The sequence below is a fragment of the Panthera pardus genome, unplaced genomic scaffold (genome assembly GCF_024362965.1).
Source record: "Panthera pardus isolate Hobbes unplaced genomic scaffold, ASM2436296v1 HiC_scaffold_24, whole genome shotgun sequence".
Taxonomy (NCBI): Eukaryota; Metazoa; Chordata; class Mammalia; order Carnivora; family Felidae; genus Panthera; species Panthera pardus.
The window spans coordinates 54,695,168-54,974,107 of record NW_026526810.1 but is presented as its reverse complement, the minus strand read 5'-3'; the positions used below and the strand labels follow the sequence as shown (position 1 = coordinate 54,974,107).

At 42.8% G+C, this 278,940-nt stretch overlaps 11 protein-coding genes, 2 non-coding genes and 1 pseudogene across 22 annotated transcripts; 8 read left to right on the top strand and 6 right to left on the bottom strand.

Annotated features, from left to right (window-relative positions):
- Positions 1-5,005: 5,005 nt before the first annotated feature.
- Positions 5,006-9,885, top strand: RPUSD2 (RNA pseudouridine synthase domain containing 2). The gene is made up of 3 exons (XM_019442549.2): positions 5,006-5,698; positions 7,698-7,994; positions 8,946-9,885. Exons 1-3 carry the CDS (start codon positions 5,021-5,023, stop codon positions 9,678-9,680), a joined length of 1,710 nt encoding a protein of 569 aa, XP_019298094.2. The 5' UTR covers positions 5,006-5,020; the 3' UTR covers positions 9,681-9,885.
- Positions 9,886-24,229: 14,344 nt separating this feature from the next.
- Positions 24,230-24,311, bottom strand: TRNAS-GCU (transfer RNA serine (anticodon GCU)). Its single transcript has one exon. It is a non-coding gene; the product is annotated as a tRNA-Ser (tRNA).
- A 119-nt stretch (positions 24,312-24,430) lies between these two features.
- KNL1 (kinetochore scaffold 1) lies at positions 24,431-91,502 on the top strand. 4 transcript variants are annotated; one of them, XM_019442547.2, is made up of 27 exons: positions 24,431-24,778; positions 24,996-25,117; positions 30,930-30,984; positions 32,082-32,121; positions 33,019-33,078; positions 37,824-37,885; positions 48,907-48,956; positions 49,663-49,696; positions 51,024-51,061; positions 55,127-55,179; positions 55,937-61,009; positions 62,879-63,017; positions 63,400-63,467; positions 64,011-64,109; positions 72,092-72,207; positions 74,279-74,369; positions 75,358-75,474; positions 76,975-77,062; positions 80,474-80,551; positions 80,712-80,751; positions 81,522-81,623; positions 82,355-82,455; positions 86,137-86,205; positions 86,860-86,969; positions 88,095-88,213; positions 88,900-89,022; positions 89,795-91,502. In XM_019442547.2, the coding sequence occupies exons 3-27, from the start codon at positions 30,950-30,952 to the stop codon at positions 89,907-89,909; spliced, it is 7,020 nt and encodes a 2,339-aa protein (XP_019298092.2). In that variant the 5' UTR covers positions 24,431-24,778; positions 24,996-25,117; positions 30,930-30,949; the 3' UTR covers positions 89,910-91,502. The 4 variants fall into 4 exon arrangements, with proteins under 4 accessions (XP_019298092.2, XP_019298090.2, XP_019298093.2 ...); XM_019442545.2 differs by lacking the exon at positions 24,996-25,117; XM_019442548.2 differs by lacking the exon at positions 24,996-25,117 and having other exon boundaries at positions 24,431-24,782.
- Positions 91,503-105,774: 14,272 nt separating this feature from the next.
- On the top strand, positions 105,775-139,670 carry RAD51 (RAD51 recombinase). Of its 3 annotated transcripts, none has more exons than XM_019442544.2 (10): positions 105,775-105,825; positions 111,761-111,863; positions 113,586-113,723; positions 121,004-121,121; positions 122,516-122,607; positions 130,027-130,121; positions 137,857-137,970; positions 138,447-138,576; positions 138,784-138,905; positions 139,351-139,670. In XM_019442544.2, exons 2-10 carry the CDS (start codon positions 111,777-111,779, stop codon positions 139,472-139,474), a joined length of 1,020 nt encoding a protein of 339 aa, XP_019298089.1. In that variant the 5' UTR covers positions 105,775-105,825; positions 111,761-111,776; the 3' UTR covers positions 139,475-139,670. The 3 variants fall into 3 exon arrangements, with proteins under 3 accessions (XP_019298089.1, XP_019298088.1, XP_019298087.1); XM_019442543.2 differs by lacking the exon at positions 105,775-105,825 and adding an exon at positions 105,870-106,240; XM_019442542.2 differs by lacking the exon at positions 105,775-105,825 and adding an exon at positions 105,872-106,282.
- Positions 138,260-157,400, bottom strand: RMDN3 (regulator of microtubule dynamics 3). 3 transcript variants are annotated; one of them, XM_019442539.2, is made up of 13 exons: positions 157,270-157,400; positions 156,699-156,911; positions 154,245-154,437; positions 153,669-153,812; positions 148,108-148,399; positions 147,217-147,319; positions 144,381-144,441; positions 142,887-142,962; positions 142,655-142,732; positions 142,314-142,412; positions 142,057-142,110; positions 141,864-141,944; positions 138,260-138,647 (listed from the first exon to the last, which is right to left on the bottom strand). In XM_019442539.2, the coding sequence occupies exons 2-13, from the start codon at positions 156,883-156,885 to the stop codon at positions 138,633-138,635; spliced, it is 1,383 nt and encodes a 460-aa protein (XP_019298084.2). In that variant the 5' UTR covers positions 156,886-156,911; positions 157,270-157,400; the 3' UTR covers positions 138,260-138,632. The 3 variants fall into 3 exon arrangements, with proteins under 3 accessions (XP_019298084.2, XP_019298083.2, XP_019298086.1); XM_019442538.2 differs by lacking the exon at positions 138,260-138,647 and adding an exon at positions 140,930-141,604; XM_019442541.2 differs by lacking the exon at positions 138,260-138,647 and adding an exon at positions 140,930-141,604 and having other exon boundaries at positions 156,699-156,790; positions 157,270-157,361.
- A 6,174-nt stretch (positions 157,401-163,574) lies between these two features.
- Positions 163,575-167,468, top strand: GCHFR (GTP cyclohydrolase I feedback regulator). Its single transcript, XM_019442536.2, has 3 exons — positions 163,575-164,036; positions 165,743-165,837; positions 166,962-167,468. Exons 1-3 carry the CDS (start codon positions 164,001-164,003, stop codon positions 167,083-167,085), a joined length of 255 nt encoding a protein of 84 aa, XP_019298081.1. The 5' UTR covers positions 163,575-164,000; the 3' UTR covers positions 167,086-167,468.
- A 189-nt stretch (positions 167,469-167,657) lies between these two features.
- DNAJC17 (DnaJ heat shock protein family (Hsp40) member C17) lies at positions 167,658-210,066 on the bottom strand. 2 transcript variants are annotated; one of them, XM_019442534.2, is made up of 11 exons: positions 209,899-210,064; positions 178,773-178,842; positions 178,415-178,473; positions 178,091-178,178; positions 176,124-176,209; positions 175,801-175,897; positions 175,165-175,208; positions 174,632-174,709; positions 174,032-174,112; positions 173,409-173,519; positions 167,658-167,855 (listed from the first exon to the last, which is right to left on the bottom strand). In XM_019442534.2, the coding sequence occupies exons 1-11, from the start codon at positions 209,974-209,976 to the stop codon at positions 167,733-167,735; spliced, it is 915 nt and encodes a 304-aa protein (XP_019298079.1). In that variant the 5' UTR covers positions 209,977-210,064; the 3' UTR covers positions 167,658-167,732. The 2 variants fall into 2 exon arrangements, with proteins under 2 accessions (XP_019298079.1, XP_053745165.1); XM_053889190.1 differs by lacking the exon at positions 173,409-173,519 and having other exon boundaries at positions 209,899-210,066.
- CUNH15orf62 (chromosome unknown C15orf62 homolog) lies at positions 169,430-172,458 on the top strand. Its single transcript, XM_019442535.2, has one exon. It carries the CDS (start codon positions 170,282-170,284, stop codon positions 170,807-170,809), a length of 528 nt encoding a protein of 175 aa, XP_019298080.1. The 5' UTR covers positions 169,430-170,281; the 3' UTR covers positions 170,810-172,458.
- On the top strand, positions 180,870-181,013 carry LOC128773106 (U4 spliceosomal RNA). The gene has a single exon (XR_008417394.1). It is a non-coding gene; the product is annotated as a U4 spliceosomal RNA (small nuclear RNA).
- A 184-nt stretch (positions 210,067-210,250) lies between the features above and the next one.
- Positions 210,251-216,799, top strand: ZFYVE19 (zinc finger FYVE-type containing 19). The gene is made up of 11 exons (XM_019442527.2): positions 210,251-210,411; positions 211,668-211,789; positions 211,956-212,009; positions 212,395-212,513; positions 212,613-212,758; positions 213,088-213,196; positions 214,929-215,138; positions 215,581-215,660; positions 215,982-216,080; positions 216,189-216,319; positions 216,404-216,799. Exons 1-11 carry the CDS (start codon positions 210,358-210,360, stop codon positions 216,471-216,473), a joined length of 1,194 nt encoding a protein of 397 aa, XP_019298072.1. The 5' UTR covers positions 210,251-210,357; the 3' UTR covers positions 216,474-216,799.
- A 909-nt stretch (positions 216,800-217,708) lies between these two features.
- PPP1R14D (protein phosphatase 1 regulatory inhibitor subunit 14D) lies at positions 217,709-245,213 on the bottom strand. Of its 2 annotated transcripts, XM_053889192.1 has the most exons (6): positions 244,700-245,213; positions 241,700-241,831; positions 229,881-230,159; positions 218,458-218,541; positions 218,235-218,267; positions 217,709-218,032 (listed from the first exon to the last, which is right to left on the bottom strand). In XM_053889192.1, exons 3-6 carry the CDS (start codon positions 230,133-230,135, stop codon positions 217,967-217,969), a joined length of 438 nt encoding a protein of 145 aa, XP_053745167.1. In that variant the 5' UTR covers positions 230,136-230,159; positions 241,700-241,831; positions 244,700-245,213; the 3' UTR covers positions 217,709-217,966. The 2 variants fall into 2 exon arrangements, with proteins under 2 accessions (XP_053745167.1, XP_053745166.1); XM_053889191.1 differs by lacking the exons at positions 241,700-241,831; positions 244,700-245,213 and having other exon boundaries at positions 229,881-230,276.
- On the bottom strand, positions 232,048-233,333 carry LOC109263143 (heterogeneous nuclear ribonucleoprotein A3-like; annotated as a pseudogene).
- On the top strand, positions 244,984-257,909 carry SPINT1 (serine peptidase inhibitor, Kunitz type 1). Its single transcript, XM_019442526.2, has 12 exons — positions 244,984-245,035; positions 245,119-245,502; positions 245,716-246,255; positions 253,996-254,123; positions 254,353-254,491; positions 254,588-254,758; positions 254,942-254,968; positions 255,290-255,415; positions 255,531-255,581; positions 256,266-256,436; positions 256,625-256,672; positions 257,035-257,909. The coding sequence occupies exons 1-12, from the start codon at positions 244,984-244,986 to the stop codon at positions 257,256-257,258; spliced, it is 2,061 nt and encodes a 686-aa protein (XP_019298071.2). The 3' UTR covers positions 257,259-257,909.
- A 12,321-nt stretch (positions 257,910-270,230) lies between these two features.
- Positions 270,231-272,309, bottom strand: RHOV (ras homolog family member V). Its single transcript, XM_019442523.2, has 3 exons — positions 271,994-272,309; positions 271,739-271,797; positions 270,231-271,561 (listed from the first exon to the last, which is right to left on the bottom strand). The coding sequence occupies exons 1-3, from the start codon at positions 272,199-272,201 to the stop codon at positions 271,118-271,120; spliced, it is 711 nt and encodes a 236-aa protein (XP_019298068.1). The 5' UTR covers positions 272,202-272,309; the 3' UTR covers positions 270,231-271,117.
- Between the last annotated feature and the right edge of the window lie 6,631 nt (positions 272,310-278,940).

Below are 278,940 nucleotides of genomic sequence, written 5' to 3'. Positions count from 1 at the left end.
CAACTGTAAATGGGATCGATTCCTTGATTTCTCTTTCTGTCACTTCATTGTTGGTGTATAGGAATGCAACCAATTTCTGTGCATTAATTTTATATCCTGCAACTTTGCTGAATTCATGAATCAGTTCTAGCAGTTTTTTGGTGGAATCTTTTGGGTTTTCCATATAGAGTATCGTGTCATCTGCAAAGAGTGAAAGTTTGACCTCCTCCTGGCCGATTTGGATGTCTTTTATTTCTTTGTGTTATCTGATTGCAGAGGCTAAGGATGAAGCTTTTTCTTATTCAATTTGTCAATAGACATCAAGCCCCTGTTGTGTTCCAGGCATTGTGTTAAGCGGGAATTCAAAATAAGTAAGAGTTGGTAGGGGTCCAACAGGTCTTTATAGCTAAGTATAGGAGGGTGTGCCATGGGGGCAGACAATTTTACAAATAACAGCAAAGAGTTACAGAAGATATGACAGAAGTGTGGCCGGTGTACATAAAGGAGAGAGTGCCATGGGAGTGTGTAAGGAAGGCTTTTTAAAAGAAGATGACTTTCGATATCTTTCAGGGATTATCAATTTGCTGAGATGCAACCCTTCCTCCCCCCACCTATCCACCCCCAATTCCCAGGGCCCGTTACTCTCTCTCAAAGAATCAAGTGAGAAAAGACATCAGCCAACCATCGGTAGACATAACTTGGCTGAGGATAAAGTCTCTAGATGTGTCCAAAGCCAAAGTGGCTATGGTGGTAATAACTACCATCATGTAAAAGGGAACTATGAGGAACTCCATTGCTCATATTTATAACCATCCTTAGAGAGCATATGCAAACAGAGGGAAGTGGAAAGCAAGAAGATTAGGAAGCAAAGGAGCAAATAATAGGCAAGATTTTTTTCAGTGTTTATTTATAAGGAATAAGTAGGGGGCCCAGAGCCAAGTCTACCAGTGAGGGATCCCCAGAGTCCTTCAACTGCCACCAGAATTGAAGACCTAATCTGGAAGCATCTGATTCATAGAAAAGTTCACTGTCCTAGGTTTACGGGTACTTCATCAAGCTACTCCATGACCTTTCGACTCATTTATGCCCTTTTCTCTGGTTTTCTGCTCACAAACAAATTTTTTTATTTCAAATGTGGCCTCTCAGATATCTTGAACAAGCATAAGAGTGCCTTTAACAGTAGGCATAAATAGTCACCGGTATGAAATAGAATACATTTTCTAAGTTAAGGTTACAGTTGTAAATTAACATATTGGTACCCTTACAGATTCACTGATGTCCCCTGAGTTTAATTAGTGTGTGTGATGAATAAATCAAAACCAGATCCTGGACTTGCAAAAGCCATGGTGATCTGCCACTTCCCAAGGACTCTTCATACTGGGAAGCCACATGAGGGCAGTCGCATCCCTCTATCTCAGACCCTGCATTAACTGCAGCATAACCTAGCACAAATATGTTTTTTATTTGTATGATGCTTGACCAGCATAGGCCTTCATTAAGATCAGGAACCATGTCTTTTTTACCTCTGTATCTCCAGAACCAAATGATGCCTAGGAAATGTTCAAAATTTATTTGGTATGGGAGTGTTTGAATTAGAACTCTCATAGTCCAAGACCACACAGAACTGCAGCTAGAGCTGTGATTCCCTCTTGAGTTCCTTCTTCCCAGTGCTACCAAGGTGATCTGAAAATGGAGATCAGATCATGTTACACACACGCGCACGCGCGCGTGCACACGACAGACTCTTTGATGATTTCCCATTGCTCATAAAGACTTAAATCCTTATCATGGCAAGTTAGTTGGAGTTCTTAGTTCAAACAATAGAATTCATTCAACCAGTATAAGCAGTAAAAAAAAAAAAAAAAAAAAATTAAAGCTGCTCTGTCCAATAGAACTCTCTGTGGTGATACAAATTTTCTGTATCTGAGTTGTCCAATAAGGTAGCCACTAGTTTGGGGCACCTGGATGGCTCAGGTGGTGAAGCATCCAACTCTTGATTTCGGCTCAGGTCCTGATCTCATACTTCGTGAGATTGAGCCCTGCGCTGGGCTCTGTGCTCACAGTATGGAGCCTGCTTGTGATTCTCTCTCTCTCTCTCTCTCTCTCTCTCTCTCTCTGTGTGTGTGTGTCTATGCCCCTTTCCCACTTGCATGCATTATGTGCTCTCTTGCTCTCTCTCTCAAAATAAATAAATAAAAATTTTTTTAAAGGTAGCCAGTAGTTTCATGTGGCTCTTGAGCACTTGAAATGCAGTTTGTGCAACTGAAGAACTGAATTTTAGATTTTCTTTCTTTTTATTTAATGTAAATTTAAATAGCCACATGTGGCTAATTTTTACTCTATTGTAGAGTACAGAATTAAAGGATATTAAGTAGTGCACAGAAAATCAAGATGGACAACAGTGTGAGGCGTGGGGTCTATACAGCAAGGAACAGTGTCTAAACTTCACTGAAGGACTGCTCACGGAATACCCCAATGCCTTTGAACATAGACACTGCAGCTGTCATTGCTGACGAGCACTGGACACAATAATCCCCTGCTGTTAGCCCTCCAAAGCAGATGTTTCCAGGGGCGCCTGGGTGGCTCAGTCAGTTAAGTGTCTCACTTCAGCTCAGGTCATGACCTTGCGGTTCACGGGTTCAAGCCCCATGTCAGGCTCTGTGCTGATAGCTCAGAACCTGGAACCTGCTTCGGATTCTGTGTCCACCTCTCTCCCTGCTCCTTCCCTATTCTCTCTCTCTCTCAGAAATAAACATGGAAAAAAATTTTTTAAAAAGAAACAAATCAGATGTTCCCAATGCTATCTTGTCACACATGGGTTCTACACTGTGCCTGCTTCCTTTGCTGTGTGCCTCTGAACCAAAGGCTCCGCCTGATCAGTGGAGCCCAGGTGATGAATGCCCAAGCTGCAAGGGAATTGGGAAGGCCAGTTTCTGGCTTCCACCTCTTGGAGGCTGTACTTTTTTTTTTATTTTATTTAAATCTTAAACATACCATGCAATATTGGTTTCAGGAGTAGAGTTCAGTGATTCATCATTTACATACCATACCCTGTGCTCATCACAAGTGCCCTCCTTAGTACCCATCCTCCATCTAGCCCATCTCCCACCTCCCTCCCTCCATCGACCCATAGTTTATTCTCTATCATTAAGAGTCTGTTGTGGTTTGTTTCCCTCTCATCTCTCCCCCCACCCCTTCCCATATGTTCTTCTGTTTCTTAAATTCTACATGTAAGTGAAATCATATGGTATTTGTCTTTCTCTGATTGACTTATTTAGCTTAGTATTATACATTCTAGCTCCAGCCACATCATTGGAGATAGTACTTATGATGTGGGAAATTCCTCACATAAAAGAAGAGTGTTAAGAAGATGCTGGATATCTAAAGAATATGACAAATGTCTACTCTTCATGGTCTATACCAGTGCTTCTCAAACGTTAATATGCAGAAAAATCATCTGAGAGTCTTGTTAAAATACAGATTTTTGGGGTGCCTGGGTGGCTCAGTCAGTGGTTAAGCATCCAACTCTTCATTTTGGCTCAGGTCATGATCTCACAGTTCGTGAATTTAAGCCCCACATCAGGCTTTGCGCTGACAATGTGGAGCCTGCTTGGGATTCTCTCTGTATCTCTGCCCCTCCTCTGCTTGCACTCTCTTTCTTTCTCTCTCTCTAAAAATAAAAAATAATAATTTAAAAAATTTTAGGGGCATCTGGGTGGCTCAGTCAGTTAAGCGTCCAACTCTTGATTTCAGCTCACGTCATGATCTCATAGTAATGGGATCAAGTCCCACGTCAGGCTCTGTGCTGGGTAAGGAACCTGCTTAGGATTCTCTTTCTCGCTCTCCCTCTGCCCCCCTCCTTAAAAAAAAATACAGGTTCTCAGGGCCCCTGGGTGGCTCAGTTGGTTAAGCGACCCACTTCGGCTCAGGTCATGATCTTGCAGTCTGTGACTTCAAGCCCTGCATCAGATTCTGTGCTGACAGCTCAGAGCCTGGAGCCTGGTTCCAATTCTGTGTCTCCCACTCTCTCTCTGCCCCTCCCGCTACCCCCCACTCTCAAAAATAAATAAACATTAAAAATATACAGATTCTCATTCAGTAGGCCAGGGTGGTGGGGGGGGGGGGGGGGGGAGAAGGAACAAGATTCTGCAGTTCCAACAAGTTGCCAGGTGTTTCCCATGTTGCTCATCCAAACACCACATTTTGAGAAGCAAGGCTTTATACAATCCCACGAGGACTTCCTCTCTATAACATTCTAGTATCTCATTCCTTTTCTGTGCTTCAGACACATTCTGAAAAGCTCTTTAAGAAAAAAAAAAAAAAACTACTTTATTGAAATATAGTTCACATTCTATACTATTCACCCTTATGTCGTGTGGCTGGTTTTCAGAGGCCTTGTGTTCTCTTGATTTGGCTCTGTTTCTGAGCCTGTTCTCCAGCTCTCTTATGTACTCTATGAAGTACTAATATCCTTTCACTAATTCCCTCTCTGATGAAGTTAACCAGAGTTGGTTTCATATCTGGCATTTAAGAACTCTGACAAAGGCGTCTACTGATCCACTTGCCGTTTCAATATCAGGACAGGAGCATATGGAAGGCAAATGGGAGCTCTTTAATTCTACTGTTGGGGGAAGGATAGATGTGAAGACGTTGCTTCTGGAGTGTGTGTGTGTGCGAGTGTGTGTGTGTGTACGCCCATGTGCGTTTAAATACCTACATAACAGCTTTATTGAGTAATAAGTCACATACTATAACACGCTTTGAAGTATACAGCACGGCGCTTCTTTGAGTAAGAGTTTAGCAATCCTCATTCTCATTTGAGTAAAGCTCCTTTCGTTTTTCCAGATCCAAGGGACTTTGAGCATATCTACGTGAATCTACGCTTTGGGTGAGTCATTCTCACTGCCTCTCAATTCAATTCACTCCCTTAGTCTCACCCACTGACTCTCAAACTCACATTTTCACTCCTTCAACTCTCTCCCTCTCTCACGCCTTCTCTTCTCAGTCCCCGCCTCGGCACTTGGGCCTCGCTGATTGGCTGATGCCCGGTGACGTCCTCAGACCGCGACGCAGAACGTGGAGGCCGCGGGTCATGTGGCTGAGCAGCCGGCCGTGGCTGCCAGTTCTCGTACAAGGGTGCTTCAACCTCCGGCGTCTCCTTGCTGCCAGTACTTGGGGTGGTTGTAGGGGTCCGATGGCGGAAACATCATCAACTGGGGCCGAGGCAGCGGCCGGGCTGAAGACTCCGGCTCAACAAAACGGAGACGTTAGTGGCGACGCGAGTGGTGAGCTGCTCTCCGGGAGCCCGGAGCCGGTGGGCCCGGGAGTGGAGCCGGCCCGGGAGGACGGGAAGCCGACCCAAGCGAGCGAGGAGCAGGCCCCAGTTGCAGCTTCAGGCTCAGGCAAGCGTAAGAAGCGACGGGACGCCACCAGAGAGCGCGTCGTGCCACCCCCGAAGAAGCGGCGGGCAGGGGTGAGCTTCGGCGATGAGCACTTTGCAGAGACCAGCTACTACTTCGAGGGCGGCCTGCGCAAAGTGCGGCCCTATTACTTTGACTTCCGGACCTACTGTAAAGGCCGTTGGGTGGGCCACAGCTTGTTGCACGTCTTCAGCACCGAATTCCGAGCTCAGCCCTTGGCCTACTACGAGGCCGCAGTCCGGGCGGGGCGCCTGCACCTCAATGAGGAGCCGGTACAGGACCTCAACATCGTGCTCAAGGTGGAGTCCTGATGGGGCCGGCTGGAAGCGGGCGAGGAAAGGGGGCAGGGGTCTTTTCAGAGTATTTACTTAGGGCTTAGTTACTCAGGGCTTAGTTACTGGAGTAAAATCGAGGTAATTCTGAAGCATCTTCACTTTCACCTGGAACACTCTTTTAAGAGGCCCCTCCTCTCATCCCATCTCCGCAGAAGTAGCCTCTGTGCTTCAAAACTCAGCCCATTTATCCTTTCCATCCAGGCGGCTACCTTGTTTCCAAGGGACAGAAGTTGGAATTTTCAAAGCTCCCTTTGTGCACTGCCTTGTGGCACTGGCACTGATCTCTATCTTGCATTATAGATCTCTGTACAAATAGTAATAACAGAGCCTCTCTTTTATGTGTTCTTACTGTGTGCTGGCACAGAGGTAAGCATTTTATGTACTTAACATTAAATTCTAATGACAGCCTTGTGGGATAGGTATTGCCACCTCATTTTACCTGTGAGGAAACAGAACTAAAGTGAACTTCAAAGAGGTAAGACAACAGTGTCACCTCCAAACCCTGTGTTCTTATAACTACTACTTAAATTATTTATCGTAGAAGGGCGCCTGGCTGGCTCAGTGTTTAAGGCTCTGACTCTTTTTTTTTTTTTTTTTTTTTTTTTTAACATTTATTTATTGTTGAGAGATGGTGTGATCAGAGGAGATGGAGACAGAGAGGGAGACCCAGAATCTGAAGCAGGCTCCAGGCTCTGAGCTGTCAGCACAGAGCCTGATGCTTGGGCTTGAACCCATGAACTGCAATATCGTGACCTGAGCCGAAGTCAGATGCTTAACCAACTGAGCCACCCAGGCATCCCAAGCCTCTGGCTATTGATTTTGGCTCAGGTCATGATCTCACAGTTCCTGAGTTGGAGCCCCAGTCAGGCTTTGCGCGACAGCGTGGAGCCTGTCTGGGATTCTCTCTCTTTCACTCTTCCTCTACCTCTCCCCGCACTTCAAAATAAATAAACTTAAAAAAAATTTTTTTTAATACTTATCATAGAGCCTGATACGGTACAGTTTTGAAATGTCAGGGATAGAGTCTAGAATTGTCTAGCCCAGTGCTTTGACCATTTAAAAGTCCATCACAGCTAGGAGCTACCAGACACCCCTGTCAGTAACACTGACTCACCAGGTTGTAAGGGGAGACAAGACAATGTAAGCATTTGGAGATCGAGTGGTTTGAATCCCCTCTCCTATTCCTATTTGGAGAAGTACAGGTCTGGCCTAACCCTCACATTTTACAGATCACGAAACTGAGGCCCAGAGAAGTTAAATGACATGCAGTGGGCCTGTGGCAGTTCAAGTCTAAAGGCCAGATGTCTGGACTTAGATCTTGGTGTTGTTTGTTCACGGTCACAGTAAGTGATGATTTTATGGAGGTTTTTCCCCTCCATTTTAGAAAACTTTATCTTTTTTTAAAACTTTATTTTTTAAATACAACTTTAATGGGGTGCCTGGGTGGCTCAGTCGGCTAAGCGTCTGACTTCAGCTCAGGTCATGATCTCGCGGTCCGTGAGTTCTGTGCGTCGGGCTCTGTGCTGACAGCTCAGAGCCTGGAGCCTGTTTCGGATTCTGTGTTTCCCTCTCTCTCTGACCCTCCCCTGTTCATGCTCTGTCTCTGTCTCAAAAATAAATAAACGCTAAAAAAAAAAAAAATTAAAATAAATAAATAAATAAATACAACTTTATTGTAGAGAAAATACAAATGTGCAAAACCAAAAAAAAAAAATCCATAATACCACCACCCAGAAATACCAAAACATTTTTGTGTATATCTTTCTAGTACTTCTTCAGTGCCTACTATCTGCCTGTGTGTCTATCTGTACTTTTGCAAAATAAGAATACACCATGCACACTGCATTTTCTGGTTAAGGATGTGCTGTGTCCATTGTGTGTCAGTAAGGAACAGGAAGCGGTGTGTGAAGTTGATTACAGGTTGCTGGCCTCTGGGCTGATGAGTTGCCTTTGTCATTGGCAGGACAATGACTTCTTGCGGAACAGAGTGCACAGGCATGAGCCACCGGTCACAGCAGAACCTGTCCGCCTGCTGGCTGAGAATGAGGATGTGGTGGTTGTAGACAAGCCTTCTTCCATTCCTGTCCACCCTTGTGGCCGCTTCCGACACAACACTGTCATCTTCATCCTGGGCAAGGAGCACCAACTCAAGGAGCTACATCCACTGCATCGGCTGGACCGCCTTACCTCAGGTGTCCTCATGTTTGCCAAGACGGCGGCTGTCTCAGAGAGAATTCATGAGCAGGTTCGGGATCGGCAGGTGAGCTGGGCTTCTGTCTCCTGCATGCCACTTCCTGGGCTCATGAATGCTTTGTATCAGAATTGTGTCACTGAGTTCTGTTGAAGTGGCCCTTCATGTTATCTGGCCAATCTTCCTGTCTGCAGGAAGGTCAACACTGAAAATGTCAAAGACAGGTTATTTTCTCTTATGTTTCAAAAGATCTTTTGAGATGGCGTATATACTGCCTTTCTTGGTAGCTTGCCATTTTGAAGTTTTAAAGTGCTGACAGGCTGACCAAGGTGTTTTCCGGTTTTGTTTGTTTTTTGATGATTAAGATTTTTAAGGTTGTGGGGAGAGTCTACTTGGTAGAAAAATTCTGGATGAAGTTGGAAGAAACTTGAGAAGAGTTCAATGGTAGTGACTATAGTCTTGAGGCTTGTACTTTTGGATCTGATTGCAATACATTTATTGAGTGTTTACTGTGTACCAGGCTCAGTACCAAGTACATTAGAGTCTAACTCACTGAATCCTTGTTAACAGTCCTGTGAGATAAATGCTTTTTTTTTAAAATAACTTATTTTAAGTATATTTATTTATTTTGAGAGAGAGAAAGAGAGGAGGGAGAAGGGGCAGAGAGAGAGGGAGAAAGAGAGAGAATGAGAATCCCAAGCAGGCCCCCTGTCATCATCACGGAGCCTGACACAAGGTTCAAACTCATACCTTGAAATCATGACCTGAGACAATACCAAGAGGCAGACACTTAATTGACTGAGCCACCTACGCACCCCAATAATCATAGGTTTTCTAGACAAGTTAATTGGATTTAAAGAGGTTAAGTAATGTGCCTAGAATCCTGCAACTGGCAAATGGTGGAGCTGGGGTTTGAATCCTCTTCTGTCTGACACTGATGCATTTCTTGTCACTGTATTGGGTCTGAACTTCATGAATTTGGGTTTTGTGCTGAGTTTCTTCTTCTTCCTTCCTATGTAGCTGGAGAAAGAGTACGTGTGCCGGGTGGAGGGGGAGTTCCCCACTGAGGAAGTGACCTGCAAGGAACCCATCTTGGTGGTATCTTACAAGGTAGGGGTGTGCCGTGTAGATACTCGGGGCAAGCCCTGTGAGACAGTATTCCAGAGACTGAGCTACAATGGTCACTCCAGTGTGGTGCGGTGCCGGCCACTCACAGGCCGCACTCACCAGATCCGAGTCCACCTCCAGTTCCTGGGACACCCCATTCTCAATGACCCCATTTACAACTCAGTTGCCTGGGGTCCATCCCGCGGCCGGGGCGGCCACATTCCCAAAACAGATGAGGAACTGCTTCGGGATCTTGTGGCAGAGCACCAGGCCAAACAGAGCCTGGATGTGCTAGATCTCTGTGAGGGCGACCTGTCCCCAGGACCAATAGACTCTACAGCTCCCTCCTCAGAGTTGGGTAAGGACCACCTAGAAGAGTTGGCTGCATCTGCCCAGAAGATGGATGGAGCGGTTGATGCAGCCCCTCAGGATCTGGACACAATGGCCTTGGCACCGGGGAAGGCAGCCGAAACTGATTTTGTGAATCAAGAGATAGACCCTCTGTGTGCAGAGTGCCGGCTGGTGCGACAGGACCCCTTGCCCCAGGACCTTGTGATGTTCCTGCATGCTCTCCGATATAAAGGGCCTGGGTTTGAGTACTTTTCACCCATGCCTGCCTGGGCACAGGATGACTGGCAAGAAGACTGAAGGCTGTGGTCGAGGGACTGCTTCTTGAACTAGAAGACAAATGGGCCATTGAGTAGGAGCTGATCTCATGGGCTGGTACTCAGGGTTTCTACAGGAGTGAGGTTGGGTTCATAAAGGATCTGCTTATACTTGCTACCTCCTTTCCTCTCCCTCTAGCTGGAGTTTGGGAGCTTGTTGGTTTGTAAATATATCCCTTTTTCTAAAACCTTGTGTGTCTTGGTTTTCTTACCTTTTTTTTATGTAAAAATAACACATTATACAATTAACTATCTTAAGATAGGCAGTTCAGTGACATTTGGTACATTCACAAGGTTGTGCAACCATCACCTCTCACTTAGTTTCCAAACATTTCCCCTACCCAAAAGGAAACCCATGACTATTAAATAGTCACTCCCCATTTCCCATTCCTCCCACAGCTCTGGTAACCATTAATCTCCTTTCTGTCTGTCTGGATTCGCCAATTCTGGACTTTTCATAGAAATTGAATCATACGATATGTGACCTTTTAGGTCTGTGTTCTTTTGCTTAGCATAATGTTTTTAAGATTTGTCCAATTTATAGCATGTATCAGTACATCATTCCTTTTTTATGACCGAATAATATTTTTCTCTTATATGGTTATACCACACTTGTGTATCCATTCATCAGTTGATGGACATTTGGGTTGTGTCCACCTTTTGGCTATTGTGAATAGTGCTGTTATGAACGTTCATATTTATTTAAGTAATCACTACACCCAACGTGGGGCTTGAACTCAGAGCCCTGAGATCCAGCCAGGCGCCCTTCTATGTTTAACTTTTTGAGGAATCACCAACTTTTTACCCCAACAGCTGAGCCATTTTACATTCCCACTGGCAGTGCACAAGGGTTTCAGGTTCTCCCCATCTTCACCAATATTTGTTGCTTTCTGTTGTTCTGATTATGGTCTGTTAGTGGGAGTGAAGTGTTCATGCATTGTGGTTTTGATTTTCATTTCCCTATTGAGCATCTCCAAGCATCTTTCCGTGTGCTTCCTGGCCATTTATGTATCTTTGGAGAAATGTCTGTTCAAGTATTCTGCCATTTTTGAATTGGGTTGTTTGTCTTTTGTTGTTGAGTTATAAGAGTTATTCATATATTCTGGATACAAGACCCTTATCAGATAAATGATTTGCAAATATTTTCTCCCATTCTGTAGGTTGTCTATACTTAGGCACAATTTATTAAGTCATTGGCCATTGGGTTTGATTTTTTTAATGTTTATTTATTTAGAGAGGGAGTGCATGCACATGAACAAGGGAGGGGCAGAGGGAGGGGGAGAGACAATCCCAAGCAGGCTCTGTGTTGCCAGTGCAGAGCCCAACTCGGGGCTCAATCTCACGAACTGCGAGATCAGGACCTGAGTCGAAGTCAGTCTCTCAGATGATTGAGCCACCCAGATGCCCTTTGTAATAAGTTTTGAAATCAGGAACAGTGAGTCTTCCAACTTTTTCAAGACTGTTTTGGCTCTTCAAGTCTCTTGATTTCTTACGAATTTTAAGATAAACTTTTCCATTCCTGCAAAAAGGCTAGTGGGATTTTAAAAATCAAATTTTGGGGGGCACCTGGGTGGCTCAGTCTGTTAAGTGTCCAATTTTGGCTCAGGTCATGATCTCATGGTTCATGAGTTCGAGCCCATCATCCAGCTCTGTGCTGTCAGCACGGAGCCTGATTAGGATCCTCTGTCTTCCTTCACTCTCTGCCTCTCCCACACTGATGTCTCTGTCTTTCTCTCTCTCTCAAAAATAAATATTTGAAAAAATTAAATCTTTATTTTGGTAAAAATTACATGACATAAAATTTACCATCCTAGCTATTTTTTAAGTGTACAGTTCAATAATGTTAATTATATTTACATTGTTGTGAAACAGATCTCCAGGACTTTTTCATCTTGCATGACTAAAACTCTATACCCTTTAAACTACAACTCCCCTCTCTTCCCTTCCTTCCAGGCTCTGGCAACCACCATTCTACTTTCTGTTTCTATGAACTTGACTATTTTAGATACCTCATATAAGTGGAATCATGCGGTATTTGTCTTTTTGTGATTGGCTCATTTCATTAGCTTAATGTCCTCAAGGTTCATCCATGTCGTAGCTTGTGACGGGATCTCTTCCTTTTTAAGACTGTACGTATGTACCACATTTTGTTTATCCATTCATCTGCTGATGGACACTTGGGCTGCTTCCACCTGTTAGCCTTCATAAATAATGCTGCTGTGAACAAATATCTCTTTAAGACTCTGCTTCTGGGCACCTGAGTGTCTCAGTTAAATGTCCGACATTTGATTTCAGCTCAGGTCATGATTTCATGGGTTTTGGGGATCAAGCCCTGCATCAGGTTCTGGGCTGATAGTACAGAGGCTTCTTGGGATTCTCTTTCTCCCTCTCTCTGCCCCTCTCCCCCAAAATAAATAAATAAGCTTTTAAAAAAGAAGACCCTGCATTCAATTCTTCTGAGTATATATCAAGAAATAGGATTGTTAGATTGTATGGTATTTCTATTTTTAATTTTTTGAGGAGCCACCATACTGTTTTCCATACCAGTTTCATCTTTTTTACAATGCTGTTAACAATGTACAAGTGTTCTAATTTCTCCACATCCTTGTCAACCCTTGTTATTTTTTGTTGTTTGGGTTTTCTTTTTATGTGGGTGTGAGGTGTCATTTAATTGTAGTTTTGGTTTGCATTTCCCTGATGATTAGTGACATTGAACATCTTTTCATTTTCTTGTTGGCCTTTTGTACCTCATTTAGAAAAATGTCTGTTCAAATACTTTGTGCATTTTTCAATCAGGTTGTTTGATTTTTTTTTTTTTTTTTGTCCCTAAATTGTAGGAGTTTTACGTATTCTGGATATTAACCCCTTATCAGATACATGGCTTATGAATATTTTCTCCCATTCCATAGGCTGCCTTTTATTTTATTGATTATGTCCTTTGATCCACAAAAGTTTCTTAAGTTTGATGTAGTCCCTTTTGTCTGTTTTTCCTTTTGTTGACTGTGAGGCTGATAGGAATTTGATAGGGATTGAATTGAATCTACAAATTATTTTTAATATTTTTATTTGTTTTTGAGAGAGACAGAGCACGAGCAGGGGAGGGACAGAGAGAGACACACAGAATCTGAAGCAGGCTCCAGGCTCCAAGCTGTCAGCACGGTGCCTGACATGGGGCTTGGACTCCTGAACTGCGAGATCATGACCTGAGCCAAAGTCAGATGCTTAACTGACTGAGCCACCCAGGTAATATTTTAGGTAATATTACCATCTTAACATTATTAAGTCTTCCAATCCATGAAAATGGAATGGAATATCTTTCCAATTTTTTAGATCTTTAATTTCTTCTGGCAACGTTTTGTCATTTCTAGTATACAAGTCTTATACCTCCTTGGTTAAATTTACTCTCAAGCATCTTATTCTTTTTTTTAAGTTTTATTTATTTAAGTAATCTCTACACTCCATGTGGGACTCGAACTCATGACCCCAAGGTCAAGAGTCACATGCTCCTCTGACTGAACCAGCCAGGCACCTGCACTCTTTTTGATACTATTTAAAATGAACTAAAAATAGGGGCGCCTGGGTGGCGCAGTCGGTTAGGCGTCCGACTTCAGCCAGGTCATGATCTCGCAGTTTGTGAGTTCGAGCCCCGCGTCGGGCTCTGTGCTGACAGCTCGGAGCCTGGAGCCTGTTTCAGATTCCGTGTCTCCCTCTCTCTGACCCTCCCCCGCTCATGCTCTGTCTCTCTCTGTCTCAAAAATAAATAAATGTTAAAAAAAAAAAATTAACAAACAAACAAACAGGTTATGTGTGTGTGTCCATGCACATGCATGTGTTCTGCCATCTTGCACATAGTAGTAATTGGTCTCTTTGTCAAGTCAAATGCTGGGCTAAGTGCTAGAATTGCCTTAAGGAAGCTCAGGTTGAATCCAGTTGATCTTTCCTATAGTTTTTCCCCCTTGTAAAACGATATCCTTTTAGGTGCAGCTCTTCCTGACCATGGCTCCTGTCCCCGTGCTTTAATAAAATCACCTTTTTGCATCAAAAAATATATATCCTTTTAATTTTTTTTAACATTTTTTAAAGTTTATTTATTTTTGAGAGAGAGAGAAAAAGAGCTGCGGAGGGGCAGAGACACTGGAAGATAGAAGATCCAAAGCGGGCTCTGCCCTGACAGCAGAGAGCCCCATGCAGGGCTCAAACTCATGAACCGTGAGATCATGACATAAGCCAACATCGGATGCTTAACTGACTGAGCTACCCAGGTGCCTCCTTTTAATTTTTTAAATTTTTTCATTTATGTTTTTTACTTTAGAGAGAGAGTGTGTGAACTGGGGAGAGGGGCAGAGGGAGAGAGAGGGAATCTGAAGCAGGCTCCATGTTCAGTGCAGAGCCCAATGCAGGGTTCCATCCCACGACCCTGGGATCATGACCTGAACTGAAATCAGGAGTCCGAAGTTCAACTGAATAAGCCACGCAGGCGCCCCATAATACCCTTTTTAGAAATTTAATTCTTAGTATAGCCCCCCTCTCTTCACCCCTACTCTCGAGGTTACCACTCTTAATAATTAAGTGGTCTCTTCCTGACTGTTTTCTATTTATAGATGCATAAATGTTTATGTATTTTTTTAATAAAAATAGGATCATGCCATACAAATTGTTCTGCAACATGCTTTTCTGGAACGTCTTTTTTAATAGCTTCATTGCATCACATTGTGTGACTACACTATAATTTCAACCATCCCCTATTGGTGGAATTTTAGGTGTTTGCAATTTTTCATTATTATAAACTGTAGTGAACATCCTTACATCTGTTTGTAGTTGTACCAGTGTTTCTGTAGAATACATTTTTAGTGTAATATGAGGTTGATAGCTTTAAATATTCATTGATAGGTAATATCAAACTGCCTCCAAAAAAGATTATACCAGTTTACATTCCTTCCAGTAAGCAGTGTGAGAGGCAGAAGCAGGTGAATGCAGTGACTAAAACAGCTGGTCTGGCAGCTGCATTTTCAAGGTTGGCTTTAGTTCCAACTGTGGATTGGAACCATGGGTTTCCTGGAATGTCTGAATCTCTCAATGAATGACCTAGATTTGCTTGGGTCAGCCTATTCTCCCAAAGAGAAAATGGGCTCATTTTATAGCCTCTTTGGCCTTTGGGTCACTGGTACCCAAGACTGAGGATTTTGTAGAACATAGAATTATTGAAAACCAAAAGCAGAGCAGCCTAAGGAATATGACCAGGTTTTAAATGGATAAGTTTACAGTCAGAGATATCATCACCAAAGCACTCATTCTGCTTAAAACACTTGCTTTGTGGGACACCTGGGTGGCTCAGTTTGTTGAGGGTCTGACTTTGGCTCAGGTCATGATCTCCCAGTTTGTGAATTTGAGCCCCACATTGGGTTCATTGCTGTCAGTGCAGAGCCCGCTTCAGAGCCTCTTCTGCCCCTCCCCCACTTGTGCATGTTCTCTCACTCTCTCTCCCAAAAATAAACATTAAAAAAAGAACACTTACACTGAAAAATATAGAAAGCTTATGAAAGAAATTGAAGAAGATACAAAAAAATAGAAAAATATTCCATGTTCATGGATTGAAAGAATAAATATTGTTAAAATATTGATACTACCCAAAGCAATCTACGTATTCAATGCAATCCCTATCAAAATAACACCAGCATTCTTCACAGAGCTAGAACAAACTATCCTAAAATTTGTATGGAACCAGAAAAGACCCTGAATAGCCAAAGCAATCCTGAAAAAGAAAATCAAAGCTGGAGGCATCACAATTCCATACTGCAAGATGTATTGCAAAGCTGTAATCATCAAGACACAAAAACAGTGGCACAAAAACAGACTAGTTTTTTGGAACAATGGAACAGAATAGAGAACCCAGAAATGGACCCACAAACATATGGCCAACTAATCTTTGACAGAGCAGGAAAGAATATCCAATGGAATACAGACAGTCTCTTCAGGAAATGGTGTTGGGAAAACTGGATGGCAACATATGGAAGATTGAACCTGGACCACTTTTTTACACCATACACAAAAATAAACTCAAAATGGATGAAAGACCTAAATGTAAGACAGGAAGGCCTCAAAATCCTAGAGGAGAAAGCAGGCAAAAACCTCTTTGACCTTGCCCGCAGTAACTTCTTACTCAACATGTCTCCAGAGGCAAAGGAAACAAAACAAAAATGAACGCATCAAGAGAAAAAGCTTCTGCATGGCTAAGGAAACAATCAGCAAAACTAAAAGGCAACCAACAGAATGGGAGACAATATTTGCAAATGACATTATCAGATAAAGGGTTAGTATCCAAAAACTATAAAGAACTTATCAAACTCAACACCCAAGAAAACAAATAATCCAGTGAAGAAATGGGCAAAACACAAATAGACACTTTTCCAAAGAAGACATCCAGACGGCTAACAGACACATGAAAAATTCTCAACATCACTCATCATCAAGGAAATACAAATGATACCACAATGATACCACCTCACACCAGTCAGAATGGCTAAAATTAACAACTCAGGTGAGAATGTGAAGAAAGAGGAACGCTTTTGCACTTCTGGTGGGAATGCAAACTGGTGCAGCCAATCTGGAAAACAGTATGGAGGTTCCTCAAAATATTAAAAATAGAACTACCCTACAACCCAGCAACTGCACTACTAGGTATTTATCCAAGGGATACAGGTGTGCTGTTTCAAAGGAGCACATGCACTATTGACAATAGTTTATAGTAGCACTATCGACAATAGCCCAAGTATGGAAAGAGCCCAAATACCCATTGACAGATGAATGGGTAAAGAAGATGTGGTATAAATATTCAATGGAGTGTTATTCAGCAATCAAAAAGAGTGAAATCTTGCCATTTGCAACTGTGTGGATGGAACTAGAGGGTATTACATTAAGTGAAATTAGAGAAAGACAAATATCGTTATGACTTCACTCGTGGAATTTAAGATACAAAACAGATGAACATAAGGAAAGGGAAGCAAAAATAAGATAAAAACAAGGAGGAGAACAAAACATAAGAGACTCTTAAATACAGAGAACAAACTGAGGGTTGCTGGAGGGATTGTGGGAGGGGGGATGGGCTAAATGGGTTAGTGGCATTAAGGAAGACCCTTGTTGGGATGAGCCCTCGGTGTTACATGTAGGGGATGAATCACTGGATTCTATTCCTGAAATCATTATTGCACTGTATGCTAACTAACTTGGATGTAAATTTTTAAAAATTAAAAATTAAAAAGAACACTTGCTTTGTACATAGTAAACAATATTCTCTATGCTTATGATTATTGTTTTCTTCCCCTCCCAATCCTCTGGGTACTCTCTTCCTTTCATTTGAAGCTTGTCCAAATTTACAAAACTGCAACATTTTTATCAGCTGTTAACCACACCAAACTGTTAAGAATTGCCTAGTAAAGTTGAACATGCACATAATTAATGATTCCACTTCTAGTTATGTAACCAGAGAAACATTTGCACACGTACCCCAGGAGACATGTGTGGGAATATTCACAGCAGCATTCTTGTAATAGCAAAAAACTGGAGACAACCAAAATGCCTATCCATAAGAGAATGGATATCTAATTGTATATTCAGACAATTGTATATTTAGGAACAGTGAAAGTGAATGAACTATATGGATAAAATAATGTTGAATGGAAGAAGTCACAGATAAATGAATATAATATGATTCCATTTATATAAAATTCAAAAACAAGTAAGACAAATTTTTAGGGATATATACATGTATATTTGCTTAAGAAAAGCAAGAGCATGATTAACACCAAATTTAGTAGTTATCTCTGGTGGGAGGATTCCAGCAGGGAGGGGCACACAGGAAGCTTCAAAGGCGCTGTTAATGTTCTGTTTCTTAAGCTGGGTCATGTTAACATGGCATTGGTTTTATTATTGTTCCTTTAAATTGAATACACAGTATATTACGTATATATGTATTGTTACATATATATGTAACATATATATATATAAATATACATATATATATTACGTATATATGTATAATATCTTTCAAAATAAAAAATATAAAAAATGTTAGTAAAATACTTCTTTTTGTCTCTTTGTTTAACCTTTGGTTATCTCTGAAATAGTGACCCTCCTCTTTTAGTCCCCCACCACTTAACTCCTAAGGTCTATTGACCTCTTTGTAGCTGGTGGTACCACTCCCACATGCCTAGGCCATCGGGCACTTTCACCAGGGGTAGAAAGCGAACTCTATATGTCTGGTATTTGAGAGAATATGAGAAGGAATATATAATAATTTGTGAAAGTGACCACTTTAATATGCCTTAGCAGATTCAAACGCTGCTCTTTATCATAAAAGAACAGGGATCTAAAAGCAGTTTATGGCTTTTGTGTTCTAGATCTGGCATACTTTCAGACATAAAGAGAGCTCTGTGCCTTGTATTTCCTAACACTTCATATCATGGCATCTAGACACAGATTCTTGAAAATACTTCACTAATTCAAGAAAATAATAAATGATACAATTTTTCTGGTTCTTTTTTCCTATAAACTTTCTAACATTCTAAATGTTGAAGTTAAGGTAGGTTGAGAATTTAAAGAGAATAGCTTTGTATCTGATCCTAAGTGCTAAGTTTTCCAGAATCAAAATCAAGGCAAAATTGTAAGGATTAAGAATTTTACAAGCCAAGGAATGCCAAGAATTGCCAGCAAACCACCAGAAGCTAGGAAAATATTGTGGAACAGATTCACCCTCACAGCCCTGTTGGCACCTTAATTTCAGACTTCTAGTCTCCAGAACTACAAGACAATTCTGTTTAGCCCATGATGCTGAAATAACGGCTGCCTCTGTTACTTGTTAGGTTACACGAAAAATGACTGCTGACAGTCATTGAAGGGAGACTTTATTGGCAATGATCCTTTCAGTAAGTACACAGAAACCATTGTCAAGGATCCATTTCAACTTTTTAAAAAAGATTTTCTTATTCATTCATTCATATTGAGAGAGACAGAGAGGGCACAAGTGTGTGAAGGGCAGAGAGAGAGAGAGAGAGAGAGAGAGAGAGAGAGAGAGAGAAGCAGGGCTCACCTGAAGCAGGGCTCATGCTCACCCAATGCAGGGTTCAAACTCACCAACAGTGAGATCATAACCTGAGCCGAAGTCAGATGCTTAACCAACTGAGCCACCCAGGTGCCAAGATTTTATTTTTAGTCTCTACATACATTGTGGGGCTCAAAAACTCACAGCCCTGAGATCAAGAGTCTCATGCTCCACCAACTGAGCCAGCCAGGCACCCCTCAACTTTTTAAAAGTTAGAAAAAAAGTTTTTTCTTTTTTAAACTTTATTTATTTTTGAGACAAAGAGAGACAGAGCATGAACGGGGGAGGGTCAGAGAGAGGGAAACACAGAATCTGAAACAGGCTCCAGGCTCTGAGCTGTCAGCACAGAGCCCAATGCAGGGCTTGAACTCATGGACCGGGAGATCATGACCTGAGCCAAAGTCGGTTGCTTAACTGACTGACCCAGGTGCCCCAAAAAACTTCTTTTTTCACATTCATATGTAGTTTCTCTGCCATTCAAGAATTAAAAAATCAGAATTCTAAATCCATAGCTATATTAGTTATCAACAGAAAGTTGATAATTGAGATGACTTTGTCTCCTTAATAGTCCATTTTAATCACTCAGTATGCTGTCATAATTCAGAACAAGTGCAGCCTTCATTTGTCCATCAGTAACACTTCTAAATATTTACTAAAGGAACTGATAAAGGTAAATCAAAACATTTAGATAAGAATTTCAAGAAAATCAGGGCACCTGGGTGTCTTAGTTGGTTGATAGTCTGACTGTTGGTTTCAGCTCAGGTCTTAATCTCAGAGTCGTGAGTTCAAGCCCCACATCAGGCTCTGCGCTGGGCCTGAAGCCTACTGAAAAAAAAACAAAAAAAAGAATTTCAAGAAAATCAGAATCTTTGGGGCGCCTGGGTGGCTCAGTCAGTTAAGCGTCCAACTTTGGCTCAGGTCCGATCTCACTGTTTGTGAGTTTGAGCCCCGCATCCGGCTCTGTGCTGATAGCTCAGAGCCTGGAGCCTGCTTCATTCAGATTCTGTGTGTCCCTCTCTCTCTCTGTGACCCTCTCTTGCTCACACTCTGTCTGTTTCTCTCTCTGTCTCTCAATAAATAAATAAATTAATTAATTAAAAAATGAAAATAAAAAAAAGAAAATCAGAATCTTTGAAAAAGCCAAAGGGAAAAAAATGCTCAAAATCAATGACCCAAAGAGAAACAAAAAACTTAATGCCCCAGGGGCATGTGCCTGGGTGATTAAGTTGGTTAAGCATCTGACTCTTGATTTTGGCTCAGATCATGATCTCTGCACTGACAGTGTGGAGCCTGCTTGGGATTCTCTCTCTTTCTTTTTCTCTCTCTCTCAAAATAAATAAATAAACTTTTAAAAATCTTAACAAAAAAACAAAAAGTAACTTACTGCCCTATAGTATCACAATTAAAAAAAAAATGATTGCTCCTGTTGCTAACTCCTTGGACTCATTGGTCACATTCCCAGGTCTTGCTTTCATCCATTAACTTGCACTTTTAGAGTTGGATTTGATCCAGTTTTACTACTTTCTGGAAGATTTCATATGGAAATTTAGAAATTTAGAAATCTGGAGGTGCCTGGGTAGGCCAGTCAATTAGGCTTCCAACTTTGGCTCAGGTCATGATCTCATGGTTCCTGAGTTTGAGATCTCATGGTTCCTGAGGTTGAGCCCCAGGTTGGGCTCTCTGTTGTCAGCACAGAACCCACTTTGGATCCTCTGTCCTCCCTCTGCATCCCCCTCCCCATCCCTCCCCGGCTCACACATGCACACTCTCCCTCTCTCCCTTTCTCTCTCAAAAATAAATAAACATTAAGAAATTTTTTAGAAATCTGGGGCATTGTTCCTCCTCAATGTGATGGGAAGGAAAGGTGTAACTGGTTGTTGTTTGCTAATTATCCATAGCTACCTCAGCAGAAGACACAAAGCAAAGGGATTTAGCAAGTGTTGTTCCCCAGTCTATTGGCATTTATTCATGTTGTCCTTCCTAAGCAAGGTTACTATAAACTGAGTTTTATCATAAGGTTACTAAAAACTTTCAGTTTTTGCTCTATTAATCTTCAATATGAAAATATTATTTAGTTTTCAACTCAGGAGGCATTCCCAGAAGCTGTTATAGCAAGAGGGATGCTTTCACATAATAGCATGCAGCTCAGGGAATTATTTGAGCAAAGAAAAATGTTTCTGGTTGGTGTTGCAGCACAGAGAATACCTAGATTCACTCTCGAACTTCTTCAGGCCTTGTCATGACTGTTTTCCTATAACTGGTTCTCCAGTGAGACCATACTTCCTAATGGTGAGGAACAGACTAAACTCACTTCTGTCATTGCCTGGCTCTCCAAACCAATCTTTGTGAGCCCTGCAGCTCAAGGTCTGGGTTTTCCTTGCAAGAGTTAATAAAGTGGAGGCACACCAAAAAAAATTTGTTTTTCATTTGGTTTCAGTTCTTCCTTCAAAGCTCTGTCCTGTCACCAACTAAACACCGGACAGTTCTTCCCAGAGCACCTCATTCTTGAAGAGAGTGGGTTTTCCTGAAACTGGATTTGGAGAATGAAGACCCACTCCCTGGCACTGAAAAGTAAAAGAGCTGAAATATCTTGGTAGTGCTTTTGACTGTGCAATGATTTTTTCTCTTGTGTTCTTCCAGCGGTTGAGGAGTCCTGCAATAGTTCAGGATAGGCCTTGTGAAGAAGAACCCCGGTGTTGATAGAGAATGGTCTCCCTGACCTGTGGTGTATTGACAAATTTCTGGGAGTGATGGGGGGATCTTTCCAAAGGTAGGAGGCATTCCTGTAGAAGTCCCTTGTTCAAGTCTTGCAGTTGCAGTTGCGCCAGTAGATGGCGCCTCTAACTTTTTTACTGATGTACTACAAATTTATTTTTCCGTTGCTAACCCAAGATCCACCCGCCCCCCTCCCCGCCCTTCTCAGCGCCCATCGTGGCCCTTTAAATAATCTGGGACGTTTTTGATTCTTTTGATTCTCTTAGAAAAAGTTAAAATAGGCACAGTTCTTACAGGTCAAGAGATTATAGAAAATGCAAAAACTGGGATTGTCATGGCGAGTATCACTGCAATTTCATATGAAAGAAACCACAATGAACTAAGCATGAAAACAGGTAAAGAACTGAAGACTGGAAAAGTGAGCCTCCACTCACATTTTTTTTTTTTTTCTCCAGACACTTTCAGTGCCTTGTATTATCAGGATTTCTACAGCTGAAGATTTTCCTTTGGGAAAGCAATCCACTTGCTTTTTATTTGTACAGACTGGACTCATGAATAGACTATAAGTTTTCCATAGGCACTGGTCACTGCCAGAAGCAGGCAAAACTCAGAGAAATGATGCAGGCTTGCCAATCTTTAGAGAGGTTGCAGTCCTAATGGGCAATTGAAAAACTGTCTGGCAAGTCCTGGGGGAAACCCAGGGAGTTACAGTAGCAACTAGAAGGAGTGTAAAGGCCCCACAGCAACAGAGAGAGCACAGGGTCCAGTTGCAGGGAATCCAAGAAGGAGCTGCAGGTTGCAGGGCAAGGGGGAGGCTGGTTGATGTGGATGATGTCTAAGCTGAGATCTGAAGGAGGAGCAGGAGCCAGCCAGGCAGGGGTGAATTGGAAGGAGGTACAGGGGAGTAGGAACATGTTCCAGGGAGAGGAGTGGGAACAGCATCTGTGTAGAGAGAGAAAGGCCTAGTTCAGGTTAAGGTCAGTATCTTCACGGTGCTTTAGAAAAGTCTCCTCAGAGATTCTTACCCGTTTTTGTGACATAAACCCCTTTGGCAGTCTGCTGAAGTCGTTGGGTCCCTTCTCAGAATATTGTTTTTAAATGCATAAAATTAAGTTTGTTGGAATTCAAAGGCAACACTTCTGTTGGAATACAATTATCAAAATATTTTTAAAATCTGTGTTACAATAATATAATAATGTATGTATCTTCAGGAATGTGTAACATTACAAGATGTATTGGCAAGTGTAATAACTATTATTTTGAAATAGTTATGAGCATGTAAGGGGATATAAAAATTTATTAAAATATCTGTGATTTCTCTCGGTAACAAAATCACAGGCAACGTTAATATTACTGTAGTTTGTTGCTTACCTTTACTGAAGGCAGTGCTTTCAATGATAGATTAGTGAAAATAAAGATGCATTTTTTCCTCCAACCAAATAACCAATTGAATTCTATCCATAGACACTTTATGAGTGTGTGGAAATCAGACCGAAAACCTTTCTTAACAGCAGGGTGGTGAATGGATTGAAAGAGCAAGACTGAAGACAGTTGCTGGGGTGAGCCAAAGCCCTCAACTCAGGGAGGCATCAATATTCCCAAGGGATTTGGATTTAAGGAGGGCGGAACCAGTGGTGCCAGCAGAGCAGGGGCTTCTGCCTTCCACTCTCAGTGCTGCAAACCTTGCGGAAGCACCAGCCAGGTGCCAGGTTCTGTGGCACTATGCAGCGTGCTCAGCCTTGTGAGAGAGAGAACATGTAAATCATTTCTGCAAGGGATTAATGAGCACTAAATACTAATCTCTGTCATGGTATTGGATGCTGATTAAGACCCACTGGAGTTGGACAGACTTGAGTTACACTGCCCTTTCTTACACAGTTACAGAAGCTGTATAGCCTCCGACAAACTTATCTTTCAGTGTACTCATCTGTAAAAAGGAGTAATAAAAATGTCTATCATGATCATAGGGTTATGATGAGTTAAAGTGATGTAATTCATTGTGGCGCCTGTAGATAATAAATAGAGGATAAACAAAGGCTAAATATGAGTTGAATAAATCTGCCTGATGACCTTTGAAGAGGAGAACCCCTCTCTATTCTTTTTCTCTCCCCTGTGCCTCCCTCTCAGCTTAAATCTGAGAGAGAGTTTAACACTTTCTTTTCTGGGAAGGTAGCCGTGTTTCAGGTCTTCGCTCTCTGGCTTCTAGATACTGCCAAGGTTCCATATGTTGTCAACATCTTTTTAATGTTTCCCAGTGTATACTTTTCTTGAGCACATGCAGCCTGCTGGGAGCTGGAAGAGAATCTTCAACACTGTGCCTCCAAGTGGCTTTTGCAGTGAAACCTGGTATTTCATAGCAAGGACAGGTATTAAAAACCTTGGGGTCAGAGTTTATAGCAATTAAACTCCCTCACTCAGAAGCTAGGTTAATTAAGACGGAGCAGACCAGCATTGGAATATGTAGGGATGGCAATAACGGTAGAATTCTATGCACTGTTGCTTGTTTCATATAAAAAGAAACTAAATCAAGCACACATGTGTTCTGGAATGTTTCTTTCCCTGTCTTCTTTATCTGTGAGGTGAGAGTGCTCCAAAAGACAGCTTTTGGCCAAACCTGACATTGGTGACGCCAGAATAAATTGACTAGTAAATCCGTAACTGGAATTGCCAACTATTTTCACTCGCATAATTTACGTCAGTCCGAGGCAAAAAGCTGCGTTCGACGAGGATGGGATTCGAACCCACGCGTGCAGAGCACAATGGATTAGCAGTCCATCGCCTTAACCACTCGGCCACCTCGTCCCAGAAGCCTAGTGCTTCCTGGTAGCTATAGGGAGTAATACTAGGGGGATATGACGCAATGTTATGGAAGTCGCCATTTTGTACGGAAACAAAGATCCGATATTGTTATAGCAAGTAATCAAAAGAAGATGGCTGCTCCCGCAATGTGAGGGATCTATAATGGGGAGGGACCAAGGAAAATTCGGTTGAAAACGAGATAACCTTGAAAGAAGTAAAACTGATACACAGACTGGGAAAGAAGTTTGCTTAAAGGAGTCGGGTACTGGGTTGTTCCGGAGCCTAAGGGGCGGAGCCGACGCGTAGAGCAGCTTTGCGCATGTGCAATAACTAGGCGGTTAGATTTGAATACCTCACTGAGGCAGTCTGGGCGTTGTGAGGTGAAGTTGGTGGGTGGCTGCGGGCTCTTTCTGAGGAGCGCGCGGACCCCAAAAAAGTCTGAGGAGCATTTGTCAAGCATTTGGACTGCGGTGGGTAAAGAGAATGATTCTTTCGTTCCAGGGTTCCGTGGCGGAGGCTTTAGGTTTTTTCTGGGCGCTCTGAAGGCCCGGCGGTCGGAGGTGGGGACGCTCCCTCCCTCTTCCTTGGCGGCCTCCGAAAGCGCTGGGCCGGGAGTAGAAGTTTCTGCCTGCTTGGGGGACCTTTGCTCACCCGGGCTTGCACTTTGTGCGCCTTTCTCCTCCCTAGCACTTCTCCCTCCACACCTGGGCCCGTCGGGCCTGCTTGGATTGCGGGTCCGCGGCGCCCCGCCTTGCCATCTCTTCTGTCAGCGCTCCCGGACTCTTCCTCGCTCCCTGCGACTCCCGGCGGTTTGTATTTCCCACTCTGTCTTTTCGTAGCTATAAATGAAGTGACAGCGATGAGCGGTTTTAAGTGCTCTACTGGTCGTAGTTTATTTGCAGTGTCTGATCCGTGTGCTTAGCAGCACTGAGCAGACATTCGGTTTCATGCAGTAACAAGAACATTAACAAATAAAGCCAGTATCAGTACGCCGCAGGCGAGTTTTGGCAAATCTCCCTGTGTCATTTGTAGCTCGGAGTTAAACCCCCTTTTTCTTGCTGCTTATCTCAGTAATAGAGTTTAAGAAAAAATTTTCTCAAAACAGTATTGCCAATTGGATTTTTAGAGATAAAGTTGTAGAGATACGACAGAGAAAACCAGAGCAGAGCTTTTCACTTCAGTTGAATTGGATCACTCGAATTCCTCAGATATTTATTGGGTTCCTTGTCTTGTGCTAGGGCCGGGAGCAATGATGCAGAGTCCCTAATCTGGAGGAGTTTACACACAGTCCAGAAAGGGAAATGATTAATATACACAAATATTTAGAATACAAGATAATGTAAAGGATGATAGGAAATTGTAAGGTGGTAAGGGAGCACGGGAAGGGGAAAGCTTATTGGATGCTTTAGGCACTGGAGACTAAAAGGGGCTTTGTGGAGAAAGGGGCATATGAGGTGGCACTTGTAGAGAAGGATGCTTTGCAGAGTCGAGTCAGCCTAAAATTTTGCTAATTAAAGGGTGGGTTCAAAGCAGTATAATTCTTTTTAACTGCGTGAATGAATGGCTGGAAATGTATAGAAGATGACAGATACAATGTTTGGAATGGTAGTATCAATGACGTGTTTGATGCTAAATAAGAGCATAGAAGATGCTCTAGATATTGATAATGCTGTCCAATAAAGATTTCAGTGATAATGGTAAGGTTTTAGATTTGTGCTGCCCAATATGGTTACCATTAGTCACAAATGACAACTGAATGCCTGAAATGTGGCCATTGTGAGTGAAGAACCGAATTTTCAATTTTATTTCTTTTAAATTAAATTTAAATAGCTATTGTATTGGACAGCACAAGTCTAGAGCCTATATTAGTGGACACCATGGAATACCTTAACTCTAGGTATTGGTAGTGTAAATGTAGGAGTAGGCAAAGAGCCAGGTAGAAAATATTTCACGTTTTGCAGTCTACGTGGTCACCTGGTCACCAGCATGGTCTCTGTTGCATATTCTTTGTTTTTTGTTTTGTGTTCTTTTTCTTTTGTCTTCTACAACCCATTGAAAATGTAAGAAAAAACACTCATATAAGGGCTCCTTTGGCCCAGTAGCTGTAGTTTGCACACCTCTGGATTATTTAGACTAGTAATTACCAAACTTTTTTGGCTCAAGGTGCCCGAAGGTCAAACAACAACAACAACAACAACAACAAACACACACAAAAAACAAAAAACACATAATAGTTCCATTTATTAAGTCATTAGGTCCGAACAACTTAAAAAATTAAGTTGTAATAAATTTGTGTCCTAACTGCTTAGTAGCCATTTGAAAAAAAAATAATATGCATAAATTGAAGGAAAAGATAATATATTTTCTTCTTAAGTAATCTCAATTATTTACTAATTGGATATGTTTGCCTGTTGAACACTACACAACTTCTCAAATCTTGGAATCATACTGGACACTGCCACCCTCGTCTCCTGTACCATGTTGATAAAAAATATGTGCTTCATATCATAGTGACTGCCAAAAATCCAACTTGGCAATAATATGTTATCAAAACTAATGTAATACAAATGGGTACTGTTTTGAACAAATAGTATTCATGGTGCCTGACAGATGTCAAGAATTGCTGTTTCTCTCAAAAATTTAAAATCCTAGGACGCTTCTGTGAGTATGCTGTAGCACCCTTGGGTGCCAGGTGCACACTTTTACAACCAATCAATAATTAGTTAATGTGAGAGCAATAAAGAGTTCAACCATAACAGCATTTTATAAATGAAGCTTAACATGATCTGGGGTACCTATTTCTGTTGAAAGTGGAACTTACAGTTATATAACAATTTTTTTTTAAAGGAGGACCTAAATAAGCTTTGAATCTCATTTAATTAAGTGCTGCAGACCAGTAGGTCTGCAGGTTAGATAGGACTATTTCAAACAGTGAAGATGTTTAGGTGATCTTGATTTTATAGTATTTAATATTTTTATCTGTGAATTTTGTTTTTTTTATTTAAACATTTTAAAAAATGTTTATATTTATTCTTGATAGAGTGTGAGTTGGGGAGGGGTAGAGAGAGAGGGAGACACAGAATCTGAAGCAGGCTCCAGGCTCTGAGCTGTCAGCACAGAGCCCCATGTGGGACTTGAATTCATGAACCCATAAGATGATGACCAGAGCCAAAGGCCAACACTTAACCGACTGAGTCACCCAGGCGCCCCTCTGTGAATTTTGAATGTGTCACTGAATTTAAAAATATTCTCGAAAGGAGAAAAACTATGGAAGTCAGTGATGGTAGAGGTAACTTAAAAGAATTGTTTCTTAATTACTCATTCAAATATTTATTGAGCTCCTATTATGTACAAAGCATGTGCTAGTTTCTCAGAATATAATAGTGAGGGTAAGAGACACCAGCCTTATTCTCATAGGGTTTATTAATGGGTCATAGGTAGTTTGGGGAAGTAACAGGAATAATTACTTTACGTAACAGACTTTTAAATTGTAGTTGTGGTAATGCTACAAAAGAGACATACACAATGCTACAAAGGGTGCTTTTCGTGGCTTTTTTTTGCCAAAAGAGAATAACAAATATAAATTCAGTGGCTCGGGAAAGAGCTTTGTGTGTGCAGGAATGGAAATGCCAATGTGGCTAGCATAGTGAGGAAGACAGTAGCATCAGGTGAAGTGTGAAGTCTGAGAGGCAGGTGGAGACCAGATCTTGTAGAGCTTTGTAAATCCTGGTGAAGAGTTTATTCTCAGTACTATGGGAAGCCATTGAAGGGTTTTAAGTAGGTGAGTCTCTTAGATGTAACTTATGTTTAAGAAGATAACTGTCAGGGTACTTGGGTGGCTCAGTTGGTTAAGCCACTATCTCTTGGTTTCGGCTCAGGTCATGATCTCACGGTTCATGGGAACAAGCCCTGGGTTGGGCTGCGCACTGCTGCACTGACAGCATGGAGCCTGCTTGGGATATTCTCTCTCTCTCTCTCTCTCTCTCTCTCCACCCCCCCCCCTCACCTCCTCTCCCCTCCCCCCTTCACACAGTCTCTATCTCTCTCAAGATAAATAAAGCTTAAAAAAAAAAGATAACTGTCTATGTAAATAAGGGACTATGGGGGATTGGAATGAAAGTAGGGAGACCATTAGGTGCATTTTGCAATAGTTTACATGAGAGGTAATTGTAGCTTGAACTATGTTGGGGGCACCGAAGATAGAAGTGAATGCATTTGGATATATATAATGCATGTGGGATATATATTGGAAAAAGAACTACTAAGATTTTGTGAATAACAGAATTGGAAATAGGTGTGCTACTTGTTTAATCCCAGAGGGAGATGTTCAGTTTCACCATTAAGTTGATGTATGCTGTTGGTTTTTTAAATAGATATGGCTTGTTAGATTAAGGAATTTATCCTCTCTTCCTAGTTTGTTAGGCTCTTCTTTTTTTAAACATGAAAGGATGTTAAAGTCAAACTTTTTTCATCTGAGATGATCTTATGATTTTTCCATTTGATCTGTTGGTATGGCAAATTGTAAAGTTGATTTTCTAATGTTGAGCAAGTTTTGCATTACTGGAATAAAACCAATATGACTAAGATGTATTATTCTCTTTACAAATTGTTGGCTTCTTTGTGCTATCTATTTAGGATTTTTATATTTATGGTGCTGAAATTAGCATGTGATATTTCCTTTCTGGTACTGTACTTATTTGGTGTGGGGGTGGGTGTGTATGTGAGGTGGAGATGGTTGCAAGTAAGAGCTTTCATTAAATACAAAATAATTACCCTAAAATGGTAAAAGTGGTTGCTTTTAAGGAGAATAGTGAAGTGCAGGGGGCTGCTATTTTTAAAAAATTATCTTGAAAAATCAACTTCTAGAAATATTGTAAGTAGGTATGGGTATTATATGTGAGCAGGAGTAAGTGAAACCAGAAGAATGGATAAACAAATTGAGAAAGTTATGGAGGATGAAAGGAGAGGGTCTGAAATCAAATTCTAATAGATGCCCATCATCTTGCTATATTGACAGCTAATTGAATAAATTGATATTAAAAAAGCAGATTTTTGTTTCAGTTTGAAGTTCAGATTCATTATGAACTATTGCCCCTTGGCTTTTGTTATATATGATGAAAGCATGTAAAATATCTTTTAAGTATCTGGGTTTTTTTGGCATTTTCTTTTGTTTTACTTCTAAAATAAGAACTTTGATGGAATAGTTTATGTATATGGAATTAATGATGTGGTAGAAATGCTAATACTGTTGGATAAAATATGTAGCTATTCTGTTCTCTGAAGTCTGCAGTAGAATTTTTTCTTAACACAGAGGTGAGGTTCTAAAGTTAATGCATAGGGTGCCTGACTGGCTCTGTTGGTTGAGCGTCCTACTCATTATTTCGGCTCAGGTCATGATGCTGGCTCAGGTCATGATCCTGGGGTCATGGGATACAGCCCCTTGTTGGTCTCCGTGCTGGGTGTGGAGCGTGGTTAGGATTCTCTCTCTCTCTCTCTCTCTCTCTCTCTCTCTCTCTCTCTCTCTCCCCCTCTCCCCCTCTCTCCCTCTCTCCCTCTCTCCCTCTCCCTCTCTCCCTCTCTCCCTCTCTCCCTCTCTCCCTCTCTCCCTCTCCCTCTCCCTCTCTCCCTCTCTCCCTCTCTCCCTCTCTCCCTCTCTCCCTCTCTCCCTCTCTCCCTCTCTCCCTCTCCCTCTCCCTCTCCCTCTCCCTCTCCCTCTCCCTCTCCCTCTCCCTCTCCCTCTCCCTCTCCCTCCCTCCCTCTGCCCCTCTCCTGGGCATACACACACACTCTCTCTAAATAATAATAATAATAATAATAATAATAATAATAAAGTTAATGCATTTAGTATAGTTATGTGTAGATAGGAACTAAGACCAGTTGAGGAAACTTCAGCTTATGTCTCTTATTTCACATTTGGAAAGAGAAATATTCATTGAGTGGAATTATAAGCATAATCAGCTACACTTTTTATTTTATTTTATTTTTTGCTATTTATATTTTAGAGAGAGAATGTGCAAATGGGGGAGGGGCAGAGAGAGAAGGGGACAGAGGATCTGAAGCGAGCTCTGCACTGACAGCAGTGGCCCCCGTGCAGGGCTCAAACTCATGAACCATTAGATCATGGCCTTAGCCGAAGTCAGTGCACAACCGACTGAGCCACCCAGGCTCCCCTCAGCTACACTTTTTAAATGTTATTTTCATGTCTTAAAGATTTTTTGCTAAGTACTCACAGGTTGAATTTTCATAACATAAATACGTATATTATGTATTTTGATACCTAATTGATTTCATTTGGGGATTGAATTATTATATAATCCACAAATTCTTATAACTAAGGTGAATTTTTATTTGAAATATTAATACCCATCTCATCCCAATCAAAGTTAGTCACTGATTTTATCTTGAATATGAGAATTATCCAGGAGTATTAATTATAAAGGGGTAGTTTAAACTCAAAATTTCTCTTGTTTTATAGCCTCATTGTATAGCTTTTGCTTCCCTTTTTTTTGGTCTTCCCCCAGAAAGTAATTCTGAAGTCACAACTTTGCTATTAATCTCTTCATAGTTTTTAATTTCTTTTCTTTCTTTCTCACCTTTTCTAATGTTGTATATTTGTTTCAGAAAAAGATTTTCTTCAAAAAATGGATGGGATGTCTTCAGAAGCTAATGAAGAAAAGTAAGTTCATGCAGTGTAACTAAAAATGTTAAATTCTGTCAGAGAAAGATACTTTTCCTATTAGTAAGAACAACTGATAACTTCTGAAATCTTTTTCCATTTTGCTCCAAGGAAAAGAAGTAAATGTTACAAAGTCATAGCTCTCTTTGCCTTATCTTTGTGTTTATATATCTAGCGTCAAAATTAAGAGGGACTTTAGAGACCACCTCCCATCCCTTCAATTTAAGGATGGGAAAATTAAGGCCCAAGGAAATGAAGTGATTGGTCTAAAATTGGCATCACAAATTGGTGGCGTGTTTATAGCCTACACACTTCTTTTTTTTTTCCCCCTTAAACAATGTTTTTACATTCTTGGATTAGTTGCTAAAATTTTCTCTTGAAAAATTGAGTGTAGCAACACTGGGCTTATATTCTTGTGGCAACCACTAACCTGATCAGAGTCATGACTGTGACCATTAGACTAAGCAGGAGCTCTCCTTTATCATCTCAACACTGCCTGTTTTTCTTGCATTTACTAAATTATCTGTTTGACCTCCATAGGCATTTTAATTTTCAAAACCGCTCTAAAAATCACACAGTAGTAAAACCAGAGCTAGAGTCTCTTGGTTTATGACCCATTTATCTTATAATTGTACCTCTGGGGGGCACCTGGGTGGCTCAGTCGGTTAAGCGTCTGAATTCAGCTCAGGTCATGATCTCACGGTTCGTGGGTTTGAGCCCCACATTGGGCTCTATGCTAACAACTCAGAGCTTCGAGCCTGCTTCGGATTGTGTCTTCCCTCACTGCCCCTCCCCTGTCCGTGCTCTCTCTGTCTCTCAAAAATAAACATTAAAAAAATTTTTAATTGTACCTCTGTATATATGGTACATTATGTTGTACTCATGGTTATTTCAAAAGATATTCTTGTAGTACACGTAAGTATTTTTAAAACACTGACTTTCTAAATACTGAATTTAACGTCATATAAATTTTGCTAAGTGAAAGTGATGCCATGTGTTAATTGAAAGTGATGGCCGATTTAAGGATGCTGTGATGATGGCTTTTGAAAATTCAGTCTTTCATCAACATGTCTGTAAATTTTTTTTTCCTTTTTCAGTGACAATATGGAGAGACCTCTTAGAAGAAGACATTCCTCAGTAAGAAATATTTAATAATTGTTACCTTTTTTTTGAATGATGACTATATGCCACAGTAATTTTGACTATAGCATCACCATCTGGCTCCACTTTGCTCTCTGGATAAAAGACTGAAATATTTAATTGGTTACACAATTCTGTAAATATACTAAAGTTTGTATTTTATTAATTTCTTAGTAATTTTATCAATTGTATGCTATGTAAATTATACTGCGCTAAAGTTAAAAAATGTATTTAAACAGTGTAGTAAGACACAAAAAATCCAACTCAAACTGATTTTAGCACAAAATTTATCCAAACAGAACGATGACTTTTAGCACAACTTAACAGGGGTTCCAATAATATCACCAATACTAGGATTTTTTTCTCACTTTTCTACTGATTGCTTCCTCTGTATAATCTCCAATGTCAGACAGGCTCTCTCCCAATGATTACTACATATAGCTCTCCCAACTTCCAGTTTCAGGTCCTAAATGAAAAAGTGTCTGTTTCCTCAAGATAAAACAAAAACAAGACTCAGGATCGAATCATATTGGCTCAATTATCTTGTTATAGGTCAAGTCCTCATTCCTGAACCGCTCACTAATGATGAGAGAATATCATGTGCACATTGTTATAGACCAGGGCTACATGTTGTACCCTAGGGTTGGGGTGGGGCTTACCCAGAGCACATGAGATGAAGGTAGGCAAAATAATTGAGGTGGGTGGGCAGGGAGAAGGGAGTAGATACCGAGTATTTAAACCAGCCACAGAGTATAGCACTGCACAGTATGAATTTGAGGAGTTTTAGAGGCTTTCACAGAAATTTTAACATCTCTACCTTTCTCCTTATGATATAACTTGAACTGATTATTAATGGATATGCCAGATTTTATTGAATAATTCTAATTCTTCTAGATTTTGAAACCCCCAAGGAGTCCTCTTCAGGATCTCAGAGGTGGGAATGAAACAGTTCCGGTAAGTCTCTAGTGCAAATGCTTTATATAGATGACTATTTTCAGTGATAATTTTAACAGTCAGGAATTTATTAGCTATACGAAGACAGACATCACAAATGATTTTTAGTTGAATGTGTACAAATAAGCATTCCATGACCCTCAGGTTAAAATCCAAACTCTTGAGTAAGCTGGCACTCTTGATTTTTAACCCCCATTTACTTTTCCAACCTTCTTACTTCCCACTCTCACACATGTATCTCACCATTCAGGATTGCTTACTATTCTGCAAACATGACACAGACTGTCAAGCCTGTAAGAATTTACATATGATATTTCCTTCGTTTAGGTGGTTAGTCCTTCATTCTTCTTTGTCTTCCCAACATTCTATTAAAAACTTTTTTCAAACATTTTGAGAAGTAGCAGGAATTTTAGAGTGAATGCTCATATAGTCATCCCTTAGATTCTACAATTAATATTTTATCAAACTTTATCGTAAATCTGTAGCCCTCTTTATTTGGTAATTCCTGTTTACCCTTTAAGACTCAATTTTGGTATCACTTCTCTCAAAAAATCATCCCTCAATATCTTCTAATTGTCTGCTGATGTCTATTCTAAATGGAGAACTCTTTAAGGGTGGGTACTTTATCATGTGTTTTTTCAATTTATTTTTCCTGGTATAGTTGACTTTCAGTACATTTTGTTGACTGATGAAATGCATATAGTTTTGGAGACCATATAATTTTGAATGTTCACTCTACTTCGGCCTCTCTAATCTTTCTCAAATACATAAAGCTTTTTCCTGCCTCAGGGCCTCTGCATACATTCTACCTACAAGGCTTTCTCTCTACCCAGTGCTTTATCTGACTAATTTTAACTGATCCTTCAGGTTTCAAATATACTTCCTCAAAGTAATCTTTCCCGATTCTTAGGCTAGATTAGTTTTTTTTTTTAATACAATTTTCCTTCATAACACTCATCACACTTTGAATTTTATATTTGTATAGATTTTTTGTTTCAGTATCTTTGTCACCATAATTCCCAGTATAGAGTAGGGGCTATATTTGTTTCCTTTACCATTATTTTTTCATCACTCAGGACAGGAGCTGTGTGTGTGTGTGTGTGTGTGTGTGTGTGTGTGTGTGTGTGTGTGTGTTAAAAACTTAGTGAACATTGAATAAGTAAATAACAGATTCATAGACTCCTAAAGCTTTAAAACCAATAGGACCTCAACAGTAATCTTAAATCCAATTGCTTATTTTTTTAAAAATGTTTATTTTTTATAGATGAGAAATATAAGGTCCAAAGAGGTTAAATTTTTGTCCAAGTACACGTAGTTAGTGGCAGACTTCAAATTTGAGCTCTAATCTACTAATTTCTAGCTCAGTGCTCTTTCCAGTATACCACACAAATTTCAGTTTTTCTTTTTCCTTTTTTTATTTTTTATTATTTTTTTAAAGCTTATTTATTTTGAGAGAGAAAGAGTGAGAGAGCATGGGCTGGGGAGGGGCAGAGAGAGGGGCAGAGAAAGAGAATCCCAAGTAGGCTCCATGCTGCCAGCGCAGAGCCTGACACAGGTTTTGATCTCATGAACTGTGAGATCATGACCTGAGCCGAAATCAAGAGTTGGAGGTTTAATGGACTGAGCCACTCAGGTACCCCTTCTTTTTTTTTTTTTTTTTTTTAAAGTAAGAAGTATACTAGTATCTGTTAGTTTCAGTATTTACTATGTCATTATTATTGTCCTAGTAAGCTCAAGGCCAGTTGTAATGTTTGCTAGGCTATTAACAGAGAGGATGAACATTCCTGATTCTTTGTTATAATAAGACACACTCAAATATTAAGAATTAACATAATAAAAGTCTCTGTGGATTTTGTTTGTTTCTGTCTTTTGCTTTTTGTGTTTGGTATCTATGTGAGTAAAAATGTTTGCTCTTGTTAAGGAAAATGAGAGAAAAAAATAGTGTTTTATAATGAAAAAATGCTCAGCATCACTAATAGAGAAGTGCAAATCAAAACCACAGTGAGATATCAGCTCATATCCATTACTATGGCTACTGTAAAAAACAACAGAAGGGGTACCTGGCTGGCTCAGTTGGTAGAGCTTGTGACTTGATCTTGGAGTTGTGAGTTCAACTCCTATGTTGGGTGTAGAGATTACTTAAAATAAAATCTTTGGGATGCCTGCATGGCTAAGTCCGTTCAACTCTTGATTTGATTTGATTTGATTTCGCATGATCTCATGATCATGAGACTGAGCCTCACATCGGACTCCATGATGGATGTGGAGCCTGCTTAAGATTAACTTTGCCTGGGGTGCCTGGGTGGCTCAGTTGGTTAAGCGTCCGACTTTGGCTCAAGTCATGATCTTGCGGTCTGTTAATTTGAGCCCTGCTTCTGGCTCTGTGCTGAGCCTGGAGCCTCCTTCAGATTCTGTGTCCCCCTCTTTCTCTGACCTTCCCCCACTCATACTCTGTCTCAAAAATAAATAAACATTAAAAAAATTTTCAAAAATTTAAAAAGATTAACTTTGCCTGTCTCCCCTAATTGCTCTCGCAATCTCTTTCTCAAAAAAAAAAAAAAAAAGAAAGAAAGAAAGAAAAAAAAGATGGAGTGCCTGAGTAGGGTAATTGGTTAAGCGTGGAACTCTTGATCTCGGCTCAGGTCATGATCTGACAGTTAGTGAGTTCAAGCCCCTGCACTGTACGTGCAGAGCCTGCTTGGGATTCTCTCTCTCTGCCCCTCCCCCACTTGTGCTCTCTCTGTCTCAAAATAAATAAATAAACTTTAAAAAAATTTAAAAAATAAAACAACAGGTGCTGGCTAGGATGTGGAATAATTGGAAACCTTGTATATTGTTGGTGGAAATGTAAAATGTTGTAGCCACTATGGAAAACAGTATGGTGGTTCCTCAAAAAATCAAAATAGAATTACCATATGATAGTAATTCCACTTCTGGGCATATACCCAAAAGAAATGAAAGCAGGGTCTTGAAGTGAGATATACCTCTGTCATAGCAGCATTATTCACAGTAGCCAAAAGTTAGAAGCAACTGACACTGTCCACTGACAGATGAATGGATAAACAAATGTGGTATCAGTGGAATATTAGCCTTTAAAAAGAAGGAAGTTCTGATACGCATTGCAATAAAGAGGACATTATGCTAGGTGAAATAAATCAATCACAAAAAGACAAATGCTTTATGATTCTACTTAGGAATTACCTACAGTAATCAAATTCATAGAGACAGTAAGTGAAATGATGTTTTCTAGGAGACTGAGCAAGAGAAAAGGGAGTTGTTTAATGGATATGGAGTTGCAGTTTTGCAGGATGAAAAGCATTCTGGAGATTGGTTTCACAAAGTGTATACATAACATTACTGAACTGTACACTTAAAAATGGTTAAGATGTAGTTCACAGGTTCGAGCCCTGCATCAGGCTCTGTGCTGACAGCTCAGAGCCTGGAGCCTGCTTTAGATTCTGTGTCTCCCTCTCCCTCTCTCTGCCTCTCCTCTGCTCATTCTCTCTCTCTCTCTCTCCCCCTCTCAAAAACAAATAAAAACATTTTTAAAAAATTGGTTAAGATGTATTATGCTAAGTGAAATTAACTAGTCCCTTGACAAATACTGTGTGATTCCACTTATATAAGGTATCTAAAATAGTCAAACTCATAGCAGCAGAAAGCAGTGGTTGTCAAGACCACAGAGGAGGGTAAAATGGAGAGTTGCTGACTACAGGTATGAAGTTCCAGTAAAACAAGGTAAGTTCTAGAAATCTGCTGTACAATGTTGTGCCTATAGTTAACAATATTGTATTATACACTTAAAAATTTATTGAGGGGCGCCTGGGTGGCTCAGTCGGTTGAGCGGCCGACTTCGGCTCAGGTCATGATCTCGCGGTCCGTGAGTTCGAGCCCCGCGTCGGGCTCTGTGCTGACAGCTCAGAGCCTGGAGCCTGTTTCAGATTCTGTGTCTCCCTCTCTCTGCCCCTCCCCCGTTCATGCTTTGTCTCTCTCTGTCTCAAAAATAAATAAAAACGTTAAAAAAAAATTTGAGAGGGTAGATCTAAAGCTAAGGGTTCTTACCACTTTTAAAATTAAAAAATTTTTTTAATTAAAAAAAAAGTTTTTTAATGTTTATTTATTTCTGAGACAGAGACGGAGCATGAGTAGGGGAGGGACAGAGAGAGAGGGAGACACAGAATCAGAAACAGGCTCCAGGTTCTGAGCTGTCAGCACAGAGCCCGATGTGGGGCTTGAACTCACAAACCACGAGATCATGACCCGAGCTGAAGTTGGTCACTCAACCAAATGAGCCACCCAGGCGCCCCTAAATTAAATTTTTAAATGAAGTTAAGATGGTAAATTTTATTATGTGTATTTTACCACAGTTAAAATTTTTTCTTAAATCCTGAAAATAGGATAGTAAGCTTACTATAACAGACCACATATCACTTGCTTTGTCCCCAAGTCTGTCTTCTTCTAAGTGGCAAAATAATCATTCATTTAAAAGGAGAGAGAAAAAGGAAAGAGAGCATAATCACCTTCCTTAAATATGTTGTTTGTGTCGGTATGCTTATTACCACTCACATGGAAAATCATACTCCTGTTTGTTAAGTGCATTAAGATATTTCAGAGAAGTAAATAATTACCACAATTGATAATATCACATTAACTCAGAATAAGACTTAGTCTCTGTCTATAGTACTGTGGAGACCTAATTCACAGTAGTTTCATTATGAATTATACCATATATTCTCTGCCCTTAGGACTCTAATGCTTTGAGAAATAAGAAAAGCTCCCGTCGAGTCAGCTTTGCAGATACTATAAAGTAAGTTGGAAAGAGAAATAATTAAAATGTTACAGGTAATAATTTTTTGTCATCAAATCAAATATGTTGGTACTAAATGACTTGATAGTCTGGGTTTTAATTACATAAGCATGTTTTTGTTATTGTTGTTATTCAGCATTATGCTTGAGAAACATTGAAAGGATCACCTCTAGAGTCGGAAACAAAACAACTATTTCTTACCACTGTTAATTTAACATTGTATTGAAGGTGCTAACCAAATATACAGAAAGTGCAGTTATAAAAATTGGAAAGATGCGGGTAAATCTATTACCTTTTGCAGATTAAATGCTTGTATATTAGGAAAATCTAAGAATATCAATTGAAATACCTCTACAAACAATAAGCAGGATACAAAATTAATATATGAAAATTAATATATTTCTTATATATAAAAGATAACTAGATAGAAGATAAATGTCTTTTTTCCCATTGTATTATATTTTGTGGCTATGTGTTTAATAATAAAAGCATATAAAGGATAAACCATTATTGAAGGATACTAAAGAATTGTGCAAATGAAAATATAACAAGTTCCTGAATAAAAAGATTCAACATCATAAAGATGTTACTTCTCCCCAAAATAATTTATTAATTTAATGTAATGCTTAGATGTAATGTTTTCATGATTATTTTCGTGATGTTCAGTAGTATATTTGTATTTCTTCATTGATTCAAAAGTTAATAGAGAATTTAAAAATAGCCAGGTGGTAAGAGCATTTTGTCTTTACTTTTTAGTTATATTGCAAAAATGTTGATCTGTATTATTTTGATTTTTACTGAAAAATTTCTGTGACTTTATATATGATTAATTTTTATAGATGAACCATAAGTACTTAAAAAGAAGATAGATGTATTTTGTACTTTAGAGTGTAGAGTTTAATATATATCAACCATATCCACCTTCTACCTTATGTTATTTGGAACTTGTATAATCCTGTTTTAATCACTTTAATCTGTCATCAATTATAAGAGAGAGGTAAATTAGTCTCTTGTTGATAGTGTGTCTTACTCTAGCTCTCTTTATATTTCTAATAGTTTTCCATTATGAATGTTGATTCTATATGTTCTTTGATACATAGTCATCATTGTTATATCTTCATTCAGAATTGTACTTTCCAGCATTAATGAAATCATCTTTGCTTCGTTTATTTTTTTTTTTTTTTAATTTTTTTTTTTTCAACGTTTTTTATTTATTTTTGGGACAGAGAGAGACAGAGCATGAACGGGGTAGGGGCAGAGAGAGAGGGAGACACAGAATCGGAAACAGGCTCCAGGCTCTGAGCCATCAGCCCAGAGCCTGATGCGGGGCTCGAACTCACAGACCGCGAGATCGTGACCTGGCTGAAGTCGGACGCTTAACCGACTGCGCCACCCAGGCGCCCCATCGTTTATTATTTTTTGACCCAAGTTCTACCTGGACTGATTAATAAGATTTTTGACTCTGCTATATTTTATTTTCATTTACCTGGTTTACTTTTGTGTATAGTTTCATCATGTATGAGCAATGAATGGTATTCTGTATGTGACATCTTTTGGTTGCTGGGTAGTTCCAAATAGATACTGTCTTTTTTGTTGTTGATTGATAGTAATTTTAATTGTTTCATAACTTTTTTCTACTACTCTATTATCCATTTATCAGTTAACATCTTCTTGGATATACATGAGTTGTCAGTATTTCATATGTGTTGACTTTTGCAAAAAAGAAAAAATATAGTAAGATTTGGTATAATCAGAGAAGACTAACTGTTGGCTGGCAGTAGACTTTCCTGAGAAGTATATTCCTTGGTGAAGTTGCCACTGTCTTCCTGGATCTTGCCCATGGCTTTGCAGATTCCATGTTGTTTTTGTCTCTACCAAAAAATAGGTTGATCTTTTAGAGTTGGGCTTACTAAACAGATTCACTAGAAATTTGTGTTTAAATAGAATGCTGCTACTAAAAATAATCATGAGAAACAGATGAATCAGAACAATCCTTGAGTAGTAAGTACTTTCCTTATAGGCATTCTACCTAAAAAAATAAATTATAATGTAAATATGGCTTGCTGATTATGGAATTTGAGGTATTAGTTATTTAAATGATTCTGAATGTTTAATGGCTCCAGGCTCTGAAATGTAAATAATCCATCTCCACAGTAGACACATACACATCCATTGCAAAGTGTTGGAGGCTTCTGTCTGTATACTCCTTGAATAGATATGGCCAAGGTTTTCTCCCATTTATTTCACACTGACTTTGCTTTTACATGTTTTCTTTAGGTGTTTTCTTATTAATGTCAAAATAAACAGGTTCAACTTTCTGCTGGACATTTGATTGTTCCTTGTGCTTGTTAAATTATTTCGTGTAAATTACCATTTTGCTTTCGAATTTCTTCCCTGGGATTATATTTCCCGCAGTAGAATTGCTGGCCTTAAAGTAAGAAGCAGTTGTGTACCCTTTGTTACATTTTTGTTATTGGTTTTAATACTGCCAGGAAGTACATTTTTTTCATAATACATTGTAAACATTAGATTTTAGCACTTATTTCCAGCTGACTTGATTGGTTATAATGTTATCTCCTAGTTATTTTAATTTGTAGTTTGTTTGCTATTATTTTTTCTATATTGTCTTCATTTTTTTCTCATTTTGAAATGTTTCTTTTTTTTCCCTTGTCTACTTAGGCAATATTGAAGAAAATATTTTCTTTTTAAGAAAATATTTTAAAGTTTTTGTGTGATTGAACACTTTAAATTTTGTGTTTACTGAAGTATGTGTCTTTCCTACTTCATAAGTAATTTTTTCAACCTATCTTCAGAAGCTTTCCTTATAGATATTACATAGGTTAAAAAGAGAAAGATCAAGGAACAACCATAATTAAGAAAAATTTACAGAAAAATAGAAGAAGAAAGAATTATTTTGCTATTTCATATCACATTTTGCCATTATGCCACTTGCATATCTCCATATGTTTACTAAATATGCTTTATTAAGTATATTTCGTTGGTTTACAACTTACACTTTGTCTACCTAATATGTGACAGTCTAACATTTGGATTTCAAGATGTCTAAATATATTTTTGCATTTTCTTCTTTGTATTTCTTTGATTTTTTGCTTCTGGTATTTTTTTTCCTTTACGTATAATTTGGATTATTCGTTGTTAGTTTTTATTATTAATTTTCCTTTTATTATGTGATAGTAACCTTATTTAGTACTAATACTTTTTTGCTGTGAAACAATGTAATGGATAACTTCAAAATTTTCTTCTTTTCCTTTTATTTGTCCATAGATAATTTCCTAAATTGGATATTTTTCAATTTATATCTTCAGGTTGTAGATAGAATTAAAGAAAAAAAACTTTTTTTAAGTAGGCTCCATGCCCAGCGTGGAGCCCATTGTGGTACTTGAACTCATGATTCTGAGATGAAGATGCTGAGATCAAGGGTGTCTGGGTGGCTTAGTCGGTTAAGCGTCCAACTCTTGATTTTGGCTCATATCAAGAGTTGGACACTTAACCACCTGAGCCACCCAGAACCCCCAAAATCATTGATTTTTTAAAAATATATAGATTTAAAGTTATACATGATATTTGCATAATTGTTTAAAAATAGTCTCTGTATCTATAAGCTACTTTCTTATTCCAAATGTTTTTCATCATTTGCTATCTATTTTAGTTTTCTAAACTAAAATAGGTTCTTCAGCTAATTTTGTTCATTTTTTTTTAATCAAAAAAATTTTTTAATTTAATTTTTTTTTCAAAGTTTATTTGTGAGGGGGAGAGAGGCAGGGAGAGAGGAAGACAGAGGATCTGAAGCAGGCTTTGCACTGACAGAGAGCTTGATGCGGGGCTCAAACTCACCAACCATGAGATCCTGACCTGAGCCATAGTCAGACACTTAACTGACTGAGTCACTCAGGAGTGCCAATTTTGTTCATTTTTATTTTCCTAGACAATCACTGAGTTTTTTTCAAATGTGTAGGTTTAAAGTTATACATGGTATTCTCATAATTTTTAAAATAGTCTCTGCATATACTACTTTCTTATTCCTAATGTTTATTTCCATCCTCATCTCTAAAGCATTGAATAAAGCCTTTTATTCCATAATTAGAAACAATAATTAAAATATGCAGAGACCTTTGAGAGATAGTACAAATGTCTGGGTTACATAGACATGTATAAAGTAAGTGGAGGTATAAAAAATAAGTCATTGGGAAGTTTAAAAAAAAAAAAGCTTCCAAGTTTTTTCCTTTTTTTCCTCCATTTTAATGATTGAAAATTTATAGCATACACAAAAGTAGAAAAAAATGGTATGAAAGCATAGATGTCCATTTAGCAGTTACAACAGTTGTCAACTATGGCCACTTTTCTTTTACTATACCCATACTTTCCCTTTCCCCTCCCACTGAATTATTCTCATGTGAATCCTAGATATTTCATTAGTTATATAACTTTAAAAGGTACAGAATATTTTAAAAATATATTTGTAATACTATTATGAATAGTTCATAATACTATTATCACATCTTTTATTTTCATTTATTTATAATTTTTTAAAAATGTTTATTTTTGAGAGAGAAACAGAGTGCAAGCAGGGAAGGGTCAGAGAGAGACAGAGACACAGAATCCGAAGCAGGCTCCAGACTCTGAGCTGTCAGCACAGAGCCCTATGCGGGGCTCAAACTCATAAACCATGAGATCATGACCTGAGCTGAAGTCAGATGCTTATCCAATGGAGCCACCCAGGCACCCAAACATCTTTTTTTTTTTTTTTTTTCCTGATGCTTATTTATTTACTTTTGAGAGTGTGAGCAAGCAGGAAAGGGGCAGAGAGAGAATCCCAAGCAGGCTCCATGCTTTCAGTGGTGGAGTCCAATGAGGGGCTCGGTCTCACAACTGAGAGCATGACCTGAGCCAGTATCAAGAGTCAGATGCTTAACTGACTGAGCCACCCAGGCACCCCTATTATCACATCTTTTAAAAGCTGTGATATCACAGCTATGATATCAGCAAACATCTGGCCAGTGTTCACACTTCTTTGTCTCAGTTTTCTTCTCCTTAGATAATGGGCATGATTCATTATCCATACACACTTAACATATTTCATTTGGTTGATATCTGTCTTAAATCTTGTCATCTGTAGGTTCCCTCTTCCTTTTTTTCCTTATAATTTATTTAAAACATTTTTTTAATGTTTATTTTTGAGAGAGAGAGAGACAGAGTGCGAGTGGGGGAGGGACAGAGAGAGAGAGAGAGAGTTAGAGAATCCAAGGCAGGCTCCAGAATCTGAGCTGTCAGCACAGAGCCCGATGGGCGGCGGGGGAGGGGGGGCCTCGAACCCATGAACTGTGAGATCATGACCTAAGCCCAAGTCGGATGCTTAACTGACTGAGCCACCCAGGCACCTCTCTTATAATTTATTTTTTAAATAGTGTGTCCCATTTGGGGCGCCTGGGTGGCCCAGTCTGACTCTTGATTTTGGCTCAGATTGTAATGTCACTGTTGGTGAGTTCGAGCCTCATGTAAAGCTCCATGCTGGAGCCAGCTTGGGATTCTCTTTCCCTCTGTCCCTCTGCTCTACTCTCTCTCTCTCTCAAAAATGAAGGAGGGAACAAACGAACAAAGTATCCTACATTCTGGATTTTGCTGATTATATCTACATGGGATAATATTGTATAATACATTTCTCCAGAATTCTTACCAATTGGTTACTCTATCTAGAAAGTTTTAACTTAAATTTGATGTTTTGGACAAGAATTCTTGTGCTTTCATCAGACAGCACTTAATATTCAGTTATCTCTCTTTTTTATGATGTTAACAGCTGTTGATGATCATTACCTAGATCCATTATTTCCTTAAAGTTTAACCGATAATCTCATTCTGTCTCTGAGTTATGGTTCATATAGGAAAGGCAGATTAAATTCTTGGAGCAGTGGTCTGTTTACTACTTTCAGTATAATGAGTTGGTTTCCTAGTATCCTTCAAAGTTTATAATAAGAATTTTTTCCCTGATATCTTTACTTAAATAAGTTATCTAAATCATGAACTTAAAAGCATATTTAATGTGTTTTATTAATACGACAATTGGGGCGCCTGGGTGGCTCAGTCGGTTAAGCGTCCGACTTCAGCTCAGGTCACGATCTCACGGTCCGTGAGTTCGAGCCCCGCGTCGGGCACTGGGCTGATGGCCCAGAGCCTGGAGCCTGCTTCCGATTCTGTGTCTCCCTCTCTCTCTGCTCCTCCCCCGTTCATGCTCTGTCTCTTTCTGTCTCAAAAATAAATAAACATTAAAAAAAAAAAAATTTTTTTTTTTAAAAATACTCCAATTATTCTGCCTTTGACAAGTGGAAATCTCTTCAGATTGGTTTCTGACCTTTTGACATAACCCCAATAATCTTTGATAGCTTCTTTGCTTTATAATATACCAAGCTGTTGATGTTCATTTCATGTATTACCTGACTTAGACCTGGAATCAGCCATTTCTTCAAGGAGTGAGCCCAACTGCTTTTGGTAGGAATAGCATTTGAAGAACACAATCTGGATGCTATAAGTTCTCCTCACTATTGAATTGGTCATTGTTTCTAGGCCATTCTATTACCAAACAATCTATCACAGTTGCTAACTGAGGAAACAAATGAATGAGCCCTGGTGCACTGGTCTCCATCCCAGGTGATCCCAAGGGGACTAGACAGGTTGAAAGCATAGCTCCTGGCTAAGTTTGCCAATGGTGTTGCCCAACAAACTTGGATAAACTCATCACAAGAGAAGCCAGTAACTCAAGAGACAAGGGTTTGGAAAAGAGAAAGAGAGAAATTTATTTCAAGTGCTGGCAGTCAGGGAAAGTGGCAAGCTCAAGCCTTAACAACTGACCTCTCCACCCACAGGATACACACCTAGAGTTTTATAGGGAGGGATTCAGGGGTACATGAAAGAAGGCAAACAGCACGTGATCATGGGTGGGGATTGGTGTGTGTTCAGCCTATGATCATGGGCAGAAAAGGGGACACTGGGGTGTCGTCTTCTAGGCATTCCCTTGCTATCAGGGCTTTTTTCGTTTGGTATCTTGGAAAGTTCCAGATCATTGCAAAGCACCTTCGTCAGTGTCTTAAAAAAGTGCAATAATAAATAAGCACAATGGGTTTTAGTTAGAGCCTGAGTTAAGCAGTCTTGTCTATTTCTGTTGTTTTTTTTTCAAGTTTATTTATTTTGAGGGAGAGAGAGTGCATGCGCGCATGAGCAGAGGAGGGGCAGAAAGAGGGAGAGAGAGAATCCTAAGCAGGCTGCACACTCAGACGCAGGACTCAGTCCCATGAACCATGAGGTCATGATCTGAGCCGAAATCAAGAGTTTGTCACCCATCCAACTGAGCCTCAGTATTACTCATTGAATCCTAACAATTATCTCATTTTATGAATAAGGAAACTGAGGCTTAGCTTGAGTAACTTGCTCAAGTTTCCATACCTATTATGAGGTAGGGCTCATACTCTGGAACATACTGTGGAGGTTTCTCAAAAAGTTAAAAATAGAACTACCCTATGATCCAGCAGTTGCAGGTTATTTACCCAAGGATACAAAAATACAGATTCGAAGGGCTACATGCACCTTGATGTTTATAGCAGCTTTATCAACAATAGCCAAACTATGGAAAGAGCCCAAGTGTCCTTTGACTGATGAATGGATAAAGAAGATGTGGCACATATGTACAATGGAATATTAATTAGCCATCAAAAAGAATGAAATCTTGCCATTTGCAATGATCTGGGTGGAGCTAGAGTGTATTATGCTAAGTAAAATAAGTCCGTGAAAGACAAATACCATATATGTGGAATTTAGGAAACAAAACATGAACATATGGGAAGGGAAAAACTGGGGCGGGGAGCAGACCTTAACTGACTCTTAACAGTAGAGAAAAAACTAAGGGTTGATGGAGGGAGTTGGGTTGAGGATGGACTAAACAGGTAGTGGGTATTAAGGAGGGTACTTGTTACAATGAGTACTGGGTGTTAATATGTAAGTGATGAATCACTAAATTCTACTGAAACCAATAGTACACTATAGGTTAACGAATTCAAGTCAAAATTTGAAAAAAAAAATGTGTATATATAATAGAAAAGATATATGGAAGCATCCCAAGTGTATATCAATAGATGAATGGATAAAGAAAGTACACACATACATACACACACATACAAAGAGGTAGGGCTCAGACTCTTGACTATTTTTCATCAGACCGTTCTTAATCATATTATTATGTCTTCTTACATTTTTCACATTGCTGGTATTTTCTTTTTCCTCTAGTTACCCTTATTATTTGTGGGATTAGACTATATTTTTTAGGTCTATCTGATTGTTATAATGGTTCTCTTCCTGTTTTCCTTGTTTTTTAGATTTGCTGCTTATTCTGTTTATTTGTTTTATAGTGAGTTTGGCTAATAAAAAACATGTTCCTAGAATTAACAGGGAACTTTGGAAACAGGGGTAACTGAGATAGGATTCTTTTACTATCTGTCCAGGAGAAAATAACAGCATTTTTTACTTAAATATGTGTTAAGGATGATAGAATGTTAAAGTTAGAAGTAATCTGGGGCTCTTGACTGGCTTAGTTGGTAGGGTATGCGACTCTTAATCTTGAGGTTGTGAATTCAAACCCCACACTGGGGGGAAAGTTTACTTTAAAAAAAAAAAAAGTGAAATTAGAAGTAATTTTAGAGAGACAGTAATAGTCCAAACTCTACACATTTTAGTGAGAAGATTAAAGCCAGAGAAGTGATATAACTTTCCTAAGGTAACATAGGTAGTGACAGAGCCAACAGCTATAATATAGGTCTCCTGATTCCTAGTCTCCTGCTTTTTCCACTGCTTCTGATTACCTTTCCCTGTTACTGTTAAACCTAGCCCACCCTTTCCTTTCCTTGGTTATAATCTACTCATTATACATACTTTCCTGCAATGGCTCTGGGATGTTAAAAGGAATTTGAGGTTCTAAACCAAAAAACCTGGAACAAGTTCTTGCTTATTACTACATAGTCCCTAGCAAGTCTCTTAAAGAACATCAGTTTCCTACTTTTTTAGGATGGAAATAATAGTCCTCACATATCTGTTAGTGTTATTGCATGGCCAAAATAAGGTAATGTATGTTAGCACAGTGTCAATTTAAATACTATTAAACAATGTATAAATAGTGTTTCAAGAAAGTATTCTTTGTTAAAAGATTAATTGAAAAAGAATTACAAGATTTTAGATGTAGAAACAAGCATAGTAAAAACTCTCTTAATAACTCCCACCTCACTAAATTATTAGAATAACCTATATTCTCCATCCCCCTTGTAAAATATACTGATACCTACAGTATAGATATCACTGACCTTTCCTGTCCATAAACTTCAGTTCCTGAGAGTTGATTGGTAGGCTTTCCAAGAAGTATTTGTCTTGTTCATCTGCTTGAAGTTGTTGTAATTGCATAACTTAATTTAATATTAGATAAACTGATGAAAATGAATTCAAAGACAAAGATCGTTATTTCTGTGAAAGTTGTAATGAACAGCTAGGGAAAACTTTGATAAAGGTGAATTTATTTTTAAAAGTACTTTCAAATTTGGTATGGCTGAGACAACCATAGGGAAATCTTTCATGAAAATTTAGAAGGATTCTGTGTTCATATTACTTGAAAGTTTCTTTGTTTATTCCTCTTGATAAAAACACTAAAATTGAACCTATAGATCCACTCAAAGTAAAGTCCTCAGATTGACATTCAGAGATTTGCAAATTAAAATCCACTTATGTTTAAAATTTTTTAATGTGTAAGGTGTGTATGGATCAGTTATGATTCCTTATTTTAAAAGGCTTTTTTTTTTTTTTTAATTAATTGGTCAACTACTGATCCTGGTCATATTGAATAAAAAGGCTTCTATTCTATTGTAAATCATTTGAAGAAAAATTGTTTCTAGGATAGCTTGGTAATTATAAGCTCAGGTTTTGAAGTCAGATTTGGGTTTGCATTTTGGCTCTGCCACTTATTAGTTCTATGACTTTGGGGGTTACTTAACTTTTATGACCTTTAGTATCTACATCTATAAAACAACATGGTAATTGTTATAATCATTAAAATGCATATAAACAACATAGCAGAGGGCTTGTCACACTGTATGCATGCAGATGTTCACTGCTTTTTGTAATTTAAACTTTTGAAATTTTAAAGAAGAGGTTCTTGGGGTACACACGCTCTCTGTCTCTCCAACAACAACAAAAAGAGCTTATCAGTAATGAATGATACCTCATATTAAAATAAAAATGAACTAGCCAGATTATTCAAGGCAGATATCAATGCTGCTTCTTCAGAAGCTTAATCCTCCCAATGAAAAGAGGTCCCTTCCTCTGGAGTCCATGCTATCTTATCGGAACTGTTAATAAAAAAAGTTTAGTAGGGGCACCTGGGTGACTCAGTCGGTTAAGCGTCTGACTTCAGCTCAGGTCATGATCTCGCAGTTTGTGAGTTCGAGCCACGCGTCGGGCTTTGTGCTGACAGCTCGGAGCCTGGAGCCTGCTTCGGATTCTGTCTCCTTCTCTCTCTGCCCCTCCCCCACTTGTGCTCTGTCTCTCTCTGTCTATCAAAAATAAATAAATGTAAAAAGTATAAAATAAAATTAAAAGTTCAGTAAAGTAATGCTGATAATCACTGTTCCAGCTCTCTACTTACAGTGAAAACTCCTTGAGGTCAAGGATCATCTATCAGACTCTAGTATATAGCATCAAGTATATAGTGAGTGCTTAATAAATGCTCTGTTGAATAAAATGAATATTTTAGGTTATTAAAAGGGATAAAATAATGATTTTTGTCAGAGTTCATTAAAAAACCATAACAGATTTTAATGTAAGTGAATTTTGACATTTGAAAAATTAATAGTATATAATATAGTAAAGAGGAAGCTGAAATCAGTTATCTTTACCTATGTCAAGACTATAAGTTAGCACCATAGGGTTCTAATTAAAAATTACAGATTTTCACTAATCTTTATTTTCTTTTCTAGAGTATTCCAGACAGAGTCTCATATGAAAATAGTAAAGTCAGAAATTGCAGGTAAATATGTTATTGCAATCTCTGCTAAATCTGTTTTCTATAAAATTTTCCTGTGGCTGGGGCACGTGGGTGGCTCAGTTTTTTGAGTGTCCAACTCTTGGTTTCAGTTCAGGTTATGATCTCACAGTCATGGTATCGAGCCCCAAGTTGGGCTCTGTGCTGAACATGGAGCCTGCTTAGGATTCTCTCTCTCCCTCTCTCTGCCTCTCTCCTGCTTGTTTGCACCTGTGCCTGTACATGCTCTCTCTCAAAATAAATGAACTTTAAAATTTCACTGTTGCCATTTAACCAGGCAATTGATAAAACTTAATAAGCTTACTGTCTATCTCACTGTTTAAAAGGTATAACTTGCGGGGCACCTGGGTGGCTCAGTCGGTTAAGCATCCGACTTCAGCTCAGGTCATGAACTCACAGTGAGTTTGAGCCCCGCATCGGGCTCTGTGCTGACAGCTCAGAGCCTGGAACTTGCTTTGGATTCTGTGTCTCCCTCTCTCACTGCTCCTCCCCTGCTCGTGTTCTGTCTCTCTCTCAAAAATAAATAAAAATATATATTTTTTAAATTTATTTTAAAATAAGTGTAACTTGAGCCATGAGAGGCAGAAAGTAAGGTGGGTATTTAGTAATTTCTTTCTTTTAATTGCTATTAATTTTTCTAATGTTTTATCAGTGTATCCTTGAACAACTTTAATTTTTATTTTATTTTTAGAAACAGATGCAGGAGAAAATGTTCTATTTATACAGTAAGTAAAGAAAATGTGATTCACATTATATTTTAAAAGCTCTTTATCCCTGTTAAATGCAGTGTTTGTTAAATTAAATTTTTTTTGTTTTTATTTTTGTATCCCTTTTGTGGAATACTTAGGGTTAATTCAGAAAACAGATTCTTTGCAGAATTTAATATACTGCTTTCTCTCATAAGTGTGTGCATTGTCCAGCTTATCTTTTTAACAGAGTGATGAAACACTCTGCTTTCACATATAAATTCTTAAATACAACAGCTAATACAAGACAATACCAAGTTTTCAGATTTTTTCATTAAATTAGTCTTTCTTATAATATAGAGAAAAATAAATACCAATAGCTCTTGCACAAATGAAAAAATGTTTATTTTCATTCATCATAAGAGAAATACAAAGACTTAATGAGATATAATTTTTCATCTGATCATCTGAGAATATAGGTAAAAAGTCACTCACTGTTAGTGGATGTAAATTGAAGAAGGCAGCTGGCAGTATCATTCAAAATTTTAAATATACATGTCCTTTGACTCAGTAATTTCATGCCTGGGAATTTATTTCATCAAGATACTTGTAAATGTTTGAAATGATAAACATGTAAGATTATTCACTGCAGCATTTATGTAATAGCAAAAGACGTGAAAGATCCTCAAGATCCATCAGTAAGGGACTGGTTAAATAAATCACAAATTTTCCGTGTAATTGACTACTGTTGAGCTGGAAAAAAAGATTCTTTTTATATACTGATGCAGAAAATACTCTAAGCTTGGGCTTTTCACAGTTAACCACTGTTGATAATTTTGGATGTCCTTGCAGAAATTTAAATGTATTTCCAAGTGATGTTTATCTTTAGTTTTTTTTTTTTAAGACAAAAATGAGAACATTTAATAGTATGTCTTGTAACACTTTCCATGTTGTTATATATAGATATACCTCAATCTTTTATAATTTGTTGTATGTCTGCATCAGCATTTATTTAGCTGCCTATTGATGGACATTTGGGTTGTTTTACCTTTTTTTTGTTTGTTTTTCAGGATGAATTTCTAGAAAATGAGTCGCTTTATAGGTTGTTTTTAAAAAAAAACAGTGGCATATATTAAGCATATTTTTATAGTATCCTTGAAATTAACAAGGCCTTAAGACCAATCTGAAAAGGGTCCTTTAATTGCCTTGTAATTTTTTCCGTCAGAGGAGTCTTTTTAAATGCTGTCTTTGTATTTTTCTGCCAGTCACCCTATGAAATCCTTAGACCTTCCCTACCCTTTCTAACTGTTGTGATACTTGGTAATTGTTTGGGGTATAGATTTTGAAAATACTTTTTAATTTTTAGGAACAAGAATCCAGAAGATAACTACTGTGAAATTACTGGTGAGTATGACCACAATACTTTTCTTACCACATACCTTTCTCTTTATCCAAATTTCTTACAAAATAATGTGTAAAAGAACTGTGGGAAAAAATGTAAAGAGAACTCTGTTCTTTACACAAAATCTTCTCTTTGATATTTTGCAAACTTGCTGTTATTTCTGCCAGACTTGCTGTTCCTCTTGTTTTCTCTATTTTTGGATTCACACTCAGTCATTCACTCCAGTCAGGAGTTGAGTCATTTTTGAACTTTTCCTCATTCCTCATATCCACTTGGTTTCACTCTATTCTTTATCCTAAATGTCCTGCAAATCTGTTACCTGCAAATCATTATTCTTTTGTGGGGTACTATTGTACTTAGTTTCTTATCCTTATGAACCATTTTATATATTTCTAAATCTGATATTACCCACTGACTTAAAATTGTTCAATGACACTTTTTTTGCTTATAGGATAAAACCCACCTCTTTCACATAGGCTTAGCCCTTTGTAATTTGGCTGGTCTTCTCCAATCTTTTTTTTTTTTTTTTTTTTTTTTAAGTTTTTTTTTGTTTGTTTGTTTTTAATTCTTGAGAGAGAGAGAGAGAAAGTGTGAGTTGGGAGGGGCAGAGAGAGAGAAGGAGAGAGAATTCCAAGCAGGTTCCACACTGTCAGCGTGGAGCCTGACATGGGGCTCGACATGAGGCTCAAACTCATAAACCATGAGATTATGGCATGAGCTGAAGTCAAGACACTTAACCAACTGAGCCACCCAGGTGCCCCAACTTCTCCAATCTTATCTCCTGCCCTTTATAGACATACTTTGCTCTAGCCCATGAAAAAGTATTTATAGTTCTCCATGTTGACTTTTTTTTCTGCCTGTATCCATTTATAAATGCTGTTTCTTTTATCTGAAGTGACCTTCCTATTCCAAATTGCCTATTGGTCTTCTCATTTTTCACTTAACTTAGTTTTTCACTTAGCTTAATTTCAGTCCTATTCAAAATAGCCAGTCCAGTGTGCCTGGCTGGGTCAGTCAGTGGAGTATGCAACTCTTGATCTCAGGATTGTGAGTTTGATCCCCACAGTGGGTTTAGGGATTACTTAAAAATAAAATCTTAAAAAAAAAAAATAGCCAGTCCACAAAGTGTTATAGTCCATGACAGAAAAGGAACTTGCACTATAATGTAAATCAACTCTGGCAGTAAGCTACTGTTGAGTTAGGTGACATTTTTTTTTCTTAGTAAAACTTTCTTGATGAAGGAAATATCACATGATTTACATTGGTTGCAAGCTCCTTATTTCATCATGAATTGGTAACAGGCAGTTCACAGATTGGCACCACACACTAAGTAGTACTGGGTTAAATGGAGCCTTCTCTGACAAAACCAAGGAATCACTCTGTCTTGTACTATCATACCATACCTTTTATGGCTCAGTCTTTTGTAGAATTTACACATTGTATTTCAGGTATTTACTTCTGGCTGTCTTATTAAACTAGGAACTCTGAGTCCAGAAATTTTGTTTATTCTTTGTGCCTTGGTAGGTAGTTGAGTTTTGAGGCATATAATGGGTTCTGAGTAAATATTTGTTTGATAAATGAATGAAAGCTTGATATGTAAGTAAGACTTTGAACAAAAAACCTATAATGGGGCACCTGGGTGGCTCAGTCAGTTGAGCATTCAACTTCACCTCAGGTCATGAACTCGCAGTCTGTGAGTTTGAGCCCCACATCGGGCTCTGTGTGATAGCTCAGAGTCTGGAGCCTGCTTCAGATTCTGTGTCTGTCTCTCTCTGTGCCCCGACCCCAATCACACTCTTTCAAAAATGAATAAAATGTTAAAAAAAATTTTTTTAAATAAAAAAGCCTATAATTACTTCATCATATTCAATCAGGGTTGCCATAAACACTTTAAAACTTTTTTTAATGTTTATTTATTTTTGAGAGACAGAGAATGAACAGGGGAAGGGCAGAGAGAGAGGGAGACAAAGAATCTGAAGCAGGCTCCAGGCTCTGAGGTGTTATGTTATTACAGAGCCCGATGTGGGACTTGAACTCACAAACTGTGAAATCATGACCTGAGTTGAAGTTGGATGCTTAATGTCTGATAGAACCATCCAGGTGCCCTGCTATAAACACTTTAAAATGTTCTAGAGATTTTTGTGATGTGTACCAGTGTTGTATGGAAGTGTTGAATCACTATATTGTACACCCGAAACTAATATTACACTGTATGTTAACCACCTAACTGGAATTTAAATAAAGACTTTAAAAAATGGTCTAAAGATTTGCCTTTAAATTTAAGTATTATAAAATGTATTTCCTGTTTTACATAGCGTCTTCAATCCCTTCCTATTTCGAAAGTCCATTTGTGACCTAAATCTTTATATTTCAATTCAAAAAGTCTTGAGTCTAATCTCTTATTTTCATTCTCATTTTCTCTTACCCAAACATAACTTTTCATCCTCTTTATATCTGCAATATTGTAGCAGCTCCTCATGGTTCATCTTCTCTTAAATCTACTTTCTTCTCCTTCTCTGGAGTTATTTTTTATAAAACGCACATCTCATCACGGAAGCATCTAGATCCTTTAACATAGAGGCACCTGGGTGGCTCAGTCGGTTAAGTGTCCGACTTCAGCTCAGGTCATGATCTCGGGGTTTGTGAGTTCGAGCCCTGCGTTGGGCTGTGCTGACAGCTCAGAGCCTGGAGCCTGCTTTGGATTCTGTGTCTCTCTCTGTGCCTCTCCCCTGATCATGTTCTGTCTCTCAAAAATAAATAAACATTAAAAAAAATTTTTTAGATTCTTTAACATAAAATAAAAGATGCTTCAAAATCTTTATCTAACATTTCATTTATTTTATTTTATTTTTTTATGAGAGAGAATGCGCGTGAGTCAGGGAGAGGGACAGAGAGAAAGAGAGAATCTCAAGCAGGCTCCCTGCAGAGCTTGATATGGGGCTGAATCCCATGACCCTGGGACCGTGACCTGAGCTGAAACCAAGAGTCTGACATTCAACCAACTGAGCCACCCAGTTACTCCTTACTCTAACATATCTATCTCATCAGTTGGGTATTCTTTCCCATGTAACCTCTACTATCCAGAGAATAAAAATAAAATGGAGGGAAAAGAAAAGTACTCCAAACTTTCCAACTTTACAGTTCCCCCTTTAAAATCACTACATCCGCGGGGCGCTTGGGTGGCTTAGTCAGTTGGGTGTCTGACTTCAGCTCAGGTCATGATCTCCTGGTTTGTGGGTTCAAGCCCTGCGTCTGGCTCTGTGCTGACAGCTCAGAGCCTGCAGCCTGCTTCAGATTCTGTCTCTGGCCCTCTCTGCCCCTCCCTTGCTTGTGCTCTGTCTCTCTCTAAAATAAATAAACATTAAAAAAATTTTTTTTTTTTAAATCACTACATCCTAGGAATGCCTGAGTGGCTCAGTTGGTTAAGTGTCTAACTCTTTTTTTTTTTTTAATGTTTATTTATTTCTGAGACAGAGACCGAGCATGAGTGGGGGAGGGGCAGAGAGAGAGGGAGACACAGAATCAAGCAGGCTCCAGGCTCTGAGCTGTCAGCACAGAGCCCAACACGGGGCTCGAACTCACAAACCATGAGATCATGACCTGAGCTGAAGTCGGTCACTCAACCGACTGAGCCACCCAGGCACCCCAAAGTGTCTAACTCTTGATATTGGCTCAGGTCATAATCTCACAGCTGTGAGATTGGGCCCCGCATTGGGCTCCATGCTGGGCGTGGAGCCTGCTTGGGATTCTCTCCCTCTCTCTGCCTCTCCTTCACTTGCTCTCTTTCTCTCAAAATAAATAAATAAACTTTGATAAAACAAATTTACCACATTCTAAAAATATTTCAGTCACATAGAGAATATAATAATTGCTGATCTCTCTGTCCCTAAAATGGGACAGTTGGAAGTCTTAATGAAATTTAATACCTAAGTTCTTATGAAGGGCTTAGTAACTGATAATACTAAGTAAATACTCATAAATGATAAAGAACCTAAGGAAAGAAAAATCAGGCTCTTGATAATATATTTTTTTCTTATTGACTATAGTTTTTTCTTCTTTTTCAATAGGAATGAACACATTGCTTTGTGCTCCCATTCAGTCTCAGATGCAACAGAGAGAGGTATGAGTTCATGCATGTGCCTTTATATTTTAGTCTCCCTTTATAGTTAACACACAAAAACATTAATGGTAATGGCATGATTTAGGGGTTAATTACCAAAGTGGACCAGCATAGACTGGAAAACTTCTTACCTTTTCAGTTAACTAAGGACAGTTCAGTCACAACCAGTATAAATAACAGGGAAATATATTAATTATATCAGGACTTCTCAAACTGTAATGAGCATATGAACTCAGGATTTTGTTGAAATATAGATACTTTTCCAGTACATCTGGCGCAGGCCCTGTGATTCTTTACTTCTAATCTCCTGATGATACTAGTGCACGGACCATACTTTGAGTAGCAAGAAGTTAGGCTGTATCCTTACAAATAAAACTGCTGCTTTAAGATTCAAAAAGAACCCAACTTCTAAGAGTAGAGCATACTATAAATTAGCTGTCATGCACTTATCCCTTTCTCAGTCTTTTTTATTTAGCATGAGAATGACCTATCTAATTAGTAATTAGAGTTTTTATTATAATTGACATTGTCAGTCTTTTTCATATTTTAGTCGTTCTAGTAGGTGTATAATTAACCTTGAACTTTCAGTTTGTGCAAAAATATGCTACATACCATGTCACTGATTCAGACAAACAGTATATCATGAAACCATCGTTGAGGATTGTTTATATAGTACTCTGTATATAGTACATGTTATAAAATACCTTTCTAAAAGTTTGCATTTGATCTAATCTCCTACATTTTGCTTTCATTATAGATTTCAGTTGCAGAACACAGCCATGAAAAGAAACATGCACATGACCAGACAGTCGTCTTTTCAGATGAAAACCAGATGGATCTAACAACAAGTCACACTGTGATGATTACCAAAGGCCTTTTAGATTGTACCAAAAGTGAAAAATCCACTAAGATAGATACCTCATCATTTCTGGCTAACTTAAAGCTCCATACTAAGGATTTAGGAATGAAAAAGGAATTAAATTTTTCCATGGATCAAAGCACTTCTTCAGAAAAGAAAATAAATTTTAATGACTTCATAAAAAGATTGAAAACAGGAAAATCTAATGCTTTAACAGGACCGGATAAAGAAAATTTTGAGATATCTGTTCATCCCAAAGAATCAAATAGGGCCTCTTCTGTACATCAAATGCATGTATCTCTTAGGGTAGATGAAAATAGCAATAATATGACTAGAATCTTTAGAGAACAAGATGATGAGATGAATTTCACCCAGTGTCATACAGCCAATATTCAGACTTTGGTTCCCACATCCAGTGAGACCAGCTTAAGGGAATTTAAAGGTGATGATATTACAATTTATGGCAATGACTTTATGGACTTGACAGTTAATCACACTATCCAGAATTTGCCCTCAGCAGATAATTTATCTAATACAGAAAATCAAACTCATAATGTCATGATGGATATTCCAACAGCTTATGGAACTAAAGCTCCAGGAAAGAAGACATTCTTAAAGAATAAACTGAATGCTGCTTTTCAAGACCCTTCTTTCAACCCTAAGGGTGAAATACATACTATCAGAAGTCCTATTACAGAGACAGAAACTCACATAGTCACACAGACTTCTAACCAAGATGCCAGAACATTGGCCATGATCCCAGAATCTATATGTGTGAGCCCAGCTACTCAAGATCATAAAACATTTTTCTATTCTAGCAGTAATGATGCTATGGAACTAACCAAGTGTCTCTCAGGTATGAGAGAAGAGAAAAATTTACTGAAGAATGAGAGTAATTATTCTAAAATATATCCCAATCCAGATACCATGTCTATTGTCACAGAGAAAACTGTTTATTTAGGAGAGGATAGCATGGACATTACCAGGAGTCATACAGTTGCAATAGATAATCAGATTTTTAAACAAGATCAGACAAACATACAGAGAGCAGACACACCAGTATCTGAAAAAGAAATGATGCTCCAAAATCTCAAAACCATGTCAGAGGATGAGGAAATAAATATAAATTGTAGCTCAGTTCCTCATGAATTTAAGGGAAGATTACAGCAGAGCCTGGCAAATTCTTCATCCTTTTCATTGACTGACAAAAAGACTGAAATATTCACAGATGAAGATATGGATTTGACTAGAAGCCACACAACTAACCTAGGAAGTCAAGTTCCTCTTGCATCTTACACTCTAACATCTGAGAATACCAGTAAATTTCACTCTCAAAGCAAAAGCTCTTCAAATGAATGGGAAGAAATGACCAAAAGTCCTATGGAACCATCCCAACAGCCAGACAAAATATCTAAAAACATCCCAGCTGACACCTGGGGCAAAGACAAAGATCAAGTTTTCAAGATTGAACCCTATCTTGACAAAGATTCTCCTCACTCAGCTAATGCTAATCAAGACATAGCAACAAGCCATAATATGGTATACTCTGGTGGAAATCTTGAGAAACAAGTAACACTGGGAAATAATGGAAATACAGTTTTATGTCAGCAACCTTTATTTCCTACCACAGAGTCATTTTCTGTATTAGAAGGACAGTCTACCATGAAAAATAATATTGCTGTTAACAGTTACACAGTGAAATCTGCACCAGGCCAGAATTCTAAACTGCCTGAGCCACTAAGGAAAAGTTTAGGCAATCCCACACTTGACTGTTCTCATGACAAGATAATTATTTGTTCAGAGGAAGAACAAAATATGGATCTAACCAAGAGTCATACTGTTGTCATTGGATTTGGTCCTTCTGAGGTACAAGAATTGGGTAAGACTGATTTAGAAAATACTAACAGCCAGCTGACAACAGTAAACAAACAGATAGCTGTAAAAGTCGAAAAATGTAGTAAAACTGCAGAGAAAATTGGAGTATTTGTTTCTAATGATAACATAGATGTGTTGGAGGACAAAAGTATACAGAAACTTGGATTTCTGAATGAAAAGCAAGATGTCAAAATTTGTGGAAGGAAAAGTGTTGGCAGACTAAAAGTTGATAAGACTATTGTATTTTCTGAGGGTGATGAGAATGATATGGATATCACCAAGAGTTTTACAGTGGAAATAAATCATAAACCTTTATTAAATGAACAAGATTTTCATTTGGTGCCTTTGGCAGGAACTTCTAAAACTGTTTTGTATACGTGTGGGCAAGATGACATGGAGGTCACTAGAAGTCACACAACTGCTATAGAATGTAAAACTGCCTCACTGGATGAAATCACTAGGCCTGTTGACAAAACCGTAATGTTTGTAGATAATTACAATGAACTGGAAATGACAAAGTCCCACACTGTTTTCATTGACTACCAAGCAAAGGATAGGACTGTGCTTACAGACAGACCTGGCTTTGAACTATGCAAAAGAAAAAGCCCAGAAAAGCCAAGAGTGACATTTCCTTCTGCAGAGGACAGTGTTTTCTTTCCAGAGAATGGTGAAAGTGACCATTCAGCAGCAAAAGTCAACAAGCTAACACCACTGACAGAATGGCCTAACATTGGTCCTATAGAGAAAGCTGTAGGATTTATAGCTGGTGATAACATGGAAGTGCCTAAATCAACCATTTGGAAAAATGACAAAGATGTACCAAAGCCTGAACTTCTGAATGATACTATATCATGCAAAAGTCAGAGAAGGAAAAGCCTTAGTCTCAAAAATGACAAAACTGCATTTTTCAAAAATGATAAAAATGGTATGGATATCACCCAGAGTTGTACAGTGAAAATAAGTAACAAAAGTGTTCTGGAAGATAGAGAGGATTCCCGCTTGGTGCCTTTGGCAGGAACTTCTAAAACTGTTTTGTATACATGTGGGCAGGATGACATGGAGATGACTAGAAGTCACACAACTGCCTTAGAATGTGAAACTGTCTCACCAGATAAAATAACTACTAGGCCTATGGACAAAACTGTAATGTTTGTGGATAATCACTGTGATCTGGAAGTTACCAAATCCCATACTGTTTTCATTGATTGTCAAGCTACAGAGGAAATTCTTCAAGAGTGCCCTAAATTTGGAATAGCTAAAGGAAAAACCTTGGGTATTTCTTTTCATAATGATGGTCACTCTATTCAAGAACTCACTAAAAAACAAGCACTGGCTGTAGAAAACAAAATTGTTTACTCTGAGCAAAAGCATCATGTGATACCCTCTGTTCCTATTAATACATTGTCTGGGGGTCAAAGTCAGTTAGAAATGATCAAATTCAATAGCACTGTGGATGAACAGGTCATGGGGAAAGTTGTAGACCAGGCCTATACATTGGAAAAAGCCAAAACTGAAAGCTGTCAGTTAAATAGTACAGATAGAAGAAACACAGATTTTACAAACAGTCATGCAACTGCTATGTGTGGATCCAGTGATAATTATTCCTGTTTACCAAATGCTATTTCCTATTTTGACAATTTGGAGGGGAATGTCATGTCCTCAGATGATAAAGATGAGAAAGCCAGTAATTGCCCAATGCAAAACGATCTTGTTTATGCAAACAATTTAGCCAATGAATATTACCTGAAATCTGAGGGACTGCCTCTCTCTGCTTCTTGTTCTTTGTTAGAGGAAGAAGTTACTCAAACTATTACCAAAGGACACTTAGACTGTGCTATAACAGTGCTCAAAGATCAAGATCTGATTAAGGAGCCCCAAAATGTGATAGCTAATCAAACTTTAATATATAGTCAAGATCTGGGGGAGGTAACTAAACCTAATTCAAAGCGAGTATCTTTTAAGCTCCCAAAGGATCAAATGGAGGGCTTTGTTGATAAGGCAGAACATAATTTAAAGATGACCTTTGTTGATGATGTCTGTGTGACTTCTAAGCCTCATCTCTCAACCCAGCTACCTCCATTATCTCAACAAGGACAAATAATTGTGAATAAAGATGAAACAGTATTGTCTAACACTGGAAATAAGGATTTAAATATTGTTATGGGAAATTCTTCTGTACCCACATGTGCAAATGAGTCCAAAATGCTCAATAATGCCCAACAGTATACTATAGCCTGTAAAAAAGAGCTGAGGAAAAATATTCAGGCAACTAAATACAATACAGATTTCCACAGTAACTCTGACTTGACTAAGCAAGTTATTCACACTCATGCTAATTCTAGAGAAGCATCATCTCCTGAAATTGCATCTAATACTGCAAGTTTTAGTAGTGTCAAATCAGATCTGAATAATTTGAATGGAAAAACTGAAGAATTTTTAGATTTCCAAACTGCTCATATACCACCTTCTCCAGAACAATTACTTGCATTGGTAAATAAGGCACACAATCATATGAGTATAGAGCAAGCTACAGAAATACATAATATTAACACAGTTTCCAGCAATGTTGAAGATGATAGAGATAAAGAAAATAAAATTTCTCATAATGGAACTGAAACTGTCTCTGTACCACTCACAGTTGTAAAAGATAAAGTAAGGAGACGTTCTTTGGGAATATTTTTGCCCAGATTGCCAAATAAGAAAAATTGTAGTGTCACTGGTATTGATGACCTGAAGCAGATTCAAGGAGATACAGCTGATTTAAGTCACTTAGAAACTCAACCAGTCTTCAGTAAGGAATCAAGCATTGAGTTTGTTGCAACTAAGCTGAACTTAAGTCCATCTCAATATATAAATGAGGAAAACCTTCCTATATACCCTGGTGAGATTAATTCCTCAGACTCTATTATCGTAGAAACTGAGGAAAAGGCTTTGATTGAGACATATCAAAGAGAGATTTCACCATCTGAAAATAAAATAAGAGAAACTAGTAATAGCCAAAAAAGAACCTGGACACAAGAAGAAGATGATATTCAGAATGAGACAAAAATCAGAAAAAGTGAGATTAGGTTTAGTGATACTCCACAAGATCAGGAGGTAAGCTCTGTCTTGAACTAAGGAATGTTATTTATTTTTTTAAATATGTGTTCATTTATTTTGAGAGAGAGAACATGTGCACGAGCAGGGGAGGGGCAAAGAGAGAATCCCAAGCAGCCTCCACACCAATTCAGGGCTCTAACTCATGACCCTGAGATCATGACCCAAGCAGAAATCATTAGTCAGTAACTGACTGAGCCACACAGGCGGCCCTTGAATTTTAATTTTAAGGCAGAAGTTGATGAGCAGGAATTGATTATTTCCAACTATAGGGCTGGGGAAATAATCGTGTGTGGCATGTTAAGAAATTATTTGACTAACAATTTGAAGTGACAAATCACAAAAAAATGAAATGGGAAGTAGTATAAAAATTAATGCTGAAATTGTGCAATTTGTTATTGTGTGTTTGCATATGAGAATCTCCAGGCAGGGTGTATGTAGTTTGAAAAGTTATCTTTAGTGTTCTAAATATCTAGAGGGTAAAAAACAAAACAACTTTTTGTTATGCAAACTGCATAAAGAAAAGCCTGCTTGAATTTTCTTGGCTAATGAAGATATGTGAAAGCTGAGAGTCCATTTCTTTAGTGAATGAGAGAATGCCTAAGTCAAGCCCAGTATCTCAAGGTGAAGTAAGTGAGATTCTGAATTTATGAAAGAGGTCATAGATTTTTTTTTTTTTTTTTAAGTTGAAGGAATACTCATTTAGATAACTTGGAGAGAATGAAACCTATCACTCAAATTGAGTTGTATAGGTGGAGAAATAAAGATTAGAAAGTATCAGAGATTGATAGAAAACAGAGTTTAAATACTATTAAGAAATATATGCGTGAGCTTAGAAAATTATTTTAGTACTTCTATAATATGAGGTCCTGAGGAAATGAAGCTTTGAAGTAGTATCAGTGATAGAAAATTTAAAACTAAAAAGATTCCATAAAAATTATTAATATTTTTTTACTGTTTATTTATTTTTGAAAGAGATAGAGACAGAATGCAATTGGGTTAGGGGCAGAGAGAGAGGGAGACACAGAGTCCAAAGCAGGCTCCAGGCTCCGAGCTGTCAGCACAGAGCCTGATATGGGGCTCGAACCCACGAGCTGTGAGATCATGACCTGAGCTGAAGTCGGACTCTCAACCAACTGAGCCACCCAGGCGCCCCAAAAATTAGTGTTATTTTGTTCAGTAGATAGTGAATATCTGCTGTGTCCTGGGTATTGTTTAGGAGCTGGGAATGAATCAATGAGAATTTACAGAAAAAAAAAAATCAGTTCTCATGGAGATTACATTCTAACATTTAGACCAAGAACATGTTGTCTTCAAAACTTATGTAAGTAGTAGGTGAAAATGGCGTTTAAGGCTGTAAAGTCAAATGGCTAAAATGGTAAAAGCAAGACCACATCCCTTATTTGACATCAGCCAAAGGAATGTTGGTCACCTGGGGAAAGAAGTACTAAAGCCTGGAAGTAAGTTTCTTTGTGCTCTAGCCAGAGCCACTATGTATAGCCAATTTTCTATGCTGGTTTATTTCAGCATGGTAGCCCTGACCCTGGTGGCTAGTAGTTAAATAATTGGATAGGTCAACATTTGTCAGCTCATTGGATCTGTCTTTAACTTAGACACATCTGAGAAACCATTTGCTTATGCGATATAATGTACAAGGTGATTTCTATATATTCTTAAATAAATTACTATAAAGGTTTAATAAGTTGCTTATTACTTATTCTAATTTGTTACTGAGGTATTTCATATAAATTATAGATAAGTTTTATGTTAAGAAGTAGTATTTGTTAGCATTTAACAAACATTTAGTTATTTATAAGTATGCAAAGTCCTAACTTCATGCTGATGATGTTCCTTACTTGATAATTTCAGATTTTTGATCACCATGCTGAAGGGGATATAGATAAAAATGCTAACAGTGTATTAATAAAGAGCCTAAGCAGGACACCATGTAGTTGCAGCAGTTCTCTGGATTCGATCAAGGCCGATGGGACTTCTCTGGACTTCAGCAGTAAGATCTTCATGAAGGCTAAATAATAGAAGTCATCTGCTTACTTGACTAATAATAAATGTATTTCAGTTTAGGAGATATTTAAAATTTATTTAAGCTTTTTGGGAGTTATAGCTAATTGATAACTAAAATATTTAGTCTCTTTTTAATTCTTAATAATTTTAATAAATTGAGAAGTGATAGACTATAAACTGTAAGAGAAACATCGAATGGGGCCTTAAAATTGTGATATACTTTGCACTATAAATGACTCTCTTCCCCAAAAGATCCTAGTGGATATCTTCAATAGAATGAACCACACATATAAACCTGAATGATGGTTAAAATTAAGTTTACAATTCAGTTTTGACATGTTCATCTCCTGAATTTGCTTTACCTCTAGCACACCACAATAGTCAAATGGAATCACAGTTCCTCAGAGACACTATTTGTGAAGAGAGCTTGAAGGAGGTATGTTAAAATACTTATGTTTCTGTTGCAACTGTTTTCCTCTTTTTGTTTTTAAATTTTTTCAGGGGAGCTTGGGTGGCTCAATCGGTTAAGTGTCCAAGTCTTTGATTTCGGCTCAGGTCATGATCTCACAGTTCAAAAGATCAAGCCCCAGGCTGATCAGCTCTCTCCCTCTCTCTCTCTGCCCCTCCCCTGCTCACTCTTTCTCTCTCAAAAAAAAGAAACTTAAAAAAATGTTTTTTTAATTATGAAATATTTCAACTATACAGAAAACAGGTGTTTTTTATTAAGGACCCAGCATGTTCATTAGTCATATGAAGTAGAAATCACAATTAGAAGACCTATGTTTTATAATTTGTTCTTAATTCTATTGTTACTGAATAACATTAAGAAATACTATTAGATAAAATCTTTTCATGTATAGCTTTACAGATATTTAGATATTTCCACAATATACTGTAAGCTATTTAGAAACAAAGTAGGGTGTTATAGTCAAAAAGAACTCACTTTGAATAGTTGTGCAAACTTTTTTTCTTTCCTCAGAAACTCAAAGATGGGAAAATTACAATAAAGGAGTTCTTTATACTTCTTCAGGTCCACATTTTGATACAGAAACCCCGACAGAGCAATCTCCCAACCAGAGTAAGTGCAATTTCTTGACAAAATAGTTATCTCAGTCAAAATGTATTGTACTTGTTTATTAGACTGCATCAAAACGTGTGTTTATACAAAAACAGAAAAAGAATCTAAGGAAGCATATTTTCCTGCAGAAAGTTTTTCTATAGTAGGTATATTGTGCTTAGCATAAAAATTGATTTTTTGTAGTGTCATAGATTTTGATAAGGCGAAATTTTATTTTTTCTCATTCCTTGCTATGTATTTTGTCTTTGATCCTTTTTCTTGAACATATACTTTTTCACACTATTATAAAAATCCAAGTATAAAAAATTTTTAATAAACATTTTTCAAAATCAAAATTATGTAAGATTATACAATGTTTGAATTATGTAATCAACAAACTCAATTTAAAAGATTAATAGAAAAATTTAAGGGGCGCCTGGGTGGCTCAGTCGGTTAAGCCTCCGACTTCAGCTCAGGTCACGATCTCACGGTCCGTGAGGTCGAGCCCCGCGTCGGGCTCTGGGCTGATGGCTCAGAGCCTGGAGCCTGCTTCCGATTCTGTGTCTCCCTCTCTCTCTGCCCCTCCCCCGTTCATGCTCTGTCTCTCTCTGTCTCAAAAATAAATAAACGTTAAAAAAAAAAAAAAAGAAAAAAATTTAATAGGAATATTTTTTTCTCTTAAGTCTGCCGAACATTTATAAAAATTAGTTATGCCCTTGACCACAAAGAAAGTATTAACAGACTGAAAAAAAAATGTAGATTTTACGGACAATATCACCTGATCTTAATCCAATAAAATTAGAACTAATAAAAGGACTAAAACATTCTTAACCTTCTTGGAAATTGAGAAATACACTTGTAGATAACTGTGAGATCAGAGAGGGAATCAAGACCATTAAGAAAGCACAGTAAAGGAGAATATTTAATACAAATCTATGTGAAATACAGCAAAAATTATACTTAACAGAAAATTAAAAGTATTAGATATCATTGTTATTATAGAAGAGAACCTAAAAATAAAGGAATTTTTAATGCTCACTTTAAGAAATTGGAAAATGAGGGGCGTCTGGGTGGCCCATTTGGTTAAGCATCTGACTCTTGATTTCAGCTCAGGTCATGATCTCATGGTTCATGAGTTCAAGCCCCGCATCGGGATCTGTGCTGTCAGCATGGAGCCTGCTTTGGATCCTCTGTCCTCCTCTCTGCCTCTGCCCTACTCATGCATGCGTATACACCATGCACTCACAAACTCTCTCAAAAATAAATATTGAAAAAAAAAAAAGAGGGGCGCCTGGGTGGCTCAGTCGGTTAAGCGTCCAACTTCAGCTCAGGTCGTGATCTCGCGGTCTGTGAGTTCGAGCCCCGTGTCGGGCTCTGTGCTGACAGCTCAGAGCCTGGAGCCTGCTTCAGATTCTGTGTGTCTCTTTCTCTCTCTCTCTCTCTCTCTGACCCTCCCCTGTTCATACTCTGTATCTCTCTGTCTCAAAAATAAATAAAAATTAAAAAAGAAAAAGAAAAAAAAATCGGAAAATGAACCATAAAATAATATCCATAAAAAAGACATGAAGACAGAATTAATGCAGATAAATCGTAAAGCTAATGAGACAGGAAACAAAAATTAGTAGAAAGAATAGCAAATCCAAAAACTGGTACTTTGAAAAAACAATAAAATAAGAAAACCCTTGAAGAGCCTAATTAAGAAAAAAAGACAGGGGCGCCTGGGTGGCTCAGTCGGTTAAGCGGCCGACTTCAGCTCAGGTCATGATCTCGCGGTCCGTGAGGGCTGTGAGTTCGAGCCCCGCGTCGGGCTCTGTGCTGACAGCTCAGAGCCTGGAGCCTGTTTTAGATTCTGTGTCTCCCTCTCTCTGACCCTCCCCTGTTCATGCTCTGTCTCTCTCTGTCTCAAAAATAAATAAATGTTAAAAAAAAAATTTTTTTTTTTTAAAAAAAGAAAAAAAGACATGAGCACCTGGGTGGCTTGGTCAGTTAAGCATCCAACTCTTGATTTCAGCTCAGGTCATCAGGTCATGATCTCACAGTTCATGCAATAGAGTCCCACAATTGGGCTCTGTGCTGACAGCCAAAGTCCGCTTGGGATTCTCTCTCTCTCTCTCTCTCTCTCTCTCTCTCTCTCTCTCTCTCTCTCTCTGACCCTCCCCTGCTTGTGCGTGCATGAGAGCATGCACTCTCTCAAAATAAGTAAATAAACATTTAAAAAAAAGAAAGAAAGAAAAAGAGAAAACTAAAATATAGCTAGTTGAGAAAGAAGACCTGTCCAGAGATTAAAATAATTTTTTTAAATCCATCAACTCTGACAACAAATTTTAAGACCCAGATGATTTTTTTTGATGTTTATTTATTTTTGAGAGACAGAGATAGACAGAGCGTGAGTTGGGGAGGGGCAGAGAGAGAGGGAGACACAGAATCCAAAGCAGGCTCCAGGCCCTGAGCTGTCAGCACAGAGCCTGATGCAGGGCTCAAACTCACAAGTGGTGACATCATGACCTGAGCTGAAGTTGGACGCTCAACCGACTGAGCCACCCAGGTGCCCCCAGATGATTTTTTAGCAAGATATAAATTACCGAAATTAACCTAAGACATGGAAAACTTTTATTCTCATCGAAAATTTTATTTTATAACTTACCACTAAAATTGTCACTAGAACCAGATGAGTTCTATCTAGCTTTTAAAGAATGAACCTACACAGGGGCACCTGGCTGATTTAGTCAGTAGAGGATATGACTCTTGAAGCCCCACACTGGGCATAGAGCTTTTAAAAAAGTTTTTTTTGGGGCACCTAGGTGGCTCAGTCGGTTGAACATCTGACTTGATTTCAGCTAAAGTCATGATCTCATGGTTCGTGAGTTTGAGCCCCTCATCGGGCTGTATGCTGACAGCATGGAGCCTGCTTGGGATTCCCTCTCTCTGCCCCTCCCCTGCTCATGCTCTGTCTCTCTCTCAAAATAAATAAACTTTTAAATAAATAAAAATAAATAAAGTTTTTGTTTTAAATAATGAAGGGAGAGAGGGAAGGAAGAAGAAAGGAGGGACGGAAGGATGAATGAACCTACACATCTATGGACATTTGGTTTATGAGAAAGATGCCAAAATCAAGTCTAAAAGGTGCCTGGGTGGCTCAGTCGGGTAAGAGACTGACTCTTGGTTTTGGCTTGTGTCATGATCTTGCGGCTTTGTGAGTTCCAGCCACATATCAGGCTCTGCGCTGGCAGCACAAAGCCTGCTTGGGATTCTCTCTCCCTCTCTGCCCCTCCCCCACTTGCACTATCTCTGTCTCTCTCAAAATAAGTAAACTTAAAAAAAAAAAGAACGTTTGTGCCACAAGTGATACCATCAAGAAAGTGAAAAGACAACCCACAGAATGGGAGAAAACATTGGCAAATCCTACATTTATAAAGGACTTGTATCTAGAATATATAAAGAACTTTTTCAACTCAATAATAAAAAGACAACCTAATTAAAAAACAGTCAAGAGAATCTAGGGGTGCCTGGGTGGCTCAGTCGGTTGAGCGTCTGACTCTTGATGCTGGCTCAGGTCATGACTTCATGGTTCCTGAGTTCAAGCCCTGTGTTGGGTTCTGTGCTGACAGCACAGAGCCTGCTTGGGATTTTGTCTCTTCTTCTCTCCGCCCCTTTCCTGCTTGCACTTTCACTGTCTCAAAAATAAACAAATAAGTAAAAACTTAAAAAAAAGAAAGTAGTCAAAGGGATCTGAATAAACATTTGTCTGAAGAACATATACAAAAGGCCTACGAGTAGAAGAAAACATGTTCAGCATCATTAGTCATTAAGGAAATACAAGTTAAAACAAAAATGAGTTACCACTTCACAACTACTATGATGGCTGTAATCAAAAAGGTAGAAAATAAAGTATTGGCAAGGATGTAGAGAAATTAGAATTTTCTTTCATACATTGCTGGTGGGAATGTAAAATGGTACAGCCACTTTGGAAAACAGTTTGGCATTTTCTCAAAAAGTTAAACATAGAACTATTATAAGATTCAGGAATTCCACTTCTAAGTATATTCCCAAGAGAACTGGATATATACATCCACACAAAACTTGTACATGAGCACTATTCATAATAGCCAAAATGTGAACTTAGTGGTTTTTTGGGGCTGGAATGGGGGTGGAAGAGAATGCAGAGTGACACCTAATGGGTACAGGGTTTCTTACAGGGGGATGAAAATGCTCTAAATTAGATTGTGGTTGATGATTGCACAACCCTGTGAATATACATTAAAAAATTATTTAATTGTATACTTAAATGTATGAATTATATGGTATGTGAATTAAACTTCAATAAAGCTGTTTAGAAAGAAATCAATTCCAGGAGAATTGTATATCTAAATGTGAAGTGTGAATCAAAGATGGAAAGTGAGAAAATGGGCACACATCTTTTGTGTCCCCAACCTCATTATTCTTATCACTATAGCTATGCACTAGATTCCCACTAGAATCCTCTTGTTTCACCTGTAGATGTGGAGTAGAAAGCTGCCTAGATGTGGATCCAGAGTCTACAACTTCTTAGGAAAAGCAGAAAGAGTACCAGGGGACTAGGAGAAAGCAGAGGGGAACTATACGAGCAGAGACACTACTGGCAGAAGAGGTGAAGAAGAGGACACTTAAGGAGCTAACCCTTAGGTTAGCTACCCTTAGGGTCTGAATCTTCCCCTTTCCTCTCAGGCCTTGCAGAGGTCAGGAGGATCAGTGTTAGGGAAATAGATCTGGTAACAAACCCATAGAGATGGAAAGAGAGTTTATGCTATCCAGGAAAGAAATTTAAAATTCCAAAGTAGGGACAAGCTAAAGAGGTACATATGGACCATTGAAAATGAAGTTCACAGCTATGGGCGTCTGATCCAGGACTTGGATAACTATGAGTCTATTTTAGGGTGGAACTGGGGAAAGTGGTTTTTTTTTTCCTTCCTTTTTCTTTTCTTTCTCTTTTTTTGTTTTTTAAAGTAAGCTCTACACCCAACATGGGGCTTGAACTCACAGTCCCAAGATCAAGAGTCACATGCTCAGGATGCCTGGCTGGCTCAGAGCATCCAACTCTTGATCTTGGGGCCATGAGTTCAAGCCTAACGTTGGGTGTAGAGATTACATTTTAAAAAGTCACATGATCTACCAACTGAGCCAGCCAGGCACCCCTGAGGAGAATGTTCTTGAGGCAAGTGAGGAAGTGTGTGCTACCCCTTATAGACACATATACAGCTCCCATATGTGTTTGCAGTTACAGGAGCTCAGAAGGCATCACCAGCAAATGGTGCTTTTGTAGTGTCCCATGATGCTCATTATGTGCAGGGAGTGCCTCCGGCAGAAGTACTATAATTTACACCCTCCTCAGGGATATCAAGGAACTATTGCAGGTACCCCTGCCAGGCCTGAAATAGCCAAGAGCTGATTGTGCATAAATTGGGTACTTAATCAAAATAGATAAGTCAGGGGAGGAGGGTCACTGGTGTACATAGTTCTGGGTTCATGGTGCAGCAAATTAACCCAACTGTGCATATGGCATGGACAGTTGCAGCCCATATGTACCCACAGTGCATGAGCCTGGTACCCACTGACACTTGTACTCCTGATGAATCTCTAGGAACATGGCCCTGTGTTTCACTGGTGGTTATGAAGGTTCAGGAGGAACCCTACCCTTTGTAAAGAGACTTTTATTATTATAGGAAATGTCAAACATAGACAAAAATAGAGAATTGTTCAATGACCTCCCCATGTATACATCACCAAACTTCAAAATTTATCAACTCTTGTTTTGTCTCTGCATTTCCCTCCCTCCTCTCTGTTATTTTGAAGCAAATCCCAGGCATCATCAATTTATCTGGTTTTCAATACGTATCCCTAAAAAGATGAAGACTCATATTTTAAAAACATATCCAAATATAATAATCATACCTTAAAATGATTATTCAATCAGTATTTTTCTTTTCCTCATTGTCTTCAGTATTATCTTCCTTCCAGTTTACTAAATTGAGACCCAAATGAGGTCAAAATATTGTAATTGGTTGATTACAATCAATTTAGTCATCTCCTAAACTGTAAGGTCCCTTTCCATCTCTGTCTCCTTTTTTTTTTTCTTTTTAGTGAAGAAACCAGGTTTGTTTGTTTGGTTTTTTTTTTTTTTTTGTAGAGTTTACCACTAAATGGATTTTGCCAGTTGTGCACACCCAACTTTTATCTATCCTTTGTATTTTTTGTAAAGCGGCAGAAGCTTTATCAGATTCCGAGTTTTTTTCAAGTTCACTTTATAGTCCTACTTCCATCAGGAAATAATGTGTGATGGTGATGAATAGGCATCCAATAATGATCATTATCTAGATCTAGTAATTAGGAGTTGTAAAGTAGTAGTTGTAAACTAATTCTATCATTTATTTTTCATTTATTGTCCAAATACTTCTATAAAAAGAAATATTCCTTTACCCAAGCATTTGACTCCTATATGAAGGCATTTAGCCATTTTCCCAAGGAGGCCTGATTTCTTTGAGTGAAAAATCCTTGCTTTAAAACCACAGTCTGGGTGTGCCTCAGTTGCTTAAGCATCTGACTCTTGATTTCAGCTCAGGTCATGATCTCACAGTTTTGTGAGGTGGAGCCCCTCATTGGGCTCTGCACTTGCAGCTCAGAACCTGCTTGGGATTCTTTCTGTCTCCTCTCATTCTTCCCCTCCCCTACTCATGCTCTCTCTGTCACTCTCAAAACAAAAATGTAAATTAAAAAAAGCACAATCTGGGGGGCACCTGGGTGGTTCAGTCAATTGAGCATATGACTCTTAATTTCAGTTCAGGTCAAGATCCTGGGGCTGTGGGGTGAAGCTCCGTGTCCATCAAGCTCTGTGCTGAGCATGGAGCCTGCTTGGGATTCTCTTTCTCTCCCTCTGCCCCCTCCCCCTACCTCTCTCTCTCTCTTCCAAATTATAAAAAAAGACAAAAAAAAAAAAAACCCATAATCTGTGTTCTAGTGTTGCCATTTCTTTTTGAGCCAGTGCATGGAGCTTTGATTTTTATTTATAAATCTAGCCTTAAATATACCTTTAAGAAAGAGAATCAACTTCAGTTATAATTGATCTTAGCATTTTTATACTTTATAAGTACTTTACTTAGTACTTTTATATTTTATTTTATACTTTCTAGTAGATACTTCTAGTATCTGCTAGAAGATGTGTTAGAGACAGAGAAGGGAGATTAAAACCTCATTCAGTTCTTTTTAATTTATCAAATAAAAGTAGAAAGTGAGAAGAAGCTAACATTTTGTTAGATCACTTTATCAGGCTCTGGACTTGAGTAACCTTTAAAAAAAAACCTTTTACCATAATCTTGAGAGGCTGGTCAATATTGTGCCCATTTTATAGATGAGGAGACCAACTCTTAGAGTGGTAAAATGACTTATTCTGTGCCATACTGCCTATGAATAATGGGCAGTTGTGGGATTTTGTTTGGTTTGGTTTTTATATGTAATGTGATGTAAGGAGCTGACTTGGTTTTTCCATTACTGCATCAAGGACATCAAAAAGTCATTGGATTTGGGATGCCTGGCTGGCTCTGTTGGAAGGTCAAATGACTCTTGATATCAGGGTTCTGAGACACAAGTATGGATTAGAGCTAGAAAATGGGAGTTGAAAAGAAAAATCTGGGAAACTGGCATCTTTTTTCTTTCTTTTAATGAAAGAGTTCCTGATAAGTTTGAACTTTTAGGTATTGATTTTCTTAAAACAACACATAACCATTTTCAAACCACTTTGACTCGCATGTGAATGGAACATCCACTAAACAAATGTAGGAAATGGACTTTGACATCAGAGACTTGAATTCAAATTCCAACTACTAGATTATTGGGTATATCAATTTCATAGGGTAATCAAATTTTTCTTTTATGACTTTTTAAAATAAGCACTCTGAAATGTGAAACAGTTTTTAACATGGTTTTGTCTTCAAACTACCAGTTTTGAGGGACTGATTTTCTTTTTTTTCCAGTTTACTGTAAACACACCACCTACTCCAGAAGACGTGATGTTAAGTCAATATGTTTACCGACCCAAGATACAGATTTATAGAGAAGATTGTGAGGCTCTTCGCCAAAAGATTGAAGAGTATGAAAGTTTGCGTTTTTGTGTGTGTTTCATTGGATGGGTGAATAATCTGCGTGATAGGTTTTGATTAGAATAACACTGGGCACAGGAAAAGGTTCATGGCATTAACTGGCAGTGTGATGTGGTATATAGGAAAGAGTCAGCTTTGTAGTCAGACAGATTAAAGCTCAATCCTGGCTACAGCACTAGCTGTGTAACTTTATGTGTCATTTAACCATCATTTCCACATCCATAAATTAGGGATAACGATACATACGCAGCAGGCAGAAATGAGCAGAGGAAATAATGTATATAAAATGTCTTGATGCCATTCTTAGCAAAAAGTACATCCTCAATAAACATTGATTATTAGATTATGATATCATAAATTGGTTGCAAAAGAACATCTTCAAAAAAGAAGATAGATAATACCCTTTAGAGATTTATATATAGTGCCTGAAATCAAGATTGACTTTGGGTTTATAATTTTATCTCATTTGCCCTTGATTTGCATTATGAAAGAACATGGTATTAGACTGTAGCTCAATGCTTTGGTGTATGTAGATGCAGCACAATAATTTATAAATTAGGTATATCTAGATTCCCTCAGGTAAATTAGGACTTACAATCCAAAATATATTTATATCCTAGTTATCTAGAACTATCCAATTAAATTTGAACCAATCTGGGGTGCCTGGGTGGCTCAGTCAGTTGGGCAACCGACTTCGGCTCAGGTCATGATCTCATGGTTCGTGGGTTCAAGCCCTGCGTCGGGCTCTGTGCTGACAGCTCAGAGTCTGGAGCCTGCTTCAGATTCTATGTCTCCCCTCTCTCTCCCCCTCCCCTGCTCATGCTCTGTGTCTGTCTCTCAACAATGAATAAACGTTTAAAAAAAATTTTTTTTTTTAATTTTTGAACCAATTTAACAAGCAGAAAAGAAAATAATTTTTAGGGGCACCTGGGTGGCTCAGTCGGTTAAGCGTCCAACTTGTCCAGCTTCAGCTCAGATGATGATCTTGCAGTTCGTGAGTTCAAGCCCCACATTGGGCCATCCGGCTCTGCTGACAGCTTGGAGCCCGGAGCCTGCTTCAGATTCTGTGTCTCCCTCTCTCTCTGCCCCTCCCCCATTCGTGCTCTGTCTCTCTCAAAAATAAATATTTATTTAAAAAAATTTTTTAATCATTTAAAAAAAATTATGTAGTTTTAAAACTAGAAACTTAAGATGCTATTAAATTATAACATCACAGATTTGCCTGATCCTGTTTTTTCATTCAACTATATATTGAACACCTACTATCTGCCAGGCACTATACTAAGTACTAAGGTTTGGGGCACTTGTGTAGCTCAGTCAGGTAGTATCCGATCAACTCTTGGTCTCAGCTCAGGTCTTGATCTCAGGGTGATGAGTTCAAGCCCCACATTGGGCTCCACACTAGGTGTGAAACCTCCTTAAAATTTAAAAAAAGAAAAAGTATTGGTGTTCATCACTGAACAAGACAGAAAAGTTTCTTATCTTCATGTTTTTTAAAAGAGTTGAGTGCCTCAGATTTGTCTGAGAATGTTTTATTTTGAATAAAATAAGATCTTGTACACAATGTGCAGTAGATGTGCTCTACTGTCTGATTTTACACCTATACTCCTGTATATAATATCTTCTAACTCTGATAGAAATGTATTCTACTTACTAACAAGAGACTAATATGTAACTTTGCTACTTTTACAAATGCTGTACTATAAAGGTGGATAAGACTGAGCTGAATGGGAACTTTTACTTAAAATAATAGCTACAACTTGACAATAATTACGCATTGATAGGCCTTAAAGATTCTTTAAAAGCAACATGTTTTCATGTTAGACCAAGTTGCTTGAGAATAATGTTTGTGAGAAGTTTTTATGATTCATAGCATTCTTGAACTGTTCTACAAGTGTTGAAATAATGAAGCTGACCACTGTTCTTGAGTAAATGCCCCCTTTTTTTTAAGGTAGAAAAGAATTAGGAAGAGTCAAATTAATTATGCCTGTAAATCTGTGTTGATTCATTCTAGCTGACTTCTGAACCCTGAGCTAATTAATTAACTTTTCTGTATTTTAGATTAAAGCTATCTGCACTGAACCAGGATAAACTGTTGACTGATATAAATAGGAACCTGTGGGAAAAAATGAGACACTGCTCTGATGAGGAGGTATTTTTATTTTTGTCTCATTTTCTGAATGGGAATCAGTATACACATTTTGAACACAGTTTATTGTGAAATAAGTAACTGTTACATGGTAATTAGTGATGAGTTCTTTAACTTCTCAGGTATAATATGTTATCAAGGTTTTAATTTAATTATGTATGAGTAATTGTTAATATATAATTTTTCAAACCTGAAATAACTAATTTAAAATAGGAAATATATTTGAAGTTTATTTAGAATTTCCTCCTACTTGTTTTCCTTTCACTTAGATTTAGATGAGGAAAAGATTTACTTTAATTGGTTAAATAATAAGCAACACATTTTATATGTGCTCTAATATATTAAAAGAGTTTTTTAAATTAACTAAGAACCTGTTATTTTCTAACTTGTAATATGAATAAATGAATGAAAAACAGGAATTAGGGGTGCCTGGGTGGCTCAGTCGGTTGAGCATCCGACTCCGGCTCAGGTCATGATCTCACTGCTTGTGAGTTCAAGACCCGTGTCAGCCTCTGTGCTGACTGCTCGCATCTCAGAGCCTGGAGCCTGTTTCAGATTCTGTCTTTGTCTCCCTGCCCCTCCCCTACTTGTGCTCTGTCTCTCTCTCTCTCTCTCTCAAATATAAATAAACATAAAAAAAATTTTTTTTAAGCAGGAATTAAAACTGAAATTCTTAAACTATTAAATATGATTAAATTTGCAAATGAGGGGACATCTGGCTGGCTCTCAACTCTTGGAGCATATGACTCTTGATCTTGGGGTCAGGAGTTTGAGTCCCACATTAGGCACAGAGATTACTTAATTTAAATGAATGAATGAGTTTTTGTTTTTTGTTTTTTTTAAGATTTGCAAATGAGAAATGCCCTGCCTTAGGAATCAGTGTAGGATGGGCAAAGCTTAGCACATAGCAGCTGATCCAGCCTTTCCAGACCATTTGCCTTTTCTAACTCACTTGTTTTAGGGCATTATAACCTTTGACTTTCTCTTGCAGCTGAAGGCCTTTGGAATTTACCTGAACAAAATAAAGTCACGTTTTACCAAGATGACTAAAGTCTTCACTCACCAAGGAAAAGTGGCTCTCTACAGCAAGCTGGTACAGTCAGCTCAGGTAATTTGACACAGCTAACAGCATAGAAAGAAAGGTCTATTAAAGTTACTTTAAAGTGGTTGTAGGATATGAAGAATGTTTCTTCGGAGAAACATGTGAATGAGACTTGGGCATAAATTTACAATGGTTCATAAGAGGTGGAGTTCAATTTATCAAAAGTGGGAAATCCAGAGGCACCTGGTTGGCTCAGTCAGTGGAACATGCAACTCTCAATCTCAGAGTCATGAGTTCAAGCCCCACGTTAGGCATGGAGCCTACTTAAAAAAAAAAAAAAAAAAAAGGGAAATCTGAGTAATTCTAGAATATATTTACTAATATGGGCCTATGTCTCATCTCAAATGTTGAGGTAAAACAATGTAGGATTCTGATCTTCTATTGCTAAGGACTGTACTGTAGTATTATCTTCCTCATAGTCCATACCCATCTATGAATGTATGTGCATGTTTATTTTTAGGTATGTATGTATGTAAGTAAGCAAGCAAGCTCTATGACCAATGTGGGGCTTGAACTCACGACCCCTAGATCAAGAGTTGCATACTCTACTGACTTAGCAAACCAGTGCTCCTGTGTGTGCATGTTTAAAGTAGCATTTCCCAAAATGATGGGAATTTCATCATAAAAAATTTTCATTTGGCAAATAACTCTGAGAAATGTCACATGCCATATCCTTCCTTTGGAGAAAAAATAGCATATTAAAGTCTAAACTCAGAATTTTTTTTTTAAGTCTAAAAAGAACAAAAAATGCTTTAATTCTATTCAATGTTTTCCATATTTATTTGACCATAGAACATTTTTTTAAGAATTCTTTTTTTGGGGGGGCGCCTGGGTGGCTCAGTCAGTTGAGCTTCCGACTTCGGCTCAGGTCATGATCTCACGGTCTGTGAGTTCGAGCCCCGTGTCAGGCTCTGTGCTGACAGCTCAGAGCCTGGAGCCTGCCTGGGATTCTGTGTCTCCCTCTCTCTCTGACCCTCCCCCATTCATGCTCTGTCTCTCTCTGTCTCAAATAAACATTAAAAAAAAATTTTTTTTAATTTCAAAAAGAATTCTTTTTTTTTTTTTAAGTAATATATATTAACATGGAAATGCTGGGATAAAGGAAAGTACAAAAAATGGGTTTATATGAATCTGTTATGTATGTCTTTTTTTTTTAATGTTTATTATTTTTGAGAGAGTGCATGTGAGAGCAGGGGAGGGGCCGAGAGAGAGGGTGACAGAAGATCTAAAGCGGGCTCTGTGCTGACAGCAGAGAGCCCGATGTGGGGCTCAGACTCATGAACCATGAGATCATTGAGCCAAAGTTGAATGCTTAACCGACCAAGTCACCTTGTTATGTATGCTTTTTAAAAACATCTTAAGTCCAGACTTGAAGCTTTGACCTTCGTTTCAAGATTTGCCTGTTCATGGTATAGACAAAGCAGTAGGTCAGTAAGTTTAACCATTTATAATGTTAAAGTGTTTTGTTTAGAGGTTTAACTTAACAGTGTAATATTGTATTTTTAGAATGAGAGGGAGAAACTTCAGACAAGGATAGATGAAATGAACAACATACTTAAGAAGATTGAGAACTGTCTCACTGAGGTGGAAATAGGTAAAGTATTTTGAACACTTTCCCAAAGGTAGTTTAATTTTACCTAACAGCTTCCCTATGGTACAGATTGCTGGTATCACTATGCTGAAGCCTTGTATTAGCAATTTGAGACATTAGAGCAAAATAAAGCTCTTTACCTGTGGTCATCCATAACACAATCAACAAGAGATGCCCAAGATAATAAACCTCTTTAGAAAGTTCTTCATAACCTAGACTGTAATCTTATTTTTTTAATAGATGAACTTATTATCTCCATTTGGAAAATAGCTGTCCTTTTAGTTTGACCTCTCATATTCCCGATTTGTTAGTATTGTTGTCCTGCAGTGCTTTCTCATAAATCACAAAATTCCACATAATCATCAAATTTAGAAGCTCTTAGTCCTTAGCTATCTCGACCTCCTTCAGCATTTGACACTGATGATTATTCTCTTCCTTCTGAATCTTTCATCTCCCTAAACCTCTATGATATTGTACTACCCTCTTTTTTTTTCTGCCTATTCCTTTTAGCTTCTCTGTTGCTGTCTCTCTAACTTCTTTTGTAGGCCTTTAGATTTTATCATCTACTCATTTCTATATTCTCTCCTTCATGCTTTCATCTGCCTTAACATTTGTGTTTATATGATTTCCAAATTCAGTTAAATTCATCATTTGTTGAACACCTGCTACATGCCCAATACTATGCTTAGCCTCAGAAAAAAAGATATTATAAACATAGATTTTTGCCCTTAAATAGCTTATAATTATTCTGAGTGAGGTCATCTTTAGCCTCTCTCTTGAGTTCCAAACTTAACATTTCTAGTTTCTTGCTGAACCTTTATGCAAGTATGTCTTTAAGCACCTTAAGGACATTGTTATTTCCAAAATAAAATCTGAAAATCTGCTCTCCCTATGATGTTTCTCATCTCTGTTAATGGCATCACTATTGTTACATACTGTAAACAGCTAAAAACTTTCATTGTCTTTGAGTCTCTCTAATCAGGTCCTGTCATATCTGCTTCTTCAGCATCTCGTATTCTTTCCCATTCCCATTAAGGCTATCATCAATTCTGACACGCTATTCCAAGTCTTCTAACTAATCTTTCTATACTCTTTTTTTTAAGTTTATTTACTTATTTTTTTGAGAGAGATGGTGAGCAGGGGAAGGGCAGAGAGAGAGAGAGGGAGATAGAGAATCCCAAGCAGGCTCCACACTGTTAGCACAGAGCCCCTCACGGGACTCGAACTCACAAACCATGAGATCATGACCCAAGATGAAACCAAGAGTCAGACACTTAACCAACCAAGCCACCTAGGCACCCTGCAATTTTTCTACACTCTTAATTTCATCCTACCTCCTTCTAGTCCAACCTGCGCATTGCTGCCAGATTAAATAATTATGAAGAACAGTTTTCATTATGTTACTCCCTTCACAAACTTCTTTCCATTTATAACAATAAAGTCCAAACACCTAAGCTTGACATTTACATTCTCCACAATAATTTTTAGGTCTTCCTTTCTTACATGATTTACTATTATTCTTCTATTATGCATCCCAGATTCCAACCAAATCTTGTCATCTCTATGCAGTCCTGCTATTTTGTCTTAGCTAATGCATTTTCCTTCTGTTTTCTACCAAAGGAAGCAGTCCTTATCTCCCTTGAGCTCCTGTAGCTGTTTTATTAGTCCTTCTTGTAGTATACATCTACTTGTAATTATAGTTATTTTTATATAGCTATCTCCCTAATGTGTAAGCTCCATGGAAGCAAAGATCAGCTTTTATTTTTCTCCATATCCTTCAGAGTTCTTAGTACTATGCTTTGCATTGAGCAAGTGCCTAGTACATGTTTTCTACATTGCATTGATAGTGAGTGTATGAATTCCATAATCTTAGACTCCTACTACTCATGCCCTACTCCTTTGTTCATTACCTTTCTTTCTACTTCACATATGAAAAACAAGCTATTAGGCCAGAACTTTTGAACTTCCTACTTCCAAACAAATCAAACTTTTATATATCTATATCCATTCTTTCATCATTCCTTTCTTTTCCCTAAGACCAATCTTTCCACCTAAACTTCAGTTCCATCCCCTCTTCTCAGGAATTTCATATCACTGATTTTCCCTTATCTCTTACATATTCAACCTTTCTGCCTCCTCTCTGAAGGATATATTCACCTCTCTCTTATCTTTAAAATACCAAAAACCACACTTCTTTCTCTAGATACCACTGACAAATAGCTATTTCTTTCTCATTCCTTAATTATGCCTTGAGCAAATATACTGAGTACCTATGTTGTGCCATGTACAGTGCTCAATGCTTAGAATACTATGGTGATTAAACACAAAAACTTTATGGCCCTGTGGAGCTTCTCATCTAGAAAAGAATATAAGAATTAAATAATTTAGGGCACCTGGATGGCTCAGTCAGTTAAGCATCTGACTCTTGGTTTCAGCTCAGCTCTTGATCTCACGGCTTTGAACCTTGTGGTTTCAAACCCCCTGCTGGGCTCTGAGCTGCCTGTGTGGAGCCTGCTTAGGATTCTCTCTCTCTCCCTCTCACTGTCTCTCTCTGCCTCTCCCCAACTTGCTCTTTCTCTCCCAAAATAAATAAATAAGCTTAAAAATAATAATTTTATGTTAAGTGCTGTGAGAGAGGTTACACGGTGCTGTAAGGTCCTGAAACAAATCTAACCTAGTCAGGTCCGGAGGAGCTTCTCTCTGTGGAAATGGCTTTTAAGTTAAGATCTGAAAATGAGGAGGATTTAAAGTGAGGAAGGGAAAGCAGACTATTTAATATGAATAACACACACAGAAGTTCTTCTATGGGAAAGAATGTAACAAGTATAAGGATCTGAAATAAGGCCAATGTTGGCTAGAATAGAGAAAGCGCAAGAGAGAACATGATTCAGATAAAGCTGGAGATGTCAGCTTTGTGGGCCTGGGCAAGGAGGGCCCCTTAAGGAGGTTTGACTTTTTCTGAGAACAGTGAGCAACCTTGAAGAGTATTAAGCATTGGCTGCAATGTAGAGATGGAATTTGAATAGATGAAGAGTAAATGTAAGAAGTTAAGTACTTATTGGAAATGTGCACACATGCTTTTGTGTATGTGTATCTGTTCCTGTTTCTTGTCCATGGGGTTGCCTAACAATAACTTCAACATATGCAATTATATGTAAACAATTTCTACCTCAGAGTGGCCTATGAGAAGCTGCTGTTGGAGATCATTGCATGTGGCTCAAAGTTCACTTGTCTGCCGCTAGAAGCAAGTCTTTGTATGAAATTATAAGTATAGCTCAGTGCTTTATTGGCAAGGAAAGGTGGGGAATGATGACTATTTGTGAAATACTGTTAACACTTCATTTTGGGACCATCTTTTTTTCTCATCTCTGGTTATTTTTGACTGAGTTATTCTAATGCACATTGCCTACTTAGAAACTAAGAATTTGGAGGATGGAGAGAAAGACAATCCTATGGAAGAATGGAATTCAGAAATGAGAGCTGCAGAGAAAGGTAACTGAATTAATTAAGAAGATAAATGGGGAAAAAAAACAAGCTATTTTCTGTTTATTTAGGTGAGATAAAGTGATACAGAATTTTCAATAGAACAGATGATTTTTTGTAGCAACATTTTAATGTGTCCATTCTGACAGATTTTTTTTTTTCCCTAAAGAACTGGAACAGTTGAAAACTGAAGAAGAAGAGCTCCAAAGGTCAGCTTCAACTGGAGTGTTAGAAAATAGGCTAAACTTTGCAAGGCTAAATGGCTTCCTACCTCTAAAAACTGACAAGATTAGGCACATGAATATTGAATTAAGACTGACTCAGGGCTTCTGTTCCACCTTGAACTTGACCTGTTTTAGTTGGCAGTGTTTTCTAAGCACTTACGGGGCATTAATCCAAGGTAGTATTTCTCAAGCTTGAATAATATCGGGATCCTTTTAAAGAAAATAAACCTAGCATTAAACTGTTTTTATATTGTACTTTTTTTTTTTTAAGTTTATTTACTTACTTTGAGAGAAAGAAGACAGAGAATCCCAAGTAGGCTCCATACTGTCACTGCAGAGCCCAACACGGGGCTCACTCCCACAAACCATGAGATCAAGACCTGAGTGGAAATCAAGAGTCGGATCCTTAACTGACTGAGCCACCCAGGCGCCCCAAAATGAAAAGTAAATTTTAATAATAATATTAAAGAATATGCAAACTGTCAAAGATGCAAACCTTCATGGATCCTAATTTTGAGAACCATTGGTTTAAGCTTTTCCTAATTAGACCCTCACTTCTAGATTAATGCTTATTAAAAAAAAAACACACACACACACACAAGAAAAAAAAAAACTAAGAAAACAAAAATGGATGCCATTCACTTCACTGGGGAGCCATCTAGCATGTGACTTCTTCTCATAAACCTTTTATTTTTATGGAGTCCAAATTCTCAGACAACAGCCTTATCTCTCTGATTACCTGCTATGATTTGCAGAAATCTCTTAGAACTGGAAGTACAGAAAGAGCAGACTCTTGCTCAAATAGACTTCGTGCAAAAACAAACAAATAGAACTGAAGAGCTACTGGATCAGTTGAGGTAAGGAAAAGCAGGTGTCATTAGTTTGTGTTTTACCCTGTGCCTTTGTAGTTGGCTAACCTATTACAGCAGTTGACATGTGTTTTTAACATGTATCACTGTTGTTGTTTTTTTTAAGTTTATTTATTGATTTTGAGAGAGAGCCCACATACAGTGGGAGAGGGGCAGAGAGAGAGGGAGAGAGAGAGAGAGAGAGAGAGAGAGAGAGAGAGAGATTCCCAAGCAGGCTCTGCACTGCCAGCACGGAGCCTGACATGGGGCTTGAAACCACAAACCAGGACTTAAACCCGTGGCTTGAACCCTTGAACCTTGAAATCATGACCCGAGCCAAAATCAAGAGTTGGACACTTAACTGACTGAGCCACCCAGATGCCCCTGTGTATCACTATCTTTAACCCGTAATACAATACAACCTCAAAAAGAGTCAGTGTACTCAACACCAAGCTGAAAGTATACAAGGTGGGAAAGCTATGAAATTATCATTTTAAAATATTTAACACTTTATATTGCCTAAACTTGGGTTTTCTTTGATGCAGAACTCAAAATTGGGTCAATTCTTTCAAAAGCATATTTGTACATTCACGGTATTTGAATCAAAATATTTGATTATCTCCCAAGCCAGCAAAAAACTTCAGCAAATATTGCTGGCACTCTTTGTGTGGTATCAAAAGTTAACTCTCCTCTTCTTTTACTTCAGAAAAAAATTTTTGTCTTTGTTTATTTCTCTCCAGCGTGTCTGAGTGGGAAGTCATCGAGTGGAGTGATGATCAAGCTGTGTTCACCTTTCTTTATGACACAATAGAACTTACCATCACCTTTGGAGAGCCAGCAGGTGAGTAGCAAAAGTAATTCCTCTGCAGAAAAATGCATGGATAAACTCACTAAGGAGTCCAATCTTTATTTTACTACAATAATAACTATTAACATAATGAAATGAAAGCACACTAGAGAAGCAATTATTTTAATTTACGATAATAGGATTTTATTTTATTAGATAGAGAATAAAATAAAAATTCAACTAATGAAAGTTGACCTTTGTTGAATGACATTAGATGAAAGAAATTTTACATATCCAAATAATGGATCAATATGCTATTTGCATCTATTTGTTCTGGCTTCCTTTTTTCCATCTGTCTTTTTTGATAGACTTACTCTAATGGCTGGTGACACTTGTTTTGTTTTGTTTTGTTTTGTTTTGTTTTGTTTTGTTTTGAGAGAGAACATGAGCAGGGGAGGGGCAGAGAGAGAGGAGGACAGAAGGTCCAAAGCAGGCTGTCTGCTGACAGTAGCCAGCCTATTGTGGGGCTTGAACTCACGAACCGAAGCTTGAGTTCATGACTTGAGCTGAAGTTGGATGTTCAGCCAACTGAGCCACCCAGGCACCCCTTGATATTTTTTTTTTTTTTTTTTGTACTTAAATTAACCTAAAAAGTTCATTGGAAGTTCTGTATATATTGGTAGGCTTAACAGAGTCTTTGGAATCACTATATGGTAACTGGACAGAGTTCTAGCTATTTTGTTAAGAGGCTCCTGTCGGTGTCTTTAGGTCTTTTCTCTGAAACAATTTCAGCATAGCAAACCAAACTTCACATTTTTCCAGCCTCCACACATGATTCTCCTTAAAATTTCCTTTTCTCAAAGAATATCAACAACTTCAGTCCAGGTCCAAAATTAATGTTTATTTGTTTGTTTGTTTGTTTGTTTATTTTGAGAGAGAGAGAGGGTGGGGGAGGAGTGGGTAGAGTGAGAGGGAGAGAGAGAATGCCAAACAGACTCTGCACTCAAGCCACCCACATGCTCTAGTCCAGGTCCAAAATTAAAACAGGAATCACTCTTTACCTCTTTATTTTATCCCTTGCCAGGCATATCTAATCATCAATAAGACTTACTGATTTTAATTTCTTAATACTGATCCACTTTTCTTCATTTCCTATCAATAGTCATTTCTAACCAAATGACTACAATAACATTCAAACTGGCCTTTCTGGATCTTCTCCTTTTCCCCTCCAATTCATCTTCCTTCCTGCAGCTATGGGGATTGTTAAAAATCTGATTATGCACCAAATACTCTTAGACTAATGATCAAAATATTTGCTATGAACTGTAACATCTTGCAAGAATTTAATTTTTCCTCCTTTTCCTGCCTCATCTTTTTTTTTTTTTTTTTTTTTAAATTTTTTTTTCAACGTTTTTTATTTATTTTTGGGACAGAGAGAGACAGAGCATGAACGGGGGAGGGGCAGAGAGAGAGGGAGACACAGAATCGGAAACAGGCTCCAGGCTCCGAGCCATCAGCCCAGAGCCTGACGCGGGGCTCGAACCCACGGACCGCGAGATCGTGACCTGGCTGAAGTCGGACGCTTAACCGACTGCGCCACCCAGGCGCCCCTCCTGCCTCATCTTAAACTATTCTCTGCACTTTGGCACATGGATTTCTTTCATTTCCCTTTTTTTTTTTTTTTTTTTTTAAAGTAGGCTCCACACACAATGTGGGCCATGAACTCACAACCCTGAGAATCAAGGGTCTCATGCTCTGATGACTGGCCAGCCAGGCACCCCTCTTTCATTTCTTTAAAAGATCATGGTCGGGGCGCCTGCGTGGCTCGGTTGGTTAAGCATCCGACTTCGGCTCAGGTCATGATCTCACGGTCCGTGAGTTCGAGCCCCGTGTCGGGCTCTGTGCTGACCGCTCAGAGCCTGGAGCCTGTTTCAGATTCTGTGTCTCCCTCTCTCTCTGCCCCTCCCCTGTTCATGCTCTGTCTCTCTGTGTCTCAAAAATAAATAAACGTTAAAATTAAAAAAAAAAAAAAACAAAAAACAAAAGATCATGGTCTTTTTATGGTCAGTCATATTCCATCCTTCTCCAGGACCTTCATAATGATCTTTTTTATGCCTGGAAACCCTTTCCCTTGCCTTTGTCCATTTGGACTACTATAACAAAAATGCCATAAACTGGGTAGCTTATGAACAACCAAAATTTATTTTCTACATTTCTGGAAGCTGGAGATCCAAGACTGGGATGCCAGCATGCTCAGGTAAGAGCCCTCTTCCAGGGCACATACTTTTTATTGTATCCTTATATGCTGAAAGTCCAAGCTAGCTCTTTAGGGTCTCTTCTGAGACCCTAATTAATCTCGTTCATAAGGGGTCTACCCTCATGTCTGAAATACCTCCCCAAAAATCTTTCACCTAATACCATCACCTTGGGCGTTAAGATTTCAACATACAGGAGCACCTGGGTGGCGCAGGCGGTTAAGCGTCCGACTTCAGCCAGGTCACGATCTCACGGTCCGTGAGTTCGAGCCCCGCGTCGGGCTCTGGGCTGATGGCTCGGAGCCTGGAGCCTGTTTCCGATTCTGTGTCTCCCTCTCTCTCTGTCCCTCCCCCGTTCATGCTCTGTCTCTCTCTGTCCCAAAAATAAAATAAACGTTGAAAAAAAAAAAAAAATTTTTTTTAAAAAATAAAAAAAGATTTCAACATACAAATTTGAGGGGAGGACACAATCATTCATACCATAGTACTCCCTCTCCACTAAATAAATTTCTGCCAGTAATCCTTATGAGCTCAGCTCAATTATCTCTTTCTCAGGAAAGTTTTCCCTGACTCTCCTTTTACCCATTCCTTCTACTAGTTACCTTCCTCTTATATATTTTCTCATTGCTTCCCGCAGTTTTACTTAATAGTGCCTATTCCCAGTTGTAGTTTTTGGTGTGTTTATTTGTGCAATTATCTGTGTATCCCCCTGAGCTATTAGCTTTTTGAGAATATAAATTGATCGTGTCTTTTTGTCTCATTATTGTATCCCCAGTGCCTAACACATAGAAAATATTCAATAACATGAAAAGAATCAGAATTCGAGAAACATGAGAGAACTCTAGAGTTTGGAGGAGGAAGCAGCTCTCCTGGCTACCTAAAACTCATTACTGTAATGCTAAGAGCATAAATCATTTGCACTGTATTTATAAAAAGAAAGTAGGTGTGAAGAGATCATAGTCATTTTTTTGTATGGTGTCTGAAAATAGTATCTTTGCACAAAATTTAGGAGTTAAAGGAGGAGGCCTTGATAAATTTAAAATAAAGGTACTACACCTTAAATTTCCTTCAAAGGCCTGTCAGTAAGTGTAGTTCAGCAGTCTCAGGGGGAGCCTTTACCATTCACAAAAAATAATATGATTCAAGTATATACCTTTAGCTGCTTATATTAAAAAAAAACTCTGTTTGGGCACCTGGGTGGCTCAGTCACTTGAGCATCTGACCCTTGATTTCAACTCATGTCATGATCCCAAGGTGGTGGGATCGAGCCCCATGTCAAACTCTGCACTGAGTGTGGACCCTTCTTAAGATTCTCTTTCTTCTCTCTCTCTCTCTTCACATGCTCTCTCTCTCTCTAAAGAAAAAACAAAAACAAAAAACCCTGCTACCCAGAAAGAGTAGGCTTGTAAAGTACTGAGTTGTATGTGGCTTAAAATCAGATAATAAAAAGAAATACTACTCTTACTCTGGTTCTTCCTAGTTGGTCTCCCTTTCCTGGACAAGGCTTTCAGGAAGATTGTTGACCTGAATTTTCAGTCTCTGTTAGATGGTAAGTCCAGTTATCCACAAAAAACTTGTTGAATATTTACAAGTGTAAATTGCTCCTTGAGAGCTCTTTCACATACAAAGTTAAATATAAACAATAATAATAATAATAATTTGTCCTTAGAAATGTTTATTAGACATAAAATTGCTTGGATAATGTTCCAAATATTAGGTAGGATTTAATTTTTTTAATTATTACTAGATTTTAAGCAATGATTGATGATTAATAATAGCTGTTTCCATAATTGAAAAATTACCATTATGAGTACTTAGTATCAGGCATTAATGTTACTTACGTTAACACTTGGAGGTAAGGTTCCTCATTTTACAAATTAGAGAACTGCAGCTCAAAAGAAGTAAGTGTTGTGCTTAGGATCACTCAGGTTGTAAGGAAAGGCAGGATTTAAACTTAGGTTTATGTTACATTTAAGCCCATGTTTTTAACCAGCTTCTATTCTGTACATGATAAAGGCTTGAGTTTTTATAAGAATGTCTGTGTTTACTATATATGTTGATTTATGTGTTTGAAAATAAAACGGAGAGGATACTTAGATACCTAGTAGTTTGAAGGTATTTCTAGTTTATATAATATTTCTAACTTATGTGTAGAAGATAAATGAAAGTAAGTAATACCCTGTTGTTGTTTTTCCTTCCTCAGAAGATAAAGCTCCTCCTTCCTCCCTTTTAGTTCATAAGCTTATCTTCCAGTACATTGAGAAACAAGAATCCTGGAAGAAGAAATGTAAAACACAGCATGAGGTTCCCAAGGTAAATCTGATTAAAGTATTTTGAAAGAAAATTTTGTTTTCTGTCACAAAAAGAAGAGCTCTGAGGGGCTCCTGGGTGGCTCATTTGGTTAGATGTCCAACTCTTGGTTTCGGCTCAGGTCATGATCTCACAGTTTCATGAGTTGGATCCCTGCATCAGGCTCTCCTGGTGGCATGAAGCCTGCTTGGGACACTCTGTCTCTTCCTCTCTCTCTGCCCCTATCCCACTCACACTGTCTCTGTCTCTCTCAAAAATAAGTAAACTTAAAAAAAAAGTTTTTTTAATAATAAATTAAAGGGGCGCCTGGGTGGCTCAGTCGGTTGAGCATCCAACCTTGGCTTAGGTCATGATCTCACATTTTGTGCTTTCGAGCCCCACATCGGGCTCTGTGCTGACAGCTCAGCACCTGGAGCCTGCTTTGGATTCTGTGTCTCATTCTCTCTCTGCCCCTACCCGACTTGTGCTCTTTCTCTGTCTCTCAAAAAAAATAAATGTAAAAAGAATTTTTTTTTAAAATAATAAATTTTAAAAAAAGAAGAGCTGCAATTTTATATATGTAATAGTGGATCCTGAAATTATAAAAATATTGGGGTGCCTGGGTGGCTCAGTTGGTTAAGCATCCGACTTCAGCTCAGGTCATAATCTCACAGTTCATGAATTCAAGTCCCATGTCAGGCTCTGTGCTGACAGCTCAGAGCCTGGAGCCTGCTTTGGATTCTGTGTCTCCCTCTCTCTCTGCCCCTCCCCCATTCATGTGCTCTCTCTCGAAAATAAACATTTTTAAAAAATGAAAGTATAGGGGCGTTTGTGTGGCTCAGTCTTTTGGGCGTCTGACTTCGACTCAGGTCATGATCTCACGGCTCATGGGTTCGAGCCCCATATCAGACTCTGTGCTGACAACTCAGAGCCTGGATCCTGCTTTGGATTCTGTGTCTTCCTCTCTCTCTGCCCCTCCTCAGCTCAAACTCTGTCTCTGTCTCTCTTTCAAAAATAAACATTACAAAAAAAATTTTATATGAAAGTTTAAATATATAAATTACTTAACTTTGGGGATTTCTTTATAACAGAGCCACTAAAAACTGAAATGTTTTCATAATTTCTTTTTTTTCCCCCTATTTTTCCCAGATGCTTCAAGAAATTTCACTTGTAGTGAGCCATTGTAGACTCCTTGGAGAAGAAATTGAGTTTTTAAAGAGATGGGGACCAAATTATAACCTAATGAACATAGATGTGACTAATACCGAGTAAGTGTATTACTTTCCCAGGGCTGCCTTAACAAAGTGCTACAAACTCAGTGGCTTTAAACAACAGCAATTTATTGTTTCACAGTTCTGGAGGCTAGAAGTCATCAAGATGTTAGCAGGGTTTGTTCTTTCGGAGGGGCTAAGAGAATCTGTTTCATGCCTCTCTCTTAAGTTCTAGTGATTTGCTGGCAATCATTGACATACCTTGGCTTATAAATATATAACTCCAGTATCTGCTTTCATCTTCACATCATGTTCTTCCTGTATGCATGTTTGTGTCCAAATGCCCCCTTTTTATAAGGACACCAATCATTTTGGATTAGGAGACCATCCCACTCCAGTAGGACTCCATCTTAACTAATTAAATCTGCAATGATCTTACATTCTGAGATACTGGGGGCTAGGGCTTCAACATATGAATGGCAGTAGGGACATAGTTCAATCTGTAACAGTAAGTAAGTAATCAAAAACTTACTAAAATGATTTCTTTCAGTGAATTTTATGACTAACAATGGAAATGAACAACCATAATAATACTTTGTTCCAGATGTTTTACCCTCTGTCCATTTGATAAGGACAAGAAATAATGTACCACCTAAGTTTCACCTACCAGTGTAAAAAGAAAATATATTTGTTTCATTCTATGTTTGTTTTTTATTTTTAATTGAGGATTTTGTCTTTTACAGATTGAGGCTTTTATTCTCCAGCTCTGCAGCATTTGCAAAGTTTGAGATAACTTTACCTCTCTCAGTTCATTTTCCAACTGTCCGCTTACCTTTTTCCATTCAAAATCACATTGGAAACATTGGGTAAGTAAAGGGCCAGCAGGATAGGGTTCCTAATGACTTTTCTACCTCTCCTCTATTATTTGAAAAATCTCTCAAAGTGGCCAGAAATAATGGATATATACCATTATTGGATATGCCAATAATGGATAATCCATACTGAGTGCCAAATGTTACTCCTGACTTCCTTTTGAAGGATTTGTTCTTATAATTTAGTGACCTTCATTGCTAGCACCAGTGGATACTGGAGACCACTGGTATATTCTCTTATACTTGCTCCACTTTTTGAATAATCTTACCTAAAACAGGAGCCCAAAAAGGAAAAAAATGGGTATAAGCTTAGCCCAGATCATATATAAACAACCTTTATGCCCTTAAAAACAGAATATCACTTAATCACTTAGTAATCATTTAAGAAAGCTGTGCAGTCATAATGCTTTTTTCAATTAGCCTTTGTAACCAGACATAACAATATTTCATTCCTATTTGTGACTTTTTAGACATACAGTTGACAGTTTGTAAGATGGTAGAGTTTAGAATGCACCCACCTCAAATCCATCAGCAAACACCAGCAGTTTAGATTTTTAGCTAAGTCAAGATAACCCCCCAGTTCATACAGAATTGCTCTTAGGCCTTGTTTTTGGAATCCCAGTTCAAACTGGACAGTCTATTTTTAGAAATGTCTATTTATGCTTCCTAAAAGACTCAGAGACCATACCCAAAAACATGAATTCCACTGAAATGCTATCGATAAGTACGTTTCCAGAAAAATTAATGAAACTTTTGTTCTTTCTAGCCAAGATGAAATCACTGCAATTCTATCTAAAGTGCCACTGGAGGACAGCTACCTAAAGAATGTAGTCAAGCAAATTTACCAAGATCTACTTCAGGACTGCCATTTCTACCACTAGACCTATGGACTACAGCTATAATAACCAAGCATAGCACACATCATAATGATACTACGTCGGAGTATCCATTGCTATTTAATCTTTGTCTTTAGGTGATAGAAAGAAGCCTCATAAAACTCCTCCTGATGATGTTATAGTTAATTTGTTATAGTTAATATGGCTAGTGTTTAAATCTCTACAGTCAGGAATGATGAAAGTCCTCAAATAGCCTTTTATCAACTTGCTCATCTTTTTATGAAAGGTTCAAATAGTAGAACACTTAGGGAAAATTTCTTCTAATTAAAGTTGTGCTCTTTGCTTTAGTACAGGCCCTACAGAGTAACTTTAAGTGGAGCTGTCACCGCTGACAAAAACATTAGCCATTTCCTCATATGTACAGCTCTAATTTTTTGGTTGCCGGCCTTCTGTCTAGTAGGTATTTTTCTGGGATAGAGATTTATCTGTCTACAAACTACTCATTCTCCTTTTTCTTCATTTTAAAAATTTTATTAAGAAAAAGCAATAGCACTCAGCTATTCAAATGGTTGCCATCTTTTCTAGAGGGCCTTGCCTTTTATTATGTAATATGTGTTAATATTTTCTCAGTATAATTTTGTAGAGAAAGTTAATTCATTTTGGGCCAGTACATATATGTAAATATATTGATATTTTTTTGTTTTTGTGATGTAGTAAGGAGATATATATATACATATGGAAATACATAGTCGTGTATAGAGAGATACTCTTCTGCCTAGGCAATTTCCATCTTTCTGAAGGATGCTTTACAGCAAGATTCTCAGTCTCTTTCTATCAAATAATTGTACTTCAAACAATATCAAATTTAAAACCACTAGTTCTGTCCAGTTCTGGCAGTAGTAATTAATTTAATGTGAGAATTGATTTCTGAAGCCACACCCTTCTCATAAACAAAAATAAGCCATATCCATTGATATTGAATGACCAGTATTATCTGTGAGATAAATATGAGAAAATTTTTACCCAAACTTTAATTGAATCCTAATCATGATAATTTTTTCATTTCTTTTGTATTTAATTATAAACAAAATATATTTGCATTTCAAACTAATTCATATTAAAATTTTGCTTTATACTTTATGATCAGGTTAAAGTCCTCTGGGTCCCATGAATGTTATCTTCGCTCTTAAATTGGCTTTTACTTCTGAGCTATTGGTCAGAAAGATCACATGGTCTTTTAAACCTCAAATTCAACATAAAATTTATTTTCCATAAAAATCAAGATGTAAATATTCTTGAAAAACTTTTAAAGTCACCAATGTGGCCTGTTTTCCATGAAACTTAAATTAGTTTTCTTATTGGAGTTGTTTTATTTATTTTCTGTAAACCTAAAAAGTAGAAATTTTCTTTTATTCATTTTGGTAAACTGGAATGACCAGCTTCAAGAATGATTTGGCTTGTAATTATGGACTCTGCTTTCTTGGGTTTAGTTACAAAATTGTAATATATACCTAGTTATTTGCATTTGTATTTGTTCAAAGGATTGGCTATTTCTATAAAAAATTTTTGGAAATTGTTCCTTCACTAATTAGAAGCAGACTGGTTTTTGCACTATTAAAATAAGTTTATTATATGAAATCTTTTTTTTTTATGTTTGTTTATTTTTGAGAGAGACAGAGCATAAGCAGAGGAAGGGCAAAGAGAGAGGAAGACACATAATCAGAAGCAGGCTCCAGGCTCCATGATGTTAGCACAGAGCCTGATGTGGGGCTCAAACTGACGAACGCTGAGATCATGACCCTAGCCAAAGTTGTATGTCTCACCAACTGAGCCACCCAGGCGCCCCTATTATATGAAATCTTTTTAAGCAGTGTCTGTTTATGAAGTGAAGAGGTTTGTTGTTGTTTTTTACCATGTATTCAATAGACCTGTGAAGATAGAAAAAGGAAGCTCTCTCTAGAAATACACACTCGAAAATTCAGATAAGATTATGTCAGGACCTGAGTGTAAGAACGAGATACAAACTATAGTTATCCCTATGTCTCTGAAAGACAGTAAAAGAAAACGATTTGAAGTTCCTTAGGAAACTATGATTTCTAAGGGCTAATGGAGTGGTTCTCCAAGTATAGTCCCTAGACTAGTAGCATCAGTTTCTCCCGAAACCTGCTGTATCAGAAACGCTAGGGGTGGGGACCAGTACTCTGTGTGTGTTTATTTTTTTTTTTACTTTCTTTTTCTTTTTCGTTTATTTATTTATTTTGAGAGAGATGCGAGCAAGGGAGGGCAGAGAGAGACGAGAGAGAATTCCAAGCCAGGCTCTCGATGTCAGCACAGGGCCCCATAGGGCCCCTTGCAGGGCTTAAACTCATATGACTTGAGCTGGAATTAAGAGCCAGATATTTAACCACTCAGCCACCCAGGCACCCCTTAACTTTTTTTTTTTCAATAACTTCACTAAAATATAATTGACATCATACAATTCACCTTTTATTTTTTAATTTAAAAAAATTTTTTTCAAAGTTTATTTATTTTTGAGAGACAGAGTGTGAGCAGGGGAGGGACAGAGAGAGAGAGAGGGAGACACAGAAACCAAAACAGGCCCCAGGCTCCAAGCTGTCAGCATAGAGCCTGACGCAGGGCTCGAACCCACGAACCATGAGATCATGACCTGAGTCAAAATCAGCACTCAACCTACTGAGCCACCCAGACACCCCACACCTTTAGAGAGAGTGCACACATGTGAGTGCAGGAAGAGCAGAGAGAGAGAGAGGGAGAGAGAGAATCCCATGCAAGATCTGTTGTGTCAGCGCAGAGCCCATCATGGATCTGAGTCCCATGAACTGCAAGAACATGACCTGAGTCAAGATCAAGTCGCACACTCAACTGACTGAGCCACCCAGGTGCCCCTGGACCCTTATCTTACATCACATACAAAAATTAACTCAAAATGGATCAAAGAACTAAATGTTAAGAGCTAAAACTATGAAGTATAAAGCTCTTAGAAAAAAAGCATAGGGGAAAAGCTTTGCAATGTTGGATTTGGTGATAAATTTTTAGATAATGATGCCAAAAGTACAGGCAACAGAAGTAAAAATAGATAAATTAGACTATATCAAAATTTGAAATTTGTGCAATAAAATAGGACATAAACTGGGGCACAGTGCTGGAAGAAATTAAAAGCCTAAATAAATGGAAGACATTCCATATGCATGGGTTGAAAGACAAGCTGTTAAGATGCCAATACTACCTAAAGTAATGTGCAGATTGAAAGCAGCCCCTATCAAAATCCCATCAACCTTTTTAGGATGGAAAATGGAAAAGTTGATCCTAAAAATTTCTATGGAATTGCAAAAGACACTCATGATATATCTGATAAGGGTCTAGTATCCAGAATATATAAAGAATTCTTGAAACTTAACAAGTAGACAATCCAATTTTTTAAATGGACAAAGGACTTGAATAGACGTTTTTCCAAAGAAGATATACAAATGGCATATACCACAAGTATATGAAAAAAAATACTTGACATCATTAGTCAGTAGGAAAATGCAAATTCAAACCATGATGAGATACCACCTTAAACCTATTAGAATGAGTAAATTTTTAAATTTTTTTTTAGATGTTTATTTTTGAGACTGAGTGAACAGAGAAGAGGCAGAGAGGGAGACAGAGTATTTGAAGCAGTCACCGCACTGATAGCAGCAAGCCCAGTGCAGGGCTCGAACTCACAAACTGCGAGATCGTGACCTGAGTAAAGTCAGTGACTCAACCAACTAAGCCACCCAGGCACTCCTAGAATGGATAATTTTTAAAATGAAAAATAAGGAGGCGCCTGGGCATCTCAGTCCGTTGAGCATCCAACTTTGGCTCAGGTCAAAGTTTGGCTCGTGAACTCACTTTGGCTCGTGAGCTCTATGCCAACAGTTCAGAGCTTGGAGCTTGCTTCAGACTCTGTCTCTGTCTCTGTCTCTGTCTCTGTCTCTCTCTCTCTCTCTCTCTCTCTCTCTCTCTCTCTTTGCCCCTTTCCCTCCCCCCAAGAAAAAAAGACTTAAAAAATGGAAAATACAGGGCCCCTGGCTGGCTCAGTCAGTGGAGCATGCAATTCTTGATCTCAAGGTTGTGAGTTTGAGCCCCATGTTGGGCATAGAGATTACTCAATAAATAAATAGGGTCGCCTGGTAGCTCAGCATCCCAACTCTTGATTTCGGCTCAGGTCATGATCTCACAGATTTATGAGATGGAGCCCCAGGTCAGGCTCTGCGATGACAGCACAGAGCCTGCTTGGGGTTCTTTCCGTCTCTCTCTGCCCCTCCTCTGCTTGCACTCATGGATGCACCCTCTCTCTCTCTCAAAATAAGTAAGGAAATAAACTGGAAAGTAAGTGTTGGAGGAGATATGGAGAAATCAAAACCTTGTGATTTCTGGTGAGAATGTAAAATTAAGAAGCACGTACAATTCTTTAAACACTTTTATATCCAAACTTTAAGTCCAAAAGGCTGTCATTCTAGTTTTTCTTTATTTTTAAAGTAGGCTTCAGGCCCAGCACAGAGCCCAACATGGGGCTTGAACTCATGACCCTGAGATCAAGACCTGAGCTGAGCTTGTATCAGATGCTTAACCAACTGAACCATCCAGGTGCCCCAAAATGCTGTCATTTTAAACATTACTTGTAGAAATTCTAAAAATAATGTCACATTTAATAAGGAAACTCTAAAGCACAAATTCTCAGAAGCAGTCACTGTCAACCTGTCAATTGTCAATATCAGTATTTATAATTAACTAGTATGGTTTTCATGTCACCTGAGGATGCTGGTAGAGTGATCATGAGATAACCTCATCCAACTGAATGTGCAAGGAAACACTCATCAATATTTTATGTATTTTGGGTTTTCACTCTTTATTTATGACAAATATTCTGCATCTGTGATTCTCTCCAGTCAACAGTTCTTTGAAATGTGGCATCGGCCAGTCGGAGAATGGAGTCATCTGACTCACCCTTCCTGTGAATGGGCTTATCGATAGTGAAGGTTTTAAACTGGCTGTTGAACCTGTCACCTTGTCAACTTCAGCCTTATTCATCTAGAGGGATCCGTGGTCCTTGGCACTGATGACACGGTTGCTGGCTGAGCATTTCTGCGGCACATATAGGTCCATGAACTGGCTGGAGTCATTCTGTATGTGGAGGGCGCACCTGGTTCTGCCAGGAGGGAGCCCTGGCAGAACCTGTGCCTGGCCACAGGACCTACCTGGTGCCAGCCACCACAACCAGTGGGAGCAAGGAAAGTCATCAGTATTTTATATAAAGAGAAGACTGCCTGCTAGGGGCTTGGGTTCTAACATTCCCATTCCTATACTCCACAAATGAGCGGAATGACTGAAAAGCTCCCAGTTTCCTAGAGGTAGGGCAAGTCTTTCTAACCCAAGATGTTTATTTGGGGACTTTCATTGTTTGGGACGATTGGAGTGTCCAGTTGCTCCCAGTAATAATATGTCCAGGGTGGTCAGCTTCTAGATAATTAGTCTGAGCTGATTGTATGCCAGGCTATCTGTTTCATACGGTTTGTTTATTGAATCCAATCAAGTTTTTCAGCTGTTCCTCTGAATTTCTCCTGTATTGGATAAAAATTGTTTTGGGAGTGTGTCTAAGGCTAGCTCTTGCTGAGATAGGGGTGAAGATTTTCACCATCTTCTGATAGAACCTAGATTCCATTGCCTCTGCAATGTCTCTGCCCTGATGAGGGTGGAGAGCAGGCTCTAACCCCCTTTCCTTCTTTCCTCTGGAGGCCTTTTCTGAGTTAAGACTGATACGAAGCAGTGCAGCTAAGTCTGACCCAAGTTTCTGCTATAAACATACTGGATTAGCATCTTTTCTGTGGCAACAGCTGGCAGCAGTTAACCTCTCTTGAGTTTCATTTTCCTCACTTGTAAAACAATAGTAGTACTTTCTCACATATTAGTTTCTTTTTTTATGTTTATTTTTGAGAGAGAGAGAGAGAGACACAGAGCGTGAGTGGGGAAGGGGCGGAGAGAGGGAGATACAGAAACTGAAACAGGCTCCGGGCTCTTTCTCACAGTGTTAGTATTAAATGAGTTCATGTACATAAAGCGTTGCACAAAGTAAGTACTCAAAAAATGGTAAACATATAGCATATTTTTAATACATACAGAGTACTCGGAAAATTTAAATACTAAAAAGCAGATTGGGGGCACCTGGGTGGCTCAGTTGGTTAAGCGTCCGACTTCAGCTTAGGTCATGATCTCGTGGTTTGTGAGTTCGAGCCCTGCGTCGGGCTCTGTGCTGACAGCTCAGAGCCTGGAGCCTGCTTTGGATTCTGTGTCTCACTTTCTCTCTGCCCCTCCCCTGCTCATGCTCTCTCTGTCTCAAAAATAAATAAAACATTAAAAACATTTTTTAAATAAAAATTTTAAAAAGCAGATTTGATTGTTTGATACACAGAACATATGTAATATTATTATTTTAAAACATGTTTACCCTAAATCTAATCATTAGAAGTAAGTAGCCAAATCCAGATTACTGGACATTTTCTAGACAACTGGCTTGGCATCTTCAAAAATGTCAATGTCATGAAATCAAAACAAAACAAAAAGGGGATCTCTCCTAGATTACAAGAGACTAAAGATACTTTTGAAAGGCAATGCTTGATCCTTGATTAAATCCTTTATTAAAAACACAAGGGGTGCCAGTTGGTTAAGCGTCTGACTTCAGCTCAGTTCGCGATCTCCTGGTTTGTGAGTCTGAGCCCCACATTGGGCTCTGTGCTGACAGCTCAGAGCCTGGAGCCTGTTTCAAAATCTGTGTCTCACTCTCTTTGCCCCTCTCCCACTTGCTCGCATGCTCTCTTTCTCTCTCTCTCTCAAAAATAAACATTAAAGGGGTGCCTGGTGGCTCAGTCTGTTGAACGTCCGACTTCAGCTCTGGTCATGATCTCTCAGTTCGTGAGTTTGAGCCCCATGTTGGGGCTCTGTGCTGCCAGCTCAGAGCCTGGAGCCTGCTTCAGATTGTGTGTCCCCCTCTGTCTCCGCCCCACCCCTGATTGTGCTCTGTCTCAGTCTTTCAAAAATGAATAAACATAAAAAAAATTTTTAATAAAAATACACATTAATAAATAAATACATAATAAATAAATAAAAACCCCACAACCCAGGGGCACCTGGCTGGCTCAGTCAGAGGAGCTTGTGACAACTCTTGAGCCTGAGGTCATGAGTTCAAGCCCCACATTGGGTGTAAAGATTACTTAAATAAATAAAACTTTAAAAAAATTAACAAAAATTGAATTTTAAAATTTAAATTTACACTTAAAATAATTTATTCAACAATTCATGAATCAAGCAGCATCCTATCTAGCAATAGAAAGGAACTCGGAAGGACTGTACAAAGTGGAAGTTTTTTGAAATGCCAAAACGGGGCAGGAAAAAGAAATTACTAGTAAAGAATGCATTGTTTCATGCAAGGTTGCCCTTCTGAAGGGAAGGGAAGGGATCTGTGGATTATCTCACTAGTGCTGAGTAGGTAATTCCATGTCGACCAGTTAAAGGTTACATTCCAGAAAAGCTAAAACTTAAATTAGGTTAGGTATTAAGTTTTGGTTTGCTGACATGAAGCTTAGCACAAATGACTCCATTTTTGGTCTGTTGCTCCTTTTTAACACCTATTAAGGATATTTTGAGAACACTTGGAAATCTGAATATAAACCATATATTAGATAATATTCTCGTATCAGTGTTACATTTCTCAGGTGTGATAACAGTATTGTAGTTATATAGGAGAATGTCCTTATTAGAAAATACATGTCTGCAACTTACTTTCAAATGGCTTTTTAAAAGTGTCTGTTTATACATGTATGTGTGTGAGAGAAACAAGAACATTACTGTAGGCTTGTTTTTTTCAAAATAAAAAATTGGAAATAAAAAGAGTTTTGCTTGATGACTAAGTAACTAAAGGCAGTATAGTTCTGAGACTGATTTCATCCAGGTTGTAGCAAAGTTTGATTAATCTGTTTTTTTTTATTTATTTATTTATTTTTGGGACAGAGAGAGACAGAGCATGAACGGGGGAGGGGCAGAGAGAAAGGGAGACACAGAATCGGAAACAGGCTCCAGGCTCCGAGCCATCAGCCCAGAGCCTGACGCGGGGCTCGAACTCACGGACCGCGAGATCGTGACCTGGCTGAAGTCGGACGCTTAACCGACTGCGCCACCCAGGCGCCCCATGATTAATCTGTTTTGTTCCATAAAGTAGATATATCTTCCTTCAACTTTTTAAAAAATAACTCTAGGACTAACATGGGGCTCAAACTCACAACCCCGAGATCAAGAATGGCATGCTCTACCAACTGAGCCAGACACACACCCCTTCTTTCAACTATTTTTTTTATGTTTATTTATTTTTGAAAGAGAGAGAGAGAGACAGAGTGTGAGCAGGGGAGAGGCAGAGAGAGAGAAAGGGAGACACACAATCTGAAGCAGGGTCCAGGCTCTGCCCTGGCAGCACAGAGCCCCAGGAGGTCCAAACCCACAAACCCAGAGAGAGATCAGGACCTGAACTGAAGTCGGAAGCTTAGCCAACTGAGCCACCCAGGCACCACTTCAACTATTTTTTTATGCCAAATTTGATTTCTTCCTTCCCTAGACTATGGCAAATTCTTGCTTTTTTTTTTTTTTTTTTTTTTTTTTTTTTTTTTTAAGACTAGGAGCAAGGCAGAGATAGAGAATGAGAATCCCAAGCAGGCTCTGCCCTGGCAGCGCAGAGCCAGGCAGGGATGAATCCCAACCCTGGGATCATGACCCAAGCCAAATCACGAGTTAGTAGTTCAACTAACTGAGCCACCCAGACATCCTGCAAATTCTTGCTCTCCTTTTCTTTTTTCTTTCTTTCTTTTTTTTTTTTTTTTTTAGAAACATCAACTGGTTAATTCCAGGCCCAACCTTTCTACCCCCATACACACTTGGCCCCTGGATGGGCACTTCAGAGGCCTTGTGCTGTGCTGTGGCCTGACCTGGTACCAGTCCCTCTCTGGTGATGGCCCAGTTGTAGCTCTTCCGGCAGTCGAACACTTCTTATACCCACGCCTCCAGATTCTCTCAGGTGATGAAATGTTTTGCCTCCTCCTGCAGCTGCCGCACCTTCCTGATCCTTTGGCTGCTCCCAGGCCTGTGCCTCTCGGCCCACGGGGCCTTCTCCTCTACTTGCCACTGCTCCTGCTCCTGCACCTCCGCCTCCTGCCGCAGTCCCCCTAACCATAGCTCGTGCAGTTGCTGGTTCTCCGCCCGGTTCCAAGCCAGCAGGTTACTGTAGTCAGCTGCATCCTGCAGCACCTCACCCTCTGCCAGATTCCCTGCCCAGGCCTCGTGCACCTTCTTCCATACCTTGGACACGAACTCCGGCCTGAGGGCGCGCATCGACTGGCGGTACTGCCGGTAATGCTCGGTCTGCATGAAGAACTCTACAGAACCCACCTCAGGCGGGGGTCGCCACGCCCCCGATCTTGGACTTGGCCGGGTGGGGCGGGGGGCGGGGGGTGGGGGGAATGGGGGGCAGTATCCTGGCAGGTCTTGCAGCCACGAATGGGCAGCAGCAGTAGAGCCCTCAAATTCTTGCTCTTAATGTTCCCCAATCCTTTAAAATTTTTCCAAAAAGGCAAGTTTTATCAAGTGTTCTTTTTAAAAAATCGGATCTAAGTCTGCATTATTTTTTAGTTTTTGTGTGGGTATACATTCGCATGGTCCTAAATTCATAAAGTACAAAAAGGAAAGGAAAAAGTTTCCCTTTTATTCTGTCCTCAGACACACAGTTTCCCTTCTTGGAGACAACCAATGTTACCAGTTTCTTGTCCACCTTACCAAAGCTTTCCTGTGTACAAAAGCGAACATGTGTGCAAGTAGATATGAGGGTGTAAATATATATTTCTTCTCTCCCTTTTTTACACAGATAATAGCTCCTCAATACACACTGTCCTTCATTTTGTCTTTTTCACTTAACTAAATATCTTGATAGGTTCAGAGCAGTACATAAAGAACTTCCAACAGATATTTTTTTCCTTTTAATTAAACAGTCCACAGGATGAATGTATCATACCGCTATTGATAAACATGTAGGTTGCTTACCACCTATGGCAATGCTGAAATGTTGCACAATTGTAAGTTTATCTAGGACAGCTTCCTAGAAAGGGAGCTGTTGAGTCAAAGCATAGTTACATTTGTAATTTTAATAGATACCACCAAACTGTCCTCTAAAATACTATATAGTTGTATTAATCCTACTAGCAATAAACACCTGGTTCCCTAAATTTACTAATCCAGTACATTCCAAACTTTGTGATAGTGTCTCAGGTTTTAATTTGCATTTTCGCAGTATGTGTGAGGTTGAGTTTCTTTGTATATACTTTAGAGCAATTTTTATCTCCTTTTCTGTGTATTAGGTATTGATAAACTTTGCCCATTTTTTTGAGTTATTTCTCTTTCTCATTGACTTGCAAGACATCTTTAAGTATAAGAGAAAAGAAACTCTTTGTGATCGTGGTGTGCTAAATTTCCCCCTAGTTTGTGGTTTTATTTGACTTTATTTATGATGGGTTTTGCCATTTAGAATTTTAAAGGTATGTAGTCACATGTATTAATATTTTCTTTTATAGCTTTTGAGTTTGTGTTATACTTAGATTTTCACCACTATAAGATCTATGGTTTCTCTTAGACTTTCATGACTTAATACTTTATATCTTTGAGCCAACTGGAAATTTATCCTGACAAAAAGTATGAGATAAGGATACAAATTAATTTTTTTCCAGATGTCTATGGGGTTATTCCGGCACCATTTAATAAACAGGTTGTTTCCCCCACTGATTTGGAATGCCTTTTTTATCATATACTAGATTTCTCTATGTATTCCTATCTGAGTGTGGTAGGCAGAATAATAGCCACCACGACCACCACCCCTCCCACAACCAAGATGTCCACATCCTAAAACAGGTGAATGTTGCCTTAAATGGCCATAGGGACTTTGCAGAGGTTTTGAAGGATCTTGACATGGGGAGACTATTCTGGATCAGCTGGGTAGGCCCAATGTCATCACAAGGATTTTCTGTAAGAGGAAAGCAGAATGTCAAGAGTCAAAGAAGGAGATGCAATCATGGAAGTAGAGATCAGAATGATTGGTGACTTTAGTGCACACACTGTCTGACAGTACTGCTGGTAAGGTGACTCAAAATGCAGATGCCCCATGTGGTCCCTGGGTGGCTCAGTCAGTTAAGCCCCTGACTTTGGCTCAGGTCATGATCTTACGGCTTGTCAGTTCAAACCCTGCATTGGACCTTGTGCTGACAGCTTAGTGCCTGGAGCTGCTTTGGATGCTGTGCCTCCCTCTTTCTCTATCCCTCCCCTGCTAATGCTCTGTCTCTCAAAATTAAATGTTGAAAAAAAAAGAATGCAGATGCCTCTAGAACCTGGAGAAGGTAAGGTTTTGTCCTAGGACCTCCAAAAGAGACACAATTCTGCCAAGACCTCAATTTTAGCCTGGTGAAACCCATTTAGGAATTCTGACCTCCATAACTGTAAGATAATACATTTTCATTATTTTAAGCCACTAAATTTGTGGTAATTTGTTACAGCAGCAATAGGAAACTAAGGCACTGATAAAACTATTCTATTCCATTGACCCATCTTATTGTACAAGTACTTTGTAATTATTGTAGTTTTATAGTATGTTTTAATATCTGGTCAATTCAGGATTTATTATTTCAGGGTTTTCCTGGCTCTTAATGGTTTTTAATTTTATCATATAAACATAAGAACTAGCTTGTTCCGTTCCCCAAAAAATCTTGCTGTCATTTTTACTGAGATCATGTTATATTAAAGATCAACTAATGGAAAAGCAACATCTTTAAGATTTTGAGTCTTCCAATAGTATGCTTTTCTGTTTTGCATCCTTCTTTGATGTCTTAAAGTTTCCTTTATATAGGATTTGCACTTTTCTTGTTAAACTGATTCCAAGGCATTTTATATTTTAGTTACAATTTTTAAATTACCATCATAAAGTCAAAATAAATTCAAACCAAAAGTTCAAATAATATACAAAAGAATACAGAGGAAGGCGAAGTCATCCAAAATCTTAGTATTGGGCATCCTTCCACATACTAGGTACTCTTAGCCATAAAGAAGAGCAATGGCTATTGGTAAGGCAACCAAAGGTGACTGTCACGAATCTCATTGGGATTTCTATTGAGAATTTGTTGATGTTGGACAATTTTCAACTTTATAATTTTGAGACCTCTCCTCTGAGAAGATCGTTTTAGAGATTTCTCCACATAAGTCCTGAACATTTCTAAAAGTTTATTCGTAGACATTTATGGGTTTTGTTGCTACTGTGAATGGGATCTTTTTCTTCTATTACATTGTCTAATTAGTTATTAAGACTTATTAAAGGGCTGATCTTTTTACATTTTGTCATTGGTTACACTAATGTACTTTCTTTTGTTTTTTAATATTTAAAAATTTATTTATTTATTTTGAGCAGGGGCGGGGAGGGGCGGGGGAGGGGGAGAGGGGAGAGAGAATCCCAAGCAGGCTCCACACGGTGAGCACAGAGCCCAAAGGGAGCTCAAATTCACAAGCTGTGAGATCCTGACATGAGCCGAAATCAAGAGTCAATTAACCGACTAAGTCGCCCAGGTGCCCCTATTATCTTTAATTATTACACCCAGTGACACTTCCTGAACAGTAGTAAATATCGTAGCAATACACAATCTTGTTCTTGATTGATTGATTGATTGATTTTTTTTTTTTTTTTTTTTGAGACCTAGAGACCGAGAGCACACCAGCAAGGGAGGGGCAGATGGAGAGGGAGAGAAGAAATCCCAAGCAGGTTCTACGCCCGGCATGGAGCATAATGAGGGGCTCAATCTCACGATGGTGAGATCATGATCTGAGCCAAAATCAAGAGTTGGACACTTTAACCAACTGAGCCACCCAGGTGCCCCAGATTGATATTTAAGTAATCTTTACACCCAAAGTGGGGCTTGAACTCACCAGATCAAGAGTCACATCCTCCTCCTACTGAGCCAGCAAAGGTGTCCCTGTTCTTGATTTTAATCAAAGTATTTCTAACAGTTTACCAGTAAGCAGACAATGGTAGCTTGTTTGGGATATCCGTGTTTTTTTCCTGATCATGCTAAGAAAACATTTAATTCCTTTTTATTCATTTTTTAAAATGTTTTATTTTTGAGAGACAGTGGAAGTGGGGGAGGGCAGAAACAGAGGAAGACACAGAATCCAAAGCAGGTTTCAGCCTCTGAGCTGTCAGCACAGAACCTGACGCAGGGCTGGAACCCAAATCCACGAACTGTGAGATCATGACCTGAGCTGAAGTCAGTTGCTTAACTGAGTCACCCCAGTGCCCCTCTAATTCCTTTTTACGTTTTCCTCCTCTTAATCAGGAATTTATGTTGAATTTTATTGAATGCTTTTTCAAAATGATGAAATTAACAAAATAAGTTTTCTCCTTGACCTATTAATAAGGTCAATTATAATAGATTTCCTAATATTGGATCATCCTTGTACTACTCAATTGGATCACTTGGACATGACAGTGGATTTCCCTTTCTATGCTCCAGGCTGCCTATGCCATGAGATTATTTTCCTTGAGACAAAAGATTATGCTTCTGATGATTAAATTTTGGTTTTACTAGAGGTTACTTCCTTGAGGTTTCAGATAGGTCATTCAGATTGTAATTTAGGATATATCCAAAATTTTTCTTTTCTTTAATTTTTTTTAAAGTTTATTCATTATTGACAGACAGAGGGAGACAGAGCATGAGCATGGGAGGGACAGAGAGAGGGGGAGACAGAATCTGAAGCAGGCTCCAGGCTCTGAACTGTCAGTACAGAGAACGACGTGGGGCTTGAACTCAGGAACTGTGAGATCATGACCTGAGCCGAAGTTGGACACTTAACCGACCAAGCCACCCAGGCACCCCTATACCCAAAACTTTTTTTTTTTAATTTTTTTTTTTAACGTTTATTTATTTTTGAGACAGAGAGAGACAGAGCATGAATGGGGGAGGGTCAGAGAGAGGGAGACACAGAATTGAAATAGGCTCCAGGCTCTGAGCTGTCAGCACAGAGCCCGACGCGGGGCTCGAACTCACGGACCGCGAGATCCTGACCTGAGCCGAAGTCGGCGCTCAACCGACTGAGCCACCAAGGCGCCCCAAAACTTTTTTTTTTTTAATGTTTATTTATTTCTGAGACAGAGAGAGAGAGACAGAGAATGAGTGGGGGAGGGGCAGAGAGAAAGGAAGAATCAGAAGCAGGCTCCAGGCTCTGAGCTGTCAGCACAGACCCCAATGCAGGACTCGAACTTACAAACCGTGAGATCATTAACTGAGCCAAAGTTGGTTACTCAACCGACTGAGCCACCCAGGCGCCCCTACCCAAAACTTTGCAATCACACATTTATAAATATTCACATGGATTGCTTAAACTGTTAGCAATAAATCTAGCTTTCTTATTTCTAAGTGTGTAGTGGGTTGTCTTGGAAGAAAGAAACAGAAAACTACTCAAACTGGTTTAAGCAGAAGAAATGGAAGGGACATTTATTGGAATGTAGAAGTATCTCATAGTGCTTCTGGGACCCTGAGAAGTTGGAAATATCTGGAAAGCGGTCAGATTTCAGAATTGTTTCTGTCTTATTTTCTCAGTCTCTCAATTTCTTAATCTTTCTACAGATGGGGTTTCTCTGGTTTGACATCCACACAGCCACAGGAACTGGATTTTAATGAAAGGTCAAAGTCACATATTCTTTCATTCAGCCAAGAGGGGCTGTGGGTTTGCAGATGTTCTAAGGAAGATGTGTGAAGAATGAGAGGTAAAGGTGGGTATCTCTGGTATGGAAGGCACTTCACTACTATCTCCAGGTACTATCTGTAATCACATAGTTAGGTTGATTCTATCTCCAGAATGCTTCTTGAATCTGTCATTGCTCCAACTCAAGCAAGACTTCATCACTTGTCTGAAATATTGCAAGAGCTAACAGTTTTTGCTGTCCTTACTTCCCTAAAATCTCTCCTTCACTGCCACAATGAGAGGATTAAATAAAAACTTTATGAACTTTAAAGCACTCCACAAATATAAACTAGTAGTGGGGGGGGGGGAACAGATATAAATAAAGTAGTGGGGGGGGGGAACAGGAAGAAAAACAACATAGGACTCGTCTGCTCAAAAACTTTAAATGACTTCCTCATCAACTAAAGAATAAAGACCAAAAAGTTCCAGACATGTCCTTAAGTTCCCTCATAACCCGAACTAAACGTTAACTTTCCACTATCAGCGACTCCACAATACTTTTCTTCCCTCACCAGACAATACTATTCCTTGACCATGTCGTTAATTTCCACGCCCAAATTGATATCCTTGCTTCTTTCATCTCCTCTTCTTGGTCCAGGAAACTCCATTCACTCTTTAAAACCAGAATCACAGGTCAATCTTTCCAGTAAACCATGATAAAGTTTATCTTCTCAAAACCAATGCCTCCTTCCTCTGGAGTCTTGCAAATCTCCAGTAAAATACCAAGGCTTGACTAACATTTCAGCCATTTTTCTTCCCTTCGCTAGCTTAGTTTTCCACTTCCACCTGTCCACTCGAGCATCCTCAGCCGCACCACCTCCAGGGGCCTGGAAAACGCCAGGCTCCGGGAATTTGAGTCAGAAGTTCAGAGCAATCTCAAGTGCCTAACGCTCAGGTTTAGATACTTCACAAGCAAATCAAGAATGGCTCTCTGGGACCAGGCTTCTCCCTAGAAGGGCTGAGGCACTAAAACAGGCGTGCGCCGGCGGTGCATACTGGGAGATGGAGTCTCCGGACAACCCCACTACCTCCTGGGAGTTGTAGTCCTCGGTCTGGTAAAAGAAAAGAAGGGGGCGACTCCCAAACTTTGAGTTCGTTTTCAGAGGTGAATGGAAGAGGGAAGTTCATAACATCATGCAAGGTTAAGTTCTCTAGGCTCATCTCTAGGATCGGGAGCAGCGTCCGAAGGGGCTGGAAGGCAGAGCCGAGGAGGGCGGGGAGACGTTACGTTGACGCTGGCGTGACCCAGCCCGAGAATTTGGCGGGATCTCCGAAAGTTGCAGTGCTCCGCGCGCGCAGTGGCCTGAAACCGAGGTCTGAGGAGAGCGGAGACGCACCCGGAGGGACGCAGTTGGGAGCTGAGTTTCGCCTGGGTTGTGTGCAGAAGGCCGGAACAAGGGAGTAGAGAAGTGGGCAGGAAGCGAAGGGGTCTGGAGTCCGTCCCGGCCGGGCGCGGACCGAGCCAGCGGACAGAAGTCGGGGCGCGCAGCCAGTGGGAGCGAGGAGCGCTGCGTACCAGGGTGAGGGTGTTAGGCGCGGACTCGGTTCCTTTTTGCCTCAGGGTAAGTCCCGACAGTAGCCGGCCCCGGGCCTGGCGGGCTCGTGGGGCCAAGTGAGAAAGCGGAGTTGGCGGGGTGGAGCAGGGGCATGCCCGGGCCCAACCCACCGTCAGAGCTTGTTGTGGCGAAAATGGTGGCGGACCCCAGGCTCCAGAGCTGGGGGCGGGGGACCTTTTAGAGGCCTTTGTTTCTAACACCCATTTTTATGGGGAGGGCCGGGGGGGGGGGGGGGCGGCAAGAAAGCCGAGATCCAGAGAGGTGTAGTGATTAAATGTCACAGCTGTTTCTGTCCGGGCCAGCGGTTCCGGATCTCTGGTCACTCCTCTTTCCATGATACCGTATTTTCCTTACAAAGTACCAGCCTCCAGTTTCCAAAAAGGTGTTTTCATTACCTAATGGAAGGCCGTTCACGTGATGCCTAGGGAATGGTCTGTAGTGAGGTTTTTTACCTTGTAAAGTGAAGTGTAACATGCTTATCGAAGAATGCACAAATCCAAAGTGTACACAGCTCTGTGAATTATTTCAAAAAGTATGTACGTGTGTAGTCACCACTCAGGTCAATAGCTAGAATGTTGTCAGCACCCCCAAAGCCTTTCCTGTTACCCCTCTAGTGTGTCTCCTTTTCTCTTCAAAGGTAACCACTATATTGACTTTTAATACCATTAACTAAATTTGCCTGTTTGAATTTTTTATGAGTAATGCTGTTTATATTTTTGTCTGGTTTTCCTCAACATTCTATCGGTTTATATATATGTTTGCATAAGACAATAGTTCTTTCCTGTTGCTATATTGAATTCCTTATTCATTCTGCCCATGGTGTACATTTGGGTTGTTTCCAGTTTTTGGCTTTTTCTTTTTCTTTTTCTTTTTATAATTAAAAAAATTAATGTTTATTTTAGACAGAGAGAGACACACACACACAGAATCTGAAGCAGACTCCAGGCTCCTGCTGACAACAGACAGCCGTAGTAGGGGCTCCAACTCAGGAGCTTTGAGATCATGACCTGAGCCGAAGTCGGATGCCTAACCGACTGAGCCACCCAGGTGCCCCAGTTTTGGGCTGTTTTAATGAGAAAGGCTGCTGAGAACATTTCCTGTGTACATTTTGGTGCACGCATGTATGCTTTTCAGTTGATTAGTACAGAGTATTGAAATTCCTGGTTCATAGCATTTTCTATATTCAGCTTTCACATTTAATGTTAGTTTTCTAAAGTTGTACCAATTTACATTCAAACCAGTAGTGTAGGAGTGTTTAGTTGTTTCACATGCTTGCCAACTCTTGATATTTTCAGTCTATTTAATCTTACCTATTCTGGTGCCATATACTAATATCTCATGGTTTGGATTTTAATTTTCCTGATTATTAATAAGATTAAGCATTAGTTCCTATGTTTATTGGCCATTTGGATATCTTCTTTCGTGAAGTGCTTGTTCAGATATCTTGTCTTTTTCTATTGGGTTGTCTGTCTTGCTGATTTGAAGTTCTTTATGTATTCTAATGATCAGTTCTTGGTTGTATAGGTGGTAAATATTTTGTCCCCTAACTATAGTTTGACTTTACATTTTCTTTTTCTTTTCTTTTTTAGTTTATTTTATTTGAGAGAGAGCACATGCATATATGCATGTGAGCGAGGGAGGGGGAGAGAGAAAGAGAGAGAATCCTAAACAGGTTCCATGCTTGATCTCATGGAGGCATGAGATCATGACCTGAGCTGAGATCAAGAGTCCAAAGCTTAACTGACTGAACCACACAGGCACCCCTGACTTTTTTTTTTTTTTTTTTTTTTAGACGTTTATTTATATTGAGACAGAGAGAGTAGGAATGGGGCAGAAAGAGGATTCCAAGAGAATCCCGACGCGGGCTTGATCTCCCAAACTGTGAGATTGTGACCTGAGCTGAAATCAAGAGTCTGAAACTTAACTGACTCAGCCACCAGGGGCCCATGGCTTTTCATTTCTTTCTTTCTTTCTTTCTTAGAAAGACTTAGGACTTAGGATCAGGTCATGATCTCACAGTTTGTGAGTTCAAGCCCCACATCCGGCTCGCTGCTGTCAGCACAAAGCCCACTTCAGATCCTCTGTCCCCCTCCCTTTGCCCCTCCCTCACTTTTGCTCTTTCAAAAATAAAAATAAATTTTAAGAAATCCTTATCCCAAAGTCATGAAGATATCTGCCTGTATTCCAAAAGCTTTGTTTTACCTCTTACATGAAGATCTATAATCAAATTGGAAATTGAGTATGTGTTTTTCTTATTCTGTAAGGCTCTCCCATTAACCCAGCACTGTTTATTGAAAAGTCCATCCTGGGGCACTTGTGTGGCTCAGTCAGTTAAGCATTGGACTCTTGTAGCACCTGGGTGGCTCAGTCAGTTAAGCATCCCACTCTTTTTTTGTTGGTTGGTTTTTAATTTTTTTTAATGTTTGTTTATTTTTGAGAGTGAGAGAGAGTGCAAACGGGGGTTGCAGAGAGAGAGGGAGACACAGAATCTGAGCTGTCAACACAGAGCCTGACGTGGGGTTTGAACCCATGAACCATGAGATCATGACCTGAGCCAAAGTCGATGCTTAACCAACTGAGCCACCCAAGTGCCCCATAAGCATCCCACTCTTGATTTCAGCTCAGGTCCTGATCTCACAGTTGTAAGTCCCACTTTGAGCTCCATGTTGGGCATGAGGCCTGCTTGGGTTTCTCTCTGTCCCTCCCTCTCTTCCCCTCCCCTACTTGTGAGCTCTCTTTCAAAATAAATGAATAAACCTAAAAAAAGGAAAAGAAAAGACCATCCTTTATTACTCTGCAGTTTCATCTTTTTCATAAACTATGAATGTTTGCATTCAGGTGATTCTGATATTTAGCATTATCATAGATACACATTATGCTGAACCTGCCATCTAAGAGATCTGCACCTGAAATAATCAAGAACAAATGGTCATCTCTGCTGGGGCACCTGGGTGGCTCAGTGGGTTAAGCTTCTGACTTTAGCCCAGGTCATGATCTCATGGTTTGTGTGCTATCAGCACAGAGCCAGGAGCCTGCTTCAGGTTCTGTGTCTCCTCTCTCTGCCCCTCCCCTGCTTGCGCTCTCTCTCTCTCTCTCTCTCTCTCTCTCTCTCTCTGTCTCTCCCTCTCAAAAATAAACATTAAAAAGAATAAATGGTCATCTCAAAAGAAGACATACATATGGCAAACACACATGAAAATGTGCTCAAATGACTAATCAGGGAAATGCAAATCAAAACTACAATGATACAGTATGTCAGAATGGCTAAAATTAAAAACATAAGAGGGACTTATCTGACTCTTGATTTTGGCTTAGGGTATGATCTCACTGTTGGTGGGATTGAGCCCCACTTCTAGCTCTGCACTGACAGTGCAGAGGCTGCTTAGTATTCTCTCTTTCTCTGCCCCCCTCTGCTTGCACTTGCTCTGTCTCTCCCTCTCAAAATAAACTTAAAAAGGAAGAAAAGAAATAGGGGAGCCTGGCAGGCTCAGTCAGGGGAGCATGTAACTTTTGTTCTCACAGTTGTTAATTCGAGCCCCACGTTAGGTGTAGAGATTGCTTAAAAATAAAATCTTAAAAAATAATAGCAACAAGTGTTGGTGAGGATGTGGAGAAAAAGGAACCCTCCTGCCCTGTTGGTAGGAATGTAAATTAGTGCAGATACTGTGGAAAACAGTATAGAGGTTCCTCAAAAATTGAAAATAGAAATGCCATATGATTCAGTAATTCTACTACTGGGTATTTACCCAAAGAAAACAAAACAAAAAAACCCTACTAACTTGAAAAAATATGCACCCCAATGTTTATTGCAGCATTATTTGCAATAGCCAAGATATGGAAGCAACCCAAGTGTCCATCCATACATGAATGGATAAAGTGGATGTAGTATGTATATGTGTGTGCGCGTGTATATGTATACACACACACACGCGCGCGCGCACACACACACAGTGGAATATTACTCAGACTTTAAGAAGATCTTCCCGTTTGCAGCAATATGGGGGGACCTAAAGGGTACTATGCTGAATGAAATAAGTCCTACAGAGAAAGACAAGTATGCTATGATTTCATTTATATGTGGGATCTAAAAAACAAAAATAAACAAAAAGCAGAAACAGACCCATAAATACAGAGAACAAATTGATGGCTCCCAGAAGGGAGGAGTAGGGATAGGCAAAATGGATGAAGGTGAATGGGAGGTGCAGGCTTCCAGTTATGGAATAAATCACAGGAATAAAAGGTACAGCGTAGGGAATATAGTCAGTGGTATTATAATAGTGTTGTATGGTGTCAGATGGTAGCTATACCTGTGGTGAGCCTAGCATAGTATAGAGTTGTCAGATCACTACGTTGTATACTTGAAACTGATGTAACACTGTATGTTAACTATATTTCAATTTTAAAAAAAGGAAAAAGAGGGGCACCCGGGTGGCTCAGTCGGTTAAGCGTCCAACTTCAGCTCAGGTCATGATCTCCCACTCCGTGAGTTTGGGCCCCACGTCGGGCTCTGTGCTGGCAGCTCAGAGCCTGGAGCCTGCTTTGGATTCTGTGTCTCCCTCTCTTTCTGCCCCTCCCCTGCTCATGCTCTGTCTCTCTCTGTCTCAAAAATAAATAAAAACAATAAGTAAATAAATAAATACATAAATAAATAAAGGAAAAAGAACAAATGGTCTTTTGTCCATTCTTGAAGAATGGAGATTTCATATGTGTTATCCTTTGAGTTAAATTAATCCTGATTTAAATTGTCCAGATTGTTTTGGTGTGATTTAAGTTCATTTATTCTTGTGAACATTAAGACTTTTCACTCTTACTAACACCTCTGAAGATCATGAAAAATTTTTGTTCTCAGTTCTTTCAACCTGAGCAATCTTAACTCTTTTATCATAATAACCTGACTAGGTATAGGCCTATTGCTCATATGGAAGATTTCAGACTGAGCAGGGTACTTGAATGTTATTTATTCACTTAGGCATTCACTGAAGTCTGGAATGATTAAAATGGTGATATTTAAATTTCAAATTTCATACATTCCTATTATAAGCAGAATATGTGACTACAAGTTATCCTTGGCTAAGATGGGAAGTATGTCTCTCATTTCAGTCCACTGTCTTATCACTGGCTTATGGATAGTCATTCTGTACCTTCGTTTCACTCCTGTCCCACCACCCCCAATCCCTACTTGCTGGAAGGGAACAATGGAATAAGATTCGGCCCCTACCTTCCTACCTATGAAGCAGGGGAGCTGGGGATATAGTTGGTCTAGTTAAGCTGTGCATCGTTATGAAGCAGACTAGTTCTGGCTCCTCCTAAACTCTTTTTGATACAACTAGCTAGGTGGAAGGGAAAGGGTGATGAAATATATGTTCGTTTTCCTGCCGTGGGTAGGTCAGTGATTAGACCAAAAGCCTAACAAATAATTCTTCAGAGATTTATTGCAAAACTAAGTTTACAGTTCTGTACTCTCTGGCCGTCTGTATTTTTCAGTATTGAATGCTGAGTAATGGCTATGCAAATGCAGCTTGAAGCAAATGCAGATACTTCAGTGGAAGAAGAGAGCTTTGGCCCACAACCTATATCTCGATTAGAGGTATGTGCTTTGTTGCTAATTTTGAGATTATAATGCAGGATTAGTGTTTTCTACCTGTTGGGAGAAATCACAGGTTTTACATAAACCATTGGTTTATTGCCTAAGGCCAAGACCTAAATTGGAGTTTTTAGAAATACTGTCAAGGATCCTGTGGAAAGCTTAACATGGTTGCTAAGCATGTCTGACCAGATCTCTTTTGTTAAGAATTCTTCTACTTTATCATTTTTCTTTCTCAGAGTTGGGTTGTCAAAACCTAAGGAGTCTATGGGTCCCATGATGGAGTCTCTGTGATGTTTATACTACATATGAAATTGCTATCCAGGGAATTACAGTGGCCTGGGCCAGCTCTGCAGGGAAAAGAGAGGACCATTGTCTCTCCATTGACCCGTATCTGCTGAAGTTACTAGCAAGACAGCTGTCATGATCAGAGAGAAGCACTTGTGGTCATTAAGGTATAAGAGCCAAGCTCCAATTCAGGACTGCACAAGAGCATCAAGTACCAGAGCTGTGGCCTTGTACTATTTCTTCCCATTGTGCAGAGGCCCCGGTGTGAGTGCAGCTGACATAGGCTGAAAGAAGTAGGAGGGAAAGCAGAGAAAGCCTTCATTCTTCTCTTTACATATATTCCTGTCATCCCCAGCTAAGCTTCAAGACTCCAGAAGTTAATTTAAATAGGTTTGTGCTAAACATTACAGGGTTCAGAGTCAACTTTTGTTACCATGAGCATCCTTATACCCACACATGGGTTTTGCTTATTGCTTAAATATTAGTAGAGCTTGTTTCTATGGACAGATAATATTCTCTCCCCTCTCTCAAACCTTCCCTGACCTGCAAATACATGCATATTCTGCCATTAACCGATATTGTCTCAGAAGTCATGGTTTTGGTGACTAATAAAACTAAAGCTAACTTTGTAATATAGGGAGGAAGAGGTGCCTTTGGGTGGTTTGTTTTGAGAAGTGGTATAGGAGTCCCCAACCAAAAGTAATCCCCCTCCCTTTTTAATGAATAGAATTTATTGTCAAATTGGCTTACATACTGTTTTTCCCATTTTTAAGGTCAATTGTTAGATCAGAGCTTTCCTGTCAATCATTTTTTATGTGTGCTTGACGTAGAAAACATTGGAAAACACCGATTTTAAGGTGGCCTTTTAGGACCCAGGGTCTTAGGGTTCATTTAGAGTCCCAGTCATAAAAGTTTGAGAGTTGCGGGCTTATACCCAGTGCCTGGGAGCTACTGGTTTGGTCCCGTTTCATGATGAGAATATGTACGTAGGATAGTGCTAGTTTAAAAATTTCTTTTCAGGGGCGCCTGGGTGGCTTGGTTAAGTGTCCAACTTCAGCTCAGGTCATGATCTCACAGACTGTGAGTTCGAGCCCCGTGTCGGGCTCTGGGCTGATGGCTCGGAGCCTGGAGCCTGCTTCCGATTCTGTGTCTCCCTCTCTGTCTGCCCCTCCCCTGTTCATGCTCTGTCTCTCTCTGTCTCAAAAATAAACGTAAAAAAAATAAAAAAATAAAAAAAAAAAATTTCTTTTCAGAACGAAAAGAAATGAATGAAAAATAGTTTGTTATTAAATACCTGATATGTAGAGCATACTTTTCACAGCTTTTGCATATAATATCACAGTTCTTCAAAATAGCTCTGAAATGGGTAGGGCCAATATCCATATTAGACAGATGAGGGAACTGAAGCTTAAATTTATTCATGGTTTTCACTTGCAGCAATGTGGCATAAATGCCAATGATGTGAAGAAATTGGAAGAAGCTGGGTTCCATACTGTGGAGGCTGTTGCCTATGCACCAAAAAAGGAACTAATAAATATTAAGGGGATTAGTGAAGCCAAAGCTGATAAAATTCTGGTAAGTACTGCTTATATGAGGCATTAGTGGGAATAGTACAAAAGGATATACAGTGACAGGTGGCAGTGTTCCTCCTTTCATCCCTCATTGTGTCATCCTGGCCCCCTTTCCAGAGGTGACTGCATTAGTTAACTATATATATGCCTCCTTGCATAAATTGGGATTTTCTGTCAAGGAAATCGCAATTTCATGGTATGATACAAGTACTGCCAAATTGATAAGTTTGCGTTCCCACCAGCAGTCAGTGGTATGTACCTTATCTTTCTAGAAATTATGATCTCATGCCTTAGAAATATATTCATTAATTTGTAACCACAAAAAGAGTTTCAAAAAATATTCATTGACATGTTCATGATATAAGAAAGCAGGCTAATAAAATGTCTAAGTGTATATATACATGGTTGATTTGTGTTTTTAAAAATGTGTGTATTTATGTATAACACATGCACAGAATAACTATACTAAAATATGTTATTTCTGGATGGTAAGAATGTGAGCTATTTTTATTTTTGCCTCAATTTTCTGAAGTTTCTGCATTTTCCATAATACACTTGTTTTACTTTCAAATAGAAAAACTTTATTCCTCAAATATTAAAGCCATGTTAATTAGGCTCTAAGCGTGTATAATCTGTTAGTTGACTAATCACAGGCAAGATTCTTTTTTTTTTTTTTTTTTTTTTTTAAGTTTGTTTTGAGAGAGAGACCACATGAATGGGGGAGGGGCATCAAGAGAGGGAGATCCAGAATCCCAAGCAGGCTCTGGGCTGCCAGCACAGAACACAGACAGGATTCTTTTATAATGATAAGAGAGTGTGATTTCAAATCATACTTTTAGTTTTGTTTTGTTTTAACCTTAATGACATAAAGGTGATTTTACTGGCTTAACAGAAATGAGGTAGTAACCTAATAATCCCTTATACAGCACTTTAACTTTGAAATCCCATCCCTTTCATATATATTCTCATCTGGCCTTCATAACAACACTGAAAAAGATAGGGCAAGTATTATCTCTTTTACAGATGAGGAAACTTAGGCACAGTGGTTCAATTATTTACCCAAGGTCATGCAGGCAATAGCAGAACTAAGACTGGAATCCAGTTATTTTCATCCTGTCCTATTCTGATCTTTTCTCATCTCTGTTCAGTGTCTTATAGCTACTATTAATTTTTCTTCATAATTCTCCATGATTACATTTTATTTTATGCATTTATCCTTTGGTATTTATATACATAGTTTGATTAGCTTTACCGTTGAATTTTTTGTTTTTTTTTTTAATGTTTATTCATTTTTGAGAGAGAGAGAGACAGAACATGAGCAGATGAGGGGCAGAGTGAAACAAGGACAGAAGATTCAAAGCAGGTTCTGCATTGATAGCATAGAGCTGGATGTGGGGCTCAAACTCATGAACTCTTAGATCATGACCTGAGCTGAAGTCAGACACTTAACTGATTGAGCCACCCAGGCACCCCCTACCCTTGAAGTTTTTATAGCATAAAGTAAATATCTATAAAATTGTATTTTCATATTTATTTTGATTACTATTATAGTTTCACAGAAATTTTTCACTGAAAAGATATTCAAAGGCTAAAGATTCTTCAAGAAAAACTGCATCTTTTGTTATGGGGTAGCTTCAGTGTGTGTACTGCTATGTAACTTAGTCAAATGGACAATATCTGAAATTTGTGAGTACTTATCTCATACTTAATATGTACACAACCTGATGAATTCTGTTTTACTGGGTATTATACTAAGAGCTTTGAATTTTTTTTTTTTTTAACGTTTATTTATTTTTGAGACAGAGAGAGAGCATGAACGGGGGAGGGTCAGAGAGAGAGGGAGGCACAGAATTTGAAACAGGCTCCAGGCTCTGAGCGGTCAGCACAGAGCCCGACACGGGGCTTGAACTCACAGACCGTGAGATCATGACCTGAGCCGAAGTCGAACGCTTAACCGACTGAGCCACCCAGGTGCCCCGAGCTTTGAATTTTTAAGCACTGGGAGGAATGTTAACTTCATTTCTTTAGACCATTCTGTAATAGTAATTCAGTCTGGGCTCAAAAATTATAATCCTTGGGGTGTCTGGGTGGCTCAGTCATTTGCGGTTCCGACTCTTGTTTTCAGCTTAGGTCACAATCTCATGGTTCCTAGGATCAAGCCCCTGCATTGGGCTCTACGCCGATATCTCAGAGCCTGCTTGGGATTCATTCATTCATTCATTCATTCATTCATCCATCCATCCATCCATCCATCCATCCATCCATTCATCCATCCCCTCTCTCTCTGTCTCTGTCTCTGTCTCTCTCCTGCTCCTGTGTGCGTGTGTACTTTTTTTTTTTAATGTTTATTTATTTTTGAGACAGAGAGAGACAGAGCATGAACGGGGGAGGGGCAGAGAGAGAGGGAGACACAGAATCAGAAGCAGGCTCCAGGCTCCGCAAGATCGTGACCTGTGCTGAAGTCGGACGCTTAACCGACTGAGCCACCCAGGCGCCCCGCATGTGTACTTTTTCAAAGTAAACGTTAAAAAATTTTGTAATTCTTAATTTAAATCTTTAGAGGAATGATATTGCTATCTATGGAAGTATAAAGTTGTCATTTATTGTATTACTTAAATATGTTTGTTGAATTGGTAACTTAATTGGAAATAAGAGTTCTGAGCCCCTAATACCTTAAAGAGTGTTTATCATACTAAGCCAGTAGGTGTCTCTAAAGTCTATTTGTTGTTTTTTTTCTGGGCATTAATATTTGTGACAGAAAAAATCCTGACAGAATATTTGATTATGCCTGTCTGACCTTAGTTTTAGAAATCAAATTAATGTTTTGCTTTTGTGAAAACACAAATATAGACCTGTAATAAAGTGAAATAAGATATGCAGAATGATATAGAGATGAGTCTATTTTTCCATCCTCTCTGATTTCAGACATTTTATATTGTGAGCTTCTAGTGGGTAAAGATTAGTTGTGTTATTTGCTTTTAAAGGTTAAAGAAGGGGCGCCTGGGTGGCTTAGTCGGTTAAGCGGCTGACTTCGGCTCAGGTCATGATCTCGTGGTCCGTGAGTTCGAGCCCTGCGTCAGGCTCTGTGCTGACCGCTCAGAACCTGGAGCCTGTTTTGGATTCTGTGTCTCCCTCTCTCTGACCCTCCCCCGTTCATGCTCTGTCTCTCTCTGTCTCAAAAATAAATAAACGTTAAAAAAAAAAAAAATTAAAGTTTAAAGAAGATTTCTTCAGTCACTGTAACTCTTCCCTCCCATTTCTATTCCCCCAAAGTCTTTGAAATTCAGATTTTCACCAAGAATACCTACTATCATAGTGGAGAAAGGAAAATAAAATCCATTTTCAGTATATCTGTCGAAATGGTTGAGAGACAAAGATTTTGTGAGTGAAATAATTGATTCAGAAGGTGCAAAATTCTTAGGTGGTCTTTTCCACATTTCAAAGTTTATTTGTAATTGGCTTTTGTTGAACTATGTTCTCTTGATGTACTATGAACAGTGACAGATTCAGCACAGATATTTTTTGTTACATGTTTTTAAAAAATTTTTAATGTTTATTTTTGAGAGAGTGAGTAGGGGAGGGGGCAGAGAGAGAATGGGAGACACAGAATCCTTAGCAGGCTATAGGCTCTGAGCTTTTAGCACAGAGCCTGATGTGGGGCTCAAACTCGTGAACCACAATATCATGACCTGAGCTGAAGTCGGATGCTCAACTGACTGAGCCACCCAGTCGCTCCTATATATTTTTATTTGCTATTCTATGTCTCGTGTTCAAGAGTTTGGTAGTTCTTGGCTGTAGATTTAAGGGGGTACCTGGGTGGCTCAGTTGGTTAAGTGTCCACCTCTTGATATCAGTTCAGGTCATGATCTCATGGTTCTTGGGATCAAGCCTCAAGTCAGACTGTGAGCTGACAGCGTGGAACCTGCTTGGGGTTCTCTGTCTGCCTCTCCCCTGTTCGTGCACGTGTGCTCTTGCGCTCTCGCACTCTCTCAAAATAAATAAGCTGCTGAAACATTGCAAAAAAAAAAAAAAAAAAGCCTATAGATTTAAGATTTCACCTAGCACATACGAAAGTAAATTTATTATGTAAGTGTGAGAGTAAAAGTAAAGTTCTCCAGATTAGGCATTTGCATGGTTTTTACTTAACATTTCACTGTTTACCATTCCGTTCCTGTAGGAGCTCATTGACTAGAAAATGTAGGAGTTAAAATGACAAACAGGGAAAGCATCTCCTGTGTTTTTTCCTTAGTGTTTTGTTCTTAAAATTTTAAAGCTTACTGTAATGCTGAAATAATTTATAATGAAAACTCATATACCCACCACCTAGACTCTACCATTAACATTTTAATATATTTGACTTATCACCTGTCTGTTCATTGATCTATCCAGCAATCTGTCCATTTAATAGAAGTTACAGAAAGATCATAGAAAAAAGGAAAGAAGTTATCACAGACATAATTTAAGAAAATTTCCGGGGCACCTGGGTGGCTCAGTTGGTTAATTGCCCAACTTTAGCTCAGGTCATGATTTCATGGCTCCCAAGTTCAAGCCCCATGTCGGGCTCTGTGCTGACAGCTCAGAGCCTGGAGCCTGCTTCAAATTCTGTGTCTCCCTCTCTTTCTACCCCTCCTCTTCCCCTGCTCATACTCTGTCTCTCTCAAAAATAAACAAACATTAAAAAAATTTCCAGAGCTAAAGGGAAGCAGAAGTCTCATATAGTATGACCTCATGGAGTGTCAAGGACCCACACCTAGACATGTGAGTGTGAAATTTCAATATACCAATCATGAAGAGAAGATTCTGAAAGATTTCAGAGGGGAAAAAAAGCAACTCTAAAGGAACAGAAAATCAGAAAGACCACATTTCTTTTCAGAAATCTAGCAGGTAGAAGCTAGTAGAGCAGTGTCTTCAAAGTTCTAAGGGCACATAATTTTAACCTAGAATTCTGTTTGTAGCAGTTTTATTAATTATTCAGGCAGAATAAAACATTTTCAGCAATACAAGAATTCACTTTTTTTTTTTAAGTTTATCTATTTTGAGAGAGAGAGAGAGAGAGCATGCATGCAAACAGGAGAGGCGCAGAGAGAAGGAGCAAGAGAGAATCCCAAGCAGGCTCTGCACTGTCAGTGCAAAATGGGATATAGGGCTTGGACCCACCAACCGTGAGTGAGATCATGACCCGAGCCGAAATCAAGAGTTAGATGCTTAACCAACTGAGCCAGCCAGGCACCCCAGGAATACAAGAATTCAGAACATTTTTCTCGTATCCACTTTCTTAGGAAGGTACTTGATGATATTCTTTTAACAAAACGAAGGTGGAAAACCAAAGATCTAGGTTAGACTCCAACCTAAGAACTCAGTGAAGGAGTGTCTTTAGACAGTAGTTAGTCTAGAGAGCAAAGACCCCAGTTTGGAAAAGAAAAGGAACTTCAGGCAGAAGGGTTTCAGTAGAACACATGGTAAGATTGAGAGGTCAGAAAATTTGAGAGATGATAAAATCAGAAAATACTAAAGAAAGACATGACTCAGATATAAAAGCAAGGTAAATGGAGCATGATTTTGAAACTGCTGGCATATAAAACAATTCATTTGAATTTGACAGCAGAAGCCTTTGAGGGACATTGAGTTGTTGACACTGGAACTTTAGTATTTCTAGTCCACCGTTTGATTCTGCAGTGAATAAAATTCACAAAGCTGTAATACAGACATTGTAATGAGTTTTCGAGTGAAATAGTATTAGACTTTTTCTTTGTGGAAAGTTTTTAAATTACAAGTTTAATGTCAGTACTTGCTATAAATGTATTCAGATATTTCTTTTTTTTGTAGTTAGACTCACACAGTTTATTTTATTGAATTTAGATTCAAGTTCAACTAATCACTTGTACCTTGACTTGGATTATTTTTCTAGTTTAGTGAGTTTTAATATTTAATAGTTTTTTAAATAGGAATTAGCCTATTTCATTAGTCACGTAATTTGTTGGCATAGAGTTATGATTTTGTAAGCTTGATAGTAATGTTGTCTCTTTCATTCCTGATTTGTGATGAGTCTTTTTATTTCTTTCTTTTTTATTTATTTATTTTTTTAATGTTTATTTTTGAGAGAGAAAGAGCACAAGCAGGGAAGGGGCAGAGAGAGAGAGACACTCTCTCTCTCTCTCTCTCTCTCTCTCTCTCTCTCTCTCTCTCTCTCTCTCTGAATCAGGCTCCAGCACAGAGACTGACTCAGGGCTTGAACCCATGAACTGTGAGATTATGACCTGAGCTGAAGTCAGATGCTCAACCAACCGAGCCACCCCTAGTCTTTTTATTTTTTTCTTGATCTAACTAAAGGTTTATCAGTTTTGCTGATCTTCTCAAAGAACCAAATCCTGGTTTCATTGATTTTCTCTATTGTATTTCTATTCTCTATTTTATTAGTTTCTACTCTAATTTTCCTTTCTTCTGCTTGCTTTGTTTAGTGTACTCTTTTTCTGGTATCTTTAAGTGGAAGTTAGGTTATTGATTTTAGATCTTTCTTATAATACTGGCATTGATAGCTATAAACTTCCCTTTAAACTCTGCTTTTACTGCATTCCATAAGTTGTGGTATGCTGTGTCTTCATTTTCATTCACCTGAAAGTATTTTCCGATTTCCCTTGTCATTTCTTCTTTGACTCATTGGTTATTTAGGAGTGTATCATTTAATTTCCATTATTTATGAATGCATTTATTTTTAAATTTTGGAATTAATTGATAGATGGTTGAAGACTTACCAGTGACTGCAAAATAGGATTTAAATGTTTTCAACCTCGACAGTATAAGAGAAAAGGTACAGGTGACAGAGATGGTAAAGTAGATATGGAGGGAGAAGAGACTGAAGGGCAAATGTCCTCATTTAACAAAGTAGAAAGTTAAGAGAGAAAGTCTGTGGTTGATGGAACAGGAAACGAGGACTTAAATATATTGTTGGACTTTGTGCCATATTGTCACATTTGTCATTAAGTCAGGCGAAGTACATATATGTTGGTCTGTAATAGTTTTTTGTTTTTTTTATTTATGTGGATGTATTATTTGAATTAGTAATTTCAAAATTAATCTTCTTGGAGTCCCTAAATTAGTTTACCCTTTAGTTGCCAGAAAGATAAAATAATCCTAGAACTAGAACTATTAGTATTTTGATAACTTTTTAAAGAGAAATCATTCTAGAAATGTTATTAGATGTTATTTCATCCCTCTCTATGTCTGGTTCTTGTTTTATTAATAATAAACATATTTTGTTGATTTGACATTACTTAATTTTCCCAGACTGAGGCAGCCAAGTTAGTTCCAATGGGTTTCACTACTGCAACTGAGTTCCACCAAAGGCGATCAGAGATCATACAGATTACTACCGGCTCCAAAGAACTTGACAAACTACTTCAAGGTATGGTAATCCCTTATCCTCTGTTGTAAACTACAGTTAGCAAAGCATCCAGGTCACAGAACAAAACTAAAGTATTTGGGTAGAATTCGTGTGTTAGATATGATTAAAAGATAAGAGAACTATCCACATTGAAGAAGTAAGACTGCTGTAGGGTGGGACCTGAGTTACACAAAATTGTCTGCCAATTAATTAGTTCAGTTTCCATTTAATACCACATTCAGAGGGTAAGCTCCCCCTGCCTAAAGAATTAATTATAACCTACTTTAACACAAGGTTGAAAATCTGATAACTAAAACACTCCATGTTTGAAGACTAGGTTATAGTATCAATCCATGGTAGTACACACTAATATTTAGGACTTTATGGAAAGCTGTAAAGTTTTTTTGAACTTGTGAAAACACTGCTGCCCTGAAAGATTTGTTTCTTAGTGCTTCACCAAATATTTCAACATTTAAAGTTTTCATTTTGGGGGGAGACAAAATAGTATGCAATCAGCAATCACACTCAAATTTGAGTGTTAGCCCTCCCATCTGTACCTCCTCCCAGCATTTACTGGAGGTATTACATGTGCAAATTACTTAATATCTCTATGCCTCAGTTTTATTATCTTCATAATAAGGATAAAAAGACTTCCTACCTTATAGGTTATTGGAATTAAGTGAATTGGTACATATATATGTGTAGCACAATGCTAGATACACAATTAACGATTAGAAAGTACTAGGTGATATTATATCTGTATTTTTTAAGTGACTGCTTATTGACTTGTGATGGTATAGTTCTATATCTCTAGTTAAAGCCACATGTGTGATACAGTTACATAGAGCTGTACACAGATACACAAATGAGATGAGTATACCTACAGTTGGAGAAATATGACTGTATCACTGACAGCTTTCTGATATTGATACTGTACTGTAATTATATAAAATGTTACACTGGAGGAGGCTGGGTGAGAATTCATGGGATCTTCCTGTACATTTCTTGGCAATTAAAAAGAAAAAAATTTGTTAATGTTTATTTACTTTTGAGAGAGAAAGAGAGAGACAGAGGCATGAGGGGGTAGGGGCAGAGAGAGAGGGAGACATAGAATCTGAAGCAGGTTCCAGGCTCCAAGCTGTCAGCACAGAGCCTGACGCAGGGTTCGAACCTGAAACCACACGATCGTGACCTGAGCTGAAGTTGGACGCTTAACCGACTGAGCCACCCAGGCGCCCCGGCAATTTTCTATAGATCTAGAAATATTTCAAAATAAAAAATATTTTAGGAGTTACTGATTGTTGAAAAATGGATTTCCAAATTATGTATACATCTTTTTGATGAGCTCCAAGGGCATTTCTATGATTATTGTTTCTGAATATTTGTATTTTGCTAAAGGATATTTCTTACTTTAGGAGGAATTGAGACTGGATCAATTACAGAGATGTTTGGAGAATTCCGAACTGGGAAGACTCAGATCTGTCATACATTGGCTGTAACATGCCAGGTAAGCTTTTGGGCTCTAACCAAATCAGCAAAAAAAAGTTGATTCTTGTTATTTTCAAGCATCTTTTGGGATGGAAATAAAAGGCACTTTCTCTATCCCTAAGACTAATTAGAAGGTAGACTTCCTATTTCAGAATTCTTCATTGTGCTAATACTTTCAGATTTTTAATTTCAGATACTTTCTTACCATCCATTAGGCCTCCCCAGGCTTCACCTGCCTTCTTCACTAGTCTAGATTTTATGATTGATCATTAAAGTCATTCCTTTACAAATACCCTCAGATTTACATTCCCCATCAGAACAGATGCCAATTTTGGATGAACTCTTCTCAGTCTTCTCTGAGAGCTGTCTTCTGAGTGCTTGTTCCCTAATAGCTAATCATACTGGAGAAAAATCATACCGTAAAGCTGATTGTCTGCATTTTATTCTTTTTTTTTTTTTTTTTTTAGTGTTTTATTTATTTTTGAGAGCAAGCGAGCGAGCAAGCACACAAGCAGGGGAGGGGCAAAAGGGGAGAGGGAATCACAGAATCCAAAGCAGGCCTCAGGCTCTGAGCTATCAGCACAGAGCCCAACATGGGGCTCAAACTCATAAACTGTGAGATCATGACCTGGTCAAGTCGGACGTTTAACCAACTGAGCCACCCAGGCACCCCAACTCCTCCTGTTTTCTGCTCTTCCTCGTACTAAGTATCTTCTCCATTTCTACTTATGCTCTCATTCATAGGAGGATTTGGAAATAGACACAGATAATTAATTGCCTGAGATCATATTGTATTGAAAAGGTAGATACAAAAATCAAACCCGACTTTACAAGCCCATCCTCTTAAAACCTTTATAAGAGTAAAACCTTTACCTGGCTTGTTTTCTGCTGTACTGCTAGTGCCTAGTCAGTGCTTTGCACTCAGTAAATACTTGAAGCAATGGAGACAATAGAATAGATGTCCTAAGACATACTCCTTTGTTTGTTTTAAGATTTTATTTTTTAAGAAATCTGTACACCCAACGTGGGGCTCAAATGTACAACCTGAGATCAAGAGTCATCTGCTTTACTGACCAAACCAGTCAGGCACCCCAGCACATACTTAATATAACAGAAATTGTATGGAGGAAGTAGCATAACTTTTTTAGGGAGAGGGATTACTTCACCCTAAAGTAATCATGGAACACTTTAGAGAGATAAGGGATTGGACCATACTCCTGAAGAATGCTAAATTTGAGTAGGTAAAGAAATTAAAAAGCATTTAACTAGGGAATGGTATGTGCAGAAGTGCAGGAGCACAGGGGCATGATATATGGAGAAGACAATAAATAAACCCGTTTATCTAGCTCAGAGGTCTTCCTTGGAAAAGTCGTAGGAGATAAACCTTAAAAGGACACATCAAGGTACACCTGGCTGGCTCAGTTGGTGCAGCATGTGACTCTTGATCTTGGGGTTGTGAGCTTGAGCCCCACGTTAGGTATGGAGATTACTTAAAAATAAAATCTCTAAAAGAAAAAAGGACAGCTCAAGAACACGTTTTAGAAGGTCTTCGCTATAATGTAAGGAGTTTACACTCGATTCTGTAAAGAGTGGAGGGCATAAAATCTTCCTCAACTGAAAAGAAATAAGTAGGGGGGCTTGGGTGGCTTAGTCCAACTTCAGCTCAGGTCATGATCTCACAGTTCGTGGGTTCAAGTCCCATGTTGGGGTTTGCGCTGTCGGCTTCAGAGGGAGAGTGTTCTCATTCTCTCTTCCAAAAATGAAACATTAAAAAAATTTTTTTTGAATAACAAGTAATATTTTCAGAAATACTCTGGTAGCAACCTGTTGAGAATTGGAAGGAGAGGCAAAAGCTGAGGATATTTAATGGATGATTATTATAAACATTAGCTGATTGGGTATAAACTAAAATAGTCACATTGAAGAGATACAGGTAGAAGATGTAAAAGGCGGCATTTAATGACTGATGATAAAAAATATATATATCCCTCAGCCCAACAATGTATTAATTTGGTAAACTCTAGAAAGGATTTGGGGGAGAGAGGTAGTTTTTATGGAAAGATTAGTTCATATTTAGAGAATTGGGTTTGAGGTAATGAGACAACCAAGTAAAATTGTCTAGCAGTATTTAGAGATGTTGTAACTAAGTCCTATGTAGAGAAGTAACATTGGAATCTCTGAAAATGAAAGATCTGAGAAGAGAGAAGAAGGATATAGAAGGGACAGTGAACAAATTTGTCACTGTTTTGCAACTTTAAGCAGTGTTTTGAGGAGCCCTTTTTCTTCTTTGGGGTCCTAACATTCCTTGGTTTAAGGGTATGTTGCTGTGAGTAGCTGGCCCAGTGAGTACCCTGGAACCTGGCCCATTACTATGGGTCAACTCTATTAGAATTTTTTGAGGCTAGGATTGCCTGGGTGGCTCAGTCAGTTAAGTGTCTGACTTCAGCTCAGGTCATGATCTCATGGTTCGGGAGTTGGAGCCCCACGTTGGGCTCTGTGCTGACAGCTCAGAGCCTGGAGCCTGCTTCGCATTCTGTGTCCCCTTCTCTCTCTGCTCCTCCCCCCACTTGCGTTCTCTCTCTCTCTCTCTCTCTCTCTCTCTCTCTGTCTCTCTCTCTAAAACAAACATTAAAAAAAAATGTTAGGGTTGCCTGGGTGGCTCAGTCATTTGAGCGTCCGACTTTGGCTCAGGTCATGATCTTAACGTTTGTGGATTCAAGCCCCGCATTGAGCTCTGTGCTGACAGTTTGGAACCTGGAGCCTGCTTCAGATTCTGTGTCTCCCTCTCTCTGCCCCTCCCCCACTCATGCTCTGTCTCACTCTCCCTCAAAAATAAATATTAAGAAAAATTTTTTTAATTTTTAAGAATTTTTTTAGGCTTTATTACAGTTTTAGGTATTTTGAAGGAAATGGCATTATTTTAATCTAGATAGATTATACTTACTTCTCCCATGGACACAGCTTATCGATGAAGTTCAGGACAACTCACATGAAATTTGCCTCTTTATAGCAGTATGACAGAGGAGGGTTACTAATATCTTTCTATTCTAGTGTGAATTCTTACCCTCTCGACAACAGTAGTTCTTGAAACTCATTTATAAATTGTTCTCTTTTGTGTTTTTTTTTCCTCTTGTAAAAAGAGTTTTGAACTGTCCCTCATAATTTATTCAGTATTTAAATAGTTTATCAAAAATGTTAATTATATCAATGTAATGTGCTATGGTTTCAGATGGTATTACAAGCCGTAAAAAAAAAAAACAACAGATTTTGTGGGGCACCTGGGTGACTCAGTTAAGCATCTGACTTCAGCTCAGGTCGTGATCTCACCGTTTCCGAGTTTGAGCCCCGTGTCAGGCTCTGTGCTGACAGCTCTAAGCCTAGAGCCTATTTCAGATTCTGTGTCTCCTTCTCTCTGCCCCTCCCTCCCTCTCTTTCTCTCTCTCACTCTCAAAAATAAATATTAAAAAAAAAGAAATACTGATTTTGTTAGCACCCTGTGTCTTATATAAGTTCACATTTTAGTAAGACACATATATCTGCAGAGACTAATATTTTCTCAAGTCACCCAACAAAATCTTTATTTTTTTTCACGTTATAGATATGTACTTCATTAGTCACAGCTTCTACGTTGAAATGGTGAATGTCATTTCTTGAGATAGGAAAATACTCTGGTTCTTTGTGAATAAAGGTGTTTGGAACAGTAAGAGGCCCAGCTTGATAGTCTCCTGGTTTTTTTCATCATTTACCTTTTTCCTTTTAATTTTAATTATTTAATTCTCATTTTAATTGTTTCTTTTCCTGATTGCTTTACTGATCTTTTTGTTGCAGACCAAATGTCACTGTATGTCTTATGAGACAGCTAAGTTAGAATTCCACTGTCAGGTATACCTGAGCCATTGTTGTTTCTCCTCATAAAGAATTCTGAGGAGGAGAGATTGGGGGTAGAGGAGAACTTTGAGACTGAGACTTATAAAGGGGGGAGCATTGAGAAGAAGAGTGGTAGTGAGCTATAGAAGCTGTATTACTGCCTGGGCACCATTAGAAAACTGTTAGCAAAAGGGAAATATAGCACCATGATGTGGGTCGTTTGACAGGATATGTTACCTTTTTAAGTAGAAATGGTTTCTGCATGTTGTTTTGACAGAGATTCATGTGGAATAAATATTTACAGTATATCTGTAGTGGCTAGGGCAACTACGTACACTTGATCTTAGCCAAAAGGCCGAGAAGCAATTAGGGCAACTACGTATATCACGCTTATGCTCTTCAACTGTGCAAAAAGAATCCTATCCTGGGACTATTTATTAAGTAGATTATGCCTGTCAACAATAAACTGAAGCAAAATTCTCAAACATATCCTTTCTATAAAAGTAACTGAACATTCACAGCTGACTGAACACCTATAGAGCTTTTTTTGTTTTGTTTTGTTTTAAGAGACAAACATGCTAATTCATTAATAACAGAAAGGATTACATTTCACCATCCTAAGACCTGGAACTAGAGGTATAGAGAGGATGTTAGATTACTGCTTGAATCTAAACATTTTCTGCTCTCATTTGAGATTTTCTTAACTTAATTTTACTTCTTAATGAAATAAAATTCCAGTACATTAGATCTCTATCTAATAATGAAGTTATGTAAAGCTGAGAGCCACAGTTAGATTACAAAAATAAAGAACCCATGTTTGTTCAAAGTACTAGAGATATTTTCAAATTCAGAGAATACAGTTTATCAAAAATTGCAGTTTTGAATGCATATATGCCCTTTGACAGAAAATGTGGCTTCCATGGGGCATCTGGGTGGGTCAGTTGGTGAAGGGTCCAACTTTGGCTCAGGTCATGATGTCACAGTTTGTGAGTTTGAGCCTTGCATCGGGCTCTGTGCTGACTGCTCAGAGCCTGGAGCCTGCTTCAGATTTTCTGTCTCCCTCTTTCTCTGCCCCTCTACTGCTCATGCTCTCTTTCTCTGTCTCAAAAAGAAACATTTAAAAAAAGTTTTTTTAAATGTGGCTTCCACAATTTTCACATAAAGTCAAGAATAAATGTACAAAGAGTTTATACCATAGCATTATAAAATGGTGATAGTTCAGAACAACCTGGATCACTAAATTAGGAAGAAGGGTGAAATTATGTTACTAAGCAGTTATTAAAAATAGCTAACTTGGTGGTGGTGTCCCAGTCCAGTAACACAAGATAACTGCAGTGGCACTGGAGGGCAAGATGGAGGGGACAGAATGGGCTGGAGTGCAGAGCATGCAGTCCATCCCCTTGAAATTGGCTCAGTAAACACACTGGGACCTTGTCCACTTTTCTGTCAGTCTGCCTACCTATACCCAGCCACCTGTGGTCTCCCTTCTGTCCAAAGAGGTCACATAACTGAAAAAGAACCTCTTCTCATGCTAGCACTAAAGATAACAGTGAGAAAAATGGGGATCCCCATTCATCTTAATTCCTTAATTTCTTCAGCCCTGAGTCTCAAGATTTTCTCCTCCCCAAAAAACTAAGTCAGCCTTTGCTGTCCTTTTGGCCAGTGATTCCAAACATTTCCTCTGTGGAAAATGTTTTTCTCCTTCCGTGGATTCTTAGGATTTAAAAGATAACAATCTTTTTCCCCTTTCCAAATTAACAAAGCCTCTGTAACTGAGTGCTAAGGTCAATACCATAGGGGTAGACATATCAGATTTCAAAGTGCTTTCTGTATGTCAAGCACTGTGCTAAACACTTTATGTGAGTTATTTAATCTTCAGAACAATCCTATAAGGTGGGTTTTATCTACATTTTACAGAAAAGGAAACAGATTAATATTCTCAAGGTCACATGGTAATGGCAGAACCACATACCAAAAGCCTTTGTATGAAACTGCATAGATTATGATCTGGAAGATTACTTCTGGGAGATGGGAGGGATAAAGAAGAGCTTTTAGTTTTTACTCTACTTATTTCTATATTGTGTGAATTTTTAAATCAAGCATATAGTACTTTCATAATTTTGAAAAGGATTTTCTCAGAAATAGGAAAAAGAAATTTTGATGATACTAGGCCCTTAATGTAAAATGTCCTAAAGGACTTTCCTTAGAATTTAAAGGTGAATTATGGCTCCAAAGTAGATTTCTAGGGTGGAAACTACCCTTTAGCATAATTCACTTAAAATTTGTAAAACTCGGGGCGCCTGGGTGGCTCGGTCGGTTAAGCGTCCGACTTCCGCTCAGGTCATGATCTCGTGGTCCGTGAGTTCGAGCTCCGCGTCAGGCTCTGTGCTGACAGCTCGGAGCCTGGAGCCTGTTTCAGATTCTGTATCTCCCTCTCTCTGACCCTCCCCCATTCATGCTCTGTCTCTCTCTGTCTCAAAAATAAATAAAGGTTAAAAAAAAATTAAAAAAAATAAAATAAAATAAAATTTGTAAAACTCAAAGGTGTCTGGCATGAGATGGATAGCCCAAAACTGAGATTTCCCTAAGTGGTTCATGAGACTGTTTTCGTTTCTTTCCTTTTTCTTTACACTCTACTTTCCAGGGCACCTGGGTGGCTCAGTCGGTTAAGTGTCCGACTTCAGCTCAGGTCATGACCATCTCATGGGTCATGAGTTCAAGCCCCACATTGGGCTCTGTGCTGACAGTTCACAGCCTGGAGCCTGCTTCAGATTCTGTGTCCCTCACTCTGCCCCTTTCCTGCTCACGCGCTCTCTCAAAAATAAATAAATGTTAAAAAAAAATTTTTTTTATTTAAAAAACTCCTTTTTTTCCTTTTGTTCATTTTTAACGCCTGTAGGTATTATTGGAATGAGCACCTTTTTTCTTTTTTTCTTTAAACTTACAAGCTAACGTAGTAAATAATCTTTCAAATGTTTGTACTCCGGGCTCCTAGGTGGCTCAGTCATTTAAGCATTCAGCTTCGGCTCAGGTCATGATCTCACGGTTCGTGCATCTGAGCCCCACATCAGGCTCTCTGCTAACAACGCAGAGCCTGCTTCAGATCCTATGTCTCCCTCAATCTTTGTCCCTACCCCATGCTCGCTCGCGCGCACGATCTCTCTCGCTCGCTCTCTCTCTCTCTCTCTCTGTCAAAAATTTTAAAAAAACATTAAAAAACTTATCTGGGATCTGAAAAAAAATTTTTTTAATGTTTGTATTCTTGAGAGAATTGTTCAGTCTTATATTGGTATGCAGACTTAGAATTTTATCATCTACTTTGAACTGTATTTCCAAGCAATCCAACTCTGTTAGGACTCTGGATTCACTTGGTGTGGGTCACCATGAGCTTCATAATTCCTTGTTTCTACTATTTGTATTTCTCTTAGAAGGGAATGCCTCCTCCTTACTTCTGAGTGTCTCTTTAATGTATTTTTTCCCTTTGCCTAATTGGGGTGAATGGGGAAGTTGATTAGTTATATCAGAAGAAGTACAGTGTTCATTTCCACATTGTTATTTTTGTTCTCTCTAGCTTCCCATTGACCGAGGTGGAGGAGAAGGAAAGGCCATGTACATTGACACTGAAGGTACTTTTAGGCCAGAAAGGCTGCTAGCAGTGGCTGAGAGGTAGGTTACTCGATTAAATAAATCTGGCCTCACCTGTCACTGTAGTGATTGCCAGGGTTATTAGTATGTCTGAAGAGTGTCTCTTCTCTTACTTCTGTGTATTCCAATGTTATGTGTAGTTCAGAAAAATGACCTTCCATAGTAGAGGAAAGTGCTCTTCTTTAAAATCTATGAGTTATTGTCAGACTGGATAAAAAACTACAACTGTATGCTGTTTCCTAGAGAAACACTTTAGATTCAGAGACACATAGGTTGAAAGAAAAAGGATGGTAACATATTGCATACAAACAGTAACCATAAGAGAGCTGGACTGGCTATACTAATATCAGACAATATAGACTTTAAGACAAAAAATATGTATTACTAGAGACAAAGAGGAACATTGGGAAAATAGAACATTATCAACATATCCATACCTATCCTCAGGCCCCAGAATATGTGAAACAAAAACTGCCGTAATTGAAGAACAAAATAGACAATTTAACCATATTTTGTTGGGGACCAGTATCTTACTTCAAAAGACCCTGTAGCTAGCATTACACTTAATGGTGAAAGTCTGAATGCTTTCTCCTTAAGATTGGAAACAAGGTGAGGATGTCTACTCTCACTACTTATATTCTATGAAGTGGAATATGCTGAATGTACTGAAGGTCCTAGTCAGTGAAGTCAGGTGAGAAAATGAAATGCAAGGCATCCAGATTGGAATGGAAGATGTAGGTGACATGCTCCTGTATGTAGAAAATCCTAAGGAATCTACATAGACACAAAACTGCTAGAACTAGATTAGTTCAGCAAGGTTGTAGGATATAGTGTCACTATGCAGAAATCCATTGTATTTTCATATACAAGCAATGAACAGTTCAAAAATTAAGAACCCAATTTCATCATTCACAGTAGCACTGAATTCCATTCACTGTCAAAAAGATCAAAATAGTAATAATTTCAACAGAAGACTACAAAACATCGATGAAAGAAATTGAAGATCTGCATAATTAGAGAAACAGTCCATCTTCATGGATTGGAAGACACAGTATTACTAAAGTCTTAATTTTTCCTCCAACTAATCTATGGATTCAGCACAATCCCTACAGAAGTTTTAGGAAACTTTTTTGAAGAAATCAACAAGCTGATTATAAAATTTATATAGAAATGTCTAGGATCCAGAATAGCCAAACCATTCTTAGGGTGGGGGAGGTGAAGAGAAAGAACAAAATTGGAGGTCTTAGTCTTCTTTATTTTATTTTTTTTTCTTCTTTTTTTTTTTTTTAATTTTTTTTTTTCAACATTTTTTATTTATTTTTGGGACAGAGAGAGACAGAGCATGAACGGGGGAGGGGCAGAGAGAGAGAGGGAGACACAGAATCGGAAACAGGCTCCAGGCTCCGAGCCATCAGCCCAGAGCCTGACGCGGGGCTCGAACTCACAGACCGCGAGATCGTGACCTGGCTGAAGTCGGACGCTTAACCGACTGCGCCACCCAGGCGCCCCAATCTTCTTTATTTTAAAATTTACTCTGAGGCAATAAAAATTAAGACAGTGTGGTACTGGCATAGGACAGACATGTGAATCAGTGAGACAGAACTGAGAATTCAGAAATGAGCTCTTTAATTTATAGTCACTTGATTTTTGATAAAGATGCCAAGGCAATTTAATGGTTCCCAAATAAGAGTCTTTTCAGTAAATGATGCTAATGTTGTTGGGTATCAACATGCAAAAAGATAAATTTAGACCCTTACACCATACATAAAATTGACAAAAATGGATAATAGTCTGATAACTCTTCAAAAAATTAAACAGAATTATAGTATAATTCAGCAGTTCCACTTGTGAGTATATGCTCTAAAGAATTGAAATACGGACTTCGGTACTTGTACACCAGTGTTCATAGCACTAATCACAATAGCCAAAAAGTGGAAACAACCCATTTATTCATCACTAGATGAATGGATAAACAAAATGTCATAAACACACAATGGAATATTTTTTAATCTTAAAAAGGAAGGAAATTCTCATACATGATACAACATGGATGAATATTGAAAACATGCTAAGTGAAATAAGCCAGTTACCCAAGGACAAATTATATGATTCCTCCTCTTATATGAGGTACTTAAAGTAGTCAAATTCATAAAGGTAGTAGAACAGTGGTCCCCAGGAGCAGGAGGTGAGGGGAATTAGGAGTTATTATTTAAGGGATACAGTTTTAGTTTGGGATGATAAAAAGTTGTGGAGATGGATGGTGGTGATGGTTGTACACCATGGAAATGTACTTATTGCCACTGGACTGTACATTTTTAAAAAGGTTGAAATGGTCAATTATATGTCATGTATATGTACTTTATTATTACTATTTTAAGGATGATGGTCCTAAATAAAACTAATACTATAAAACTTAGGACAAAAGGGCAGACAAAAATATTTGTGATCTTGAGGTAGGCAAAGATTTCAAAACACAATCCATGAAAGAAAAAAAATTGATGTTTTTATTTTCATCAAAATTTGAAGATTGTGTGTTTCAAAGAACATTAGTAAGAAAGTACAAAGACAACCCAGAGAATGTCAGAAAATATTTGCAAATCATGTATCTGAAGGGTCTAGTATCCAGACTATACAAAGATCTCTTAAAATCCAACAATAAAAAGACAACCCAATTAAAAAATGAGCAAACTATTTGTATAGCTGTTTCTCCAAACAAGATAAATGGCCAAGAAGCACATGAAAAGATGCTCAACGTCATTAGTCAAGGGGGAAAACAAAACCACAATGAGATACCACCACCAGGGTAGCTGTAATAAAAAAGGTAGTAACAAGTGTTAGGGAGGATGTAAAGAAACTAGAATCCTAATTGCTGGTAAGAATGTAAAATGGTCCAGTCACTTTGGAAAACAGTGTGGCAGTTAAATATAAAATTACCACATAACCCAGCAGTTTCACTCCGGTTATGTATGTACCCAAGAGATACGAAAACATATCCACATACAGACTTGTATATGGATGTTTATAGTATTGTTATAACAGCCCCAAACTGAAAATAACCCAATTGGCAATCAACTCATGAATGAATATACAAAATTTGGTTTATGTATACAGTGGAGTACTATTCAACAATAGAAAGGAATGAAGTACCGATGCATGTTATAACATAGATGAACCTCAGAAGACATACTAAATGATAAAAGCTAGGAACATAAGACCACATATTATATAATTTTATTTATATGAAATTTCCAGAAGGAGAAAATCTGTAGAGACCATAGATAAGTAGTTGCCTGGGCAGGGAGTAGGAACAGGAAATAACTGCATATATACTTGATAGATCTTTTCAGGAAAACGGAAATGTTTTAAAATTAGATAGTGATAATGGTTGTACAACTCTGCAAATTTTATTACTAAAAAGTCATTCAGTTATACACTTAAAAGCAGGTCAATTTTATGGCGTGTAAATTATACCTCACTAAAGTTGGTAACAAATGTCCAAGTTTCTCTGTCCCCTAATACATCTTTCAAATAAACTGTCCAAAGTTTTACTTAATTTCTCTTGTCTAGAGTCAAATGTGATAATTTGGTCCCTACCACACATTTTAATGAAACCTAGTCATTAAATATAATTTAATTGCATGTTTAGACATCAGACTCAAGTTGAAACTTGACTGGCTAAGTTGAAAATAATTTTTTTTTAGCTTTAGAATTATAACCGAATTCTCTTTCACAGTTTACAATTTGAGGGATTCCAGGGTATCAAACATAAACCATTGAGGCAAAAAAATCAGTTGGAACCATAATTGCAGCTCTTTGTGTCTGCTTATAAAATCTTACAAAAAAAGATTCACTCGTTTGCAACCTGATCTTAGTTGTATTTTTTTCTTTTTTTTTTTAATGTTTATTTTTGAGAGAGCATAAGTGGGGGAAGGGCAGAGAGAGGGGGACAGAGGATCCAAAGCTTGACAGCAGCAAGCCCAATGTGGGGCTCAAACTCACTAACCACGAGATTATGACCTGAGCCAGAGTCACTCAACCAACTGAGCCACCCAGGCTCCCCTGATCTTCATTTTCTAAAGATGGGTGTACTACACTGTATCTTCGCTCCCAAAGTTATTTTTGTTCTTGTACAGAAGTCACACTTTTAATTTTTAAGTACACTGTTTCAGTAGCTGAGTTTTTTGAGTTAGAATTTTGCTCAGTAACATAAATGAGTGCTCAGATAGGATAGATGAGATAGTAAAATGTTGGCTATGAGGACAGGGCTTTGTTTTGATCACTCACTGTCTACCTAAGCCCTAGAAAAGGGCATTTGGCATTTATTAATGAATGAATTAGTATTTATTAATTAGGGCCATGTTTATGGCTGTTTTGTCAACTAAAGGAAAAATGTTTATTGTACTTTTTTAAAGGTTTTCTTTTTAAGTAATCTCTACACCCAACATGGGGCTCAAACCCACAACCCCAAGATCAAGAGTTGCAAGCAAGGAAAAATATGTTTAAATAAAAATGTCAGTCTATTTTATCACTTCTACCTATCAGAAAACTTTTTGTAATTGAATTTCTGTTTATGTATGTTGTGTTTATATTATAGTTCTGAGAAAGTAACAGCACTTCCTTAAGCTAGTACCTAATTTCCCTTCACAACAGAACAACCCTCATTTTAGTTGTTGAAGAATACTGACCCACATTCAGGTTACTATAACTCAGGGCTTCTCCAGAATACAGTCCTCAGTATAGCTACATTAGCATCACCTGGGCACTTGTTCACAGTACAAATCCTCTGACTCCACTCACATTCTACTGAATCAGAAATTGTTAGGGAATCAAAATAGGGTCCAGCAATGTTTGAACAAGCTCTCTAGGTGATCTGGATGCTTGCTAAAGTTTAAAAGCCATGACCATAATTGCTAGCTACAGTGTCACCACCTTTTTTGAAAGTTCTTTTAAATACTCTCAAAGAATGCCAGAACCCCCTTGAAGCTATATGAGCTGTTTTTCATACTTACGTGTTAAGAATCACCTGAGGTATTTGTTAAATATATAAATTACTGTACCTCTTCCCCCAAATTGTGATTTATTAAGTCTTGGTTAGGCCCAGGAAATTTTTTTTTTTTATAAGTGTTCCAGGTTATTCTTGAGGAAGTTCTGGAAACACTATGAGAGAGGATACTTATTTCTAGCCAACTTTTTCCATGTTATGGGAATTGAAAATTCCATGCACTGCTCCAGGAAGGTAAGCATCGAGATCCCTATAGTGTTTCTTGTGAATGCTGCTGACAGGCCAGAGTAACTCTTTGTTTTTCTGGTGAACCATCCTTATTCTTTTTAAATTTTTTTTTTTTTTCAACGTTTTTTATTTATTTTTGGGACAGAGAGAGACACAGCATGAGCGGGGGAGGGGCAGAGAGAGAGGGAGACACAGAATCGGAAACAGGCTCCAGGCTCCGAGCCATCAGCCCAGAGCCTGATGCGGGGCTCGAACTCACGGACTCACGGACCGCAAGATCGTGACCTGGCTGAAGTCGGACGCTTAACCGACTGCGCCACCCAGGCGCCCCTAACCATCCTTATTCTTATAGCAAAAGATACTTTCCTGATAGATGATATTAATGTTTCTTCAGCAAATCTAGACTAGTGTAGTGCAGTACTTAGGCCTCTTGAATCTTTTTTTCTTACAGCCATGATTTAAATATGGAAAATTTTATCTCCAGTTTAACTGGTCAGGATTCCAAGATAAAACTCTATCCTTATTGCATCTCATTATCTTCATGCTCAGACTTAATAATTCATTATCATCAATCCACTTAATGCCAAAGCTGAACACGTACTTGTGTTGATAATGACAAAGAATAGCAGGTGAAATGTCCATAAAGTACAAAGATGATGTGGAAAATTCAGTTGGTTAGAGTGAGATGTCCTGATATTGAGGTTTACCTCATTGCAATGCTCTATCCAAGTGCTAGAATATTCCTTTGTTTTTCTGTTCTGTTGGGGAGGAAAAGCCAGAGGAAAACTGTTAAGCTGAATCTCAGAAGAATAGGTTTAATGCAGTGTATGCTTTTGTAAAGATCAGAGTCTCCACATAGACTGCTTCTATAAAAGACTGACAGGATCATAAACATAGAAATTTATGGTTCTCAAAGAATTACAGTGCCTTGATTTTGTTTAAACAGATTCTCTTTTAAACTATGACATAAGCGAGTTGGTGTACTTTTGAACTGTAATGATTTTAGGTGACGTTAATATGAAAATATTACTTGGGTATAGTGGTATGATTCTCTTTAGGTTATAGATAAACACTTTATTCAGTAACATTTATTCAGAATTTTCTAGGTATAAAAAAATGTGCTAGGTAAGAGAGGCCAAGTTTTTCCCTCAAGAAATTTGTAGTCTAGTAAAAGAATGGTAGGGTGGCTCCTCAAAAGTGCCATATAAAGTCCTAAACCAAATTTTCTAGAAGTGCACAAGAGGGAGAATCACATCTATTTGAGAGGTGCAGGGGGAACCTTTGTAAAAATGCAGGCATTTAGTTGTGTCTTGATAGATGGATAAAATCAAAATCTTTGAAGAAATGGGTCTCCATTATGGTATATTTAATGAAAATAAAAGTTGTCCTACTCATACCACTTTGAGCATTCAAATCTTAGGGTAGCAGTTAGAGAGGTATAAGAGAAAAAAAAAAAGATTATTCTAAGAAAATAGAAGATATCTTACTTGCCTTTTTTTTTTTTTTTTTTTTTTTAAAGTTTGAGAAAGTAAGAGAAAAAGGTCCTCTTATATGCTAATGCAAAAGGAATGGCACCTGGGTGGCTCAGTCATTTGAGTGTCTGACTCTTGGTTTCAGCTCAGGTCATGATTTCATGATCATAGGATTGAGCCCCAAGTCCAGCTCTGAGCTGTCAGTTAGCCTGCTTGGGATTCTCTCTCCACCACTCTCCTGCCCCTCCCCTCTCTCATGTGCGCCCACGCTTGCTCTCTCTCTCTCTCTCTCTCTCGAAATAAACTTTAAAAAATGCAAAGGAAAAAATCATTATTGAAGCACATGATGAACTAAGGTATCACTTATTTAACCACACTGGATACATGTCTTATAATCTATCTTAACTGTAACTGGTTATTAGCAAGAAAAGAAAATAGAAGAAATGAAATACAGGAGTACCTGGGTGATTCAGTCAGTTAAGTGTCCGACTCTTGATTTTGGCTCAGGTCATGCTCTCACAGTTTGTGAGATAGAGCCCCGGGTCAGGCTCCATGCTGACAGTGTGGAGCCTGCTTGGGATTCTCTCTCTCCCCCTTTCTTTGTGCCTCTCTTACTAGCTCGCTTACTGTCTCTCTCAAACTTTAAAAAGTGAAAACCTTTATTTAAAAAAACGAAATACACTTCTCTTGAACTTCTTCAAGTTGAGTCTGTTCAGAAGGTTTTATTCCTGTATAACAATAGTTTACATGAATTTAATTGACTTGAATGATGATTTCAGTTCCAATTCTGTCATGTTGCTTTGGTTTTTCCGGGAAACATTTGGAACATTAGATTTAGAAATTTCTTATTTTGGCTCAGGAGTCCTCAAAGACTAAATTTGATTTAGTCTGAAGTCCTGCCTGGTAGATCTAATCCTTCTACTTTTAGTAGAAAAGGAATTAATATTCTTTGGTCATAACATTTCTTGCCTAATCATCCAAGTAATTTCTTTGTTAATTTCAAGTCTGCCTGAGTTTTGTGTGCAGTCTAAAAATGTTCTCTATTCTCTTCTAGATATGGTCTCTCTGGCAGTGATGTCCTGGATAATGTAGCATATGCTCGAGGGTTCAACACAGACCACCAGACCCAGCTCCTTTATCAAGCATCAGCCATGATGGTAGAATCTAGGTCTGTGCTCAGTAGAAGACATGGAATATGTTCCAGAGCCCTTACCCTGAATTTTATGTAGGCTATGTGACAGAATTGATAGTAACTTGAATTAGACAGGGGAGGTGTAAGTTTTAGTTCCACATTCTTGCATTGTGGGTTCAGGTCAAGTCGGTGTTAAAAAAATGAAACCACTGGGCACCTGGCTGGCTCAGAGGAGCATGCAACTTTTGATCTCGGGGTCGTGAGTTTGAGCCCCACGTGGAGTATAGAGATTATTTCCAAAAAAAAAAAAAAGATGAAGCCATAGTCCACTTGAACTTACTGGAAATTTTACTTATTACATAGTGCCTCAGACGTGAATACTGTACAAATATTTTAATTAACACATTTATGTACGAATATAACTATGAATATGAAAGTTTAGGGTAGTAAGGAAGGGAGCAGAATCTGACACAGGCTAGAAATAGGCTTCATAGAGTCCTTGTTTCCTATAGGTATGCACTGTTAATTGTAGACAGTGCCACTGCCCTCTACAGAACCGACTATTCGGGTCGAGGGGAACTTTCAGCCAGGCAGATGCACCTGGCCAGGTTTCTGCGGATGCTTCTGCGACTTGCTGATGAGGTAAGTTGTGGGATAGGGACAGACCATGCCTAAGTTTCAGGGTCCTTGCTGGGAGATCAGAACATCAGTACCTGGTGTCATGAAGATAACAGATAGGAAGAGATATATATATTAATCATTCTTTACTTTGTGAGGAAAGGGGTGGCAACAGTAGGGTTCTTTGAATATCTGGCCACAAAAAATGACATTTATTGTTTCCCCCATCAGTTTGGTGTAGCAGTGGTGATCACCAACCAGGTGGTAGCCCAAGTGGATGGAGCAGCCATGTTTGCTACAGATCCTAAAAAACCTATTGGAGGAAATATCATTGCTCATGCCTCAACAACCAGGTAAAGTGATGGGATAAGCGATTTTGTCTTGGGGTGTCATATTAACTGAAGTAAACATGAAGATATAACATTTCCATTAAACCTGGTTAAAGCTTTTGTTGTATAATTAGACACAGGAGCCCTTGCTAAATCTAATTGTCATGCCCTGGTTAGTACAGATGTTTGCTTTTAGTTTACAAAAGAATGAAAAGCCCCCAAATATGAAAGAATGAATATGATAGGCCTCTTCCTCGTTAGTAAAAAAGTAATTATTTCAAAATGTTAAATTCACTAAGGTAGGGGCAGGATAGAAGTTGATTCCTCCAGGTTGTAAATGTCCCTAAGGAATACAGAAAGATCCCCAAAGTCCTAGGAAGTATATATATCTGGGAAAAAATTCATATCTACCATAAATAGGAAAAAGATTTTAAAATTATAATAACTTTGGTCTGTTTCTTTGGGTCAGACTGTATCTGAGGAAAGGAAGAGGGGAAACCAGAATCTGCAAAATCTACGATTCTCCCTGTCTTCCTGAAGCTGAAGCTATGTTTGCCATCAATGCAGATGGAGTGGGAGATGCCAAAGACTGATTCATTGGGGCTTTTCCTGTGATAAAGCTTAAGTGCTACAGCCTAATGGAGAGGACTGCTCCCTGGGGCTTCTTCACAGGCCTCTTCCTGTTTTCCTGCCAGAAAAAGGCTTCTGGAAAAACACCTATTCTATCAGCTTTTCTGATGGTGTAAACAGGAGACAGGTCAGTAGTCACAAACTGATCTGAAATGTTTATTCTGTCTGGAGTTTATTAATGTCTATGTGAATTATTTGGGGGGAAGTAAGGAAGATGTTTGACATCATGCCTTAGGGTTGACTCAGAACTAACAGATGTTCCCCTGGCCAATCTTTAGTTCCCTTGAAGACAAAAGCTGGTGAGACTGGACTCCTCTATCTGAACAATGTTGAAATGCCTGGGTGGCAAAGGAAGTAGGTCTCCTCACTGGTGTTTTGTTTTGTTTTTTTTTGTCAGTAAAACTGTCAGAAGTAGGTTTTTAAGTTAGTTTGCCTGAATTATAGAAGAATTTGTTTTTATTTAAGGGCTACTGAGCAGGCCTACTGGGGTACCAGCCCTTCAACATCTATGTGCTTGTTTTTTTAACTGCTAAGAGTAACTCAAGATAATTCTGGAATCTTAATCATTTCAGAAGCTCTAAGTAGATTTAGTGTGGGGCTACTAATAAAGTAGTTATTTGTGCGGTTTATAGGAGTTATTCTGGTGTAAGCTGAATATTTTAAGAGAGGGCCTTCAAAATAATTTATTGGCACTAACCGATCAGTTTCTATTGCTTTAAAATTGAGAATTTTAAAGGGAAGTCATACATTCAGATGATTTAGCTTACTAGCCTTCAATGTAATAGATATTACAAGATGAATATCCAATGACTTTCCCATGGCCTTTGTATTAAGCTTTTGTTATAGAGTCCTGATACTTGTCCATACTATTCTACTTGAGGGGTTTGAGATACTTCTTTTCTTCCCCTTCAGACTTCTACTCAGGATGAATTTTAACCAGCTCTTCAAATTTCAAAGGGCCTCTCGGCTAGTGTTGGAAGGAGAGGCATAGAAAATCTCTGCTGTTGCCTGTGTTAATCCTACTGTATGTAGGGAAATAGGAAGACACAGTCAATTTAATGAAGCTTTGTTTAAAGAATGGAGTATCTCTCAGGTCTTGTCCTTCATTACCACAAAACAAACCTGGGATGGTATATATATATCTATATATAGTAAGCCAGAGTGGCAGATTCTGGAATGGAAGTAAAAGGATTTCAATCCTTTAGTCCTATAAATTTATCTGAATTATCATAGGTGAGATTAGGCTTTGTGCTGTTGGCCATAAGAGTCAACTAGTTAGAATAGACCTTGGCCAGCCTTTTTTACTTGTAACTAAAATTTCCACTGAAAAGAGCTTAAACATTAGGTGCTATTTGTCTGCAATAGCTTCTGTAGTAGGAAGTAGTTATGGAAATGTCAAGCAAGAAAGGGGAATATAGTCACTTCTAATCAAATTTGGTTTATTTCAAGTTTGTACCAAAATATATTCCAGGCAACTCCTCAGATCATCATTTCACAGTCTCCTGTCTTATGCACTGTGCCTTTCTAAAAGCTGCTGGGATTCTATTCCGGAAGTCAAGTATTCCAGCCCCTCAGCCCAGGAATATAGTTAGAATTCACATGATAGGGGATAAGAGGGCAATATTCTTGGGCTGCTATGACCTTTCCTTTTACCCTGATAGTGTATGGTTTTAGGACTATATACTTTGGTGTTGAATATTAATCAGTAGAAAAGATTAGAGAGTACAAGATCTGTGTTTTGTTCCCATAGCTCTTTGAAGTTCATCCACTCACAGGCTAAAGGCAGCCTTCAGTGCTAGTCTTGGTTTTTCAAGAATTCACTTAAGAGAACTACAGAAATCCAGGCCTCAAGTACTTCCCCAATTTCAGATTAGATAAGGGATTAGAATAAATTAACCAGTGGGCAAGGAAAGAAATTGGGGAATGGTTATAGATACCAGTCAGGCTCAGGAGTCAGGACCCTCACTTAAGCAGTCTTAGATTCCTGATCTAATAAGCAGGGCAGTCTTCCTCAAGTCATGAAGGCCACTGAAATATGATTATTCTCTTAAAATTACTTCCAATTCTTCCAAGTCTTTCTGGAAAGCTGAATCCTAAGGAGACAAGAGAATAAAACCAAAACTAGACCAGAACTCGAAAAGCTAACATTTCCCCAACCACTGATACCTGAGAAGGGCCCTTTGCTTCCTTTTTACCTACTTTCGCAGGACAGCCTATGAAATCTGCCTCCTCCCCTAGGTGAGATATATATAAAAGAACCTATATACAATTTTCTAGGGAAGATTCTTTCCTGAAAAAAGGTCACATGATTCAATAGCTCTTCAATGATTCAATAGCTCTTCAAAGTATTACCTCATTGGTGACATCTGGCAGCTCCAGGGCTAACTTCATCCACTGTCTAGCTTCAGAGTTTTTTCCTAGTTCTCTGTAGCACTGAAAAGATACAACAGTGAAAACCTGGGAGAAATACCACCAGACCTGGACTTTCAGGACTTCCCACAAATAACATGTTTTCATCAATGTTGAAAAAGGCAGGTGAGTTTACCTTGGAAATATATACCCTCCCCGCTTTGGAAAATCCTGGCTGTAGTTCTTCAGCCTAGAAAAGGGAGGAATGCAGTTCAGTAAGGGGATTACCATGTTCAAGTCAGGCTGAGGTTTATTAAATAGAGCTTTCCAGTTCCCATCCCAAAGACTGATCCAGTCATCCAGGGAACTCTATTTTTATAAGCTATCCAAGTGGTTCTGATTTCCCATAGAAAATTGCCCCCTACCAGAAATCCGTCCCTTCCTTCCCGATACCTTTAGGAAGCTCTGGAGGGCATCCTGCACAGTGGCACTGAGAGGGCTTTCGAACAAGGCTGTAGCAGTTTTTTTCTCTAGCCAGCTCAGGTGAGAGACCTGCCACCAAAAGAGCAAGGTGTAAATAAAAAGTTTTAAGTATCTTTAAGAACATCAAATATTCTGTACTTAAAACATGGTCAGATAGGGCTGGGTCCAGTCACCCATAACACAACCATTCAGAGGAAATGGGTACTTGAGCCAGACCAGGCTACAGCCCCTGCTTGCAGGTTTTCACTGCAAGGATAGCAGTGTCACAGGACACTTAGGGCCTTGATACCAGGCCCCAGAATTTAGCTTACCTGGTAGCACCACCTGCCAAGAAGAAAGTGAGCCATAGGGTTTTCTGGCTGGAGAGCAATGGCTTTGTCCACATGCTCCTGAGGGGAAAAATGTAAATCTAAACTACCATCAGAGTTGCTAAGGGAAGAGCAAGTCGTAGACACTGCAGGAGCACCCTTTGCAAGGAGCTGGGATAGAGCAGGCAATCTGGAATAGAGCAGTACAAGGGAAGGAAGAGAAGCCTTTCCTCACCTTGAAGCTAAAGCCACTCTGGATGCGCCTCTGGATGCTCTCATGCTCAGCCAGCTGACCACAAAGCACTGCATACCTAAGGGGGAAAGTGGCAGCGAGCTCAAGGACAAGGAATGGGCTTCTCATCAACTACCCTCTACCCCCCTCAAGTAGAGCTGAAAATAGCATTTTTATATGTATAAAACTCTCTTCATAAATCTGTAGTCCCAATTCATATTCTTTAACAAACACCGGTAGGCTCACAATTCTCCAAAGTATGCTAGGTACAAAAAAGTGGGGTCCCACCACAGTAAGCTTCCCCTACTTAACATTTAGGCAATGTCTCAGTCCAAATCTCCACTAATTTCTTCATATAAGGAATATAGCCATGGCAGGGGCATAAAAACTTAAAAAGTGGATCTAATAATCATCAAAACGTAAGGGACCTAAATACATTGCTTATCATCTCCTGAGCAGATACTAAAAGAAGGTCTATGTTAGCTTTAGAAGTATTTAAGGATGTCCCTGGGAAGCTGTACTCGTGGACAAATTGGGATGGGATACTCTAGGAAATTCTAATGTTAATTTGGGAACCAACAGAAGCTGATGAAGACAGGCTTCAGATTTATATCCTCCCACCCAATCAGGGAACAAAGCCAGCCAGCTTTCCATCTTCAAAAACAAACATCTTACTACCCTATCTCCCCAGCATTGTTTCTAGAAACACAATTGACATTAAATGAGTGTGTAGAGACCCAAGTTGCCTTTTCATTTATTCACTTAAATATCGGGGGCATCTGTATCCAGTACTTCCAGAGGCTCATTTCCATATTTCCTCCCAAACAGCTGTTCTCCAAGAATAAAGTGTAAGGCTATTTTCTATCCTTGGGAGTCCAGGAGCCCCAAGGAAGAACACAGGGAAGTGGCACCAAGGACCTGATCCCTGAGAGGAGCTCTTGCAGAGACAATCTGAGGGCAGAAATATGGAAAGTAAGGGAGAGGTGGGAAGAGAATTTTCACTAAAAACTCTTGAGGTGCTGGAAACAGGCCCTAGGACACAAGTTGGATTTGACCCGTGGAAGTTGGCAGAACCTTGCCTGACAAAGACCACAAACAGGGTTGATATTTTTGTAAGCTGATAAACTAACTCATGCAAGCCAAGCAAAGAAGCCAAAGTCCACCACCAGCCAGGGACTGCAGCTAGGGGAAGGAAGAGTTTGTGCAGGACAAACTACAAACTGTGCCAGCTTCCTTGAAGAGCCAAGAACCCACAAATTTTGTAGCTAGGATAACTCTTAAAACGCTATGCGTTTCTCTAAGTCCCAACAACAAATCCTATTTCCCCTTGCCTCACTCCCAAGGCACCTTCCAAAAAACGACCCCCCCCCCCCTCCCCCCAGGTCCCTGCTCCCTCTCCTGTCTCCTTTGGCAAGTGCCTTTGTGGTCAGGGCAGAGAAATGGCTCTCTTCCACTCTAACTCATGCTAACTCTTCCCACGACCCTGTAGATTTTTACCACTGGTGACATTCAGCATTCGCATCCCCCTTCTCCAGAGCAGCCTCTGCCTCTTCTTTTCCTGTAAGACAAAGGTAATCCAGAGTTGACAAGGGTTCCCATGCACACTTCCACAGCAGGGGCTCTGGCAACAATAACAGCTCTAGCTCTTACTAATCCCTACCCTGGCTAGATTTGTTTGAAATAATTTTGAGTTTGAACAGAATGAAAAGCTATAAATAGAGCGAGGGGAAGCAGAAATTATCCCTGAGAAGCTGTCTCTGTCATCAGCTGACCAGCTACCTTTTGTTTTGTTTTGTTTTTACAGCATCCACCTGATGTGCTCAAAGCATTTTAAACCTTTTTTTTTTTTTAATTTAATTTAATTTTTTTATTTTTTTATTTTTTTTTATTGAGAGAGAGCACAAGCTGGGGAGAAGCAGAAAGGGAGACACAGAGTCCGAAGCAGGCTCCAAGCTGTCAGCACAGAGCCCAACTCAGGGCTAGAATCCACACTGTGAGAGCCAAAGTCAGCCAGCCTGAGCCAAAGTCAGACACTTAACCAACTGGGCCACCCAGGTGCCCCTCAAAGCATTTTAAATATAAAACAACCCAATGGCAATCAAACTGTTCCCAACAGACCTTATCTTAGAGGGTTGTGGACAGGCTTCAAGGTGTCCATGTATTCTCTGGAGTTGTATAAAATTTTACCTACAGGTAAAATTTTATTGAGGAGAGGGCCTACAGCTTTAATCAAATTCTCTAATGGATCTGTGTTCCAAGATTAAACACAGCTCTAGATCAAAATTCCTCACCAGAGCCAAATGGACCAACGTCTGACCAGAGATGACATTCACTTAGTTTTCTAGGCACTAAGACTGATAAAGAAATCAAGGCCTAAACACATGAAGGCTCTTGACAAGGATTTCCTAGGCTAACAAGGAGCCTGGAGCCCTCTAGCTGGAGAACATCATGCCTACAACAATGGAGAAAAGAGCACACTGCAAAATAGGACTTCTTTGATTAAAGCCGAGAGGGCTTCAAAGGGAACATGGAGAAAATGGAACGAAAGTAATGGGTTGAGGTGATAGGCTAGCTGATGTGAAATGTTTCTTCATGCTGAAATTATAATTATGGTATAAAGTTGCATATGCAACAAATACATTTTTAAGATGGCTGATGAGAAATAATACCCCTCCCCAATAACCTTTCCTCCACCCCTTTTTAAGACCACTCTTTTTTATTTTGAGAGAGAAGGCTTGTATGAGCAGGGGAGAGGCAGAGAGAGGGAGGGAGAGAATCCCAAGCAGCCTCCACACCTTCAGTGCAGAACCCAACGTGGGGATTGAGCCCACGAAACCTGAGATCATGATGTGAGCCAAAATCAAGAGTAGGACACCTGACTGAGCCACCCAGGCACCCTATAACCTCCCCTTTCTAAACAATGACCAACTGTGGCCCCATCAGTGGGAGGACATGGTCTCTTAGTGGATTTTTCCCTGCCCACTTCAAAGCACTCTCTTAATAGAAAAATCAGCTGAGAGTTTCTTCCTGCCAAGTTAGACATGAGGGTGAAAAGATATCACCTAAGATCCCACACAATGGCCTCCTCCTGGTGGTCCGACTTTTAGAGATAGAACAAAATGAAGAACTTTAGACACATCAAGGATGGTCCTAAAAAAGCCACGATTCTAGAAGCAGGGCCTCCAAAGATGCTCAATCTGTCCTCCAGCAGGAGTAGACTTGTACAGAATTGCTAAGCTCTGCAGACCAGTCCAGAGCACTGGCTATGGCTGCTCTAATCACCACTCTGCCTTCACCTTCAGGTTTCATCCTGGCTACTGGTACTAATAAGAGATGATCAATGATCAAAAAGAAAGGTTCTTGTTGATACCAAGAGTCCAGATATTAGCCCAAAAGCTGATCAGAATCCTCACCTGAAATTTAGGAGGGAAAGCAAAAGCTTTTGAGAAGAAGCAAACAGTAATTAAGCACCTTCTGTTAAAACTTGGAGATTTTTCTGAAAATATCAATAAACATTCAACTCAACTGGCCTAGTCTTTCTATATTGACAGAATTCTACAAATGCTTAGAACAATGACCTTGAGGTATGTCAGATTCTACATTAGCAAAGACTCAATGTTTGTAAGTGAAGAAGTAGACATGTTCACTTTGGATAGTTCAACTGACTTTAGATAACTGAATAAGACCTGGAAGTCTATTGATGGTGCCTGACTTGGGCTGTATGGCTAGGCAGGACCCATCTTCCCCACAAAGCCAGTCATTTCTCAAAGTCCCAGGATTCTCAGTGATATGACAGGGAAGAGCCCTGAACTTGGCATAATTCAGATGCACCCTACCTCCCAGGATACACACTTTGGTAACAGAGTTGCTAAATTGATCTCAAAGACTCTTAAGCTAGCAGTAGTCTTCCAAACTACTCCTTACAGGCCCTCACCGAACATTCCACTCCTGTTCTTAGAACACATGCTCCACAGGCTCCATAACAAACCAGATTCCTAAGCAACAGCAAAAACAGCAAAAAACCCTCTTCAGATTAATAAAGTAGGCTTTGCCCTCTCTTTCAGCTGGGGAGTGAGAACAAAGAATTGCACTAGTTTGATACAACTATCCCTAAAAACATTTGCACCTGTATTAATCATGATGTGCAGAGAAACAGACTGTGCTGTCTCAAGAAGGAAGAAGCCCACGGGAACCAGAGTTTGTGCTGACTGAAAGAGGGAGCCACAACTGCCCTGACAGCCTACATCTTCTCTTAGTAGTTCCCCTGAGCCCCAGATGAGCCAGCTATACCTAGAATCAGTCACCTTCCCACCAGGAATCTGTCAGCACTTACCATTTAGGGCATATGACTTTTTCTCGCTCACCTCCTCAGTGAGCTCACACATGTCACTGTAGGCCCGGGCCAGACGCCAGAGAAAGTCCTGCCGATTTCCATACTGCAGACCAAACAGAGGGATGGATAAGGCCCCTTTTCAGCTGCAGAGAACTGGGGCTCTGGCCTTTTCCCCACGCCCCTTTCAGTTTCTAAGCTAGTGTGTTATAAACTGACATTAGGCCAGCCTTATGCACAGTGTTTCATCCCCATGACCTCCCACCTACACTTAGCTAACTAAGGACGCATTATCTCTAGACAGTAGATTGCACAACCCCTCAGAGTGAGGGCATTCTGGCCTGACACCATGAGGAATAAAGGTCAACTCCAAGATGAAGTGAGGCACAATGAAAGAGAAGTCTTGCTGACACGATGAAAAAGTGAAAATGCCCAAGAAAAGGAAAAATTCTAACTGGGGTATTTATACCTGGGTGAGCATAAATTCTAGCAGTGAACCAGAGAAAGGAACTGTGGTTGAATGACCTATACACTTGTTACAGAAATTTCAAGTAGGGCAGGCAGCTTGGGCTCTGCCTCAAGGGAAATAAGAAAAAATATTCTGGTTCTTTCCACATTTCTCTCTACTGTAAGAGGTAGAGCTCTTTAGCAGTAGTTCTACAGGAGGCAGAGGACTGGGGAGGAAGCTCTAGGGCAGGCGGCACACCTAGGCCCCTGGGGGCAGTGCGTGGCCTACTTGAATAGCACATGCAGCCCTGGAGGGTACATGCAGAACCAGCCATCTCACCCTCCCTTCCCTTCCCAGGTCACCTTTCAGGCTTATCAACTACAGGGGCCTGCTTTCATTCTCGGAGGGTTGGGGGTTAGTAAGGGCAGACAGAGCTGGAGCCTCACCGCCAGCTTGTTGTTGAGCAGCAGCTGGAAACCCTCCCGCTTGCCCTGCTCATTGCCCTGGTGTAACTCATCGGCCTGCTGCAGGAGGGGCAGCACATCCTCCAGGCCAGGGGAGCCTCCAGCCTCCAGGGCTCTGGCCGCTGGGCCTGAAGCCACCTCCACCTCCACCTCCAAGTCCAGAGAATCCTTTCTTCCCATCTTCACAGTCTCACAGCTCACTTCGTCTTCCCCGTCATCACTTTCCCTGTCAGAGTCATGCTCGTAGTCTGACTCAGCGTTGGCCGTTGTATACCTGTGGCAGAGAAATGTAAGTGACAGGGTCAAGGGAGATTTTTTAGCCTCAGAGCCCTAGGGTCTATCCCCACCGACAAACAAGGGCTCTTCATGGCACTGCTGTCCAAAGCCCCAAGTAAAAACCATTTCTATCACTTAAGGGCAGAAATTAGTCCTTGAGAGAAAACTTCCCAGGGGGAACTATGGGCTGGGAAAATGATGCCTCCTGGAGGGAAAGAGTGACCAGCAGGGGACACTGTGGCAGCCAGGGGCTGATGCTGAGCTACCGCCAGGTCAGGCAGATAATCAGAAAAAGCCTAGAAGAGAAGCTGCCTAAAAAGTAATGTACCAAAATAGTGCTTGTAGATCTCAGGGCAGAAGAATTAAAGGTAATCTTTTTTTGTATTTTTTAATATACAGGACTGCTTTAGTGAGCATATATTCTTATAAGTAAAAAAAGACATACTTAAGATTAAAACTATAATGTAGGTGGAACTGATCTCCTGAGCTAGATTCTCACCAGGCTAAGGGCCTGTCAATCATTTTTGTTTTATCAGCCAAAAGCACCTGCCACAAACAATGTGGGTGGGTGCCAGCCTCTGAGGCCACGGGCAGCCCACATAGCAATGTTTTCTTTCTCAATTCAAGGTACACCTCTCTCCTAAGTCAGCAGCCAAACCCAAACCACAATAGGAGTAGCCCTTGGGAACCTTAGGAACTTGCCAGGGATGGGGAAAGGCCACTTTGCAGCTGGAATCAAGAGAGGAGGAAGACGCAAACAGAACGCCCTGGGAAGGTATCTCTGGGGCCACCATAAGAAATGCCTCCTAGGAGCCCCCAACCTTGATGCACTCACTGAAGAGGAGGCCAAGTTACTCTTGGCTTCATTAGCAGCTGATTGGGATGTTCTCCCTAACCACCAGCTGACTCAGACAAAAACTGAGAAGGTACGACTTTCAAGGGCTAGAACCAGACACCAGAGCAACCTCCAGACTTGAGTGAAGACAAAGCAGGTTCTGTCAGAACCAAAAGGTTCCTAAGCACAAGAAGGATCTTAGGGCCATTTAGGGATAAGACTTCCTCCATCCCGGAATGAAAGATGGGGACAGGATACCTGTGGCTGAAGAAGAGATGAGAGGGAAACTTACAAATAAAGATAATACAAGACCACTTAAAGTTGGGCTGAGAGCTGTAGGTCAGAAAGACAGATAGCAAGGAGTGAAGCTCCATCCAGAAGTACCAAATGAGTAACCAGACCTAGTGCCCCATCCATGCTGCAAGGGTCCCAGGATCAGCTACTACGGGAACTTGTAAGGTATTGAAAACCTAACTTCACCTTGCTGAGTAAATGTGACCCAAGTTCTTCCCCTCTAGCAATGTGCAGTAAAAACTTCAGAAATTAAAGGGACAAGGAAAAGTGGTATTGGATTTTACAAACCAACCTGGCTGGTGACGAACAAGACCACACACAGGCAGCCTAGAGAAACTCCCAACCAATTCTTACAGCTTGGACAATAGCCTGCCCCAAATGAGAAAATCAAATCAGAGTCTACTAGTGCCTCTACTCATGCCAGCCAGGCCCAAAGGCAAGATGGGTAAATGGGTTACCTGGGACAAAGAGCTGGAGTCTCATGTTTCCTGTTGCTAGAAGGGGAGACACCATTGCCTGCTGCTGAACCCCCTCCAATTAGAAGTTCTAATGAGGAGTCTCCCAGGGAGGGACCCCTATCCTTACCCCTTTAAGAGCAGAGGCATCTGCATAGTCTCTCCAGAGAGCTCACATGGCTGAAGAAAAGAAGTGGTCAGGAGGGACTTTGTTGCCACCCACGGAGTGAGAGCTGGTGGGTCCTTGTGAGGCAGTGAGGCTGAACAGTGAGGAGGCCTTTTACTGCACCTCAGCCTAGCTTCAGGGAGCTCTGCTCTGCCTCACTAATTTGCAACCTGGGGGGCTGGCATGCAGTGGGTGGGCAGACACTATTGCTCAAGCACAGACATCAGCCTTGTGAGCTGCCAGGGCTCAGCTACAGGGGCTACGTCTCTACACTGATACCATTTTCTCACGCTTAGACCACCAGTCCAACCCTTGGAGAAATCAGACAGGAGAGAGAGAGAGAGAGATGTGCCTTTTGTTTAACATGCCCTGAGGCTTTTGAGGTCTACCAGGGACTGGCAGGGACCTTTGAAAAGTCTCTTTGGAGCTGTGCCCTTGGGTGGAACACACTGTTCCCATACAGGGTAGAGGATCCATGGCTCCCTCGAAGCAAGGAGGCTAGAGCTACCCTACTCCACCCCTTGAGGAGAGCCCCCAAGTCAGTGATCAAGGACTCAGTTACACGCATATCCCCTTCTTCTGACAATTAAGTTTCTTTGACTCCTCCTAAACCCCATTAGAAGGGCTGAGCTAAAACATTCAAAGACAACCAGGCATGGGAGACTAACTGGTGAGGGAGATAAGACCAACCTAAATGAGGTGATAAATGCCCAAGGAGGGGTGGCAGTGGGGTTGTAGGCAATCCTTCTTGGCTGGGATGCCTGGGAAGGCTTGCTGGAGGAGCTGGTGTTTTAGGGGAAGCTGCATTTTGACCAGGAAAGAACTAAAGCTGTGTTTGGTACAATGCTCAGGGAACAAGCTCACGAACCCCCATGGCGATTCTGCCTCTGCCACATTCAGTCGATCCCCTGGGAGTTCAAAGTTGCTCCTTTATTTGGAAGAAAAAGGCAATACAGCTTTTAGGGGAGTAGGGCATCAAATATTCTTAGCATTTCATCCCTCAAAGAAGCACTCCTTCCCTGGTCCCACATGTTCAAAGCTATTGCAGGGTTTATGCTCTCCTCCCAAAACCCCCCCTTGGCCTATATGGCACTGACCATGGCAAAAAGAATTATCCACCACGGCCACTGCCCCAGATAGCAACAAGCTAAACCAGAGTCTTGCACCACGACCCACCATGAGCTTCTACGTGCCACACAATCGGTCATGGGCTGAGCTTGCTGGAGCTATAATTAAGAAAGCCACCCTTCCTCTTGTCCCATCACAGATGGCTCATGGGCCTGTCCTTCCCTTTATGGCCTTGGGAGCCCCAATGAGCACTCCAAGCAGTGAAGCACCCACAGGCCTCCCTGGTTGAACACCCTGGGTCTCACTCTTCCCAGAAGTTTGTACAACTTCTTAAAATCATCATTAAGAGTCTTGAGTTCTACATCCTGATCTTGGGGAGAGCTGTGACCTCTCCTCTTCTACCCTCTTACAAACATCAGTTTCCCCACCTCCAGTGACCTGCTAAAAATGGGTTGCACAGAGATGCTCCTTAAGTCTCAGGGTCCACTTTGTCCTTCTTTCTTTTCAGTCCAGATGTGTCAAACATGAATTCCATTTTTGCCCCCTCCTCTAACACCGCCTTCTGGAAACAGGCAGAAGTATTAGGTAAATGGAAAGGGGCCACGCCCATGAACCCTTGACAATACAGATAACAAGGATATCAAACAACCCCAACAACAGTAGTCAGAAGTGGAGGACTAAAGCTTGTAGCAAGAGGTGCCCGAGCAATGATCAAATCCAGCACAGATTCCCAATGGCAGTAATATCGAAAAAGAGAGTAATATCATTCTTAATTTTCTTAGAAAACCAATGAGGACAGGCAGGAGAATATAATGGCCCAAACAAGAAAATGAGACTGAAATTTTCTGAGTAAGATGTACTGAACAGATACTACAGCTGTGGATAGTATGGGTAGGTCTTTCCTGGGCAGTGAGCTGTGGCAGCTCTTTAGTCCATGGGAAGAACTCCCAAGGGCTGCATGGAACATTTCTTCCTGAAAAAGCTTTTCTATGCCCCAACAACCAAGCCAGGCCTTAAATCACAGACCCTCCTGATCACAGACCCTCTACCCCTGCAGACGAGCCCAGGTGAGCCTGCACTCAGTAGCTGTATAACCTTGGGCAAGGCATCAAACCTCACTAAGCCTCAAGTCTCCATGTGTGAAACAGGGAGAAGAGCAGCATCTACTTCAAAGGATCCCTGTGAGAATTAGGTGAGGAAATGCCTCTAAAGTACTTAGCGTGCTGTCACAGGAGAAATGAACAGTAGTTACTATCATAAGGTGTTTCAGCTAAAGAACACTGCTGAATGGCTGTGTGCATGTTTATAACTAAATCAGTCCTTCTGTCCCCACATAAGGCTGGGCTATTCTCTGTGCCACTCTTTTCCTTGAGGAGGAAGAAAGGTCAGCCTTGAGATCTCAGGCCACCTAGATAACTGGAGCCAGCAATAGACAAGGGCAGAAGCTGCCAGTGACAGCATCAGGCACAACAAAAATGTTCATTCAGACTCCATCCTTGACACAGAAGTTTCAAAATGGCACTATTGGCTTAAAATCGAAAAGCCCTTAGCCTGACCATGTTTGGAGGCTGTCCACCAGACTCCTGCCTGCTGCCCATATCACAGTAAGGCCTACAGTCAGAAGTGCTAAGCTACCAAGTACTTGGGACAGTCAGCTCCCACCTGTGAAGATGCCAAGGGAGCATGAGCAAGCCTCCCATGTGGGAACACAGGAGCTCCCAGGAGAGGGGAGCACCATTGGTGCTTGGAGGGCCCTGTAAACCTGGCCCAGCCACTGAATGCAGGAAATAAAGTCATAACACAATGCTTATAAAGTCCTTGTAATAGGGGCGCCTGGTTGGCTCAATCAGTAGAGCGTGTGACTCTTGATCTCAGGGTCGGGAGTTCAAGCCCTACATTGGGCATGGAGCCTACTTAATTAAAATATATAGGGGTGCCTGGGTGGCTCAGTTGGTTAAGCATCCAACTCTTGATTTCAGCGCAGGTCATGATCCTGTGGTTCCTGAGTTCAAGCCCCATGTTGGGCTCTACATTGGGAGCGTGGAGCCTGCTTGATATTCTCTCTCTCCCTCTCTCTCTATGCCCCTCCCTTGCTCTCAAAATAAATAAACTTAAAAAAAAATTATAAACCCCTATGATAACACAGGAAAATGCCCAACTAATGTTACAGGAAAAATAAAAATAAAAAAATAGTATGGTGACTGTAAAAAAACCTGCTCAGAGGAAAATAACAGATGCAAGCATCAAGCATTGTTAACATTCCACTTGGCTGGGTGACATAAGGTAGATGGTTTTTCTTGTTTAACCTATTCTGTACTTTATTCATTTATACCCTTACCTTGTTCCAAAAATTATTCACGCAGCTCAGTGTGAATTTTCTATATAAATAATATTTTCACAAAACGTAATCCAGCTGAAGCCACAACTGCCTCCAGGAGAAAAAACTCACCCGCCTTCACTCTCAGCATCTGTGAACGTGGCTCCTGAGGTGGCCGTGAAGTAGACAGAGCTGGAGCCAGTAGAGTCACTCCTCTCTCGGGCAAAAGGGAATCTCCGCCGCCGAGCCACTCTCTGGCTCTCTTCCATGTGGGATCTGAAAAGCAGGCCCCTTTAGAGAGGGTGCAATCAGGCCCCAGCCTGGCTGTTTTTCCCTTCCCCATGAGGGAAGCTCTTAACTACTGCTGCTCATTAAATGGCCAAGAATGGACAAAATCCTTGGTCTCTACTTTTAGGAGAACAAGAAGGGCAGCTCCCTGGCCCAGCCCCATTGGGCACACCAGGTAAGTCAGAACAAAGCATTTCAGCTGCTCCCACAGACCACGAGGACCCAAAAGCAGCAAGGAACTTACGGAAGGCAAGGTACCAAGCATACAGCTTCCCTGCCAGTTATGGGAGAAGCTGTAAAACTGGCTTCTTCCTTAGGGACAGGCAGCAAAGGCCAGGACACGGCTCAGCTGAAAAGCTATAGGGGCTGGGAAAAGTTGAGGGGCGGGGGCGAGGCGGGACAGAAGGCCGCATCACTCACCGGACCTCCCCAACAATCTGCCCGGCAAGCCCCTGCAGGCTGCTCCTCAGCTCCTCCACCTCCCGCCGCAGGGCCGCCAGGCTGCTGAGCACAAAGTCCAGGCGGTCCAGCACCTCCTCCTGCCCTTCTCGTGGAAGGCTGGGCAGCACTGCACCATCTCCAGCCTCGCCTGGGACTGCCCGCAAAGGCCTCACTGAAGGAATGACAGCAGACAATGACGCTCATGAGATAGAGTGAGGAAAAGATCTTGGACCTGGAATTCAAGAACACTTGCTTCTCACTGGAGCTCAATTTACAAAAACCCTTGAGGCTCAGACAGTATATGTTCACAGGTAGGTCCTGGTAACAAGTCTCAAGTGACTATTCAAAGAAAAAAAATTCCAAGATCTCAATCTATAAACAAGAGCCCACTCTGTTCCAAGAACCTTCCACAGCAAGGCAGGTAACATAAAATGCTTGCAAGAGTTTAGTACCCAGAAGGCAGGACACCTGCCCTGCCAAAGGAAAACAAAACCCCTTACATGCCTAGCTCTCAAATACCAGGCAGTCGATACTCAACACACAGCAAAACTAAAATTGAACTCAAATTCTGATCTTTCATTTCACAAAGAATAGCAAAGACAACTCTGAGCTCCTCTTCATTTAACACCATCATAGAAGGGCAAAGAAAGGGGCAGTTACTAAGAGCAAAGGTATACTGGGAATACCCCATCCACACCCCATGGGAAAAACACCATTACCAAAGCCCTCAATTGAGTTCGGGTAAATTCCAACAATAAATGCTAACATCTGGTAGCTACCTAAGGCAATTGGCCTGGAAAATGTAAAAATAGGGAAGAACTAGGAAGGCAGGACCCACAGTCCAGGCAAGCATAAATGTGTTCAAGGACATCTAGTGACAGTGTAGGTCCCCATTACAATACGTACCCAACAGCATTCAAGAGCAAGAGGGACACCTGGGTGGCTCAGTAGGTTAAGCAACCGACTTCAGCTCAGGTCATGATCTCGCAGTTCATGGGTTCAAGCCCCGCATCAGGCTCTGTGCTGACAGCCTGGAGCCTGTTTCGGATTTTTCTCTCTGCCCCTCCCCCACTTGTGTGCACATGCTTGCTCGCTCTCTTTCTCTCTCTCAAAAGTAAACATTAAAAAAATTTTTAAAAAAGCATAGAGCAAGAAAGATTGGGGGGGGGGGGGGCGTGAACACACTGGCTTGATAGGAAGAGCATGCGACCTTGATCTCAGGGTGGAGTTTGAGCCCCACCTCAGATGTAGAGATTAAATAAAATTTTAAAAAAGAAAGGTCTCTGGGAACATGCCACTTTCTCCAAACAGCAGAAGAAAAACTGCTAAGAAGTTACAAACAAACGACAAGGGAAAAAAAGGAAAGACTAGCACACTCACAATACTAGGTTAGCAGCAGCTTATAAAATGCTGGCCAACAGGTGCAATCTAAATTGCTAACTCTAGGGGTGCCTGGGAGGCTCAGTTAAGTGTCTGACTCTCCATTTCTGCTCAGGTCATGATCTCACAGTTAATGAGTTCCAGCCCGCATTGGTCTCGGCGAGGATGGTGTGGAGCCTACTTGTAATTCTCTCTCCCTCCCTCGCTCTGCCCCTTCAACCCTCTCTCAAAATAAATAAACTTTAAAATAAATAAGTTGATAACTCTTTGAAGACTCTTCTAAAACTAACTTTTCCAATCCATCTGGCATTTGGTAATCAGAAAACACCCATTCCCAACTAACATGGGGTGAGAGGATATGAATGTGCCTCTATTACACACACATGAGGAGAGTGGCTTGAACCAGCCCTAGATGCTTTGGTCAAATGACTTAAGGTCAAAGTTTTGCAAAACGAAAGCACTACCCATTTCAGCTGTGGCTGGAAGCCAGCCACATTTAGCTTCAATTGCAGTAAATGCACTCCCAGTTCCATGCTGTGGAAGTCCACAGGACCAGGTGACCAGGCCCAGCCCTGCCACTTAATTGCTCTGTGACAACCTCAGTAAAGTTACATAATCTTTTTGAATCTCAATTTTCTCCTAAGAAGGATAAAAAAAAAACCTGAATAGTCTCTAAGGTCCCTTCAAATTCTAATACATAATTTAATACCTAAGTCTCAAGACTTAATCCCCATAAGATTAGTTTTCCCTGTTGCCTTCTTTTGGACTTTTTCTCTACTTATTAAACACTTCACCCACCACTAAGCAAGTGCCTTTTATACACACATAGCACGCTGTGGCCTGAACTAAGCCTGAAAGCTAAACAATTTCACAATATACTTTCCTGGAATTATACGAAGAAGAAGAGAAGAGGAAGACTGCTTTCCTTTTCAATAAACTACAAAAAGGTGAAACTCTCACGCACCCCACTCCGTTGTCCTGCTAAACGCAGCCAGGACCCTAGGCCCATTTGTCAACCATGACTGTGGCCTCAGGGGACCGGCTCCTACCTACCCTGGCGTCCGGGCTCTGAGGTCTGTGTGTAGTCCAGGGAGTTAGGTAGGCTCTGGCTGTGGCCGTGGCGCTGGGTCCGTTTCCACCGCTGGCTGTAAAGGGCACACAGGAATCCAAGGCCCGCGGCGGTGCCCAGCAACAGTCCCAACCCGGCCTGGGCGCCGCCCAAGACCCCCAGTCTAGACATGCTTCATCTGCAGCCCACGTGAGCCACTGGAAGCAGGCGGGCAGGGGGAGAGAGATTCGTGAGCGTGGTCCACCCACCCCGAAGGCCGAACCCCTGGAAATATCTCCTTGCCCAGAACCTGAGCTCCCGACTACCCTCATCCCCTCTGGACCCTAAGGTTTCCGCCAGACTCCTGTGCAGGACTGACGCGCCTCTCACCCAACCTGGACGCAGCCTCCTGTCCAACACACCCGCAGCCCTGATCTCAGAGTCAGGTTTCTGGGCCTCCAACTCCCTCCCACGACACTGCAGACAACAAACCCGCCGCCCCGGTTGCAAGCTCCGGGCCTCCCCCGCGCCCTCGGAAGGCACCCTGGCTGGCAGCAGATCGACTCAGACCCTTACCCGACCGCTCGGAACCACGGGGACAGCAGCCACGGCCACGGCCTCTCGCTGTCAATGGCCGTGACGTCATCAAGCGGCGCCAGCAGCCCCACGCGCCTTTAGGAAGGGGCGGAGAGATGACCGCTTGAGGCTCTGCCTCCGCCTTTGCTTTTTCCAGGGGGCGGTGCCAGCTGGGAGCGGGAAAGGGGAACCAAAGAGGGAGGTGGAGAGGGAAAGAGCAGAGAGACTTCTGGGTCGGATACTCCAGCAGTACCACATTCTGGCCAGTGGAGGTTCCATTTCCCTCCAGTCACACCAGTTTTCCTGCTGTTCCCGAATGTCTTTCTCTTTGCGTCTATTGTTGCTTCTGTCTGACCCATCATCTATCTGGAAAACACCACCCCCTTCCCGCCTTTCCTTGACGCTCTGTCATAACTCAGACTTTATTTGATTTTGGCTTAATTTGTTCATGCATTCTTAAAAATGTTTATTTATTTATTGCCTGGGGGGTGGGCAGGGAGAGCGGGAGGAGCAGAAAGAATGAGCAAGAATTCGGGGCAGGCTGGCCCTGTCAGGGCACAGCCCCATGAAGGGTTCGAACCCACAAACCAGACCATGACCTGAGCCAAAATCAAGAGTCCCAAGCTTAACCGACTGAGCTAGCCAATCTCCTCTGTTCATACATTTTTTACTCGAACCATTTACTAAGTACTAGATAGCACCTTTGGCAGTTCAAATTAGACCAGATGAATTGTTGGTTACTCAGAAGAGGTCCCTGAGTCATCAGGGGCAGCTTCTCCCTGCTGACACTTAACAATATAATAGATGCAAACCCCAGCACTAAAAAAAAATCTTAAACCTTGCATTGTCTGTAGTACCTTAATCAACAGGGTTATAAACTGTTTTTCCATTTCCAGAATGTAAATGACATTCATTCCTCTAATGACAACATTTTTTAAATCTTTGGGTGAGGCTGAAACTTGAGTTGATCTCTAATTGCTTATATTCGTTCAGATACCATTTCATTTTTTAAAAAATCTGTATTCATCAGGATTTCTGTGCCCACTGTGAACATTAATAAAGGGAAACCTCTACAGTAGACAGAGGATATTAGAAGGGAAGGCTGGAAGGGGGAACCATTCCACTTTATGTCAATTACACGCAGAATTGTCAATTATAGACCCATAACAGAAGAATAGCAACAGAAGAGAATCATCAAATACAGGCTCCAATAGAGAAGGATGTACGATGATTGCATCTCCTACAATAAATCAACTACCCCTGCAACTCAGCCAAAGAGAAACCATCATCACCTAAACTCTTGTTTCTTTCCAGTGGATTCATGTTCAGAACAACTCCTCCCAACTTCCTCTTTCTTCTCCATAAAATAACATTCCTTTCCTTTGTCGAACTTGCCTATGGTTTTGCTGTAGCTTGCTTGTCATGGATTACAATTCTCTGCTATTCCTGAATAAACCTGTTTTCGCTGGTGAAATAACTGGCAGTTTTGTTTTTTCAGTTTAACACCACCATGGCCTATTGATTTTTATAATCCACTTATATAGGGGCACCTGGGTGGCTCAGTCGGTTGAGCTTCCGACTTCAGCTCGGGTCATGATCTCACACTCTGTGAGTTCGAGCCCCGCGTCGGGCTCTATGCTGACAGCTCAGAGCCTGGAGACTGCTTCAGATTCTATGTCTCCCTCTCTCTCTGCCCCTCCCCTGCTCATGCTCTGTCTCAAAAATAAATAAAAACATTAAAAAAATTTTATAATCCACTTTTGTGATTTTATGCAACTTCTTGCAATTTAAAACACTAAAAATACATAGGTCACCGGGGTGGCTCAGTTGGTTAAGCGACCAACTCTTGATTTCAGTTCAGGTCATGATCTCACAATTCGTGAGTACGAGCCCTGCATTGGACTCGGTGCTGTCCATGTGAGGTTCTCTCTCTCTCTGACCCTCCCCTGCTCATGCTTGAACTCTCTCTCTCAAAATAGACGCTAAAAATTTTTTTTCAAAACAAAACTAGAGGACTATGATTCCAGTTTTATCATCAGCATTTCTTGCAAGTTAAAATTTAGTGACAACTGAAATATCTACACCAGCCCTCCTCAAATCCTTGACTAGATATTATATACATATATTTTTGAAGATTTTATTTGTAAGTACACCCAACTTGGGGCTCAAACTCACAACCCCAAGATCTAGAGCCACATGCTCCTCCAACTGAGCCAGGCAGGCGCCCCTTGACTAGATATTTATTTACCTTTTAATTGTGAAATAGTTTACAAATAAGAGAGTACATTTAATGTATATATACATTATAAAGAACAATTTAAAGGCAACAAGGTTCCCACCCACAGCTTAAGGAGTAGAAATTTACCAATACCTCCTACTCATTTTTAAGGATTCAGTTCAAATAATAGCTCCTGAAATACACTAACTATAATTGTCTTGGTAGTGAGAAAAGTGTTTTTAATATAATTTTTCTATTATTTTTTCTCACTTTTCTGAGATATGCATGTGTTTCTTTTTTTTTTTTTAATGTTTTTATTTATTTTTGAGACAGAGAGAGACAGAGCATGAGCAGGGGAGGGGCAGAGAGAGAGGGAGACACAGAATCCAAAGCAGACTCCAGGCTCTGAGCTGTCAGCACAAAGCCCAATGTGGGGCTCGAACTCACGGACTGTGAGATCATGACCTGAGCCGAAGTCGGACGTTCAACCGACTGAGCCACCCAGGTGCCCCTGCATGTGTTTCTTCAGTCATTAAAAAAATGTTAACTTTTGGAGAGAATAAAAATTCATTTCCTTTGGGGAATCTTTCCAGCCCACCACCTTGGTGGACTTCATCTTTTTATTTTTCTTTGCTCCTGAGGTTTTGTTACCTCTATTACACTTGGTTCCATGATTATTTGCTTTCTAGCCTGGCTACCCAACTGGAGTGTTCACTCCTCCAGGATAAGGTTCATGCTCAGTTTATCTCCACATGCCCTGAGCCTAGCACAGCTCCAAAGCAGAAGCCACCCACAGAAGCTGAATGTGGAGGAAGGAAGGAAAGAAGGAATAACCAATATCCAGGCCCTGCCACTTAGACAATGCTTTCATGATGAAAAGCTGAGTTGTGGAAGAACAATTTCTCCTCTTTCTGCAGGAGAGGAAGATCTGCCAGATAAACTGTGGCAAGAGGCGAGGCCAGATAGGCAGACCAAGCAAAGGAATTCATTTCCCCCTGGATATTAAAGATGTTATCGTATGGGCATGTGGCTGCCAGAGCAATCAGCAGTGGGGTGGGTGATTCTGGATGGAGCTCTCTATCTTATGTGGCATCTGCAGACCAGTTTTTCAAATGTAATAAAGCCCTGGCAGCCTGAGATTTGCACTGCCTTCCTGTCTTCTCCCAGGCCCAGTCCAGCCTGAGAGAAGACAGCAGAGCAGACCCCAGATTCCTGTCCTCCTCTCTGACCAGAAAAGGCAAGCCTCATCTACCTGGCTCTCCCAAGAGAGGCAACATAGCCAAGTGTCTTGGGACTATGGCTCTACTCTCTGTGTCTAACCATTAACATACTTAACACTTACTTAACAAATTATTCTTCCTAGGGGCACCTGGGTGGCTCAGTTGGTCAAGCATCCTAGTTTCAGTTTTGGCTCAGGTCATGATCTCACCATTTGTGAGTGTGAGCCCCCTGTCAGGCTCTGTGCTGATGGTACAGAAACTGCCTGTGATATTCTCTCTCTCTTTCTCTCTCCCTTCCCCCACCCCAGTTGTGTGCTGTCTCTCTCCCCAAAATAAATAAATAAACTTTAAAAAATTTAATATTTTAAATTAAATATTTAATGGCTATAAAAGAATAGGTATAACACATGTATACCTGTATACATGTATAATATGTACACATGTATAATATGTAAAACAATAAATATTGAGGACATATATAACCCTTAGCACCCGGGTCCTAGTGTGAGAAAGAGAACATCACTTCTGCCTTATAAGACTCCTACATGGCTCTCCCCACCCGATTCCTTTCACTTCTCTCAGAGGTAAACACTGCTCTGAATATTATATTTATCATTCCCTTGTCTTTGCAATTTAATCACATATTTTTATTTTTATTATTTAAAAAAAATTTTTTTTAAACGTTTATTTTTGAGACAGAGAGAGACAGAGCATGAACGAGGGAGGGTCAGAGAGAGAGGGAGACACAGAATCTGAAACAGGCTCCAGGCTCTGAGCCACCAGCACAGAGCCCGACGCGGGCCTGGAACTCACGGACCATGAGATCATGACCTGAGCCGAAGTCGGATGCTCGACCGACTGAGCCACCCAGGCGCCCCCACATATTTTTAATAGAAGCATAATTTAACCATATATGTTTTTCATCCCCAAACAATATATTGTTTAGTTTTGCAAGTTTAGACCTTTAAGTAGAATTAGCATATGTTTTCCCATGATTTACTTTTTCACTTAGCATTTTTCATTGCTATGCAGTCTCCATTGTATTAATCAACCAGATACTCTACTCTTGATGGACGTAAAACTGTTGCCATTTTTTTGCTAGTTACAAACAGTGCTGTTATAAATATTCTTGCACATATATCCTGATGAGTAAGTTTTCTTGAGGTTTATCCAGAAACGGTTTGGCTGGGTCATACAAATGCACAACTTCAACTTTGCTAGATGATGCCAAATTGTTTTCCAGGGTGATTGTATCAGTCATAACGCTTTGCCATCCCAACAGTAGTGTTTCTGTTAGACCTTTTCGCCAATACTCAGTGTTTACAGATTTATTTATTTAGCAAATCATTAAAGTAGTATCTTATTGGGGCATCTGGGTGGCTCAGTTGGTTGAGCAAAAGCCTGGAGGCTGCTTGGGATTCTGTATCTCCCTCTCTGCCCCTCCCGCACTCGTGCTCTTTCAAAAAATAAATAAACATTAAAAAAAATAAAGTTGTCTTATTGTGGTTTAAAATGTAGCTTGAAGGGCACCTGGGTGGCTCACTCAGTTAAGCATCTGACTCTTTTTTTTTTATGTTTTATTTATTTTTGAGAGAGAGAAGGCGAGAGGCAGAGAGAGAGCAAGAACAGGGAAGAGGCAGAGAGAAAGGGAGACAGAGAATCTGACGTGGGCTCCGTGCTGACAGCAGAAAGCCTCAACGGGCTCTTATCCACGAACCATAAGATCATGACCTGAGCCGAATTCAGTTGAGCGTCTGACTCTTGATCTCAGCTCAAGTCTTGCTCTCAGGGTTGTGAGTTCAAGCTCTGAGCAGGGTGTGAAGCTTCCTTTAAAAAGAAAATAAATAAATAAAATGTAGCTGGGATTTCTAATGAATGACATTAAACAACAGGTTATCGGTTTATTAACCACTTCCATTCATTCTTTTGAAAAGTGCCTATTCAAGTCATTTGCCCAAGTTTTTTTCTACTGATTTATCCTTGATTTGCAGGAGTTCTTTATATATCCTGAGTATTAATCCTTTGTCAGTTTAACAAATCCTTTGTCAGGCATGAGTATCTTATCTCTCCAGCTGAGTTGTTAGTCTTGGAGGTATAGAATAGTGGGTAGAGAGTACGGAATAATAAATTAGACCAGTAAGTATCCTGTAAGATTACAACTGCCTATTTCCCTTACAGCGAGCTTCACATCTATCAAAGTGCTTGGAGGCACAGAGCACGCCCTCTAAGTGCCCTTTATAGAGGTGAAGATTGTTCAAAGGCCAGGAAAGGTCACAGGCTGTGTCTGTTTGCTTTGTTTTTTAGAGAACCAATCACAAGACAGATAAAGAATCATGAGTTTTCATATTTTGAAACATCTAGATGAGGTCGTGGACACACCGAGGTGCACTTGCTGCTCCCTCATTGGTGGCTTGGTGCCAAGGATGTACTTTGTTTTGCCCCAGGTGTTGCCTTGTGATTTTCTGCGCGTGCGCTACATCTTTCCAGCTTCGCGGGAAGCTCTCCAAAGCATGGGCCAGATTCCGTCGGTTTAAATCCCTCCGGGACTGGCACACAGCCAAGCGCTCAGTTCCTTTGCACATTTACCAATGGGGCCACAGAAACGCAAGATTCCGCTGCTGTACTAGGAATTACAGTCAGGGAGGCGGAAATGCGCAGTACACACGAGTATTTTAGCTGCTGCCACAAGCCTCCCACCGCTTTCTCCTGGGCGCGGACGGAGAACGTGTACTGGGGACAGAAAGTGGGGATCCGCTAAAGCCTTTAGAGGTGTGCCTGGGTGGGGTGGGCTGGAGCTTGGGAGGCTTCAACAGGATAGCCAACTGCTCCCGGCTCCGCTTCACAGGGACGGGGGTTGGGGACCAGCAGGACTTTGGAACCTACTACTGGAGGTGTTGCAAGAAAGAGGGCGCACAGTCTACACGCACGCTTGGCACCACGGCTCGCTGCAGCCAGCCGAGCCCCGCGGGTCACCCCCTACTCCAGGCCGCGGGTGCGGGAGCGTTCTCCGCAACCCGCACCCCTCCGTCTGCCTGGACCACCCGCAGAAGCAGCTTGGCCCTAAGTGCAGGAGGCGGGCCCCGAATCGCCCCGAGCCGGGGCGCGTCACGAGCGCCCGCTCCTGATTGGCCGGCCGCGGCTGTCACGGGCCGGGCGCACTGGGATTGGTGTCGCCCGAGGCCAGAGCTGGAGTAACTGGACTGGGCGGCCGGTCGCAGTCCCGGAGCCTGAGGGGCTGGCGTCGGCGCCGAGCCCAAAGCCCTGGGTGGGAGCCTGGCAGGGACGCGCGCACCATGCCCTACCTGCTCATCAGCACCCAGATCCGCATGGTGAGTACCCGCCGCCCGGCGAGTTGGACAGAGTTGGGGCCGGGCCCGGGCCGAGAGGGCTGCGACTGCACCTTGGCGCCTCCCTCTGAGGCAGCGCCTGCCGGTGACTGGATCCGGAAGCCGCCCGGGACACGCCCCCTCGGGCGGAGGAGCCGAGGCTGCGGAACCGAGTCGAGCCGAGGCTGCGGAACCGAGTCAACCCGGAGCGCCGGACTCGGGGAGTCCTGGCCGGCCCGGTGCTTCCAGAGCCGCGAAGGGGGCGGGGTGCGTGCATCCCCGCGGCGGAGGGAACTCCGGGGGCTTGCGGCTCCTGTCCTACCTGTCCGCCCGAGGAAGCCAGGAACCCCTGGTCTCATGGTGCAGCAACCACGGCCCTACACAGAGCCGCTCCGCAGGGGTTGGAGGTGGGGGTGGTGGGAGTGCAAATACGTGGGGGAAAGAGGTTTGAAAAAGAAAAGGACGTGCTGAGGCGCTGAAACACCTCTGTCAAGTGCCCGGCCCTCAGGCACTTCCAGAAAGAGCTATCCCTGAGCCCTTAGGAAAGACAGAAGGAGACAGGCCCTGTGGTTAGAGGTGGGAAGACCATTCCGGAGTCAGAGTGATGCCCCTTTTTCTGGGTGCAATTTCGTCGTCCAAGGCAGAGTTGGTGCCTCCAGGAATCCCCTTTTAACTTCAGAATAGTTTGACTGGGCACCTCCGCCTCTTCCCACTCCCCAGTGCCTTGGTGATCTGTCAGCGGGTGCACAACTCTCTGGAGGTGAAGACAACAGGAGAGAGCTCACCGCGTGACAGGAGGGGTCTTGGCCGTGTCCTAGGGCAGTGGCTTGAGAATCAGTTACTTGTGCAGTTGTTAAAATGTGGACTCCTGGGCCCCTTCCCAGAACTCCCCAAATACTAAGCCTGGGGCTTAGGAATTCGGTGCTCTTCAGGTGATTTTTTTTTTTTTTTTTAAATAGAACAGCTTTACTGATGTATAGCATACATATACCACAGAACTCACGAATTTAAAGTGTACAATTCAATGTTTTTTTAAAGCATCTTCAAGAGTTGTGCAGCCATCACCATAATCAATTTTAGAACATTTCCATCACCTTCAAAAAACCTATATCTATACCATGCATGTTAGCCGTCATTCCTCATTTTCCCCCAAATCCCCCAGCCCTAGATAACCATCGGTTACCATTTCTATGGCAATATGTCGTCTTTTGTGTCTGGTTTCTGAAAACTTACATGTTTTCAAGGTTCTTCCATATTGTAGCATGTATTTGTCTTTATTCTTTTTTTTTTTTTTTTCCAAATAAGATCCAGTGCATGTGTAGCTGTATCATTTTATTTATGCATTCATCCGTGGACATTTAGATTGTTTCCACTTTTTAGTTTTTGTAAATAATGCTATGAACATTCCTGTACAAGTTGTATGGACATGTTTTCATTTCTGTTTTCCAGGTGATTCTGATACACACAGACACGGGTAGTGATGCTTGGCAGGAAGTTGCCAGCAGTTGGGCAATGGCCAGCTCAGCTTGGAGGGACTGGGGAGGCCTCACATGGCCTGGCCTGATCACTGAGGGCCAGTGAGTTTCCTCACCACACTCTCCAGCCTTGAACTGAAACTGGCTCAGGGCCAGCAGGCAGGGGAGGAAGGAGAGAGACCTTCCACCTCTCCCAGGCCGCCAGCCAAGCAGCCACTGTGGCTTACCTTGCAGGAGGTGGGCCCTACCATGGTGGGCGATGAGCACTCAGATCCAGAGCTGATGAGGTATCTGGGGGCCTCAAAGAGAAGCGTCTTGGGAAACAACTTGTAAGTAGTGGCATTCTTCAGGATCTCCCTGCCAGCCCCTAGACCTGTCCGTTTCCTTTAACAAAACGAAGCCCAGGGACGATGCCACCGCCCAGCCTCAGAGGCCGTGCCTGCATCCTGGGGTTCTGTCTTCTATAGGGTCGGTCCCGTCTGCGGCTTTACCGCAGCCCCCAGGCTTGCTCTGAAAGCATTCTCACTGGGCCTCCCTTCACAAGGGAGCCCCAGGACCCAGTCCAGCTGGGTGTAGGACTCCATAAGTGGACTGTTCTTTACTCTGCCCTCTCATCTTGGAGCTGGACCCCATCAAGGCAAAGATAGGCACAGAAAAGTTTCTCTCTTGAAGAGCTGGCTGAGTTAAGAAAGCTGAACTCTAGAAACAGGCAGCAGGCAGCCTGGGTCCTACTTTCAGCTCAGCTGCTGCCTTGGAGCTCGTGAGAAGGGTTGCCAGAATGAGCCTCAGTTCCAAGAGGGGAAAGGGGAGGCAGGCTGGACCCGGGCCCTTGGGTCAGGGTTGGAGGGCTAAAGCCAGCCCCATTCCTTTACCATGAGCCATTTGTCTCGAGATGCCCAGCTTGGGGCTTGAGCCCTTTATCTGATCGACAACCCTGAAAGAAGGGACAGCAAGCATTCTCCGTGCTAGAGAGCAGCACCCAGAGCCACTATTAGGGGCCAACCTGTTGCTCCAAGACTGCAGGACAGACAGGGCAACAAGAGGGGCAGAGCCCTGGGGGAGGACCCTGGAGAAAACAGGCCATTCCTCCAGAATAGTGCAGCGGCCCAGGGCACATGGGGCTGTCATCAGACTAACATGGGTTCTAGGATCTCAATAACATTTGGAAAGCTCCTTAGCCCTCCAAGTTTTATATTTATAATTATAAAATGGGAATAATAATGGTACCTTCCTTAGGGTATCGGGAAGAAGAAAGAAGATATGCAAGCCAAGCGCTTAGCTAGGGAGGGGGTGGGGAATGTGCACTTAGCCTGGCACCTGGAAGGCACCCAGCAAATGTCAGTCACTACTAGGATTCCTGACAAGGCCTAGTCATCAGCAGATACTAGTTTTACTTGGGTAGCCTGTGCTGTATATCCCCTCATGCTGTCCCCTCTTCCCCTTCTCTTCACAGTTGTGAGTACTTTGTTAATGACCCTCCTCGCATAGTCCTGGACAAACTGGAACGCAAGGGCTTCCGTGTGCTGAGCATGACAGGCGTGGGCCAGACGCTGGTGTGGTGCCTGCACAAGGAGTGACCCTCTCACACTGAGGAGCAGACGGCACACCCCTCTTTTGAGCGGTTGCCATGGGCCCCGATCCTGAGTCTCCGTTCACTCACTGCCCGGCCCCTCTCTTCCCAAATTGTCATTTTCCTTAGCCCAGCACCACTGGGCAATGAATGGCCTTTTCTGAAACTTGCCTCAGCCAGTGGGAGAGGGCAGGGCCCCCGCCCTGGTGCTCCCAGCAGCCCCTCCAGCTTCTGGGCCTGAGAGCCCTGGAGGAGGCCATGTTCTGTGGGAGCCACGAGAGCCAGGTTGTCCCCAGCCAGAAACTGGGAGCCCGTGAGGAGCATGGCCCCAGGACTGGGCGGGAGGGTCCTGCGTAGCTAGTCCAAGCCAATAAAGGACTGTGATGAGTGGTTGCTCCTCTGTGCTGCTGGCCCACTGACTCTGTGTGGAGCACCTCCCTGGGGGTCTGCCCACTCCTGGGAGGGGAGCCAGGCCTGGGTGGAACCCTCTCAGCAGAGCCCAGAAACCAGGGCCATGCTTGGGCAAGCCAGCACCCTACGTCCACACAGGCAATAGAGGTAGACTCTTGGAAAAACAAAAAACAAAAAACCCCAAACTTTATTGGTGCCGTGGAAGACGAGGGCTTTGGAGGGGAGTGGGCTGGAGGCAGGAGGCTATGTGGGCTGCCGCACCTCGTCCTCCTGCTCCATCTGGGCGATCAGCTGTTGCCGCTCAGCGGCCTGGCGCATGCGCATCATGACGAGGCTCTCATAGTCCCTCTCGGACAGCACTGAGCCCTGGCGGACAGAGGGGGACAGGAGATGGTCAGGGCAGCAGGGCACAGCCACACAGAATCTAGACTTGGAGGACTGGGTCTACACAGAGCTAAGGTCTTGAGGCAAGGAGTGAAGATGCCCGGGACTTCTCAGCTGGCTCCCCTCTAAGCCATCTCAAGCAGCTCTCAACCCCCCTCCCCGCAGGCCTTCCATCAACAGTCAGCCCTGCTTCAGCTTCTTGGGCTGAATCACTTCTTCATGCCCCAGCCAGGCCCTGTCTCCCTCCATTTCCTCTCCGGCCATCATGTGACACTCCTTTCCTCTACCCGTGGCTCCTGCTTCTCACAGGTTTGCAGTGAAGGGGTTGTCCCGAGGTGCAGAAATCCACTCCGCTTTGCCAGGTGGAGGCGACAGCACCGCCCCCTCCCAGCTGCCCACCTCCCTGTGGTCTGGCTCCTGTGGGACATGAGAGAAGGGAGCCCTACCCTGGACCCAGCCTCTGTCAGCCCGCCCTAGAAGGAGAGAGAAACAAGCATGAAGCCGTTTGCCTCTTAGAAATACACACCAGGGCTGCTGGAGGGCAGGGCCCGCGCCTTTTTCTTTTATGATCTTGCCAGCACAGTGCGGGGGATAAAAGAGTGCTATATATCAATAATCAAAAGAATAATAAACAAGCAATCCCATGGGCCAAGACTGTGGGGTGGGGAGGCAGCTCTACAGGAGACTTGATCCACCAAGCCCACACCCTGATAAGGTCTGCAGTGGCAATTAAGTCACTTCTTCCGCCAGTACAGCTGGAGTGGTGTAAGCGGGAAGCCCACCCCAGTTGGCCAGGGAGTGAGCCGGGCTGGGAGGTTGCAAGGCAGAGCACACTGCTTAGCCCTGTTCTTTGGTACACCACTCGAGTTTGCACTCATGGAATTATTCAGGGGGAAAGTTCAGTGGTCAGTGACCTGGGGGATAAGAAGGGAGTGGCTGGGGTTAAGATGCCAGGCCTTGGCCAAGTGGTATGAAGTAAAGGGTGTACAGAACCAGGAAGTGTTATTCAGCCCTGATCCCCCTGCTTCTTGGAATAGTGCCAGCCTTGCTGCTTCCAGCCACAGCAGCTTCCAGGAGAGTTGTCCTCCCAGCCAGGCCCACCCACCTAAGGCTGGCCCAGGGTACTGCTGACAATTCAGGGCAGCCCTATGTGGCCTTTCCGCAGAGGAGGGACCGCGAATAAGGCCCAAGAGGCCTGAGGGGAAGGCCTGGAGCATGGTGGGAGAGGAGGCCGCAGGACCCTGGCCCTCAACTGCTCTCTCTGGCCCTGAGGCTACCGGAGGAAATCGAGGAAGATGAGGAACCACCAGACTGGGTGTTAGGCCCAGGAGAGGGCAGTTCTCCCTCCCCAAGGTAATGCTGCACTGCTGAGAAAACTTAAGAGTCACCCTGGCATGCCCTGAGCCCAGCCCTGGGAGGAGCCAGCCCTTTATAGACATGGGGCTGCTTCCCGTTAACACACCCTCTGCCCCACCCCCACCCCCCCATACCTACAGGCTTGGCTAATGAGGGCCTGTCACCAGGCCGCAAGACTGAGTCAGGAAGGAAGACTCTTCCTTCCCCAACAACTGTTCCACATGCCTGCCTTTCAATTAACTCCCACCCTCCCTGAGCTCCTCCCTCCCAGACACATGAAGGGGCAGCTGGGGAGCAGGCCCACCAGCTAGGGCCCAGGGCACTGGGGCTGTGGGGCAAAAGGAGGCAACGTGGTGACACACAAAGCAGGGCTGCCCCCCAAAAGTCCCCAGGGGAATCCTAAGCTTCCCTGTGCCTTGGGGTGTTGGCCACGGCTGGCCCAATCCCTGCATGCGGATGCCGCAATTACCTAAGAGCATGAAACCCAGCTTCCCACCTGACTGAGTCACCTGAAAACAATAACACGTTCCCCACTGCCACACACCGGCACAAACAGCCAAGCTACTAATCAGAGCCCGGGAGCCGCCGTGGAGAGGCCTGGCCCTGTGCTGCCCTAGAGCCAGGCACAGGGGCCAGGGAGGGAAGGTGAACTCAGGACCACCAGGAGCCAGGCGCTGGGGAAGCAGCACAGGCCACTCTCGCACCACAGAGATCCATCTCTGACATCACAGGCGCTGCCCTCACTCCGGCTCCAGTAAGTGCTGCTTCTTCCTCTTGGGTTTTTTTTTTTTTTTTTTCCATTACCCTATCAAGTAACCAGGCCACTCCTGTCCCTCTGGGAAACTCCTGTCACCGGAAACTCCTGCTTCTCTGCTCTCCTGGACAAAAGTGCCCTCTTCCCAGGACCCCTTCCCACCATCCAAGATGCTTCTAGACCACTAGGGCTGTCTCCCTGATTCTTGCCATTCACTGCTCCAGTGGGGACCTAATGCTCCCTGGCAACTCTTGGGCTGCTGAGGTACGGAGCTTGTCTGCTGGCTCCCCTGGGTGCCATGGAGACCTGGCGGAAAGGCTCCTTCCGCAACGCCTCCTTCTTCAAGCGGCTGAGCCTGGGGCGGCCGAGACGACTCCAGCGACAGGGTAGCGTGCTCAGCCAGGCCAGCACGGCTGGCGGGGATCACGAGGAGTACAGCAACCGAGAGGTCATCCGGGAGCTTCGAGGGAGGCCAGATGGACGGCGCCTGCCTCTGTGGGGGGACGAGCAGCCCCGGGCCACCCTGCTGGCCCCACCCAAGCCTCCTCGCCTGTACCGAGAGAGCTCCAGCTGCCCCAACATCCTGGAGCCCCCACCTGCCTACACTGCTGCCTACACGGCTACCCTGCCCTCGGCGCTCTCCCTGGCGGGCACCCTCCACCACTACTCTGAAGAGGACCTTTTGGACACTCCCCCCTTCCAGAAGACACCTGCCCCAGACCTGAGTGATCCCTTCTTCTCCTTCAAAGTGGACCTGGGGATTTCACTTCTTGAGGAAGTTCTACAGATGCTGAGGGAGCAATTTCCCAATGAACTTAGCTTCTGAATGGAGTGCATGGAAGGCAGAGGTGGGGTAACTGGAAGAGCTGGAAGCCTGGAGGCCCAGGGAAGGAGGATACAGTTGCAGATTAAGAAAAAGGTAGGGACAGAAATCCAGGATCCTGCCTTCCTTCCGGGTCCTGAACAGTCTTCCAGGTTATCCTGGAGCAGAGGGACAGAGGGACAGAGGCAAGCCGGAGGAAATGTCTTGAGGGGGTACTTGCTGGCAGGAGCCCTGAAGGCAGCTGGCTAAGCTGGGGAAGGGAGGCCATGCCTGTAACCACGGGGACAAGGCAGAGGCCAGCAGAGGGGGAGGGGAGCACCAGGGGTGAGTCAGGGAGTGGAGGACTCACACTGAGCAGATCAGATGGGTGCCCTGCAGCAGCTCCTCTGAAGCCACTGTTTATAGAGACACGTTACAGGGCAGGTCTAGGCAAAAGTGGTCTGACCCAGGCCAAAGAGGAAAGTGGGGAGACCTGAGGGAAGAGCCACTAAGGACATGTGGTTGTTCAGATTGAAATGAAGTAAAATTAAAAATTTAGGGGCGCCTGGGTGGCTCGGTCGGTTAAGCATCCGACTTCGGCTCGGGTCATGATCTCACGGTCTGTGAGTTCGAGCCCCACATCGGGCTCTGTGCTGACCACTCAGAGCCTGGAGCCTGTTTCAGATTCTGTGTCTCCCTCTCTCTCTGCCCCTCCCCTGTTCATGCTCTGTCTCTCTCTGTCTCAAAAATAAATAAACGTTAAAATTAAAAAAAAAAAAAAATTTAGTTCCCTGGTTACACTGGCCACATTTCAAATATCCAGCAGCCACATGTGATTAACGGCTACCACATTGGACAGCGCCAGTTGCATGTAAACATCACTGGAGAAAGTCCTGTTGGACAGCACTGGCACAGACCAGGGCCCGGAGCCACCAGTGCCATGGTGGGGTCGGGGGGAAACATCTGGGGGAGGGAAGGGCTGGCAGAGTAGGAAGAGTGAGGCATATAGAGGTGCAGAGTAGACTCAGGAAAAAGGCCACACAAATCATTTCCAGAAAAGAGACACGAGAGACACACTGCCAACAGAGCTGCCCAGAGCATGCCCTGGTGCCCGAGGAAGGTGTCTGTAGGGAATGCCAGCCAAAGGCACAGACACGGCTTGCAAACGGGTGCTCGGAGAGTTCCCAGAATTACTAGTGATGGGAGCCCTTGGGAAATGTAGCAGAAAGAATGGCAGATTTCCCTCCTTCTTGCCCTGGGAGCACCGGACTGGATCAGAGGATGGATACGAAACTCGTAGCTGTTACCATAAAGAGGCTCAGCTGGTCTCCAGAACTGTCCACAGGATTGGGGAGCTCTGCCTTGCCCAAACCCCCCGATGATGGGGACTGCCGTGCAGGGCTGAGCCCCCTCGGTCAAAGCCATAGGCTCTGCTACTGCCCTGCCCTGTGGCCTGGCCAGAAGACTTGAAACCAGAGCCCAAATTGGCTGGGCCATGTGGTTTTGACACTCCAGGCCTTATCAAGCATGGCAGAGGGGGAGAGAAAGCTTCAACGCACACTGCTTCCATACCCAAACCTGTGGCCCCTCTCTCCCCTCCTCTGTGTGGATGCGCTGAGTTGAAAGGCTCCCCTCCGGATGCAAGATATATGAATAAAGTTCTTTACAACATGGCCTATAGAGTGTCATCTGGGGCTGTGAAATGCTGGGACTTAACAGTGGGGAATGAGGTCTCTACAGAAGGGTTCCGCGTTGGGCTCACACCAGTTCATCTTCCTCCTCTGCCCAGGATCTGGGACGCACTCCTAGGGAGCTTCCCATCCTCACAGCCAGGTGAGGAGCACATAGGAGAGCAGAGGTGGCGTGACTGAGGCAATAAGAGCAAAGCCCTTCGAGAATCCCTGGGGGCCCCAACCCCCAGAGTGGCCGTGCACACAGCAGCTTGCGGCTCCCGCATAGACCCAAAGGCCATTTCAGAGATGGGAGAGCTGTGGGCCTGAGAGTTTTCTGTCCCATCAAACTGGGGTGGTGTAAACAGGGCCAGTGTCCGGGTGTCCTCGTGCTGAACAAAAGCCCTCATGGAGCTGTGAGGACGACTAAGCCAGACCCCAGGTGCACATCAGCTGAAATCTGCACTTCACCATGAGGCACGCCCCCAGGGCCAGCAGGGTAGCCAGTGTTATTTCTAAGGAGATACTGCCTCTTGACGGTAGGCAGGCGCCTGTGTGCGGCAGCCACAGACACACCTGGAGACCTGGAGCTGGGGAGGAAGCAGCTGCTCACCTTGCTTGCCCCTTCCTTCCCTTCAGTAGCTGGTAATCTAAGTGCCAAATGCTTCACGCCACAACCAAGCAACCCATGGGCCAGGAAAGCCCCTCTGGGTGATGGTGAGAGCCCTGGCAGGAGACCGGGACGTGGAGAGAATCTAAGAATTCTGTGTGGGGTGGGGCCCTGGCACTCAGAGACAGAAAAGAGTCAGAACAGAACCACAGTCCTGCTTAGGTTGGCAAACCTGCCAATCTCACTGCGCTCCTCGGGAGGAAAGGGCCCGGAGATGAACCCACACGGGAAAAGGTCCCTCAGACCCTGAGCAGACCCAGCTAGGGGAGGTTTGGTTCCTTACCTGTGACAGTCCTGGGTGGCTGGGGCCCCCTGCGCCCTGGGGCTGTCCCTCCAACCAGGAAATCTTCAGGGGATTATCGATCAGGCCCACTTCGTTTTGGACAGCCAGCTCCTGTCAGACAGAGCACCTGGTCCTGGTACCATGGCTCTAATCAGCTATAGAGTGGCTCTCTCTACACCCACACAAAGAACCCACACCAGCACTCTCATCCTCCAGGCAAAACCAAGCAACCTTCACACAATGATGTGCTGAGGTTTTGACCCTCCTCATGGGTGAGTCAGGGGTATGAGCCTTCTAACCGGGGAGTGGGGAAGAGGCAAAGCCTGCCAGGAGGCGTGCCCACTTCCGCAGGAGGACAGAAGGTAGAGGGTGTGGAGCCAGGCAGCAGGAAATGAAGTCGGTGTATGCTCCCCTTCATCCCCAGAGCATTCTCCTGTCTTACCTTCACTCCCTGTGCCTCTACTCCCAGGAATAGGGGGGCCTCTAGGGAGTCTTGGCTCTGAGCTGGCCCAGAGGTCCCTTGGGAGTATGGACATCTAAGCTCAGAGGGCCCACAGTACCGGGTCCATACTCTGGAATGGCAGGGCCGCCAGTGGCCCCCCAAAGCCTCACATGGCACTCACCGCAGCCTTGACGGTCGCAAACTCCACCACAGCGGTGCCAGCCTTCTTGCTGGAAAGCACCAGGTTGAGCACCTCTCCGTACTGTGAGGACAAGGGGGGCTCGGTAAGCATGGCAAGGAGCAAGACAAGCCTGGGTTGCCCTGAGGCCTGCTGGGGCATTTTTGGCTGGGGGATAATGCTTTGTTGCTAAGTTCTCAGAGAGGGATCAGAGATGGGAAAGAAAGGATATTTTTGCCAGGATGAAGAAGGATACCAAAGGAAACCTGAGCAAAGGGCTGAGAACTCAGACTGGCAGAGCTGCAAAGCAGCCTCAGGGACCAAAGGTGGAGAAGTGGATGGGGCTTCTGTGCAACCTGCCCACCTCATCTCTCCCCACACACTCAAGACGGCAAGGGCTAGAACTAGGTAGGGAAGGTGAGACCAGGCTGGAGGGCATATGGCAACACAGGTGGCTGGGGAAAGCCTCTAGGCTGCTACATGGTCTGTGAGACAGAAAAAAAGACTGCTAGAGATGTTAAGGGAGTTTTGGCCTGGAGATCCAGGGTTTGGGCTGAGATACAGATGGAGATGATGAGAAAGATGGAAGGCGGCAGGGCAGACCTTCTGGAAAAGCTGTAGGAGGACATCTCTGGAGTAGCTGCCTTTCGACTCATCTTCCTTCTTGCACTTCCATTTTAGCTGAAAGGATGGCAGTGGGCATCACCATTAAACTCTGACCTTGGCCTGAACAGTCCCAGCCCCACACCTGAGCTTTACAGTCTGAGCAACACCCTCATGGTCTTCCAGACACTTGTAATCTAGGGAGCCCCCCATAAAGATGTGTTCCTCTTGAAAACGGACCTGCAGGGTGGCCTGCTCACCCACACAGCCACACGTCCAGACCTATAAGATGCTCTCCTTCCAAGGCTTCTGAGAAGGGCTGCCTGGCAACTGCCAGGGCTAAGAGCGGCCTTGTGTGGCAAGTTCGGAGAGGCCATTCAGATCCCCAGGTAGTGACAGGATGGAAGGAATGGGTAGTTGCGCTGGCTCCCAGAAACCCAGTGTCCCTGCTAGAACCCCCTGAGCCACTGGAAACATCTGTTCTTGCTGACAAGAGGTGGTATGAGGTGGCCCGTGGATCCCGCAGGGCTCACCTTTAGCTTGGGGGTTCCTCTGCCTTCTGGATTTTCTGCCTTTCCTAGAAAATTTGGGAAAATTAGCAAGGTAAATAGGAGGGAACACAAAGTTCTCTAAAGGAGACACAGCCCAGAGTTTGAAGGGCTTGGGAAAGGGCACTCCTGACCAAAGGCATAGCTGGCCCGCCCTGGGGATGAGCCTGGTGGGGAAGGGAGAGGCAATCCCACCCCCATCCTGAGGAGCTGCCCCCTCCAGGGTGGTGCGCCCAGCTGCCTGCTAAAGGCCATGATTAGCACTCTGCTAACGAAGGGTTCTCAATGCCTTGCAGAAGCATGAGGCAAAGGTAAAACCCCCCAGTTCTACTGAAACAAAGTATCCAGAGCCTTTCCCCTACTGATCTCCTCCACAGTAGAGCCAGCCCTGCTTAGGACTAAGATAAACAAGGACAGGAGATCTCAGGGTGAGTGAAAAACAAGTAGGCCCCAAAGAAGTGGTAGGAAGAAGGAACAGGTAGCGTATGTCTGAGTCAGGTGCCCCTAGGGTTCTGAGCAGCTGGAAGCCTCCACAGCAACTCCACCAAGCAGCCAGCGTGGCCGCTCTGGGCATTTGGAGCTGCCTCAGAGGAGAGGCGGGTGGGGGTGATGGATGCCTACCTCTCAACCTCTGCTCCCGTTCCTGGCGTATCTGCTCCTGGATCAGCCTCTGTTGTTCCTCCAGCTGCCGGGAACCCTCTTCTCGAAGGCGTTCGATCTGCAGAGCGGGGTTGGGGGGAGTGACAATTCTGTGCAGATCCAATTCCAGTTTGGCTCACCTTGTGAAGGTCCCTGGGAGGCTCCACCTGCAAGCTAGGGCTCAGCAACCTGCGGGTTGGACAGATTACCCAGATCCACAGAAGAAGACAGCCAGGACAGCCACCTAGGCTCACCCTCCTCTTTCTCCTGCAAATGGCTTTAGGCCAGCATGCCCGGAGGCTCACCTCCTGCTCTAGCGTCCTGGTGCTCCGGCTCTCCTCCTCCTCCTCACTGCCGTGGGCCTGGGCCTGCCGTTCCCGGGCCTCCAGGTCTAGGCACAAGAGTTGAGTGACCCAATGTCTGGTCTAAGCAGTTCTACATGGCCTCAGCCACCCAAAGTCTCACACAGAACGAAACCATATAGTACCTCTGCCCCCTCCCTCCAAGCCCGTGTGCTCTCAAGTTAATCTTCATTGACAAAAGTCATAGTGTGGAAGAAGTATAGGTTCCAACTGAGTGGCCGGGGTCTGGAAGAGTTAAATCAGCAGCTCGTGCTGACCAAGCTGGTTCTCTGATCAGTGAACAGGGTGTGGGTGGGTGCTTATGTCAGCAGCCCAGGGCCATGTGGCAGGGATGCCAAGGGTGGAGCTGCTGGCCTGTCCCTGTGGTTTGGCACAACAGCCTGACCTCGACCTTGGCGTTGATGCTTTTTCCACCACAGAGCTCGAGTCCCCACTGCCTCCTACACCTCCTTCTTAGTGCACATTTACCAAGCCTCACTTTGGACCAGACTATGGCAGTTCTACAGGGATGGCAGATTCTGTGTGAGGACATCACCCATGTCCTGGAGCCCTTCCTGCCTTCCAAGAGAAACCTGCTTGTGGCCCTATGCCAGGCTAGCTGCTGTGACAAACCCTCCTCTCAGGCCTGGGACTCACTGCTTTTTTCTTGGGTACTATACTTACCTAGAATCTCCAGGGTTTTTTGTTTGTTTGTGATAAAAAGATGGATGTACTGAGATGGTATATATGAATATTAAATGTATGGATATCAAATAGGCAAGAAGAAGGGGAGAAAAATCAGGTAAAGACTGCCTACAACAATTTTTTTTTTAATTAAAAAAATTTTTTTGATGTTTATTTATTTTTGAGAGAGAGAAAGAGAGCATAAGTGTGGGAGGGGCAGAGAGAGAGAGTGGGAGACACAGAATCCAAAGCAGGCTCCAGGCTCTGAGCTGTCAGCACAGAGCCCAACATGGGGGTTGAACTCACAAACTGTGAGATCATGACGTGAGGCCAAAGTCAGACATTTAACTGACTGAGCCATCCAGGTGCCCCAGGACTGCCTGGAACAATCTTCCTGCAGTGATGACAATGTTCTAAAATTGATTTACAGGCATAGTTGCACCATTTGGTACATTTCCTAAAAATCATTGAATTACACACTTGAAAGGGGTAGATGGGGGGCACCTGGGTGGCTCAGTGGGTTGGGTGTCTGACTTCACTTCAGGTCATGATCTCACTGCTCGTGAGTTCGAGCCCGGTGTGGGGCTCTGTGCTGACAGCTGGGAGCCTGGAGCCTGCTTCGGATTCTGTGTCTCCCTCTTTCTCTATCCTTTCCCTGCTCATACTGTCTCTCTCTGCCTCTCAAAAAATAAATAAATGCTAAAAAAAAAAAAAAAAAAAAAATAATGGGTAGATGGTATGATGATGGTATGATATTCAAAACACACCATAATAAAGCTATTAAAAAAAAAATGCCTGGACCTATTTGGATCCTTCTGAGAGGACTCCTCAGAGTGAAAGCTCTGTGCAGAAGTGAGGCTGGGATGAATCAAAAGATCCAGGACAGCATCCTGAATAAGAACAAGACTTTACTCATACTGCGTGGGTTTAAATCTCAGATCCAGCAAGTTCTCATCCTTTTGGTGCCTTAGCTTCTTTGTCTATTAAAAAAATGGGTTTAGTAATACCCACTTCCTTAGATAATTAAAGGAGGCTGTAAAGCATTGGTCACAATGCTAGCTAGTAGTAAATCTAGTCACTGTTGTCATTCCTAAGAGTATCCTTCAGGACCCACCCCTGGCAGCAGGGTTCTGCCTAGAGCTGGAGCCAAAAAGCTCTGAGGTACAGCTCCAGGAAGAAAAGTGAGGGGGCTGCATGAAAATGGCCCAGGGAAACCACAGGCCACCCAGTACCACAAAGTCACCTACCAAGCTTCACTTTCTTTCTTCTCTCATCAAGTTTCTGGGTTCTCTCTGCTGCCTGCTTCTTGGCTTTCCTGACCTTGTCATATGCAGCCTGGCAGGAGAAAGGAACACCGAGGAGCAGTCAGCTGAAGGACAAGCACAGAGTATAGCCAACTTCCCAGACCTGCTATGTAGCCCCGGAGCCGTCGGGAGGCAGCCTGGTGACCAGACCTCCAGGCTGGGGCGGCAGGGCCCATGCTGCATGGCGGAGTATAGGGGACTGAGGCTCAAGTGCCACAGTGGTCTCTAACCACGGGAGACAGTTCAAATAGAGGAGGATGAGCTTACCCTGGCTGCAGCATCGGTCAGTACCTCCAAGGCCTGAGAAAGCTGGTGGAAGAGCTCAGCTACAAATATGGGTCAAAAAAGAGGAGAAAAAGGAAGTCAGGCTTGATATGGTATGCTCTCTCGAAAAAGCACCTCAAAGAAGCCACACACTGGCAGGAAGGCCGACATCCACAGATGACGGACCAACCGGGAAGGGTGAGTGTACAGACAAGTGACCAGACTCCCTCCCCTTGCATGCAAAGTGCAAGCCTGCGGCTGTGCACGTCACACTCCACAGCAGTTACTCGGGAGCGGAGACCGGGAGGATGCCATGCCCAGGTGAGCGGGTCTCACCTCCCCACGTGTAGGACAGTCTCACCTGCTCTGGGATTATCTGGATTTTTGTCTGGGTGGCAGGAGAGGGCCTTCTGCCTATATGCCTTCTTTACCTGGAAGAGTCAGAAGACGTGGTTATTCACTCTCTCACCCCAGGTGGGCAAGAAAATCTCACCAAAGCAATGAAGAAATCCAGAGAGTATTCCCCATGGCTAAAAGAAAGGCTGCTGGCCCCCACACTGTTTCTCCTCCACCCGAGGAGATTTGCACTGGATGAGGCGAAGGCCATGGAGGGAGCCGGCTGCAGCCTTGTAGCAGAGAAGCTGGGCCTACTTTCTACTGAGCACCAGTCTCACCACACAGGATGTAAAAGGGCTCCTGACAGGGGCAGGTTTCTCTACAGCCACCTGGAAATAGGCGCTCACACCCTCTTCGTAGGTATGTAAACTGGGGCGCCCTTTCTGAAAGAAAATTTAGCCATCAAGTTTTAAAATGTATTTGCCCATGGGGTGCCTGGGTGGCTCAGTCAGTTAAGCTTCCATCTCTTGGTTTCTGCTCAGGTCATGATGTCATGGTTCATGGGTTCAAGCCTTGCAGTGGGTTCCATGCTGGCAGCGCAAAACCTACTTGAGATTCTGTTTCCCTCTCTCTCTGCCCCTTCCCTGCTTGAGTGCTCTCTCTCACACACACACATAAAATAAATAAACATTTAAAAAATAAATAGAGGTGCCTGGGTGGCTCAGTTGGTTGAGTGACTGAGCATCTGACTTTGGCTCAGGTCATGATTTCACAGTTTGTGAGTTCAAGCCCCACATCAGGTTCTGTGCAAACTGCGTGGAGGCTGCTTGGGATTCTCTCTCTCCCCAGCCCCTCTCTGCCCCTCCCCTGCTCGCACTTTCTGTCTCTCTCAAAATAACTAAATAAACTTAAAAAAAAAAAAAAGGAATAAAAAATAAATAAACTTAAAAAAATAAAATGTATTTGCCCTTTGATCACTCTTAGGAATTTGGACTTATACAAGTATGCCAAAGCAAATATACAAAGATGTCCACTGCAGCAATGTTTATATTAGCAACCAATGGAACCAACCAAAACCTCCATCAACAGGGAGACCCATTTAAAAAATTATGATAGACAGAAGTCTATACATGCCAACTAGAAAGATCTTCAAGTCCACATCTCAAGAAGAAAAACTGTAACTATGTATGGTGACAGATGTTAACTAGATTTTTTGTGGTGATTGTTTTGCAATATATACAAATATCAAATCATTATTTTGTACCCCTGAAACTAAGACAATGTTATATGTCAATATATCTCAAGAAAAAAAAAAAAAAGATCTTCAAGGTATAGTGTATGAAAAAAACAAGACTTAGAGCACTATATAATATGATCACTTTGGTATTCAAAATAAACAAATAATGGGGTACATGGGTGGCTCAGTTGGTTAAGTGTCCAACTCTTGATTTCTGCTCAAGTCATGATCTCATGGTTCATGGGTTCAAACACTGCATTGGGCTCTGCACTGACAGTGGGGAGTCTGCTTTGGATTCTCTTTCTCTCCCCCTCACTCTGCCCTACCCTCTCCCCAACTCACATGCATGTGCACTCTCTCTCTCAAAATAAATAAACTCTAAAACTTAACAGATGAAAGAACTATAAATGGAGATATTTGGACATGTGCATAGCCTTTGAAACTTATGAGGAAAAAAAGTTTCTTATCACATAAAACCTAACAGGGGTTTCCTTTGGAGAGAGGTTAAAGATGGAGGGGGAAGAAACATTTACTTCTTCTTTTTCTTTTTTAAGTTATTTATTTATTTTTGAGGGAGAGAGAGAATCAGCATAGAGCCTGACACAGGGCTCAATCTCACAAACTAAGATCATGACCCGAGCCGAAATCAAGAGTAGGATGCTTAACCAACTAAGCCACCCAGGTGACCCGACCTCTTTTTTTTTTTTTTTTTTTTTTTAAGTAATCTCTATGCCCAACATGGGGCTTGAACTCACAACTTCGAGATGAAGAGTCCCATGCTCTTCCGACAGAGCCTGCCAGGTGCCCCCATTTACTTCTCATACTTTTCTGTAGTTCAAATTTTCAAACCTTAAACTGGTCTTATTTTATTATCATTTAATTGTCAGCTTTGTGCAGTGGCGGTATCGTAGCCAATGAGGTTTATCCGAGGCACAATTATTGCTAATTGGAAACTTTTTATTGTCAACAGGGGTTATTTTGGTGGGGAGGTTATGGTCTATCTTTAGTTTTTATCTTGTAGCTCTCTGAATTAAAAAGAAAAAAAGTATTACTTCTAATGTAAGTAAAAATAAACACAGCTACCAAGATTCTCTATCATATATTACCCACTCAGCTATTTCAAGGAAAACACAGCACAAATCCCAGAATCAGCCTCTGTTTCCTGAGGCCCTGTGCTCACTTGCGCCTGCACACCTTACCTGCCATTCAAACCTGCAAGGAGGAGCCTCTGGACCCAGAACTTCTGCAAGCAGCTAAGCAGACTGGCTTTCTAGGCTTCTCAGAGGAATCCATAAATACTTCTACCCAAAGTTGCTAAATAAGGACCTTCAGAGGCACGCAGCCAGCACCACCAAGGGAGGGCATGTGGACAGGTGCCTCACTCTACTACCACCTCTAGGGCCAAGGAGGGCGGGCAGCCACCTAGCCCAGGACCTCTGGGATGTGCTGCCATCTCCTGGGCTAGGGCCGGCACTACACCTTCACCGCCAGGGCGACCAAGCCCATCAGGCTCTCGCAGGGCTCTCCTGGTTCAGCCCAGCAAACAGAATCCACTCCCACCCAGGACAGACCTGGAGCAGCGAGGGTGTAGATGTGCCTCCCTACATCCCCACCTTCCTAATCGTCCATCCGTGCTCACCTGGCCCACCTGCTTGCCTCAACAACCCAATCGAGCCTTTCACCATTAAAATTTACAACGGGGGCGCCTGGGTGGCTTAGTTAAGCATCTGACGGGCTCAGGTCATGATCTTTCGGTTTATGAGTTCGAGCCCCGCGTAGGGCTCTGTGCTCACAGCTCAGAGCCTGGAGCCTGCTTTGGATTCTGTGTCTCCCTCTCTCTCTGCCCCTCCCCTGCTCACACTCTGTCTCTCTCTTTCTCTCTCTCAAAAATAAATAAACATTAAAAATTTTTTTTAAAATTACAACAAAATCTAGCTGTTTCCACTATTAAAAAATTAATAATAAGAGGTGATCGTTTTATATACAGTTTTACATTTGAAACATCATCTTTACTCTTTCAGTCCCTTATCATTAGTCTTTTCTCCCTTTCTTTTGCCTCTTCTATTGTGCCCCAGCCTCATTTCTTTTTTATTTAAAACTAAGCCTTTATTATGTATTCTTTATGTTTTAGGGTCCTCTATGTGTTGTTTTTCCTTCAATAAGTAAAACAATACAAAAAAATATATAAAGAGAAAGCCAAAAATCTAATGTTCTTTCCCCACCTCCCCTGCCCTCTCTTCACAGTTCCGATGTTAACTGGATGGTGGGTAGGCTTTTAAAGCTTCCTCCTTGATTATGCCAACAAATATGAGTCTTCTGGGTTTGGTCTCTGTCTCTCTACCCCTCCTCTCTCTGTCTGAGATGGGTGAAAGGCAGAGGCAGGGAGAAGGGATGTCTGTCACCTCAGTGTGAAAGCTGCCTGCTCTCAGAATGCACTTCTTCAGGACCAGGATTAGGGGTGTGGCTTACCAATGTCTGGGCATTCTATCGAAGATGTTCTTTTATATTGTGGGGCTCTTTAAAACTATTATATGTTCATTTTTGTAAATCTGGAAGAGACAGTAAAAGGGAGAGGCAAGAAGGATCAGTAAGAAAGAAAGATAAAAGAGCATGGGGAAGCCTGGGTGGTAGTATATTCATTTTTTTTTTTTTTTGAGAGAATGCTTTATGGATTTTATTATAAAGGAATGATATTAAGTACTGCTTTGTGTTTTAGAATTCATTTTGGATGTTCTACATCAGAAAACTGGGGGTTTTTACCAAACAGACTTTATAGTCCACGTGCTTGTGACACCTGAATTGTGTTTAAGTGTTTATTTTATTTTATTTTTTTAATTTTTTTTTTTTTTAACGTTTATTTATTTTTGAGACAGAGAGAGACAGCATGAACAGGGGAGGGTCAGAGAGAGAGAGAGGGAGACACAGAATCCGAAACAGGCTCCAGGCTCCGAGCTGTCAGCACAGAGCCCGACGCGGGGCTTGAACTCACGGACCGCGAGATCATGACCTGAGCCGAAGTCAGACGCTTAACCGACTGAGCCACCCAGGCGCCCCTAAGTGTTTATTTTAAATGAATCATGTCTCCATTTGTACTTAAGCACTATTCTTTTTTTCACAGCTGAATATTTGCAGTTATGTTTCATGTGGGGCATTCTACTGCAAAACCATAAAAAACAGGACACATAAACAAACAAAAAAACAAAACTTATTTTTTTACTTAAATAGGGAAACATTGTTCAAACAAAAAATTAATTATGTAAAAACAGGAAATTAATCTAATACATTAATTTGCTTCTTCATCAATTCTCTTTCCAGAATGTGTTCCTTTGACAAAAATCAACAAGAGTCTCATCAGATTTTTTTTTGAAGTAACTAGACCTAGTATAACAGTATAACAGTATAACTAGACCAGTATAACTAGGAGGTTACCTCTCTCCTCATCTGCATGGAGCCCATCTTACCCCCACCCTTCCAGCTCCATATTCCTAACATCTACAACTAAACACAACTGCCTTAATCAAACTGATGTATCCTGGACATCCCACTCTCTCAAGGCCTGGCCTGGCCCTCAATTTCCAAACCATCCTTTAAAGGCATAAGGGGCTGACCATTCTATATTTTAAGATCCTATAGGAAAAAGTTAACAGTCTCATGCACTGGCTAGATATTAGCATTATATCAGGCTGGTTATTCATTTCCAAGGAGGGATATCTAATGGTAGGAGGAGAACTCTCTGAGAGCCCTTCAGTACAGCATTGAATCTATCCCACCTCCTGGGTCCACTGATAGAATATCTAGGAATAAACAGGCTGAGCTGGAGTTGGGGATATAGAGAAAAATCAGGTATTTCTTGGACACGGAAGAGGAAGGACAGTATTTAGCAAGGAAGATGGCTGTGAAAACAATGAGCTACGTTATTGTGTGTGATGCCGTTAAAAGTGGTCCATGAGAATGGAAACCCAGAAATAAATCCACAATTACATGGTCAATTAATCTTTGACAAAGGAGGAATGAATATGCAATGGAAAAAGACAATCTCTTCAACAAATGGATAGCCACATGTAAAAGAATGAAATTGGACCACTTTCTTTCACTATACCCAAAAATGACTCAAAATGGATTAAAGACCCAAATGTGAGACCTGAAATCATAAAAATCCTTGAAGAGAAAATCCTTGAAGGCAATAATTTCTCAGACACTGGCCATAGGAACATTTTTCTAGATATGTCTCTTGAGGCAATGGAAATAAAGCAAAAATAAACTATGGCAACTACATCAAAATAAAAAGCTTCTACACAGTGAAGGAAACAATAAAACTAAAAGGCAAACTATTGAATGGGAGAAGATATTTGCAAATGACATATCCAGTAAAGGGTTAGTATCCAAAATACATCAAGAGCTTCTAAAACTCCACACTCAACAAACAAATATTCCAATTAAAAAATGGGCAGAAGATGGGGTGCCTGTGTGGCTCAGTCAGTTGAGTGTCCAACTTTGGCTCAGGTCATGATCTCAAGGTTTGTGAGTTTGAGACCTCCCCCCCCCCCCCCCCCCCCCGCTCCCCCCGTTAGGCTCTGTGCTGACAGCTCAGAGCCTGGAGCCTGCTTCAGATTCTGGCTCCCTCTCTCTCTCTGACCCTCCCCTGCTTGTGCTATGCCTCTCTCTCTCTCTCAAAAATAAACACTAAAAAAAAAAAAAAAAAAAAAAAGAAAAAGGCAGAAGACACAAACAGACATTTCTCCAAAGAAGACATCCAGATGGTCAACAGACACATGAAAAGATACTCAACATCACTCACCAACAGGGAAATTCAAATCAAAACTACAATGAGCTATCACCTCACACCTGTCAGAATGGCTAAACTCAAAAACACAAAAAACAGGAGCACCTGGCTGGCTCAGTCTGTAGAGCCTGCAACTCTTGATCTTGGGGTCATGAGTCCAAGCCCCACGTTGGGCATGGAACGCACTTAAAAAACAAAACAAAAACAAACAAATAAACAAAACCCCAAGAAACAACAAGTGTTGATGAGGATGTGGATAAAAAGGTGGAATGCAAATTGGTGCAGCCATTGGAGTGTCTTCAAAAAAATTAAAAATAGAACCCTACAATCTAGGAATCCCACTACTGGGTATTTACCCCCAAAATGCAAAAACACTAATTCAAAGGGATACATGCATGCCTATGTTTATTGCAGCATTATCTACACTAGCCAAACTATGGAAGCAACTCAAGTATCCATCAACTGATGAAAGGATAAAGATGTCATATATAATATATAATGGAATATTTTCCAGCTGTAAAGAAGAATGAAATCTTGCCATTTGCAACAACAAGGATAGAGCTAGTGAGTATAATGCTGAGTGAAATAAGTCAGTCAGAGAAGACAAATACCATATGATTTCATTCATACATGGGATTTAAGAAACAAAACAAACAAGCAAAGAAAAAAAATGAGCAAAGGAAAAGAGGAAGACAAAACAAGAAACAAACTCTTAACTATAGAGAACAAACTGATGGTTACCAGAGGGGAGGTGGGGGGTGGGGTGGGGATGGGGAAAATAGGGGAGGGGGATTAAAGAGTACATTTATCATGATGAAATAAAATAAAATAAAATAATTTTATAAAGGGGTGCCTGGGTGGCTCAGTTGATTGAGCATCTGACTCTTGATTTCAGCTCAGGTCATGATCCCAGGGTCATGGGACCAAGCCCCGCATCGGGCTCTGCCCTGAGCATGGGGCCTACTTGGGATTCTCTCTCTCTCTCTCTCTCTCTCTCTCTCTCTCTCTCTCTCTCCCTCTCCCTCTCCCTCTCCCTCTCCCCCTCTCCGCCCACCCACACACACACTCTCTCTCTAAAATAAAGAAAAAAAACTGAAAAAAAAAATGGAAACACAGAGAAGGGAGTGACTAATTTTAGCTCTGCAAGCTTCTTAGAGAAGGCAATATCTGGGCTGGGTCTGAAAGGTGAGTAGTTCTGTGAGCAGAGAGCTGGAAAGGACATTCAAGACAGCGGGTGTGAAAGAATTTGACTTCTCTTAGAGCCTCAGGACAGCTTACAGGAGAAATATAAGGGTTCTGCTGTGGGGGCACCTGGCTCAGTCAGTAAAGCATGCAACTCTTGATCTTGGAGTTGTGAGTTTGAGCCCCACGTTGGGTGTGGAGATTACTGAAAAACAAAATTTAGCCCTGGGTGGCTCAGTTGGTTGAGTGTACGACTTCAGCTCAGGTCATGATCTCACGCTTCATGAGTTCAAGTTCCACATTAGGCTCTGTGCTGACAGCTCAGAGCCTGGAGCCTGCTTCAGATTCTGTGTCTCCCTCTCTCTTGCCCCCTCCCCTGCTCACACTGTGTCTCTCAAAAATGAATAAATGTTAAAAATAAACAAACAAACAAAATTTTTAAAAATTGCTTTAATGAGGTAAAGGTCCTGAGAGCAGAAAAGGACATGAAAAAAGAGACATGGTTGCAATAAAGCACAGAAATAAAAATAACTGTTTTTGTCAAAGGATATTTTGGGTTTTAAAAAACTTTAACCAGGGGTGCCTGGCTGGCTCAGTCAGTGGAATATGCAACTCTTGACCTCCAGGTTGTGGGTTCAAGCCCCACATTAGGTGTAGATTGTTCAAAAATAAAATCTTAAAAGAAAAAAAACAAAAACAAAAAACTTCAACCAAAGAAAAGTAATGAAAGAAGAGTAGGAAAAGAATAAATTCATACAAACAGGTTTTAATGCACAGACCTGGGATGAAGAAATGTTGGGGAATGAGAACACACATATAGGCAAAGAAATGCCCACTGGGCCAAGAAACAAAGGTTGAAGAATGATAAAGTTACTCAGTTACTGAAAATATAAGAAAGTTATGTGATTCATAGAACAGAGAGTAGAAGGGAAAACTCCACTGTGTGTCTGAGCAGAGCCAGATGTGTTGAGTCTGCTGAGTTCAAGGGTAGTGAACCTCTATCAAGGATGAATGACTGAGGAGGTTTTGCGGATCTCCAAGCCCAAAGAATTTAAACCTCGACATTCTCTAACAGCTATGGAAGTATATCGTAAAAAGCACAAAAGCAAGATTAATGGAACATATAAGACTGGCCATGAAACAAACACTAATAAATGTAAAAATTCAACATATAGTAAAAAGTATTATTAAGACATATTATACTGAGTGAAGAAAAAGTTAAATCTTCATCTCAAACCATACACCAAAATAACTCCAAATAGATCAAAGCACTAAATAAAACAAAACACTAAGTAAAAAAAAACCAAAAAACAAAACTAAAAGAACCTAAAAGAAAGGAAATGATGAGACTATTAATCTGCCTGTGGGATTGGGAAGAAATTCCTAAGCATTAAAGCAAGGGAAGAAAACACATGCGTGCATGCACAGAATGAATAAATTTACAATGACAAAAATTTAAATGACTCTCAGTTAAAAATCAGAGACAAAATTGATACGGAAATGAAAACTAAGGGAAGTATTTGCATGAAATATGACAGATAACACAATGCTTACTACCTAAAGAACTCATACGAAAAAAAACCCAGAATAAACCACAATAGAGAAAAAAACATGAAGAGATAATGCATAGAATACAAACAGTTAATAACATGAAAAATATTCATCCTCACACACAAAGATTAAGTCCTTTTCAAAATTCAAAAATTTAAGTCCTATCAATTGACAACAAGTAAAAAAAGGATGGCATTTAATAATGTTGGTGGCTTTGTGGTGAATATGTAAATTGACCTGATGACTCTGGAAAGCAATCTGGCCCTGTATATCAGGAGGCTATAAAAAGTGCAGACCTTTTGATCCAGCAAGCCCTCTACTAAGAGTCTGTCTACAGAAATATTTAGAAATTCATTCAATATTTATAAAAAGTGGTATTCACTTATAGCATTTATATTAGAGAAAGTCAGAAATTATTTACATTCCAAAACAACAACAGCAGTAGCTGGCACTTATATGATAATGCTTACTGCATGGCAAGCTGTGTCTGAAGTGCTTTACATATAATAACTTATTTAGCCCTTAAAACACCCCTATGAAGTAGAAATTATTATAAGCCACATTTTACACATGAGAAAACTATGACATAATGAGGGATAATTATGATACTGAAAATCCATTCAATGAAAAAGCATGCAGTTATTATTGCAGAGAGTAACTGTTCTATTCCAGCCCAAACACCATAGGAAAAATGTGGCCCCCACCCCACCTCTGCCACCAAGGACCATAGAGGAAGTCTAGACTTCTCCCCTTGCCACCTGTAACAAACCACCTCAAACCTTCACGAGGTTGATGTCAGAAAAGGCCAAGTGGGGAGCTCACCCTCAGCAGATGAAAATATAAAAATATTCCTGGGGTGCGTGGGTGGCTCAGTTGGTTGAGCATCTGACTTCAGGTCAGATGTGCTGACATCTGTCAGCTGTGCTGACAGCTCAGAGCCTGGAGCCTGTTTCGGATTCTGTCTCCCTCTCTCTCTGCCCTTCCCCCCATTCACGCTCTGTCTGTCTCTCTCTCTCAAAAATAAATAAAAATTGAAAAGTTTTTTGAAGAAAAAAGAAAAATAAAAATATTCCTGAAGGGGCACCTGGTGGCTCAGTCAGGTGAGCATCCGACTCTTGATTTTGGCTTAAGTCATGATCCCACAGTGCTGGGAATGAGCCCCATGTTGGGCTCTGCACTGGGCATGGAGCCTGCTTGAGATTCTCTCTCCCCCTCTGCCCCTCTCCCTTGCTCACCTGCATACTCTAACTAAAACCCAAAAATAAAATAAAATGTTAGGGGCTACTGGGTGCCTCAGTCAGTTAAGCTTCTGACTCTTGGGTCTCAGCTCAGGTCAAGATCTCACGGTTCATGGGTTCAAGCCGCATGTCAGACTCTGCACTGGTGGTGTGGAGCCTGCTTGTGATTCTCTCTCTCCCTTTCTCTGTACCTCCCCTGCTCACTCCCACTCTCCCTAAATAAATAAATAAACATCAAAAAAATAAAAATAAAATGTTAAAAATATATATATATGAGAGAGATTATAGCTGATATTTACTTTTTATAATGAGCCTGTATTACTTGTCAAATCAAGAAAAACACCGTTTAAAAAACCAGACAGGTCTAAACACTCCAGTCAAAAAACAGAGTGGCCGAATGGATAAAAAACAAGACCCATCTATATGCTACCTGCAAGAGACTCATTTCAGAGGTAAGGACACACACACACACACACACACACACACACACACACACACTGGAAGTAAAAGGATGGAAAAAGATATTCCCTACAAATAGCCAAAAAAAAAGCTGAGGTGGCTATACTTATGACAAAATAGACTTTAAGATAAAGATTGTAATAAGAGGCAACGGTCTTTATATAATGCTAAAGGAGTCAATCCATCAAGAGGATATGATATTTGTAAATATACTATACCCAACATAGGAGTGTGTGTGTGTGTGTGTGTGTGTGTATATATATATATATATATATATATATATATATATATATATATATACCTAAAGGGAGAAATAGACAACGATATAATAATAGTAGGGGACTTTAATACTCCACTTTCATCAATGGTCAAAATAGATCATCCAGACAGAAAACAATATGGAAATATTAGCCTTAAACTGCACATTAGACCAGAGGAACTTAAGACACATATGTAGAACATTCCATCCAAAAGCAAGAGAATGTACACTCTTCTCAAGCACACACAGAACATTCTCCAAGACAGATCATATATTAGGCCAAAAATAAGTTTTTTAAAAAAATTTATTTATTTTCATACAGAGAAAGAGAGAAAGAGAAAGAGGGCAAGTGGGAGAAGGGCAGAGAGAGAGGGAGACAGAAGGAGAGAGAGAATCCTCCTCACTCAAAGCTCAGAGCCCGACTGTGGGCTTGAACTCCTGAACCATGAGATCATGACCTGAACCAAAATCAAGAGTTGGACGCTTAGTCAACTGCGCTAACCAGGTGCCCCCAAAATAAGTCTTAATACATTTCAAAAGACTGAAATCATATCAAGTATCTTTTCTGACCACAGTGGTATAAAACTAGAAATCAATTACAGGAAGAAAACTGGAAAACTCACAAATATGAGGAGATTAATCAATCACACTATTGAACAACCAATGGGTAAATGGAGAAATCTAGGAGAAATTAAAAAAACTACCTTGAGATAAATGACAGTAGAAATATAACATATCAAAACTAATGGAATACAGCAAAAGCAGTTCTAAGAAGGAACCTCATAGTGATAAGCACCTACTTTAAGAAACAAGAAACTCTAAAGATTCCACCAAAACTGCTAGACCTACTAAATGAATTCAGTAAAGTTGCAGGACACAAAATCAATATACAAAAATTTGTTGTATTTCTATACTCTAATAATGAACTACCAGAAAGAGAAATTAAGAAAACAATTCCATTTACAATTGCATCAAAAAGAATAAAATGCCTAGGAATAAATTTAACCAAAGAGGTGAAAGACCTGTACACTAAATACAAGACACTGATAAAAGAAAACTGAAGACAACACAAATAAATGGAAAGATATTCTGTGCTTATGGATTAGAAGAATTAATATTATTAAAATGTCTTTACTACCCAAAGCAATCTACAGATTCAGTGCTATCCCTATCAAAATTCCAAAGGCATTTTTCATGGAAATAGAAAAAATAAACCTAAAATTTGTATAGAATCACAAAAGACCCCAAATAGCCAAAGCAATATTTAAAAGGAAGAACAAAGCTGGAGGCATCACACTTCCTGATTTCAAACTATATTACAAAGGTATAGTAATCCAAACAGTATGGTATTAGCATAAAAACAGACACATAAATCAATGAAATGGAAGACTAGAGAGCCCACAAATTAACCCACACATATATGGTAAATTAATTTACAACAGAGGAGCTAAGAATAAATAGTGGGGGAAAAGGCAGTCTCTTCAATAAATGGTGTTGGAAAAACCGTACAGCAACATACAAAAGAATGAAACTGGACTCCTACCTTACACCATACACAAAATATCAACTCAAAATGGATTAAAGACTTAAATGTAAGGCCTGAAACCATAAAACTCCTAGAAGAAAACATAGGCAGTAAGTTCCTTGACATCAATCTTAGTCATGATTTTTTAGATTTGGCACCAAAAGCAAAAATAAATAAGTGGTACTATATCAAACTAAAAATCTTCTGCACAGCAAAGGAGACCATCCACAAAATGAAAAGGCAACCTACAGAATGGGAGAAAGTACTGGTAAATCATATATCTGATAAGGGATTAATATTCAAAATATGAAAAAAAAACTCATATAAGTCAATAGCAAAAAACCCCAAGCAATCTGATTTTTTTCATGGGCAGAGGATCTGACGAGACATTTTTCCAAAGAAGACATACAGATGGCCAAAAGGTAAATAAAAAGGTGCTCAACATCACCAATCAGGGGAATGCAAATCAAAACCACAATGATAGTACCACAAGATAGCACCTCACACCTGTTAGAATGGCTGTTCTCAAAAGACTAGAAATAACAAGTGTTGGCAAGGGTGTGGAGAAAAGGGAACCCTCATGCACTGTTGGTAGGGATGTAAATTGGTGCAGCTACTGTGGAAGACAGTATGGAGATTCCTCACAAAATTAAAAATAGAACTATCATATGATATAGCGATCCTGCTTCTAGGTATTTATTCAAAGGAAACAAAACACCAACTGGATAAGATATCTGCACCCCCATGTTCATTGCAGCATTATTTACAATAGCCAAGACATGGAAGCAACCTGATGGATGGACAAAGATGTGCTGGACACACACACACACACACACACACACACACACACACAGTAATATTATTTAGCCATTAAAAAAAGGAAAGTTTGCCATTTGTGACACATGCATTGACCTTGAGGGCATCATGCTAAGTGAGATGAGTCAGACAGAAAGACAAATACCATATGATCTCATTTATATATGGAATCGAAAAAAAATTAAAAAACAAAACAAAAACAAAACTCATAGATAAAGAGAACAGACTGGTGGTTGCCAGAAGTGGGGGTGTGTGTGTGTGTGTGAAATGTGTGAAGGGGGTCAAAAGGTGCAAACTCCCAGTTATAAAATAAGTCATGGGAATGTAATGTATAGTGTGCTGCTAGATTTAATAATACTATATTGTATATTTGAAAGTTACTAAGTAGATCTGAAAAGTTCTTATCACAAGAAAAAAATGTGTAACTATGTGTGGTGACAGACTTATGTTAACTAGACTTATTGTGGTGTGCATTTTACAATGTACACAATGTATTGTGTCATTATGTTAATAATACAATGTTATGTGGCACTTGAGTGGTTCAGCTGACTGAGTATCCCCAACTCTTGATTTCAGCATAGGTCATGATTCCAGGGTTGTGGAATGGAGTCCTGCATTGGTGGGCTTGGCACTGAGCATGGAGCCTGCTTGGGATTCTCTCTCTCCCTCTCTCCCTCTCCCTCTCTCTCTCTCTCTCTCCACCCCCCCCCCCCCCCCCCCGGCCTCTGCCCCTCTCCCCCTCTGGCATACTCTCTCTCTCTAATAATGATTATACTAAAATCTTATGTCAATTATATCTCAATCTTAAAAAACAGGGATGGTAACCCCTGGGTGGCTCAGTTGGTTAAGTGTCTGACTCTTAGTCTGTGCTGGCAGCGCAGAACCTACTTGGGATCCTCTCTCTCCACCTCTCTCTGCCCCTCCCCTGCTCAGGTGTGCACTCTCTCTCTCTCAAAATCAAGGTGCGCCTGGGTGGCACAGTTGGTTAAAGGTCCCACTTCAGCTCAGGTCATGCATGATCTCACTGTCTGCAGGTTCAAGCCCCAAGTTGGGCTCTGTGTTGACAGCTCAGAGCCTAGAGCCTATTAGGAATTCTGTGTCTCCCTCTCTGTCTGCCCCTCCCCCACTCACACTCTGGTTTTCAAAAATAAATAAACATTTAAAAAAATTTAAATTCCAAAATTAATAAACTTAAAAAAAAGAATTGTTAAAAAAAAAACCCAGAGATATTCAGTTTCCCTCTACTATTCTAAGCTGGAAGACAGCATGGTTCACTGAAAGAGAGAAAGTTTTGGAATCTAACAGATGTATTTTTATTTTATTTTATTTTATTTTATTTTATTTTATTTATTTTAATTTTTTATTTTTTATTAAACAAATTTTTTTAACATTTATTTATTATTGAGAGACAGAGCGTGAGCATGGGAGGGGCAAAGAGAGGGGGAGACACAGAATCTGAAGCAGGCTCCAGGCTCTGAGCTGTCAGCAAAGAGCCAGAAGCAGGACTTGAACTCAGAAACCAAGAGATCAAGATGTGAGCCGAAGTTGGACGCTTAACTGACTGAGCTACCCAGGTGCCCCTATTTATTTTAATTTTTTAAATATTTATTTTGAGAGATAGAGCATGCACGCATGTGCCGAGAAGGAGAGAGAGAATCCCAAGCAGGCTCCACGTTTTCACGGTAGAGCCTGATGCAGGGCTTGATCTCACAACCCTGGGATCATGACCTGAGCCGAAATCAAAAGTTGGACATTCAACCAACTGAGCAATCCAGGCACCCCTATTTTTTTTATTTTAGAGAGAGAGAGAGAGAGAGAGTGCTCGAGTGGGAGAGAGGGGCACAGGGAGAGAGAGAGAGAGAGAGAGAGAGAGAGAGAGAGAGAGAGAGAGAGAGAGAGAAAGAAAGAAAGAAAGAAAGAGAGAAAGAAAGAGAGAAAGAAAGAGAGAATCTCAAGCAGGCTGTCAGGGTAGAGCCCTAGGTGGGGCCCGATCCCATGACCCTGGGATCATAACCTGTGCTGAAATCAAAAGATGGACATTCAAACGACTAAGCCACCTTGGCACCCCTAACAGATGTGTTTTTAAATTTTGAATCTTCTGCATACTACCAGCATGACTTTGGACAAATTACTGAATCTCACTCAGCCTTAGCTTCTTCAACAACAATGTGAGGAAAGAATCCCCTACACACAGGATAGTTGTGAGGATTAAAGAAAATAATCCATGTGAAGTCCCTGACAAAAACTAGGCACTCAATATAAGTCCCAAACCTCTTGCCTATCCACTTCCAGGAGGGAAGTAAACTGTGTGACACCAGCTGAGGATGATGCCAACCTGACAGCAACTCCAGGGATGGGCATGGGTTCACAGTGGGCCCAGGTCAGCCCAATTAGAATTCTCGAGACGGAGAGGGCTGATTTCAAGTCTGCTGGGGCTGTAGTTCTAAAATGTAATCCTTGGTTAGCTCCCAGGGGCTCTGAAATACTCTGATTCAAAGAGCAGAGGGAAGGGTAGGGAGCTTGAGATCTTCTAAGAGTGGCCATGAACTAAAACTCAGGTGGCCTAACAATGCTGGTGAAGTGTGTCTGTCTTGATTAACTAGTTATTACTATTTTTAGCTGTTACACCTGCCATGGGCAGGGCCCATTCCTGGGTTTTAGCTTGGAAGGCCAGTTTTGTCTTTGAACCAGTTGGCCTGGAGTTTGGTGTTTTGTGCTACAAACTGGATTGCCAGCTTTGTCCAGCCCTCCTGAAGTGACTGCTGCCTAAAGAATTTCTCACCATGTAAACACAACTCTCTTGAAGCAGGCCTTTGAAAAAGCTTCTGGTATCAATATTGTTTACTATGAAATAATGCTGCCTTATTAGCAGCTCAAGAGGCTGGATTCAGGGCAAAAAGATGCAAAATATGTTCTATAACTATGATAAAGTTGGGAAGGAAGAGGGACTTTCAGAATAGAGAAGTAGAGACCCTATTTGTAATGGTATGGGATAAAGCTAAGGACTGTCTAATCCCAGGCACCGGGGATGGCAGCTCCTCCATGAAACTGAGTCTGCAGGTGCTAGATCAGTCAGGCAGGATTGAAGTTGCCTCAAGAAGTTGCCAAAGGCTACTAGATTGTCTTAACACTTGAAGCTTTCTTTCTTTACCTGTGGATTTCCCCTAAATCCTCTGGTCTCCCTAGCACTTGGCAACATTCATTTGCATTTCCTGAGACTTCACAGAGAGGAGGAGCCAGGTGACAGTAGAGTAGCTTCCCACCCAATGTCCCCTGCACAGACCATGATTTTTCAGAGGACCAGGCTGTCTCCAAAGCCCAGCCCCGGAAAGACAAAGATCTCAGATGAATAGAAGCTCCATAAGGACTTAAAATTCCAATTTGCCGAGGTGTGGTCTTTCTAACTTGTTGCTGCCTCTAGCTTCCCCTTCTCCATCCTAGGACACTACTGGAATTTAGTCTGACTTCCACGTCTCAGGATTGTCATCCAGAACATAAACTACTGAACAGCGTAACACCTTCAGGCACTACTGAAGGCAAAGAGTCAGGCTTTTCCTAAGCTTCCCTAGGTGGCGAAGATCTTTTTAAAAAAAAAAAAAATTTTTTTTAATGTTTTATTTATTCTTTTTTTTTTTTTTTTTTTAATGTTTATTTATTTTTGAGACAGGGAGAGACAGAGCATGAAAGGGGGAGGGTCAGAGAGAGGGAGACACAGAATTGAAACAGGCTCCGGGCTCTGAGCTGTCAGCACAGGGGCCCGATGCGGGGCTCGAACTCACGGACCGCGAGATCGTGACCTGAGCCGAAGTCGGCGCTCAACCGACTGAGCCACCCAGGCGCCCCATGTTTTATTTATTCTTGAGGGAGAGAGAGACAGAGCATGAGCGGGGACGGGGCACAGAGAGAGGTAGACACAGAATCCGAAGCAGGCTCCAGGCTCTGAGCCATCAGCCCAGAGCCCGACGCAGGGCTCGAACTCATGAACCATGAGATCATGACCTGAGCCGAAGTCGGATGCTCAACCAACTGAGGCGAAGATCTTAAATCTTACTCTTTCTATACTTTTTCTGTCTCTTCCCTAGTCACTCTCTACTAGTCTGTGCCATATGCCAGCACTTCCTTGGAAGTGCTTCTAATCTGCTGTTTCTTTTCTGGTATGGTCTGGAAAAACAGATAAACTGTTTTGGTTCTTTTAAAATAACTTTACAATTTTTAAAATTAATTATTTAAAAATGAATTTAACGAATTAATTAATTTTAATTAAAAAAATTTAAATCTTATAACTGTTATAATTGTGCCTCAAATGAGAGCCTACAGGCATAGGAAAGTATGGGGGTTCCCCTTACAAATAAAGGGAATGTGCTTTATGGGGCAGGGAGTTTTGCTTATGCCCAGGGCCCAGAACAGTGCTCTGAACAGTGCCTGGCATTTAATCTTAGTAGGTACACAGTAAGTACCTATTGAATGAAAGGGGCTCACGTTCACTTGTTCTCAACCAAAACACATTCAGAAAGTCTCAACTATGTCTACTTCAGGCCCAGTGAAGAGTAGAAGTGAGCACTGTCCTGACCCTAGGAGACCTTACTGCTATTTTGCAATCTTCCCTTCTACTTGCTAATGCTGTCTCTTGAGAAACCAAGTCTGGAAAAGAGAAAAAATCACTAGGGCAGACCGTCAGAAGAACCATGATGGGAACTAAATGTTATCCCCCAGAGCCCACATCACAGAGGAGAAGGATGAATCATGAATTAGCACCCACCCAGCCCTTCCTGGAGGCCCCATAACTGGTTCTGCCACTTGTAGCAACCTAAGTCCAGAGCAGGGGAGTGGGTTGGGAAGTGGGTCTCCAGCCATCTCCACTGGGCTTTGTGCCAGCCACGCAGCAGGGCCTCTGACAATTCACCTGCCTCCAATTTCACCTCTTGAGGGAAACGGCATCCTGACTCACTCAAAAAAGGCAAGGCGCTAAGGGGTCCCATAAATATAAAAGTCATCATTAACTTAAAAGAAAGGTGCCCTACAAAGAAGAGATCATTATTTTTTTTAAAGGCTGCTGTCCTTATGATAAAACTTGGGACCAAGTAAGTGGTACAGGTAATTAAGCCCAGTTCTCAAAAGCCAGACTCATAGGTCAGACTCAGATAGAGGACAGATAAGGAGACCACTCTGTGTGACAACAGGTACTAAACCTTGCCAGTGAATCAGCTAGAAAACCATTATCAGGCCTGGTTCCAGGAATGGGAACAGTCCATAATCACAGCCCAGGCACTCATTTAATTTCTCCCCAAGCCTGGGGGAGGCAGACATCTCATCCCCACACCAGCTAGAACACCAGAGGTTATGTGACTGCCTCACGTCACAGGCAGAAAGTAAACCACAGAGCTCGGGGGTACTTATGCAGAAGCTCCTCTTGCCTAACATATTGGTCATTTTCATTCCCGACAGCCTCTGGCCCACACTGCAACAGCACTGCAGAGAAATCCCTAAATGCCTGGTCATTACAAAAACCACACAGCTCCTAAGGCTCAGTACAAGCAGGTGCCAGCCAGCCCCCAGACCGGTCCCCTCAGCTCAATGTTTCCAGATGTGGGTCTGCTGTTGATACTGAGACGATACCGGGAGAACTTGGACCTCACACCAACATCCTTCTCAGGTTGCTTGCTAACCATGGCCCAAGGCCCCAGACTCGGTGACCTATACAGCCTGGAACAACTGGCACTGTACACAGAGCTTGACCTGCTTCTCCCCAAATGTTGCCCGTATGCACCCTTTGGATCTGGGTCCTTGGACCATCCTTGAGGTCACTCCTATCCCTCAGGCTCTCACCTCTGGGTCCCCCTCCTTCCTTTACCCCTCTCAGCACCACCTCCTGGGCCTAACCCCAGCACTACCATTCTTAGGCTACTTTCCCAAACCAGCTACCCCAAGGAGCCCTGTCTACAGCCCCACTCCCTCCCTCCCATCCTTACCCTAAGCATCCCTGTATCAGGCTCAGACTCCAAAATCTTTGCCCATCTTCTTGCCTCAGGCAGTAGATTCCCACCCCTCACATCTACCAGATATTTTGAGTCTGACTGCCCCTCACTTCTCCCCCCTGCCTACTGCCACCCTCAACCCCTGCAGACTTGGGTCCCCAGTCCCAAAGCATTCTCTCTGCCCCATCTCTGCCATCTCTCAGGGTACAGAACTTCTCTCTGGGCCTTGGTACTTCCTGCATCTTACTTATTTCCTTTTTTCCTGTAACACAGTGGTTTCCTGTAAAAACAAATTTATATTAGTAAAAAGAAGTGAGTCAATTTAAAGAAAAATAATAATAACTAGATAACAGCAGTCAGGAACAGCAAAAATTGGGAAAGCAACTATTCAAATGGAGAACACTTGCTTTTTTGCTTTTTTTGTTATTTTAAGATTTTATTAAAAAAAATTTTTTTTACATGTATTTATTTTTGAGAAACAGAGTAAGACAAAGCGTGCGTGGGGGAGGGACAGAGAGAGGAGACACAGAATCTGAAGCAGGCTCCAGGCTCTGAGCAAGCAGTCAGCACAGAGCCTGATGCAGGGCTCGAACCCATGAACTGTGAGATCATGACCTGAGCCGAAGTTGGACATTCAACCGACTGAGCCACCCAGGCGCCCCTTAAGATTTTATATTTAAGTAATCTCTACACCCAAAGTGGGGCTAGAACTTACAACCCTGAGATCAAGAGTCACATGCTCTTCTGACTGAGCCAGCCAGGCACCCCTGGATGGAGAATAGTTTGAATGTTGCTTTAGCTGAAATGGAAACTGCACTGTGATAGTTTCAACATACATTTTAATGCACTTCCTCAAGCTGTTTAGATCAGCTTAATACCTGTCGGGTTCACCCAGGTCTGGCAGCTTTACTCAGAGTCAAAGCTCTGTGTCACAGTTGGAGTCATGAGGCTCTCTGGGGCCCACAGACCTGTCTCTTGTTGCCCTAATTGCGCCTGCAGTGTGGGTCATGGAAAAAGCTCTGAAATAAAAGCAGAAAATTCGGGTTTGGGCAAGCACTCTGCATTTATTAGCCACCTTATGTTGGGCAAATCAATTAAACTCTTGAGTCTTAAGACTTCTCATCTATAAATTGGACCTAATATTCCTTACCTATCTCATAGGCCCGTCTTGAAGATCACATCAAATGAGATAATTTATGTGAAAGCACTTTGGTGTCATATAAATGTAAGGTATTATCTTAAACGCTAATGAATAACCTGCAGCTTACAAACACAAATGAATCATTGCTTTTGACTTAACAGGCAGCCAAGTAACTTCAAAAATCCAGAGCTCCGGACAATAAAACCCAGGAATGAGTTAACCATCAGAGGGATGCAGATAGGGCTGAGGCCTGGCTCCCAGAGCCACCCAGTGCTAGTCAGGCCCTTGGTGAATGAAGGACAGTCGTCTAGAGAAACCAGACTTGTGCCCAACCTTGAGTCTTCAAGTAAGAGACTTTGGGAAAGGCTCCTGTGACAGTGAATTGAATCAGGCACACCTCACATTCAGAAATGGCTCCCAGATGTCCATAAAATCAAGTCCAACCACTATAGCACCTAGAGGTCCAAAGATACCACATTTTCAGATTCATCTCCTGTCATATCTTCAACATACCCAAGGCAATGTCCCATTCCTTGTCATGCCAGGCACTTTTACTTCTATACCTACATACTCATGCTGTTCCTTGAAGCCCTTCTCTATTCTCTGTCCTCAAAGACGTATTCTTCTTAATCCTGGAAGAATGTTGGTGTATCACCTTCTAGAATATAATAGAAATATGGAGGGTTTTTTTAAAATGTTTATTTATTTATTTGGAGAGAGAGAGAGCATGAGCAGAGAATCCCAAGCAGGCTCCACACTGACAGTGCAGAATCCGATGTGCGGCTTGATCCCACAACCCTGGGATCATGACCTGAGCCGAAATCAAGAGTCAGATGCTTAACTGACCGAGCTACCCAGGCTCCAGAAATATGGAGTTTAAATAGAGGTATTAGCTAGCATATAGGTAAAATAGGCTTTTCCTTAAAGTAACTTATATGCTATAATATAACCTTCCTTCCTGAAAATGTCAATGTTAAGTGTCTTTGGTAGTTTTCCTGGTAAACAGACGTAAAATTTGAGTCTTGAAAGAGTTAATCAAAATGGATTTTCAAGTACCTGGCTTCATCAAGTAATGCTTGCCAAGATACAATGAGTTACATACCCTACAAAGGGCTTCAAATGAAAGGTGAGGCTGCAATAGACAACAGAGACCTGTGCCAACTGTATAGGAGTGGAAAGAATATTATACTGGGGCTCCAGTCTGGGTCTGATGCTCATTATCTGGGTGGTCTGGAGCAAGTTCCATAAGCTCTCTGGACCTCTATCCTCCTGTCTACAAAATGAAGAGAATCAACAACCGTGAAGATCCCTCCTGTGATATATTCTTTTCTCCCCTCAAGGTCTTGCACAAAAACACTTCCTCAGAGAAGTCTTCCCTAATCCTGCCACTCTATGAATCATGCCTTCTTTTTTGTTGTTATTGTTTTGTTTTTGAGAGATGGGGGAGAGGGGCAGAGTGGAGGGAGGCAGAGGATCTGAAGTGGGCCCTGCACTGATAGCAGTGAGACGGCTGTGGGGCTCGAACTCACAAACTGTGAGATCATGACCTGAGCCAAAGTCAGACACTCAACTGACAGAGCCACCCATGTGGCCCCGAATCATGCCTTCTTTATTCCTATAGCATTTTCCTTAAATACTATAAGGAATTTCCTTAAATACTATAAGTATTTTCCTTAAATACTATATATGGAACCTCTTTCATTTTACCTCAAAATTCATTGTTCACTATACTGTGTGAGCTGGCCGAAAGCAGACTGATGTCTTATTCAGCTCTAAAACCCCACCATACCCATATGGTACCTTGTCCTTGGTGATATACTCCACTCATCTGTAGATCTGAACTGAACAGTGAAGTCTGCTGATCCTCAATTTTGCTCTACCTAATTCCCGATCTCCTTACTACCTTGACTGCTATGACAATCACTGAGTCAGCACTGGGCCTGTCAGGGCTGGAATGAGTGAGAAGGGCTAAGGAGTAGAGGGCAACCTTAGACATGAGGTGTAGGAGATGTGTATTTGACATTAGTGCTTACAATGTAAGGGAGGTGGAAGGACAATATTAACATCAAGAGCTAACATGTAGTCTGCATTCGCTCTGTACCAGGCACCATGCTAAATGCTTTACTTGTATCGAGCTTTACTACAATGCTGGCAGGAAGGGACTGCCATCATTCCCATTTTGCAGACAAGGAAGCCAAGGCACACAGAGGTTAAACATTTGCTCAAGGTCACAAACTAGTTAAGTCATGGAGTCAATGACTTAACAATTACTTTCGAGTCAAAGTCCACTTTCTTAACTATCACTGCTAAGAAGTCAAAGGTGATGATAAAAGCACATTGACAATTCCCAACATTGCTCAATGCTCTGTATTATAATTTTCATCCACTTTTGCCATATGGTAGATGTAATAAACAATAATTCTTCGCCTTATTTGTTAAAGATTAGTTATAAAAATTGTTCTTTTCTCTTTCATTTATTGTGAGAGACAGAGAGAATGTTCACGTGGACGCATGAGTTGGGGAGAAGCAGAGAAAGCCACAGTCAGTGCAGAGCCCAACATAGGACTCGAACTCACAAATGGAGATCATGACCTGAGCCAAAAGCAAGAGTCAGATGCTTAACCAAATGAGCCACCCAGGTGCCCCTGAAACTGGTATTTTTTATACAAAGCTACACTCTATAGGAAGTGATGATCTGATTAAAAAAGCATTAACTTCTAGGGGTGCCTGGGTGGCTCAGTCAGTTGAGCACTCACTCTTGATTGCATCCAACTCGATTTCGGCTCAGGTCATGATCTCTCCGTTCATGAGTTGGAGCCCCCAGTAGGGCTCTACACTGACAGTGTTGAGCCTGCTTGGAATTTCTCTCTGCTCTTCCCCTGCTTTTTTTTTTTTTTTCTCTCTCTCTCAACAAATAAACAAACATTTTTTAAAAAAGCATCAACTTCTAGAATTATAAACTTTAACCTCTGCATTCCATAATGATGGGACACACACACAAAGATGGGCCACAGGAGCAAGAGATGGAAAAGGTGGAAAAAGGAAACAGGCAAGATGGGGCAACTCTATAGGGACCACTTTTTTCACATTTGTATCCCTAGCACCAACTCTGAGGCTGACACATGCTAGGCACTTAATAAAAGTTTGTGGAATCAGGGCTGCCTGGGTGACTTAGTTGGTTAAGCATCTGACTTTGGCTCAGGTCATGATCTCGCAGTTCCTGAGTTTGAGTCTCTCGTTGGGTGAGCTCGAGCCCCACTTCCAGTGAGACCCGCTTCCCACCCCCCCCAACCCCCCCCCCCCGTGTGTGTGTGTGTGTGTGTGTGTGTGTGTGTGTGTGTGTATGTGTGTGTGTCTCTCTCTCTCTCTGTCTCCCCCTTGTGGGATTTTCTCTCTCTCTCTCTCTGTTCTCATTCACTTGCATCCTCTCTCTTTCAATTAAAAAAAAAAAAAGTTTGTGGAATCAAATGTTTGTGGGAAATAGTTCTACTCTCCTCTGAAACACACACGGAGAATGGGAAAGGAAACCAAAATGAAACAGGAAGAACACTGTGAAGTTTGATTTAATAAAGGTCCAGTGTGTGCCTGTTCTGGGCAGGGCACTGGGCACACAGTGTGCTGCTTTCAAGAGTCAGGGTGGGGGCTGTGAGCAGAGACATGGGCAATACTGCCTATTTGGCAAGAGTATAAGTTGGTACTACTTCTCTGAAAGAAAACTTTGAAAAACCTTTTAGTGGGGGGCCTGGCTGGTTCAGTTGGTAGAGCATGGAACTCTTGATCTTGGGGTTGTGAGTTCAAGCCCAATGTTGGGTGTACAGATTACTTTTAAAAATTCTGTTAAAAAGCTTTTAGATATATTTACTTTTGGTCTAGTAATTTTACTTTGTCACAAAGTACTACTGTCTAAGAAAATAATAGTGCATATTCATCCAATCACTCAACAAGGATTCACTGAGCACCTATCAAGGGCTAGGCACTATTCTAGGTGCTAGAGACAGCAATAAACAGAGGAAGTCCCTTCCTTCCTGGATTTTTTACATTCTAATGGGGGATAAGCAGATGGGTATAGTAATATAAAATGGCAGTGAGCGTTAGTAGTGAGAAGCACTACTTAGAAATATATGTAGCAGTGTCAGGGTGTGGAGGTAGCTAATATAAATTGGTGGTCAGGGAAACCCTCCCTGAGGAGGTTATACATGAAAAGAAATCTGAATAAGGGGTGGGAATGAGATATAAAATACACAACTGCCAGAGAAGAATGTTCTAAGCAGAAGGATTAGCAGATATAAAGGCCCTGAAGCAAGAATGTGTTAGGTGAGTTTGAAAAAAATCACCTGAGGCCCATTTCACACCCAGAAGGAAGGTTATTATCCAAAAAAAGAGGAAATAACAAGTGTTGCAAAGGATGTAGAGAAATCGGAACACTTGTACATTGCTGGTGGGAATGTACAATGGTGTAGCTGCTGCATAAGGCAGTATAACCAAAATATTAAACATAGAGTTATCATATGGTCCAGCAATTCCATTTATGGGTATATATCCAAAAGAACTGAAAGCAGGACTTTAACAGATATATATACACTTGTGTTCATAGTAGGATTATTCACAACAGTCAAAAGGTGGAAATGATCCAAACGTATGTCAACAGATGAATGGATAAACAAAATATGGTAATGTGGCATATACATTCAACGAAATATTATTCAAACTTAAAAAGGGGGGCACCTGGCTGGCTCACTTTGACCTTGGGGTTGTGAATTCAAGTCCCGCACTGGGTATACAAATTACTTTTAAAAAATAACATCTTAGGGGCACCTGGGTGGCTCAGTAGGTTAAGTGTTCAACTTTGGCTCAGGTCATGATCTTGCAGTCTGTGGGTCCAAGCCCTACATTGGTCTCTCTGCTGTCAGCTCGGAGCCGGCTTTGGATCCTTGGTCTCCCTCTTTCTCTGCCCCTCCCCCGCTTGCTCTCACTCTTTCTCTTTCAAAAATAAATAGAAAACATTTTTTAAAAAAGGGTTAGGGTTAGGGGCGCCTGGGTGGCTCAGTCGGTTGGACGTCCGACTTTGGCTCAGGTCATGATCTCACAGTTTGTGAGTTCGAGCCCCGTGTCGGGCTCTGTGCTGACAGCTGGGCGCCTGGAGCCTGCTTCGGATTCTGTGTCTCCCTCTCTCTCTGTTCCTCCCCCGCTTGCACTCTCTCTTAAAAATAAATAAAGATTTAAAAAAAAATTTTTTTAAGGGTTAAAATAGGGCACCTGGGTGGCTCAGTCAGTTAAGCGTCCAACTTCGGTTCAGGTCATGATCTCACAGTTCATGAGTTCAAGCCCTGCATTGGGCTCTGCTGACAGCTCAGAGCCTGGAGCCTGCTTTGGATTCTGTATCTCCCTCTGTCTCTCTGCCCCTCCCTGGCTTGTGCTCTCTCTCACTCAAAAATAAATAAATAAACAAACATTTTTAAAAAAGAGTTAAAATGGTAAATTTTATGCTATGCATAACATAACATAACATAACATAACATAACATAACATAACATAACATAACATAGGATTGAGATGGCAGGAGCTTAGTGAGCAAGGGGAGAATGGCAGGGAACATGAAGGAAAGGCAACAAGAGCCCCAAGGGCCAGGAAAGGCCTTCAGGTATTACTCTAAGACTGATGAGAAGCCACTGGGAAGTTGGAGCAGAAGTGACACAATCTGATCCACATTCTAAAGGCTTACTCTGGCTGCTGTGTGAAGAGGCTCAAGAGGACAAGAGCAGAACTAGGAAAAAGGCCATAACGCCACTGTAGTCACCCAGGTTAATTCCTGAGATTATTTCAGATTCTCTCGAGGGCTTGCAAACAGCATGAATTCATGACCTAGTCTTCATTTTGGCAGGCCTTGGGGACTTGCCCCAGTAGACAGTGAGTGAGTGAGTGGGAGATGGGGGGTGTATGCATGAGCACACATAGGCACGTGCACATGAGCACGTAAGCATCAGGGGCTTACTGCTTTGGATTCTAGCAGGGGACTGAATTTCCAGGGCATGATCCTCTTCCCAGGAACGCTTCCACACCAAATCCAGGTCCTTGACTCAAGTCTTTTCTACAAGAAGATTACATCGTGCCCAGCCTATCTCCTCTGAGGCTGGAATGGGAACAAAAATGTCTACCTGGGAATTGCTGAGTCTTTAAATTTCCACCAAAGGCGTTGTTTAGCCCATTTCTGAACCTGTGAGGCTCGATGCACTACGAGGTTGACAGAAGGGGTAAGTTCCATGAATAGAAAGGTAGAGCTGAACTTGCCCCTAATTCTAGTATGGGTAGGCAAACTTTTTCTGTAAAAGGCCAAAAATTTTAGGAGGCCACATGTGGTCTTTGTCAAACATTCCTTTTTGTTCTGATTTTGGTTTGGCTTGGTTAGTTGGTTGTTTTCATTATAAAATATATATAACTTACAGGGCGCCTGGGTGGCTCAGTTGGTTGAGTGACCAACTCCTGATTTTGCCTCAGGTTGTGCTCCCAGGGTCCTGGGATTGAGCCCCAAGTCAGGCTCTGCGCTACATGCTCTCTCTCTTTTGGGCACCTGGGTGGCTCAGTCGGTTGAGCGTCCAACTCTTGATTTCAGCTCAGCTCATGATTTCATAGTTCCTGAGATCCAGCCCCACACTGGGCTCTGTGCTGACAGCATGGAGCCTGCTTGGGATTCTCTCTCTCCCTGCCCCTTTCTCTCTCTCAAAATAAAAATAAATAAGCTTAAAATAATAATAATAGTTATAGCCATCACAATGGGTGTAAAGTAGTATCTCATTGTGTTTTTTACTTATATTTACCTAATGATTAGTGGTATTGGACATCTTTTTTTTTTCGCTTTTAATGTTTATTTATTTTTGAAGGAGAGAGACACAGAGAGTGAGCGAGGGAGGAGCAGAGAGAGGGAGACACAGAATAGGAGCTGTCAGCACACAGCCCAATGTGGGACTCGAACTCACAAACCATGAGATCATGACCTGAGCTGAAGTTGGACGCTCAATCGACTGAGCCATCCAGGTGCCCCTGGACAACTTTTCATGTACTTGTTGGCCATTTATGTATTTCTTTAGAGAAATATCTATTCAAGTCCTTTGCCCATTTTTTAACATGTTTGATTTTTTGCTGTTGAGTTGTTTGTTTTTTTTACAATCCTTTAAATGTGTAAAAACCATTCTTAGCTCATGGCCTATTACAAAATTTGTAGTAGAGGCCATTTGACCCCTGAAGCCAGAGTTTGCCCAGCTCCCTCATTTTACATTTGAGGAAAGTCAGCCCCGAAGAGAGACAGTGACTGCCTCAAGGTTCCTGATTCTCAAGTCAAGTTGTAGTGGTCTCTATAGCCACTACCTCATTCATTCAACAAATATTTATCGAGAGAGCCTCTTCTGTGTCAGTCACAGAAGGGGCTGCTACAGAAGTGAATGAACCAGATCCACTCCTCGGAGCTAGGAGTACAGAGGGGATTAAGGCACCAAACAAATAATCACACAAATAAATATGTAATTACGAACTGAAATAAGTGCTAGAAAGGAGGAAAGCCAACTGTTATGAAAGAGAATAATAGACAAGGCCTCTCTAAGGATATGCCATTTAAGTTGAGTTCTGGAGGATAAATAAAAGTAACCCAGGTTAGGTTACTTTTAAGTAAGTTAGGTTACCTCAGCTAGGTTACTGAGCCACCTGGGTGGCTCAGTCGGTTAAGCGTCCAACTCGATTTAGGCTCAGCTCATGGTCTCGTGTTTCGTGGGTTCAGGCCCTGTGTGGGGCTCTGCACTGATGTGCGGAGACTGCCTGGGATTCTTTCCCTCCCTCTCTCTGCCCTTCCCCTGCTCACACTCTGTCTCTCTCTCTCTCCAAAATAAATAAATAAATAAATAAATAAATAAATAAATAAACAAACAAACAAACACTTAAAAAATCTAAAAAAAAAATTTATAATATGCAATCAGGGGAGGGAAAGAGAGAGAGGGAGACACAGAATCCGAAGCAGGCTCCAGGCTCTGAGCTGTCAGCACATAGGCCAACCCGGGGCTCGAACCCACAAACCATGAGATCATGACCTGAGCCAAAGTCGGACATTTAACCCCCAAAAATGTTTTTTAAGTAACCCAGGTTAACAGAAGCGGCAGAGGAGTATTCCTGGCAGAAGGAAATACATGCATGAAGGGTTAAGAAATTATATTGAGTGTATTATTAAAAGTGCAATAGGGCTCTTATCAAGATCATTCCATTTTCTGTGAAAAGAATAGAATGTCAGTGTACAACAGGTCAAAATGCAACAGATTGAAAGTAAAAAGACAAATTGGAAGACTACTAATATTGTTCAGATGGAAGTTGATAGGGCTTGGGCTGGACTGGCAGCAGTGGAAACAAAGATAAGTGAACAGTTTTGAGAATTATTTGGGAGGGTAACTCATTAGCACCCGGTGATGGACTAGATGGCAGAAGTGAGAAGATGAGGTATCAACAACAACTCCAGGGGCACCTGACTGGCTCAGTCAGTGGAGAATGCGACTCTTGACCCCAGGGTCATGAGTTTGAGCCCCACGTTGGGCAAAGAATGACTCCAGGTTCCTAGTTCAAGTGGATGGATGGTAGTGCCATTTACCATGAGAGAGAAGTGCAAGGAAGGAGAAGGTTTGGAGACAGAAGGTCCAGAATTCAATTTTAGATGTAGTAAGATTTAGACCCCCGTGAAGCATCCAAATGGAGAACTCAAACCAGCAGATGGATATACAGATATACACAGAAAAGTGGTCTGAAGGAAAGTTAAAATTGGTGTTGGTATGAGCTGAGCTGTATGGTGCTGGACAAGGGCCAAAGTGACACAGTGGAAGGAACATGACCTGGTCCAGGCATCAGGGAATCTAGGTTCCAGTTCCAATTCTGTCACTAACCACCCTCTCTGAGCTTCAGTTTCACCATCATTAATACAAGAAGATTGGCCTAGATCATGGCTTCTTTAGTCTTTTTTGGGGTAAGAATTAACTCCTCTCCTCAAAAATGAATACACAATATTATACATGATTTCAGGGTTTACTCCATTCATGTCACCTTTCTATGGACACCAAAGGAACAACTCCTAGACTATATGACCAGACAACCAAAGTTTAGAAGGCCTTTTTTTCTACATGCTTTATATATATATAAATAAATAAATATATATATATATATATATATATATATAAAGGTCCTCCAGGCACTGTTAGAAAATATGACAGGCACTGAACCAAGGAAAGAGGGAACATCAGGGCCTAGGTCTCCCTGGCTCTCTACCAAAAAGTATCCATCACCATGAAACTAGACAGTGTCTCCAAAGTTTCAAGTCTACTTTTCACAGTTTATCTAATTTTACTCTTTCTTCTTGGCCTATGCTCCAGACAAAGTGGACTCCCCTTTCTTGGAGTATCCCTCCTTCCTCTCCACATAGCCAAACTCTGCCTGTTCTTCAAGGCTTCAAACGACTTATTTATTTTCCCCACCCCTTCTCCCAAACTAGAAACCACCTCAGCATACTATGAAAATCCACAGTACTTTGTCTGTATCCCTCTTAAGGAATTTACCATGTTCTTCCTTATATTATAGTTGTGCCTCCCCCTATTAAAAGATAGGAACAGCACCTTTTATCCTGTATAAAGAGCCTTCTCACATATCCCTTATCTCATCTGAGTGAAAAATGGATCCTATCCATACTGACCCAATCAGACATTGGTCTCTTGCTAGACAATAGCCTCACCTGACCCCTTTAATGGCATCTCATCCATCCACGTCCAGCTCTGAGCAATACACACATCAGCAGCTACCCAAATGCCTTCCTCAGAAGTTCCCAACTTCAGGGTTCCAACATATTGGCTGGGTTTGGTGTGAAATGTCCAAAGTAATTTCTCACTATTAATGAAGTACCAATTAAATAATTTACAAATGTAGAGCACTCAGAATAGAGTCCAGCCCACAGTAAGCACTATATAGGTGTTGGGCATTATTAACACTGAAATTTTAGGATTTATGAGATGGGTGTAGCAGATGCTTTTGGTGCTCTGTACACACCCACGGCCCACTCCTGATTTCAGTGGCAGCTGCGGGAGACAGTGATGTGCAGGCTGATAGCATCTCTCTTCCAGAACCCTGTGGGTCTCCTTGCTTTTCTGCCCCAGAGCCTCCTCTTCTCACAAGCTCACTCAAGCCATGAGCTAGACAGCCAGGAACTACAGGGACATTCGCGGGCATTAACTTTCATCTGATGAATTATCTGCTTCCCCTTCCTACATTGTTACAACCTCTACCATTATCCAGGGGAAGATAACAAAACTCCTAATTATAGCTTGATCGGTTAGTATCTCACTCCCTGGCACCTTTATCAACCCTTTCCCGTGGAACTTAATTTAAGGCCATCTGCCTTTACTCTTCTGATCTTCCGTCTCTGAGCCCATTAGCACGTTTTCAGAGGGCAACAATGGGCTGGGGTGGAAAAAAGAAATGACAAAGTCATAGGTCACACTGCCAAGAAAGATGAAAAGGGAGTGGAGAAACCTTGAGACTCGGCCTTTTTTCCCGCCCTAGGCTCTAAGCGGAGTTAAATCGGCCTTCATAGGTGACTATGTAGTAGTACCTCAAGCCACCGACACGGCAGAAGCGGAGTCAGGGGCTGACACTGCGCAGGCGCAGGGAGGGGGCTAGGGTTTCCTCTCATTCGGTTCACTCAACCACTTCTCTTCTACACAAGGGCCATAGGGAGAGTACAGTACCCTGCGCAAGGAGCCTTCTTTCTGTGCACCCCAATTCCTCGTGAGGCCCTCAGACCCGCCAGGAAACGTCTGGGAAACCACCTTCTAAGGCCGTCGGGCCGCCCCTCACTCCGCGCCCAGGGCCCGGCCGAACCTGGAAAGCGGGTGCCAGCTGCTGGCGAGGCGCCAAGACAGGAAGGGCCGCCAGACCTGGTCGGATTCGGCCCTTCTCACCACCGTTCTCACCTCTTTGTCCGCTGCTTTCTCCTCGATACCTAGTAGGGCGTACAGGTCCATCTGTAAGAGCTCCTTGGTCACCGCCATGGTTCCAATCTTGACTGGATTCGTACTACAACTCCCAAGAGTCTAAGCGTGCGTAGGGATTCTCAGGGACTGTCGTCGCCAGCGAGCTGAATGGCGCTTAGCCCCCTGGGAAATGTCGTGTTCTGGATCAGGCTTGACTGTCTGTGAGGGAAGCGAGCAAGTGAATGAACTACGCCTCCCAGCAGCCCCCGCGCCTTCCGCCACCGCTCCCCGGTTGATGTAGGCGATCGCGATTCTCCCGCCGGAGGCCTCAGCTAGCCAGCGCGGGAGGGTGTAGGCGTGGGGGCGGGGGCGGGCCTTAGTGAAGGTCCGAGGGTGTCCGGGACCCGGCAAGCGTGATCTCAGCTCTGTGGACCTTGCGGCGCTGCGCCGGCCACCAGAATGGAGAGTAGGTGCTACGGCTGCGCTGTCAAGTTTACCCTCTTCAAAAAGGAGGCGAGTCTTCTCCCCGCGGGCTAGAAGGTCAGGGAGGACGCGGAGTAGAGGAAAAGCCCTGGACTTGAAGTCCGTAGACTTGGTTTTACGGCCCCTTTCCAGCTGTGTTGGTTTTGTTGAAATCACTGAACTTCAGTTTCCATTTCTGTGAAATGGGGCTAACTCTCCCTCGCTTTCGGGGTTAGCATGAGGGTCCAGAGAGGTGCTGGAGGTGAAAGTGCCCTGTAACTATACAGCACGCTCCTGTCTTTTCTAGAAAGGTAGGCTTTTCTGTCCACTAAGTGAATGATACAGCTGGTTCCTTCCCTCCACTTTGCTCCTCCGCAGCCCAGTCTTGGTTAATGCCCTGTGACCACTCTCCATCACACCATGTCCTTTGCTCTGAAACCTTCACCATCATGCAGCCTGCCCTTCCCAGGTTTCTTGAGTTAGATTACCTCCCTTCCTCCTGCTCCCAAGGCACCATGGCAAAGTCTTTTGTCCTCTGCACAAGGCCCCACATTCTTCTGGTAAACTGTAGGCTTCCTCTGATCAGTTGTGACCAGGAGATAGGAACCAGATTGGATAAATGAATAGCTATGGAGGCAGATCCGTGTAGCACTTAGAAACCTGGGTTTTGGAACCCGGGTGCTCAGGGTTCAAATTTGACCTCTGCAGTCTTATTCATGGAATCACCTTGGTTTGGGCAAGTCATGTAACCTCTCTGACCCCATCTAAGATAGGAATAATAATTGTGGTCATCAGGATTAAGTAGAGTAGTGTGTATAAATTGTGAGGATTAAATCACATGACGAATGTTAAGTGCTGAGCTTAGTGCCTGGCACACAGTAAGTGCTTAATAAATGGAGGCTATTGTTATCCCTGAAGCCAAACCACCCTCCATTTCTACTAGAGCACAGAAGACAGGGGCTCTGCACTCTCTCTGGTTCTCCTTTGTTGAAGAGCCCATGACCTGCAGCATGAGGTTTTGCCTATTTGTTTTCTACACCCCAGTGCCATTGAATTGAAGTCAGGATAGAAAGCATGGTAATTTTACGTAAAGCTCTACTTGATTTGAATAAAAGACTGGAGACTGAGGAATCGCTTTACCCTCCACCCCTCTCTCTCCCCAGGCCCTAGGGGCCCCATTTCTCATCCTCCTCCCTGCAGCTGGTCAAAACTTCAGTGTCTTCTCTGTGTGTGTGCTTGGAGAGTCCCAGGGAGGAGACTGCAGGGGCGGGTGAGAGATGGATCCCCCTACTTCATGTTTCTTGTAGTACGGCTGTAAGAATTGTGGCCGGGCCTTCTGTTCCGGCTGCCTTAGCTTCAGTGCAGTGGTGCCCCGGACTGGGAATACCCAACAGAAGGTCTGCAAGGAGTGCCACGAAGTCCTGACCAGGTGAGAAGCTGACATGGGCAAGGGTTTAGCCAAGCATGGTACCAGGTAGCTGGCCAGCCCACACAGCTTTGTGCTCTGTGGCTAGAGGTCAGGTCAGGAAGTGTTTGGGGGAGAGGTACTGACTGGCAGATAAGGGGACTTCTGATACCAGATTTCTTCTCTATAGAGGACCGTCTCCTGTCAATGCCTCCAAGTGGTCACCACCTCAGAACTATAAGAAGTAAGTGCTAAAGGGACAGAGACAAATAGGGGTGGGGAAAAGACAAAGGAGTCTTTGAGTAGGACTCTCTTCCCAGCCTCTAGATCAAATGAGCACAGGGTCAGGAGAATATCATCTCTCAGCCTCCTGACTGCCCTCTTGGGCTCACAAAGCAGCTCATCAGCCTCTCCCCAGAAACGGTTCTTGGTAGATCTTGCCCTCTAAGCCAGACCCTCTGTTTGGTCAGCTGGATTGGCCTACAGAGGGATATGAATGAGAACCACAGACTATTGTCTATTGGAGGCCTCCCTGGATGCCTGGAAATGATTTGAATGGGAAATGGTGAGTAGGTGCCTTCACCCCTCCCTTCTACATTCTTCAAGAACCTTATCTCATACCTTGCCAGGCGTGTGGCAGCCTTGGAAGCCAAGCAGAAGCCCAGCACTCCCCAGAGCCGGGGACTGACCCAACAAGACCAAGTCATTGCTGAGCGCCTAGCACGGCTCCGCCAGCAGAACAAGCCCAGTGAGTGGGGGCACACAGGGTGATCTAAAACATACCATCCAGACTTCCTGGGACTAGGATGCCTCTGGATCTTACAAGGCTTTCCCATACCAATTTCAGAGTCAGTGGCCTCACAAGCAGAGATAGAAGCCAGGCTAGCTGCACTGAGGAAGGAAACGCAGGGTTCCATCCCTTCCGCCCAAGAGATGGAGGCACGGCTTGCTGCACTGCAGGGCAGAGTTCCGCCGTCTCAGACCTCCCAGGTGGTGAGTGCTCAGGGGTCAGGGGTCCTAGGACAAGGACCTAGATACATGTATGCCTATGTACTTTGCAGGAGTTGGCAAAACCTCCCACCCTCACCTCTTGATTCTCAGGCCTGCTGCCAGGCCAAGGATCCAAGGACAAGCAGCAGGATGGGGTGGGGCAGGAAAGAGTGGCCAGATCTACTCAATTATGTGAGCCCTGGATTAGTCAGTCCCCTTTCCAAGAGCTTTGGAAACTCTTCAGCATCCACCCGTAATCTAGACTGCGTTGAGCCTTACGGTGTTGCTTCCCCTCTACCCTACTCCTCACTGAAGTTCCTTCCTGTGAACAGGCACATCAGCCACCAGACACAAGGACCCAGGCCCAGCAGGCGCAGGATCTGCTGACACAGCTGGCAGCAGAGGTGGCTATTGATGAGAGCTGGGAACGAGGAGACCCAGGTAACTTCTCCACCTGGATCCCCCAGGGATCTGCACCCCCCCTGCCCCCGGCTCTTTCCCCAAGTAGGAAGGTCTCTGCTGCCCACCCTCTGGGATGCAAATATGAATCAGAGAACAATCAACTTTATAAGCTTTAGATGGGTTTACCCCAAAAGGAGCCAGTGTATTACTAGTGGATAAGTGTGTAGGCTTTAGAATCAGACAGCGATTTCTAATTTTTTTTTTTTTTAATTTGGGAGAGAGAGAGAGCACGTGAGTTGGGAAGAGCAGCTGAGGGGGAGGGAGAGAGAGTGAGAAAGAGAGAGAGAGAGAGAGAGAGAGAGAGAGAATCTTAAGCAGGCTCCACACTCAGCCTGGAGCCCAACACAGGGCTCAATCCCATTACCCTGGGATTATGATCTGAATAGAAATCAAGAGTTGGATGTTCAATGGACTGAGCCACCCAGGTGCTCCCAGACAGCAATTTCTTATTCTACCACTTAAACTAGCTATGTGCCCCTGGGAAAGTTACTTAACCTAAGTCTCACTTTCCTCATCTGTAAAATGGAGGTATGATAGAACCCACCTCACGGGGAAGTTATGAGAAGTAAATGAGATTAATAAACGCTTAAGACCCTGCCGGGTTCATAGTAAGTGTTCAGTGAATGTTCATTGCAATGATGATGATGATGATAAGGATGAGGAAGTGGCTGTTTAGATTTAATTAAAATGAAATTTAAAATTCAGTTCCTCAGTGGTACCAGTCACATTTCAAGTGCTATTAAACTATAGTCTTACACAAATACAGACCATGATATGGAGCGCTTCCATTATCATAAAAAATTCTATTGGACAGTGCTGTTCAAGTGCTTCAGAGCAATGGTTCTCAATTGGGGATGATTTTTCCATCCGGGGCCCATATGGCAATGTCTGGAGACTCTCAGACTCAGATTCTCACAACTTAGAAGGTACCACTGGCATCTAGTGAGCAGAGGCTAGGGATGCTGCTAAACATCATACAGTGCACAGGGCAGCCCCTACCACAAAGAATTATCCTGTCCAAAATATCAAAATACCAAAATATCAAAAGAACCAAGACTGAGAAGCCCTGCTTCAGAGACATAATCTCATTGAATACCCTCCGTAATCTTATACATACTATTATTATCCATATTTTATAAATGAGGAAACTGAGGCCTGGTGAGCTTAAGGAAATTGACCAAGGTCATACGTATTAAGTGACAGAGCTGGGACTTGAACCCAAAGCTGTCTCATTTTGAACCTCTTGGTCTGAAATGTTTATCTAAAGGGGACCATGTCAGAGCCACAGCCACTCTGGTAGAATTCTTCCTGCCTAGTGCCTTACAAGATCTCAGCTTCTCTCGTGTCCTCTCTGTGCTGCTCCCTGGAAGTATTAATTCCAGCCTGTAAAGCAGAGAGACTGGTTGAGGCTTAGCTTCCCTATACCCTCACCTTTTGGGGCAGTGATGCTCATACCATGGGACACCTACCCTAAGGGCAACATGTAAAAATATCAGGAGTGGGGATAGATGTAGTTGAAAAAAGCATGTCTAAGATTACTAGTATTTTACATTTGGAAAAATGTAGGAAAGACTCATTTTATTTGTAATATAAACCACAGGAGCTAATGCTGAACAAAAAGCTGATAATTTGTGTTTTTTAAAGAAAGTTGAGAAATAGGCACAGAGATCTTGGAATGTCTCTGCCTCCCTAACTGCATCACTCCTTCCAGCTGCCCCTATCCAGAATGACCTCAACCAAGGTGGCCCAGGGGGCCAGAGCACTAATTCCAAGGAACAGGCCACCTGGTCCCTGGAAGAGGAGAAGAGCAGGCTGCTGGCTGAGGCGGCAGTCGAGCTGCGGGAGGAGAACACGAGGCAGGAGAGGATCCTGGCCCTCGCCAAGCGCCTAGCCATGCTGCGGGGACAGGACCCCGATAAAGGTAGAGGCTGGGAAACAGCAGCTCACTTCTGTCCATTGGGAAGGCCCTCCACTCCCAACCCCAGGCCAAGCTCTACAAAATGGCTGTATTCCCTGGCACACTGAGTCAGGTGCTGGGATTGCTATGTCCAGAGGTCTATTGAGCTCTGCCCAGAGCCATGAGGAAGGTACTGGGCCAAAGGAATAGATAGGGAATAAGTAGCAGCCATCAGGGGCCCAGGGACCCTCAGTCCCTTCAGGGACTGCAAATCCTTCTGTTCCTGTCCCCCAGGGTTGGGGAGGGAGGGGCAGGATCTGATGTGATTGTTGACAACAGAGGCTGCCTAGCTCTGGAAGAAGTGCCCGTGGAAAGCAAACCAGCTCCTGCGGGCAAAATTACAGCTACTCAAGAGAACTCTCTCAACCTCACTCCTCCTCCTCTGCTCCTGTCATTCCCTTTCAAGTGACCCTCCAGGACTATCACCTCCCAGACAGTGATGATGATGAGGATGAGGAGACAGCCATCCAGAGAGTCCTGCAGCAGGTGGGCCCTGCCTTACCCACCTGACCACCACCTGTCCTGTCTCTGCCTCACTGCCCCACCACCCACTTGGCCCAGTTCACCCTGCCTCTACTCTCTCACTGAATGGCCACTCTGCAGCTCCTGTTCTACCTGGCATTCCACTGTCCCTATGACCCAGACCTGCCTACTGGTCCCTTGAGATGGGGTATCAGCAGCCATAGGCAATAGATCATGGGAGATGGGTTGAGAAGCTAAGGCCACAGAACACAGAAATACTCGTGGGGCAGGGGGGCAGAGTCTAGGCCTGGAACAGGAAGCTGAACGTCTTCGCCCTGTCCACAGCTCACTGAAGAAGCTGCCTTGGATGAGGCAAGTGGCTTGAACATCCCCGTGGAGCCAGCTCTCAGAGCCCAGGCCCAGTCCTATAGGGCAGAGTCCCAGGTGAGAAAAACCCCAGGCCACTGCCACGCCTTCCTCCCTTCCCTGGCCAACTGCTCCTGCGGCAGTGTTCCTACACACCTCCCTTCCCCCACTCCTCTCTGCTCCTAGAAGGCACAGGCCAAGGCCCCCAGGCAGGAGGCAGAGGAAGAGGAGCTCCCCTGGTGCTGCATCTGCAATGAGGATGCCACCCTGCGCTGCGCCGGCTGCGATGGAGACCTCTACTGTGCCCGCTGCTTCCGGTGAGTGCAGATAGAATGTTCTGTGTGGCTGGGAGAAATTGCGGGTCCTCTCTGATCCCTGACTTGTCTCTCTTTGCTCCACAGGGAAGGCCACGATGCCTTTGAACTTAAAGAGCACCAGACGTCTGCCTACTGCCCCCGGCACATAGGCTGAGAACACTGAGGAAACCAGGGAGGCAATCCCATGGGCAGTCGTGCAGGCTGGTGCACAAGTCAGGCTAGATTGCTCATGGACATGCCCCTTCCTGAGCCTCAGTGTCCCTGGAAGGAGGAAAGATTCTCCATTCAGGATGATAACTGGGGGAGCCAGAGGAAAGGCAGAAGTCAGAGCCCTCCAACAGCCAAGCGTGGACTGGGAGTAAGACACGGTGGGGAAAAGACAAGACTGAACCTAAGGGTGATGAGCCTTGGAACTTGCTCAAGGGCCCACGGCCCTCCCCTGGCACTTAATGGATCTAATAAAGAATGCTGATTCCTTGAGTCCAGCATGTCTTACCTCTAGAACCCTGTGGGCTCTGAGCCTGGGCCCCTGGAGAGGTGGCAAGAGCAGGACCTCCACTAGAAGTCCAGTCCTGTGGAGTGAGGAAAAAAGTCGGGCTATCCTACAGGCTTCTCCAAGGAGGAACAGTCCCATCCACCCTGGAACCTCATATGCAGTAGGCATGGATATTCATTCAACTGAACTATGTGTCCTGCTCTGGGCAACCCATTGTAGCCTGCAGGCCCCACCATCTTAGATTCCTCAGCCTCCCTAGCACTCAGACAGTGCTTGCACAAACAGTGGATGCATGCCCTGCTTCCTGTCTTACTCCCAAAGGATGCCACCTCTCCAGGCTCCTGTCCCAACCTGCCTGCCATTCAGACCTAGTGTCTGTTTCCAGCCACACCTTCCTGAGCTGACTCCTGGAGTCTCCACCTGTACCCTTTACACACCTCTACTTAGCTCCTGCCTTTTCTCTTTCTGCTGCTGGCCGGAGCCAGCTCATGTTAGTTCTCAGCCTGATGCCTCCTGAATCCTTTAGGGAGAGAGGAGGGTTAGCTATCCCTGATTTCCGCAGACCCAACTAGGTTTTCCCTATTACCTCCTCTATGGGATTCAGAACTAGTCGTTGCCACTTGGGCTCCTGTTGGTGATGCAGGATGCTGTGTGTCCTAGTCTGGTGCCCTCTGCTTGGCCTCTGGGCCTTGCTATATCATGAGCTCTAAAGTAGAACTGTGACCTTCACCTTTGAATTCTCAAGGCCTATCTAGATGGATGGATGGATGGATGGATGGATAGATGGATGGGTGAATGAAGTATGGATCTGGTGACTCAGGATGCTAGCCTTCTGGTATATCACTTCACCCTCCCCTCCCCTATCCCTCAGGACAGATATGCTCCACACTCCATTCAGCTGGGGCTCCCAAAGGTTTTATCCACTTGGCTGCCAAGGAAAGTACCGGGCAACGGCCATGAATGGCTTCCAGAAAGCCTAGCTAACAGGAACCAGCTGTGACTACACATACACAAGAGGTATCCAAATGTCCCTTCTCATCTTCCACATTCCTTGTCTTTGTCCCAGGGGACCATTTCCCTCTCAGCCCAGGATTCTGAGGTTCAGGGCAGGCCTGGCAGTGCTAAGGCTGCTGAAGGTAGTCTCCCAAGGCTTATTTCTGAGGCCGACTGAGTCTCCGGAGTTTCTTGAGTTGACTGAGCAGCTCAGAGATAAAAGACTGAAAGAGAAACAGGGATGAGATCAAGGAAAGGGGTCACGCCCACCCACAATGCCCTTCTTAATCTCCCCTGACCCCATGTCTCCAGAGCTGGGGAAGGTGAGAAGGACCTAGCGCTAAGCCTTCCTCTCAAATACTCCTCTTCATTAGCTGCCTCCCCTCTAGGTCCCGCTTACCCCCAGAGCAGCAGAGCATCCCTTACCTCTGTGGGGCGGGGGCAGTTTTGGAGAAGAGCCTGGTGGAAAAGAGCAAAGAGTGAGTCCCTGAGCCACAGAACTTTCCCACAAGCCTCCACTCAGCTTCCCAGGAATCCTCTCCTCTGAACTGGTTCTCCCCATGCCACTCAAGGAGGCAAAACCTGAGTTCCTGGGCTCCTCCCTCTCTAAGCTCAGCTTCCATTCCCCAACCCCAGGCCCACATTCTACCTCCAAGTGAGTCTTCTGTTCCTCTGTGGATAGTTCCATGAGAGCTTCCAGGTCAATCTCAGGCTCAGGAGGAGTTGGTTGACCCTGTTTGGGAATCACATGGGGCTCAGAGGGGCCTGGCTAGCTGGTGCTGGAGTGAAAGTTACTGTCAGGCTCACCCATCTCCTACCCTACTTCCATGTTCAGTCTGTCTCCTCACCACACTCCTCAGACGACATGTTCATTCTGCCATTCACCACTTACTGAATACCTACTATCTTCTATCTGAAACAGGGCTAGGGTTCTTTAAAAAGAGTGCCTGTTCGGGACACCTGGGTAGCTCAGTCGGTTGAGCATCCAACTTCGGCTCAGGTCATGATCTCACGGGTCATGAGTTTGAGCCCCACATCGGGCTCTGTGCCGATAGCTCAGAGCCTAGAGCCTGCTTCAGATTCTGTCTCCCCCCATCTCTCCCTGCCCCTACAGTGCTCACGTGCTATCTCTCTCAAATATAAATAAACATTTTTAAAAATTTTAAAAAAATAAAAAGAGTGCCTGTTTAATTTCAAAGGTGTATGCATGTTGTTGGTAAGGATCTAAAATGGTACAGCTGCTTTGGAAAACAGTTTTGCAGTTCTTTTTTATTTGTTTGTTTGTTTTAAGAGAAAGAGGCAGGGGCAGAGGGAGAGGAGCTAGAAAATCTTTTTTTTTTTTAATTAAAAAAAATTATTTTTTTAATTTTTGAGAGAGAGACAGAGCATGAGCTGGGAAGGGTCAGAGAGAGAGGGAGACACAGAATCCGAAGCAAGCTCCAGCCTCCAAGCTGTCAGCACAGAGCCCGACATGGGGCTCGAACCCATGGACCGCAAAATCATAACCTGAGCTGAAGTCGGATGCTCAACCAACTGAGCCACCCAGGCACCCCAAGGAGCTAGAAAATCAAAAAGGGTTCACACCCACAACTGTGGGATCATGACCTGAGTTGAAATCAAGAGTCGGATATTTAACCAACTGAGCCACCCAGGCTCCCCAGCAGTTCTTTAAAATGTTAAATATAGAGTTGTCACCTGACCCAGCAATCCTACTCCTAGGTCTACTCCCAAGAGAAATGAAAACATGTCGACACAAAAGTTTGCATGAATGTTCATAGCAATATTATTCATAATAGCCAAAAGTTAAAATAATACACATCTCCATCAACTGATGAATGGATAAATAAAATATAATGTAGCTATACAATATTGCTCAACAATAAAAGGAACACAGCATTGATTCAGACTACAACATGGATGAACCTTGAAAACATTATGCTAGTGAAAGAAACCAGTTACAAAAGGCCACATATTATGATTCAACTTGTATGAAATGTCCAGAATAGATAAATCCATAGAGACACAAAGTAGATTAGTGGTTGCCTAGGGCTGGGAGTGGTGGTGGTAAGGAATGAGGTGTGACTGCTAATTGGCACAGGGTTTCTTTCTGGGGTGATAAAATGTCCTAAAATTAAGTTGTGGTTGTATAACCCCAAAGATACTTAAAACTACTGGAAGTATACACTGCAAGTGAGTGATTGTATGGTATGTGAATCATATCTTAATAAAGCTGTCTTTAAAAGTTATCACAGTCAGGGGCACCTAGGTGGCTCAGTCGATTGAGTGTGTGACACTTGATTTTAGCTCAGGTCATGGTCTCATGGTTCATGGGTTCGAGCCCTACTTGGCATTCTCTCTCCCTCTCTCTCTCTGCCCCTCCCCTGCTGACGCATGCATGTGTGCTCTCTCTCTCAAAATAAATAAACTTAAAAAAACAAAAGTTATTATAGTCAGTGAAATAATTTAAACAATACAGAGTTTATAAAATTGAAAATGAAAGAAGCTCAAGGGAATGAGAAGACAAGCTACAGACTGGGAGAAAATATTTGCAAAGGATGTATCTGATAAAGGACTATTGTCCAAAATAGACAAAGAACTCTTGAAACTCAAAAGTAAGAAAGGAACAACCCAACTGAAAAATCAGAAAAGATATGAACAGATACCTCACCAAAGAATATATGCAAATGGCAAATAGAATATGAGATATTCAACATAATATGTGAGTAGGAAATTGCAAATTAAGACAACAGTGAGATACACTACATACCTATCAAATTGGCAAAAAATCCAAAATGCTGACAACACAATGCTGATGAGGATATGGAACAAGGGGAACCTTCATTCATTGCTGGTAAGAATGCTAAATAGTACAGCCACTTGGGAAGACATTTTGGCAGTTTCTTACAAAACTAAACACAGTTTTACCATATGATACAGTGATCAAGCTCCTTAGTATTTACCCAAGTGAGCTGGAAACATATCCATATAAAAACCTGCATAAAGATGTTTATAGCAACTTTATTCATAACTGCCAAAATTTGAAAGCAACCAATACATCCTTCAATAGGTAAATGGATAAATCAACGGCACACCCAGCCGATGGAATTATTATTCAGCACTAAAAGAAATGAGCTTCAAGCCATGAAAAGACTAAATGAACTGAAAACACATGGAATAAGTGAAAGAAGCCAATCCGAATTTGGCCAAACATATTGTATGATTTCAACTATACAACATTCTGGGAAATGCAAAACTATGGAGACAGTAAAAAGATCAGTTGGAATAATGGGGAAAGTGGGATATATAGGTGGAACACAGAAGACTTTTAGGACAGAGAAAATACTCTGTATGATACTATAATAGTGGCTACATATCATTACACATTCGTCCAAACCCTTAGAATGTACAATACCAAGAATGAACCCTAATACAAGCTATGGACTTTGGGTCATTATAATGTGTCAATGTAGGCTCATCAACCATAACATTGTACTGCTCTAGTTGGGGAATGATAATGGGGGAGGCTATGCATGCGTGGGGACAGGGGGAACATGAGAACTCTCTGTTCAGTCTTCCTGTGAACCAAAAACTGCTCTAAAAATTAAGTCTAGGGGCACCTGGGTGGTTCAGTCAATTAAATGTCTTGACTTCAGCTCAGGCCATGATCCCGCAGTTCATGAGTTCTAGCCCTGCATTGGGCTCTGTGCTGACAGCTCAGAGCCTGCAGCCTGCTTCAGATTCTATGTTTCCCTGTCTCCCCCTTCATACTCTGTCTCTCTCTCTCTCAAAAAATAAATAAACATATTTATTTTATAAGTCTATTTTAATAAGTCTATTAAAAAAAAAGAGATGTGGGGCGCCTGGGTGGCTCAGTTGGTTAGGTGTCTGAGTTCAGCTAAGGTCATGATCTTACGGCTTGTGAGTTAGAGCACCGTGTCAGGCTCTGTGGTGACAGCTCAGACAGAGCCTGGATCCTACTCTGGATTCAGTTTCTCCATCTCTCTCTGCCCCTTCCCTCCTCATGGTCTGTCTCTGTCCCTCAAAAATAAATAAATATTAAAGAGAGAGAGAGAGAGAGATGAACTCAATGGCCAAGGTTTAATAAACTTGTGATTTTTTACTGCTTTATCAAGGACTTTTTTTTTTAATATGAAATTTATTGTCAAATTGGTTTCCATACAACACCCAGTGTTCATCCCAACAGGACTTTCTTAAGTGAAAGTGGCATGGTGATAAAGAACATGACTCCTAGCACAGGTTGGTGCCACTTTTTTTTAAAGTCTGTTTGTTTGTTTGTTTGTTTGTTTGTTTATTCCTCTACACCCAACATGGGGCTCGAATTCATGACCCCAAGATCAAGAGTTGCATGCTCCACCAACTGAGCCATCCAGGTGCTCGTGGTGCCACTTTCTTGATTCACACTGAGAGTCACCATTGTTTTTGCATTATCAGTACAAAGGTCAACATAATGAAAAAGGCAAATGACATCTCAATATTACTATGAACATAACCAGGAACCCTCTGAAAGGGTCTTGGAAACCCCCAGGGTTACCAGAATACACTTCAACTGCTGCCTCATTAATTTTTTTACTGGGTTCAGTTTTTTCTTACTGATTTAAGAAGCCTTTTTTTTTTTTAAACTAGATTAGCCCTCACGTTCATTCTACATGTGATGGAAATTTGTGTGTGAGGAAGGGGTTGGGGAAATATATGTGTTTACATATAGCTAAATGTTTATATATAGCTAAATGTAACTAATCGTCTTTTCCAGTTTGGGGGTTTAATTTTTTTTTAATTTTATTTTAGAGAGAATGCAAGCAGGGAAGAGGGGCAGAGGGAGAGAGAGAATCTCAAGCAGGCTCCACACTTAGCACGGAGTCCAAGGTGGAATTCGATCCCATGACCTTGGGATCATGACCTTACCTGAAGGCAAGAGTGGGACACTTAACCAACTGAGCCACCCAGGCACCCCTTCAGTTTGGGTTTTGCCATTTCTTCTCCTTCTCCTTCTTCTAATGCTTAGCAAGTTCTTCTCATATGGATTTGAATAAATATTTGATATTCACCTTTACATTTTCTAGAGGTTTGATAATTTCACCTTTTCCTTTTGATTATTTAATCCTTTTTGACGTTGTTTATTGATTTTCGAGAAAGAGAGAGACAGAGACAGAGAGAGACAGAAAGAGATCAAGCGGGGAAGAGGCAGAGAGAGGAGAAGAGAGACAGAATTCCAAGCAGGCTCCATGCTGTTAGTGCAGAGCCTGATCACAAGCTGTGAGATCATGATGTAAGCCAAAAATGAGAGTTGAACACTCAACCGATTGAGCCACCCAGGCGCCCCTGATTATTTAATACTTCAAGATCTATTTACTCAACAAATACATGTTCAGTGACTACTGTTATTAACCTGGCACTATGAACTTGGGAGCTTCAATGAACAAAACAAAAATCTTGTCCTCAAAGAGCCCACATATTAGAGGCAGTCAAGAAGACAAATAGATACATATATAAAAGTACTTAAGCTGTATAATTTGTTTAACATTATTTGGGGGACTTTTTAGATGATGGAAATGTTCCATATCTCGATTGGGGTAGTAGTGGTTACATATGAAAAAGTGCATCCCAATGTACACTTCGAATTTTATTCTCTGTCAGTTATACCTCAATAAAGTTGATATATATATTTTTTTTAGGTTAAGAAAAAGGAAAAAGAAGCCTCACCTGCCCTCTCCTTCCTCCAACTGCCAACAGGTAACCACTGTTAACAGTTTTAGTCCTCCCATGCCTTTTTATTTATTTATTTATTTAAAAAAATTTTTTTCAACGTTTTATTTTCTTATTTTTGAGACAGGGAGAGACAGAGCATGAACAGGGGAGGGTCAGAGAGAGGGAGACACAGAATCCGAAACAGGCTCCAGGCTCTGAGCTGTCAGCACAGAGCCTGACGCGGGGCTCAAACTCATGGACCGTGAGATCATGACCTGAGCCGAAGTCGGCCGCTTAACCGACTGAGCCACCCAGGTGCCCCTATTATTTATTTTTTTTATGTTTATTTATTTATTTCGAGAGACAGAGAGAGAGAGAGACCATGAATGGGGAAGGGGCAGAGAGAGAGAGAGAGAGAGAGAGAGAGAGAGAGAGAGAGAGAGAATCCAAAGTAGGCCTGGTGCTCAGTGCAGAGCCCAATGTGGGGCTCCATCTCACAAACCATGAGATCATGACCTGAGCCGAAATCAAGAGTCGGATGCTCAACTGACTGAGCCACCCAGGTACCACTCCATGCCTTTTAAAAAATAAATAATGCTAGGGTTCTAAGTTAGCTCTTTCACCCTAAGCTCTAGGCTTTCCTTTTTGCTTGCTTGGTTTCTAGCTCATCTGGTTCATCCTTCATTCATTTAATGCATATTTGTTGAGGGCATGCTATGCACCAAGTATTGTGATAAGTGCTGGGGCCATAACAGCAAGACAGACAGATATAACCCTGCCCTTGAAAAGCTTATAGTCTCCTGAAGGATATAGACAAGTGAAATGGCAGTTATAATACAGAGTGATAAGCACTCTGATGAGATACTTTGAGAACACAATGGAAAGGGAACATAACCAAGCCTGGGATTTAAGAAGGCTTCCTGGAGGAAGTGACCTCTAATCTGAGAACTGAAGGCTGAGTGGGAGTTAACCAGATATTTATTCTTAGTAACAGGGACTGAATTTATTCTCCCAAAATAAGTAACCAGAAAACTAGGGGTGCCTGGGTGGCTCAGTTGTTAAGCGTCTGGCTCTTGGTTTCCGCTCAGGTTGTGATCTCATAGTCGTGGGTTCAAGTCCCACAATGGGCTCTGTGCTGACAGCACTGAGCCTACTTGGGATTCTGTCTTCCTCTCTCTGCCCCTCCCCGACTCGTGTTGTCTCTCTGTGTCAAGAATAAACATTTTTTTTTAATTTTTTTTTTAACATTTATTTATTTTTTTTTTTTTTAATTTTTTTTCCCAACGTTTTTTATTTATTTTTGGGACAGAGAGAGACAGAGCATGAACGGGGGAGGGGCAGAGAGAGAGGGAGACACAGAATCGGAAACAGGCTCCAGGCTCCGAGCCATCAGCCCAGAGCCTGACGCGGGGCTCGAACTCACGGACCGCGAGATCGTGACCTGGCTGAAGTCGGACGCTTAACCGACTGCGCCACCCAGGCGCCCCAACATTTATTTATTTTTGAGACAGAGAGAGACAGAGCATGAACAGGGCAGGGGCAGAGAGAGAGGGAGACACAGAATCCGAAACAGGCTCCAGGCTCTGAGCTGTCAGCACAGAGCCCGATGCGGGGCTCGAACTCACGGATCATGAGATCATGACCTGAGCCGAAGTCGGACGCTTAACCGACCGAGCCACCCAGGTGCCCCAAGAATAAACATTTTTTAAAAGTAACTAGAAAACTAGAATATATATGAACTATGTTCTCAATCATTGGACAAAGGTTGCTCAGGACTACCTAAGAGAGAAGGGAAACAGATGAGACAAACTCTGTAATTGCCCTGTATTTCTTCCTAGAGGCAATTTCCAGACCACAGAGCAGAGAGGGAGGTCCCAAGGAGAGCACAGTGGTCTTGCGAAATTGATAGGACAGAGATCAGAGTTCAGGGTTGAGGTGGCTGGAAGTTGCTAGACAAAGTTCTGGAGAGGAGGGTGTTATGAAAAGAGACCTCCAGAAATCTGCATAAAGGTTCTCTTGAGTCTTTGCTGAACACAAGATGCACATTCATAGGATAAAGCCTCACAAGCCCAGGTACTATGAGGCACCAAAGGCACAGAGATGAACAGTTCCCAGACCTCACACAGGACTGGGAGACTAATCAAGTTCCATCCAGTCAGAGTGGACAGTCATCACTGATCATTTAGGAATTCAGTAGACACCTCAGAAGGGCCATACCTGACTGGGGGTTAAATTATTCTCTAGATTAAAGGATACTCTAGACTCAATGTAGCTTAAAAATAAGCTTCAGAAGGATCAAACTGAGCCACAAGTAACTAAACTGCCTATTAAAACAAGGCCCAATGCTTTAAAGGAAGAAAAAAAAAATCCAGTTAGTCAGTAACATGAAACTCATAAAATGTCCAGTATCCAGTCAAAAAAATCACTAGTCATACCAGAAGCAGGAAATATGACCTATAACCAGGAGAAATATCAGTTAATAGAAGTAGACACACACACATGACAGAATTAGCAGATGAAGAAACCATGAACATACTAATGAGAAAAATGAAATCTATGAGAAAAAAAACAAACGTGGAGCAACCAGAGATGAAAAATACAGTATTTTAAATGAAAAACTTACTGGATGAATGGAGGAAATGGCATATGTGACGTTGCCAAAGTAAAGATCAGTTGAACTTGAAGATACAGAGACAGAAACTAGCCAAAATGAAACACAGAAAGAAAAAAACCTGGGGGGGGGGTAGGAAGAAGACAAAAGAGTCTTGGTGATCTTGGTATGATGATATCAAGTGGTCTAACACATGTGCATTTGGAATTCCAGAAGGTGGAGAGTGGGGCAGAATAGTAAAGCTGCACTCCAACTATTAGAATTCTACCTCTAAAAAAAGTATTAGTCTGACTCCCAAAAACCTTTTCATATCACTTATGATATTAACTACACGTATTTTGGATATAAGGTATGTATATATTACTGAGAGTCAGATTACCATTGCAGTCCGGAGCTGAGAATATGGGCTGATATCATAATCCAAATATTCTTTCCTTAAAGTATTTTTTGAATTCTCAGAAATGAGTGGATATATCAAACAACCCCTGCTGAGATGAACAAGTGTGGTAAAACTGTGAGTCGATATTGCATGAAGTGGTTTCCTGCCAGATGCTGCCTGATCTCCTTTCTCACTTTCACTCCACGTTCCATCCCCGTACTCCTGATCTCTCTGCCATGGGAACCAGCAATGAAGTAAGTCTCAGGGATGAGCTAACAAGTGTTTGTTTCACATATTTGTTAGCAATACTTTTTTAAAGTTGGAAATCTAATAGATTGTTTCTTAAAATGTCACCAAATCAGAAGGGCTGCCTGCATCAAAATGCCAGCTGCCACCAGGAAAAGATAGTGTCATAGAAGCTATAGGGAAGGAATGTTTCTCTTTGGAGGGGGCGTGGGGAAGAACGTTTCAAAACTCTAGAGTGGTCAACAGTATCCCCTGCTGATGTGTACATTAGATTTGGCGGCCCCAAGGCAGTGATTGGTGACCTTGGCAAGAGCTCCCAATAGAATGGTGGGAACAGAAGCCAGGTTTCAGTGGTTTGAATAGTGAAAGGAAGGGGAAAGGTAAGTAAAGGATGTGAGTGTGGGGGCACATGGGTGGCTCAGTCAGTTAGGCATCTGACTCTTGATCTCGGCTCAGGTCATGATCTCACAGTTTCTGAGTCCAAGCCCCAAGTCTGGCTCTGTGCTGACAGCACGAAGCCCACTTGGGATTCTCTCTCTCTCCCTCTCTGCCCCTTCTCTGGCTTGTGTGCTCACTTTCTCTCCCTCTCTCTCAAAATAAATAAATAAACATTTTAAAGAAAGGATGTGAGTGTGGACAAACTTTTAAGAAGTCTTGTCGTAAAAGAGACATGGAATCATGGGTGGGATCGGGGGCGGGGCATATTGTTGGGCAAGTCTCCTTAAATTTTTTTAATGTTTATTTATTTTTCAGAGAAAGCGGGGGGGGGGGGGGGGGGTGGGGGGAGGAGCAGAGAAAGAGGACGACACAGAATTTGAAGCAGGCTCTAGGCCCCTAGATGTCAGCACAGAGCCCAACATGGGGCTTGAACCCACAAACTGCAAGATCATGACCTCAGCCAAAGTCCGTAACCAACTGAGCCACCCAGGTGCCCCAAGAGTCTCCTTAAAATAGAACAAACTCATGAGTGTTTACATCCTTCCTTAGAAGCCAAATCCACACTCCACCTCTGGACAATAGGAGCTCTAGGGCCCCAAGTCTGTTTTGTTGAACCCAGACTTGGTTCCTCTGACGACAACAGAGCTGGTGCATACCCAGTGAGATGAGACGGGGCCCTCCAACAAGGTAAGGTTGTAACCCATTAAACCAAACTAAACAAGTAGTGATGCATCCCTGGAATAATTCCCAGCAGTTCTATCCAAGGTGGGCATGTCGAGGAGAGCCTGGTGGGTGGAGACAGACTCTATATGGGTAGAAGTGGGGCTAGGTAAGCCTGAACACTGTTGCCTCCATCTCTGCCTAAGATGACCAGCCACCTGGGGCTTCCCCAGGCACTTGGATGCTTCCTGCTGAAAAGTGCTGGGATTGTGAGAGGAACTGCCACCTGGCACCTTTGGACAATTTGTCATGGCAACTGCAGGCCAGGTATTTTATTTCGGTCATTGCCTGGGAGTGGTCCTCCCACGTATCCTGCTTTCAAATGTGATGAGCTCATTATTGTACAGCTTTCCCCCCTGCACCGATCTTGCAAAAGCAGGTTCTTTGTCTAGTGTCTTTCTCCAGTACCTGGAAAAATTTGCTCTGAGGTGTCTGAAATATGAGACTTTTTGTGCAAGTGTACAACAATCTGAAAGTGAAACTGTTCCAGAGCGGGAGGGTGCCAGCAGGATAGAAGGGCAGTAGAGCTGTTCTCCAAGGGCAGAGCAGACGCAGGCCAAGAACGTGTGCCTCTCCTGCTCACAGTTCCAGGGCATCTCCCTACACTGAACAAGTGAGCCCAGAATGCCGCAGGGGACATGGTGGACACCTGGGCCAAACTGATACATGACCCAGTGAGCTTCACAAGACAGCCTGGGCCACATGCATCATTCTCCTCCACCCCCAATCACAGGGCCACTGACACAGCCCTTACCCGGAAGAATAACAAGTCCCTTGCTGCCCCAGAAACAAAAGATAGGAGCTGAGTCAAGAAGCAGAGGAAGAAAGGACCATGGTATGTGGACAAGACTCCTGGTCTCTGGCTTGGTGCAGTGGTTCTCAGCCAGCCACATGCTAGAATTAACTGTGGGGCTTATTAAAAGACCAGTGCCTGGACCCCACCCTAGTAGATTTAAAGTCAGTTGAGGCACAGTCAAGTCATCTGGTTTTTTCTGAAGTACTTCAGGGCTGGAGAACCACTAAGCTGCCCGAGTAAGCGCCCAGGCTCTGCAGGCAGAGCTCCAGCTGCAGCTCCTGGTCTCCTGGTTTCCTAGTTGTATGACCTTGGACTTGTTACTCAACATCTTTAGGCTTCCATTTCCTTCAACGTAAAAACATAGCTACCGAAGGGCGTTGTGCGGAGGGCCGAATGGGGTAACGCATGCCAAGTGCTGGGTGCAGTGCCTAACACAGAGTTAAGTGTACAGAATGCTACCCTTGTTGCTGAAGCAGCAGTTGTGACTACTCTAGGATCCCGATTTTTAGTTATCTCAGGAGGAAGGTGCCACTTCTCATGACAAGGGGCAGAAAGCCATCCTTTTCACAGGGTGGAGTTGAGGGGAGTCCATCAGAGCCAGGGCCAAGGACTTATTCTAGTCCATTGCTGTTTGTTCTGAGAGGATGGAAATGTTCTATATGTGTGCTGACAGTGTGGTAACAATGAGCCACGTGGGGCTACTGGGCACTTGAAACGTGGCTAGTGTGACTGAGAAAATGAACCTTTAATTTTATTTAATTTTTATTAATTGAAAGGCAAATAGCTACACATAGCTATAGTCCTGGACAATGTAGCCCTTGACACGTATGTGTGTTCAGGATGAGAGTAAGTCAAGACATGAAGTAAATAAAAATCGCTCTTGTATCTCATTTGAGCTTCACAAAAGTCCTACAAAGGAGCTATGACAGGCGTTGATAGGCTCATCTTGTGGATTAGGAAACTAAGTCTCAGGGATGTGAAAAGACCTGGCCCAGATTTTGAAGAGAGTTAGAGGTAGAGCCCAGACCAGAGGCAGGCAGGTTTCTGGACTGCAAATCCACATTCACTTGTTGCGAGCAGCTTTCTCTCACATTGGCCCTCCGGCTCCTCCTGAGGTCTCCCAGCAGGCTCTCTCCCAGGACCCTGGTGGCCTCCCACCCTGCTGGTAGCACTCACCTGGAAGAGCTCCTGAATCTGCGCGTCCACCCACAGCTCCATCTCCAGCCAGCGCTGGAGCTGCCCCCGGTCATACTTCACCGTCAGCCGGCTGGGTCTCCGGGACCTGGGTACTTTGGAGATGTCGGGGTGGGACTTTGACTCTGAGTCCGTGGATGACGTCCTCCTCCTCCCAGAAGTCCACTGGACCTTCTTACTTGGGTTCTCCCCATCAGCGTTGGGAGATGTGCAGGAAGTAGGGCTTGAAGACAGCATGGAAGGATTGGCGTGAGCAACAACCTGGGGAAAACGGCCAGTCAGAGCAAGGGTGTCAGGGAAGTGAGGAGACGGGGAACAGAGGGAGAGGCCAGCAAGGAAGAAAGGAAGGAAGAGGAGGGAGGGCCAAGTCTCCGGGAGGGGCGGAGGGTCAAAGATCAACAGGACTTTCTCTGGTGCTGGGAATGCCAATCTTCTGGCTCTTAGCTGCCAGTGAGTGGCACTCCCGAGCTGTGCCCCAGCCCTCCTCTTGTGCAGCTGCCGTAGCCCAAAGTGATATAAATTTCAGATAAGCAAAGGTCAAGAGGGTGCCAATCCTCGGGAGGAAGAAGGGATCCTTGGGTCCTGAGGGGTGCAGGGCTCTGATTCAGTGCTCTATGGCCAGTTCTGGAACAGGACCCGAATCACACTCACCAGAGAGCACTCAGCATCTCATCTTCCTGGAACTAGATCCACCTGGGCCCTGAGGAGCTGGAGTCAGATGGATCCTGCAGGAGCAGGGTCCCAGGCAGGTAGGAGGTCCAGCTCAGAGTGTGGCACTGGTAGGGGCAGAGTCTCACCGCAGATAGTTATGAGGGATGGTTATTTCTGGCCCTCTTAGGGTCAGTACCCTCTTGTGTCTGGGTGTGTCTGAATGCGAGCTGCATTATGAAATATGTGAGGGAAGAGGTGCTCCTCTATCAGCGTGGCCCTGTGCTTGCAAAGGTAAATTTATCAAGCTTCTCTCCCATGCCCGTTCCCGAGAAGCAACTGCTTAGGAAGCCATATTTTCATCACATGACCCTCCCCTGACTCAAGTCCTTCCTGACACAGAGGAAACCCAAAGACCTACCTCCTACCCAGGTGTCAAGACTAACAGTTTTAAACACACAGTACCTGCATTCTAAAGGAAGGGTATGTTTGTTTGTTTAGTCTTTTGCAACAAAATATTCTAAACTTTTTAGAAAAGTTACAGAAGAACACTGTAATTTTTTTAAAAGATGAACAGCTCAGAAGGACAAACAAATGAAAAATGAAAGTTTCTCTCCTCTCCCCAGCTCTACTCCCCAGAAGCAACCCCATCAACAGCTTCTGTTTTTAATTCTCCTGTAATCACCATTATCCCTTTGTGTAATGTCATATATTTGTCCATTTTAGATAGCATCTCTTGTCTCCTCAATATGAATGATGGGAGATTCATCATCCCCTTTTTACTTTCCACATTCCAATTTTTGTTATATGTATATTTTTCTTTCTTTTTAATTTTGAGATTTTTTTCATTTGAAGGTAAATCTTAATGCTATTAAATTTACAAATATGCTAATTTAAATGTCCAAGTATTTATCTAAAACACACATTGCAAACATACAAATATCTATTCTCTCCACATGTCAGAGTCCATTCATTTCATGGTTTGGAAATGCGGAGAATAGATTCCCCTTAAACTGCAAGTCAGCAGGTGTTTCTTCACAGTTAACGTTAGCAAAATTCATTCAAAATAGTAATTAACAATGACCTTCTTCTTTACTTATTAACTTGCAACTAAACACCTTCAAAACTGTATTTTGTTAAAATTTCTGTACTAAAACGTAGAAAAACTGAACTACACAAACATTGAAAAGTTAAAAATTCCTTAATTTTTATTCCTGGGATTACTGCCCAATTTACAGGGCAATATACCTCAGGTAACAAAAAGAAAAAGAAAAAGCTACAACAGATAGAAGACCTCAGGAATGTACATGTAATTGACACTACATTGCATTCATCAATAGCTGCACTTTTTGCCAACTGTGGCTATGACAGTCCTGAACAAGAAGGGGTTCCTGTTTAAGCTGCAGGAACTTTTCTGACTATGCAGCATCGTTCCTTCTGTGGCAAATTTTTACAGTTCCCCTAATGCACTTGGGACGACTCTCAAAGTAACCTGTCAGCTTTCCTGACAACACCTTGCTCGCTCTCCTGCTAAGAACTGTAGCCCTTTTCTTCTGAAAATTTTTAGAACCTTCTGCTACCATATCCACCACTTCCACCACCAGATCCATAACCACCACCATAGGGACTGCCCGAGCTTCTTCCATCAAAACTGCCCCCTTTCATGGGTCCTCAGCTTGGTTGCTGTTGTCCACTATAATTTCCAAAATCATTATAGTTCCCACGACCACCATAGTTACCACCTCCAAAATTTCCTCCTTCATCGTAACCATCATATCCTCCACCATCACCACCATACCCACCGCCTTGGTTTCCATATCCTGGCCCACCACCACCATAGCCTCCTCTGCTACTTTAACCAGGACCACCACCACAGTTGCCACCATCACCTCCAAATCCATTATATCCACCATCACCTCCTCCATATCTACCTCTGCTGCCACCACCTCCACCGTAGCCTCCTCTTCCACCAAAGTTTCCTCCACGACCCATAAAGTTGCCAGATCCACCTCCACGACCTCTTTGTGATCCAGCAGACTGCATTTCTTGTTTGGAAAGGGCCTTTTCCACTTCACAATTACGCCCATTAATAGTAATGGTATTTCTGAACAATTTTATCAACTGTATCATGATCATCAAAAGTTACAAAAGCAAATCCTTTCTTTTTTCCACTCTGCCTGTCCTCCATAATTTCTATGGTTTCCATCTTGCCATACTTTTCAAAGCAGTCTCTCCAATTGTATTCTTCTGTATCTTCTTTAATACCACCAACGAAATTTTTCTTCATAGTTAGATGGGCACCAGGCTTTGCAGAATCCTCTCCAGAAACAGCTCTCTTTGGTTCCACTACACGTCCATCACCCTTGTGTGGTCGAGCACACATGACTGCATCCACCTCTTCCACTTAAGAGTAAGTCACAAAACCAAAACCCCTGGAACGTTTTGTTTGGGGGTCTCTCATCACCACACAATCTGTAAGTGTGTCCCATTTTTCAAAACGTTCTCATAAACTATCATTTGTAGTTTCAAAGCTCAAACCACCAATAAACAGTTTTCTCAACTCCTCTTGTTCCTTTAGATCATGGCCCTCCTCCTGGCAGTGGCAGCGACAGCTGGAGTCGGGCTGAGGGCAACCGGGTGGCAGTTTTACCTCCATCCTGAGACCAGACTCGTCTCTTCCAACTCGAGTTCAACACAGGATCTTGTTTATATATTTCTTGTTAGGTCTCACAGTAGTTGCCTTTACAATGTTGAGTTTCTGTTTCCAGTGTATCGATTTCAACCACCATACACTGCGTAAAGAGAGCTATAGATAAAGGCCAATAGATGAGTCTTTAATGATGAAAAACTTTGGGGCTCTAAGATGACAGAGTGGGGGAGGTATTTGAGGGCTGGAGCCCAGGAAAATAGCCTGAAAAAGCCCAGACTTTAGAGGAAGACTGCCAGATGTGAGTTCAAACTTAGTTTTTTGCCCTGCATTGGTTTTATAACCCTCACATTTCACAACCTCTTTGAGTCTATTTTCTCATCTGCAACATGGGGCTTTGGGGGAGGAATAAATGAGTTGATAGATGTAAACATGATGTCCAAAACAAGAGTCCCTTCTTAGTAAACATCCATTCCCTTCCTTTGCCTTGTCACTCTCCCTGCCTTCCTGGTGAGGCTCCAGGCTTCACGTCTGCCAAAGGGTGGCCCAGGGATTTCTTCACAGTGGCTTCCCTCCTGAGCCTCTTTGGAAGAGGGTGGAAATGAGTGGTAGGGAGGCCTCTAATATGCAGCCTGCAGACTCAACTGTTACTTTGATGACCTGTTACACATAACAATGGCAAGCATTATTATGATAGTTCCTCCATCCTCTCTTCTTGAAGAGTTTGGGAGCCCTTTCAGGAAAAGGAACCAGATCAGAAGACTCAATGAGTTTTGTTCATTAACCTAGTCACTTAATAAGAAAGATTTTATGAGCTCATCTAGCAGGCCAAGTGTTATGCTCAGTACTGGAGATTGGTGATCCAAAGAAACACAGTCCCTGCCTTCATGGAACTTAACAGTTTAGAGTAAAAATAAACAAATATTCATCAACTAATCAAACAAATGTAAAGTTGCAACTGTATTTAGTTATCTGGAAAAGAAGGTAAAAGGTGCTATATTGAGGGTGTGACCTAGCAAGTGGTAACAGTTTGAACTGAGTTCTTAAGGATGAATAGGAGTTAACTAGGCACAGGGACCAGCAGGAATGGATCTGGCAGAAGGTAGGGCAAATGCAAAGGTTCTGTGGCAGGAGGGAGATGTTGAGTACAAGGACTAAAAGGCCAATGGGGCTAGAACAGAGAGAGGAGGGAGGAAATCGTGAGTCATGAGGCAGAGTGGGTAGAGGTATCTACACAGGGCTCTGTAATCCACATTAAGGAATTTTGTCTCTATCCTAAGAGTACTGGAAGTCACAACAAAATCTTATGTAATAGTGGTGGGGTAGGCTGACAAGTTCAAATTTAAATTTCCAAAAGACAGAGAATCAGAGAGTGCAAAAAGCCTGAAGGAGATCAGTTAGGCCACTGCTGTAGGGCTTAACTGGAGGAGGTAGTGTTGTTGGTAGTGAAAAGGGTATAAAGGGACAGATTGGAAAGCTATTTAGGGGATCCTAGTTAATAGAACTTGGTGATGGATTGGGGACACAAAATATGCAAACTTCATAGACACCTACACTGCGACACAGACAGGTTCATGCATGGATCCTCTGTGAGCCTATTTCCTCATCTGTAAACTGGAGGTTGTGGAGATTTTGCAAGAGCATGCGGCATGGCTCCTGTGAGGCTCAATGGCATACAAATGAGTTATGCCCATTATTTATGTGTAAGGCTCCTTACTGACATTCTTCCGTTTTTGCATTCACACACAGCTCACTGCCCTACGAGCATCACCATTCATCAGTTTGCCTGAGATAAGGGAATCATGCCCCAAGATAACATGGAAAGAAAAAACCACAAGGACAGCAGGGCCACATCAGGGTGGGTAAACAAAGAGGGTGCTGCCCTGGGCAGAGGTGAGGGTGTCTGCCTTTCTCCCCTGGCCTGCCCTAAATCCAGTGGGGGGTATAAAATGGGCAACAGGAAGATATCAGAACTATGCTCTTCTTGGGGCTCCTGAGTGGCTCAGTCAGTTAAGCAGCTGACTTGGTTTTGGCTCAGGTCACGATTTCATGGTTCCTAGGATTGAGCCCTATGTTGGGCTATGTGTTGAGAGAACGGAGAGTGCTTGGGATTCTGTCTCTCCCCCTCTCTCTGCCTGTCCCCCACACTCACTCTCTGCCTCCTCAAAATAAATAAACTTAAAAAACAAAAAGAACTAGGCTGTTTTTAAATGTCTCTTCTCTTCCTCCTCTTATTAAACATTTTTATTTATAGGGGGACCTGGCTGCTTAGTCAGTATAACACATGACTCTTGATCTCAGGGTCATGAATTCGAGTCCCATGCTGGGTGTAGAGATTACTTAACTAAAAAAAAAAATTATTATGGAAGAAAAGCATGTTCATTTTAGAAACGTTTCTAAATTCTCTTTTCTTTTCTTTTTTTTTTTAGATTTTATTTTTAAATAACCCCTACACCTAACATTGGGCTCGAACTCACAACACTGAGATTGAGAGTCGCATGGTCCTCTGACTGAGCCAGCCAAGTGCCCCAACATTTCCAAATTTTCTAAAACATTAAAAATTCCTCACAATCCCACCATATAAAACCATGACTGCTAACTTCTGGCAAACTTTGAAAGTTTGACATTCTGGCAAACTTCTTCTAGTCTTTTTTCTGTGCATATGTAACATAGTTAAGAAAATACTAATATGGCACAAAAACAGACACATAGACCAATGGAATAGAATAGAAACCCCAGAACTAGACCCACAAACGTATGGCCAACTCATTTTTGACAAAGCGGGAAAGAACATCCAATGGAAAAAAGTCTCTTTAACAAATGGTGCTGGGAGAACTGGACAGCAACATGCAGAAGGTTGAAACTAGACCACTTTCTGACACCATTCACAAAAATAAACTCAAAATGGATAAAGGACCTGAATGTGAGACAGGAAACCATCAAAACCTTAGAGGAGAAAGCAGGAAAAGACCTCTCTGACCTCAGCCGTAGCAATCTCTTACTCGACACATCCCCAAAGGCAAGGGAATTAAAAGCAAAAGTGAATTACTGGGACCTTATGAAGATAAAAAGCTTCTGCACAGCAAAGGAAACAACCAATAAAACTAAAAGGCAACCAACGGAATGGGAAAAGATATTTGCAAATGACATATCGGACAAAGGGCTAGTATCCAAAATCTATAAAGAGCTCACCAAACTCCACACCCGAAAAACAAATAACCCAGTGAAGAAATGGGCAGAAAACATGAATAGAAACTTCTCTAAAGAAGACATCCGGATGGCCAACAGGCACATGAAAAGATGTTCAACGTCGCTCCTTATCAGGGAAATACAAATCAAAACCACACTAGATATCACCTCACGCCAGTCAGAGTGGCCAAAATGAACAAATCAGGAGACTATAGATGCTGGAGAGGATGTGGAGAAATGGGAACCCTCTTGCACTGTTGGTGGGAATGCAAATTGGTGCAGCCGCTCTGGAAAGCAGTGTGGAGGTTCCTCAGAAAATTAAAAATAGACCTACCCTCTGACCCAGCAATAGCACTGCTAGGAATTTACCCAAGGGATACAGGAGTACTGATGCATAGGGGCACTTGTACCCCAATGTTTATAGCAGCACTCTCAACAATAGCCAAATTATGGAAAGAGCCTAAATGTCCATCAACTGATGAATGGATAAAGAAATTGTGGTTTATATACACAATGGAATACTACATGGCAATGAGAAAGAATGAAATATGGCCTTTTGTAGCAACGTGGATGGAACTGGAGAGTGTGATGCTAAGTGAAATAAGCCATACAGAGAAAGACAGATACCATATGGTTTCACTCTTATGTGGATCCTGAGAAACTTAACAGAAACCCATGGAGGAGGGGAAGGAAAAAAAAAAAAAAAGAGGTTAGAGTGGGAGAGAGCCAAAGCATAAGAGACTGTTAAAAACTGAGAACAAACTGAGGGTTGATGGGGGGTGGGAGGGAGGGGAGGGTGGGTGATGGGTATTGAGGAGGGCACCTTTTGGGATGAGCACTGGGTGTTGTATGGAAACCAATTTGACAATAAATTTCATATATTAAATAAATAAATAAATAAATAAATAAATAAATAAATAAATAAAAGAAAATACTAATATACAATATATAATTATTTGGGAAACTTTAAAAACTATTATTATTATTCAAGAAATATGTTTAAAGATGACATGTTCATTGTAGAAAATTTTTAAATATAGATAAAGAAGAAAAGTATAAATGATCTGTTTGGTATGTTTATTTTTCCTTTTTCATAGAGCTTTGCTTGTTTTGGATTTCCATGAAATTAGATCATTTTGTAACATATGCAAGCCATTTTATAATTTTATATCTTTTGAATACTTTTATTAAGTAGTTTTGTACATATCTTTTTTTAATCTGCAGAGTTTTTCAAAATTTGGGCCATAAAAAAAATTGTAGACGATGACTCAAAGTAAGAAATTCATTTAATATCATAATGCATACATATATAAACATGAAATGAAAATTTTCTTTTTATTATTATTATTTTTTAAATTTACATCCAAGTTAGTTAACATATAGTGTAATAATGATTTCAGGAATAGAATTTAGTGATTCATCACTTACAAATAACACTCAATGCTCATTCCCACAAGTGTCCTCCTTAATGCTACTTGCCTATTTAGCCCACCCCCCCCCCACTCACAACCCCTCCAGCAATCCTCTGTTCGTTCTCTGTATTTATTTATTTATTTTTTAATGTTTATTTATTTTTGAGACAGAGAGAGACAGAGCATGAACGGGGGAGGGGCAGAGAGAGAGGGAGACACAGAATCGGAAGCAGGCTCCAGGCTCCGAGCCATCAGCCCAGAGCCCGATGCAGGGCTCGAACTCACGGACCGTGAGATCGTGACCTGAGCTGAAGTCGGACGCTTAACCGACTGAGCCACCCAGGCGCCCCTGGTTCTCTGTATTTAAGAGTCTCTTATGGTTTGTCCCCCTCCCTGTTTTTATATTATTGCTTCCCTTCCCTTTATGTTCATCTGTTTTGTATCTTAAGTTCCACATGAGTGAAGTCATATGATATTTGTCTTTCTCTGATTTATTTCACTTAGCGTAATACCCACTAGTTCCATCCACATAGCTGTAAATGGCAAAATTTCATTCTTTTTGATTGCCGAGTAATACTCCCTTGTATATATATGCCACATCTTCTTTATCCATTCATTCATCAATGGACATTTGGGCTCTTCCCATACTTTGGCTACCACTGATTGTGCTGCTATAAACATTGGGGTGCATGTGCCCCATAAAAACAGCATTCCTGTATCCTTTGGATAAGTACCTAGTAGTGCAATTGCTGGGTCATAGGGTAGTTTTATTTTAAATTTTTGAGGAACTGCCATACTGTTTTCCAGAGTGGCTGCACCAGTTTGCATTCCCACCAACGATGCAAAAGAGATCCTCTTTCTCCCCATCCTCGCCAACATCTGTTGTTGCCTGAGTTGTTAATGTTAGCCATTCTGACAGGCGTAAGGTGGTATCTCCTTGTGGTTTTGATTTGTATTTCCCTGATGGTGAGCGATGTTGAGCATTTTTTCATGTGTCTGTTAGCCATCTGGATGTCTTCTTTGGAGAAGTGTCTATTCATGTCTTCTGCCCATTTCTTCACTGGACGATTTGTTTTTAGGGTGTTGAGTTTGATAAGTTCTTGATAGATTTTGGATACTAACCCTTTATCTGATATTTCATGTGCAAATATCTTCTCCCATTCTGTAGGTTGTCTTTTAGTTTTGTTGATTGTTTCCTTCACTGTGAAGATTTTTATGTTGATTAGGTCCCAATAGTTCATTTTTGCTTTTGTTTCCCTTCCCTCTGGAGACATGTCAAGTAAGAAGTTGCTGCAGCTGAGGTCAGGGAGGTTGTTGCCTGTTTTCTCCTCCAGGATTTTTGATGGCTTCCTGTCTTCGGTTTAGGTCTTTTGTCCATTTTGAGTTTATTTTTGTGTATGTTGTAAGAAAGTGGTCCAGGTTCATTCTTCTGCAGGTCACTGTCCAGTTTTCCCAACACCATTTGCTGAAGAGACTGTCTTTTTTCCATTGGATATTCTTTCCTGCTTTGTCAAAGATTAGTTGGCCATACATTTGTGGGTCCATTTCTGGGTTTTCTATTCTGTTCTATTGAACTATGTGTCTGTTTTTGTGCCAGTACAATACTGTCTTGATGATTACAGCTTTGTAATAGAGCTTGAAGTTCGGAATTATGATGCCTCCAGCTTTGGTTTTCTTTTTCAGGATTGCTTTGCTATTCACGGTCTTTTCCAGTTCCATGCAAATTTTAGGATTCTTTGTTCTAGCTCTGTGAAGAATTCTGGTGTTATTTTGATAGGGATTGCTGAAATGAAAATTTTCTTATGAAGAAAAACTTACCTTTGATATTTTTAACTCTATTTCATTTTATTTTTTCAAATGCTAACAGCAAGTCAGTTTGTTTTCAAGACTCACTATGGGGCGCCTGGGTGGCTCAGTCAGTTGAGTGTCCGACTTTGGCTCAGGTCATGATCTCACAGTCTGTAAGTTCAAGCCCCGCATCGGGCTCTATGCTGACGGCTCAGAGCCTGGAGCCTGCTTCGGATTCTGTGTCTCCCTCTCTCTCTGCCCCTTCCCCGCTCATGCTCTGTCTCTCTCTGTCTCAAAAATAAATAAAAACATTAAAAAAAAAAAAAGACTCACTAATGGATTCCAACCTCTTCTATTAGCAACAATTCCATGATACAGTTACTCAATCCCCTATCATTAGATATATGGATTGCTACCAGTTTTTTGCCATTATAAATAGTACTGTTCTGAACATCCCTGTAACTATTCCTTTGTTAGCATTCCATGATTTTTCTTTTCCCTTAAGAGAAATTTCTAGAGGTGGGGCTACAAGGGTGTGTAAAATTTTAGGGGAGTTTGACATTTATGGTCATATTAGCTCTCTAAAAAGTTGTACCAAAGAAACTTTATAGTTTGATATCCTATTTTTTTCTGTTAACAAATACGTTAGTCATATAAAGCTGCATAACAAATTATCCCAAAATTTTACAGCTTAAAACATTAAGTATTTATTTATTTTATTTTATTTTTTAAATTTTTTAATGTTTTTTTATTTATTTTTGAGACAGAGACAGAGCATGAACGGGGGAGGGTCAGAGAGAGAGGGAGACACAGAATCTGAAACAGGCTCCAGGCTCTGAGCTGTCAGCACAGAGCCCGACGCGGGGCTCGAACTCACGGACCGTGAGATCATGACCTGAGCTGAAGTCGGACGCTCAACCGACTGAGCCACCCAGGCACCCCAAAACATTAAGTTTTATTATATCACTGTTTCAGCAGGCGGCTTGGCTGGCTCCTCTGGGTAAGGGATTCTCAGAAGGCTGCAAGTCAGGTGCTGGCAAGGGCTGTTGCTCAGAGACATTAATCCCTTGCCACAAGGACCTCTCTAGAGGACTCCTTGCCACATGGCAGCTACCTTCCGCTAGAGCCAGGGCATGAGAGGAAGGTGGTAGGCAAGCAAGGTAGAAGTCACAGTCTTTTTGTACCCTAATCTAGGAAGTGACATGCCATGACTTTTGCTGTTTTCTATTCATCAGAAGTCAGTTACTAGGCCCAGCCACCCTCAAGGGGAAAACATGACACAGGGCATGAAAATCAGAAGGGCTAGACAACTGGTGGCAATTTAGAAGTCACCTACCACACTGGAATACCGTGTGGGCATTTTTGCATTAGTATAATTCTTTTTAAATGCCCCTTTAAGAGGCGCCTGGGTGCCTCAGTCGGTTAAGCATCTAACTTCGGCTCAGGTCATGATCTCACGGTTCGTGACTTCAAGCCCCACATCAGGCTCTGTGCTGACAGCTCAGAGCCTGGAGCCTGCTTTGGATTCTGTGTCTACCTCTCTCTCTGCACACCCACCCCACCAGCTTGTGCTCTGTCTCTATCTCTCAGAAATGAATAAACATTAAAAAAAATTAAAATGCCTCTTTAAGGCTGTAGTAATATCCAAGAAGATCTGTCTCCCTTAAATAAAGATTGAACCAATCACAGTGGCCTCACCCTGAAAAGTATTGCATTACTTTCCCCAAAATTCCTTACCAAAAATTATTGGTTCTACATTATCAAGAGAATTCATGGGCTTTGACTTAGATAATTAAAATGGAAATTTATTTCTAAAATTTATTGTTTATTCGTTCCTGGGTTTTGTCACCACAAAATAAAATAAAATAAAATAAAATGTATTGTTTATGATCATTAAATAATTAAAACTAAAATTTAATCTGTAAATATATTATCCTTCCATTTCAGTTATTATTGCCACATAACAAACCACCCCAAAATACAAAGACGTAAAACAAACACAGCCATTTATTTACTCCCAGTTCTGCATCTTGGGCAGGGCTTGGCAGGCACAGCCAGTCTCTGAGGGGAGCTGGACTGAGGCTAAGGATAGAAGATGGCTTCACACAGCTACTCACCTGGGGTGGCTTCAAGATAGCTGTACTTCTCTCTCTCTTCCTTCATTGTCTCACATCCTCCAGGGGCTTGCTCTCTTCAGGTGGTCTCTCGCTCCTGCAGGGGAGTCAAGCTTCTTTGTGTCACAACTGGTTCTAAGAGGGAAAAATGCAAGCCATGTGGCTACAGCCCGGAAGTCACAGGGTACCACTTCTGCATGTCCTGTTGGTCAAAGCAAGTTACAGATTCAAAGGGAAGGGAACACAGATGCCACCTCTTGGTGGGAGGAGCAGTGTGCATATATGGGAAGGTGAAGTAGAGTCTACCACCTTTGCTGGCCATCATTGTAGACGACCCACCACACCTACTGATTAGAAACCACCAGATCACCATCTGAGACAAGGTAGTCAGCGTTCCTTTTCTAGCAGTGGTGTTAAGGACTGAATATTCTCACCAAAGCACCCAATCCTAAGAGTAATGGTTGGTACCGGTGATATGGCACATAAGAATGAAGTCAGTAGCATAAACCCAGGCCTACTCTTCTCCAAGCTCACAGAGGGAGGGTGAGCCACATGGTCTAACAAAAGAGCTAACTTACCCAGACAGCTCCTCTTGGGCCTGCAATAAACAATTAGAAAACCATATCATCTGGAAATGCTTTGCAGGAAGGCATGGCAGAATCATGGAAAGGGCATAAGGTTGGCAGTCAGGAGACCTTAAGTCTGCATGTGGCCCTCTGCTACACATTAGCTCTGTGTCTCTGAACAAATCAAGGACAAGTCTCTGAGCTCAGTTTCCTATATGTAAGAGGAACACCTTTAGCTAAGCCCCTCAGCAGGTTTAACACTCTTTGCTTCTCTACAAAGCGTACTTTATGAATCCATCCAGGGGACAGCTGGCTCTGTGTACACTGCCAGAGAGGCTATGGGGAGGGGGGGGTGGCGGTCACTAAGGGTCTAAACGGGTAAAGGGCAGATGAAGGCAAGGCTGGAGGAGGCAACCTCACGCAGCGTGCAAGGTGGCCTGGAGTTCATCTGGAAGCTGGCACAGAGCTCAGAGCAAGGACAGCAATGGCAGTAGACAGAAGGGATAGGTGTGACCCAATACCAGGGAAGACTGTCAGTACCCAGGAGCCAGCTAGATGTTTGCAGGGAAAGCCCAAGGAAAGGCAGAGGGCAAAGATAACTCCAAAGTGGCAGGGACAATGAGACCAGGAGAGAAAGGGGAGAGAAGAGCAATGTGGCACTAAATATGATGAATGTGGAGACTGTCAGGATATATTTCTGGTCTTCATTGTGGAAACTCACTAAAGGGAACTTGGAAGATAACTTAAAAACTAGAAAGAAGAAAATGTTACCCCATATTCCCGCCATTCAAATGCCATTGCTTTCACCACTTGGGTGGACTATCTTAGTCTTTTTTCCTCTCATGCGTAGTTTTTCTTCTCAGTATGTAGGAAGCAGTATAAAGTAGTAGGAAAAGTGTAGTTTTTGACGGCAGAGAGACTTGGAATAAAATTCTAGCTCTGTTACTTTTGGGCACTCATGGTATCAAATGTTTTATCTGCATTAACTCATTTAATCTTCATAATAACCTATGAGGCCCCACTTCATACACAAGGAGACCAAGGCACAGAGAGGCTAAATAACTTGCCAAAGGCCACACAGATAGTAAGTAAGGCCACACAGGTAGGTGAGAGTTAAACCCAGAAGCCTGAGTCTAAAGTCCACATACTCAAGCCCTATCCAGCTCTGCCTCCCACTCTTCACTGTGAGCTCAATGGAGTTAGTGAACTTCTCTGCAAAGTGGAAACTATTCTCAGAGTAGCTGTGAGCATCAGCAATTATGTCAAGTTGTGCCAGCATCTTAACTAAAGGGGGCTGCCCACCACTTGAAAATGAGTTTTTGTTTCTGGCGAGCTAAATCTGTGGGCAGGGTGGAAGGTCCAGCTGAAGTCAGAGTTGCGAGTGTAGTAAAGCCCAGGGTTTAGGCGCTAAAGCAATGGAATTGGTCTGCCTAGACTCTGATCCTCCCTCTGCTACCTGCTACATTACCTGTCTGAGCCTGTCCGTTCACCTGTAAAATGGGGATAAAAATAGTACCTACTTTCTTGGTTTGTTTTCAGTATATAGGGCAACGTGTGGGAAGTACTTAAAAACAGCATTTGGGCATTGTCAGTGCTTGAGAAATACAGGTTTTTGTAATGGTGTAGATGGATGTAATGATAAACCTATGGTTAAGTCACGTCACCATAAGGTCATAGACTCCTGTGTTAGGATTCTTGTATGTATAAGGTATTGGGGGAGGCAGAAATCTGCTCACAACAAAACCCTTTCTCCCCAGTAACTGCACAATCTTTTGCTGCATTCTCAGCATAACATCATTGTCCTGTGTCCACCAGTGTGCGAGGGGCAATGAGAAAAAAAGCAGAAAATCCAGAGGAGGGGGACAGACCCCAGATTCCCACCCCTAACACTCATAATGTAGGCAGTTGAGGAGTGTTGCAGGTCATCCAGGAAAATGATCAAAGGGTGGCTACAGGACCTAGTAGGTAAAGCTGCTCTAGATGAGAAATTAGAAAGAACGTTCTCACTGGGCGGGATTTGTTAGATCATCATGAAAAGGTGTGGAATCTCTTTTTGGGGAGAACATTAACAAGGCCAATCTTGCTCTGTAAGAATGGTCTTTAAGAGGAGTTCTTCACTCATGGTTTCAAGGAACCCACAGATCTGTGAAGGTCATTATCTCAATTACTTTGGTGAGCTGGAGCTTCTAGCTTCCAAGGATGGCATTCTACTGGAAGAGGACGACCAGCTCTTGACCAGAAGCACCCTCTTAGTGGGAGAGAAGAGGGACCCTGTACTCCAGGGAAGGAGGCGGCAGACCAATGAGAGCTAACAGGGACTCAGCTCTGACAGAGACCTGAATGTAAACCTCAGTACAAGGAAGGGCCTCAAACAAAATGGAACCACTGCAGGTCTAGCAGGGAAACCTGGAAGGAGGAAATTGCCTCAACTGCTCACTCTGGCAGAAAGGAGGGCTTCCCGGAGCTGGCAAGGGCGGTGACCCTGGAGCAGGCATCCGGGATTCCAGTTACCAAAGGTGCAGCCCCACATCTTCTGGGATCTCTTCCCGCCACGAGATGAAAATGATTTCCCGAGGGCTGTCGACGGCGGCAAGATCGTTTGCCGTTGGCGTCGGGCTTTGCCCCATTTCTCCTCCCCCATCTCCTTCTCAAGCGCCTCAGGCCAGGAGCTGGGAATGCTGGCCCCGACCGGAAAAGGAGGCGGGAGTGCTGGACCCCCGAATGGACGACTCTGCTGCGGCGTCCAGGCCAGAGAACCGGCTGCACTTCTGGGGTGCGGGGCCCTGCCGTGAGGCTGGCCTCCGCGGAGCCTACGTAGAGCAGCGTCGAGGGGCGCCGCCCGGGGCCGGGACCCAGAGACGGTGCCGGGAGCAGTCCGCGGGGAAGGGGTCCGGAGACATGGGGTGGCGGTGGCGGAGCGCGGCGGGGCAGGGCGGGCAGGTGGCGGCGCAACGGCAGTAGGCGGGGCCGGCGGCGCTGGGGTTAATGTCCGCCCCGCCCCGGCCGCACTGACTCAGTTTCACCAGAAACCCGGGGAGGAAGTGGCCGAGCCTCAGCGCACCCGGCACCGGGGCGGAAGCGGGGGCCCGAGCCGCGCAGGAAGCCGGGACCGGAACCTCGGCAGGGGCAGCCCCACCCCACTCACCTGCGCAGGTAACCCGGGCCCCGGAGCGCGAGGCGGGGACGGAGCGGGCTCGGAGCATGTGTGGCCCTTTGTTCTGCGCTGCTGCGTGTGCCCGGGTACGTGAGCTCCTTAGCCGTCCATCTGGGGGTCCGAGAGCGGCCGGGTCACCGGAGTGGGAGTGGGAGGGCTGAGCCAGCGTACCCTTCCTCACTCCCGGGGCCTGGTGTGCTCCCCAGCCCTCTTCTCGACTTCCTCCTGGCCTGCCCGCCTCCCTGGAAGTCTCCGGCTGATCCGGTGTGTCTCCTCCTCCGTCTCCTCCCCTCTTTCAGGTCTCAAGCACCCTCGGAGCCCAGAGGGCCGCACAGTGAAGGTGACCCCCGTGGGGAGGAGGGCAACGGCCCCGGGAAGGATGATGGCCCGTGCCCGCCTCTCCCAGGCCAGCGTCCCAGCAGTCACCGTGTGGCTCCTGTGCGCCCTCGATCTCTTGGGCACCGAGGCCGGGCCGCCGCCCGCGCCCCCCGGCCTGCCCGCGGGAGGCGCTTGCCTGGACCGCTTTACCGCCGGGGTGCCTGCCTTCGTGCTCGACACCGAGGCCTCGGTCGGCAACGGGGCCACCTTCCTGGGCTCCCCGACCGTGCGCCGCGGCTGGGACTGCGTGCGCGCCTGCTGCACCACCCAGAACTGCAACCTGGCGCTGGTGGAGCTGCAGACCGACGGCGGGGAGGACGCCATTGCCGCTTGCTTCCTAATGAACTGCCTCTACGAGCAGAACTTCGTGTGCAAGTTCGCACCCAGGGAGGGCTTCATCAACTACCTCACGCGGGAGGTTTACCGCTCCTACCGCGAGCTTCGGACCCAGGGCTTTGGAGGTAAGTACGAGGGGACCCGGTTGGATGGATGTGGGGAGACTCAGAAAAGGGACTGGTAATGGAGTCCTGGGGGAGGCGAGCATCAGAAAGAGTGAGGAGGACAGTCCCATTCAGCCCTGACTCCTCCTTGGAAGTGGGCAGTATAAACAGTAAACACAGGACAGGCTACTAGAGTGGGGAGGGGTGACATCCTAAAATCCAGACTCTGGCTCCCTAATTCAGGATGTTGAGTGGGCTGGTGCTCTGGGATGTGTGTTTGGGAGAGAGGAGGCAGCTCCTCCGGATTCCCGGATTCCCGGATTCCCGATTGCTGGCCCTCATATGCTAAGTCAGGGAGTGAGTCCTCTGGAGGCCACCTGGTGACTAGCTAGACACCCCTGGCCAAGCACTGTGCTAGGTGCCTTGAGGCCCTGTCAAGTGAGCCCGGGGAAGGATAGTCTGCTTCTCTACTGCTGGGCTTGGGACTGGTTAGCATCTCTCTGCACCCCCTCTTCCCACCTACTGGCCTTTTGGTGGTATGGGGACGACTCCAAGACCCCAGATGCTAAAGAACAAGCCCAGTCTGAGGTTGACCCAAAAGAGGAAGGGGTGGTGTTGTGGGCACAGTAGCCAGAGGCTCTGGGTGGGGGTGAGCAGGGTTGCTGAGTGAGTCAGCCCACTGGTATGTATACCTGGTAGGGGAGGGATGTCAGCTGTCCAGGCAGGTGTGTGTGTACGCGGGTGAGCCAGGCAGGGCTCTCCCAGCTTAGGATGTGATAGCCAAGCTACAAGGTCTGCTCACCTTGTTTACTTCCACGGATAAGGGCAAAGTGGGGGCTCCTCCTCCTCCTCCTTGCTGGGACTGAGCAGTCAGCTGGGATTGAGGCCCCTCCAGAGACCTTCGTTCCCCATTTTCTCTGTCTGATGTTCTGGCCAGGTGGGGCTCCAGGGCAGGGATGGGTCACAACTGATAACCTCTGTTAGCACTTTATAGTTTACTGATTGCTGTGCCACTTAGACTCTGACTTAGGCCTCATGATAACCACTTCTGAAAAGGGTGCTATTAGTTGTTATCCCACTTTTTAGATTAGGAAACCGACTCCCATGTTAAATAATTTGCCCAGCATTGAGGAGGGCACCTGTTGGGATGAGCACTGGGTGTTGTATGGAAACCAATTTGACAATAAATTAATTAAAAAATAATAATAATAATTTGCCCAGGATAGCACTGCCCATAAATCAGAGACGTGGGACTCAATCCAGGCAGGATCTCCAAAAGTTCTATGCTGATTTTCACACAAGACCACGTTTTTGGTAGAAACCTAGCACTCTGACCCATGATAGCCCAGCAGATAATAGAACCAGAGACTGGGAGCTCAGGGGCCAGGACTGGGCTGGTACTCAATCTGGGGGTGGTCTCAATTCTGGAAAGAGGAAAAGGGACTTTCCAGCTTTTTCCTGGGCCAAACTCTCTCTCACGTTAGGGACCCACTCTTCTCCCCCTCCTTCTTCCAGTAGCTCTCTTGGGTCTCTGAGGAGAGGTGGGATGGGGATTCTGGGTGGGGGAGGGGGGAGAATAGGCACCATCTCTGGGGCAGGCTGGGCCACCTGAGTCCCACTGGGCCAGGGCCTGAGCCTGTTCCACAAGGAAGTAGCAGAGAGTGTAGGTGGTGATGACTCTAATTGACCTGAGCTGCTTGTGCCTTCCTGATCTGACAGAGAGTCCATGGGAGTTCTACTCCAGGGCCAGCACCTGAAACTCTGGGGTCTGGTCGGGGAGATGAGGTGGATGGGGCCACAGGGTCTTGCGACCAGCCTTCCTCATTTGGAAATGCCCCTACCCTGGCTGGCTTGTTTGGCACAACACAGGGTGGAGTGGGGATTTCCTGGGTTATTTAGGGAGCTGGGTAGGGCGTGAACTGAGTGCGAGCTCCAGGCCATTTTAAGGGTGCTGCAGTGCTTTGGGGGTTGGGGGGAGCTGTTTGGTATCAAGGAGTCTTTTCTCAGCTGAGCCTGGCTAGAGGTTGGAGATGGGAAAGAGCAGGATAAAGTCATCTTGGAGGCTAGGGTGGACCAAGGCAGGCAAGGTGGGCACCTAGGTGTTCAGGGCATTTAAACCTTTGATTCATTTGATTCACTCATTGGGTATAGAAATCAGGGTGGGTTGGCTTGTTCCCCTTTCCCTGTTTGTGGCCAATCTAGTCTAGATTCTTGTGGCCTCCCGAATACCCTGCTCCTTCCTTCTCTCCCCTTACTTGCCCTCCCCCTCTTTCTGTTGGAAGAGTGGCTTAGGAGGTGGAGTCTGTTTCCTGGAGATGTCCTGAGGCCTGGCAGCTGGGGAAGGGCTTCCTTTATTGCCACTCTGGCCCTTTGCTCTCTTGAGGGTGGGAAGTAGGGAGTGGTAGGGTGGGGCATCTGCCCCTTGCTCCTGGGGCCTGGGGCTGGGTGGATGTTGCTGGTTTGGCCCAAGGTGCATCACTCTGCTGTCCACTTCCACCCTGGGGGCTGGTGGGGCTAGCCTATCTGCCAGGTAGGTAGACTCCCAAGTAGTCTTGTCTTTGGCTGATTACTTTCTGAAAAACACAAGGAGAGAGGCATGGGCACCCCCCAGCTCACTGCCCCCATGGCTTTGTCTCTCAGAGGTCACCTCAGGACCTGCCCCTATTGGACCCTTTACTGAATGCCAGCCAAGCCCCCTAGGTACAGTTCGTCCCAGACAGGCACTTTTCTTTCCTGCTCTTCTGGTTTTATTTCCTCTCAACCCCTGCAACCCAGGTCCTCCTTTTCTCCTCCTTCTAGGCCTCTGCACCTGCATCTGACATGTTTGTGGAAGCTCTCTCCTCCCATCCCTTTGCCGTCACTGTTTGTCCTGGTCTTCGCCCGTTGGGTCTCCCCACCCCTCTGCGAGTCCCCCAGTGGCTCGCTTTCTCTGCCTCATCAAAGAGGAATCTCTGTGACTCAGCCTCCTACCAGCTGCTTTTATCTCTTACCTTCTCTTCTTTCAACTCACTTACACTTGATATAACCTTCTGTAGAGCCTCGGTGGAGGACAGTTTGGCAATGTCCATCAAAACTGTAAATGGGGGCGCCTGGCTGGCTCAGTCGGGGGATCATGCAACTCTTGATATCGGTGTTGAGTTCAGGCTCCACATTGGGTGAAGAGATTACTTAAATAAATAAATAAATAAATAAATAAATAAATACTAAAAAAAAAAAAAAATACAAACTTGTAAATGCACATAATCCTCAACACAGTTCCACTCGTAGGAATTCATCTTGTGGCTATACTTATATGTGTGTAAACCCACTTACCAGCCAGTTACTCGTTGTAGCACTGTTTATAACAGCAAAGAATTGGAAACAATCTCAATGTCTGTCAACACATCCTATAATTGTATATGGCAGTGCTGTTTTAATAATAATAGTAGTAATAATAATAATAATAATAATAAGCCCTGAGGCAATATGGTTTGGTTTTTAGTAGGGAAGGAAGAAGAAAAGAAAGAATCTAAGTCAAGAGGAAACTGGTTCACTGGTTAAATAAGTTGTAAGTTATGATGCATTCACATGAGTACTGTGCAACCAAGAAAGGGGGAAACTCCATGTTGCTATGGAAGGATTTCCAAAATACATTGTGAGAAAAACAGGAAGAAGAACTTGCATTCTTATAAATTCAATACTGTCTCTTGATAGTCACACATGCACATATAAAATAGAATGGTTGCCTCTAGTGAGAGGACCCTGGGAGGTTAAGGGGAAAAGGTTAAGAAAGGACAAGACTTAATACTACTCTTTTGTACTTGTTTCGGGGGGGGGGGGGCAGTAGTAAGGTTTTTGGTTTTATTTATTTTTAACTTTTTTTTTCTGTTTTTAATTTTCAGAGAGAGATAGAGAGTGGGGAGGGGCAGAGAGAGAGAGGGAGACAGAGAATCCCAAGCAGGCTCCACGCCATCAGCATGGAGCCCAGCGTGGAGCTCAAACTCATGAGCCATGAGATCATGGCCTGAGCTGAGGTCAGACACTTAACCAGTTGAGCCACCTAGGTGCCTCAAGATTTTATTTAAAGAAAAAATTAAAAAATAATAAAAATAAAAAAAATAAAGAAAAAAAAATTTTAATGTCTATTTATTTTTGAGAGAGACAGAGTATGAGCAGGAGAGGGGCAGAGAGAGGGAGACACAGAATGGGAAGCAGGCAGGCTCCGAGCTGTCAGCACAGAGCCCAACGCGGGGCTTGAACTCACGGAACGCGGGATCGTGACCTGAGCTGAAGTCGGCTGCTTAACCGACTGAGCCACCCAGGTGCCCCTCAAGATTTTATTTTTTAAGTAATTCTACACCCAACCAAACTTACAACCCCGAAATCAAGTCTCATGCTCCACCAACTGAGCCGTACGGGTGCCCCAAGTCTTTTGTACTTTTTGAATTTTATATAATATATATGTATTACCTAAGTCAAAAACAACCCTAAGATAATGAAAAGCAATCAAAATCACTCCTCTAAGTAGGTGAGTGGACTGCAGCATGGTGTTTTATAAAGACCATGAGCTATGGAGTCAGACCAGAGTTCAGATCCCTGCTCTGCTGTTCAGAAAATGAGTGACCCTGGGCAGGTTATTTAACCTCTCTAATGTCAATTTTTTCATCTGGAGAGGGGCAAGAATGCAGCTGTGATAGGATGGTTAGGAAGGTAGGTGATGGAGATTCATGGTCAGTAAACTTTCTGTAAAGGTTCAAATAGGAAATATCTTACACTTTGTGGCCCATATAGTCTCTGTTCCAGCTGCTCAGCTCTCCTGTTGTAAGGTGAAAGCAGCTGTCAACAATATGTAAATGAGTAGATGAAGCTGTATTCCAATTTATGAACACAAAAATTTGAATTTTAGGTACTTTGCTATGTCACAAAATAAACTATTGGCAGCTTTGTTAATAAAGACAACTCCATACCTGTCTCCAGCTCTGGCCTGTCAGAAGTCCCCATGCACACTTCCACTGCCTGCTGATTACTTCCTCAGTGGTCTTCCCTGCTCAAGTTCAACTTCTCTATAATTGAACTCTAGGTTCCCTCTAGATCTGGTTTCCCTTTTCTCTGTGCCCTACTCTTCTCAGTTCCCAATGCCTGTCAGACACGGAAAGCTTCTCACATCCTCCCTTCCATTCCTTTAGCTACCCCTTTAATTCAGACGACTCCCTTCACATATTCTGAACTGTGGCTCTGATCCACTCACCGGCCTCCTCTCTCCTTAGACGTTATTCCAAACAGAGGGATAGATAGCTGCTGCCCTGTGCTCAGGAGTGCCCCTGCTCCCTGGGCCCTTGGCCCCTCCCTATAGACTCCTGAACCTCGATCATACATCTAGGAGGTCAATGTCTGGTGCAGCTGTGGTCTCTAGAACTCTGTGCCACTGCTCATGGCCATGTCTGTCCCCTTCCTGTACCACTAGTTGTTAAATATTTAAATATATTTCTGCTGTGTCCACATGCTCTGGCCCTGCATTGAGGGCCCTTTATGGTCTGTCTCACCCAGGCTGGTCTCTTCAATGTCTGCCAGACTGGCCATGCAAATTCCCAACTCCTTGCTTTGGCTCATGTTTCCTGCTGTTATCAACAACACCGCACGCTTCTCTACAACCAACCAAATAAAAACAAAAACAAAAGAATTAAAAAATCCTTTCTCGCAGTGCCAGGGTGGCTCAGTCAGTTAAGTATCTGACTTCAGCTAAGGTCATGATCTCGTGGTTCCTGAGTTCGAGCCCTGCGTTGGGCTCTCTGCTGTCAGCACAGAGCCTGCTTCAGATCCTCTGTCCCCCCTTCCCGCCCACCCCCCCCCCACCCCCTCACTGCTCACCCTATCTCTGTCTCTCTCAAAACTAAATACACATTAAAAAATAATAAAATTGGGGCACCTGGGTGGCTCAGTCAGTTAAGCATCTGACTTCGGCTCAGGTCATGATCTCACAGTTCATGAGTTCGAGCCCCATGTTGGGCTGTCCACTCTCAGTGCAGAGCCTGCTTCAGATCCTCTGCCTCACTCTCTCTTAAAAATAAACTTTTAAAATAATAATAATAATAATAAAATTAATTTTTAAAAAGGTTAAAAAAAAAAGTCCTTTCTCCCTTCTCAAGAAAGCCTTCCCTATTCCTCTGACTTGCTGTGACCTCTCCCTTCTCTGTATGCCCACTTCCTTGTCTTGTACACACACCACATATTGCTTCATCTTGTTGGGTCTCTTCTCCCAAGTTGCTTCCTGGTGTTGGGTCTTATCTGCCTGGAATCCCCTCCAACGCAGTGTGTAATTTCCTATGGCTGCTGAAACAAATTACTACAAACTGGGTGATTCAAAACAACAGAAATTTACTGTCTTACAGTTCTGGAGGCCAAAAGTCCAAAATCCAGGTGTTGCCAGGGCCATACTCCCTCTGAAGACCCTAAGGGAGAATCCTTCCTTGCCCTTTCCAGCTCCTGGTGGTGCCAGGCAGTCAGTCCTTGGCTTGTGGCTACATCACACTCCAGTTTCTGCCTGTCTTCACTTGGCCTTCCTTCTTTCTGTTTTCTCCTCTTCTGTCTTTTATAAAGACAATATATCATTGGATGGGGCCTACCCAACTAATCCAGAATGATCTCATAGGGAGATGCTTAGCTTCATTACTTCTGCTAACACTCTTTTTACAGTTAAGGTCACATTCAAAAATTCTGGAGATTAGACACAACCATATTTTCTGGGTCTACCCATTTCAACCTGCCACAGACAGGAATTCTGCTTTGTGCTTATTTCTCTCCAGTCCCTAACTTGAGACCGGAGGAAGCCTCAGGCACAGGCATTGTCAGGTTGAGGGAGGGTGTGATTCCCTCAAGACCCCTTATAATGGGAGGCAGAGTCTGTCTGAGGTGGCAGAGGCACCCTCCTCCTGTGGCTACATACTCTAGGACACCAAGTCTTGCCACGTTGCTGCCCAGGGACTCTGTGCTTACGGTTCTACCAGGATGGGCTTCTCAGCAGCAATCCAGAAGAGCAGAATGAGGGGTAATAGTGTTAATTACACATTTACTTATTTGGCTTTTCAAAAATAGTGTTACTTTAATTTTTAAAAGCAATTAGCACAAGTACTTGCGTATTATAGAAAATGGGGGAGGGGACACCTAGGTGGCTCAGCCAATTAAGTGTCTGACTCTTGATCTCAGCATCCTGAGTCCAAGCCCCATGTTGGGCTCTGCACTGGGTATGAAGCCTACTTAAAATAAAATAAAATAAATAGGGACACCAGGGTGGCTCAGTCAGTTAAGAGTCCGACTCTTGATTTCGACTCAGGTCATGAGCCCGAGTCATGGTTCATGGGATGAAGCCCCAATTCAGGCTCTTGCACTGACAGCAAGGAATCTGCTTGGGATGCTCTCTGCCCCTCCCCCATGCGTGTGTGTGCACTCTCACTGTCTCTCCAAATAAGTAAACTTAAATAAATAAAAAGAAAATGAGAATAAGCTCCTCTCCTATATATATTTTTCCCCTAAATGGGATCAAATGACACATGCTGTTCAGAACTTTTCTTCAAAAGTAGGTTTTACAACATTAAAAATATCTTCAGTGTAACAAAGACTATCTAAATAGAGAGCAAGATGATGATTTAGTTGTGAGCTCTTGCCTGTACCCCATGCAGGCTGCTGAGTCCTAGGTTGGTTTAGGTGTGGCCCGTATTGCTCCCCACTTCAGGAGAGCTCTGGCCCATTCAGTGAGAATTGATCTTACCTTACCTTCCCCTTCAGGGTCCCGGATCCCCAAGACCTGGGCAGGCATAGACTTGAAGGTGCAGCCCCAGGAACCGCTGGTGCTGAAGGGTGTGGAGAACACAGATTGGTCCCTACTGCAGGGTGACACAGATGTCAGAGTAGAGGTGAGACACTAGGCTGGCTCCCTGACCCCCACCTCAGCTCTCCAGGGTTCCCTTTCCAGGACCATTGGCCAGCCTGAGGTTCCAGATGGTTGGGGTGGATAGAAGCTGAGGATACATTTAATACCAAGTTCCTCTGCTTTCCCTATGGAGGTGGGGGTGTGGCTGGGAGGACTGGGACAGCTGAGGGACATCGGGGGGGTCCCAGCCTGATGGCTACTCCTGTGTATAGAAGAATGAGGCGGACCAGGTGAAGCTGTGGGGACTCAAGGAAGGCACCTACCTGTTCCAGCTGACAGTGGCCGACTCAGACCAGCCAGAGAGCACGGCCAATGTCACAGTTACTGTGTTGTCTGCCAAGCAGACAGAAGGTAAGGGAGGGGACAGGGAGGCAGTACCTGGAGCCGGCCCCCTCTGATGATGGGGCCCCACAGGGCCCCCTCACAAGCTTTCCTCCCCTCCCCCAGAATATTGCCTTGCATCCAACAAGGTGGGCCGCTGCCGCGGTTCCTTCCCCCGCTGGTACTACGACCCCACGGAACAGATTTGCAAGAGTTTCATTTATGGAGGTTGCTTGGGCAATAAGAACAACTACCTTCGGGAAGAAGAGTGCAAGCTAGCCTGCCGGGATGTGCAAGGTGGGCCTTTACCAGGTAGCTTGGGGACCCTGACTTTCCCCCAGGGTATGTGGTCTCTCCATCGTCAGGACAGTGGGCTTGGGAGTCCTGCATTCCCAGCCCCCACCCCCCTACCCCCAATCAGCTCATCCCTGCTGGGACCTGGCCCTGACTCCTCTCACTTGTCTGTTTTCTCTCTCCCAGGCCCCTCAATGGACAGGCACCATCCAGGTGGGCTTTGCTCCTTCCTCTTCCCCTCACCCCTGCCAGGTCATGTCTTTGCCCCTGTCTGAACTCCTTTGCCCAACCCATTCCTGCCCTCGTAGGATATGGAAGGACCACAGGCACCCCACCCACTACAACCCAGCACCCTATCAGGAACTCCCCAGTTTGTGTGTAGGAGGGTTCGGGTGGGGGGTGCTAGAAGGGGAGCAGGGGACATGTCACAATGCTCTGCTGGGGTAGAGAAGGCCAGGTAGATGATGGATTCTGGTACTTGGTGACCTCTGCTGGAGCCTGACCTCACCCTCAACACCATCCCGCCCCACCCAGTGTGCTCTGGCACCTGTCACCCCACCGAGTTCCGCTGCAGCAATGGCTGCTGCATCGACCGCTTCCTGGAGTGTGACGACACTCCCGACTGCCCCGACGCCTCTGATGAGGCCACCTGTGAAAAATGTGAGGCCTGGGAGAGGGAGGGGCGTGGGCAACGGAGGGGGAGGGCCTGGCCATTCATCCTGCACCCCTGCAAGACCCTTGTTTGGCCTGGGCCTCTGATCTTTCATCTTTGCAGACACCAGTGGCTTCGAGGAGCTCCAGAACATCCATTTCCCCAGTGACAAAGGTGAGGTCCTCCTCAGGTACCCTGGGTCAGGAGAGAGGCTGGCACTGCCATCCTTATTCACCCCTCCAGGATGCCAAAGGGGCCTGCTGTGTGTGCCAGGTTGCAGGTAGAAACCTGGCGGGCTCCTAGGCTCTCTTCGGCCTCACGCTTCTCATGCATCGGTCCTCCTCTTACCACCATGCCCGCATATCACTGAGGTGTTATTTACTTACCACTTTTCCTATAAATCAAATACATTTCTACCTTAATGTGTTAAAGGAAGTTTCACATCAGTAGCGTACATGGGAAGCCACTGTTACGTGCTACAGATTGATATTAACTATTACCATAACTATAATAAAACAACATTAATTAATTTCCACTAGACATTTGCCTGCCAGGGTCAGACCCTGAGCCTTCTTTGTTAAAAAGATAGACCATCCAGTGCTGGAGAGAAAACCGAGATCTTGACACAATCGGAAAAGCTGAAAGAAAATTGAAAAAAACGGTTACATGAGTCCATGTGGGGTATTTCTGTGCCTAAGACTGTTGTCCAGGATATGTGTGTTTCTGGGGCCCCGGAGGCCCTCACTGACTCTCAGCCTTCCTCAGCATGAGGTTGGTCAGGAGGTGGAGCCTGGTGGATGGTGGCAGGGTGGCCCCCCATGGACTCACTCATCCTTTGGCCCATTCCTTACCCCCCAGGGCACTGCGTGGACCTGCCAGACACAGGCCTCTGCCTGGAGAACATCCCACGCTGGTACTACAACCCCTTAAGTGAACGCTGTGCCCGCTTCACCTATGGTGGTTGTTATGGCAACAAGAACAATTTTGAGGAGGAGCAGCAATGTCTCGAGTCCTGTCGTGGCATCTCCAGTGAGCTGGGCAGTGGGGGAGGGGACGGAACATGGGGAGGGGAAAGGCTGAGCTAGAGCACTCAGCGCATCAGCAGAGTGCTGCAATGGGGGTGGGGGAGGATGGCAGTGGGCCGTCTGGGGCACCGAGGAGCAACTGAGTCTCAGAGCCTTTAGTACTGATTTGTCTCTCTCCTCATTATTTTGTAGAGAAGGATGTTTTTGATCTGCAGCAGGAAAACCCCATTCCTAATGTAGGTAAGCCCCATCTGCCCTCTCACCAGTGAGTAGGTATCATCTCAAGGATCAACTCCATGTGATCCCCTAAACCTGTGTTCAGAAGGATCCTGAGGTTGGCTCAAGGGACTGAGAGCTACAGTCAGTAGTGATACCTGCCATGGGCAGAGGAGGGAGGCACCGGAAAGCGCGTGTCCTATGTTTGCCGTCAGAGTCCCAGGCCTTTCCTTGAGCTCCTAATGGAGCCCAGCTGCTCGTACGCTGGAGGTCTTTCCACACCTGGCATCCATTTGACTTGGTCCCCTCTGCACAGAGTGGGAGGTTGGGCATCAGAGCTGAGCAGGCCCCGGGAGCTTCTCCATTAGGCCTCTTTTTCCCCCCAGGCTCCGTGGAGGTGGCCATTGCAGTACTCCTGGTCACCTGCATCGTGGTGGTGGTCACCATACTGGGTTACTGCTTCTTCAAGAACCAGAGAAAGGGCTTCCACAGACACCACCACCACCACCACCACTGCCACCCCCAACCCCCTACCCCTGCCAGCTCCACAGTCTCGACCACAGAGGACACGGAGCACCTGGTCTATAACCACACAACCCGGCCCCTCTGAGCCTGGGGCTACCTTGGCCTTTCACTCTAGAACTCTCGCAGACGCTTTCCAGCTCTCACCTGGCCCTGCTTCCTTTTTGCCAAGATGGAAGCCTGAGCTGGGGAAGACTTTGGGGCCAGACCGCTCTAGCCTGTTTCCCAGGCCCACTCCTGAGGCCAGGCTCCAGCCCCTCTGGGATATGTCTCAGCTAAGCTTAGGCCTCTGGTTCCTGAGAAAGCTCCAGGGCCTGGGAGGAGCAGAAAATCTTTGAACCCAGAGTCCCACACACAGATGGACCTGTCTGCCTGGGATTTCAAAGAAGTTGGAGTTTTGTTTCCTGTTCAAAGCTGCAATGTCAGAAGCTGGAGGTCCCAGCCCTGCCCTTCAGACCTGGCCCTGTCACTATGCACAGTTGAGGGCTGGGGGGTAGGACCTCCCTGTATATTTTGTGCTGTATAGAGTTCCTTTTTGTTTATTTAATGCCATGGGGATGGGTGAGAGGAGTGGGAAGGGGCTGCCTCTTCCCTGCCCCGAAGAGTGCACCCTGCAGAGCCTGATGCTCTGTATCCTCCCCACATGCCCCAGGGCTCTCAGGCATCACACCCCACCCATCCCCCTGCCCTCCACAGGCCCCAGTCCACCCACAGTGTAATAAAATAGTTGGTTCTGTGAGGCTGCTACCTCTGCTCTGTGGGCCAAGAGAAGGACAGGGCTGCTGGGGGGAGATGGGACTGCCCCGTACAACCGGTTCAGGCTTTGGCCACCCTGTTCAGCAGGTTTCCCCACCCTTCCCGAAACTGCCCCAGCCCCCGAGGGTGGAAAGAACTGCCAAGTTTGACCACCAGAGGGGAGGGGTGAGAGGCTGTGCAAGAAGGGGGCCCAGGGAAGCTGCGGTGCTGCTGTGTAGCATTATTTCTTCCTGGTTTGAGCCTGTCAACAAGCCTGCTCAGTGGCTGGGGCAGATCCTAACTGCGGTATATAGTGGAGGACCCAGGGGAGGGAGGGAGCAAAGGTTTGAACCCTGGTTCTTCTCCCTGTTCCCTCTGGTGTGGGGGCCCAGGTCACCCATCTCTCCTGCTCACCCACGGAAGCTTTGGCTTCTTCGCAGGAGTATAGCTGCTCCCCAAGCTCTGAGTTCCTGCCCAGGAGCCTTTAGTTGAGGTATCCCACTCCAGCCCACACCCCTCCACTTGTGTCAGCCAACTTTTGTTTGGTGCAAAAAAAAAAAAAAATCCTTTAATTCATCTTTTTTAAGTTTATTTGAAAGAAAGAGAACTTGTGCACGTTGAGTGGGGGAGGGGCAGAGAACGAGGAAGAGAAAGAATCCCAAGCAGGCTCTGTGCTGTCAGTGCAGAGCCAGAGAGGGGGTTCAGTCTCATGAACTGTGAGATCATGACCTGAGCCAAAACCACAAGTCAGATGCTCAACCAACTGGGCCACCCAGGCACCCCCTTTAATTCATTTCTTCAACAAATTACATACTGAGCTTCTGTGTGCCAGGTACCGCCAATCTGATATTTGTCAAGATAAGCCCATAGGAAGCACCTATGTATCTCAAGTCATTGCCTCAGCACACAGCCCTATGATGAAGGTTCTATTATCCCCGGTTTACAGGAAGCTGATTCAGCAAAGCTGAGTTCCCAGGGTCCTGGAGCTGGTACTGGAGGGCCAGATTCAAACCCTAACATGAATGTGGCTCCTGAGTCTAGTGTTACCAAAGAGATACTTTTAGATTGTAATAATTACTACACGGGAAAATAACACAGGAATGTGAGAGGTTGGAGGCTACCTTTAAATGATTGAGGGTGAATGTACATACTTGACTCATACAAGTGTCCAGCTCAATTGATTTCCATCACTGCACACACCCAGAAGGCAAGACCCAGATCAAGAAGCAGAACCTTTCTAGCATCCTTTTGATGGCTAACTCTCACACTTCTGTGTTTTTGTACCTGTTGTACTCAGCCTGGACCACATCCTCCTTTCTCATCTTTCAGCCTAATCCTTACTCCCCAAATGCTCCCACACACATCCAGGGAGGGGAGAAAATGCCCTGGCATCTGCTAACAGAACCCTGAGCATGGAGTGCCCCTTTCGCCTTTCTGTTTACTTAGCTGTCTTCCCTGGAGACAACAGATGGTATTGTAATCTTCTCTGGGTCTCCATCACCCCACATCCCCTCCATGACCTTAGTAAATGGTAATGGATAGATGACAGGGGCGGGGCTTGCTACTGTGCTTTGGCTGATCCCATTTCATAGGCCATTCATCCATCCTTCGAGCCTCTAAATGGATTTGGTCCTTCTAGTCCCCCTAGCACTGGGGACAACCCCCATTATCTCTTGGATCTCCGAAGCACTTCCAAAGCTGAGGTGATTAATGACTCATTAAATGCTGTATCCCAATGCCTAGAACAGTGATCAACCCTTATAAATGCTTATAAGTGTTGGACAGAAAGGAACGTCCTCCTCTGAGGGAGGGATGGAGATGAAGTGAGAAAATGCTAAGCAAAGCGCCATCCCCAGTCAGATCTGGGATGGAGGGAGGAGTCAGCCAGGTCAGCTACGGTGCTGGGAGGAAGGATTGCACAGGGGCCGCTAGGGGGCACTTTCACCACCCAGCTGGTACTGTGTTTCGCTGCAAAGGTTTGAGAAAAGGGTACTCAATCCCAGGCAGGTGGCAGGTGTGAAGCAATGAAAGCGGAGACGCAGTCCCTGCTCTTTTGGAGCTAACACTGTAGAGTGCCAGCAGAAGGAATGCAAATACTGTTAAAAAAAAAAAAATTGGTCCCTAAGCTGCTGCTTTCTGTGACTTTCCCAGCCATCCTCACCCAAGTGACTCCCTTTCTTAGAACTTTCACACCTCCATTCCTTTGTACAGGCAGTAGTATCTACCTCAAATGCCTCTTTGCCCCCAGGAAACCTCTACACACCCTGTGATGAAGCTCAAAAAGCCTTCCTTGTTTCTTCAGCCAAAGCCCATCGCTGTTCTTTCTGCTGCACACACATGGCCCATGGTAGTGTATGCCTGCCCTCGTCTGGAGGAGGCTTCTCAGGGCAGGGATGGGGATGTTTTTTTTCTTTTTTTCTTTTTTTAAATTTATTTAAATAATCTCTACACCTAATATGGGTCTCGAACCCACGACCCTGAGATCAAGAATTGCATCCTCCTTGGACTGAGCCAGCCAGGCACCCTGGGGATGGGGTCTTATTTATCTTGTACTCCCCATGCCAGGCCCTGCTTGTGGATACAAGGTGTCCAACAAATGGCTGTTGAATAAAGCAGAGGTTGGTCAAGCCATGGAAATCAAGAGGGAGGTTGAGAAATGGCTTCATGGAGGAGGTAAAAAAAGAGATGAGCAGGTGGGTGTGGGTGTTCCAGGCATAACAAAGTCATAGTGAGTAAAAACCAGGCAGTGAAGATCACGGGTCTTGTTTTCATTGGGGATCAACAAGTTGCTCAGTTTGGCTGAAGCACTGAGAGGGAAAGCCGGGAACTTGGTGGGTAGAGACTACATTGATGAACACATCGGTGAAGACAGATTTGAGCAGGGGAAGGAGCAATTCAGACTCCGCTTTAAAGAATGGTTAGGTAAACAGGCCATATCACTGGAGGTTGGACCACAGGAGAGGGAAAGAGGGAGGAAGCCACATTAAGTAAATTGGGACAACCTGTGTAAAGGATAAGAGTAGATGTGCAGTAAAGTCTAGTCAAAAAGTTGCATGCCGGCAGGGCACCTTGGTGTCTCAGTCACTTGAGCGTCCAACTTCGGCTCGGGCCATGGTCTTGTTGGTGGTGAGTTTGAGTCCCGTGTCAGGTTTTGGGCTGACAGCTCAGAGCCTGGAGCCTGCTTCAGATCCTGTGTCTTCCTCTCTCTCTGCCCCCTCTACCACTCGCTCTCTCTCTCAAAAATAAATAAACATTAAAAAAAAAAAAAAGTTGCACGCTGGCAGCCGACCATGCTTTGACACAGTGGTTTAATTTTTTTGATTATTTACTAACATTAAAAAAAAATCCACTTTTCTAGCTTTTGGGGAAAGCGTGGGAGACTGGCAATCTGGGACCCACATTCCTGCAGCAATCCAGGCACTGAGTTTGGGTCCTCATGAGCTGGGCAGGCACCAACCCATCCAGAGCCCCCACCCAGGCTGCCGCTCCAGGCAGTCAACCTTGGGACCCCCATCGTCTTGTCCCTTATAACCCAACCTCTCTTCCCATATTGGGAAGTTTTCTCCAAAACCTATTGGGCCCAAAAATTCAAATAAACACTGACAAAAACTGGGTTTTCTCCCAAACTCAACCCTGCCCACTTAAACAAACAGCCCCGAATGAGGAGTGGTTTTCTCTATTGTACAAGACCACTCCCTTCCCCACCCCACCCCTAGACTAAAGCCTGGGAAGGTACTTTTCAAGTCTCCTTGGGAGGGGTTGTTGTCAATAACACCACCTGATAGCCCCCAAATCCAGAAGGCCAGCTTCAGTGTGGGGTGGAGGAGAGGTGGCCCAAACTCTCCCACAGGCTCTCCCAGAGTGCCTGCCTTTTTTTCCCCCAAACTGCAGTGGCTCCTGGGGGGAATTCTATCAGGGGAGCCTGGTGCCAGGAGGACCAAGAAAATAAACCAGGAAAGAAGTGGAGAAGCTCCTCGTTGCGGGGTTAAAAAAAAAAAAAAAAAAGAAAAAGAAAAAAAAGGCTATATGTTAAAAACACCAAAACAGGGTGGCTCAGTCTGTTAAGCGTCCAACTCTTAACTTCGGCTCAGGTCATGATCTTGTGATTCATGAGTTTGAGTCCCATGTGGGGCTCAGTGCTGACAGCTCGGAGTCTGGAGCCTGCTTCAGATTCTGTGTCTCCCTCTCTGCCCCTCCCCTGCTTGTACTCTCTTTCTCAAAATAAATAAATATAAGAACTTCAAAACTGGAAAAGGATATTTACCCAAATGTCCAGTGTTATCTCTCTAGTTTTCTTTTGTCAGCCTGAATTCTCTAAATTTTCTACAATAAATGTCTATTGCTTTTGTAATAAGAAAAAGTTAATCTTTTGAAAAAGTATTCAGATATATTCCAGGAAGAAACAAATCATCAGACCATGCAGCTCTGTGCTGGGGAGGGAAAAGAAGAGGGAGCTTCTGAGATCTGGGGAAAGGGGAAGCTGGAAGGCTCAGTACCTGGAGTGTGCAGAGGAAGAATCGGGGTCAGCGGAGCCTTCAGATTTTCTGTCCTGGGAGCCGGGGTGGGTGGCAGCGTCACCGGCAGAAACACGGCCTAGCGGGAGGGGCAGCGTTGAGAGAACCAGGCCCCAGGTACCAGCTGGAGACTGGTTTCACTGATTTTATTGTTGATTAGTTTTTGTTTGCTTATGCCTTGCCTTCCTGAGGAAGAATTTAAAGGCAGCTTAAAAGCATCTATAAAGTATGAGATAATATGAGTATAAAGTAGGAAGAAGACAAGAAAGAGCAAGAAGGAAAGTTAAAAAAAGCCAGGAGCAAGGCAAAAACATACGAGTTTTGTAGTCTTTGGGCCAGTCAGCACTGCATTTTCCCGCTGCAGGTGCATCCTGGTGAGGCCCTAACACTCTAGCGGTGAGGTTCTGGGCTTGGTGGAGTGGGTCCAGTGCCTGGATTTGGAAGTAGGCTGGGTAAGGGGAAATGGAGGAGTGGGAGATTGCTGGGAGAGAGAAACTCCGGACCTTGAGACAGAACCTCTTCTTGGAGGGAGAAGACCCAAAGGAGGAGTGCTTGGAGGGGTGGCAGGAGGCCTGGAAGAGAGCAGTTCAAAAGTGAAGAGTTTCAAAGCCTGCTGGGGTCAGGAAGGAGCCAGCTAAGGAGAAGAGCCAGGTGGAAACCTGGTGAAGGCGGGGAGTGGAGTTGTGGGTGGAGGCAGTTGCAGGTGTCGTGGGGGAGGGGACAAGGGCCAGCCCCCTTTCCACGGACAGCTGTGGGTGGAGGAGAGGCCTGTGCTAGGTTTTAAGCATTCTCCCAAATGATCCCTTTTGTAACCAATTTAGGACTTGGGTTAACCAGGCTGACTCTCAAAGAGAGGGTTAACCTGTGGCTCTCAAAGAGAGGTACATCACAGCCTATGAAAAGTAAAGGAGCAGATGACAAGGTCCTTTCTTATCCCCAAATCATGATGTTGGCCTCTGGTTACAGACTTGAGATCCCTGAGTGCAGAGCTGAGGGAGGCTGTCAAACTGTTGAGGCCCAGAGAGGGGCAGTGACCAGCCCAAGGTTAAACAGCCAGTAGTTGGGGACAGAGCTAGGCCAGTGTTCCTGAGCCCCAAACTTTTTGCTCTGACATCATCTTCTCTAGAAGACTAGACTCCTGGCTTTGGTTTTGGTCCTTTCTCTGGAAGTGGGACAAGAGAGCCAGGTGCCAGGCCAAGAAGCTGTCAGGGCTGGTCCCAAGCCCCAGAATGCTGGGAACCCAAAGTCCACACCCATGTAAACACAGGCCAGCACTGATACCTCTTACTTGGCTCTCAATAGCTTCCTCTAAATCAGTTCCCCGCTATTATCTTGCTTATCCCTGCAGGTCCCCTGGGAGCCAGGGAGGGGCAGAAAGTATAAGCCCCACTTCCCAACTGAGAGAAACTCAGACAAGGAGGAAGGCGGTAATTTGCCCAAAGTCACCCAGCAAGTCAGGGATGGAGCTGAAACAGGAGGGCCCCATGGAGATGGGGTGGTCAGCATAGCACATGGTCTATTGGGCAGTGGTGCTCCAGGAATGAAGGATCCCCTGTCTCACCAGGACAGTGATCTCACTGTGCCCAGAGGGAGACCCCTGGGGACAGGCTCTGCTTGCTCCCCAACTGGTGCAGGGTACTGGAGAGGGGGAGCATATGGGCAGAGGCAGCAGAACATGGCCACAAGTCTGAGGGAGGAAGCCATCATGGATCAGGTGTCCCTGGATGGGGTCTGTGCTGCCTGATTTTCTGCCAGCTTCAAGGGGGCCTGAGGGAACCTATCTGCCCCCACTTGGCCCAAAGGTTCCCCTGCTGCCCTTCACTGCCAAGGGGCCAGCGAGTCATCTGGACACCTGGAGAGAGAGGCAGATTGGTACAGGTGAGGGTCAAGGAGGCCATATTGCTGGTGACAATGACTGGCTCTGTCTTCCAAAGGGGTTACAAGTAGGGTGAACATAGGACAGGTATTTTTTTTTTGTAATGTTTTATTTATTTTTGGGAGAGAGAGTATGAGCGGGGGAGGGACAGAGATAGAGGGGGACAGAGAATCCGAAGAAGGCTCTGTGTTGACAGCAGCGAGCCTGATGTGGGGTTCGAAGCCACAAACCACGAATGAGATCATGACCTGAGGCAAAGTCGGATGCTCAACCGACTGAGCCACCCAGGTGCCCCAAGGATGGGTATTAATATAGGTCCTATTCAATCTTAAAAATATCCTGAATCAGGGCGCCTGGGTGGCTCAGTCGGTTGAGCATCCGACTTAAGCTCAGGTCATGATCTCGTGGTTTACAAGTTCAGGCCCTCCATCGGACTCTCTGCTAACAGCTCAGAGCCTGGAGCCTGCTTCACATTCTCTCTGCCCCTCCTCCACTTGTGCTCTCTCTTTCTCTCTCTCAAAAGTAAGTAAAAACATTTAAAAATTAAAAAATATATATCCTGAATCTGACAATGAATTTCACGGTCATCCCAGTTGTGGGACAAATCCTCTGTTCAGTGGAGAAAGCCTTGAAAATGTTCCACTAGGAGGGCAGTCCTAGTTCAGTGCCGACATCTCTCCCCACAACTCACCTCCAGCCCTGTCTCTCTCTGCCCCACTCCTCAGCCTAGAAAAACCAAATCTGTCCCATGACTCCCAGCCCTGCCCTCTAAGAGAATCAATTCTAGGCGGCAGAAACCTAGAGCTCTAGAAAGAGGCCTGGTCCCAGAGTCAGGAAACTCACATCCGAGGCCCAGCTTGGCCTACACCTTGGTCAGGGGACTCTGTGCTTCGGTCTTTTCATCTAAAAATTGGAGCTGATGAGAGCCGCCAGGCCTATCCTGAAGTTCAGGTGTAAGAACAGAAGGCGATAAGGCTGCCTCATCACTGCTGCAATCAGGGGCAGAAAGCAGTGATTCCCTGGGACAGCCAGTGCTGCCCAGGCCCAGGAAGTCACTCCCTTCTGTTGTCACAGGGTGACTAATGTGGCCCTTCGGCTGGCTGAGTCCTGCTCACCCTGGAGGATCTGGCGCAGGCCCAAGGAGGGAGCTGACGGTGCAGCCCCGTGGGAGCTGGGTTCCTGGCAGCCAGGGATGGTGGGCAGGTCTGACCTGTGAGAGCCGCGGTTACCGCCTGGGGCCTGGGCTGGTTGCAAAAGGGGCTGGTGCTCCTGACGCAGTCTGCTCTCGGTCTCGCTCACTCTCCCAAGCTGGTTCCCAGGAGAATGGGGAGCTCAGGGAGGGTGCGTCACGCCCGCCCTGGGCACCACTCTGCTCCCAGGGGGAAAGCAAGCAAGACACCCCTCCTTCGGGTGCACACACACTCACACGCAGAACAAGGATGCCTACGGAGAGAGACCCCACTCACAGATCCACACAGAACTGGGCCCAGGCACACACGAACACATAGACACTAGGCCCAACCTACATGTGCACACACAGGCGCAGAGATCAACATACACACCCAGACACACACATAGATTTGTGTATAATACACACTCATCTAGGGGCAGACCTCATGTAGGTACACAGACATACACATGCAGGGCTGTACACATCTTGCCTAAAGACAGACACTACATTTACAGACATAGATACACAGACTTGCACATATATGGCATTATTCTGAGTTTTGCACAAAGACAATACCCACTTTAAATATGCACGAACAAAAACAGGGACACACAGAAATGTATGTGAACACAAATACGTAATATACATGCAACTTGCCATCATTTAGTATTTATTGAACACCCACAATCTGCTAGTCATGCTCCAACAAAAAGAGCAACCCCCCCACCACCACCCGAGTCATACATACACAGAAACCCAAGCTCTCTCATAAGAGTCACTTGGGATTATATGAGATCCAGTCTCCAAACCAAAAACGAACTTTTTTTTCTGTAAATGGTCACCAACCCATGGTGGAAAAAATAATCAAATGTCGATGTAGTATCATTTATAATAGAAAAAAAATTAGGGGCTCCTGGGTGGCTCAGTCAGTTAAGCGTCTGACTTCGGCCTAAGTCATGATCTCATGATTCGTGAGTTCTAGCCCTGCTTCGGGCTCTGTGCTGACAGCTCAGAGCCTAGAGTCTGCTTTGGATTCTGTCTCCCTCTCCCCCTGCTCATGCTCTGTCTCTCTCTGTCTTTCAAAAATAAATAAATGTTTAAAAAAAAAATTAAAGGAAAACAACCTAAGTGCTCCCAAATCGGGATCTAGTTGAAGAAAGTATGGTCAGGGTGAAACAGTAAGCAAATATACAAATACGGGTTCAGCCTCTGGTCAGAGTTTATAACATGAAAAACACTGTTAAAATTCTATATATTGGAGCACCTGGCTGCCTCAGTTGGTAGAGCATGCAACTCTTGGTCTTGGGGCTGTGAGTTCCAGGCCCACATTGGGTATATATTTTTTAAGTATTAGAAAGTATTTTTACTCTTTTTTTAATATATATATATATTTAAGTAATCTCTACACCCAACATGGGACTCAAACTCGCAATTCCGAAATCAAGAGTCACATGTTCTACCAACTAAGCCAGCCAAGCACCCCTATTTTTTTTTAATGTTTACTCATTTTTGAGAGACAGAGTGTGAGTGGGGGAGGGGCAGAGATAGAGGGAGACAGAGAATCCAAAGAAGGCTCCAGGCTCTGAGCTGTTAACAGAGACTCCTATATGGGGCTCGAACTCACGGGCTATGAGATCATGACCTGAGCTGAAGTTGGATGCTTAACCGACTGAGCCACTCAGGTGCTTCTATTCTTTTAAATAAGCTCTACCCGCAGTGTGAAGCTTGAACTCATGACTCTGAGACCAAGAGCTTCATGCTCTGCTCCACTGACTGAGCCAGTCAGGCACCCCTGTTAAATTTTTAAATGAAAAAAAAAAACCCCAAAAATACAAAATTGTATATACAGCATGACCAGAAAATAAGTATTTCAAAAATATGTACATCATATTGTACATCAAAATGTTACTACTGATGATCTTTAGGAATTAAGAATATTACTAAAGTTTTAATCTTCTAGTTCTTAGGATTTTCTAATTTTCCTATGAGTATTTATTATGGGAAAATAAACATTTAAAAATCAGCTAAGTGTTGGTTACATAGACATTAAAAATAATTTACATTTGGGGCACCTGGATGGCTCAGTCGGTTAGGCATCTGACTCTTGGTTTCAGCTCAGGTCATGATCTCATGGTTCATGGGTCTGAGCCATGCATCAGTCTCTGTGCTGACAGCACAGAACCTGCTAGGGATTCTCTGTCTCCCTCTGTCTCTGCCCCTTGCCTCACACTGTCTCTGGCTTTCTCAAAATAAATACACTTAAAAAAAAACCAAACAATTTACATCCATAAGGCCATGGAAGAATGTAGATGTAAGAAACACACAATTTTATCTGATTAATATAATTAATACTTTTAAATTTAGATTCAAGACTGGAAAGAGAGAGGAAAAGGGCAAAGGAAAGAGATAAAAATAGATATTATAGAGAGAAACAGAAGCAGAGTGATTGGTGGGTTTGGAACCAGAGGTAAATCCCACCCGTCCTGCATGGGGTTGGTCCCTGCATCTCTGAGGGCCTTTCCAGCAAGCCATTGCTCTTAGGCCTACCTCCAGGCTTCAGTAACACATATCTGGAGCTGAACTTGAACCTCAGAGTCCCTTCCATGGCTCACTGGTTGGCTTTTTATCATAAGCACTTAAGGGCCAGCAGCAAACATTGCCTGAGCCCAAGACCCCATGGGAGCACAGAGGCATGAAGAGGACTTTCTATTTCGCTGGGAAGATGCAGCCTGAGTAAGTAACCAAATTCAGAGTGCCCTTCAAATGCCAAGAGAGCAGTGCAGACACTAATACAAGTAAGAGACACTTCCTGGAAAAGGGGAGTATTGGATGGTCAGAAGAGAAACAGGACACAGGGTGGTGAGGGGTGGGGTGGGCATACTTTGCAAACTAAAGGATTTGGCAAAAGCAAAGACTTGGGCATCAGAAGTCAAAAAATAATTGGGGATTAGGGAATGGGATCACTGGGACCAGCTGGCCTGGTCCAGGTTGGTGTCAGATTTGAAAAGGCCTTGAATGCTAAATGAGGGCCTGGGAGTTCACTGCAGGCAATGAGGGCTGGTAACAGTCCTGAGTCAGAGAGCTGCCAAAGTGAAGGCAGCAACACTGGAGGACCTAGACGGAGAGCAGCAGTGGCAGGGATGGAGAGGGCAAGGCTGACAGAGGTGCCGACCAGGCTCAGTGACCCAGCAGAAGAGACATAGTGCCATGGATGTGCTGGTACCATCAGAGAGTTAGGGAAGAAGCTGGAGGTGGGGGGCCCCCCCGAGATCACCTGATTAGACTTACTCCCCCATTTCATGGCACCTCTGAGTCCCCTTGGAGCAGTTTGAAAACCTTTATTCCAGAATCCTGAGTTGTTTTTTTTTTTAAAGTAGACTCATTGGCCAACAGGGACTTGAACTCACAACCCTAAGATTGAGAATCGCATGCTCTACTGAATAAACCAGCCAGTCATCCCCAGAATCCTGAGTCCTTCATGTTGCAAATGAGGACTTTGAGGCACACAGAAGGGAAATGGTTTGCTTAAGGTCATGGTTGATGTCACAGCCTGAACTTGAACCCAGGTCTCTGCCCTAGAGGGATGTGAGTTAGGCTGGGTTGAGGTAACAGAGGCTGTTTAGCTGGGGTGTGAGACCCCTCAGAACCTGTCTGCAATAGTACAGCCCCAGCACCTCTACCTGAGGGGCAAGGGGACAAGGGCAGATGGGATGGCTGGAGCTCTTGGGGATGGGCCCTGGTGGAACAGGAGCTGGATAGTCTTGGCTAAAACTAAGTTGGGAGATTATCTAAGATTTCACTTGGCTAGGATTTCTGTCCCTCAGCCCTGCTCTTTACACAGGCAGCTGTTACTTCCTGCAGAGGGAGCCGGGCTGGGACAAGGGTGCACACTCACCTAGCCCAGCAGTTGCTTAGCAGGTGTGCCTTAGAAATACCTCTCCATAGGAATAACACTTACCCATGTATGGAACTCTAGTTTGCACTTGAGGTATTACCTTTTTTCTCCAGGGCTCACTTTCTTTGTGGGTAAAGAAAGTGTGTGTTTCCCCCCAAGGTACCCTTTAAAGTTTCTTCTAGCTCCAATTCCAGGGAATCTTCTCTGGATCCCTGCTCCTCTCCAAGTCATCACCCAATAAACCCTCACTCCCCAGGATTTCTGGGTCCAAACTGCTATTTAAATTACTGAAAACACGCACCTTGACCTTTAGTCAGTCCTTATGTGGACTTTGAGTGCCAAGACTGAAGACTAGGTCCAACCAACTTGACCCAGAAGTTTGGCCAGTGGTTGAGGTTTAGGCTGTATGGAGTTATGTCATTCTCAGGCTCTGAGCCAAGTGGCCCCCTACCCCGAGACCCTGTGGACAGTTAGAAGGATCAGAGCAGGAAGGTTAAAGGGCCTAGCACTGCCCAGAGCCCCAGTGATGAGCGAGGTGCTCTAGAAAGGAGGGGGAGAGGGGAGGGGCACTACCCGCCTGGTGAGGTCATGGGAAAGCAGCTCTGGCGCTGACACCTGGGGAAACCCGTTCCTAGGCTGCTTCCCACGCTAGCTCTCCTGGGAACCAACTAAGCTCCAAGTGGGGAGCCCCAGACCTGTCCCCCCCCAGTCCAGTTCCCATCACCCTGTCTCATCTAGTGCAGCCCCACCTCTCAGTCTAGCCTCAGTCCTTCAGTACCCAACCTATCTATCCTGGCTATTGGGTCCTGAAGAGGACTCTGAGAGAGCAATGGGCAGACAGCTCCAGGAAATGACACAGAGACAGCAGCTTCAGAAACTTAAGGCTTTATTTGCAGACTCTGTACTGCTCTCTACCTTCTAGGCTGTGGCCTTGGAGAAAGGGGCAACCCCAGCCCCTTCTTCCTTCAGGCTCTAGTTTGCAGCTCCTCCCCCTCCTCTTGCTGGGCCTTGCCTCTCACTTCCTGCCCTGCTCCTGGCCCAGCCAGTTTGGGCAGTGCCTAGGGAGCCCTGAGTCCCAGTTCTTCCCAGGGACCAGCCCCGCCCATCGTGGCCCTGGGGCCTGAGGGCAGCCCAGGTGTCAGCCTTGCTCCTCAGCTGCCCCACTTCTCTGCTCTCCTTGCTCTTCCTCCTTCCAAGCTTAGCCCTCTGACCTGCCTCCTCACCAGCCTCCCTCCAGCCCCAAGGCTCCAAGGCCTCACTTTCTGCTCCCTTTCAATCTCTCGTTGACCTCTGTCTTATCCAGTCCATCCCAAACGGCTCTCTAAGTTCTCCACCCTCCTACTCTTGCCAGGCTCTTCCTCACCCCTGTGCCAAGGAAGGGGTGGGGACCACCACAAGGGGTCCTAATTCAGCCAGGCTGACCTGAGGTCTCCCGGTAAGAAACTGGGAACTGGATCCCAAACTGCTTAGTGGTGGATGACACTGCTAGGACCACCCGACAAAAATCAAAGTGCTGGGATTTCTCTGTGATCTTTGACCACAGAAATCCAACTCAGAGCCTTGCCTCCTCCAGGCCCTGGGCCCACCCTTGCATATTACAGTGGGCAATTAGAGGCCTGTGTCCTCACAGTGTTCAGGTGGAACTAAGTCCCATGAGGTGGCCTGGCCCTGCCAGTATCCCCCTCAAAGGCCCCAGTACCCCAGTTTCCAGAAGTCTGTGGTCTTATGCCTATTACTCCCTAGCTGCTGTGGCTGTTCAAACAAAGCAGAAGAACTTCTTCCATCGGCAGCGAGAGAGGGTTCGCACACCTTTGGCGTTCAATTTCTTCTCCAGCCGGGCTTTGTGTTCAATGGCACTGAGAATAGCTGAGTCAAACACCTCCTTCAAGTTCTTCTGCGTCAAGGCAGAGCACTCGAGGTAGCAGGAGGCCCGGATCTTCTCCGCTAGACCCTGAGCCTGGGGTTGGGGCACTGGGCCCTCCCGGCCCCCCTGGTCCAGCTGAATCAATACATTGACATCGTCCCTCAGGTCGGCCTGGGTGCCTACCAGCAGCACAGGAGCTTGGGGGTTGTGAGTGCGGATCTCGGGCAGCCATTTCTCTGTGATGTTCTGGAAAGAGCTGGGCTGCACTACGCTGAAGCAGGCCAGGAAGACATCAGTATCCGGGTAGCAAAGGGAGCGAAGGCGGTCAAAATCTTCCTAGGATGGTAAGGCCAGATCATTAGTAGGATTATTCCCTGCCGCAGGGAACAGGAATCTGCTCGTCACCTGAGGTTGCCGACCTGAGACTCCAAAGGCCCAAGACCATCTCCATTTCTTATCCACCCTCCAGCCCACCTTCTCCCAGACCATTAGAGGCCGCGCCCAACTTCTCACCTGTCCCGCTGTGTCCCAGAGCTCAATGCGCACCGGGGCTCCATCCACCAGGACTTGCACTGCAGGGTCAGGGCGGGAGACAGCGAGTCAGGAAGAGCATCTTTGGCCCTACCAGACCTCACCAGCGCCACCTCGGGGCCTGCTTCCGTCCCCCTCCCGTGGCGCTTCCTTGCCCTCCAGTCCCCGCGCCTGCCGCAGCCCCTGGATGCACAACCCCACCCCCAGCCACGCGGCCGCCGGGGCCGTTGAACGTACCAGAGAAGGTGTCCAGAGCTGTGGGCCGGTAGCGCGCGGGGTACCCATTGCAGGTGTAGCTGACGATGAGGCTGCTCTTGCCCACGGCGCCGTCGCCCACCAGCACGCACTTGATGCCCAGCTCCGGGGACGCGCTGCCCCGCCGCGGGGGAGGGGTCGGGGCCCGGAGCGGGGACGACTCGGCCTCGCTCAGCTCCCGCGGGGGCATGGCCCGCTCCGGGGACAGCCCGGGACCAGGCTCCGCTGCGCTCCGGGAAGCAGGTTCTGCAGGGTGCCTCTGAGTCCGCCAAAGCCCGGCGCGCCGGCCAGCCGCTAACCCAGGGTATATGTGGGGGCTCCGCCCACCTCATCTGCATGTCCCGTGCGGCCCGGGACTCCGCCCACCCGCCAAACCCTGTCGGGGCCTCCCGGGGCAGCGCTCCCCATGAGGTCCGGCGGTCGCATACCCCGGGAAGGAAGAGAGCCAGGCCGAAAACTGGCGCTCAGAGAATCACGCAGGTACAAGGACAAAGAATCGCCAACATGAGGCAGATCTAGGTATCTTGGCAGAGAAAAATATCCAGGATTTATTGTTAGGAAGAAGAAGCGAGTTGCAGAACACACAATACAGCATGTTCAAATTAAACCTTTGTTCAGATTAAAACAAAAACCTAGATATATGTTTGCACGAGTATAAAAGTCTGGATAATAATGCTCTTATTAAAGAATGATTTTTAAAAATATACAGATCATGGGAGTGCCTGTCTGGTTCAGTCAGTAGAGCATGAGACTGTTAATCTCAGAGTTGTAAATTCTAGCTCCGCATTCCATGTAGAGATTACTTAAAAAAATCTTTAAAACACACACACACACACACACACACACACACACACACACACACACACACACATGATAAAAAGCCAGAAGATAAACTCAAGCATGAACACACCAGGTGGGAATTTACCACACTCCCAGGGAAAAACTTGCTCTTGATTGGGTTTGAAGACAGACTTTAAACACCTTCACTATGCTCTGCTAAAGGAATTCAGGGTGCTGGAGAAGCTAGCTGGGGAGGATCTCCAAGGACAATTCAACATTTGAATATTTTCTAAATCTCCAAAGTGCCTAATACTATCTTCATCATCATCATCATCAAAAAAGTACATAGTAATTATTTATATGCTGATGCTGTTCTGGGCCACCCACTGTCCTTACCCCAGAAGGAGTTTACAGATTGAGACAAGATAATCCCAGGTAGTTCTAGGAAGGTCACCAAGAGAGCTAATTTCATCTCTTTGTTGCAGCCACACAAGTGACACAAGGTCCCAAATCCTTTCTTTGAATTCCAAGGCAATCTTTCATCTCAGCCTGTGTGCAAAGATCATTGAAAACACCTCATTCGTGAATTGCTGCAGGGAGAGTGTTGGGAAGGGAGGGGGCAGTGAATATTAAAGACAAGAGATAATCCTGTTTCTTAAATAGTTGGTAGTATAAAAATCCATAAATCCAAACCTCTAAAATTCTTGAAAAAAAGTCTCAGGATCCCTGAAGATTTTTATTTTTCTTTCCTTCCTTTTTCCCTTCCTTCCTGGCTCCCTTCCTTCCTAGCTTTTTTCCTTCCTCCCTTGTCAAAAGTTGAGGACAGGGGCACCTGGGTGTCTCAGCTGAATGTCCTATCCTTGATTTTGGCTCAGGTATAATCTCATAGTTCCTGGGATTAAGTCCCACATCGGGCTCTTCGCTGACAGTGTGGAGCCTGCTTGGGATTCTCTCTCTCCCTTTCTGCCACTCTCACGTGAGCACTCTCTCTCTCTCTCTCTCAAAATAAACAAATAAACTTGAAAAAAAAAAGTTAAGGACAACAGTCAGAAAGTTGCTGACTTAACCATTAAAATCTTGACTATGGTTCGGGGTACCTGGGTGGCATAGTGGTTAAGCAACCAACTTTGGCTCAGGTCATGATCTCATGGTTGGTGGGCTCAAGCCCTGAATTGGGCTTTGTGCTGACAGCTCAGAGCCTGGAGCCTGCTTCAGAGTCTGTGTCTCCCTCTCTCTGCCCCCCACCCCTCCCCTCTCCCGCTCTGCCTCTCTCTGTCTCTCAAAAAAAAAAAAAAAAAAATAGGTAAAAAAAAATCTTGACTGTGTGGGAAATGGTAGGATCCTCCCCAATTTCCACTTATATATCCCACTTATATATCCACTTATATATCCCCTTATATATATTAAAAAACTGGGGATGCTAATAATCCCTAATTATAGCACTAAAGACTTCTCAGACACATCCACATAAGTTTATTCATCTAGCAAGTGAAAGAGGCCCCACCATTTTGCCTTGCCATCACATCCCCGAGGAAGTCCAAAAGCTGTTCTTTTTTTTCCTCTCCTGGAAAGGGAGGCAAGAATGAGGATTTGAAAAGATATGTACATCAGGAGATCTGTCCTAGTATTCCTAGTTCTTCAGCTCATTAGCTGTGTGACTCCTAAGATATTACTTGATCCATCTCGGAGTTATAAAATGACCGGTGAAGTGTGTTTATTTCTGAAAGCACTTCTGGTGCTAGCAATCTGTGATTCAAAGAACCAGGCGTCTGGGACAAAATTACTACACATAGAGGCTCTTTTTCGCAGAAGTCTTATCCTTTTACCCAAGTTTTAATAACAGTTTTATTATAGCTGTAAATTTGATGGTAATCCTGTTTAATCCTTTCTGCAGATAGGAAGGATATATATAAATAATATAAAAATGGGGGGGAGGTGTCTCTCTGGCATGGAGAAAAGCCCTGACTTGGCCTGCGACAGGCCCCAAGGGTGGGGACACTTTCTGACCTAGGTCCCTCTGTCTGAGCTGGTTTAGGGACAGTCTTGCCAGCAAGAGGGGGAGGGTGGAGACAACCCTGAGAGCTGGTGAGTCACCTGTTTCTCAGCTAAGGACTTGCAATTGTAGCTGCTACTGCTGGGAAAGTCCCCTCCTAATGGTGGGTTGTGTCTTTTTCCTGTCCACCTGACAGATCATCTGTCCCAACTTCCAGCCAGACATACATTTGCTAAGATTAAAACTTGGCTCTAACATTGGGTTGCCTAGGTAGCAGAGTCTGTTAGGCGTCTGACTTTGGCAGGGGTCATGATCTCAGGGTACGTGGATTCGTGGGTTCATTGGTTCAAGCCCCATGTCAGGCTCTCTGCTATCAGTGCCAACTCTGCTTCAAATCCTCTGTCCCTCTCTCTCTGCCCCTTCCCTGCTCCCTCTTCCTCTCTCTCTCTCAAAAATAAACATTAAAAAAAAAAAAAACAACTTGGGGTGCCTGAGTGGCTCAGTCAGTTAAGCGTCCAACTTTGGCTTAGGTCATGATTTTGTAGTTCGTGGGTTCCAGCCCGGAGTTGGGGTCTGTGCTGACAGCTCAGAGCCTGGAGCCTGTTTTGGATTCTGTGTCTTCCTCTCTCCCTGTCCCTCCCCTGTTTGTGCTCTGTCTGTCTGTCTCTCTCTCTCAAAACTAAGCATTAAAAAAAAAAAAAAAAAAAACTTGGCCCTAACATTATCTTTGGAGAAATGATTGATTTGAGGCCTGGGGCAGGAAATATACAAGATGAGCCTGGAGCTCTGTGGTACAGAAAGTAAGGAAATCCTAAACAAACAAAACAACAGGAAGATGGAGGTACATCAAATGGACACAGAGCCAATTGAAAGAGCTTCAAAAGGGCAAATCTGGCACGATCTGAGCAACAAAATAAAGGAGTATTAGATTATAACCCAAAGTATAAAGTAAATATCCACAAGTCTATTCTGATATAAATAAATGATTGCATACATAAATACATGGACAATAATAGACAAATCTCCTGTGGAGAATTCCAAAAAATGTACGTAGATACTCAAACCTTGAGGAGGAACATACCCCTCCACTCCTTAAGTGTGAGCTATGCATAGTGACTTCCTTCCAAAGAAGATAGTAAGTATGAAAAAAGGTGGGGGTGGGGGGGAGGGAAGAGTAACTTTCCAGTGGAGAATCCGGACAAACACTCCCTCAACCAGGTGATCAAGATTAAGATCCACATTGATAAGTCAAGTTGATTGTATGTACCCTTGATATGATGTAATGAGAGCAGCATTTTTCCTCTGTGGTCTTCCCTACAAGAAACCCCAGTCTAATCATGGGAAAAACATCCAAAAAGTACCACCTGGGAGACATTCTACAAATTGCCTGTCCAGTACTCCTCCAAACTGTCAAGGTCATCAGGAACAAGGAAAATCTGAAAAACTGCCACAGTCAAGAGGAGCCTAAAGAGAATGGCAACTGAATGTAACATGGTTGGAGTTCCAGAATTTGGCTGGATGGGGTTCTGAAACTGAAAGAGGACATTAGGGAAAAACTAAGAAATTCTGAATAAGATATGAATGTAGTTAATAATAATGTATCTTTAAAAAACATTTTTTTAATGTTTATTTATTTTTGAGAGAGACAAAGTGTGAGCGGAGGAGGGGCAGAGAGTGAGGGAGACACAGAATCCAAAGCAGGCTCCAGACTCTGAGCTGTCAGCACAGAGCCTGATGTGCGGCTGGAACCCATAAGACATGAGATCATGAGCTGAGCCGAAGTCAGACGCTCAACCGACTGAGCCACCCAGGCGCCCCAATAATAATGTATCAATGCTGGCTCATTAATTGTGACAAATGTACCTTGTATGTAAGATGTTCATAATGGGGGAACCTAGGTCGGAGGTATATGGAAACTATTTTCTCAATTTTTCTGTAAATTTAAACTGTTCTAAAATTTAAAAAAGAAAAGAAAACACCCCCAAAGCTAAAACATGGCCCTGACATTGAGTCACGCGGTAATAACATTTTGTTTCCAAAATGTCCAACACAGTTGTATGTGGCTTTAGACTCGTAAAAGTCCTTTCATTTCCCTGTCTCGTAGGAAGCCAAGTAAGCCTACCCAGGAAGAGGGTAAGTATACTGGGGCCCAGAGGAGCTAGGGGACTCGCCCAACATTAAAGAAGCTAGTGGGCTCCTGGGTGGCTCAGTCAATTAGGTGGCCTACTTCGGCTCAGGTCACTATCTCGCCATTTGTGAGTTTGAGCCCCACCTCATGCTTTTTGCTGTCAGTGCAGAGCCTGCTTCAGATCCTGTCTCCCTCCCTCTGCCCCTCCCCCACTCATGTTCTCTTGCCCTTTCTCTGTCTCTCTCTCTCTCTGTCAAAAATAAATTAAAAAAAAAAAAAGAAACTTGATTCTGGAAAAAAACAAAACAAAACTAAAAACTAAAGAAGCCAGTAAGCGTAAGTGGTGGACACTTCACAGGTTTGTCCTCAGGTGTGGTCAAGTTCTTAAGCATTTCTGTTATTTCCTCACCTTATTTAAAATTACTGGGGTGCCTGGGTGGCTCAGTCGGTTAAGCATCTGACTTTGGCTCAGGTCATGATCTCACAGTCTGTGAGTTCTCAGAGCCTGGAACCTGCTTCAGATTCTGTCTTCCTCTCTCTGCCCCTCCCCCACTCACGTTCTGTCTCTCTCTCTCAAAAAATAGATAAATATTTTTAAAAAATTTAAATTACTGCATACACTGGGACCTCTATAGCAGAACCTCAATAAGAATAAACCAAAATAAATCTATCCCTACCCTACCATCATGATTTTCCTACTGCTGAAAAAGGGGTTAACAACAACAAAAAAAATACACTGGTTGTGGGGTAGCATTTGCTCAACCAGGTCAGCGTTCAGGCTCTTTGTGAGAGAAACACACCTCATGCAGTCCTTCTCCATTTCTGTGGCACACTCTGCTCCAAGGTCCCCATGTCAGGGCTGCCCCGCGGAAGAAGCCCAGGAAAAGAATTGTATATTTAACACTCGATTTCTTTGTCAATCATACCTCAGTAGAGCTGGGAAAAACACCATTTATTTACCAAAATATTACTGCTGCTGCTGCTACTGCTGCTACTACAATAAGTAGACTGCACACCATGTGAGCTTTCCAGTTAATCGGGTTACTGGTTTCTCTCCTTGGTGTGCTTGTGTCCCGGGAAGGAGCTGGTGGCAAACTCAGCAGCCTGGACTGAACTGGCCTCATGGTGTGCCCTGGAACCAGATCTTGCTAGCCAAGCCTCCAGACCAACCCCATCTATGTTGTCCCTGTCATCTGTGTCCCAAGGCTCAGGCTGCCTCCAGAGCTTCCTCCTGCCCTGCGTCCTCCCCTTAACTCAGCCTTAGCTCCTGCTTCTCCTTGTCTTTCTCTCCACAAACTCTCCACCTAGCTAATCTCAACTGCCACGGCCCCCCCTCAAACCTCTCTTTCCTACCCAGACCTTGCACTCAAGCCGTGGCTGGTATTTTTTTTTAAGTTTATTGATTTATTTTGAGAGAGACAGAGACAGTGCAAGTGGGGGAGGGGCAGAGAGAGGGAAAGAGAGAGAATCCCAAGCAGGCTCCGCACTGTCAGTGCAGAAGCGGATATGGGGCTCAAACCCACGAACAGTGAGATCATGACCTGGGTGGGAACCAAGAGTTGGACGCTTAACTGACTGAGCCACCGAGATGCCCCACTGGCCAGTATTTTTAAAGGCCTGTAGGAGTTGACACCTAAAAAGTTTATCTAAAAAGACTGCCCTCTTGGGGCATCTGGATGGCTCAGCTGGAAAAGCATGAGTCTCTTGATTGCAGGGTCATGAGTGTTCGAGCCCGTTAGGTGTAGAGATTATTAAAAAAAAAAAAGAACAAAAAAAACCTTAAAAAATAAAAATGTAAATGGACTCCCCTCCTAACTTTCTTATTTCTGACAATGGCAGCATGATTCTCTCAAGCTAATGAATTAGAAGGAGTGGAACTAAATGGTCTCCAAACCTCACAATGCACTTAGACTCCTTTCTCTCCTTCATCTTTAGTCCTTAGTCTTTTCTTTGCAGTACTGGACCCCCCTCTTCCTCCTGGCATCCTTTTTGCCACAATAATCACCTCCTGCTTGCCTTCCATCTTTG

Excerpts from the sequence above, each read along its gene's own strand:
- RPUSD2 (XM_019442549.2), top strand. The coding sequence starts at position 5,021 with ATGCCCGGTGACGTCCTCAGACCGCGACGCAGAACGTGGAGGCCGCGG. Across the intron at positions 5,699-7,697 it reads ACCTCAACATCGTGCTCAAG|GACAATGACTTCTTGCGGAA; the intron begins GTGGAGTCCTGA and ends TGTCATTGGCAG. Across the intron at positions 7,995-8,945 it reads AGCAGGTTCGGGATCGGCAG|CTGGAGAAAGAGTACGTGTG; the intron begins GTGAGCTGGGCT and ends CTTCCTATGTAG.
- KNL1 (XM_019442545.2), top strand. The coding sequence starts at position 30,950 with ATGGATGGGATGTCTTCAGAAGCTAATGAAGAAAA. Across the intron at positions 33,079-37,823 it reads GTGGGAATGAAACAGTTCCG|GACTCTAATGCTTTGAGAAA; the intron begins GTAAGTCTCTAG and ends CTCTGCCCTTAG. Across the intron at positions 63,018-63,399 it reads GACTTCTCTGGACTTCAGCA|CACACCACAATAGTCAAATG; the intron begins GTAAGATCTTCA and ends CTTTACCTCTAG.
- RAD51 (XM_019442544.2), top strand. The coding sequence starts at position 111,777 with ATGGCTATGCAAATGCAGCTTGAAGCAAATGCAGATACTTCAGTGGAA. Across the intron at positions 111,864-113,585 it reads AACCTATATCTCGATTAGAG|CAATGTGGCATAAATGCCAA; the intron begins GTATGTGCTTTG and ends TTTCACTTGCAG. Across the intron at positions 122,608-130,026 it reads CATTGGCTGTAACATGCCAG|CTTCCCATTGACCGAGGTGG; the intron begins GTAAGCTTTTGG and ends TGTTCTCTCTAG.
- RMDN3 (XM_019442538.2), bottom strand. The coding sequence starts at position 156,885 with ATGTCTAGACTGGGGGTCTTGGGCGGCGCCCAGGCCGGGTTGGGACTG. Across the intron at positions 141,945-142,056 it reads GGAGGGTATATATTTCCAAG|TGCTACAGAGAACTAGGAAA; the intron begins GTAAACTCACCT and ends GTATCTTTTCAG. Across the intron at positions 141,605-141,863 it reads TGCCAGATGTCACCAATGAG|GATTCAGCTTTCCAGAAAGA; the intron begins GTAATACTTTGA and ends TTGTCTCCTTAG.
- GCHFR (XM_019442536.2), top strand. The coding sequence starts at position 164,001 with ATGCCCTACCTGCTCATCAGCACCCAGATCCGCATG. Across the intron at positions 164,037-165,742 it reads TCAGCACCCAGATCCGCATG|GAGGTGGGCCCTACCATGGT; the intron begins GTGAGTACCCGC and ends CTTACCTTGCAG. Across the intron at positions 165,838-166,961 it reads AGCGTCTTGGGAAACAACTT|TTGTGAGTACTTTGTTAATG; the intron begins GTAAGTAGTGGC and ends TTCTCTTCACAG.
- CUNH15orf62 (XM_019442535.2), top strand. The coding sequence starts at position 170,282 with ATGGAGACCTGGCGGAAAGGCTCCTTCCGCAACGCCTCCTTCTTCAAG.
- DNAJC17 (XM_019442534.2), bottom strand. The coding sequence starts at position 209,976 with ATGGCGGTGACCAAGGAGCTCTTACAGATGGACCTGTACGCCCTACTA. Across the intron at positions 178,179-178,414 it reads TGACCGATGCTGCAGCCAGG|GCTGCATATGACAAGGTCAG; the intron begins GTAAGCTCATCC and ends TTCTCCTGCCAG. Across the intron at positions 173,520-174,031 it reads TTGCGACCGTCAAGGCTGCG|GAGCTGGCTGTCCAAAACGA; the intron begins GTGAGTGCCATG and ends TCTGTCTGACAG.
- ZFYVE19 (XM_019442527.2), top strand. The coding sequence starts at position 210,358 with ATGGAGAGTAGGTGCTACGGCTGCGCTGTCAAGTTTACCCTCTTCAAA. Across the intron at positions 210,412-211,667 it reads TTACCCTCTTCAAAAAGGAG|TACGGCTGTAAGAATTGTGG; the intron begins GCGAGTCTTCTC and ends TGTTTCTTGTAG. Across the intron at positions 212,010-212,394 it reads CCACCTCAGAACTATAAGAA|GCGTGTGGCAGCCTTGGAAG; the intron begins GTAAGTGCTAAA and ends ATACCTTGCCAG.
- PPP1R14D (XM_053889192.1), bottom strand. The coding sequence starts at position 230,135 with ATGCTGTCTTCAAGCCCTACTTCCTGCACATCTCCCAACGCTGATGGG. Across the intron at positions 218,542-229,880 it reads AGATTCAGGAGCTCTTCCAG|GGTCAACCAACTCCTCCTGA; the intron begins GTGAGTGCTACC and ends ATTCCCAAACAG. Across the intron at positions 218,268-218,457 it reads AACAGAAGACTCACTTGGAG|GCTCTTCTCCAAAACTGCCC; the intron begins GTAGAATGTGGG and ends CTTTTCCACCAG.
- SPINT1 (XM_019442526.2), top strand. The coding sequence starts at position 244,984 with ATGGACGACTCTGCTGCGGCGTCCAGGCCAGAGAACCGGCTGCACTTC. Across the intron at positions 254,124-254,352 it reads ACACAGATGTCAGAGTAGAG|AAGAATGAGGCGGACCAGGT; the intron begins GTGAGACACTAG and ends TCCTGTGTATAG. Across the intron at positions 255,582-256,265 it reads CCATTTCCCCAGTGACAAAG|GGCACTGCGTGGACCTGCCA; the intron begins GTGAGGTCCTCC and ends CTTACCCCCCAG.
- RHOV (XM_019442523.2), bottom strand. The coding sequence starts at position 272,201 with ATGCCCCCGCGGGAGCTGAGCGAGGCCGAGTCGTCCCCGCTCCGGGCC. Across the intron at positions 271,798-271,993 it reads AGCTCTGGACACCTTCTCTG|TGCAAGTCCTGGTGGATGGA; the intron begins GTACGTTCAACG and ends CTGACCCTGCAG. Across the intron at positions 271,562-271,738 it reads TCTGGGACACAGCGGGACAG|GAAGATTTTGACCGCCTTCG; the intron begins GTGAGAAGTTGG and ends TTACCATCCTAG.